Source organism: Hemiscyllium ocellatum, chromosome 12, assembly GCF_020745735.1.
Source record: "Hemiscyllium ocellatum isolate sHemOce1 chromosome 12, sHemOce1.pat.X.cur, whole genome shotgun sequence".
Lineage (NCBI taxonomy): Eukaryota > Metazoa > Chordata > Chondrichthyes > Orectolobiformes > Hemiscylliidae > Hemiscyllium > Hemiscyllium ocellatum.
In genome coordinates, this window is record NC_083412.1 from 94,185,098 (window position 1) to 94,441,960 (window position 256,863).

A 256,863-nucleotide genomic window follows, 5' to 3' on the forward strand; every position below is an offset into this window, starting at 1 on the left:
AGGTAGTATCAAGAAGGTTCAGTCGGCTGATACCCGATATAGAGGGACTGTCTTACGTGGAGAGATTGAGTAAGTTGGTTTTTGCTGGATTTGACAGGATAGCTGAGGGAAGACAGTTTCTCCTTGTGGGAGAGTATCGGACCAGAGAGTGTAATATCAGAATAAGGGGTCACACGTTTACGACAGGGATGAGCAGGAATTTCTTCTCTCGGGGGGTAGTGAATCTGTGGAACACTCTGTCGAGGCTGGGTCATTAAGTCTATTCAAGGCTGAAACAGACAGATTTTTAATAGATAAGGGAATCAAGGGAAAAGGCAGAAAAGTGGAGTTGACAATTACCAGGTCAACCGTGATCTTATTGAATGGCAGAGCAGACTTGTTGGGCTGAATGGCCTACTGCTATTCCCATATCTCCCCTTTATCTCCCGTTTACAGATAACTATCAAACTCCATCTTGAGAGGCTTGATTGAACCTGCCTCCACCACACTGTCAGTGTCAGTGCATCCCAGACCTTAACAACTCGATGAGTGAAGCCCTTTTATTCTCAGTTCACTGTTACTGCTTTTGCCAAACGTTTTAAGTCTGTGGCCTCTCGATCTTATCCCGAGTGGGAATAATGTGTCCTTATCTGCTGGGCGAGGAAGCCACAGCTTTCCACACCAATGCCACATTTTGGATTTGTGTATCTTCATTCTCGGGATGCAGTTGTTATTGGCGGGGTTAACACTTATCTCCTTTCAAAGGGTCATTAATGTTTACAATTCTCCTTCCAGGAGGCTGAGTCATTGAATACATTCAAGGCAGAGATTACATCCACAAAGGAGTCAACGATCACAAATAGCAGGCTGGAAAGGAATGGAAAGGAGACCAATCAGGTTAGCAATGATATAATTAAATAGTGCAGCATGCTTGAGAGGCTGAATGGTCCACCCCTGGTCCGATTTTGATGTTCCTATGCCCTTGAATGAGCTGAAAATGTGTTGCTGGTTAAAGCACAGCAGGTTAGGCAGCATCCAAGGAATAGGAAATTCGATGTTTCAGGCACAAGCCCTTCTTCAGGAATGAGGAGAGTTCGACGTTTCGGGCACAAGCCCTTCATCAGGAATTTTTTACCCTTGGTCTGAATGTCTTGCTCAGTCTGTGCCAAGGTCAGTTACAAGTCAACTACATTGCGGTGTTTCTGGAGACAATGTAGGCCAGACCAGGTAAGGATTCCCTCAAGGGCATGAGTGAACCAGATGGGCTGTTTTTTACAATAATCTGGCAGATTCATGATCATTCAGAATCATGTTAGAATTTTATTGATGATTAATTAATGAATTAAATTAAAATGTCTCCAGCTGCTACATGGCCTTTGAATGATTGTCTCCTGGTGATTAGTCGAAAGTGGGCACTGCAGACGCTGGAGGTCAGAGTCAAGATTAGAGTGGTGCTGGAAAAGCACAGCAGGTCAGGCAGCATCTGAGGAGCAGGAAAATCGACATTTCAGGCAAAAGCCCTTCATCAGGAATCATTCCTGTGTCAGGTGTCAAGTTAAGAGTGGTGCTGGATAAGCCCTTCATTCCTGATGAAGGGCTTTTGCCTGAAACATCGATTTTCTGCTCCTTGGATACTGCCTGACATGCTGTGTTTTTCCAGCACCACTCTAACCTTGACTCCTGGTGAGTAGTGCAGGTGCCTAGATTCTGATCTAGATACAGGTCTCCCAGTTCTGAAGAAGGGTTACTGGACCCAAAACGGTAATTCTGCTTTCTCTCCATAGACGCTGCCTGACTTGCTGAGTTTCTCCAGCAATTTCTGGCTTTGTTGCAGACTTCCACCGTTTGCAGTTCTTTGTTTTTCATTAAGTCTGGATTATTAGTAACGGCTAACACTGTCAGCAGCCAACCTCCCTTCCAAGTGCCTCATCCCACCTCCACCTTTGCTCAATGTTAACTGTGGTGTTTGATTGATGGAAAGTGTAATAGCAGCATCCGAGAGACAATGCGATATCTTTGGAGACAGTAAGGACTGCAGATGCTGGACGTCAGAGACAATGGATGTGAGACTGGAAAAGCACAACAGGTCAGACAGCATCCGAGGAGCAGGAAAGTCAAGGTTTCAGGCTGAAACCCTTCGTCAGGACTAGTTGTTTGCCCAAAATGTTGACCTTCCTGCTCCTCGGATGCTGTCTGACTTGCTGTGCTTTTCCAGCCTCATATCTATTGAATGGGATATTTTTGACTGGCACCTCATGTTGAAATGGTCGAAACGTGGTATGATTTTGCACAAACCACAAGGTGGGAGAGGCTGGATTATCTGTCTGGAATGATATGAGTTGAGGGGTAAATGCCAGGCCACCTTGAGGCCTCTCCTTTGATGTAGAGGCCTGTGGAAGCTTTATTATCCACCTGAGGAGCCAGTCAGGACTTCAGGACATGCTTACCTGTATGCTGGCATCCCCAACATTATAGCGCTCCCCTCAGACTGGAGCCCTTGTCCCTGGAGTGGGTCTCAAACCCGTAACCATCTAACTCAGAGGTGAGAGTGCCACACTGGGCCACTCGTGCAGACGTTAAATTAAATACAAAATCCTGTAGATGCTGGGGATTCTAACTATAAACCATTAAGTGTTGGTGAAACTCTGCAGGTCTGGCAACATCTGTGGAGAGAGAAACAAAGTTAACATTTTGGCTCTAGTATAACTTCTCCTGAGAAGAATGAAACATTAACTCTGTCTCTCTTATCACACATGCTACCAGCCCTCATGTAGGGGAGATAGTGGTCATGTCATTATTGTCAATTGTTAAAATAACTCTCCTGACTCCCAGCAAAAATCTCAGGAACTGCGAATGTGTGAAATCAGAAACAAAAACAGAAATTGCTGGAGAAACTCAGCAGGTCTGGCAGCATCTATGCAGAGAAAGCAGAGTTAACGTTTCAGGACCAGTGATAACTGAGATAAAACGTAATTTGCAAAGGTAAAAGCAGTTACACTACATAACTTTAACTCTGTGTTTCTCTCCACTGAGACCTGCTGAGTTTCTCCAGTAGTTGCTGTTTTCATTTCTGGTTTCCAGCAGCTGCGATATTTTGATTTTGGAACCTAGTGGAGTTTTGTCAATGCTGTTATGACTTGGCTAGTGACCCTAGCACTTTAATACTGGTTCAAATCCCAACATGGTAGGTAGTGACAATGGAATTTAGAGTTGAAAAATGTGGTGCTGGAAAAACACAGCAGGCCAGGCAGCATCCGATGAGCAGGAGAATCGATGTTTCGGGCATAAGCCCTTCTTCAGGAATGGAGAAGCAATGGAATTTAGTCAAGATCTGGCATTCAAATGCTTGAGACCAGGCAATTACTGTTGAACTGTTGAGTTAAAAAGAAACACATCTGATTCACTAATGTCCTTTTGGGGAAGGGCATTATGACTGTCATTCTAGTCTGGCCCGACCTACATGTGACTCCAGACCCACAGCAATGTGGTTGACTCTTAACTGCACTTTGACAGTAAATGCTGGCCTATCCAATGATTCCCATCAATGAATGAAAAATAAACTCCAAAAACAACACAGTTTATAAAACAGTCAGTTTCAGACAGTGTTCTCCAAGTCATAACAGCATAAACAAAGTTCTACTAATTTCTGAAATCAAAATACCGCAGCTGCTAAAAACCTAAAATGAAAACGGCAAGTACTGGAGAAACTCAGCAGGTCTGGTAGTGGAGAGAAACATAGAGTTAAAGTTTAGCGAGGTAACTGTTTTCATTTATAAATTGTTTTATCACAGTTATCACTGGTTCTGAAACATTAACTCTATTTTTCTCTCCATAGATGCTGCCAGACCTGCTGAGTTTCTCCATCAATTTGTTTTTGTTTCTGATTTCCTGCATTTGGAGTTCCTTAGATTTTTGGTGGGAGTGAGGGAAGTTACTTTCACAATTGGCAGTAGTTATATGGTCACTGTGAGACTCACTTTTAATTCCAGAACTGCTGTGCAGGGAAGGTGAATTGGCCATGTGAAATTGCCCTTAGTGTTCAGGGATGTGTAGGCTAGGTGCATTGCTTAGGGGAAATGTAGAGTAGTAGGGTAGGGGACTGGGTCTGAGTGGGATACTGTTCAGAGGGTCAGTGTGGACTTGTTGGGCCAAATGGCTTGTTTCCACACTGTAGGGATTCTATGATTTTTATGATGATTTCTATGATTATGAACTGGGATGTTGCCCTGGAGACATTGCCTGACCCATTGTGTATTTCCAGAAGGTTCTGTTTGTATTTCTCCTTATCCGTCCAAACGTTGTACTGCTTTGTGACTGTGACACTTGGACAGACCATGATCTTGTTGATGTCTGTGGGAGATGGTTGTGTACCTAAATACAAGCTGGATCTCACTGTGGTGCCTACGTGACAACGGTGTGACACAAAAACAAAATACCCACATCTGGCCATGAAGTGGCTGAGGTCATAGAATTGTACAGTGCAGAAGGAGGCCATTCAACCCATCGTGTGAGTACTGGCTTCCAAAAGACCTGACCAGCTAGTCCCATCCTCCAGCCCTATCTCTGTAGCCCTCGGAATTCATCACTTTCAAATATATCTCTAGCTCTGTTCTGAACCCTCCTCCGGAATCTGCCTCCACCACTCTCCCGGGCAGTGAATCTCACCTCACTCCCAGCTCTTTTGCTGACAGTCGTGAACTCGGCACCCCTGGTTATTGACATAACGACCAGTGGAAGCAGAACTTCCTTCTTTACCCGCTCAGAATTGTTCATAATTCTGAGCATCTGAATAAGGCTCTTCTCTGCTCTTGAGGGGAATAAGCCCAATTCCTCTAATCTTTTTGAAAACAATAAAAAAATGCTGGAGATGACAAGGCAACTTGCTCTCTCTCTCTGTCTCTCCATCATGCTGCCTGACCCCCAGCATTTTTTTCTTCGTTTTCAAAAAGACCCCAGCAATAATTTGCTCCTTCTCCAATCATTCTGTAAACCTCCAGTCCACTCCCTGCGGGTGTTTTTTTTAGACATCCTTCCTGAAGCAAGGTGCCCGGAATTGAACGCGAAACGCTCCAGCGTGTGGTCAGGCGCTCTGTAAACGCAAATTCTTCCCTGGAAACTGGAGACGGCGAAGGGAGAAACACAAAGGGTCGTAGGAAATACGAATAGTAAAATAGAAGTCAGAAAGGGGTGGGAACAGGGCGATAAAATGTTCGTCAGGAAATATTCTGGGAAGCGTTTCCAATGTCAGCTAGCTCTGAGTGGTCGTTGCCTCAAGAGGTTAAGTAAATACTGTAAGCTCCGGGCTGTGTGGAGCAATCTGAATCTCAGAGTTTGCTCGTGTTGAGTGGTTTAGCTTTTAGCCTGTACTGTGTCGTGTGTGTTTTTTCTAGATGTCTTGAATTGGGAGGTGCCTAGGCATTAAGTCGGCCTAGACCGCCTCATTCTCTCTATAGCTTGGCCGGAGAAGGGTTGTGTTTTGTGGGTGCGAGGCAGAACCCCTTCAGAGTCATTATTTCCCTGCATTATTAATTTCAGGCTTAATCACAATTGAGCCTTTGCTTTGACCTGTCTCCCTGCGATTTTTTTTTGGGGGAGGTGGGAAAAGAATTGAAGAGAAAATGTTGGATCGCTCCAGGAGATATATTTTGCAACAACCCAGTTACTTTGTATTCCTGATGCCGGCCTTTGAATCCAGTATCTGTCGGTGGTGAGGTTGGGGGAAGTGTGTGGGGGGTGGGGATGGGGGGGGGGGGGGGGGTGGGGGGGGGGGGGGGGGGGGTTTGGGAGGGGGTGAAGGGGAAGGATTGGTCACTAATCCTGAATTAAACCAGGCGACAGCAGCAGCAGCAGCAGTAACAACAGGCTGAGACATTTCCTTTGTAACCATTTACAAACAGAAACTGCAGCGTTTCCTGATTTCTGGCTGGGATTCCTGGAGCTGTTGTGTTTTTTTAAAAAAGGGGGAAGATCAGGTAAGGTATCGTCTATCATTTATTTAAAACGTATTCAGTATCTGTTTATGTATTTTTTTGAAATGCAGAGGATGGGCAGGATGGTGAGGCCCAGTGAATTTCCGTCTGGTGAAATTGACTTGAATGCTGTTCCCACTTTCCCCAGTCCCAGGGTATTTCTGTTTTGAGACCTCCAGTGCTGCCTCCTCCTTCACAAAACCCCCCTTCCGTAGAGAGGACGTCAATGATCAGCTACCTTCATCTCAATTAACCCACTGACACTTGGGGGGGGGGGGGGAATCAGGAAGCCTTTGTTGTTTTGGGATGACTTGTTATCGTACGCTTGTTTTTTTTTAAAAAAAACGTACATTGTGTTGTTAAAGAGTTAATATCGCCATTCGTTAGCTGATTTGCGTTGTGTGTATATTCATGTACCACATTTTGATATTTGGGCCTCACAGTATTGTTTTCCCAGCCTTACTGTACTGCCTGACTGGGAGTTGCTAGCGTTGAGGTAATATCCTCTTTCTTTTTAAACAATAAAGACCTTTTTATTAATGTCCATTTTAAAAGAGCTGTTGTCAGTAAACGGGACTGTTTTAAACCTACTGTTCTGAAGTTGTTTCAGTGTGGTCAGTGGTCAATGCACAGAAACTACAGGGCAAATCATTTGAATTATATTAGCCACAGGCTATTGATTCACCATGTGGTTAATTTAATGTTTTTAAATCTATATAAAACCAGGGTTTAATGGCTCGGGTTTGGTTTTCTGTTATCCTCCTCTGATCGCCCCCCTCAATTCGTACCCTGTTCTACTCCATCCCAGTAACGCTGAATCCCCCTCTCCTCCAGCTCCACATCCTTGAATGGTTTCCCTTCCACCCAAGTCTCAGAGTTCCCCATTGTGATTCCTGCTTGTCAGCAGCCTGTGGGCTAATGCACTGCGGATGGCACTGTTACCTCCCCATGTCCTCAACAGCAGAATCCCCACCTCCCCAGGGCACCTTGCCATTCAACTGCCTCCTCAAGTCAACAACCACCTGCATTTGTATGGTGCCTTCAGTGTGGTAGAATGCCGCAAGGCACTTTGAAGGAGCCTGTGCAGGCAGGCACGTGATTGGACACTTGAAGCGATGCCACATCGGAAGATGTCAGGAGTGAATACTGAAAGCTCAGTCCAGGATGTAGATTTTTGGACAAGAACAGAGGGAGAGGTGTTGCGGTTTAAGGAGTAAATTCGAGGACTCAAGTACCAGGCCACTGAAAGCGCAGTCACCAATGGTGGAGTGATGTGTGTGGGAGGTGCCCAAGAGCCCAGATTAGCAAGAAGGCAGATTTCCCAGAGGGTCACAGAGATAGGGGAGGAGCGAGGCCAGAGAGGATTGGAAGATGAGAACATTCACATTAAGGCGTTGATGAGAAATGATTTTTTTTCAACTTTGGATGTAACTGAGGCTTAACCTATTCTCATGTGCGTTAGCTCTGTGAAGTGTCTTAAGGTCCCCTTCCCGCTTCTATAGTCAGTTGGCTGGCTGTAATCTTGACCGTGCCCGAGTGTATGCAGTGACAGACAGACACAAATACACACAGAGACAGATGCGCACACACACAGACACACACACAAACAATCCGGATCAAGAACAGGAACTCCAGGTAATTTCTCTTTCCCTGCCAACTGACAGCAATTTCAGCAATCCCACTACAGTGCCAATTAGGATGAGCTAGTGTACCAAATACATGGAATCTGATCTTACATTATGCATCTCCCTGTTCGATGTGGATCCTTTAATCTATTGAAATATTGGATTAATATTTATTATCCCACACAGTATTAGCAGTGCTCAAAGTATTGTTATTATGAAACAGGAGGGATCTTTTTTATTTCTTCATGCTTGTTGCTGACAGGACAGGCATTTATAGCCATCCCGAGGTTCCTAGGGAATGCATTAGTAAACCGGCCTCACGGAGATTTAATAAAACCAAGCGTCTTGTCAGAAAACAAGAGAATGATCCGGTTTGGGTCTGGAGTCACGTATATGCCCAGCCCCAGTAAGGCCCGAGGAATAATGTGGTTTTAATACAAATCTGACAGCGTCATGTTTGTTTTTAACCAGTGCTTGTTTGCTATTTCCAGATTTCTTTTTTTAAAAAAAGTTAATTTAGTTGCAGTGGTGAGAGTTTGTTATCTCTGGGTGAGATTTAATTTGGTTCTGTCTGGATTATTAATCCAATAACAAAACCATTGTATACACACTGAGCTGTGTGCTGTGGTCAGTATCTTGGTGGTGAGCAAGTTGTTTATTTTCATCTTGCATAGTAACCTGTGCTTAATGTCGTTGTGCCAGCTTATTATATGGCTAAAAGTCACACAACACCAGGTTATAGTCCAACAGGTTTAATTGGAAGCACACTAGCTTTCGGAGCGACGCTCCTTCAACAGGTGATTGTCCTGAGAATCACCTGATGAAGGAGCGTTGCTCCGAAAGCTAGTGTGCTTCCAATTAAACCTGTTGGACTATAACCTGGTGTTGTGTGATTTTTAACTTTGTACACCCCAGTCCAACACCAGCATCTCCGAATCATTATTATATGGCTGTCTGTCTAGAATGTTCTGGAACTGGTCTCACTGCCCCTGGACTAGTAAAAGGGAAAAACTTCTTCAGGGTTCTTGTTACTTCTCACTGAGGGAAGTGTGTGTGTGTGGACATTGACTCGAGGTGGGAATTGGTTGCTGGAGTAGTGTTTCCCCAATCATTGCCTCCCTCTGCTCTGAGTCAACAGTGGAGTTCTGGAAAATCACAGCAGGTCAGGCAGCATCCGAGGAGCAGGAAAGTTGATGTTTCAGGCAAAAGGTCTTCATCAGGAAAGGGCTTTTGCCCAAAATGTTGATTTTTCCTGCTTCTCTGATACTGCCTGATCTGCTGTGCTTTTCCAGCACCACATTCTTGACTCTAATCTCCAGCATCTGCAGTACTCACTTTCCCTTTGGTCTGTGACCGCAGGGCACAAGGTATTTACAGGGCATCATTCCACCATGGGCGGTGTCCCCATCTCTGTGCTGTAGGCCCTGGATTTTCTCTCTTTGAGGGTCACGTGACCCAACGAGTTGAACATCTTCCTGCAATTCCTTCCTACACGCACTGTTGGCAGGTGGTCATCGAGTCACAGCACAGAAACAAACCTTCCATTCCAGCCAGTCCATGCTGACCATAATCCCAAACTAAATTAGTCCCACCTGACTGCCAATGCAGTCGGATTTACTCCCTGCTCTGGCTTTAGGAATTTTGGAACTGACTCTCTAAGATGGTGAAGGGAAGATTAAGAGAGGCACTTATTATCAGCATCTCAGGATATCCAGAAAGGTTAGGTAATGGCTTAGTGGTATTATTGTTAATCCTGAGACCCAGACAATGTGTAAAATCTGAAAGTATAAGTCTAATAATGACTGTGAACCCATGGTCAATGGTTGGAAAAACCCATCTGGTTCACTAATGCCCTTTAGGGAAGGAACTGCCATCCTTACCTGGTCTGGCCTACATGCGACTTCAGACCCACAGCAATGTGGTTGACTCTTAACTGCCCTCTGGGCAATTGGGAATGGGCAACAAAGTGCTGGTTTGGCCAACGATTCCCACATCCTGTAAATGAAAGACAAAAGCCTTCAGAGTTGGTGTTTGAATTGCAGGGACTGTGTTGCAAAGCAGGAAAAATGGTTGTGTGTGCACAGCAGATGTACAGCAAGAACAACAGGATTATCCTATTTCAGTGTACACTGAGGTATAAATGTTGACCCAGACACCAGGAGAACTCCCCCTGCTCCTCTTCAAATTGTTGCCACGGGAACCTGTACATCCTTCTCGAGGTCATCTCTGGCTGTACCAAACTCTGCCAGAGCCGCAAGGGGGAGTCAGCTCCAATTTACCGTTCAGGTCTCGCTGTGAGACTTCCAGCCACAACTGTGTCTGACTCCAAGGTGGAAAATGCCCTTTAAATAAACACAGAAAGATTTGCAGGTGCTGTTAAATCAGAAACTAAAATGGAAATCGCTGGAAAAGCTCGGACCACCCAAAATCTTAACTCTGCTTTCTCTCCACTTTCGGCACTTTCTACAACATAAAACAGAAAGTCCTGGAAAAGCTCAGCAGGTCTGGCAGCATCTGTGGAGAGAAAGCAGAGCTAACATTTTGGGTGGCCTGAGCTTTTCCAGCGATTTCTGTTTTATGTTGTAGAAAGTGGCCTTGCCCTTGAGCCATTGCTGAAATCACGAAGGATGGACTGGAGTCCACAGGATTGATCACTGATTGGGTGTTACAAGTGAAGTGAAAGGAATTACGACACTTGCAAAACAAAGTGTTTGGCTAGTGTATTTACTTTCTTTCCCTGTTTTATTGATATTAGCTTGGACTCTGCTCCTCTGCACTCTCATCTGCTCTCTGAGCTTTTATGTACAGCATCCCTCCTCACCCCTGCCTGGACCAACACTGGCCACACCATCAGCTCCTCTGTCGCCTTGCCCTTCTGATCTCTGGGACTCCTCATTTTCCCCTCCAACTTACAATCTAAGAAGGTGTCATGTCGATAGCTTACAGCCCAATGGTCTCGATACTGACTTCACCAGCTTCAAAATCCCTCCCCCAGCCTTATCACATATCCAACCCTCCCTCTCCTCCCTGACCTGACCCATCTTCCTCCACAGCTACCCACTCCACCCTTTCCACTGACCAATCACAACAACCCCTTACCTGCATCCACCAATGGCCATCTCACTAACCATTCCCCCCAGCCCCACCCCTGCATTTACTTCTGGGCTTCCCTCCCCCTCCTTAGTCCTGACAAAGGCTTTTGACTGGAAGCGTTGACTCTCCTGCCCCTCAGATGCTGTCTGACCTGCTGTGCTCTTCCAGCTTCACACCTCCTAACTCCAGTGCCATCGCGATGTCTGGAGCAAGTTGGGTCACCTTATGCGGATAAGTTGGACAGTTTGGGTTGGATACCATTGGAGTTTGGAAAAGTAAAGGGTGATTTGATTGCAATGTATAAGATTCTGAGTGGTCTTGACAAGGTAAACAGGGTGAAAAGCATGGTTTCTTTTGTGGGTCTGTCCAGAACTAAAGGGGACAGCCATTAGGACAGAGGTAAGAACTGTCTTCCTCTTCCGAGTATTGTGTGTTATGGACCAGGCCAGACCCCCTCAAAACACATCAAGAAAGTAGCCCAGATCCTAACTTTGCTAGTTGTTTTCAGCAGGTGTACAGTGGATATTTCAGGAGGGATACAGCTGGTCAAACTACTTTAGTTTTAAACAAAGCAGAATGTATTTGCAAGATAATCAAATGGAGCACAAACAGAGGAGGACAGAATATAGAATAACTTAAGCCTATCTGAAAAGCCTACAGATCATCCCAACTTAATAACATTGTTCCAAATTCCTGCAACAATCCCCATAAACACCCTTTAGCAAAAAAAGGGTAAAATCAAACACAGAGCCTTTCAGGAGAGGGAGAGATAGCAGAGAGATTCAGTATGGAACACCTTCTTCCACTTAGGACGTTGCCTCAAAACTGACTGACTGCTTTCAGTGAACAGCCAGACTGCTAAAACCCAAACCAAACGAATCCAGAGAAAAGCCGAGCTGGGAGAACTGGCCACTCCCCTTTCATCAGACAAGGGTTTATTTTTAAACTCGAAAGCCTCTTGCCTGAGACAGTATCTGTTAGCTATACTCAAACTGGCCCTAAAAACCAGACCTCTCGGAGTCTCTGCATTTCAAACCTCTCTGAAAAAGAACCAAGGACAACAGAACAAGCAGACTTCAGAACCCTTTGTCTCTGAAGACAGTGGAGGTGAGGCCAGTAAATATCTTTAAGGTGGATTTGGATAAATTCTTGTTCAGCAGGGGTTAGCGGGAGATAGGTCGGAATGCGGAATTTGAGACACTAACAGATCAGCTGTGCCTGATGTCTGGACGTGACCAAGGAGTCAAAGAGCCCATGTCCGACCCTATTTTTACGTTCGTATGTCACACAAATATTATGTTGCTTGATTTGGAGGCCGATCCTGATGGACAGATGAATTCCAAATCAGGTCGAGAAACAGGAGTTGGGGTGCAGCTTGGGGCCCATGGTCTCTCCGTCCCACTCTGCTGTCCATGGCTGTTCTTCGCTTGAATGCCCTTTCCCACCCAATCACCACACAGCCTGCTGCTCCAGAATCTAGCCCCCTCTTTGTTGAAGACACTTGCCAATAATAATTCACGCTCGCTCGAGGAGAGAATTCAAGAGTCCACAACCCTCCGAAGGAATGGAAGTTCTCTCTCACTGCAGTTCTCTTATGGGATCCTTGCCTGCCTTGCTCTGACTGGTGAGCTGGGCACAGCATCTCTGGTCATTTGGAGATATTGGCTGTACATGCTGAACCTGTTAGATGGAGAAGGGCCAGTTGTTGGAGCTGTTGTTCGCTCCATCACGCTTACTGCCGTCAATTGGATCATGTCCCCTCAATACCTCAAATGTGAAGCTTCTCATGCACATATTCTAATCCTTGTATGGCCTCTCCCTAGCTCTGTTTCTGTATTGATGAGGAGGAGCCCGGTGCTGGACTGGGGTGGACAAAGTTGAAAATCACACAACACCAGGTTATAGTCCAACAGGCTTATTTGGAAGTACTAGCTTTTGGAGCACTACCTGAGCAGCGCTCCGAAAGCTAGTACTTTCAAATAAAACTGTTAGACTATATAACCTGGTGTTGCATGGTTTTTAACTGTGTCTCTGTAGTCCTAAACCCTTCTCTTTCCTCCTCTCCCCTCACCACCAGCTTCTCCATTCTTCTGTGACTCACCGGGTAGCACTCGGAGTCAGAAGGTGTGGGTTTCAAGTACCCGAGCCCCCTGGTGCTGACTTTGTAGGATAATGCTGAGGGAACGTTGCATTGTTAGAGATCCTGCCTGAGATTCTGAACTAACTGGAGTTGGGTGGGTGTAAGCAACCCATGGTCATATTTTGAAGAACACCGGCAGGGGGGTGGGGATGGGGGTGGGGTTGATCTGTTGCTGGAAAGCTTGCTGTGTTCAAATTGGCTGCTATGTTTGGGTGGCTCAGTGGTGACCCAGGTTCAATTCCAGCCTCAGGTGATTGTGTGGAGCTTGCACATTCTCCCTCGTCTCTGCTTTTCCTCCATGTGCTCCGGTTTCCTCCCACAATCCAAAATTGTGCAGGTTAGGCGGAATGACCATGTGAAATTGCCCACAGTGACTAGGGATGTGTGGGTTCATCATGGGAATTGCTGGGTTACAGGGATACGATGGGATGGTGAATCTGGGTGAGATGCTGTTCGGAGGGTCGATGCAGACTTGATGAGTGAAGGGCCTATTTCCACATGTAGGGATTCTATGATTTCCTACATTACAACAATGACATTTAAAAATGCATCAGTGGCAGTAAAGTGCTTGAGGATTTCCACAGAATAATGTAAATGCAAAGTCTTTTTCCTTTGCTGTCTTTCATATTCCATTTCTGAATCGTTGTGTGTTGGAGTCCACTTGCCAACAAAGTAGCACCTCTTTTTCAAGCAGTTCTTCCATTCTAAGATTCTTGTTTCTGTTCTGATGATGACGACTGTCAGTAGCCTGTCTCCTTTCCTTTCAGCCTCACTCCGGATTGTGTATCTTCGAGTGATTTGGCTATCCCCCATCTCCTACATCCCACCATTGGCCACGTGGCTTCAGGTGTCTGAGGCCTAAGCTCTGTCGCTGTCTCTCACCACTCCTGTAGCTTTTGTCTTTGGAACTGTCTTCCTCAAAAGCAGGTTTTTCGATATTCCTTAAAGCAGAAACAGATTGTTGATTAGCAGAGGGGTGAGGGTTAGTGCAGATAAGTGGAAAGGTAGAGTGTTCAGATTAGCAACAATCTTATTGAATGATGGGGCATGCTTGGGGGACCAGGTAGCTTCCTCCTGGTCATAAGTCATTCATTTATGTGTATGGCCCTCTCCTGTGTATTAAGACTTTCCTTAAAAGCTGTTGGCTTCCCTATCTCCTCCTATTGGTTGGCCTCTGTTTTAACCTGCTTATGCTCCTCAGAAATGTCTTTGCTCGATTCAAATGTGGATCAACTATGTTTTAGCACAATACAAGATAGACACCAGGGGCATGGATAGTGTAAATAAACAAGGTCTTTTCCTAGGGGTGAGGGAGTCCAAAAACAGAGGGCATAGGTTTGGGGTGAGAGGGAAAAGATTTAACCGGGACCTGAGTGGCAACCTTTTCACGCAGAGGGTGATGTGTGTGGGGGGTGAGCTGCCAGAGGAAGCGGTGGAAGCTGGTACAATTATAACAGTTAAAAGACATCTGGATGGGTATATGAATAGGGAGGAATTCGAGGAATATGGGCCAAATGCTGGCAAATGGGACTAGATTAGGTTAGGATATCTGGTCGGCATGGATGAGTTGGACCAAAGGGTCAGTTCCTGTGCAGTTTAGCTCTATGACGTGTCTGGCATTTAGATTATTCCATTTCTTTGTGGAGTTGTTGTGCTGAATTCAGTTAGGGTTTAGTTTTGTAGAACTGTGGGGATTTTCCTGATTTATTCCTTTTTGTTCTGCATCTCAGTTTGAGGAAAATTTAGACACAGAATATTGGAAATACCATTTGTTTCCTGACATACTTCAACCCTTTGCAAGCATTGTTCTTTCTTTGTGGATCTCTGTGTGTTAAAATATCTTTTGGTGGAGTTTTAAAACAGACTTGAACTCCTGGAACCTCCTGTCAGATTTCAAATTTAAACAGTTATAATAAGAACTGCTTTGTAAACTTTGAGGGACACTGTTGTACCACTAACTCTTAATCTGAACAATTTGGTAGTTCATCTAATTTTCACAATTCATGCCTTTTTTGTCTGAGTGAGCAACATTTGAGTTCAGTAGGTTATGGGTCCAAGTTCACCCTCATAGATATTGAGCAGAGAATACAAGCTGAAGTTTCGGAACAGTGCTGAGGGAGTGCTGCATTGTCTGGTGTTCCACATTTTTCAAATGAGCTCCCATTTGTCCAAATGGACTTATGATAAAGATCCCATGCCACTGTATTGGAAGAATAGGGAAATTTATTCAGGTGTTCTCCCTCATTTACAAATCAACCCAGATCTTTGAAAGACATTACTTAGCTATTACCATATTGATGGTTGTGAGACCCAACTGGAAAATTTGTTGGAGGAGAAAGTGAGGACTGCAGATGCTGGAGATCAGAGCTGAAAATGTGTTGCTGGAAAAGCGCAGCAGGTCAGGCAGCATCCAAAGAGCAGGAGAATCGACATTTTGGGCATAAGCCCTTCTTCAGGAATCCTGAAGAAGGGCTTATGCCCGAAACATCGATTCCCCTGCTCTTTGGATGCTGCCTGACCTGCTGCGCTTTTCCAACAACACATTTTCAACATGGAAAATTTGTTGTCAAGATTCCTAATTCTGCAATCATGACAGTAGTTTATAAAAAGACATGAAATTTTCCTTGGGATGAGGGAGTACACTTTATGCTGTGAAGTGTTTTGGAAGGTTCGGAGATCGCAAAAGATGCTATAGATATGGAAAAATGTCTTTGTTTTTTGCCACGACACTTCCCTGGTTGTGCCATGTTATGTTCCGTGCAGGGCAGCACAATGGCCAGACTGTACCACACGGTGCAAGGGACCCGGGTTCGATTCCACCCTTGGGTGACTGTCTGTGTGGAGTTAGCATGTTCTCCCCTTGTCTGAGCCAGTTTCTGTTGGGTGCTTTGGTTCCCTCCCACAGTCCGAAGGTGTCCAGCTTAGGGTGGATTGGCTTTGCTAAATTGCCCAGTGGCACCCAGGGATGTGCAGGTTCAGTAGATTGGCCATGGGAAATGCAGGATTACAGAGATAGGGTGGGTCACGGTGGGATGCTCTGCAGAGGGTCCTTGTGGAATTGATGTGCTGAAAGGCTTTTTTCCACACTGTAGGGAATTCTATGATTCTACTTTAATCAACAATGCAAGAGTCCCATACTGTCCACCCAGCTCCCCAGTTTCTGCCCTGTGTAACACTAGTCTGCATGCTGTACTGCAGAATTTAGTGAAAGTGACAATGCTATACAAAATGAGCACTTTCACCACACAATTAGTAATGCTTAGCTTGGGAGAAAAAAAACAACTGACATAATTTTCACGCAGTCAAATGATGCAGCCTGCCGGGTAGTGCCAGACGAAATGTACTTTTGCATTTTTCCTGTAGTTTAGAGGCAGATTAACGAGCATATCAAAGAGGATGAAAAGGTGGGGTGGGGGAAAATGGAGTTCAGATTCAGCCATGATCTACTCAAATGGGAGAGCATGCTTGAAGGGACGAATCACTTACTCTTTAATCTGTTTAGTATTATCGTAGGTTGGAAGGATTAGATTCTCTCAGTATGGAAACAGGCCATTCGGCCCAAAAAGTCCATACCGACCTTCTGAAGAGTAACCCACCCAGACCTACTCCCCTACTCTATATTTACCCCTGACTAATGCACCTAGCACTATAGGCAATTTAACATGAGCAATGCACCTAACCTGCACATCTTTGGACTGTGGGAGGAAACTGGAGCACCCGGAGAAAAACGCAGACACGGGGAGAATGTGCAAACTCCACACAGACAGTCACCCGAGGCAGGGAGTGAACCTGGGTCCCTGGTGCTGTGAGGCAGCAGTGCTAACCACTGTGCCGCTGTTAATAAATAGATGAGATCCTCGATGTGAGGATTTTGATCAACTTGATTCATTTTTCAGTTAACAGTTTTTTCAATATTTTATCATCGCATACAAAGTCTTGCATCATGAACAGCATTTGTTAACAAAGTTATTTCATTTCTCTTCCTTGCAACTATTTGCCTGTTACGTAAATGATAGCAAAAGGCCACGAGGATCTGAGGGTGACATTCCTGATTTGTTGTTATCCAGTCATTTTTGTGAACGTCAAGGTGTAGGGATGTCACTCTTCAACTTTCTTTTATAGTCCGTTCAGCCATTTACACCAAGGTTAGAGAGAGTAACACTGGACCTTTAAATACACCCACGAAAGAGAATGCATACAGAGTAACCTTCCCTTGAGTCCAATTACAACATTTAAAAGGCATCTAGATGGGTGTATGAGTAGGAAGGGTTTGGAGGGATATGGGCCAAATGCTGGCAAGTGGGACTAGATTAATTTCGGATATCTGGTCGGCATGGCCGAGTTACACTGAAGGATTTGTTTCTGTGCTGTATGTCTGTATGACTCTCTAAAACTGAACATTACGTTTAATTTGATTGATTTATTTATGATCATGTGTATTTTGTTACAAAATACAGTAAAATGTATAGTGTCACCTCTCTTCGATGTCTTCTTAAAACGCAGAAAAATAAACCAAAACTTGGGAATATAAAGACAGAAAAGTAAAGCAATTTAAAAAAGTGTGTCCGGATTTACAGTTCTTCTTGTCAAGTGCGCCGCGCTGGGCCTGGTGGTCAGGTACAGGTCCTGAGCACCATGCTGCCAACGCTGGAATGAATATCACTACAAACTCCCTCGACACAGTTAGGTATGGAGTAAAGGTCCTTCTACACTGTCCCCACTCACAGGGCAAGGACAGGATGGGGTTAGGTACAGAGTAAGGTTCCTCCTACTCTTTTTAAATCAAAACTAAAGTTCCCTGTAGACTTCACCCAACAATTACTCCCAGGATAAATACAGTGTGGGAGTAGGTACAGAGTAAAGCTTTTTCTACATTGTTCCCCATCAAACACCCCCAGGACAGGTAGAGGATAAGGTCAGACACAGTGTAAAGCTCTGTAAGTAAAACTACGTTGACACTGTCCCCATGAAACACTCCAAGGACGTGTACAACGTGGGGTTATATACAGAGTGAAACACTGCCATCTCAATTGGAGAGTTATGAGTTAATGCTCTATTGGATAACTGAATCCTACAATCCAGGCAGTGTGATGTTGGAAGTGTGTTTCAAATGAGGTGTTAAACTGAGACCTCTCTGGTGGATGCAGTAGATGGCGTGGCATAATTTGAATAATCTGCTTTGCTTGGTGACCTGGCACTTACTTATCCCCCAGCCAGCGTTACTGGAACACATTCATATGAAACCGAGAACAGGAGGTGCTGGAAGTTGAAACAAAGCCAAAAATTGCTGGAGAAACTCAGCTGGTCAGGCAGCATCTGTGGAGGAAATCTGAGAAACGATGCTGAAGTCGGGGCAGTGGACCCAAAATGTTAACTCGTGCTCTCTCCACAGATGTTGCCGGATCTGCTGAGTTTTTCCAGCGATTTCTGTTTCTGTTGGAACCCACTGAGTGTTTTTTAATGCAATGCTATTTGTGCATGGAGCCCTGCTCTGCAGAGATTGAGTGCCTCCAGCTTTCTGGAAGGATTAGTCCAAATTGGAGTAAATGAGCTTCAGGTGGACTTTAAAACTTTCTGACGATCGGCATTCGACAAATCAAATTCAAAATTCAGAATAAAGTTTGCATTCATGTTCCACTATGACTAGAAACTGTGCACAGGGGCCTACCTTTGCTGTTCCCAATCCTTCCTTCTCATTGCTGTTGGTTCTTCATTGCTCTATTTTCTCCAAGCTCCCCATTGGAAGTTGTATTGTTGAGTTTGCTATGTCAACAGTCACAGGTTGGTTGCAGATTCTGGCCACTAGGGGCTCTGTAGCATGCGATCATGAAGCATCCCATTACCATTTTCCATTCAAATCCATTGTTCGTTAGACGTGGGTGTAAGGGAGGATACAGCAGAATAACTGGGGGAGAAAAACCTGATATTAAGCAGAGTAGCTAGCCTCCTTTGGAAACCAATATACAAACACTTGTTTTTTGGGACAAGGCCTGAGATTTTCCACAATTTAACAAAAAATTGCTGTCAGAATAGTCCAATTCATATCAGTGCACTGATCCTAATAAACAAAACAACAGGTGAAGAGTTGCAATCTGTTACAATCACAAATGGTTATCATACTGATATGTCCTTGGATTGCCTGCTCACAGCTCCCTCATGTAACAAGCAGCCTGGGTTATTCTCTTTATGAAGCTGGATTACAATAAGTAAGTGAGGCCAACGATGCTTGATGGACAAAGTTGTTTCTCTCTGACACTTGACCCCTATGTTACCAGTTCTGATTGCTCTCTGAGAATGATTACCAACTAGTCTTTGAATTTTCTCGAGATTCCATGTTGTGGCTTTACTGCTGTTGGAAGCTGTTAAGGTGTTCTTATTTCTGGAGTTTGGGCCTGTCTGGGTCCAGTCTGTAAATGAATCTCTTCTGGAGTGATTTTTCCTGATCAATGCAGATCCATGTGTTCGATGCATTTCTGGGAGCGAACCTGGCTTGTTCCTTCTGTAAAATCTCTTGAAGGAGGAAGCAAGGGCAGACTGCAGAAGGGAACTGGGGAGTGAGCAAGTCAGGAAGGCCTTGCATTTACATAGCACCTTTCACAACCTCAAAATGCTTCACCACCTCAAACTACTTTCTGAAGTGTGGCCACTCTTGTCATGAGGCGCGTGTGGCAGCCAGTTTTCACACAGCAAGCTTCCACAAACAGCAATGTGATGGTGAAGAGAGAATCTTATTATTGTGGTGAGGGTTGGTGGGTTAAAATTGTGTTTGGAACTCCCTACCTCCCTACCTCAAAACGCAGTGGACACAGAATCTTCAAGTATTTTAAAGACAGAGTTAGATAATCTTGACTGCCAAGGGGGTGAAAGATTATGGAGGGGAGTTGTAGAATTGATGTTAAAATCAACTCATCCATGATTTTATTGACTAGTGGACTACTCTTGTTCCTTGTCTGTACTGAGGAGAATTGCATTGGGGTTAACAAATGCCCCAGTGGAGGGCATATGCCTGGAGCATTGATTCTTAGATTAGATTACTTACAGTGTGGAAACAGGCCCTACGGCCCAACAAGTCCATACCGACCCGCCGAAGCATAACCCACCCATTCCCCTACATTTACCCCTTTACCTAACACTATGGGCATTTTAGCGTGGCCAATTCACCTGGCCTGCACATCTTTGGACTGTGGGAGGAAACCAGAGCACCCATGCAGACTCAGGGAGAATGTGCAAACTCCACACAGTCAGACGCCTGAGTCGGGAATTGAACCTGGGCCTCTGGCGCTGTGAGGCAGCCGTGCTAACCACTGTGCCACCCATTCTCCTGCTCCTCGGATGCTGCCTGACCTGCTGTGCTTTTCCAGCGCCACACTTTTTAACTCTGACTCTCCAGCATCTGCAGTCCTCACTTTCTCCTCATTAACATATGTGCACCATCTAAGGATCTGGTTTGGTGTCTCCTGTGAGAAAATGCTTCTCCAACAGGGCAGTGCTCCTTCTATACCGCCCTGAAATAAGATGTAAACCACAGCCTTTGGTCATCAAGGTGAGAGCCACTTATGAGGGAAAAGGCTGGGCGGTCTCCTTTCTCAATATCTCAACAGCCTTTTGTTTTGAAGTTGGCACCATTGTGCAGCTGTCCAAGAGGTGATGCCACGTCCATGAGATTTGCATGATGAGCTGAACTGTGCCTCTGGCGTTGATAACCTTTTTGAGGTCAGGGATCAAAAGGTGCGGGTCAGAGGACCAGTTACTCTCTGCTTTAGAAAGGTTCCTTTTCTTTTCTGCACTAGCAATTATTTGCTCAAATAATGGTATGTGACCCCTCGCTTCAAAAAAAAGGTGAGAGGTCATGGGGTCAAGGGTAGGATATTGTTCCTGCATCTCTGAAAGCTCTGATCTCTCCGAGCTGAGTTCTTAAGGAAGGATTACGAATGGAATTCCTGTCAAGAGAGAATGTTCCAACCACGTTGAAAAACTGGAACTCTCCCTTCCCTCCTCTTTGACTGTTTTCTGACTCTTCATTATCTCCTCTGAAAATAAATTGTCCAGCAGCCCTTCCTTATCGGATTAAATTCTCCTCCTGATCCCACTGGTTTGATTTTTTTTTACAGGTCAGTGTGAGATGAAGCCATGGACATCGGGGAGTGAGGGCCCTCGCAGGAGGGAAGGGGGAGACTGGTTGAGTCAGCACTTCTGCTTTGAGCTGTAGTTTTGCTGATCTCCTCCAGATTTTTTTCTTGGTGGGGGGGGGGGAGAAAGAAAAACCACTGTTACGTTTTGTCTGCATAATTTGGAGGAGTTGGTGTTGGACTGGGAAGGACAAAGTTAAAAAAAATCACATAACACCAGGTTATAGTCCAACAAGTTTATTTGGAAGCATTAGCTTTCAGAGTGCTGTTCCTTTATGCTTCTCATAATCACTGAATGTCCCAAAGTGTTTTCTAACCAATAAATTGCTTTTGAAGTATTGTTGCTACTGGAACTATAAAGGCATACAACACAGAGAAAGGCCCTTCTGCCCATTGAGCCCATGCTGGTCAAAACCAGCCACCTATCTATTTGAATCCTGTTTTCCAGCACTTGGCATAGCCTTGTGTGCATTGGCCTTGCAAGTGCCCATTTAAACACTACTTCACTGATGCTTGAGATGGTGGTGTGATAGCAATGTTATTTGACTAATAATCCAGAGGCCCAAGCAAATCCTTCAAGGGCATATGCTCAAATACTCAGTCAATAATTTGAATTCAATCAGTCATTCTGGAATTGAAGACTTGTCTTGGGAATGGTAACCACGAGAATTATCAATTGCTCAGAAGCTCATCTGGTTCACTAATGTCCTTTTAGGGAAAACAATCTGCCATCCTTACCCAGACTGGGCCTACATATCCACCAATGTTTTTGAGGTAGATTTATGGTAAGGGGAGGGTGATGATGACGGTGTACTTAGGATTGCTCCTACCTATTAGGTGTGATCATAGAATCAGACTGTGTGAAAACAGATTCTTAGGCCCAACAAATCCACACTGACTCTCCGAAGAGTATCCCAGTCAGACCCATTCCCCTACACCTATTACTCTACTTACCTCTGACTAATGCACCCAACCTACACATCCCTGAACACAATGAGCAATTTAGCATGGCTAATTCACCTAACCTGCACATCTTTGAATTGTGGGAGGAAACTGAAGCACTCGGAGGAAACTCACACAGGCATGGGGACAATGTGCAAACTCCACACAGACAGTCATCCGAGGTGGGAATCTAACCTAGGTCCCTGGCGCTGTGAGACGTGGGGGAGGGGATCAGACAGATCAGGATGGTGAATGAAAATGGCTGCTTCTGGGATCACTTAAACCATGTCCTTAAGGTCAATCACACACTAGCTGACATTTACTCCCAACCCAAAGCAGCTGGTCACATTGGCAGTGGAATTTTGAGTTACAAAGCACCTCCTTATTGGCCATTTGTGGCCCGTGCTACCGAAATGTAAAATTCTCACCATTGTGTTCCATATTTTGCCTCGTGTCTCCCCACCCCACCTCAACCATGTTGCTCACTCCCTCCTCACTGTCCCTCCATTCCACTGACTCCATCCTCTATACATTTCCCTCTTTGCTCTTGTATTGGCAGGGCAGGGGGCGGGTGGTTTTCGTGCTCTGCAATCCCCTCCCCTGAACCCACTCGCTGTGGCCCAGTGGGAATCTGACCCACCATGGATATTTCTGATTCCATCGGTGCGGAACAGAAGAACTCGGAGCAGGAGGAAGCCATTCAGCCCCTCGGGGCTGCTCCACCACTTCATGCAATCATGGACAATCTCGCCTGGGCCTCTCTTCCACCTTCCTGCCTGTCTAACACATGCAACATATTCCCTGTGGGAGGTGCTATCTCTCTGACCAGGTGGGAAAGATTTCCAAGCACTGTTTTGGCTAAAAGAAAAAGCCAGAGAGTTCATTTGGGGCAATATTTGTTGCTCGGGCAGCATGACTCAAAAACGTGGATTATTTAGATCCCCAGCACATCGATTTGGCAGAGCTTACTATGCATAAAATGGCAGCTGAATTTCCACTGGTTCGACTTAAGAAGAAGTGTTCATTTTCCAGGAAGGGCTTTGAACCTTGCTGAGAGTGTGTGTGCAAGTGCAAGTTCTGGCGTATTTCTCTTTTTGGGGAACCACTACCAAGAGCTTGTCGTTTGGCCCATATTTGGTGATTGGCGGAAAGTTTAGGGGAGATGTCAGAGGTAGGTTCTTTACTCAGAAGGTGGTGGGTGTATGGAATGCACTGTCAGTAGTGGTAGTAGAGTCAGATACATGAGGGATATTTAAGCAACTTTTGGATAGGCACATGGATGATACTGCAGTGAAGGGTATGTAGGTTAGACTGATCTTAGAGTAGGATAAAAGGCTGGCACAACATTGAGAGCCCTAAGGCCTGTACTGTGCTGTACTGTTCTATGTTCTATGTTTCTGTTTAAGCTCCTGTGAAGCGATGTGAGGAGTATTTTGCATCCACTTCTTTAAAGAATGTATAGGTTGTTGGTGTGATAGGCAGCTGGATTACCGTTGTTGGTGTGATGGGCAGCTGGATTACCGATGTTGGTGTGATGGGCAGCTGGATTACCGTTGTTGGTGTGATGGGCAGCTGGATTACCGATGTTGGTGTGATGGGCAGCTGGATTACCGATGTTGGTGTGATAGAACATAGAACATAGAACAATACAGCACAGAACAGGCCCTTCGGCCCACGATGTTGTGCCGAACATCTATCCTAGATTAAGCACCCATCCATGTACCTATCCAATTGCCGCTTAAAGATCGTCAATGATTCTGACTCTACCACTGCCACGGGCAGCGCATTCCATGCCCCCACCACTCTCTGGGTAAAGAACCCACCCCTGACATCTCCCCTATACCTTCCACCCTTCACCTTAAATTTATGTCCCCTTGTAACACTCTGTTGTACCCGGGGAAAAAGTTTCTGACTGTCTACTCTATCTATTCCTCTGATCATCTTATAAACCTCTATCAAGTCACCCCTCATCCTTCGCCGTTCCAACGAGAAAAGGCCGAGAACTCTCAACCTATCCTCGTACGACCTATTCTCCATTCCAGGCAACATCCTGGTAAATCTCCTCTGCACCCTCTCCAAAGCTTCCACATCTTTCCTAAAGTGAGGCGACCAGAACTGCACACAGTACTCCAAATGTGGCCTAACCAAAGTCCTGTACAGCTGCAACATCACTTCACGACTCTTGAATTCAATCCCTCTGCTAATGAACGCTAATACACCATAGGCCTTCTTACAAGCTCTATCCACCTGAGTGGCAACTTTCAAAGATCTATGTACATAGACCCAAGATCCCTCTGTTCCTCCTCCTGACTAAGAACCCTACCGTTAACCCTGTATTCCGCATTCTTATTTGTTCTTCCAAAATGGACAACCTCACACTTGGCAGGGGTGAACTCCATCTGCCACTCCTCAGCCCAGCTCTGCATCATATCTAAGTCCCTTTGCAGCCGACAACAGCCCTCCTCGCTGTCCACAACTCCACCAATCTTCGTATCATCTGCAAATTTACTGACCCACCCTTCGACTCCCTCATCCAAGTTATTAATAAAAATTACAAACAGCAGAGGACCCAAACTGATCCCTGCAGAACTCCACTTGTAACTGGGCTCCAGGCTGAATATTTACCATCTACCACCACTCTCTGACTTCGACCGGTTAGCCAGTTTTCTATCCAATTGGCCAAATTTCCCTCTATCCCATGCCTCCTGACTTTCCGCATAAGCCTACCATGGGGAACCTTATCAAATGCCTAACTAAAATCCATGTACACTACATCCACTGCTCTACCCTCATCCACATGCTTGGTCACCTCCTCAAAGAATTCAATAAGACTTGTAAGGCAAGACCTACCCTTCACAAATCCGTGCTGGCTGTCCCTAATCAAGCAGTGTCTTTCCAGATACTCATAAATCCTATCCCTCAGTACCCTTTCCATTACTTTGCCTACCACAGAAGTAAGACTAACTGGCCTGTAATTCCCGGGGTTATCCCTATTCCCTTTTTTGAACAGGGGCACAACATTCGCTACTCTCCAGTCCCCTGGTACCACCCCCGTTGACAGTGAAGACGAAAAGATCATTGCCAACGGTACTGCAATTTCCTCTCTTGCTTCCCACATAATCCTAGGATATATCCCGTCAGGCCCGGGGGACTTGTCTATCCTCAAGTTGTTCAAAATGTCCAACACATCTTCCTTCCTAACAAGTATCTCTTCTAGCTTACCAGTCCGTTTCACATTCTCCTTTTCAACAATACGGTCCCTCTCGTTCGTAAATACTGAAGAAAAGTACTCATTCAAGACCTCTCCTATCTCTTCCGACTCAATACACAATCTCCCACTACTGTCCTTGATCGGACCTACCCTCGTTCTCGTCATTCTCATGTTTCTCACATACGCATAAAATGCCTTGGGGTTATCCTTGATCCTATTCACCAAGGATTTTTCATGCCCTCTCTTAGCTCTCCTAATCCCTTTCTTCAGGTCCCTTCTGGCTATCCTGTATCCCTCCAACCCTCTGTCTGAACCCTGTTTCCTCAACCTTATGTAAGCCTCCTTCTTCCTCTTTACTAGACATTCAACCTACCTCGTCAACCAAGGCTCCCTCACACGACCATTTCTTTCCTGCCTGATAGGTATATACATATCAAGGACACGTCGTATCTGCTCCTTGAAAAAGTTCCACATTTCCACCACATCCTTCCCTGACAGCCTATGCTCCCAACTTATGCTCCTCAAATCCTGTCTTACAGCATCGTAATTTCCCTTCCCCCAATTGTAAAATCTACCCTGTTGTGCGCACCTATCTCTCTCCATAACCAAGGTGAAAGTCACAGAATTGTGGTCACCATCACCAAAATGTTCACCCACTAACAAGCCCATCACTTGTCCCGGTTCATTACCGAGTACCAAATCCAATATGGTCTCCCCTCTGGTTGGACAATCTACATACTGAGTTAGAAAAGCTCCCTGGACTCACTGCACAAACACCGCCCCATCCAATCTACTTGATCTAAAGAGCTTCCAATCAATATTTGGGAAGTTGAAGTCGTCCATGACTACGACCCTGTGGCTTCTGCACCTTTCCAAAATCTGTTTCCCAATCTGTTTCTCCACATCTCTGCTGCTATTGGGGGGCCTATAGTAAACACCTTTCCTATTTCTGACTTCAGCCCATACTACCTCCAAAGGCAGATCCCCCTCAAACTTCCTTTCTGCAGCCGTTATACCATTTCTAATTAGCAAGGCCACCCACCCCCCTCCTTTTTTACCACCCTCCCTAATCTTACTGAAACATCTGTAACCAGGAACCTCCAACAACCATTCCTGTCCCTCATCTATCCACATTTCTGTGATGGCCACAACATCGTAGTCCCAGGTACCGATCCATGCCTTAAGTTCACCCGCCTTATTTCTGATACTCCTTGCATTGAAGTATACACACTTGAGCCCATCTCTGTGTCCGCAAGTATTCCCTGTCAGTGCTACCTTCTCCACAGCCTCCCTACATTCTTGGACATCCTGATAAACAGCTAGCTTACTTGCTGGACTACAAGTGCAGATCCCATCCCCCTGCCAAATTAGTTTAAACCCCCCCGGAAGTGCTAGCAAATCTACCCCCCAGGATATTGGTGCCCTTCTGGTTCAGGTGCAACCCGTCCTGTTTGTACAGGTCCCACCTTCCCCAGAATGCAGTCCAATTGTCCAAATACCTGAAGCCCTCCCTCCTACACCATCCTTGCAGCCACGTGTTCAGCTGCACTCTCTCCCTATTCCTTGCCTCACTGTCACATGGCACCGGCAACAACCCAGAGATGACGACTCTGTCTGTCCTAGCTTTTAGCTTCCAGCCCAACTCCCAGAGCTCTTGAATGACCTCCCCTGATAGGTAGCTGGATAACCGATATTGGTATGATAGGCAGATAGATTACCGATGTTGGTGTGTTGGAGCAGCTGGATTACCGATGTTGGTGTGTTGGAGCAGCTGGATTACCGTTGTTGGTGTGACGGGCAGCTGGATTACCGTTGTTGGTGTGACGGGCAGCTGGATTACCAATGTTGGTGTGTTGGGTAACTGGATTACCGATGTTGGTGTAACAGGCAGCTGGATTACCGATGTTGGTGTGTTAGAGCAGCTGGATTACCAACGTTGGTGTGATAGGCAGCTGGATTACCGACGGTGGTGTGATAGGCAGCTGGATTACCGACGGTGGTGTGATAGGCAGCTGGATTACCGATTGTTAGTGTGTTGGAGCAGCTGGATTACCAATGTTGGTGTGACGCACAGCTGAATTACCAATGTTGGTGTGTTGGGTAGCTGGATTACCAATGTTGCCACAATGTTGCTGAGATGTGAAGAGGAAAGCTGATAATGATGCATACTTCGAAAACTCGATCATTTCCTAATTAACCCCATTTCTTAGACCGCATGCTGTCTGAGGCCGGGTGGGAAGGGAACTTTTCGGGGCATGGTGTGATGACGGGTTTTAAACTCCCTTTCTCACAACAGAATCCTCTGGAGTTAACATCACACTGACCCAGCCCTTCCCTCAGTCTGCAACTTCCCCAGGGATCTTCCCTGGGCCACAGCTGACCCTGTACTGAAAACCCAGTAGATTATCCCAATGTAATGGTGCAGTTCCAAATTCCTGCAACAATCCCCATGAACACCCCTTGGCAACAACAAGGTAAAATCAAACACTGGAGAGATGCCGGAGAGAGGAAGGATCAGCATGGACCTGTTTCTTTGACCAGCAGCCAGGCTGAACTGGGAGAACTGGCCAATCACCTTTCATTTTACAAGTGTCAAATAGGGCGGTGCTGGAAAAGCACAGCCGGTCAAGCAGCATCCGAGGAGCAGGAGGGTCAACGTTTCGAAGAAAGCTCTTCAGGAATGAAGGGGGCTGAGAGGTAAATGGGAGGGTCAGTGGGGCTGAGGAAAAGGTAGTTGGGAATACAATAGGTAGATGAAGGGTGGGGGTGATGGTGATAGGTTGGAGAGGAGGATGATCAAACCGTAACCACCCGACACATGGAGGAAGAACGCCTCGTCTTCTACCTTGGGACCCTCCAACCACACAGGATCAATGTGGATTTCGCCAGTTTCCTCATTTTCCCTCCCCCACCCCCCCACCTTTATCCCAGATCCAAACTTCCAACTCAGCATTGTCCTCTCTGTCCATCTTCCTTCCCACCTATCCACTCTATCGTCCTCTCTGACCTATCATCTTCACTCCCACCTTCATCTACCTATTGTATTCCCAGTTACCTTTCCCCCATCCCACCTCCCTCCCATTTATCTCTCAGCTCTCTTTGGGTCACCCCCTCATTCCTGATGAAGAGCTTTCTTCAAAACATCGATTCTCCTGCTCCTCAGATACTGCCTGACCTGCTGCACTTTTCCAGCACCACACTTTTTGTTTCTGGTCTCCAACATCTGCAGTCCACACTTTCTTCTTTCATTGTACAAATGTTTGTTTAAAAAACTTAAAAGCTTCTTCAAAATAGGAAGGGTTTGGAGGGTAAAAAATGAGGTCTGCAGATGCTGGAGATCACAGCTGCAAATGTGTTGCTGGTCAAAGCACAGCAGGTTAGGCAGCATCTCAGGAATAGAGATGAAGGGCTTATGCTCGAAACGTCGAATTCTCTATTCCTGAGATGCTGCCTAACCTGCTGTGCTTTGACCAGCAACACATTTGCAGGGTTTGGAGGGGTATGGGCCAGGTGCTGGCAGGTGGGACTAGATTGGGTTGGGATATCTGGTCAGCATGAATGAGTTGGACCGAAGGGTCTGTTTCTGTGCTGTACATCTCTATGACTCTAAGTAGATAAACCAGACACTTTGGAATCTGTGCATTTACAACACCTCTGAGAAAAAAACCCAAGAACAACCTAACCTTGTTAAAGGAGAAGAATCGTCAAAAAAGCTGCTCAAAAATTAGGAAGGGTTTTATTCTGAAACAGAGGGGAACTGAGGAGCTTTGCCCCAGGGGCTTATAGCACCTGACACAGTAATGCTAATGTTATGCCTCATTGCAAACTCAGTGAGGATGACATGGAACAGAAAGGCTGAATTGGCTTGTTTTATCATCTGGCTATCATACACAATTTTTACACTCACAGAAACACAACTGCCCAGGCTAAAGTTAAACCAATAAGTTCCAGCTGAGGAAACAACCTTCTTATAGCACATTGTGCTTATTGTGGTCCCAGCCAAGATGGAGACCGATGCAGTGATGATGTCATGAGCACATCTCTCAGTATACAGACATACTGACTGTGAGACATAGCACTACAGAAACCTTTGTCTCAGAGGGCAATTTAAAGTAATTCGCAAAAACAATCAAAAAGAAGATAGGAGAATTTGCTTTTAATTTAAAGTTGTGATTTGGAATGCACTTTCTGGAAAGATGAAGGGTAGCAAATTCCAGAGGAACTGTCAAGCAAGGATTAAATAAATGCTTGGAAGTCCAAAATGTACAGCAGTATGGGGAGCGAATGGAACTCATTGTATAGGGTTAAAAATCACACAACACCAGGTTATAGTCCAACAGGTTTAATTGGAAGCACTAGCTTTCGGAGCGCTGCTCCTTCATCGGGTGATTGTGGACTCCAACCACCTGATGAAGGAACGTAGCTCTGAAAGCTAGTGCTTCCAAATAAACCTGTTGGACTGTAACCTGGTGTTGTGTGATTTTTAGCTTTGTACACCCCAGTCCAACACTGGCATCTCAAAATCATCATTGCACAGGTCTTCGAAGAGCCAGCAGAGGCTTCCTGGGCTGAGTGGCCTCCTTCTGTTCTGCATCATTCAATGCTCCTTGGACCCGGATCTGTCATGCTTCAGGAACCCGACTTTCAATAAATGCTGGTAGGACAGAGGGCAGGGTCAGAGAGTTTAAATTATCTTCGCAGGATTCATTTCAATTGACTTTTCCCTCTGAGATTAGTGTGAGTTGATTTTTACCTTGGTTTTATAGTGTGCAATGAAAGCACCCTTCAGTCTCGTACCATTTCCCGGCTCTTAGCCCATAATCCTGTGTGGTTTGCTATCGCAAGTCCATATCTAAATCCTTATTTGGTGTTATGGGGGGTTTCTGCCTCTCCCAGCCTTACAGGTAGTGAATTCCAGATTTCCACCAGCCTCTGGATGACAAAGATTTTCCACACGTCCCCTAGAAGTCGATGTCCCCTGGTCATTGATCCTTCCATCGAGGGAAGAAGTTTCTTCCTGACTGTGCCCCTCACAATTTGATACGTCTTTATCATGCTCTCCCCTCAGTCTCCTCTGCTCTAATGAAAATAACCCCAGTCTATCCAAATCTCCAGCGCAGGCACCATCCTGGTAAATCTCCCTCGCACCAAGTCCAGGGCTATCCCATCCTTTCCATAATGTGGATTCCAGAGCCGCATACAGTACTCCAGCTGTGGCCTCGTGAACATTTTAAGTTGTCCTACTCTAACCCCCCTGCTTTTAAATGCTACACCTCAGTTAATAAATGCAGGTATACTGTATGCTTTCTTAACTGCTTTTTGAATTCAGAAAAGAATCTGGAATTAAGAGTCAAATGATGATCATGAATCCTTCAGGACATAAATGCCATTATTACCTTGTCTGACCTACATGTGACTCCATACCCAGAGCAATGTGACTCTTAACTGTCCTCTGGCAATTTGGGATGGGCAATAAATGCTTGCTTAGCCAGCGATGCATATATAATGTGAGTGCAAAAAACGAGGGGCTGTAAAGGAGAGAGAAAGGAGTACTCACAAACTGAAAGTTAAAACCACTGAAGTAATCAACCTTTTGACTTCCATGTGGAATCTCTAGTTCAACGTAGATTAAATTCAAATTAGTGGGTGGCACGGTGGCACAGTGGTTAGCACTGCTGCCTCACAGCGCCAGGGACCTGGGTTTGATTCCTGACTCAGGTAACTGACTGTGTGGAGTTTGCACGTTCTCCCCGTGTCTGCGTGGGTTTCCTCCCACAGTCACAAAGATGTGCAGGTCAGGTGAATTGGCCATGCTAAATTGCCCATAGTGTTAGGTAAGGGGTAAATGTAGGGGTATGGATGGGTTGCGCTTTGGCAGGTCGGTGTGGACTTGTTGGGCCGAAGGGCCTGTTTCCACACTGTAAGTAATCTAATACTATACTTTGAGGAGGAGGTGGCAAAATGTAGTGGAACCTACTATAAAGAACAGTATCAATTATTACATTTAATTCTGAGAATGAGATCTGGGATGCAAAAAATAGATTTATAGGAAGCCTGACTTACTGTTTTAGCTTTGTGCATGTATGATGGACATGTATCAGCTATGACCTTACCAGTTTGTGGAAGGTATTTTGAAGGTGTTTTTTTTCTCTTTTCTTTGTGGACATGTGTATTGTTTTTGGAGGGGAGACATTTGTGTTGCTAATTTCTGTCTGTTATCTTGTTGTAATTTAAATTGTTGTTGTAACAAGGAAATTAATACTCTCCTTGTGTGCCGTGGTATTCTGTTTGATGGTGAGTTGATAATTGATGAGGATGTTGATGAAATTTTCTCGTTCTGTCTCTATGTGAATCAGGTACTCGATACATCAGCACAAGTACAGTCTGGATACATCACCTCATACATAGGTTAGAATGAAAAAGAAGCCCCTGAAATTAGAAACAAAACCTCAAGAGTTACCCTCTTGGGAGGGAGGGGTGGGGAGAATATTTTGACCTGGTTCAAAACAAACATTACTGACTGTAGCTGTACAGAATCCCTGTTTATTCAGTGTAAAGGTCACTCACTGTGTAACTGTGCAGAGTCTATGTTTATCCAGTAACTGTTAAGTGTTAGGCCTGGTTTGGTACTTTTACACATAAAATAGATCACTCTAAGCTTTGCTTAAAGGTCTCAGCGTAGTTTTGCAAGGACAATATGGTGAGCCAAATGCTGGCAAACATTCTGATCTTAATGTCAGTCTTTGCATCTTCCCTTGACAAAGTCACAGTGTATATCATTAATCTCCAACCATAAAACCACGGGTATTGAGATTCGAACAATTGCAGCATCTTTTTAGATTAGATTACTTACAGTGTGGAAACAGGCCCTTCGGCCCAACAAGTCCACACCGACCCGCCGAAGCGCAACCCACCCATACCCCTAACCTAACACTACGGGCAATTTAGCATGGCCAATTCACCTGACCCGCACATCTTTGGACTGTGGGAGGAAACCGGAGCACCCGGAGGAAACCCACGCAGACACGGGGAGAACGTGCAAACTCCACACAGTCAGTCGCCTGAGGTGGGAATTGAACCCAGGTGCCTGGCGCTGTGAGGCAGCAGTGCTAACCACTGTGCCACCGTGCCGCCCACACTGTTATCAAAATTCACCCCACTGTCAGGATTCTATCTGAAATGCCTTCTGAAATGGCCCTAACAAGTCACTCAGATCAAGAGACATTTGCAATAAATGCTGGTGTCACAAACACCCTGTGAGCAAATAAGTTTTAAAAATATGTATTTCTCAAAATTTCTCCACCATGGAAGTTAAATTTATTGGCCCGTTGTTCTTGGGCTTGTCTTTACATTTTTTGTTATTGAACGAGGCATGACTTTGACAAGCCAAGGACCATTTTGCTGCCGCAATGACCTCGACACTTTGACCTCTCTGTCCCTCGGGCTTTCTCTCAGCAGTAGCGTGATTCCTGGCCTCGCACCCACTACACTTAAAGAAAAACTTCATTGTCCCCATATCTGCACATTACTGGATATTTAAAGTAGCCTTTGTACTTTCCAAGGAACAGATCAGTGTGTTATTGTAAGTAGATTTGATCTGAAGGTACAAGGACTTCCCAGATTTCTCAAGGGGACTGAGATTGAGCTAGAATGAGACAAAGTCCAGGGACTGTGCAAAAATAGGTTAACCTCAACACTGGACCTAGTTACTGTAGATTGTAGTTCATGGATTTTTGATAAGTGTGGTAACTACTTCATTTTTTTAGTTGTAACATAAATTCTTTTGGCTTTAATTAATAATTTCTTAACCATTGATCAGCTGTTTTGTCCCTCTCTCTGTCAATGTTTGAAAATTCTCTTTCTGATTTATCAAGTACACCCGGATTCTCGTCCATGTCACTGCCATCGAAGCCTGAATCCCCGTCTAACTTCTCCAGCTGTCCCGCCCTCCAGACTCTCCGCATTCCTCAGTTTGTGATCTCCGGCACACCGGCAGTCCAAACCTTGTGCATTGGCACAGGCACTGCCATACCAGCTCGGACTCACCCATGCTTTGCTGCGCCTTCTCCTATGCTTATGGTCTGCTTCTGCCTCTTGCCCGCTCTGTCTCAGCATGTATCAGTCATGTTCTCAATCTTCTTCAGTTGTACCTTCCATCAGGCCTCGAGTACACTGCGTTCCTCAGGATGGGCTGGTATAGATCGTAACAGGAGGAGGTGCTGCATTTATGTGCCGCCTGTTTGCCTCCTCAGGGTGCTCCCGAAGCACTTGTTAAAACAAAGAACTCCTGAAGCTGAAGACCTGAAACAACAACGAAGCTTGCTGGAGAAACTCAGCAGGTCTGATAGCATTTATGGGAAGAGAGCAGAGTTAGTGGCTCAAGTCCGTTGACTCCTCACCACCGTCCATGTCGTCATGAGGAGTCACTCGACTCAAAACGTTAACTCTGTTTCTCTCTCCACAGATGCTACCAGACCTGCTGAGTTTCTCCAGCAGTTTCTGTTTCTCTGATATTCTGAGGAGCTTGGTTCTCATGGCAGATGGTAAGATTTAAATTCAATTTTTTAAAAATTGAAAATGGGAATCTAGTGTCAATTATGAGAAAAATAAAATGTCCTTTAGGAAAGGAAAGTGTCTGAAGCACATGTGACTCCAAACCCCAGCAATGTGGTTGACTTTTAACTGCCCTCTGGGCAATTAGGGATGGGCAGTAAATACTGGCCTTTCCAGCGACACCCACATCCCATGAATGAATAAAACAAAATGGCCAGATGGCCTGGTTTTAATGGGGTTATGTAAGTGGGGAGTTCTGGGCCTGGACACCACGAGACCTTCCTCATTGTTCTTCGGATAACTCCATGGACATTACATCCAGCCGGACAGACAGCACCATTGCAGCAATTTACCCAAAGGATGGTGCCTCTGACAGTGTAGCACTTCTTCAGTGCTCCACTGAAGTGCCTGCTCAGATGCATCTGTTTGAGTTACTGTATTGAGGCTTGAAGCCTTCTGACTCAAGCTGCTGTGTATATATCATGGGGACTGCGTGTGAAGAGGTCACCAGGTTGTGAATAGTTGTCGGAGATCTGGCTGATCTCCTTCCTTCATTCCCAGCCCAGGGCCAATGACAGAGACCCGAAATCTGAGAAGACCCAGCTGTAATGAGCTGACCACCCAGAGATTTTGGACCTTTGCTGAAGGAGCAATGTCTCTCTTGTATATCGAAACATTCAGGATGAAGGCCATCACAGTCAGACTGTATGTGTCTCCTTTAATACATGATATCCTTTTTGTTTTGGTTAGTTTGTACCGTACAGTGTGTGGCAGGGCGTGAAGGCCAAGAGTTAAAACATCATGGCAAGGTCACAACCTTCAAAGCCTCTCCTGACTGGCCTCCCATCTTCCGTAAACTGGAACTAATTTCCATCTCCATTGTCTATAAGCCCTACTCCTGCCAATTCCCAACAACCAACACTCTTTTATAGTTACTGACCTGATCTTAGAATGACTGCACCTAATGACATCCAGGAGCATGTGCAGTATCATCTGAATCTTTCAAATATATATTCAAATAAGGAGTGATTTAAAAACCTAAAGCCTAAAAATAACAAGAAGTGAGAGGGTAAAGCTTAAGAAAATAGAATTTGTTTAATTTGGAAAAGTTGATTTTCGATTGGTTCGTAGAAAGCAGGAGGAGGCCATTCCGCCCTTCGAGCCTGCTCCACCATTCAACAAGATCATCCAACTCGGTCCCATGCTCCAGGTTTCTTCCCATGCCCTATGACCCTTTTACCTCAGAACTTCATCCCTTCTTCTTGCAAGTATTCAATGTTCCAGCCTCACGGACTGCTTTCTGTGGCCGAGAATTCTACGTGCTCACCATGCTCTGGGTGATGACATTTCTCTTCGTTTCAGTCCTTATTCGTCTACCCATCTCCTGCCACTGCAACCCCAGGTTCTGGATTCCCCTGTCATTGGGAACATCCTTCCTGTGTTTGCTTGGCTGCTGTCAAGTGAAACATGGTGGACCATGTCTCTGGGTGTAAAAAATGAGGTCTGCAGATGCTGGAGATCACAGCTGAAAATGTGTTGCTGGTCAAAGCACAGCAGGCCAGGCAGCATCTCAGGAATAGATGCTGCCTGGCCTGCTGTGCTTTGACCAGCAACACATGTCTCTGGGTGGGTTGGATCAATGTGGGATCGAACTGCGGTGAAAGCTGTACCAGGAACTTGAGGTATGCTGTGATTGTGTTCCCTGGAATCATCTGAGATCCTTTGTGTAGATTCACAGCTACCAATCCTCCTCATTAGTATTTATTCTGAGTCACTGATATAACGTTACCCACATTAAGGCTTGGACAGAATTGGCTCAATCTTATATATTTACTCCATAGTACTTAATAGCTAGTTTCTTTCCACATAAATTACCCAAGACTGTCTTGTTATACTTCAGTGTAGACCTGACAGTAGGTACACATCGTGGGTGGCACGGTGGCATAGTGGTTAGCACTGCTGCCTCACAGTGCCTGAGACCCGGTTCAATTCCCGACTCAGGCGACTGACTGTGTGGAGTTTGCACATTCTCCCCGTGTCTGCGTGGGTTTCCTCCGGGTGCTCCGGTTTCCTCCCACAGTCACAAAGATGTGCGAATCAGGTGAATTGGCCATGCTAAAATTGCCCGTAGTGTTAGGTATGGGGTAAATGTATGGGTGGGTTGCGCTTCGGCAGGTTGGTGTGGACTTGTTGGGCCGAAGGGCCTGTTTCCACACTGTAAGTAATCTAATCTAATCTAATTACTGTTTATCTACATACAATGATGAGGAGGTGCCAGTGTTCAACTGGGATGGCCAAAGTTTAAAAGTCTCACAACACCAGGTTATAGTCCACCAGGTTTATTTGGAAGCAGTAACTTTCTGAATGCTGCTCCTTCATCAGGTAGTTGTGGAGTAGGACCAAAAGACACAGAATTTATAGCAAATGACCACAGTGTCACACAACTGAAGTGATATGTTGAACAAACCTTGATTGCTGTCAAGTCTTTCATCTTTTGGAATGGGACCTGCATTGATCCCTGAGGGACAACACCAGACACAGGCCACCAGCCACACAAACAGCATGTGCTTTCACCTTCTTTAATCAGGCTTCCATGTGGGACCTTGTCAAAGGCTTTGCCAGGTTCAAGTCCCACGAGGTGTGTCGTCACATCCCTGAATAGGTAGATTTGGAAAAAAATAGGTTAACTATATAAAAAAAAATCAAGGGGACACACTTAATGTGGAAGGCAGGAGGTCCCGAAGGGATTTGAGGAAATGTTCCTCACCCAGACGATGGTTGGGGGCCTGGAATTGTCTGTGTATGGGGCTGTTTAAGGCAGGAAGCCTCCCAACCCTTGGATGAACATTTGAAATGTCATAACATTTGAGGTGAAGGGCCAAGTGCTGACAAGTGGGACTGGTGCAGGTTTAGCGCAATTTTGGCAGTACAGAATCGACAGACCTGTATGATTCTGCGACATCCATGTCTTAGACATTATTAATCAGCTTGCTCAGTGATATTATTGCACCTGGGGTAGGTGGGCTCAGTGGAAGGGATACTACCAGTGCAACACTTTGACCCTGGGATGCGGGAGTGCAATTTGAGGTGTTGCTTGTTGACTCAGGATCAGCTCAGCTGATGAAGCACATACTTGCATTTCTGTCACCATGCTCCTGAGATCCCTTGTCTTCCTTTCCATCAGTCAAGTGGTAGAGTGGGTGTAGAGTTCAGGGGAATAGTCCTGCTGTTAGTAAGCTATTGCTGCTGTAGGGGACTGCTTACTGCCAGAGAGGCGATAGCTGTTCTAATTGCCCTTGAACTGCATTATGTAAGATATTAGTCACCAGTTACTTCACAGAATAGCACAGTGAATCTATTGGAAGTATTCATCTCCGTATCTCCATCCACTTGCCATTCTTCTTTCAGCTGTATAAATACGTGAATATAATCTAACCACTTATTATCTGTTTTAGATCAAAGCATTTTTCTATCAAAGGAAAAAACAGGATATGTGTAGAAATTTCTTGTGTCACACTTAGAGTGAAATTTTGAACAGCTCAAAGCACCATTCTTCTGGCAGTTTTCTGCTCAGTTTTTAGATTAATTCCTTCCGTTGGAATATCCAAAGCCATCAAGTTTACCACGACGACATGCTTGTTAAATTAACGTTCAGGTTTCTGTGCAGGAAGAGCTGAAAGCAAATAACACTTGACTGCTCTTAGACTGAAAAAGTTAGTGATTTCTGTCACTGGTTTCAGGTGTGGAAAGCTGTCCCCTTGTGAGGCAATCTGGAACGAGAGGTCATAAAGTCGTAAAGATGTACAGCATGGAAACAGACCCTTCAGTCCAACCTGTCCATGCCGACCAGATATCCCAACCCAATCTAGTCCCACCTGCCAGCACCCAGTCCATATCCCTCCAAACCCTTCCTATTCATATACACATCCAAATGCCTCTTAAATGTTGCTGTTGTACCAGTCTCCGCCACTTCCTCTAGCAGCTCATTCCATATCCATACCACCCTCTGTGTGAAAGTGTCGCCCCTTAGGTCTCTTTTATATCTTACCCCTCTCACCCTAAACCTATGCCCTCTAGTTCTGGACTCCCCGACCCCAGGGAAAAGACTTTGCCTAGTTACCCTATGCATGCCTCTCATAATTTTATAAACCTCTATAAGGTCACCCCTTGGCCTCCGACGCTCCAGGGAAAACAGCCCCAGCCTGTTCAGCCTCTCCCTGTAGCTCAAACCCTCCAACCCTGGCAACATCCTTGTAAATCTTTTCTGAACCCTTTCAAATTTCACAACATCTTTCTGATAGGAAGGAGACCAGAATTGCATGCAATATTCCAACAGTGGCCTAACCAATGTCCCGTACAGCCACAACATGATCTCCCAACTCCTGTACTCAATATTCTGACCAATAATGGAAAGCATACCAAACGCCGCCTTCACTATCTTATCTACCTGCGACTCCACTTTCAAGAAGCTATGAACTTGCACTCCAAGGTCTCTTGTTTAGCAACACTCTCTAGGACCTTAACATTAAGTGTATAAGTCCTGCTAAGACTTGCTTGCACAAAATGCAGCATTTACATGGGCAGCACCGTGGCTCAGTGGTTAGCACTGCTGCCTCATAATACCAGGGTCCCAGGTTTGCATCCAGCCTTGGACAACTGTCTGTGTGGAGTTTGCATATTCTCCCCATGTCTGTGGGAGTTTCCTCTGAGTGAGACTCACTCTGAGTGCTCTGGTTTCCTCCCACAGTCCAAAGGTGTGCAGGCCAGGTGAATTGGCCATGCTAAATTGTCCATAGTGTTAGGTGTGCATCAGTCAGAGGGAAATGGGTCTGGATGGATTACTCTTCGGAGGGTCAGTGTGGACTGGTTGGGCTGAAGGGCCTGTTTCCACACTGTAGGGAATCTAATCTGGCAGGGGAGGAATTACTTCTCTCAAAGGGTCATGAATCTGTGGAATACACCCCTCCAGTGTATGGTGGCTGGTGAGACACTGAGTTCATTTAAGGAGGAGATAGATTTTTAATTAGTAATAGGCTGAAGAGTAATGGAGAGCAGGCAGGAAAGTGGAGTTGAGCTGAAATGAGATCAGCCATGATCGTATTAAATAACAGAACAGACACAAGGGGCTGAATTGTCTACTCTTGTTCCTAGTTCTTACATTCTCTGTCCTTACTCTGTCGCTTTCTCTCTGTTCTGTGCCCCTCCTTAAATATTATACTTTTTAATGGTCAACTGTCTCCTCGCACCTTTTTTTTGTCTAGGTGGGTGTCTAATTCTGTGCCTCGGTATACCTTGCTGTATTAAAGCTGCTACATAAATGCAATTTATTGTTGATGGTCATGCAAGCATGGAGTGCTTCACTGAAATTCTGGTGACGGGATTGTACATTGCAATACCCATCCCGTCTCTGCTCCTAGTCAGCCAACAATCTCTCTGCCCAGCCGATGTAGCCTAATCCCCCTCCCTGTCTAATCCAATTCCTCAGTCATCTAATCTCTTTGTTGATCAGACGCTGTTTGTCTGCTCAGTCGAGTCGGGAATCCTGTCAGACTCTGGGCCGGCGTGTAATTTAAGAGCTACCTGTAGTTAGTGCGGGAAAGTTTACCGTCAGGTCAAGCGTGTTTACTTATTAATGAAGGTCAGGGCAGATTGCTCAGGAGGTAATGCTGCAGAAGGTATTCTGCTTCCTCCTCCTACCATGACGCCCACTCTCGGGGAAATTAATCTCTGCCTTTAATTCCAAACTGGCTCAGTATCTTGTTTGTACTTTGGGTGCCACAGCTGGGCACTGCCAGTCACTTGTACAGTGACACCGTCAAATGTCTCAACGACAACTGAAGCTCCACAGGAACCACCCTCCCAAAGGCTGGGGGTGATATGTGTCTTACTATTGACAATGGTCTAATAATCAATCGCTCATGTAGAATTGATAAACTCCATGGGACAGTCTACCGAAAAACACATTTATACGTGATTGTACAATAAATCAAATGATTGCGCGTGCAATTCACGGATACACAGAGGATCAACTGTCAGGCAGAGTCATAATATTACGAACGGTTAAAGGTGAACGCTGTTAGAATAACACTGATTCCAAGGGAGACTGGATCAATTAGGACTGAATTCAATCGCATTAGTAGATATGGTGGGGGAGACCTCATTGCAACCTATAAAATTCTAACAGGACTAGACAGGGTAAATGCAGGAAGGATATTCCCAATGACTCGGGGTCACAGTTTAAAGATATGGGATAGGACACATAGGACTAAGATGAGGAGATATTTCTTGGCGCAAGCAGTGGGCGAATTCTCTGCCACAGAAAGCCACTGAGGTCAAAGCATTGAATGTTTTCAAAAAGGACTTAGACATTGTTCTTCGGGCTAAAGGGATCATCAGATTGCTTGCTGCAACCTTCCTACAGGAAATGAGGTCTGACATTGGAAGTGATATGAAAATGAATTGATGAATCTGAGTTGGGTGTGTACCTGAACTAGATGGAGAGGCTGTTGTGTGACAGTCACCAGAATGGAACAAGGAGGTTTCTCCTGGCCCCAGTGAGGGGTTACATCTCCCTGATGTAGGCTTCAGGACCCACTGTGCAAGGTCTTGTCCAACAAGGGCAGAATATTACCAAGGTTGAATAGCTCAGAGTGAGGGGGAATGAAGGACATAGTAAAATCAATTGCTGATACCAAGTTTTGATTGTAGGGGACTCACTAGGTGTTGAGGAGCAGCAGTCACCTGAGAATTCAAATTTGAATTCATTAAAAATCTGGAATAACAGTCTATTAGGAACAGAAGAAGGCCATTTAGCCCCATGACATTCATTGCGATCGTGGCTGATTTGTGACCTAACTCCTAACTCCCTTTGGCCCATTTCCCCATAATAACTTTAGTTTTAGAAAGTAAAGGTCACAACTCATCTAGTGTCCACTGCTGTTAGTGGAAAAGGGTTCCAAATATCTTGTGTGTAATGATGACCATGAAAACATTGCTGATTGAAAGGAGAAGAGGAATGAAAATAGATGGGCATTGACTAAGGCACCCCAAATGAAAACTGCAAACACAGCCCTCCCTAAGGGCATTGTGTGTCCACCCACAGCACACAAACTGCAGCGGTTCAAGAAGGCAGCTCACCTCACATTCTCCAGGGCAACTAGGGACAGGCAATAAGTGCTGGGCCACCCAGTGACATCCACAATGGATTTTTGTTAAGAAGAAAGGAAAACTGAATTAGTGTTGACTTCGCAATGTCCTAACCTGTGAGAAAGCAGAACAAGAGAAGACAGCACAGGAACATCGTTCTGGAACATTTGTGCACAAATTGGCTGCTGTCTTCTGTATGTGATAAGAAAAATACTTCTTTGGCTGTCAGCTGATTGAGAACATCTGAGATCACAAAGAGGTGCCACTGAAGTGCAAGTCTGTTCTTCTGTGCATGTGTTGGGGTTTGGGTATTGGTGCATGCATTTCTTTTTATTCACCCATGGCTGTGGCTTTCATTGGCTAGGCCAACATTTATTGCTCATCCCTCATTGACGTCTAGTCAACCTTCATAGAAGAATCATCGAATCCCCGTTGGTGTGCATCTGGAATCACCATGTAGACTAGACCAAGTAGGGATGGCAGGTTCCTCCCATAAAGGGCATTGATGAACCAGATGGGTTTTTCCAACAATCAACAACAGTTTCATGCTCATCTTTAGACTCTTCATTTCAGATTTTTATTGAATTCAAATTCCACCATCTGCCAAGGCAGGATTCGTAATTGGGTCCTCAGAACATTACTTAGGTCTCATACTGTCCTCTCCTCTGTCTATGTGTGGGATTGCGATTCTGAAAAGCATAACATTTTTAAACAAATTTTATTACCCCAATACAAGAATTGTGGCTCTGATGATCTAGACACGAAACATTAGCTTGCTGTCTCTCCATGGATTCTGTCTGACCCGCTGTGATCTGCAGTATTGGTTATTTTCAGTATAGATTCCAGATTTGCAACTCCTACGAATTGTGGTTAGGTCTTGTACAATCTTTGTCATTAGGGAACAAAACTTAAAACAAGATACACTGCATGTTTAAAGTACAATTTATCGATAAATTTCTATATTCATAAGTGACAAAAACTTGTCATCACATTCCTGATGAAGGGCTTCTGCCCAAAACATCGAGTCTCCTGCTCCTCGGATGCTGCCTGACCGGCTGTGCTTTTCCAGCACCGCACACTTCCAGTGGTAGGTCACAAGCCAGAGGGTTAGGTGGATAATGGGTCAGTGACGGTGAAGAGTCAGGGCCAGATTCTGTCAGACACTGACCTGTGAGAGGAGTTCCAGAGGAAATTTCAAAATGAACCCCATGAATACCGTGAAATGGTTTGTTTTGTACTTGTTTGTGTGTTCCTGCCTATTTTTCTCTGCATGTAAGTACCCATGTCTATGTGTGGGGTATGTTTAAATATTCCTCAATGCATGTGAATTTATCCATTTGTCTGTGTGTCGGGATCAGCCGTGATCCTATTGAGCAGACTCGAAGGACTGAGTGGCCTCCCTCTCTTCCCATTTTTTATGGTCTTACAGCAAAAAGACTTAGAATATGGTGACTCCAAGGGAGGCCTTCCCATGGATTGGTGAGAGCTGGTTAGTTTGTTCAGTGAATATGTGTTTGTGTGTGTCTAGTATGTTTCTAAGAGGTAAAAATAATGACTGCAGATACTGGAAACCAGATTCTGGATCAGTGGTGCTGGAAGAGCACAGCAGTTCAGGCAGCATCCAATGAGCAGTGAAATCCCTAAAAGCCCTAAGTCAGTCATGACAGTTTGGGTCTATTTGTTTTCATTTGTGTACGAAATGTGGGTGTTGCTTGAAGCCTGGCATTTGTTACTCATCCCTAATTGCCCTTGAATCGAGTGGCTCTTGAGACCATTTCAGAAAGGTAATTAAAGAATCAACCACATCGGTCAGTCTGTGTTAGTTTGTGAGTGTTTGTACGTGCGTATCTGTGTGAGCAAGCTAATGTGCTAGCATTTGTTTCTGTTTATTAGGCTGTGCAAGTCCATGTTTATCTCTGTGCCTCCCAATGCATTTGTGAGTTTGCAGTTAAATTTGTGTGTCTGCGAAGGAGATTTGAATGAATGCCTTTAGAAAGGAAAGGAGGGAATTCAAAACCGAGGGGTGAAATTGAGGAGATCAGATCCTGATTAAACCGTCCATCGCTGCCCTGAGTCCGTTCATCCTCAGCAGTGAACTGGTTAAGCGAGACAAAGAATTAATTTTGAAACATGAAGGAAGGGGCTGTGGAGGAGGGGAGCAGAAACACATAACCTCTGAAGAAATTCCAAATGTCCTTCACTTTCCTCTCAAGGTTTGTGTCTGGTAAATGCACGCAGAGTGTGTCTGTCTGCAGGCTGCTCAGCACTTGCTGTGTTCCTGTTAGTGGCACAAGGTCAGAGTAACCCACCTTCAAAGTTTCGGCAAAGAACTCCGACTCATACACAGGGGGCGAGAGAGAGGAAAGAGGCAGCTGGGCTTGGGAGAGGGAGAGTAAAGCAGGGGCAATAGAGAAGGTGGGGGGGGGAAGAGAGGGAGGGAGGGAAAGAACAGGGAAGCGGGTTTGGGAGGAAAAGACTGATGGAAGAGAGCCCAAAGGAGGTATGGAGGAGAGGAAGAGGAGAGAGGATAAGAGAGACTGGGAGAGGGGCAAGAAAGGAATCAATAAATCAGGGAAGTAACTAGGCAATACTGATGTTTCTGTGTGTGCAGGAGGTAGTGAGAAATCACTCACACCATTTCCTGGAAGAATTAGTCACAGAACATCTGCAAGGACATTTATTATTTAATTAATAAAATATGCAAATAATGCCGCTCAAACACTTCAAAGAGGCCTCGTATCCTATGGAGAGGATTTCAGATCTTTTTGTTTCGAAGGGAACCTCATCATTTTCTTTCCAATCCCCATGCAGGCACACACACAGGCCAACACAGAGGTATGGAGAAATACAGATACATGGAACAGAGGTATTTACACTCAATCGTACACACGCAGGCACACACACACACACACACGCACACGCACACACCGGCATACATACACACGCACACGTCACACAATTCCATCGCACAATCTCTCAAGCACAATCACACATGCACACAACACATATGTACAGTGGTCAGACATGGATACATACAGAGAAAAATAGTCATGAAAACAAAGAAAGGGAAAAGCAGATACATGTGTGCCAACATTCAGCTATGAACAAAAATCCAACCATTTGAATTGTAGATTAGTGCTTGTATCCTTTCTCTCTGTCTACCTGTCTGTGTGTGTGTGTGTGTCTCTCTCTCTTTCTCTGTTCTCATAGTTTCATTAACCCACCCCAGAGCAGTGAGTTTTGTGGTTTCCCACTGACGAGGTCACTTTTTGTGAAATGAAACTCGGGTGACCTTTCCACAGCACCTTCACATCCTGGCGAATCCTTCCTAGTAAGGAATCCTGACCATAATTTGTCATTGATGAAGTTGTTGTGTGTGTATGTGTGTGTCAGAGAGAGTGTGTGTGTGTGCACACTAGTCAGAGAGTGTGTGTGTGTGTGTGTGTGTGTGCGCGCGTATCTGTGTGAGCAAGCTAATATGCTAGCATTTGTTTCTGTTTATTAGGCTGTACCAGTCCATTTTTATCTCTGTGCCGCCCAGTGCATTTGTGAGTTTGCAGTTAAGTTTGTGTCTGTGAAGGAGATTTGAGTGAACGTCTTTAGAAAGGAAAGGAAGGAATTAGATCCCCTTTTCCCACATTCCCCTGTCATTGTTTTGACCATTGAGAGAGGTAGGGTTCTGGCCATCTAAGCCTGAGAGTGGTTCACATGCCAAGTCGGATCAGCCCTGATCTTTATTGAATGCTGGAGCAGGCTCCAGTGGCTCATGGCCTACTCATGTTCCCATTGTTTTTAGGGCCATATGTTAGGCCTGGGCCTCATGGTGGTCAGCACAGCAAGGGTTAAGCAGGTGGCTATGTATGTTTTATAATTCATGCTGCGTCAGCTTCAGCCTGTGGACTGCACATTACACCCAACAAGAAAACTGACTCGCTGATTTTAAAAAAACTTGGCGTAATTGCTGTCCGCAGCTGGTCTCCCTTTTAACAAGTGAAAGCTTTTCTTTGCAGCTTTTTGTGCTTTGTGTGCCAGCTGTCTGGCAATTTCTTCATTGCTCTGTCTGTGTCTGTATGTGTCCTTGTTATGTGTTTGTGTGTGTGTGTATGTCTACCAGTGTGTATGTTTGTGTGTGCCAGTTTTTTTGTGGATAGGTATGTTTGTGTGTGTTTGTGTCTGTGTGTCTGTAGTGTCTGCCAGTGTGTAATTTTCGTGTATAGGTATGTTTGTGTGTCCGCCTGAGTGTGCATTTGTGTCTGTCTCTGACTCTGTGTGTGTGTGTGTGTGTGTGTGTGTGTGTGTGTGTCCTTCCTCTCTCTATCATGCATGCAGTCTGATGAATCATTGCTGGATGACAAGGCAAGAACAGCCTGACCCTTGTGACCTTGGTGAGGGAGTAGGAGGTGTTTTGTGTAGAAACTAAATGAGTGAAGGTCAGCAGAGGATATGGAGGTCGTGAGAAGGTGGACATTCCACCAGATGCTGGATGACATGAGTCACATGGCTCAGAGAGCCTGTTGACATGGTCAATATTTCAAGGACAATATTTTCAGCGATGAATATACTGGTTAGGAGAGAGAGAGATTTTTAACACTCCTCCATCTCTCCTCTCTCCCACTGACTCTGCCATCTCTATGGCATCCTGCACCAAGGAGAATCAAGAAAAGGGTCATATAATCTCTTTCTAAACTTAATTTCTTCCTCTTTTAACCCACTCATGCAAGTGAATGCTTATGCAGTCTCTCTCTCTCACAGAAACACAGATTCTCACACACATACACTCTCCCTTTCTCACACATGCACACTCCCTCTCTCTCTCTCTCTCACACACACACACACACACACACACACACACACACACACACACACACACACACACACACACACACACACACTCTCACACCCAAACATGCACACACACTCTCTCAGACATGTGTGCACACACACTCTCTCTGACTCACACACACACAGGTACACACACGCATGCACATATATGTAGACACACACACATGAATTCAAAGGGCCTTCATTCAGTTGCAGACATGGCCTTGTACTATCTGTTCCTTTGTAAGCCTTTGTCATGTTATCTTGTTCCCAGTCTCGCAGGATGTCATCTTATTCCCCAGGCAGACAGGAAAAAAGAGATGTCAATGGCAGAACGATGATGAATGAGCCCAGCAAAGTAGACGAGCTCGTTAATTATTTGTGTTGGAAAGATGAAAGAGAAGGTGGTATCCGATAGTGCAGGGAGATAGATAGAAGAAGGTATCAGTGGTGGTGAGAGAGAGATGATAGGAGATAGAGAGATCTGAGAGGACTGCTAAAGAGAGAGAGAGAGAGAGAGTTAGTAATTGGGAAAGTTGACCTTGATTTGTATTTATTAGCAGCTCATTCTCTCTCTCTCTCTCTCTCTTTCTCTTTCTCTCGCTTTCTCTGTCTCTCTCTCTCTCTCTCTCTGTCTCACACACACACACACCCCCTCCCTCCTTCCTGGTGAGATTTAATCCCACATCCTTGCACGTGGACAGTAAGAGGGTCTGTGAGAGGGAGTTATCCTAGATTTGGCGACTGTGTCTTCTACAGGTAATTTTGGCTCTGCCCATCGTCAAGTTGGAAGGAGAAGTATGCTTCACCTCCCTCGTCACTGCATCCTCCCCTGTGCCTCGTGAGATGCAACTAACCCACCAATCAACAATCCCTTTCTCCCACCCCGAGTTCAGTGAGGAAGGTTCAATACTCTTTTGTGCCAGGAGGAACTAATCATAAGATTGTAAGAACATGAAAATAGACCGAGTGGACTGTTCCTGCTCTTACTAAGCCTGCTTTGTCATTCAGTAAGATCATGCTGACCTCAGTATGGCCTCACTTTGTTGCCTGCCTTTAATTCCCCTGTCAATCAGATATTCACGTCCTGACTGTGACCACTTTGCAACCACGGCTCAGAAATGGCTATTGTATAATTCTCATTTTCTTCTGTTTACACTGTCAATTCATCCATCTTATGAGTGTTGCATCCCTATTATGATAAAAAGCCTTCAGTTCAGTCTTCCTGTCACACTCTGATTATCATTCCTCATGCCATCACATTGCATACTGCCTGTTCTGCCACACTAACTTTCCAGATCTCCCCTCCTATGAATCCTGTCCTACTATTTAATTTAAAGCCCACTGTTATATGATTCATTGTGTCACTGTAGTTCAGGTAAAGATCATCCCAAAAATATAGCTCCCGTTCTGCCCAGTGCTAGTGTCAGCGCCCTATGAATCAAAACCCATTTCTCCCACACTAGTCTCTGAGTCATTAATTCAGCTCTCGAAGCTTATTTATTCCATGCTAATTTGGTCATGGTTCAGGTAATAATGCAGGCATTATTACCTTTTGTCGTTCATTTTAATTTAGCCCCAGGTCCCTCATACTGGCTCATCTTGTTCAGTTCTACATTGGTTCCCTGTATTGACACAACAGGCGGCACGGTGGCTCAGTGGTTAGCACTGCTGCCTCACAGCACCTGAGACCCGGGTTCAATTCCCGCCTCAGGTGACAGACTGTGTGGCGTTTGCACGTTCTCCCTGTGTCTGTGTGGGTTTCCTCCGGGTGCTCCGGTTTCCTCCCACAGTCCAAAGATGTGCGGGTCAGGTGAATTGGCCATGCTAAATTGCCCGTAGTGTTAGGTAAGGGGTAAATGTAGGGGTATGGGTGGGTTGAGCTTCGGTGGGTCGGTGTGGACTTGTTGGGCCGAAGGGCCTGTTTCCACGCTTTAAGTAATCTAATCTCCCTGCCATTCCACGATCTCCTTGAGGAGATAGGGTTTAACCCTGACACAGCCCTGCATTTTCCCTTTCTTGTCTTGGACTGTTGCCGGGGAGTATTGGGCTTGTTTGCTGTTGGAAGAGCCGTGGAGTTTTATATCATACAGAAAGGCACTCAGTGTGTCGTGTCCATGATGGTCATCACATTTCCCATCACCTGGCCTGTGGCCTTGTGTCCTATGTTGTACTACTTAAATGTTCTGATAGTCCCTGCCTCTATCACTCATCCAGGCAGTGAATTCCAAATACCCTACCACCCTCTGGCTGAAAGAAGTTTTCTAAAATCCCCTCCAAACCGCTCCCTTCTTGCATTAAAATGTTCACTCCTCTATCAGGGGAAACATGTTTCCCTATCTACCAGAGAATAGAACAGAGTCCCTACAGTGTGGAAACAGGCCCTTCGACCTGGCAAGTTCACACTGACCCTCCGAAGAGTAACCCACCCAGACCTATTCCCCTATCCTATAATTACCCCTGACTAATGCATGTAACCTATAGGACCCTATATACCTATATACCTAACTGGTATATTTTTGAACTGTGGCAGGAGACCAGAGAACCCAGAGGAAACCCACGCAGGCAGGGAGACAATGTGCAAACTCCACAGAGGCAGTTGCCCGAGGCTGGAATCGAACCCAGGTCCCTGGTGCTGTGAGGCAGCAGTGCTAACCACTTGAGGTACCATGCCGTCCCAAAGTTTGCACTCCTCAGTCAGATATTCCTTCAGCATTCTCTGCTCTAAGAGCAGCCTCTCTGGTCTCTCTTCATAGCTGAATCTCTCCAGCCCAGGCAACATCCTGGTGAATCTCTGTCTAGTGCAATCACACCTCGCCCATAGTGTGCTGACCAGGTCTACGCGCAGTACTCCAGCAGAGGCCTAGCTAATGCTACGTACAGCTCCAGCATAATGTCCTTACTCTCGTATTCAGTGTCTGACTAATAAAGGTACAGATAGGTGGCATGGTGGCTCAATGGTTAGCACTGCTGTCTCGCAGCGCCAGGGACCCAGGTTCAATTCCAGCCTCTGGTGACTTATCTGTGGAGTTCACACATTCTCCCTGTGTCTTCATGGGTTTCCTCCCACACTTCAGTGATATACACGTTAGATGGATTGACCATGGGAAGTTGCTCATAGGGATGTGCAGGCTAGGTTGGATTAGCCATGGAAAATGTGGAGCTAGGAGATGGGGCAGGTCTGGCTGGAATGCTCTTCAGAGGGTTGGTGTGGACGTGATGGGCCAAATGGCCTGCTGTAGGGATTCAGTACTAAATATCCTGTATGCTTTCTAAGTTAACTTTTTCTACTTGTCCTGTTGCCATTAAGGATATATGGGCATGCACATTGAGATCTGTCTGATTATAGGATCCTACCCTTCATAGTGTACTCCCTTGCATTGTTAGACTTCTCAAAATACATTGCCAGTCATTTTTCAGGGTTAGGTTTCACTTCCCAGTGAGGCCATGCTATAGTTCTGATGTCTTCCTTTACCACACCATCAACTTTCATGCAACCTATGAGTTCAATGCTATAACCTCCTCCAGTTATGTCTGGATTGCTGATGTACACAACAAATGGTATGAAACTCAGCATTGAACCCAGTGGTATCCCACTGGGCACAGGCTTAGCAGTTATAAAACACCCTTTGACCATCATCCTTTCCTTCCTAAGGCAATTTTGGATCCAAATAACCACAGACTGTTAGCTTCTTAACCATGCCTTGTCAAAAGCCTTATTGAAGTCTATATAGTCCACACTCACTGAGTTACCTTCATCTGTACAACTAGTTACCTACTCAAAAATTCAATCACATTTGTTTGATATGATCTCCAGCTGACATAGCCATGTTGAAAAACCTTGATAAATCCATGCGTCTGTAAGTGGAGATTAATTCTGTCCTTCAGAATTTTGCTCAGTAGTTTCTCTATCAGTGATGTTAGACTTATTGGCGTGTGGTTTCCTGGTTTATCCCTATCAACTTTCTTAAACAATCCTCTGGCCCCCTTCTTACTGTCAGAGAGGATTTGAAAGTTAATATCAGAGCCCCTGCAATCTCTTGCCTTGTCTCCCACAGCCGTCTGGGATATACCTCACCCAAGGCCTGAGGGTTTATCCAACTTTAATCTTGCTAAAAACACTTGTAACATCTCCTTTAACGCTGATTTATTCGAGTATCCCTCCCTGATTTCTGTCCATATATTGTCCTTCTCTAGAGTGAATACTGATGCAATTTAAAACCTCACCTTTATCTTTCAGCTTCACAAGCAGTTTACTACGTTAATTCTAATCACACCCGTCTCTTTCATTTTTACCTTAATATATCTATAAAACGGTCTACTAATTTATTGTTTTGAAATAACGCCCTGCACTTTCTGTACTCTTTGATTTGATTTATTAAAGCCACGTGTACCTAAGTGCAGTGAAAAGCTTTGTTTTGTGAGCAGTACTGGCAGATCACAGCAAACATGGACTTTCTGATCATAGGGTGTTAGACAGAATGAGGCATACAGGGTTACAGCTGCACAGGAGGGGCACAAAACGAGATTAACGCTATTTGAAGTTACAGCGCTCCATTCAGCAGGCTAATAACGGCTGGGAGGAAGCTGTTCTTGAATCTGATGGTGTGTGTGTGTGTGTGTGTTCAAGCTTCTGTATCTTCTGCCTGACGAAGGAGGTTGTAAGAGAGCATTACTGGGGTGGGAGGGGTCTTTGATGATGTTGGCAGCCTTTCCACGGCAATGAGAGGTGTAAATGGAGTCCATGGATGGGAGGTTGGCATCTGTGATGGTCTGGGCTGTGCACACCACCTTCTGTATATCTTAAGTCCTGGGCAGAGCAGTTACCGTACCAAGCTGTTACACAACTGGCTTCTAGGGTTTCTACTGTTTGGAGCACTTGGTAACTTCCAGAAGCCTCCCCTTTATTTTTCCCAGATTCAATCCTGTGCATCCTTTGATATCCAGAGTTTGCTGAACTTGTTGGCTTCACTTTTCATCTTTTGTTTCACTGGTCCTACTCTGTAACCATGTTTCCTTTTTGAATGACTATCACTACTCTGATTAACATTTTCCTACAAGTAATTGCTAAGGTCAGAGGTTGTCCTGTCTCTCTAAAAACAAGAAGCTAGTTGTATGGAAATCTCAGTGGAAAAGGTTAGTGTTGGACGGAGTTTGCAGGAATTGGATTTGTTTTCCTTGAAGCAAAAGTCTCTCCCTGTCGTTTCATGGTAACTGTTATCTTCTGAAAGGATTCACTTATACTCTCAACAGTGAGAAACAAATCTAATTTCAGCTCAGCCCTATGAGGATAGAGTTATGTGTCAATTTGACCTTTAACTCCCATCTCCTCATCAGCAGCAAGGGGTCAGTTGATAAAGGGGATGTACAGGTAAATGGGCCAAACTATCAGAGAAGGGAGGTCAGTTTTGGGGCATTCAGTTCCTGTTATTCACACATTCACTCTTTCTGCTGGGTCTCTGTCTGTCTGTCTGTCTCTGTCTCTCTGTCTCTCTGTCTCTGTCTCTCTCTCTGTCTCTCTCTCTGTCTCTCTCTCTCTCTCTCACACACTCACTCACACAGTTAGTGCTGGGACACTTGGTTATGTAATTATGTCAATATCAGCCAAGGAGGGTTCTCTCCCATTATACCTAGTTGAGCAACATTTGTCTTTCTGTCCATTTTAACTCCACCCTGTGGCTGATCAAACCGATTCCCTCCCACTTTTTCCTGATGCTATGTTCCTAGCATGATTCCCATATATAAAAAAATGTAAGATTCCCAGCAATTTTGACAGGGTGGGTGCTGAGAGAGTAGTGCCCCTTGGAGGGGAATGTAAATTCTGTTCTCAAGGTCAATAGAAAGGGCTCATCCCCACCCACCCCTCCAACTAATCTGAAGGTGGCGATATGGAGATCATTCCCTCAGCTGTTAGTCTGAGGGGGATCTCTTCCCCAGAGCTATGCAGACTTGATCGTGTGTGACCAAGCTGTTCCTTTGCCTTTTTTCAGAGAGGTCGTAAAAAACATAGACTCCGAAAAGTCTGGGGTTGAAGGGCTTTAAGGGCCTGTTTGATTACAGTTCACAGATATTGCCTCAGGCTTTCTAGTGTTTGAAAAAAACACTTGCACAATGAAAGGGGAGTGGGCAGTTCTCCCAGCTCAGCTTTTCTCTGGTTTGGCTGTTCACTGAAAGCTGTCATGCAGTTGTAAAATCTGCTAGACCCAAAGAAGCAGGTCCATGCTGATCCTCCTCGCTCTGATTTCTCTCCCGTAAGACCCTGGGTTTGATTTTTTACCTTTTGCGCCAAGGGACTTTTATGGGGATCATTGTGAGTATTGGGAACTGCATCATTAAATGGAGTTGATCTGTTGGGTTTTCGGATAGGTTAAGTTATTCTGTAATCCATTCTCTTTTGTTTGTGTTCCATTTGGTAATCTTGTAAATAAATTCCGTCTTGTTTAAAACTAAGTGGTTTGACCAGCTGCATCCCTCCTGGAATATCCAGCTTACACCTGCTTAAAACAACTAACAAAGTTAGGGTCTGGGCTACTTTGTTGAAATGTTTTGAGGGGGGTCTGGCCTTGTTCATAATACATAGGCAACTCTCTGGCTGATCCCTGATTGAGAAGTTGTAGAGGGTGGCACAGGGAAGTACAGTGGACGCCACCATCTGATCAAATATGAGTTTACTGAATGATAGAGCAGGCTTCAGGGATCAAATGGCCTCTGTTTTGTCATGTATATGTTAATACGAGGGCAGTGTTGATTGCAAGCCACATGTCACCCAGTTTGGCTGGGTTTTCGGCAATTGATAGGGGCAGAGGGTAATGTGAATGGGTATAGTAGTTGGTGATGCCACCCCTGGAATCTCTGAACAGGTCATTCTGACATAACAACGTTTCATCAACGCAAATTTGTTTTAACGTGTTTGACAAATTGGGGATGCTGTTTCTAAAGCACAAACCTTTAAAACATGTGTTGGCTGTAACGCGATTGCATCACCAACACTTTAAGCGCTGTTTTGAAAGCGGGATTTTTCTAGAATGCGGGATTGCACAAGAATGCAACCATCATGATATCGGAAGATCTGCCTCTACTCCACTTTCCTACCCTGAACCCAAATCACTTCATTCTCTTAGAATCCACCAACCTATTGTCCGCAGCCCTGATTGCATTCCGTGACTCAGCAACAATCTCTCTCTCTCGGGTACAGAATTCCAAAGATTCACACTCCTCCGAGTGAAGAAAAGTTTGGGAGGATATTGAAAGCTTCAAGCAATCTTTTTTATTTTTGCTTTTGGGGTTTCAGTCTTCATTCCTGTGAGACTGCCAGCAATTTGAATGGAGCAAATGGACATTGCTTTGGGAATTCCTTTTGTATTTGTCACTTCCCAGGTGTTGATTTGGAAGATGAGGAGATCAGATCGACTTGGCTCCTCGGTTACCTCTGCCTGCTCATTGTTCACCTCCTTCGGATTCCATTATGCTTTTCTCTTTCCTGGACTCACCAAGATGGACGTCTCTTGGATTGACACTTCCAAGAAAGGTGCATTCACTGAGCTTTGGCTCAATTTCCTGTGGTCTCTCCTGTTGCCCACTCCATGGTCCTTTCCCCATACACCTCTGCACTGAACCAGTCTGAATGCACCTGACTTATCCTTATTGGTCCCACCTCTACTGGTCTGCCTTTGCTCTGGCGTAGGGCTTGGCAGTCGGTTAGCTTGGATGGCTGGTTTGTGACAGAGTAATGCAAAAGTGTGGGTTCAAATCCCATACCGGCTGAGGTTACCATGAAAGAATCTCCTTCTCAATCTCTTTCCCCCACCCCACTACTCATCGGAGGCATAGAGATCCTAAGTTAAAACACCACCAGTCACCTGTCTCTCATAGAGAGCAGCCCTATGGTCTGATAAGACTCTGGGAGGTAGTACATTTATGGAGTTTATCTAACTCCCTCTGCATGTCCAGTCTTGTGGCTCTTCCAGTTGAATTGTTTTTGAGCAGCAATCGCATTTATCCTGACATTCGTGTAGTCAAGGCTCTGAAAAGAACAATCTGGACCATTTTGTTCTTCCTTACTTTGTACACTTTCCCCCTTGGCACATAGTGTGAAGGCATTGGCAGTTTGGTATCCTTCAAACTGTAATGCTAGCATCAATGTTTGTTTATAATGAGGTTTTGGTACTGAAGAAAGAATGGCCATTTGAGGATACAAATTGAAGGTAATTGGCAAGAAAACTGCAGTGAGAGGAGTAGAACTTTCTTGGTGCACTCTAGAATACGTTGCCTGAATAATTGGTTGACACAGATTCAATTGTAACTCTCAGTCTTGAAAAGAAAAATATTACTAGAGGGTTTTGGGGATATAACTGGGTGGGATCCTAATTGTGGAGCTCTACTGAAGAACTGGCGTGGGTAAGAGGATCAGATGGATCCTTCACCCATTCATTTATGGGATGTGGGCATTGATATCTGGGCCAACATTTATTGTCTATCCCTGCTTGCCCTTGAAGAGGTGGTGGTGAGCTGCTCTCTTGAACCATTGCATTCCATGTGCTGTAGGTAGACCCACAGTGCTTTGGGGAGGAAATTCCAGGATTTTGACCTAGTATCAGTGAAGGAACGATGATAAATTTCCAAGTCAGGATGGTGAATGGCTTGGAGATGAATTTTGCAGGAGGGGTGTTCCCATGTATCTGCTGCACCTGATGGAAGTGGTCATGGGTTTGGAAGATGTTATCTGAGGAGCCTTGGTGAATTTCTTTATAATTAGTTTGCTAATTGCAATGGTTCCTTTAAAAAAAAATCTTGTGTTGAAAATTGGTCAAGTATTGATGCCCAAGTGGGTCTGACCTGATCTGATTATCCCACAGGAATTTCCTACATTTGGGTGGCACGGTGGCTCAGTGGTTAGCACTGCTGCCTCACAACACCAGGGTCCCAGGTTCAATTCTAGCCTTGGGCAACTGTCTGTGTGGAGTTTGCATGCTTTCCCTGTGCCTGCATGGGTTTCCTCTGGTTTCCTCCCACAGTCCAAAGATGTGCAGGTTCGGTGCATTGGCCATGCTAAATTGCCTATAGTGTTACCTGCATTAATCAGAGGGAAGTGGGACTGGGTGGGTTATGCGTCGGTATGGACTTGTTGGGCCGAAGGGCCGGTTTCCACAGTGTAGAGAATCTAATCTTAAAAGAAATATGCTGAGCATGTATGGCTTCAACAGGAACTTGCAATTCTCCAGCATCTTTTTAATGTGAGGATAAGCCAAAGTGATTTACAGCCAATTGTGTGTGTGCTCACTTGCTGAAGCATGGGTGTTGTTGGCATGTTCAGCATTTGTCTCCCATCCTCAGTTACTCTTGAGATCAGTCAAAAGTCAACCACTTTGCTGTCTGTGGGAATATAACCAGGGAAGGTCAGCAGATGGCCTCCCCTCCCCAGAGGGCGCTAGTGTGCCAGAAGGGGTTTCTGTGACTTCTCAATGATCACCTTCATGGTTGAAATTATTGACAGTAATTTTCATTTCTGGCATTTTTAAAAATCATTGGATTTTAATTTGGCCAGCTGTGACAGTGTAACTGCTGAGATGTGGAATGAGCCAATTTGCTCACAGTGAGCTCTTCAAAACAGGAATTTAATAATGACTAAAAAATCTCTTTTAATAATGTTGATTAAAAGATGTGAATTGGTTGGGAGATGTGCAGAGTGCCCTCTCAGTGGACTTGGAACTCGTGCGGCATCTTTTCCACCTCGGAAGGGAAAATAGAGCCTCAGCTTAATGTCTCAAATGAGAAATGTTCCCTCGACTGTGTAGCACTCTGTCAGTATTGAGGTGGGAGTACAAATGAACCTTCAAAACAGAAGAAAAAGGCTGTTCGGCCTCTTGAACCAGGCTCTACCATTCCACAAGATCGTGGCTTGTACTTTTGAATTATTCTCTTCATGAGGAGGAGCCAGTATTGGACTGGGGTTGGCAAAGTTAAAAATCTCACAACATCAGGTTATAGTCCAACATGTTAATTTGGAATTACAAGTTTTCAGAGCGCTCCTCCTTCGTTAAGTAGCTACCTGATGCTCTGAAAGCTAGTGCTTCCAAATAAACCTGTTGGACTATAACCTGATGTGTGATTTTTAACTCTATCCCCTGAATAAGAATGAAGTCGGATGAGTTCTTCAACATCAAAGAAACTTTCAAAAGGCTAGATGTAGAGGTGTTTCCCAATGGAGACCAAACCTAGGAAGTATAATACAAATCCAATCAGGTATTTGGGAGAAACCTTTTTCCTGGGGAATGTGGAAGTCACTCCCGTGTGGAATAATTTCGAGGAGAAAGTGAGGACTGAAGATGCTGGAGATCAGAGCTGAAAATGTGTTGCTGGAAAAGCGCAGCAGGTCAGGCAGCATCCAAGGAACAGGAAATTCGACGTTTCGGGCATAAGCCCTTCATCCTGATGAAGGGCTTATGCCTGAAATGTCGAATTTCCTGTTCCTTGGATGCTGCCTAACCTGCTGCGCTTTTCCAGCAACACATTTTCAACATTTATTTTGAGAGGACTAGAATATAAAAGCAGGGATGTGCTTCTGAGACTCTGTAAGGTTTAGAGGATTGTGAACAATTGTAGACTCTGGACGAATGTTGTGGCCCTGGAGCGAGTCCAGAGAAGGTTCACAAGAATGTTCCCAGGAATGAAAGGCTTAACATACGAGGAATGTTTGAGGACTCGGAGTATACTCGATGGCATTTAGGAGGATTGGGGGGGATCTAATTGAAACATACAGAATATTGAATGGCCTGAATAGAGTGGATGTTAGGAAGATGTTTCCCTTGGCAGGAGAGATTTGGACCCAAGGGCACAGCCTTCGAGTCAAGGCAATGCCTTTTAGAGCAGAATTAAGGAAAAACGTCTTCAGTCAGAGTGTATAGAATCCATGGAATTCATTGCCACAGAGGGCTGTGGAGGCCAGGTCATTGAGTACATTTAAAACCGAGATGGATAGCTTTCTGATTGACAAGGGGATCAAAGGTTACAAGGAGAAAGCTGGAGAATAGGGTTGAGAAACTTATCAGCCATGATTGAATGGTGGAACAGACTCGATGGGCCGAATGACCTGATTTCTGTTCCTCTGACTTCTGGTCTTATATAGGGACATGAGAGAAGTAAAGAATAGAAGGACATGTTGATGGATTAGAGAGGAAATGGCTCATATGTAGCATAAGCACCGGCATGGATTAATCAGGCTGAATGGCTTGTTTTTTGTGCCCTGCCCTCTCCATAATTTTAAATTTATTCGTGGGATGTAGGTGTTGGTGGCCAGGCCAGCACTTATTACCAGGGGGCAGTTAACAATCAACCACATTGCTGTGGGTCTAGAGTCACGTGTAGGCCAGGCCAGACCAGGTCAGGTTGGCAGATTCCATCCATATTGTTCAAAACTCGACAGTTATGCTCATGGCTATTATTGGATTTTTAATTCTGGAGTTTTTATTGAATTAAAACTCCACCACCTGTCACCGCAGGATTTGAACTCGGGTCTTCAGAACATGACCTGATCCCTGCGTTAACGGACCAGTGGTAATACCACCAGGCCATCACATCTCTTTATAAAGTGATCTTTCTCTGTTGCATCTTCCAATGGCTGCACAACACCTTCCGGAGAATTCTGGGCCATTGCTACACAATCTCATTATGCCAACAGCTCGGTGGAACGATAGCCTCCGGCTCACACTCGCTGACTTTCCAAAGAGATCAACTCCCCACCCACCACCCCCACCCCCACCACCTTCCAAGGCGAATGGTGCCAGCTCATTGAAAGAGTCTGCTCCCAGGTCACACTTTTTCAATGGGGTCATTCCAGGTTGCGACCTCAAATTCCCTCCAAGAGGTCGCCTACAGGTTGTGACCCCGACATCCCATTACGGCCAACTCCCGGTGAGGCCAGTGGGATTTGTTTGATTTATTGAAAGCACTGAGTGGGATCAAAGCTGATTGCTGAGGATCAGAACTGTTCAAAGCCGTTAAGGAGCTTTAGTAAATGTTCGTCATCTCCAGGAATGAGGGACTCCAGTTAGCGGTGAGAGGACAGAGGCTGGAATTGTTCTCCTTGGAGCAGAGAAGGTTAACGGTTTAACTTTAGTTGAGATTTTCACCGTTGTGAAGAGCTTTAATGAAGTAAGCAGGAGAATCTGTGTTCCTAAGGGGATGTGGGTCTGTTTCCGGGAGCCCCCGATTGAAGATAATTGGCAAAAAAAGTGAAGGAAAACATTTGAGTTCAGCAAGAAGTTGCTGTAATCTGGAAGGTGCTGGCTGAATGGATGGTGCTAAAGGTAACATTTGCAGGGGCGTAAGATGTCAAAGCAGAAGTAGGCCATTGGGCCCATCGAATCTGCTCTGCCATTCAGTGAGATCATAGCTGATCTGATAATCCTCAGCTCCACTTTCCTGCCTTTCCCTGGATCCCCTTGCTGATTTAAAAAAAATGTCTATCTCAACCCTGAATATATTTGACGGCCCAGCGTCGACTGCCCCCTGCGGCAGAATTCCACAGATTCACTCCCCTCGGAGAAAAGACATTCCTCCTGTGTGTTAAATACAGCCTGAGATGATGCCCTCTAGATCCCGCTGGGGATCCAACCTTTCTGTATCTACCCTGAGGAATCCTGTAAGTTTCAATACGGGAGAAACGAGAGGGAGTAGAGTTAATTTAATAGCTTTTTGATTGAAAATATCCAGTGCGGGCAGGATGGTCTGGATGGTTTCCGCTGGCATCATCTATCTGCTCTTGGTGTTTTTTTTTAAACGGAGGTGACCCTAAAGCTGATGTTAATGGTCTGAAATCTGGTCCCATCTTGAGTGTCGTCCCGTTATGTCTGATCAGTTCTGAGTTTCAAGTTTTCGTCATCCTTCCCTCTGGAGGCTAATTGGATTCTAACCGAAGGATGTTCGATGTTCTTTGTGTGTAACATTGCAGCACGGAAATGCATCATGTTTGTTTCACAATCAGGGTCACTGTAGAATCAGTGGAAAGCTGATCACCGAATAGTCACAGTGCAAAAGGAGGCCACTCAGCCTGTCGTGTCTCTGCCAGCTCTCCAATCGAGCATCCCCCCCCTCCGCCCCCTCATGTTATTCCTGTAACCCTGCGTGACCATCTCATTCCTTCCATTTCCAATCCCTTAGCTGGACCTGCCTCCCTCATACTCTCGGGCAGATCCTAACCACTCATTGCATGTAAATGTGTTTCCACATCGGAATAATTCCACAAACGCCAGTATCCTGTCACCAAGTTCCTCTTTATGTACATGACACTGACCTAACTAGCACAGAGCCGGCCCTCAGAATGAACAGAACTCCTGACGCTCCTGTTTTTTTTTGTCTTTTTTATCCCCGGTTATATATTTTACTAACCAGTACAAATTACAAACAAACAAATAGTTAATATTAACAGCTGTTTACAAGAAACAGTGACTTACAGGGGAAAGGAGCAGCAAAGCCAGACCCCAAATCCCACTGTACAGACATGAACTTTATAACAGTTCACAGGGAAAACAAGGGTGCACCTCGAATCCCACTTTACATCATTAAGGAGGAAACAGTCAACACAATCACACACAGACAGTCTGATAAACCCAACAATAAAATAGTGCATATATCATAGACAGGCGAAAGTGAGGACTGCAGATGCTGGAGATTAGAGTCGAGAGAGTGGTGCTGGAAAAGCACAGCAAGTCAGGCAGCATCCGAGGAGCAGGAAAATCGACTTTTCGTGCAAACGCCCTTCATCAGGAAACCGATGAAGGGGTTTTCCCCAAAACGTTGATTTTCCTGCTCCTTGGATGCTGCCTGACCTGCTGTGCTTTTCCAGCGCCACTCTCTCGACATATATCATAGACACCCCTGGCAACCCGGCAAACCACCCGTCCCTCACAACTTCCGTCCACTTGAAGGCAGCCCATCCCTACGAAACTTCTATTTATACCTCTCAGCCAGGGCTCCCTGATTGGGGCTGTTAATCTGGTCCAATCAGGGAACTCATATTCTATGATGTCCAGCTGGCTGACCTCGTTACAATCGTTGTAATCACCTTTTTGCTTCTTTGGATAAGTACTTTAAATCTGCACCCTGTTATTTTTGAACGTTTTATGAGTGGGAACCAATTTCTCCCTATTCACTCTTTGACCTCCAATGGCTGTAATACTTCAATCACATTGGTACTGGGATGGCGGACTGATCCCTAGGATGACAGACTTGACACAGGAAGAGATCAGGTAGGACTACTTTCATAGAATCATATGGAACTGAAGATACCAAGTGCGCCTACACTGACAATAAAAACTACTCTCAATCTGCAGGAGTCCCACTTTTCAGAGCTTGGCCCATAGTCTTGAATGTTAAGACATTTCAAGTAGACTTTATAAGAATGAGGGGAGTGGGGGCTTTTGTGGAAACCTATAAAATTCTAACAGGACTAGACAGGATAAATGTGGGAAGGATGTTCCTAACGACCAGGATATCAAAAATCAGAAGGGTCACAGTCTAAGAATTTTGGGTCGGCCATTTAGGATGAGATGAGGAGAAATTTCTTCACCCAGAGAGTGGTGAATCCTGGAAATTCTTTGCCACAGAAAGCTACTGAGGCCAAAATATTTCAAGATACAGTTCTCAGGACTAAATGGATCAAAGGGTCTGTGGAGAAAGCAGGAACAGGGCACTGAATTAGATGTTTCAGGACCAGTGACCTTCCTCAGAGCATTCCAAGGAAGAGTCACTCGACCTGAAATGTTAACTCTGACTTCTCTTCACAGATGCTGCCAGGCCTGCTGAGCTTTTCCAGCAATTTTTGTTTCTGTTTCTGATTTACAGCATTCACAGTTCTTTTGGTTTTATTTTAATTGAATGGAGCGATCAGGCATGATCCTAATGAATGGCTGAGCAGGGCCGAATGGCCTATTCCTGCTCCTGTTTTCCATGTTTCTAAGTTTTCTATCTCCTCTTGGCCTTCTCTCCAGTGAGGGAGTGCAGTCTCCTCCTCCATGGAACCATTCTGCCAAAGTTCTCCTCCACACTCTCCGATGCCTTCCCATCCTTTCTTCCTAACTGATGCATACACGCTGCTCTTGCAGCTAACCCTGAGACATGGTGGTTGACGGTCTCCACAGGCAATCACATTTTAACATTCTGTGAATTGGTCATCTCGGCAATCAGTTGCTTATGTACATGAAACAGCATTAGACTTGGTCATGCTGAAGGCATCGTGAAGGTCTACTGTTTTAGACATTTGGTGATGAGTGTGATCAGAAATGAGGAGTAGATGGTTTTAGGCCATTTGGCCCCTCAAACCTGTGTTGCCGTTCACTTAAATCACGGCTGATCCAGTTCTCAACTTTGATCTTGTAACCAGTTGATCCCTTTACCAAGTGGACATCCATCCATGATGTAGAGGAGCTGGTGTTGGACTGGGATGGACAAAATTAGAAGGCTCATGTCATCAGGTTTATTTAAAATCGCAAGCTTTCAGAGCGCTGTCCCTTTAGTCAGGTGGTGTCAGACTCCACCTGTCGAAGGAGCAGTGCTCTGAATACATCGATCTAAAGTATCTTTTTTGAAAAAAAGTGGGCACAGATTTAAATTGGGGTATGAAAGAAGTTACATGAAGTGAGAAGAAAACTGTTTCACTCAACAAGTAGTTAGGATCTGGAATGCACTGCTTGGAAATATGATTTTTGATTTAATTTATTATTGTTACTTACCTAAGTACAGTGGAAATGTATTGTTTTGTGTGTAATACACGTAGATCATACTGTACAAAGTTCATTAGGGGAGCAGGGCAGAGGTTTACAGTGTTGCAGCTGCAGAGAAGGTGCACAGAGAGTGAGATCGACATTAAATTTAATATTTAAGAAGTCCATTCAGAACAGCGGGGAAGAAGCTGTTCTTGAGTCTGTTAGTATGTGTTTAAGCTCTTGCATCTTCTGTCTGTGTTGGAGGCAGGTTCAACTGAAACGTTGAAGTGGGGCATTGGGTGGTTATTTAGATTGAAATAGTGTGCATGGACATGGGGAAAAGGCAGGAGATTGGCACTAGGGAACAGAAGCAATATAGATATGATGGGACAAATGGCCTCTTGTACAGAGCCTCACTATTTTATTTTGATTTTTCTGTTTTGTTTTGGTGGAACTGTGAATTGAGGTGAACTTTGAAAAGTTGCATGTTTTAAAAGAGAAGAGAAAAACAAACACCGATGTTTGCTTTTGAGAACTGGCCTGGAAGATAATGCAACTTGGCTACTGATGTGAGCAATACTATGAGCAGTTCAACACCAAGTGTTGCTCTGCCCAGACCTGGCAGTTGATTGGATGTTGAGATGGTCAATCAAGGGTGGACTGATGCTAACCAATCAAACTACAGAGAATATTGATTACAAATGAAAAGGAGGGAGAAAAACAGTTAGAGCTATATTTGGCAGATACAGAGTAATTTTGGAAGCATCTGCGAGTTTTTACTCTCTCTAGTTTTATATGCAGTTAAGGAATTGTTGAATGTTCTGAGAAAAGAAGCACAGTCAGTTTTTTTTAAAAAAAACGTATTGCTTCTAGAAGTTTATTGATCTGTTTGTTTTCACTGGTGACTTCAAAATTAAATACATAGTTACTCGTCTGTGAACAACTCATTTTCCAGGTATTGCATGAAGGCTTTGCATCCATCGTTTGAAACTGCTTATTTAAACTGACAAAAAAGACTCATTTTATTTTCATTTTATTACTTAACTGTCTCTCTGGAATACTGAGGGAGTATGTTTGAACAAGATTTGATTTAAATCAAAGTTATTAATTAGATTACCTTATTGTTTAGCTTTGTCCTGCTAAACTTACAGTCTTAGTAATAAATTTAATTTAAGTTAATTTAAGTTATAAACTTCGTGACCAGATCTGTTATTTGTCAAAAGTCTGGTGAGGAAAAGCTGGATAATTTTGAGGATTATTGAAAATTTTAATTTCACTGTTGTGATTCCTGTGATAGTAAGGGTTTTTTTTAGCTCTTTGTTCCTGGTCTTAACACTCATTCTGTGTCATAACAGTTCAGTGAATCTGAGACCTTCTGACTCCCCACATCGTGTCACCCACCTACAAGCACAAGTCAGGAGTGTGATGGAATACTCCTCGCTTGCCTGATTGAGTGCTGCTCCAGCAACACTCAAGAAATCTGACACTGTCCAAGACAAAACAGTCCTCTTGATGACTGATATAAGGAAACAATTCTTCACTCAGAGAGTGGTGAGTCTGCATCCACTCCCCCTCCACCGTTGTTCAGTAGTAGCAGTGTATACCATGTACAAGATGCTCTGCAGCAGTTCAGCAAACCTCCTTAGACAGCATCTTGCAATCTCTTGACCACTTCCATCTGCAATGACAAATGTAGCAGATACATGGGAACACCACAAGTTCCTCTCAAAGCCACTCACCATCCTGGCTATGAAATATATTGCCATTGCTTCACAGGAATTCCCTTTCTAAGGGCATTGTAGGTCAACCCAAAGCACACGGGCAGTAGCTGTTCAAGAAGGCAGCTCATCACTATCACCTTCTCAAAGGCAATTAGGGATGGACAATAAATGCTGGCCCAGCCATACCCAGATCCCACAAGTGAATAACAAAAAACAACTATTGTATAAAGTTGAGTAATAATGGAATTGTTTGGTGACTTTTTATAGTGGGATTTATGGGGTTGACTATTACATGGATATTACTTTTGAGGGGCTGAAACTCATGCCTCTCAAAGTTCATACCATATCATTAGCAGAATCCCAACTGATCTCCAAATGAATAAAGGGGAAAAGAAAGGATTATGGTCATTCTGAAAATCTAAAGCGGAACACAACAGCAACCGAACTGGAAGACCAGGAGTGGAGCGGAAAAACTGGCAGGCTGGGAATGCTGGAGCAGGATGTGATGGCCGGCACACTGACTCATAAACATTGAGCTGTTATCTCTGAAGACCTAGAGTTGACTTTTATATGAGATATATGGAAGATCCCAGGTTATTTGGCCAAAGATAGGGGTCATCCTTTCCATGAGATCGACTATTGCTCGAATATATACGGTTTTTCTGTTCTAAGTTTCTGATAGGCCCAGCTTCCAAGGGAAGGGTGAGAGTATTCCACTCCCATCTGGGCAGATTCTCTACAATTGAGGTTGAGGAGCATTCTCTTACTCTGTGACACTGTGGTATGTGACAGTAGTGACTATGTTTCTTTATCTTCCGAGCTGTGTGGGTTGTAGGTCTGTACAAATTGAGTCCTTGGATGTGTTCTATAACACAACACGTTTCACAGTCTCTCACGGTCCCACACAGCCTCTATCTTTCTCTGACTACTGTTTCTCTCAAATAGAGACTACCAGTCTCAGCTCAGAACGGGAAGAGCTTGCAGGAGAGAAACTAGGGAGGAATCAAGAACTGTTACTGAGTTTAACCCTTTCCTTGACACGCTGTGATGGTGCAATCAGATGCTGAGCCAAAGGCAGACACATTGGGATTGGAGTTCCTCAAGTGTCTCCTTCTTGCCTTGGAGTCTCCTACTACAACAGCTACTGTGAAGGACAGTTGTGAGAAGTTGTGTGTGGAGTCAGAGGAGATAGGGGAAGCACTAAATGAATGTTTTTTTTGTCAGTATTCACACTAGAAAAAAAATGTTGCTGAGGAGAATACTGAGATACAGCTACCAGACTAGATGGGATTAAGGTTCACAAGAAGGAGGTGTTAAAAATTCTGGAAAGTGTGAAAATAGATAAATCCCTTGGGCCTTTATGTTGTCATTGTCTACAGGAGTAGTGCCAGAAGAATGGAGGATAGCAAATGTTGTTCCTTTGTTCAAGAAGGGGAGTAGAACCAACCCTGGTAATTATAGACCAATGAGCCTTACTTTGGTTGTGGGTAAAATGCTGGAACAGGTGACAAGATATAGGATTTATATTCATCTAAAGATGACTAAGTTAATTAAGGATAATCAACATGGTTTTGTGAAAGGTGGGTCATGCCTCACAAACCTTACTGAGTTGTTTGATAAGGTTGCCCATGGTAGGCTACTGCATAAAATATGGAGGCATGAGATTGAGGGTGATTTAATGGTTTGGATCAGAAATTGGCTAGCTGAAAGAAGACAGAGGGTGGTGGTTGATGGGAAATGTTCATCCTGGAGTTCAGTCACTAGTGGTGTACTGCAAGGATCTGTTTTGGGGCCAGTGTTGATTGTCATTTTTATAAACGACCTGGATGAGGGTGTAGAAGGATGGGTTAGTAAATGTGCAGAGGACACTACGGTCAGTAGAGTTGTGGATAGTGCCGAAGGATATTGTAGGTTACAGAGGGACATAAGTAAGCTGCAGAGCTGGGCTGGGAGGTGAAAATGAAGTTTAATGCAGAAAAGTATGAGGTGATTCACTTTGGTTGGAGTAACAGGAATACAGAGTACTGGGGGAATGATAAGATTCTTGGGAGTGCAGATGAGCAGAGAGATCTTGGTGTCCATGTACACAGTTCCCTCAAAGTTGCCATCCAGGTTGATAGGACTGTTAAGATGGCATATGGTGTGTTAGCTTTTATTAGTAGTGGAATCGAGTTTCGGAACCATGAGGTCATGTTACAGCTGTACAAAACTCTGGTGCAGCCACACTTGGAGTATTGCATACAGTTCTGATGACTGCATTATAGGAAGGGTGTGGAAGCTTTGGAAAGGGTTCAGAGGAGATTTATTAGGATGTTGCCTGTTATGGAGGGAAAGTCTTACAAGGAAAGTTTGAGAGAGTTGAAGCTTTCTTCGTTAGAGTGAAGAAGGTTGAGAGATGGCTAAATTGAAACATGAAAGATAATCTGAGGGCAAGATAGGGTGGACAAGCCTTTTCCCTCAGGTGGTGATGGCTAGCACGAGGGGTCATAGCTTCAAATTGAGGGTGATAGATATAGGACAGGTGTCAGAGGTAGTTTCTTCACTCAGAGAGTAGTAGTGGCTTCAAACACACTGCCTGCAACAGTTGTAACCTCACCAACTTTAAGGGCATTTAAATGGTCATTGGATAGGCATATGGATGAGAATGGAATAGTGTTGGATAGATAGGCTTCATTGTTGTGGTTCTGTTCGCCGAGCTGGAAGTTTTTGTTGCAAACGTTTCGTCCCCTGGCTAGGCGACATCATCAGTGCTCTGGAGCCTCCTGCAAAGCGCTTCTTTGATGTTTCTTCCGGTATTTATAGTGATCTGTCCTTGCTGCTTCCAGGTGTCAGTTTCAGCTGTCCGCTGTAGTGGTTGGTATTTCTGCTTGGCTGTTTCCCTGGCTTGTGGATTATTGACTGGTGGTCTGTACCTGACCTATACCAACCACTACAGCGGACAGCTGAAACTGACACCCGGAAGCGGCAAGGACAGACCACTATAAATACCGGAGGAAACATCAAAGAAGCGCTTCGCAGGAGGCTCCAGAGCACTGATGATGTCGCCTAGCCAGGGGACGAAACGTTTGCAACAAAAACTTCCAGCTCGGCGAACAGAACCACAACAACGAGCACCCGAGCTACAAATCTTCGCACAAACCTTGAAGATAGGCTTCAGATTGGTTCCACAGGTCGGTGCAACATTGAGGGCATAGGGCCTGTACTGCGCTGTAATGTTCTGTGTAACGAGACATACACTTTGCAATTGCACAGCAGTAAAACATCCAGAGGTGCCTCCTTGGAGCAGAATCTTGACAGCCAACTCACCTAACAGATCCGAGTCACCGAAAGCTTCAGTGAATGAGGTGAGGTTTTAAGGAACATCTTATTTAAAGGAAGAAATGTGAGGAGATGGAAAGGTCAGGGAGAGATTTCCAGGGGTGAGGTCATGGAGGATTTGGGGGCAAAGAGTTTTCAAATGTTTTTCTTGGTTCTGCAAATGCAGTTGAATATTGGCGGGTTTGTCATTTCAGCAGCTGTGCTTGAGTACTTACCAGTGACTGTGTTTTAATAAAGGACATCTTTACAAGGCCTGAGGCCCTGTTGTTTGACAGTTCCTTTCATGTGAAGGTTCCTATCGTGAGAGAATTTGCAAATTATTGCTCAGGCCATTATGGACAGATTATGAAGACCTCCTACTGAATCAAGGAGATCAATGAGCATGCTCCTGGTGTAGCCAAAATTTGCATCACTGACAGGTTACATCTTGCCTTCGAGAGGCAGTTTCCCGCTGAACAGGCGCGAGCCTCCTCTCAAGAGAAAAGGGATGACTCTCCTTGAGGTCAGTCCACTCTGCAACATTAGTCATTCATGGAGCTCTCTCAGCTTGGGCTGCTGAGACGTGCTATGGAAGGGTCTGGAAACCAAATGGAGGAATCGATTGCGAGACCACTACAATCCTACTGGATGGCAGGCAGGTAAAACTGGAATTCTGGGACACTACAAATCAGGGGAGATTCTGCTTCGATCCTGCTCCAGGGATGTCTCAGTTTATCACATCACTAATGGATGGTCCTTTGGGATTGGTCTTCCCTGCTGAAACATCTTGGAGTCTTTTATAGTCACCTGAGAAGGAAAATGGGAAGTTGAGGCACTTCTGGGGGTGCTGTATTCCCTCAGCATTTAACAGTAGGAAAAGTTAAGAGGTACATGTGCCAAATGCTGGCAAATGTGGCTGGATTAATACAGGATATCTGGTCGGCATGGATGAGTTGGACAGAAGGGTCTGTTTTCTTTTCAGCTCTATGACTCTAACTGGGAAGCCAGGGAGACATTGTGCTCCTCTCTCTCAACTTGGACATGAAGCCAGAAAGTTGTAACTTGAGAGAGGGGAGTGTTAGTCACTGATTTCCCAGTTGAATTGAGTGATTACATAACAGCCAAAATGACTGTCTCTCTCTGAGCTAACAAACCAGACCTGATGACACACAGGCCCTCACAAACTAACAAACACTTGGAAAAAATGAATTTGTCATTTAAAAAAACATTTTTGATATTTAGCAGTTCGATTTCTTTCTGAAAGAAACCCTTTCTCCCCTGGTTTGATCACATATTTGTTTATAGTATTTCACTGTTTTTGTAGCGTTAACAGGCAAATCCCGAAACAAAAGTGCCGGCAATCTGGAATGTTCAGTATCAAATCCACAGGAAACTCTGGAGGAAAGACTTAATCCAGGGAACGGCTAGAACCTGGAGGTCGTTTGTGTGGTGAGTAGCGAGGTTGGAGGCAGGAAGGATTTTTCTGCACCTGTTTTCCAGCTGAGTGCACGAAGGCTACAACTTCTTTTGCTTTTTAGGGCTGTGCACTTGGGGCAGCTTGTGGGTTCAAGACCACCCCTCGGGAGACTTCACAGAAGATTCACGTAAGTCCTCCGCTGCAGAAGGAGGACTGAGGTCTTGGAGAGGGGTCTGTAGCTCAGGTTGTGGATCAGGTTGTAAGTTTGTTCGCTGAGCTGGTGGGTTTTGTTCTCCAATGTTTTGCCACCATGCTAGGTAACAGGGCTTATGCCCGAAACGTCAAATTTCCTGTTCCTTGGATGCTGCCTGACCTGCTGCGCTTTAACCAGCAACACATTTTCAACAAACATCATCAGTGATCCTCAGGTGAAGTGTTGGTGTTCTGTCCTGCTTGCTATCGATGGATGTTGGTTTGTCGTGGTGGGTGATATCATTTCCGGTTCTGTTTCTGAGAGGTTGGTAGATGGGATCCAAATTGATGTGTTTGTTAATGGAGTTCTGGTTGGAATGCCAGGCCTCTAGGAATTCCTGTGCGTGTCTTTGTTTAAGTAAAAAATGAGGTCTGCAGATGCTGGAGATCACAGCTGCAAATGTGTTGCTGGTCAAAGCACAGCAGGTCAGGCAGCGTCTCAGGAATAGAGAATTCGACGTTTCGAGCATAAGCCCTTCATCAGGAATAAGAGAGAGAGCCAAGCAGGCTAAGATAAAAGGTAGGGAGGAGGGACTAGGGGGAGGGGCGATGGAGGTGGGATAGGTGAAAGGAGGTCAAGGTGAGGGTGATAGGCCGGAGTGGGGTGGGGGCGGAGAGGTCAGGAAGAGGATTGCAGGTTAGGAGGGCGGTGCTGAGCCTCGTGTCTTTGTTTAGCCTGTCCCAGGATGGATGTACTGACCCAGTCAAACTGGAGTCCCTCTTCATCTGTGTGTACTGATACCAGTGGTAGCTGGACCTGTCTTTTGGTAACTAATTGGTGCTCATGTATTCTGCTAACTAGTTTCCTGCTGGTTGATCCAGCAGGTGGCCATTGAGCCTGTCTTGCCAACAGCCTGCTGTATGATCATCATCATGTGCAGGTCTCTTGCCTTTCAGCCTGGGCTTCAGCATGTCATAGCTGTGCTGAGGGAGTGCCACCCTGTTGTGGATAGTGTCTGTCCCAATGACCCTTCCTGTTTAGTTCAGGTAGAAACCCATATGATGGGTGGGGAGGGTGACTACTGTATACACGAGGCAGCGTTTCTGATGCTGTGACCACCGTCAGCAGCTCGTCAACAAGCCATTTGTTTGAAATGCTGTTTGTGGGATCTTGCTGTGCTCAGCCCTGACATTGCAGTCCAAGGTCAGAATGTCACACTCATTGGTCTGCAGGAAATTGAGGGACAGCCAAATTGCGCACAGCCAGATACAATCGGCAATGTTCAACAAAACGGACAATTCATTGGGTTGAAGTCAATCAGTGATGGTGGGGGGGGGGGGGCGGGGAGTGAGGAAAAACTCTTCCTGGCTCCTCTTCAGAGCACTCACTGCAGGACCAATTCTGACTGATCTGTGCCAGGCCACAACATCATGCCTGATCCAAATGAGGGTGCTGGGCACTGATCGTCAGCACGTGTGATTGTGAATGCGGAGCGGTCTTTACCGAAAGGTGTGGAGCTCATTGGCAGGTTCCTGTTTGAGGGCTCGAGCTGTGAATTACTACCAGCTGTTGTGTTTGTCTGTTCCCTAATCGTGTGGCTCATCTGTGACCCTGACCTCGATCAGTGAAATCTCAGTGAATCAAACCTCCTACCTCCCGTTTTTCAATTCGGGTCGTTGGCAGCGCCTGTGTGAGCTGAACAAGCCTGTGATTTATCGCACAATAATTCACTGCAGCATTCAATTTTAGTTTAATAGCTCTGTTTGTTGGTGCCAATCTTCCCTCCCTCTCTCTCTCTTTTTGCTGTCGCTCTCACTCTCTCTTTTATCTTTTACACTCTCTCTCGATTTTTCTCTCTCTCGTTTTCTCTCTCTCTCCTTCTCTTCCCTTCTCTCTCGTTTTCTCTCTCTCTCTCTCTCTCTCTCTCTCTCTCTCTCTCTCTCTCTCTCTCTCTTATCCCCACCCCCCACTTCTCTCTCCCTCCCTCCCTTGCCTCACTGTGACTCACTGGAACTTTCCATTCTCTGGGAGAGAAGAATTCCCTGAGTGTGGACGTGCAGGGGGAGGTTGGTGAGGGATTGGGGAAGGAAGAGGTTGGAGTGAGCAAGGCACAATGAAGAAAATGATGAACTGGGTGAGGAGCTGGGAGGGTACGTGGGAATTATGTTTGTCCTGCTATTCCTGCACAGATATACAGGACTGAATCTTTCCAGTTGTGTACCTCCACTCCCCAGTTCCCTCACCCTCCACCTTCTCTACCTTCCATTCCTTCTCCCTCCTTCTCACCCATTTGACCCCTCCCCACTCCAGCCCCTTGCACCATCCTCTCTGACTCTAAACACATCTCCCCCCCCCCCCCCCCCCCCCCCAATCTCCCTTGGTTCTTACTCCCATCCTCTGTCTCTGCCTTCTTTCCTCTTTCCAGTCTCCAGCTTCTTTCACTCCTCCCATTCTCTCCCCGTTCGTTCTCCCCTCTGCTCCTGCTCCTTCCTCATGTGCGGGTAGTGATGCCATTGGAGTTGCCATTGACGTTCTGCCCATGTTGCCTTGTCAGTTTGGCCCCATCGAGCCTGGTACCTTCCACTGAGCTCTGTTGCCAATTTGGTCGATAACTCCTTTAGTTGTTGACTGTTGTACTCTTTGAGCTGTGGACTATTCCTACTGGTTGGGTCAGTGATGTTGCTAGATTAATCACGTGGTGGAGCTGGGTTCAGACCCCGCCCCTTCCAAATGGTACAACTCCCAACATCACATGGTTAGCCCTCTCTGTAACATGGGCCGTCAGTGGCTTTGCATCTCATGGTCACTTCCCTGAGTAACTGTGTCATGTAGAAATGTTTCCCTGCCCTTTCGGTCAAGCTCCCTCTATGTTCCATTGCCAACCAGTGACCAGCCCATGCACCCCACCCTCTATCATTTCCTCATTGATCCTGGTGATTGGGCTGTCTGGATTAACCACTGCAGCCACAGTGCTGATACTGGGACTGTGAGGGGAGGCAATGTCCTAGTGGTATTGTCACTAGGCTGTTAATCCAGAGAAGCAGCTGAAAATGTGTTGCTGGTCAAAGCACAGCAGGTTAGGCAGCATCTCAGGAATAGAGAATTCGACGTTTCGAGCATAAGCCCTTCATCAGGAATGAGAGAGAGTAGCCAAGCAGGCTAAGATAAAAGGTAAGGAGGAGGGACTTGGGGGAGGGGCGATGGAGGTGGGATAGGTGGAAGGAGGTCAAGGTGAGGGTGATAGGCCGGAGTGGGGTGGGGGCGGAGAGGTCAGGAAGAAGATTGCAGGTTAGGAGGGCGGTGCTGAGTTGAGGGAACCGACTGAGACAAGGTGGGGGGAGGGGAAATGAGGAAACTGGAGAAATCTGAATTCATACCTTGTGGTTGGAGGGTCCAGGTTCAAATCCTGCCATGGCAGATGGTGAAATTTGAATTCCATAAAAATCCGGGATTAAGAGTCTAATGCTGACCATAAATTCAGTGCTGACTGTCTGAAAAACCCATCTGGTTCACAAGAGTCTTTGAACAAAGAAAATCTGCTATCCTTAACCTGGTCAGGATAGCATGTGACTCCAGACCCAAGGCTCTTACCTGCCCTACTGGTCTAAACAGAGATGGTCACATCCTATGAATGAATGAATAAAAAACTGTCAACCTCTGATACAAGACCTGAAGCTGATGGACAAGATGTCCTTGCAATAGACTGAATGTAACAAAGGTTTCCCAGACTGATGGCAGGACCAACGCATGAAGAGAGACTGGATTGGTTAAGACTAAGCTCACCGGAGTTGAGAGGAATAAGGAGTGATCCCATAGATTTCCAGCAACATTGTACAGGAGGGATGTTACCAACGACCAGAGAATGCAGAACAAGAGGTCACAATGCAAGGGTACAGGGAGCAGCATGGTGGCTCAGTGGTTAGCACTGCTGCCTCACAGTGCCTAGGACCCAGGCTCGAATCCACCCTCGGGCGACTGTCTGTGTGGAGCTTGCTCATTCTCCCAGTGACTGCATGGGTTTCCTCCCACAATCCAAAGATGTGCAGGTTAGGACGGATTGGCCATGCTAAATTATCCCATAGTGTCTAGGGATGTGCAGGCTAGATGGATTAGACATGGGAAATGCAGGGTTACAGGGATAGAGTAGTGAGGCGGATCTGGGTGGGATGCTCTTTGGAGGATCGGTGCACACTCAATGGGCTGAATGGCCTGCCTCCACACTGTAGACACTCTATGCGTTTACCATGTAGGCGTCATGGTCTTCCAATTCTCCCAGGCCCATGTCACCAACATTTGCTCATTGAGTCCATTCAGCCCACTGTGCCTGGGATAGGACAGAGCATTTTCAGCTGTTCCATTTCTCTGCTGCTCTTTCTCCATCACTTTTCTGTCTATCTGTCTCTCTTTGACAGCCCTTTCAAAAAGTGCTGTTAAATTGTCTTCCCCTGCATTTGTTAGCTGTAAAAAAAAAATACTGCTCCTTTTTGCTTTATTGCTCATTATCTTTTCAATCTGCATCGCCCGGTTCTCAGCTTTCCAAAGAGTGGGGAAAAAAAGAAGAAATCCCTTTTATTTTCCAAGGGTGTCCCTCCCTGTGAATGTCCTTTTAACCTTTCCTGCTCCCAGCAGACAGAAAACCCTCAACCCTGGGAACATTTGGAAGCTCTCCCTCCAATAATTGAGCATCATTCTTGAGTATGGTGCCCAGATTCGATGCTAATCCAGCGTTGTGATGGTGCTGATTCTTTCACAAGATTATGTGGTCCTTGGTTTCATTTTTCAGGAAGTCTAAAGACTCGGGTTCTGAAACGTCTGGGACTGAAGAGTTTTAGGGCCAGTTTGATTATAGCTAACAGATACTGCCTCAGGCAAAAGGCTTGCAAGTTTAAAAAAAAACTCGTACAATGAAAGGGAGTGGCTAGTTCTCCCAGCGCAGCCTTTCTCTAGTTTGATTTGGGTTTTGACAGTCTGGCTATTAGGTTAATAATAATTCACTGAAGAATAACACTGATATATATTTCAGTTATACCTGAAACATTGACTTCCCTACCTCCTGATGCTGCCTGGCTTGCTGTGTTCTTCCTGCCTCCTGCTTACCTACTTTGGCTATGCACTGAAAGCAGTCAGGTAGTTTGGAGGCTGCTGGTCCAAGAGGCAACTCCATGGAAGAGGGTGTCCCACGCTGCCACCTCCCTCTCTCCTGTAAGACTCTGGGTTTGATTTTTACCTTTTGTGCCAAGGGGTGTTTATGGGGATTGTTGCAAGAATGCGGAACAGCGTCATTAAGTTGGGATGATCTGTTGGTTTTTGGATGGGTTAAGTTATTCAGTTCTCTTTTATTTGTGTTTCATTTGGCAATCTTGTAAATCAATCCTGATTTGTTTGAAACTAAATGGTTTGACCAGCTGCATCCCTCCTGGAATATCCGCTCCGCAACTGCTTAAAACAATGAGCAAAGTTAGGGTCTGGGCTACTTTGTTGAAATGTTTTGAGGGGGTCTGGCCTGGTCGATTGCAGTGTACATCAATCTCGTCTTGTTTTAAAAGAAGTCACCACACGATATAAAAACACAGACAACGGAGTGGTTCCATTCTAATTCTGAGCAGTTGCTGGGTTTCTGAATTCTACTCAACTGGGAGACATGAAACTCAGGTAACTGGGTTCACATCCTCAGCAGCCAGGCCTCCTTTGTATGCAAGGGGTCAGGGTCGGAAGTGAAAGCAGATTAACATTCACGATCTAGTCTTCAGCTGGCCTCGATAATTAGTTGGTAGTTCACACCGTGACAGTCTGATGTAATTAGTCTGTCGATTGTGAAAATATAAATGGAAATCTGTTCTAACCCCATGCTGTCCCTGTCCTGGAAGTGTTTGATGGGGACGGTGCAGAGGGAGCTTTACTCTGTATTTAACCCTGTGCTGTCCCTGTCCTGGGAGTGTTTGATGGGGACAGTGTAGAGGAAGCTTTACTCTGTATCTAACCCTGTCCTGGGAGTGTTTCTAGGGGACAGTGTGGAGGGAGCTTTAAAGAACAAAGAAAATTTACAGCCCAGGAACAGGCCCTTCAGCCCTCTAAGCCTGAGCCGATCCAAATGTACTGTCTAAATCAGTCGGTCAATTCCTAAGCATCTGTATCCCTCTGCTCCCCACCTACTCATGCATCTGTCCAGACGCATCTTAAATGAATCTACTGTGCCTGCCTCTACCACCTCTGCTGGCAACACGTTCCAAATGCCCACCGCCCTGTATCTAACCCTGTGCTGTCCCTGTCCCGGGAATGTTTGATGGGGTCAGTGTCACAGGAACCTTACTCTTGTATAACTTTCAGTTTAATATAGTGGATGGAGATTTACTTTGTATGTAATCCTGTATTGTAACTGTCATGGCAGGTTTTGATGTTCCACATAGAGAATGCTTTACTTTCAGTTTAAAGGAATAGTGGGAAGCTTTATTCTGTATCTAGCCCCCTGCTGTACCTACTCAGCAAGGGTTTGGCAGTGTCAATAGAATTTTATTTTCAGTTTAAAAGTGTAGGAAGAGTCTTACGTCAGTTTAAAAGAGCAAATTGAGCTTTATTCTGCTTGTAGCCCCGTCCTGTGCCTGTCCTGGTGTTCGGGGACAGTATCGTGCGCCTTTTACTTTGCTTAAATGGGTAAAGATAGCTTTCCTCTGTATCTAACCCTGCGCTGTCCCTGTCCTGGGAGTGTTTGATGGGGACACTGTAGAGAGAGCATCACTCTGTATCTAACCCCTGTGCTGTCCCTGTCCCTGGGAGTGTTTGATGGGGACACTGTAGAGAGAGCATCACTCTGTATCTAACCCCTGTGCTGTCCCTGTCCTGGAAGTGTTTGATGGGGACAGTGAAGAGGGAGCTTTCCTCTGGATCTAACCCTGTGCTGTCCCTGTCCCTTGGAGTGTGTGATGGGGACGGTGTAGGAGGGAGCTTTGTTTTCAGTTTTAAAGAGTAGATAGAGCTATGCTTTCATTTAAAAGAGCTGACAAAACTTTACTCTGTATGTAACCCCGTGTTGTTGTTACGCCAGTAGTGTTTGCTGGGAACTCTGTGGAGGGAGCTTTACTTTTGATTAAAAAGAATAGAGAGAGCTTTACTTTCAGTTTAAAGAATAGGGTAAGCTTTCTGTCCATTTTAAAAGATTAGAGGGAACTCTAGTCTGTATGTAACCCTGTGCTATCCCTGCCCTGGAATGTTTGATGGGGACAGTAGAGTGAGCTTTACTTTCAGTTTAAAAGAATAGAGAGCAGCGTTACTCTGCATTCAACCTTGCATTACAGCTGACCTGAGAAGGTTAATTACAGCCCCCTACACTTTCAGGGTTATTTTTAATGACAATTTTCTTCTAAAAAGGGGGTTACTTCTGCATGTTTGGTTACGTATCAGCCCCATGCTGCTGGTCTGTGTGGTGATCTCGTAATCTAAAGACCCAAATGAGTGTCTGCAATTTGCATTCAGATTCCATTGTGACGAATCTGAAATCAATAAAATCTAGCATAAAAAAAACATCTTTATGGCGACAATGTAACCATCGTCAATTGTCATTTCCTAAAACATTCCCATCTGCGTCACTAATGTCCTTTTGGGGAAGGAAATCTGCCATCCTTACCTGGTCTGACCTACATGTGACTCTAGGCCAACAATAAAGTTGATTCCTGAAGAAGGGCTTATGCCCGAAACGTCGATTTTCCTGTTCCTTTGATGCTGCCTGACCTGCTGCGCTTTTCCAGCAACACATTTTTAAGTAACAATAAAGTGCCTGACTCGACTGCCCCCTGAAATAGGCCCTCAAGGCACCCTGTTGTATTAAACCACTAATAAGTCTCAAAGGAATGAAAGCAGGTGCAGTACCTGGCATCAAACAAGGCACTGGAAATGTCAGCAGGAAACACCGTCCTGTTGAACCTGCAAAGGTCTCCCTACTAACCTCCTGGGGGCTGGTGTCAGAGCTGTCTCTATAAGACTGTTCGAGTAACAATCAGTCTCATGGGGTCATACCTTTATAGATAATGTGCCTGGCACCACCATTACCATCCCAGGGTGTGCCCTGTCCTCAGGTAGGCTAACCTATCAGATACGAAGCTGAAAATGTGTTGCTGGTTAAAGCACAGCAGGTTAGGCAGCATCCAAGGAACAGGAAATTCAACGTTTTGGGCCAGAGCCCTTCATCAGGAACCTATCAGATATGCGTTACAGTCGTGGGGAGCAATCGAATCATCCAGCACGGAAACACTCCATGCCGACCGGAATCCCAAACTAAACTAAGCTCACCTGCTTGCACTTGGCTCTCATACCCTTCTGAACATTTCTTATTCACGTACTTATTTAAATGTCTTTTAGATGTAACTGTACTCGCATCCACCAGTTCCTCTGGATGTTCATTACTATCAGCTTTCTGTGTAAAAGGAAAGTCACTCCTCGTGTCTCTTTTCAGTCTTTCTCCTCTCACCTTAACAATATGCCCTCTAGTCTTGAAATCCCTCACCCTAGTGAAAAGGCACTGCCGTTCACCCTACACACCCTCATGATTTTATAAAGCTCTATAAGATCACCCCTCAACCTCTGACACCTAACATTAATTCCGGACATGGTGATATTTAATGGAATCAGGTCCTAAGTGGATAAGGAGAGCTACTGATTACCAACCACAGCACTAGCCCCACTACTGACTGATCTATCAATACTCCTCCACATTGGGCAGCACTAGGAGAGACCACCGTCGGGTGGCAAGGGCACGCAATCTCAAAATCCATCAGCCTGTGTGGCTCGGCAGCAGCACAATTGAGTGAATTGATCTCGTCTTAAAGGACATAGTGGCTGTGTTGGCTCTGCGGTGGGGGAGAGAACTCCCTTTGTTAGAAATGTTTGTTGGGATGCCGGGTTCTGATAACAGAAATGTTTTATGACCCTCTCTGATATCCCCCAGCACGGTCACTAAAATCCAACACAAGATAAGTAAACTATGGTAACCTTTCACTGTTAAAGTGAAGTGAGTTATGGAAGGGTTTCGGAAAGGAAGTTTTCCTTCACTTTCTCGACTACCACAGTTCAGCCGGAGGTCAGAAGGACATGCTGATAAGAGGAAGGAAATTTTGCAATGCTCACTGCTCTCCTAGAACTGGCAAACCTGTCGCCTTTCATCAGACGGATTATCACTGCTGTATGAGAAGGTTGAGGTAACCTTGCCCTTCAGCATGACGTATGGATTCCAACTGTGTCTCTCATTCTGTGAAAGAATTGACAAACCACAGGCTCTCTTCTTATTCACACATTTTCTTGCCATCATTTCATACACATGTGGTCAGTACTCTGAGGATATCAGTGCTGTCAGTCTCTCATTGACTTACACATGGTCAGTGTCTCTCTCTCTCTCTCTCTCTCTCTCTCTCACCACCTCCCCCACCCTCTCTCTCACACACGCATGCACACACACTTAGATACACATACCCACATACATGCACACATACACAAACACACCTTCAGATACACACACAAACACATATATAAACACACACTCAGATACACACGCATACATACACGTTCAGATACACAAACACGTGTATTCACAAACACATACACACAGTGCTGGTGCACAGCTGAATACTTCTTTGATATTATGAGGGTTTTGTCTCTCCAACGCTTACATGGGTGAGTTTCAGATTCTCACTACCCTTTGGGTGAAAAAGATTTATCTTTGCATCACCTCAAAAGTTCCCGCTTCTCACTGTGAATGACTACCCTCTCCATTGCATTTGCATCTTCGTGGCCTGATAGTCTCACCCCGTTGTCTCCCTGCCCCCAGTCACACTCTCTCCAATGCTACCTGGCTATTGACAACATCCCTCCTAGCCCCTGTTTCCACTCCCCCACCCAACCTCCACTCCTCCCACAGGCGCTCACTGCCTCATCTGCTTTCAGAGAGTAGGTTACCCCTTCTGGGAGTCATAGCCTGGGCCTGAGGAGTGGTTGGGTGGGGGGAGGGCTATTCAACTGGCCACGGGAAACTTAGGTCCTTGATTCACCTACCCTTGGCTGGAGATGATTGCCACCCACTTGTGGCTCTCTTAATGACAAAAACACCCAGCTCGACGTCTCACTGACCCCCATGCCCCCCATCAAATCCAAAAAACTGAAACGGTCTCCCAGGTTTTGAGAAGAATCAGAGATATTTAAGACATAGAGGAAGAGAGGTCTCAAGTGAATAGCATCTTGGGGTCACGGGTCAGTCACTCGGGGTCGCGGCCCACCGCTTTGGGTCACAGGCCTGTAACTAGGGGTCACGGACTGGCCTCTCAGGGTCACGACCCACTGCTCAGGGTCACCAGCCAGTGAGTTAGGCTGCCAGGCCGATCTCTCAGGGTCAAGAGCTTCCTCTCAGGGTCAGGAGCCAGTCACTCCGAAGCACGCAAGGCTGATTCCTTTTGCTGAGGGGTTTGTTTTATGATGCAAGGTGGGGCAGGTCAAAGCTGTGTCCACTGGAGTTGAAAAGAATGGGAGGTGATCATAAGGAAAGATACAGGAATCCTGAGGGTGATCCTCTGGGGGTGGGCATCTCATAATAGAGGCAGATTCCAGTGTGAAAGGCCTCCCATTTAAAACAGTGATGAGGAGGAAGTCGTTCTGAAGGGCTGTCATAGAGTCATAGAGATGTACAGCATGGAAACAGACCCTTCAGTCCAACTCATCCATTCCAACTAGATCTCCTAGCTTAATCTTGACCCATTTGCCAGCACCCAGTCCATATCCCACTAAACCCTTCCTATTCATTTACCCATCCAGATACCTTTTGAATGGTGTAATTGTACCAGCCTCCACCACTTCCTCTGGCAGCTCATTCCATACACTCACCACCCTCTGAGTGAAAAAGTTGCTCCTTCAGTCTCTTTTAAATCTTTCCCCTCTCACCCTAAACCTATGTCCTCCAGTTCTGGACTGTTTACCCCAGGGAAAAGACCTCGTCTATTTACCCTATCCATGCCCCTCATGATTTTATATGCCTCTGTAAGTTCACCCCTCAGCCTCCGACGCTCCAGGGAAAACAGCCTATTCAGCCTCTCCCTATAGCTCAAACCCACCAACCTTGGCAACATCCTTGTAAATCTTTTCTGAACCATTTCATGTTGGGAAAACTTTCCTGCAGTGAGCAGTGGGACCTGGGTATTCAAGGCTACTGGAACCAGATTATTGAAGCAATTGAGTCCAGGATTACGGCCTTCCAATGGACAAATGGAGTTGAAGCCACATCAGATCGGCTGCAAACTCATGGAGTTGCGGGGTAGGTGTGATGGGCTGAACGGTCTGTTCCTGCACTTGTTCTCTCTGACCTGATGATCTCGTGGCTTGGTGCTTTGTGATGTTAACTTGTCACTGAGCTGCCTCCTGCTGTCAGACTGTTCGCTGTCAGGACAATCCCCAGGCCACTGGGCTCCCAGGGATGGAGAGTGGGTGATGCCCACTCGCTGGATTTCAGGCAGAGTGAAGGATCATGGAGGAAAGAGAGAAATATTGAGATCAGTCCCAATCTTGTGCTGACCACCCAGACACCAACCCCCCCACAAGGACCGATGAGGGATCACTTTTACTTGTTCTGCTATTGAACTAGATCTCCATTAATTTAACCCCATCTACCCTCTGTGGTTATGTTTTTAATTTGGACATGAGATTGCTGGCTGGGCCCAGCATTTATTGTCCATTCCTGTTTGCCCTTGAGAAGGTGGTGGTGAGCTGCAATCTTGAACTGCATGTAGGTAGATCCTTATTGCCGTTAGAGAGGGAATTTGAGGAGTTTGACCCAGTGAAAGTGAATTGACAGTGATATATTTCCAAGTCAGGATGGTGAGGGGCTTGGAGGGGAACTTGCTGGGGGGTGGTGTCCCTCTGTACCTACTGCCCTTCTAGCTGGGTTGGTTCAGCTCTTTTGTCCCATGTTTGAACCAAGGCTGAAATGGAGTTAGGAGCTGTGTGGTCCTGATGAAACCTCAACTAGGTGTTGAGTAAATAATCGAGAGTAGACTGATGGAGAAGTAATCTGGCCATGTTGGATGTGTCCTGTTTTTTGTGTGTGTATGGGTAATTTTCCACATTGTCAGGTAGGTGCCAGTGTTGGAACTGCGCTGGAACAGCTTGGCTAGGGGAGCGGCAAGTTCTGGAGCACAAGTCTTCAGTACTATTGCCGGGATATTGCCAGGGCCCAGAGCCTTTGCAGTGTCCAGTGTCTCTGACAACTTCTTCATGTCACATGGAGTGAATCAAATTGCCTGAAGACTTGCATCTGTGCTGCTGGGGGTCACTGGAGGAGGCTGAGATGGGTCATCCACGTAGCACTCCCATCTGCTTCCTGACTTCACTCTGAATGGCCTAACTCTCATTTTAAGTTGTGTCTCTACAAGCAGAAATATGGTAGGACAGACAGAGGAGAAACTGTCACCTTCACTAATTTTAAACATCTTAATTGGAGCACCTGATAATCTGCAGTGAGTGTACGCAACCTGTTCCTAACAATTAACCTTTTATTCCTTTATAAGTTGCGGGTATCTCTGGCAAATAGCCCGTTGTGAATTGAATTGAGTGTCTTGCTTGGCTATTTTGGAGAACAGGTAAGAATCAACCATGTTACTGTAGGCCTGGAGTACAAATGTATATGTAAATGTGATTTTATAAAAAAACATGTAGGCCTGACCAAGAAAGGAAGGCAGATTTCCTTCCTTGAAGGACATTGGTGAGCTAGGTTGGGGTATGTCTGAACAATCAGTGATGGTTGTCATGTCACCATTATCAAGAGAAGCTTTGCAAATGGAGTTTAAATTCCAACAACAGTAATGGTGCAATTCGAAACCTGTTCCCTGAGTGTGTGACTGTGGATTACTCGCCTACTAATCTTACCACTATGCCACTGTCTCCTTCCAGTAAGCTGGAAATGAAACTTTGCTATTTACCTGCTCCTGTAGCCCATTCTCTATCACCCCCTGCACACGTCCAGCCGTACTTGTTAGGGAGTCATTGTGTTGTTGTTGCTGTTGAAACTCATGAACAGTCCAGAGCAGGGCGTTAAATGGTATTAACTGTGTTTCGTACGTTCCCGGGAGCAGGGACTGAAGGCACGAGGCCAGTTGTGGCCTGACAGACTCTGTCAGTCTCCCTCCTGCTCTGATCCACTGTCGGGAGGATTAACCGAGTCCATTCGAAATTCCCACTGGCACATGGGAGGTTAAACACCGAGGTCGCTATTGTAATGTAACACATTATGGGATCATTGATTTGGAGCTGAATGACTGGCTTATAGACAACACTATTGATCGTCACAGTACAAATATTAAAATAAAGTGATAAAGAGGTGTCGTCTGTGATCTTCTGATTGTCTGGAGTTTAACACTTGCACCCAGACACTGTAATATCGGCATTAGAGCTTCTGTAAAGCAAGTAGACACCCAAGCAAAACTCTCCCAAAATCATTAGACATTTCCTAACAACTCTGCTGAACATCTGTACAGTCGGTTTCTTCCAGGACAGGACAGCTTTGGAGAGCTGTAACTCTAGGGTCAAGTACTGATGGAGACTGCTCTGTCATTACAACACGAGGGATCCAATATCCCTGAGTACAAATCTGTCACTTTATATCAATGGGGTGCAGTGTTGGTCGAAATAGGTCTCTCACTATAAAAAGCTGCTTACTTTCTTATGGATATAGATTTCTTGCTGTAACATTGGGATAGGATTCTTGTGGATATAGCTCTCAATGTATAACATAGATCGAGTTTTTGTGGTATAGATCTCTCACTATCTAACAGTAGGATGCAGTACTGGTAAGGAGACATCAGTCACTATAACAGGGACCATGTGGAGTGGGGAGAAGTCTGGCACTATGTAACAGTGGGGTACAGTTCCAGTGGGATGTGTCTGAGGTTTGTTATTGTATCTGACATATGTATGGAACTGGGGTACTGTAAGTGTTTAAGTGGGTAGTGTAATATGAGTTTTACTTTGTATTTAACCCTGTGGTTGCTACTGTTCTGGGAGTGTTTGATAAGGACAGTGTGGAGGACACTTTACTCTGTATTTAAATCTGTGCTGTCTCTATCCTGGGAGCGTTTGATGAGGGCAGTGTTGTACCTATCCCCATGCTGTCCTTGCCCTGGCAGTGTTTAGTGGAGACAATGTCAAGGAGCTTTACTGTCAGTTTAAATAGAGTAGGGGAAGTTTCACAAGAGTGGAAGGGCTTCACTTCCGTTTAAAAGAGGAGAAGGAGCTTTCCTTTGTAATTAACACAATGCTGTACCTGTCCTGGGAGTGTTTGATAAGGACAGCGTAGAGGGAGCCTTCCTCTGTATCTAACCTCGTGCTGTCCCTGTGCTGGGAGTGTTTGATGGGGACGGTGTAGAGGGAGCTTTCCTTTGTAATTAATCCAGCGCTGTCCCTGTCCTGGGAGTGTGTGATGGGGGAAGTGTAGAGGGAGCTTTACTCTGTATCTAACCCCGTGCTGTCCCTGTCCTGGGAGCGCTTGATGGGGACAGTGTCGAGGAGGCTTTACCCTGTAGCTAACCCCGTGCTGTCCCTGTCCTGGGAGTGTTTGATGGGGGACAGTGTAGAGGGAGCTTTACCCTGTGGCTAACCCCGTGCTGTCCCTGTCCTGGGAGTGTTTGATGGGGGACAGTGTAGAGGGAGCTTTCCTTTGTAATTAATCCAGCGCTGCACCTGTCCTGGGAGTGTTTGATGGGGGACAGCGTAGAGGAAGCATCACTCTGTATCTAACCCTGCGCTGTCCCTGTCCTAGGAGTGTTTGATGGGGACAGTGTAGAGGGACGTTTACTTTAGGGTGAAGAGTGTAGAGCGAGCTTTACTCCATAGCTAACCCAATGGTGTGCCTTTCCTGTGAAGTGTTTGTTTCCTGACAGTAACTCACCTCGATTCAAAATGCTGGGCAGTGTGGACATGGTTTGCTGCTTGACTTTAATTCTCACAGCAGTGTGTCTGTGAGGCACTGAGTGGCATTAAGGCCAATTCCTGTTCGCCAGCTCAGGCAGCCCCAGCTGGGCGTTGGATACCCACCCTGGGGAGAACATTCACGCAGTGAACTAGCAGGGGGGAGCCACACACAGCAATCTAACCTTGCATTGCTCTCTCTCTCTCTCTCTCTCGCAGGCTGACACTAATGCTGCAAACTTTAATTAGTAGCCTTCGGGAGAAAGCTTTCTCTTTGTAGTGCTATCGTTTAACTTCACAAAGGGATATCATCAGCAAAATATCACGCTCGTGGGCGATGCAGGCAGATTGCGTTCTTTTCTGTTAACCTCCAGTTTCCCTCCCTTTCGCTTGTATTTTGTTCAAGGTCCTAGTTATTGATTGACTTTAAGGAGCTCTAAGCAAGGTCACGGCAGATCAGAGCTGTGAAGGTCAGCTGCCTGTGGCTCATGTCGAAGTCAATGTGGAGCAAAAGGACAGAATTTTTTAAAAAAGGATGTTTATTGTTGGAAACAAGGTGATGTTCCTCGAACTGATAGCGATTTGGGTGTGTTTTACAGTTGTCTAATGAAGAAGTGAAACCCATTGCCCTTTAATCACCGCCGCAGCATGATGTGGAGGCCAGTGCCTGAACTTAAAGCATGAGCAGGAAGCATTTGCATTTATATAGCACCTAGAAGAGGGCTTAGACAGTTAATGATAGGGCCGGGGATTGTCGTCAAACAAAGAGACCGAAGGGTGCAGATGCAGAGTTCCTTAAAAGTGGCATCACAGGATGGTTAAGAAGGTATGCTTGCCTTCATTGGTCAGAGCGTTGAGTACAATTGTTAGGATGTCATTGTTACAGCTGTACAAGACACTGCTAAGTCGAGAGTGTGGTGCTGGAAAAGCACAGCAGGTCAGCAGCATTTGAGGCGCAGGCGAATGACGTTTTGGGCATAAGCCCTTCATTAGGATAAAGGGCTTATGCCCGAAACGTCGACTCTCCTGCTCCTCGAATGCTGCCTGACCTGCTGTGCTTTTCCAGCACCACACTCTCGACTCTGACTCTCCAGCACCAGCCGTCCTCACTTTCTCCTAAGACTCTGCTAAAGCCACAATTGGAGTGCTGCATAAAATTCTGGCTGCCCTGCTGTAGAAAGGATGTTATTAAACTGGAAAGGGTGCAAACAAGGTTTAAATGATGTTACCAAGACTGGAGGGTTTGACTTATAAGGAGAGGCTGGATGGACTGGGACTTTTTTCACTGGAGCATGGGAGGATGAGGGATGATCTTATAGAGGTCGATAAAATCATGACCAGCATAGATAAGGTGAATAGCCAAGGTCTTTTCCCTAGGGTAGGGGGGGGCCAAAACTAGAGGGCATAGGTTTAAAGCGAGAGAGGAGAGATTTAAAAGGGACCTGAGGGGCAACGTTTTCACACACAGGACGTTGCATGTATGAAATGAGCTGCCAGAGGATGTGGTGGAGGCTGGTACAATTACAACATTTAAAAGGCATCTGGCTGGGTACATGAATAGGAAGGGTTGGAGGAACATGGACCAAATCCTGGCAAATAGGTCTCGTTCAGTTTTAAAAACGTGATCAGTATGGGAGAGTTGGGCTGAAGGGGTTAGTTTCTGTGCTGTATTACTTTCTGACTCTATAACTGAGCTTTCCAAAGTATTTTGCAAGCAGTGTAGAAATGTACGTGTGTTATCATTGTTATCAATTGGGAAGTGTTGTGTTTACAGGGCAAGGCTTGACAGCGAGACACTTATACTAAAGTCTTGTACAACTTGATCTTTATTCTGAGGAAGGGTCACTGGATCCAAGACATTAACTCTAATTTCTCTTCAGCAATGCTGCCCGACCTGCTGAGCTTTTCCAGCAACTTCTGTTTTTGTTCATCTTTGAGTACTGAAATCATTTCAAATATACAGGTGTTCAATTAATTGTTGATCACTTTGCATCTAACTCACTATTGTAGCTTGTCACCCATTGTACTAAATCTCAGCTCAGACTGCGATGTTATCCATGTGAGTCAAATTGATCAGGTTCACTCCAACGGAACATAGTCCTCTCTGATTTCTGAGCTCTGGGCCTTCCTTTTGCATTGGATGTTCCCAAATCGTCACCACCGATGTTCTGTCTTTTATATATTTCTTTGCATCTTCCTGTCTTTCTGAATATTTGATAACCTTCCCTTGCCCGTGACCCTTACGGCCCTGAGATCGTCCATCCAAGGGTTGGGTAAACAGGACACATCTGTTCTATTGTTGCCTTATCTGTCCTTGACACAGTCACCACAAAGTCCGAGTGTCCTTTAGCCTCAATCATTCGCTCAGTCAGCAGTCTGGTTGTATTTCCGTCTTTTCCCACAATCAACTGCTGTGTATGCAAGATTGGCTTCTCTTTGCTTCTGCCTCATAGGGGTTTAGCTGTTCGCCACGGGGTTACAGAAGGTTAGGGATCATAAATATGATTAGCAATAACTTGAAGTCGGAATTCAGGAAACAGAATTTCTCTCCCCAGCGAGACGTGAGAATGTGTGGAATGCATGTGAATAAAGGGTGGGAGAAATGAATGGGAGATTACACTGATAACATCGGATGATGTTCTGCAGGAGCATATTCATTCAGAATCTGGTTGGTGGCTCAGTGGTTAACGTTGCTATCTCACAGCGCCAGGGTTCGATTCCAGCCTGAGGTAGCTGTCTGTGTGGGGTTCATATTCTCCCTGTGTCTGTGTGGGTTTCCACTGAGCACTCCGGTTTCCTCCCACAAAGTTGCTATGTGCAGGCTGGGGTGGATTGACCATACTAAATTGCCCATCGTGTTCAGGGATGTGCAGGCTAGGTGGGTTATGCAAGGATACAGAGGTGGGATGCGGGATGAGTCTGGGGGGGATGCTCTTCAGAGAGTCGGTGTGGACTTGATGGGACAAATGGCCTGCTTCCACACTGTAGGGACTCTAATATATATCAGCACAGACCCAGATGGGTGAATGGCCAGTTTCTGTTATTGTATATTTTTGTGAAGTAGCAGCCAATTTGCACACAAAACAGCAATGAAAAAAATAGGCATGTAATCTGTGTTGCTGGTTAATGGAGAAGCATTGACCACGATACTGGATGGAGCTTCCCTTATAATGCTGTGGGAATCTGCTGGAGCAGACAGGCCCTTTAGCCTGGCATCTTGTCTCAGCACTGATACCCTCTGCAGCACTGAGCCTGGGCTGGGAGGTATGTCAGGCTGGGAAGCTGTCCCACGCAGGGGAAAGACTCTATTGGACCTTTTTGAAAAAAATCTTTCTTTATTCATTTGTGGTATGTGTGTTGCTGCCAAGGTCATCATTTACAGCCTCTCCCAAGAGAGGCCTGGTGAAGCAACCATGGCAGTGTAGTGTTGGTACTATTGCCATGACAGTGTTAGGGAGGGAGTGCCAGGGTTTTGACCCAGCGACACTGAAAGAACATCCAGTTCACTAATGTCCTCGAGGGAGAGAAGCTGCCATCCTTAGCTGGTCTGGCCTATATGTGACTCCAGACCCACAGCAAAGGGGTTGATTCTTAAGTGCTCTCTGAGCAATCGGAGATGAGCAATAAATGCTGGACCAGCCAGCCACACCCTCATCCTGTGAATGAATAAAAACAAACTCCAAGTGAGGACAGTGAGTGTTTTGGAGGGGAACTTGCAGGGGGTGGTGTTCCCATGCATCTTCTACCCTTGTCCTTCTGGATGGAAATGGTCCAAGGTTCAGAAGATATTGTCTAAGGATCTTTGTTGAATTTCTGCATATATTTTGTAGATAATGCACACTGCTATTAGAAAGCGTCGGTGGTGGAAGGAGTGGACGCTTGCGAATGTGGTGCCCGTCATGTGTGTAGCTTTGTCCTGGATGGTGTCAAGATTCTTGAGTGTTGTTGGGAGCTGCACGTGGAGAGTATTCCATCACATTCCTGATTTCTAGCTGGACAGGCTTTGGAGACAGTGGCAGCCACAACATTAACCTAACTTGTCCTCAGTTAAGTTTCTCTCATGGCAAATTGAAAAGGACCCGCATTTTGGAAAGGTGAATCAGGGCAGGACTTATACAGTTAATGGTAAAGTCCTGGGAAGTGTTGCTGAACAATGAGACCTTGGAGTGCAGGTTCTTAGCTCCTTTAAAATGGAGTCGGAGGGAGATAGGATAGTGAAGAAGGCATTTGGTACGCTTTCCTTTATTGGTCAGAGCATCGCATATGGGAGTTAGGAGGACATGTTGCAGCATAGGCCACTGAAGTCATCTGGATAGATATATGAATAGGAAGGGTTTAAAGGGATATGAGGCAAATGCTGGCAATTGAGTTCAGATTAGGTTAAGATATTAGATTAGTCGTTATGGACAAGTTGGATGGAAGGGTCTATTTCCATGCTGTACATTTCTATAATTCAAAATGACTTTTCTATTGCCTCTTAGTGATCCAGAAATCATTCTCTGTTGAGATTCCTGGCTACAGTTGGAGGTCATGTGCACCATGAAGCCTGAGACTTAGAGAGTGGGATTTAACTGAGTATCAGTATGGGGTGAGAAATCCTTTCTTCATCTTCTAGTTCCTACGAGGAGGGACAATGCGGAGGATGCAGAGGAGATGAACTAGATAGTTCGAAGCACTGTGGAACTTCCATTGTGTAAAGATTGCTGTCCTGACAGCAGGATGAATGAAAGACATAAGAGTCATAGATTTATAGAGATGTACAGCATGGAAACAGATCCTTTAGTCCAACCGTCCATGCTGACCAGACTTCCCAACCCAATCTAGTTCCACCTGCCAGCACCTGGTCCATATCCCTCCAAACTCTTCCTATTCATATACCCATCCTATTGCCTCTTAAATGTTGCAATTGTACCAGCCTCCACCAGCTTCCTCTGGCAGCTCGTTCCATCCACGCACCACCCTTTGTGTGAAAATATTGCCCCTTAGCGGAAAGATAAAAAAGGGAGCTCTCACTCTAAACCTATGCCCTCTAGTTCTGGACTCCCCCACACCACGGAAGAGACCTTCTCTATTTATCCAATCCATACCTCTCATGATTTTATAAACATCTACAAGGTTACCCCTCAGCCACCGATGCTCCAAGGAAAGCAGTCCCAGCCTATTCAACCTCTCCCTCTCACTCTCACTCAAATCCTCCAATCCCTGGCAACATCCTTGCAAATCTTTTCTGAACCCTTTCAAGTATCGCAACATCTTTCCAGTAGGAAGGAGACCAGAATTGCACGCAATATTCCAACAATTGGCCTAACCAATTGAAACAGTCCTGTACAGCCGCAGCATGACCTCCCAACTCCTGTACTCAATACTCTGACCAATAAAGGAAAGCATACCAAACACCGCCTTCACTATCCTATCTACGTGTGACTCTACTTTCAAGGAGCTATGAACCTGTTTTCCAAGGTCTCTTTGTTCAGCAGCACTCCCCAGGACCTTAACCATTAAGTGTATAAGTCCTGCTAAGATTTGCTTTCCCAAAATGCGGGACCTTGCATTTATCTGAATTAAACTCCATCTGCCACTCCTCAGCCCATTGGCCTATCTGGTCCAGATCCTGTTGTAATCTGAGGTAAACCTCTTCGCTGTCCACTACACCTCCAATTTTGGTGTCATCTGCAAACTTACTTACTATACCTGTTATGCTCACATCCAAATCATTTATATAAATAATGAAAAGTATTTGACTCATCAAGGATCCTTGTGGCACTCCACTGGTCACAGGCCTCCAGTATGGAAAAACTACGCTCCACTACCAGCCTCTGTCTTCTACCTTTGAGCCAGTTCTGTATCCAAATGGCTAGTTCTCCCAGTAATCCATGAAATCTAACCTTGCTAACCAGTCTCCGATGGGGAGTCTTGTCAAACGCCATATTGAAGTCCACATAGATCATGTCTACTGCTCTGACCTCGTCAATCCTCTTTGTTACTTCTTCAAAAAATTCAATCAAGTTTGTGAGACATGATTTCCCACGCACAAAGCCATGTTGATTATCCCTAATCAGTCCTTGCTTTTCCAAATACATGTACATCCTGTCCCTCAGGATTCCCTCCAACAACTTGCCCACCACCGACGTTAGGCTCACCGGTCTATAGTTCCCTGGCTTGTCTTTACTGCCCTTCTTAAACAGTGGCACCATGTTTGCCAACCCCCAGTCTTCTGGCACCTCACCTGTGACTATCGATGATACAAATATCTCAGTAAGAGGCCCAGCAATCACTTCCTTATCTTCCCACAGAGTTCTCGGGTATACCTGATCAGGTCTTGGGATTTATCCCCCTTTAACTGTTTCAACACATCCAGCACTTCCTCCTCTGTAATATGGACATTTTTCAAGTTATCACCAACTATTTCCCTACATTCTATATCTTCCATGTCCTTTTCCACAGTAAACACTGGTGCAAATCACTCATTTAGTATCTCCCCCATATCCTGTGGCTCCACACAAAGGCCACCTTGCTGATCTTTGAGGGGCCCTATCCTCCTCCTAGTTACCCTTTTGTCCTTAATGTATTTGTAAAATCCCTTTGGATTCTCCTAAACTCTATTTGCCGAAGTTATCTCATGTCCCCTTTTTGCCCTCCTGATTTCCCTCCTAAGAATATTCCATCTGCCTTTATGTTCCCATAAGGATTCATTCAGTCTATCCTCTCTATACCTGACATATGCTTCCTTCTTTTTCTTAACCAAACCCTCAATTTCTTTAGTAATTGTAAAGAAAAACCCTGTATTTGCATAGCATCTCAGATCACAAAATGCCAATGAAATTGTTTTAAAGTTCAGAAGATGTCAAGAACCTGGCAATTGATTTGTGAAGTCCTACAAGCGGTGATGTCATAGTGACCAAATCATCTATTTTAAGTGGTTTTGGTTGAGGTCTCTAAATCTTGGTGGTTTTGATAGAGAATGGATAGTGAGAGACTGTTTCCCCTGACTGGAGGGTTAGTAACCAAAGGGCATTGATATACTATCATTGGCAAAAGAACCACATTGGAGATGAGAGGTCTTTTATTTTAACTCGGTGAGTTCTTACTTTGAAAGCTTATTTAATACTAACTTTCAAAAGGAAATTGGATCAAAACTCGGGGAGGGTAGGCAATGAAATCTAACTCTAAATTGTACTATTGTGGCAGAAGAGCACTGTTGTGCAACAAATGAATCAAATGATCTCCACCGACCACTGCAGAATCCCAGAGGGAGTCCATTCAGCTTATTGTATCTCTGCTGTCTCTTCAGTTCATCTGTGGCCTTCTCCTTGTAACAGTGCATATTCTTCCTTTGGAGATAATAATGCAATCCCCTTTTAAATATCTCATGCCTCCACCACACTCTCAGTCAGTGCGTTCCACATCCTCTCTGCTCACTGTTTCCCCTCCTCTCTCTATTGCTCGTGCTATTGATTATGTTAAATCTGTACATTGTTTCCCAACGTGCCAATCAATGGGCACAGTTTCTCCTTATCTATCTGACTAGACCCCTCACAGTTTGGTACCTCGCACACAAATCTCATCCTAACCATTGCTTGAAGTAAAGCAGTTCCCAGTTTTTCCCAATTTCACTGCCACTTCTCTTCTGGGCATCATGAAGAAGTTCTGTTCTTCCCTCAGACAGAATTTCCATTTCATCAAACGTAAACAAGAGCCATATTGGACTCAGAACGTTACCTCTGCATCTCTCTCACCAGATGCTGAGTCTCTCCATCGTTTTTCCATTTTTATTCTAATGTCACCAATCGATTTGTGCACCTCAACAGAAATGCTTCTCCTTGGATTATTCCTGTGAAACTTTTCTGTCCTCTCTAATGCCTCATATCCTCCCCAAAGAGCGATGTCCAGAACTGAGTGCAATATTCTACCTGAATCCGAACCGATGTTTCTGACCGGTTTAACACAGCCTCCTCGTTCTCGGACTATTTGCTGCTGTTATAAAGCCTACAATACCACATCTGTTATTAACTACCTTTGAAAACTGTCTTGTCACGCGCATATATGTCAAGATCCCTCTATTCCTGCACCCCGTATACATTTGTATGCTTTATGCCATCTCTCCACATCCTTTCTCTAAAGTGCATCACCCTTCATTTTTCTGCATTGAACATCACTTGTCACTTATCTCCACATACTGTCCATGTCCATTTGATGTCCCCCACTGGCCATTTCAGTTCGCAATTCTTTCAAGCTGTATATCATCCACCACTTCTGCCCTGTGCGTTAGGTCATTTAATGTGTGTCAGGAATGGTAAGGATCCGAAAACTGAACCTTGCAGGATTCCTTGGCAAACTTTCTCCATACCAAGGAGAGATCCATGATCTATGTTTCCTATCACTTAGCCAATGTTGTGTCCATTTGCTCCTGTCCCTTCTATTTCCAGGAATTATAATTTTGCTCACAAGATTTTGTATGGCACTGCATTAAATATCTTTTTGAAGTCCATATAAATCTCATCAGTCCTCACTGCAGCCCCATCAAACACTTGAGCAAGTGAGTTAAATGTGATTTGCACTTGAAAAACCCATATTGGCTTTCTTTAATTAATCCAAACATTTGCACATGACTTCTAATTTTGTTATCGAAGAGCATTTCAAGAAGATTTTCCGCCATTGAGGTCATACTGACTGGTCTATACTTGCTAGGTGTGACTGACATCCCCTCTTTTCATCAAGGGTGTAATGTTTATAATTCACCACTCCTTTGACACTTGCCCTACATCTAACAAAGACTAAAACATTATGGCAATGCCTCTGCAAATTCCACTGGGCTTCCTCCAATGCTAAATCCTGGCCCTCCACCAAGGACATGCAAGTCCTGGGCTGCCTCCAACACCTAATCCTTGCTCCCGTATGCCTGGAAGAAGAATGCCTTATCTCCTACCTCGGGACCCTCCAACCACACAGCATCAATGTCAATTTTACCAGTTTCCTCATCTGCCCTCCTCCCACCTTGTTGCAGATCCAACCCACCAAATCGGCACTGCCCTCTTGACCTGTCCTAACTGTCCATTTTCCTTCCCACCTATCTGCTCCACCCTCCGCTCCAACCTATCACCATCAATTCTCTCATCCGCATCTACCTATCATCTTCCCAGCTACCTTCTCCCTGCCCAGCCCCAACCACCTCGGTTTTATCTCTCAGCTCCCTTTCCCCTCATTCCTGATGAAGGGTTTATGCCCGAAACGTTGACTCTCCTGCTCCTCGGATGCTGCCTGACCACCTGTGCTTTTCCAGCACCACACTTTTCGACTCACTTCCTCAGTACCCTTGCGCGAATCTCATCCCATCCTGGTTTCTTGAAGTGAATCTATTCTTAGGAGGAATATTATTAAGAGAGGGATCAGAAAAGATTTACCAGGATTTTGCTGGGATTGAATTGAATTGAATTGAATTGAATTTATTGTCACATGTACTTAGGCACAGTGAAAAGTTTTGTTTTGCGAGCAATTCAGGCAGATCCCAGAGTTAAGTAGCAGAGATAAGTAAATAATAGGTAAACAGCGGCAAAAGCCAAAACGCAGGTACAGGCGAATGTTAAGAGTTTGAGAGTCCATTCAGTATTCTAACAACAGTAGGATAGAAACTGTTTTGAAACTGGCTGGTGCATGTGTTCAGGTTTCTGCACCTTCTCCCCGATGGTAGAGGTTGTAGAAAAACATTGCCAGGGTGGGATGGATCTTTGAGAATGCTGGCGGCCTTTCCTTGACAGCGAACCTGGTAGATGGATTCTATAGATGGGAGGTTGACCTTTGAGATTATCCAGGCTGAGTTCACCACTCTCTGTAACTGTCTCCGATCTTGAATGGTACAGTTGCCATACCAGGTAGTGATACATCCAGACAGAATGCTCTCGATGGTACACCTATAAAAGTTGGCAAGGGTATTCACCATCATGCCAAATTTCCTCAGCTGCCTGAGGAAGAAGAGACATTGTTGGGCCTTTGTAACCAGTGCATCCACATGAGGTATCCAAGAAAGTTTGTTGTTGATGACCACTCCCAGGAGCTTGACACTCTCCACTCGTTCCACCTCTGTGCTGTTAATGTGTAGGGGGGCATGAGTAACATCCCGCCAAAAGTCAGTAATGAGTTCCTTGGTTTTGCCGGCATTGAGAGCTAGGTTGTTCTCAGTGCACTATTTTTCCAGGTGTCCAACTCCCGTCTGTAGTCTGTTTCATTGCCATCTGAGATTCGACCGACTATGGTGGTGTCATCAGTGACCTTGTAAATGGCATTAGTCTGGTATTTGGTCACGCAAACATGGCTATACAGTGAGTACAGTAGGGGGCTGAGTACGCACACCTGGGGGGGGCTCCAGTTTTGAGTGTTAGTGAGGATGAAATATTGTCCCCAATCTTCACTGATTATGGCCTGTGGGTCAGGAAACTGAGGATCCAGTTGCAGAGAGTGGGGTCTAGTCCGAGATTACTACGTTTAGTCATCCGTCTCGAGAGGATAATAGTGTTGACTGCAGTTCAGCTTTCAATGAGTAAAATTCTTACGTAGTTATTCTAAAGTGTCAAGCTATTCCAAGGAGGAGTGAAGAGCAAGTGATGTGACATCTGATGTGGATCTGTTGGTCCGATAGGCAAATTGGAGTGGGTCAAGAGTAGTGGGGAGCTTGGAGTTTATTAATTCCATGACCAACCTTTCAACGCACTTCATGACCACCGAAGTTAGGGCTACTGGGCAGTCGTCATTGAGACATGCTGTAAGAGCCATCTTGTGCACAAGGATGATGTTGGCCCTCCTGAAACAGGCAGGGACAGTGGTCTGCTGCAGGGAGAGGTTGAAGATGTCTGAGAAGGCCTCTGCCAGTTGATTTGTGCATGCGCTGAGTGCACGGCCTGGTACTCCGTCTGGTCCCATCGCTTTCCTTGGATTCACACGAAGGCAAAGTGATCTCACCTCTGCTGCAGTGACTGTTGGGGAGGTTCGTCAGGACTTATTGGAATAGGTGTTACCTCTCCGCCGAAATTCTGCTCAAGCAAGCGTAGAAGGCGTTGAGACGATCAGGAAGGGATCGTGTGCTATCTTGCAGTGTCTCGTTTTAGAACCTGTGATGTCGTTCTGACCTTTTCATAGTCGCCGGGTGTCTGTCTGGGTCTCTAGTTTGGATCGATATGGGTCCTTGGCTGTCTTAATGGGTCTGAGAATGTCATACTTGAATTCCTTATATTTGAGTGGGTCTCCTGATCTGAAGGCCTCACGCCTGGTTTTTAGCAGGTTCTGTATGTCCTGACTCATCCAGGGTTTCCTTTTGGGGAACACTCGGGTTGACTGCCTCGGTTTGCAGTCCTCCAAACACTTGATGATGAAGTCTGTGACGGTGGTGGCGTAGTCGTCCAAGGCACCTGCAGCCTATTGGAACGTGGCCCAATCAGCCAATTCCAGACAGCACCGGAGTTGATCCTCTGCCTCCTCTGACCAGCACTGCACCTGGATCAGTGAGGGGGGTGGGGGGGGGTCTCCTGCTTGAGTTTTTCCCTGTAGGCCGGGAGAAGAAGCACGGCATTGTGGTCAGAGGGCGGGGAGGGAGCGGTAGGCATCTTTCACAGTGGTGTAGCAGTGGCCTAACATGTTCTGGCCCCTGGTGGAGCAGGTAATGTTCTGGTGGTACTTGAGCAACACCTTCCTTAGATTGGCTTGATTGAAGTCACCAGTTACAATAAACAGGGCCTCGGGATGTTCCGTCTTTAGGGTGTAAGAGGTGAAGTTTAGCACATCCAGAGCTTCCTCAACCTTTGCTTGTGGTGGTGTGTACACAGCGGTTAGTATAGCAGTAGTAAATTCCTGTGGTAGATAGAAGGGGCAACATTTGATGGTGAAGAATACAAGGTTTGGGGAGCAGTGATTAGATTAGATTACTTACAGTGTGGAAACAGGCCCTTCGGCCCAACAAGTCCACACCGACCCGCCGAAGCGCAACCCACCCATACCCCTATGTTTACCCCTTACCTAACACTACGGACAATTTAGCATGGCCAATTCACCTGACCCGCACATCTTTGGACTGAGGGAGGAAACCGGAGCACCCAGAGGAAACCCACACAGACACGGGGAGAACGTGCAAACTCACACAGTCAGTTGCCTGAGGCGGGAATTGAAGCCGGGTCTCTGGCGCTGTGAGGTAGCAGTGCTAACCACTGTGCCACCGTGCCGTCCACAGTGGTTGTCCAGAGTTGCAATGTCCGTACACCACAAGTTGTTGATTAAAAACCAAACCTCTCCACCCTTTGTCCTACCTCTGCAGTCCATACAATGAATAGAAAAACCGTCAGCCTGAAGTGCTCAGTCAGGAATGGATGGGTCATAAGGAGAAGCTGGAGAGGCTGGGACTTTTGTCACTGGAGTGTAGGAGGCTGAGGGGTGACCTTGTAGAGGTTTATAAAATCATGAGTTGTATAGATCAGGTGAATGGCAGGTATTTTTTCCCTAAGTAATGGGAGTTCAAATCTAGGGGGAATATTTTTAAGGTGAGAGGAGAAAGATTTAAAAAGGAGACAGGAGGCACCTTTCCTACACAGAGAGTGATTGGTGTGTGGAATGAACTGTCAGAGGAAGAGGTCGATGCAGGTACAGTTGCAACATTGAAAAGATATTTGGACAGGTACATGAGTGGAAGGATCTGGACCAAAAGCAGGCAGGTGGGCCTCGTTTGGTTTGGGAACATGATCGGCACAGACTAGTTGGACTGAAGAGTCTGTTTCCGTGCTGTATGACTCTGACTCTATCAATTTTAAAGCTTTTCGAGTGTCTGAAGTCTTATCCTTTTTTTTAACCATGACCTGGTGTTAGTAAAGGCAATGACCCCTGCCTCCCTGTGTAAATCACCCATCCTGTCCTTCCTTTTACAAAACTTTTATATGCCTGTCGAAACTATTGGGATTCCTTTCTACTTTAGCTGCCAGTCTCTTCTCATTCTTGATCTTTGCTTCTCTTATTTGCTTTTTCACCTGAAAGTTTCTACTTTGTTTCAAAGTTCTTGATTATATTGTCCACCTGACATAAGCACACCTTTTGTGTTTGATGTTACTCTCTATCTCTTTTTCAATCCTGGAAGCTTTAAATTTGTTCCTCTACCCATTCCTCTCATGGCAATGTACCTGCACTAGGTTTGAAGCATCTCTGCTTTAAAGGGAGCTCTATGTTCAGTTACCATTTTGCTGCCATACTTTGGTTTTACGTCGTTCAGCCCAAGTCTATTCTATTCCACAGAGTCAGTGTTTATTCAGGTTGAGGGTCACTCATTGTCTAACTGTACAGAGCCAGTGTTTGTTCAGAAGGGTAAGGGTCACTCACTGTGTAACTGTACAGAGTCAGTGTTTATCCAGCAGGGTAAGGGTCACTCACTGTGTAACTGTAGTTTATTCAGCAGGGTAAGGGTCACTCTGTGTAACTACAGAGTCAATGTTTATTCAGCAGGGTAAGGGTCACTCACTGTAACTGTACAGAGTCCGCGTTTATTCAGAAGGGTAAGGGTCACTCACTGTGTAACTGTACAGAGTCCGCGTTTATTCAGCAGGGTAAGGGTCACTCACTGTGTAACTGTACTTTATTCAGCAGGGTAAGGGTCACTCTGTGTAACTACAGAGTCAATGTTTATTCAGCAGAGTAAGGGTCACTCACTGTGTAACTGTAGTTTATTCAGCAGGACAAGGGTCACTCATTAACTCTGTACAGTTACACAATGTTTATTCAGCAGCTCAAGGGTCACTCATTGTGTAACTGTACAGAGTCAATGTTTATTCAGCAGGACAAGGGTCACTCAATGTGTAGGTAAGAACAATGACTGCAGATGCTGGAAACCAGATTCTGGATGAGTGGTGCTGGAAGAGCACAGCAGTTCAGGCAGCATCCGAGGAGCAGTGAAATCGACGTTTCGGGCTAAAGCCCTTCATCACTGTGTAACTGTACAGAGTCAATGTTTATTCAGCAGGTTAAAGGTCATGCATTGTGTAATTGTACAGTCGGGTTTTATTCAGGGTGAGAGTCACAGCGTAACTGTACATAGCAGCCCTCCGAAATATTCTACTCTCAAATAAACCTGTTGGACTGTAACTTGGTGTTGTGTGATTTTTAACTTTTTCTGTCCCAGTCCAACACCAGCTCCTCCACATCTTGTGCAGAGCAGTGTCTCACCAGCAATAGTTTGATAACTGTGCCGATAATTTTTTTTTGCAATGTTTGAGGGGTAACTATGGCCTGGAGTGTAATCTCCTTTTCTTTGAAATGAATATTTTTGCATCCACCCTGTGTGGGAAGGCAGGTTGACATTGTCACTGTCACGTGGGGTGTCTGACAGTGCAGCACGTCTTCCACAGTGCACTGTAGCCCTGGGGCAGTGCGGAATCACTGTGCTCAGTCACTGGAGCGGGGATTGACCCTATGACCTTAGGCACAAAAATAACGTCTTTCTGAACGTCTTTCCATTTGATATTTTCACAGTCCCTGTGGGGCTGAGGTGTGTATGATTTGTGAGTTTGGGTGATGTATGGCGATGGAGTTGTGATGGGTGAATAGCCACTGAGGATCTAACAGAGTGACAGGCTGCAAGAGTGTTCCCTTTCCCTTGCCACATGGACTCTTGCTGTGAAAGGCCATTTACGCTGCCGACTCCCATGGGACTGACCTCTGGAAGTTTCACTGTATACTTCCTAAAACAGTGCTGTTTGGTCAAATGGTAGCACAGTGGCTCGTTGGTTAGCGCTGCTGCCTCCCAGCGCCAGGGACCCGGGTTCGATTCCACGCTGGGGTGACTGTCTATCTGCGTGGTGTTTGCATGTCCTCCCCTTGTCTGCGTGGGCTTCCTCTGGATTTCGTCCCACAGTAGAATGATATGCAGGTGAGGTAGATTGGCCATGGGAAATGCAGGGGTTCGGGGATACGGTAATGGGGTGGGTCTAGGTAGAGTGCTGGTTGGAGGATCAGTGTGCACATGATGGGCTGAATGGCCTGCTTCCATACTGCCTTTCCTTCCCCACCTCCTTTGAAGAAGTTTGAATTGGGATAGACAGCAGAGAGCCACCTGGACATATTTAATGCCACACGATATATTTTACTGGAATCCTACCCTCTGGAATTTTTAATCTGGAAGTTCAGGGGCAGCAGTACCTGATCGCAATGTGTGGACCCTGCCATTTCTTGGTGATCCCTGGCAACTTCCTTCTGTTTGGATGTGGGTGACACTGGCTGAGTCCTATTGATTGCCCATCCCTAATTGTCCTGCACAAGGGCCTTGCTTGTTGTCTCGCTCAATCAGCGGTAAACAAGGATGTCAGAGGTAATTTCTTTACTCAGAGAATAGTGTTTATTCAGGGCGAGGGTCACTCACTGTGTAACTGTACAGAGTCAATAGTAAATAGTGGAACGCACTGCCAACAGCAGTCATAGACTTGCCACCTTTAAGGACATTTAAATGGTCATTGGATAAACATATGGATGAAAATGGAATGGTGTAGGATAGATGGGCTTCAGATTGGTTCCGCAGGTCAGCACAACATTAAGAGCTGAAGGGACTGTACTGCGCTGTAATGTTCGATGTTATAAACCATGACTTTGAGGGCACGGGGAGAGGGTAGTGGCGTGGGTTTCACTGAACGGTGGTAGAGCAAGAAACAGTAAATTAAAGCTAAGAACTGAAGATCTGAAACAAAACCCAGTAAGTGCTGGTGAGACTCAGCAGGTCTGGCTGTACCCGTGGAGAGAGAAACAGTCAACGTTCCAGTGACTCTTCATTAGCACTCAGAGTTAACTCTGCTCTCTCTCCACAGTTTCAGCCAGACCTGTTGAGTTTCTGTGTTTGTTTGTGACAGCAGGAGACCGTGCTGCTCACTGTACCTCTCTTCCTCTTCTCTGACCGGTTCTCATCGAATCCCTACAGTGTGGAAGCAGGCCATTCGGCCTATCGAGTCCACAGTGACCCTCCAGAGAGCGAACGACCCCCTTCCTGTAATGCTGCATTTCCTGTGGCTAACCCACCTGAACTGCACGTTTTTGGACTGTGGGAAGAAACCGGAGCACCCGGAGGAAACCCACACAGGCACTGGGAGAATGTGCAAACTCCACACAGTCGATCGCGTGAGGGTGGAGTCAAACCTGGGCCCTTGTGCTGTGAGGCAGCAGTGCTAACAACTGAGTTGGCTTAATGTGCCTGATGTATTTTAATATGCCTGTGTTTTTGTTCAGCTCTTGGCTGCCCACTGCTAGCTCTGTGGTGTTCCTGGAATAAATAACGAGAAACTGTACCCAGTGGCAGGAGCGTTCATAACTGGAAGGTACAAATTTTAAATAAATGCAAAAAAAACTAGACAGAAGAATTTCTTTGCAGACAGTGAGCTGTTGTGAGCTGGTTGGCATGTGTTGCTTGATGGGACAGTGGAAAAAGATTTGGATAAATGTGAGAGAGAGGATATTTGTGGAGCTCTGGCATTGAGCAGAGGGAGATGGGAATGAAAGATTCACTCTTACGAAAGGGCCAGGAGAGGCATGATGGAATGAATGGCCTCTTTCTGTACAATAACATTCTCTACTTGTTGCCAACCCTTTTGTATCAAGGTCACTCGCCCCCAGTAAAGCGCCCTCATTTCTTAGCTTCTTAAACCGCAGTGTTTTTGAGGTCGATACAGTGTGGGCGTCAGACTGTCTGCAAGGCTCTTTTTTTCTGCTCTTTTGGCTGAAGTTGGCATCATTTCACAGCACCTTTCGCCCAATTCGTCCGTTTTTTAACATTCTGCCCCATCATGCAGTTTGCATTCCTGCCCAGAATCATGTCTCCCACCCTTCCCCACGTCCGTGGGAGGCTCAGTGGTTAGCACTGCTGCCTCACAGCGCCAGGGACCTGGGTTCATGTCTAGCCTCGGGTGACTGTCTGTGTGGAGTTTGCACATTCTCACTGTATCTGTGTGGGTTTCCTCCAGGTGCTCTGGATCCCTTCCACAGTCCAAAGATGTGCAGGTAAGGATGGATCGGCCGTGGGAAATTGCTGATAGTGTAGGTTGGGTAGCCATGATGCTGGTGTTGGACTGGATTGAAAAAAATTAAAAATCACAAAATTCCGGGTTATAGTCCAACAGGTTTATTTGGAGATACAAGCTACTTGACGAAGGAGCTGTGCTCCAAAAGCTTGTACTTCCAAATACACCTGTTGGATTATAACCTGGTGTTGAAGAATGGGATGCTGGAAAAGCACAGCAGGTCAGGCAGCATCCGAGGAGCAGGAGAATCGATGCTTCGAGCATGAACTCTTCATCAGGAACCTGGTGCTGTGCGATTTTCAACTTAAGCTTGGTGGATTAGCCATGGCAAATGTGGGCTTACAGGGATAGGGTGAGGTGGTCTTCAGAGGGTTGATGCAGGCTTGATGGGCCAAGTGGCCTCTTTCTGCTCTGTCAGGATTCTATGAACCCCCATCGTCTTGCATTTCATGGGCATCGCGCTTGCCTGTTGGACGCACGTTCACAGGTTTGAGCCTCACTTTCAAGCGCAAATCAACTCCGAGGCAAATGGAATATAGGCCTTTATTTCTAAGGGGAGAAAGTGAGGTCTGCAGATGCTGGAGATCAGAGCTGAAAATGTGTTGCTGGTAAAGCGCAGCAGATCAGGCAGCATCCAAGGAGCAGGAGATTCGACGTTTCGGGCATAAGCCCGATGTTTTGGGATTCCTGAAGAAGGGCTTATGCCCGAAACGTCGAATCTCCTGTTCCTTGGATGCTGCCTGACCTGCTGCACTTTTCCAGCAACACATTTTCAGCTTTATTTCTAAGGGAATGGAATATAAAATTAGAGAGCCAATGCTAAAACTATACACTGTAGGACTGAGGCTGGAATACTGTGAATGGTGTTGGGCTCCTTACTCTAAAGGAAGGTACACTGGCATTGGATATAATCCAGAGGAAGTTCACAGGAAGATCCTAAGTGTGGAGGAACTGCCTTATGAGGGGAGGCTGAGTAGGTTGAGCCTGTCCACATTGGAATATAGTGAATGAGAGGTGACCATACGGCCATTGTTGGAATATTGCGTGAATTCCGGTCTCCTTCCTATCAAAAAGATGTTGTGAAACCTGAAAGGGTTCAGAGAAGATTTACAGGGATGTTGCCAAGGTTGGAGGATTTGAGCGAGAGGGAGAGGCTGAACAGGCTGGGGCTATTTTCCCTGGAGTGTCGGAGACTGAGGGTGACCTTATAGAGGTTTATAAAATCATGAGGGCCGTGGATAAGGTAAATAGACAAAGTCTCTTCCCTGGGGTGGGGGAGTCCAGAACTAGAGGGCATAGGTTTAGGGTGAGAGGCGAAAGATATGAAAGAGACCTAAGGGACAATGTTTTCACACAGAGGGTGGTACGTGTATGGAATGAGCTGCCAGAGGAAGTAGTGGAGGCCGGTACAATTGCAACATTCAAGAGGCATTTGGATGGGTATATGGATAGGAAGGGTTTGGAGGGACATGGGCCAGGTGGGACTAGATTGGGTTGGCATATCTGGTCGGCATGGAGGGGTTGGGCCAAAGGATCTGTTTCCATGCTGTACATCTCTATGACTCTATCAATGTAGAAGATTCTTAGGGGACCTGACAAGACAGATATGGAGAGGTTGTTTCCCCTTGTGGGAGAGTCTAGGATCAAAGGGCATCATCTCAGAGTAAGGTGGCTCACATTTAAGACAGAGATAAAAGGAAATTTCTTTGTAAACCTGTGAGGTTCTTGACCAAAGAAGGCTGGGTCAGTAAATTTGTCTAAGGCTGTATAGACTGCATATTTTATTGACTGAAACCACATCCACAAACATCCAATCCCTCCCTCACCTGGGCTCAGTAGCAGCAGTGTGTACCATCTATAAGATGCACTGCAGCAATTCACCAAAAATCCTCAGACAGCATCTTCCAAGCCCATGACCACTTCCATCTAGAAGTATAAGGGCAATGTATAGGAATTGCAAGTTCCCCTTTAAGCCATTCACTATAGTGTCGCTGAGTCAAAACTTCTGGAATTCCCTTCCTCAGGGCATTGTGGGTCTACCTAGAACTACAGTGGGTCAAGAAGGCAGCTCACCCCCACCCTCTCAAGGGCAATTAGAGCCGGCCAATTGACGCTGTCCAGCCAGCAAAGCCCACATCCCATGGGAAAATAAATAAGAATTAAATCAGTACAAGCATCAAGGATATTGGGCAGGAAAGTGGAGTTGAGGATGATCAGGTCAGCCATGATCACCTTGAATGGCAGAGCAGACTCGATGGGCTGAATGGCCTACTCCTCTGCCTGATGACCTTAGTGTAGCCTGGAGAAACATTGCCCAGCCAGCTGGCAATGTGAACCTGACGCATGTCCAGCTGGTTACAAAAAAGACCCGATAATTCAGAGGTAAGGCAGGGAAGGATCCCCCGCCCTCCCCTTCCCCTCAGCCCCCGCAATGTACTCGAGCAACATTTATCTCTCAACCATAACATTGCTTAAAAATCCCAGCTGCTGTTAGTATCACCACCCTCTTGGGTGGGTGCTGACTGCAAGCAAATTGGGTTGCTGACTCTTCCTGTATTACAACAGTGACTGCACTTCATAGAGCGAGGGTCAAGTGCACTGTGACCTCTCGGGCTTTTAGTAGGGCGACACAGTGGCTCAGTGGTTAGCACTGCTGCCTCACAGGGGACTCTGGTTTAATGCCCACCTTGGGCAACTGTCTGTGTGGAGTCTGTACATTCTTCCCGTGTCTGCGTGGGTTTCCTCCGGGCACTCCGGTTTCGTCCCACAGTCCAGAGATGTGCAGGTTAGGTGGATTGGCAGTGTTAAATTGCCCGTAGTGTTCAGGGATGCGTAGGTTAGCTGTATTAGTCAGGGATAAATGTAGAGCAATGGGGTAGGGAAATGGGTTTGGGTGGGATACTCTTCGGAGGATTGGTATGGACTTGTTGGGCCGAATGGCCTGTTTCCACACTTTAGGGATTCTATGGATTCCAAATAACATAAATGCCAGTTAGGTCCTCCTGCCCTCAGCACTCCTGCAGGCAAACAAATGATATATAAAATAAAAAATAAAATAAAAATGAAATGACCTCCCAGTGCCAGGGACTCGGGTTCAATTCCAGCTTTGGGCGACCCTTTGTGTAGAGTTTGCACATTCTCCCTGTGTCTGTGTGGTTTTCCTCCCATAGTCCAAAGATGTGCAGGTTAGGGTGGATCGTCCAGGGGAAATATCCCAGAGTGACCAGGGTTGTGTAGGCTAGGTGAATTAGCCGTGGAGAATGCAGGGTTACAGGGGGAAGTCGGTCTAGATGGCATGCTGTCCAGAGGGCTGGTGCAGACACGATGGGCTGAATAGGCTTCTTTCTGCACCGTAGGGATTTTAAGCTTCTGGACTTGTAAAAGAAAATCCTTTTACTAGCAGTTCACTTAAAAAAGTTGGAGGTTACTGGAAAAATTTGCTGCTGATTTATTGCTTGACTTTGGTCTGGGGAAGATAATTGGACAAATCAAAGAGAGATGTGGCGATTGCAGATTAACGAGTCTCCTTCATCACTCTGGGAGTTGCTGCCTGGTTTCAGTCCTATATATATCTCCAGAAGGCAGCCCCTTCCTTCTGCATTGAAGCAGCTCCGAAACCGCGAGCTGGCTTCAATTCACAAATTGTTTGTGTGTGCCGTTGTACATTTGGGTGTCACGAGGGTGAGAATTGAGGGCACTTTTGTGACTTCTCTTCACTGTGAGTCACAGTTCCCAGACCTACCCGGGTTCACCGCCGCACTGTCAGCCAGTTGATAACATTCTGCCAGCACTGTAAGTAAAAGCACAATTTTCTCCGACTTAAACCTCTGTACCTTTGGCTCAAAAAAAAAGGCTTTAACAATTTCTATCCTGTTTTAATATGTATGTTAGTTTCCCCGGCAGTTTCTGCCTCTCTTCGACGAGTTTTATGAGTGAGTTTCCTGATGTTTTCTTTAAAATCTTCACGGACACTTCCAGCACAGAAAGAGGCCATTCAGCCTACTGTGGCTGATAGTCTGCTGACAGTGTCATCCCAATCAGTCCAATAACCCTCGCTCTTATGCCTCCCTCTCTCCCCCCCCCAAGTGCTCTGCAGTTCGTTCCTGTCCAGGTACTTTAGTCCAACTCCCCTTTGCATGTTGCAACTGGATGTGCTTTTAAGCTGCTTATCCCAGATTGTAACTTGTGGATTCACAAATATTTACCTCCACTCTGCATATTGCCAGTCTGTAGTCCCTCTCAGGGCCTCAGCACTTTCAGAAGAATTTCCCAGCCAATTAATTATTGTTCATATGGGAGGCAATGGCGTGGTCATATTGTCACAAGATTATTAATGAAGAGACCCCACTAATGTTCTGCTGGTCCGGTTCGAATCCTGGGTGGACTTTGAATTCAGTAAGAGAATCTGGAATTCAGAGTTTAATAACAGCTGTTGTCAATTGCCATGAAACCCATCTGGGTCATTAATGTCTTTTTGGGGAAGGAAGCTGCCATCCTTACCTGGTCTGGTCTATATGTAACTCCAGACCCACTGCAATGTGGTTGACTCTTAACTGCCCTCTGGGCAATTAGGAATGGGAGATACATGCTGACTTAGCTGGAGATGCCTACATCCCATGAAGAAAAGAGTGTGTGTGTGTGTGTGTGGGGTGGGGGGGGGGGCGGGGGGGGGGGGGGAAAGCGCGTTGGAGGTGGTGGAACAAACATTAATGACTGGGGGTTTTTTCGATGTAGTTGGTTGAGGTGTAAACAGTGGCTGAGGATATTTCCTGGATGATTTCTTCAAATGTGACAGGGCGAATTGACAGCTCACACGAGAGGCAGCTCCCCCCCGACCATGTCACACTCCCGCAGCGCTCCATTGGCTGCGTTAGCCTAGCATTTTATAATCGGTTCTGTGGAGTGGAACCTAACCCCCCATGACCTTCTCTGACTTAGAAACGAGATATCCACCCAGAATGAGTCATGTCTCAAATCCTGTGAGGCATAGTGAGACGAGAGCCAGCAATGGGAGCTGGCTGCCCAGGATGGGGACACTTGGATTTAAAAAGGACAATTAATGTGTTCCCTTTCAAGTGCTGAACATTGATTGGTTCGTTGCCAGAGAAGTGACCTGTGTCAGGGAGCAGAAGTTGGGGCTGAGGAGATGTCACTGAAGCCCCTGGCTTGAATAAGGTGATGTTTCACAAATGCAGCAGCTCCTTTTGACCTGGCAATACCAAGGACCGTAAGCAAGCTGTGAGTCACTGTCTTCAGGATGAATGTGTTTATGTTTAAACTCGAACTTCCTTCCTGTGCTTGCCAGCTGGGTTAGGCAGGCAGGATTGAAGCGAGACTTGGAAGGTGAATTAGGAGTCTTCAGGATGATCTCAGTTTTCAAAGCTCAGTGCACTGGGTTGTTGGGAATCTCAAACCCTCCGCAGGTTGGCAATAGGACGAGGCAAAACCCGGAGCTGTTCCTCCGTGTTGAGTCTCGGAGTCTCAGGGCAGGCTTAATGGGAGTTAAGTGCTGTGTTCTGGCCTTTCAGCTAGACGATGATGAGGAATCGCAACACAGCCTCCTGTCTCATGGCCCTCTTTGGGAATGCTAACGAATTGCTGCTCTGTTGATTTATGACCCTGTGCTCTTGTTGTAATATGTTGCAAATTATTCTTTGCGGTGAACAGGCACAGTTCCCTCTACTTTAACATTCAGGACCACAAGGGCTCTTGGTTCAGTCCTTCTTTTGGGGACTGACCTGTCCAGCTTGGGATTGCTGGTCACATCTTTCTCTGTCTTTGACGGTCCCCAAGTCCGGTTTCAGTTGAGAATGAGTGAGTGAAGCCAGTTGGAGAGTCTGTCAACGAGAGATCCTCAGAAATGTGTTCGGAAGAATCTGGGTCACTTGTGGGTCCCTGAGGCAGTGTTAGAGGAAATATAATGTGCCAACCAGAAATCCATGGATAATTGGAGCTCATTCTGGGGAAGGTGGGACCTCTGCAAAAGGGATGATCTTCACCTGAACCAGCGGGTTGCCAATGTCCTCGGTGGGAATTTGCTAATGCTCTTTGGAGTGGGGAGGGGGGAACGGTTTAAACTAATGCAGCGGGGGGGATGGGAACCTGAATTGTAGTTCCACTGTGGAGGAGGTTGAGGGTAGTGAGGTCAGGGATAGGTCTTCAAGGTCACGAGAGGGCACCGGCAATCAGGATGTTGGGTTTTGAAATGTGTCTACTTCAATGCCAGGAACATCCATAATAAGGTGGGTGAACTTGTAGCATGGGTTAGTACCTGGGATTTCGATTATTGTGGCCATTTCAGAGAAGGGAGGGACAGGAATGGTTGTTGAATGATTTAGATGTTTCAGCAAGAACAGAGAGGATGGTAAAAGAGGAAGGATGTGGCATTGTTAATCAAAGGTAGTGTCACAGCAGCTGAGATAATGTTTGAGGAGTGATCCACTGAGGTAGTTTGGGCTGAGATTAAAAACAGAATGGGAGAGGTCACCCTGTTGAGAGTTTTCTATAGGCCTCCGATTGGTTCCAGGGATATAGAGAAAAGGATAGCAAAGATGATTCTCGATAGGAGCAAGAATAACAGGGAGGTTGTTATAGGGGACTTTAACTTCCTCAGTATTGACTGGGAATACTATAGTTCAAATAGTTTAGATGGGTCAGTTTTTGTTCAACGTGTGTGGGAGGGTTTTCTGACACAGTACATAGACAGGCCAACAAGGGGCAAGGCCATACTGGATTTGGTACTGGAGAATGAACCCGGCTCGGTGTTAGATTTAGAGGTAGGTGAGCACTTTGGCGACAGTGACCACAATTCAATTATGTTTACAATGGCAATTGGCAGAGATAGGTATGTAGCGCAGGGGAAGAGATATAACTGGGGGAAAGGCAATTATGATGCGATTCGGCAAGATTTAGAATGCATAGGATGGGGAAGGAAACTGCAGGGGATGGACACACTTGAAATGTGGAGCTTATTTAAGGAACTGCTACTGCGGGTCCGTTATAAATATATACCAATCAGGCAGGGAGGTAGTTGTTGAGAGAGGGAGTCATAGTTTACTAAAGAAGGTGAAGCTCTTGTCAAGAGGAAGAAGAAGACTAATGTGAGGATGAGGCGTGAAAGCTCAGTTAGGGGGCTTGAGAGTTAGAAGTTAAAAGATCTAAAGGGAGGGCTAAGAAGAGCCAGGAGGGGACAAGAGAAGTTATTGGCAGATAGGATCAAGGAGAACTCTAAGGCCTTCTATAGGTACATCATGAATAGGAGAATGACTAGAATAAGATTAGGCCCAATCAAAGACAGTAATGGAAAATTGTGTGTAAAATCTGAGGACACGGGGAAGCACTTAGTGAATACTTTTCATCAGTATTCACTTTGGAAAAGGGCAATGTTACTGAGAATACAGAGATAAGGCTACTAGATTAGATGGGATTGCGGCTGAAAATGTGTTGCTGGAAAAGCGCAGCAGGTCAGGCAGCATCCAAGGAACAGGAAATTCGATGTTTTGGGTATAAGCCCTTCATCAGGAATGACTTGTGCCCGAAACGTCGAATTTCCTGTTCCTTGGATGCTGCCTGACCTGCTGCGCTTTTCCAGCAACACATTTTCAGCTCTGATACTCCAGCATCTGCAGACCTTACTTTCTCCTCCTAGATGGGATTGCGGTTGACAAAGAGGAGGTTTTAGCAATTTTGCAAGATCTGAAAATAGATAAGACCCCTGGGCCAGATGGGATGGGAAGCCAGCGAGTAGATTGCAGAGCCTTTGGCTTCGATCTTGATATCATTATTGTCGACAGGCGTAGTGCCAGAAGACTGGAGGATAGCAAATGTTGTTCCCTTGTTTAAGAAGGGGAGTCAGGACAATTCTGGTAATTATAGGCCAGTAAGCCTTACTTCGGTTGTGGGTAAGGTGTTGGAAAAGGTTATAAGAGATAGGATTTATAATCATTTGGAAATGAATAATTTGATTAGGGATAGTCAACACAGTTTTGTGAAGGGTAGGTTGTGTCTCACTAACCTTTTATTGAGTTCTTCAAGAAAGTGACAAAACAAGTGGATGAGGGTAAAGTGGTTGATGTGGTGTATATGGACTTCTGGAAGGCATTTGATAAGGTTCCACATAGTAGGCTATTGCACAAAATATAGAGTTTCAGGATCGAAGGTGTTTTAGCGGTTTTTGATCAGAAATTGGCGAGCTGAAAGAAGACAGAGGGTGGTGGTTGATGGCAAATTTTCATCCTGGAGCTCAGTTACCAATGGTGTGCCACAAGGATCTGTTTTGGGGCCGCTGCTGTCATTTTTATAAATGATCTGGATGTGGGCATAGAAGGATGGGTTAATAAATTTGCGGATGACACTAAGGTAGGCAGAGTTGTGGATAGTGCCGAAGGATATTGTGGGTTACAGAGGGACAGAGATAAGATGCAGAGCTGGGCTGAGAGCTGGAAAATGGAGTTTAATGCAGAAAAGTGTGAGGTAGTTCACTTTGGAAGAAGCAACAGGAATGCAGAGTACTGGGCTAATGATAAAATTCTTGGCAGTGCAGATGAATAGGGAGATCTCTGTGTCCAGGTTCATAAATCCCTGAAAGTTGCCACCCAAGTTAATAGGGTTGTTAAGAAGGCATGTGGTGTGTTGGCGTTTAATGGTGGGGGGATTGAGATTCAGAGCCATGAGGTCATGCTTCAGCTGTACAAGACACTGGTAAGGCCACACCTGGAGTATTGTGTACAGTTCTGGTCACCGCATTATAGAAAGGATGTGGAAACGTTGGAAAAGGTTCAGAGGAGATTTACTAGGATGTTGCCTGGTATGGAAGGGTGGTCTCATGAAGAAAGACTGAGGGAACTGAGGCTGTTTTGGTTGGAGAGAAGAAGGTTGAGAAGTGACTGAATTGAGACGTATAAGGTAGTCAGAGAGTTAGGAGAAAGTGAGGACTGCAGATGCTAGAGATCAGAGCTGAAAAATTTGTTGCTGGAAAAGTGCAGCAGGTCAGGCAGCATCCAAGGATCAGGAGAATCGACATTTCAGGCATAAGCCCTTCTTCAGTCAGAGAGTTACATAGGATGGGCAGTGAGAGTCTTTTTTCTCAGATGGTGAAGGCTAATGCGAGGGGACATAGCTTTGAATTGAGTGGTGATAGATTTAGGACAGATATCAGGGTAGTTCTTTACTCAGAGTAGTAGGGGCATGGAACGGCCTACCTGCAACAGGAGTAGACTCGCCGATGTAAAGGGCATTTAAATGGGGATTGGACATACATGTGGATAGTAATAGAAAAGTGTAATTTAGATGAGTATCAGATTATTTTCACAGGTCGACATAACATTGAGGGCCAAAGGGCCTGTATTGCGCTGTAGTGTTCTATGTTCCTTAGGAGCTGTCACTGGTGGTGTATTCAAACTGTGGATGGATAATAGAAAGGGTGCTGGGTATTTCTCTGTAATTCATTTGAGGGCATTTCTGGCTGGACTAGCTGGGCCACTGTTCCTAATTGCCCCTTGAGAAGGTGGTGGTGAACTTCAGTCTCGAACCGCTGCAGTCTTTGGATGCATGTTGACCCCCATGGTCATTAGGGAGGGGGTTCCTGGCTTTTGACCCAGTGACAGTGAAGGAGCGGTGATACATTTCCAGTTCAGGATGGTGAGTGGATTTTCCAGGCGGTGATACCCGCAAGTATCTGCTGCCCCGTCCTTCTAGATGATAGAGATAATGGGTTTGCCAAGTGTCTAAGCCTGGAGGTGCATGTTTGAGGTGAGGAGGAAGTGGTTTCAGGGGGATCTGAGGAAAAGTCCTTTCAGCCAGAGGGTGGTAGAATTCTGGACCGTGCTGCCTGAGAGGGTGGTGGGGACGGATACACTCACAGTACTTAAGCATCATCTTCTTGAGCAATTGAAATGTCAGGATGTAGTAGGCTATGGGCCAAGTGTATGTAAATGGTATTATTGCAGTTTGGTGTTTGTAGTCGGCATAGACATGTTGGACCGAAGGGCCTGTTGCAATGCAGCATGACTGTTTGTTTCTGTATTGTTGTCACGTGCAGCAGTGCTTCCTGTAGGTGGTAGATGCTGCTGTCACTGTGTGTCAGTGAGGAAGGAAGTGAATGTTGAATGTGGTTGATCAGGGGGCCGTAAACATGGTTCCGCCCTCGATTGAGATTCTCGAGTGTTGTTGGTGCTGCGCTCATCCAGGCAAGTAGGGAGCATTCTCTCACACTCCTGACCTGGGGGAAATAGGAGGTGAGTTACTCCCCACAGATATCTCTGTCTCTGACCTACCCTTGTAGTCTTTGTATTGGTGTACCTGATACAGTTTAGTTTCTAGTTGGGATGTGTGGTGCTGGAAAAGCACAGCAGGTCAGGCAGCATCCGAGGGGCAGGACGGTCAACATTTCTGATGAAGGGCTTATGCCGCAAACATTGACTCTGTTGCTCCTCGGATGCTGCCTGACCTGCTGTGCTTTTCCAGCGCCACACTTTTGGACCCTCTCCAGCACCTGCAGTCCTCACTTTCTCACAGTTCAGTTTCAGGTCGGTGATAATGCCTAGGGCATTGGCAGTGTCGGTTGGGTGAGAATACCAGTCATTGTTCGTTTGCTAAGAATTTGCCACAAAAAAAATAGATTTGACACACCAAGTTGTGAGGCTTTATATGATCTGTGATTTTAAAACATCTGAAAATCTTTGCTTGGTAGCTCACTTGATTGGTCACCATAATGTAATAATTATAAACCGAATCACCGCCCTTGCTGTTTCTGTGAGGTAATGGTTAGCACTCTGAACTTTAAAGCCAACGATCTGAGTTCGAATCTCGATAGAACCTCAACTTGCCCTGTCCCCACACCTGTTTAAGTGGGTGGCACGATGGCACAGTGGTTAACACTGCTGCCTCACAGCATCAGGGTCTCAGGTTCAATTACAGCCTCGGGCAACTGTCTGTGTGGAGTTTGCTCATTCTCCCCATGTCTGCGTGGGTTTGCTCTGGTTTCTCCCACAGTCCACAGATGTGCAGGTCAAGTGGATTGGCCATGTTAAATTACCCATAGTGTTAGGCGCGTTAATCAGGGGTAAATATAGAATAAGAGAATAGGTCTGGGTAGATTATTCTTCAGAGGGTCGGTACGGACTTGTTGGGCCAAATGGCCTGTTTCCATACAGAAGGGAATCTAATCTAATCAGTGGCCTAACAATAAAGTTACCAGAATTTCCCTTATCAGGCTGTGTTTCATCTTATACTGATGTGCACAATGAAATATAGGGTCATACAGCACAGAAACAGGCCACCATCTCTCTGCTGACTAATAAACAGCAATTCCCATTTATCTGCATGATGTACAGAGGCTCCTGTGATCATGGTGATGCTCCTTTAACAAGGCTATGTTGTCCTTGGTTTGTTTTCAGAGAGCTCATAAAAGCAGTGATTCAGAAAAATATGGCTTGGGTGGGTTTTAGGATCAAATTGATTGTAGCTAACAGATACTGCCTCAGGCTCAAGGCTCTCAAGATTTAAAAAAAAAACTCTTGTACAATGAAATGGAAGTGGCCAGTTCTCCCAGCTCAGCTTTTTTTCTGGTTTGGTTTGGCTATTCACTGAAAGCAGAAGGCTGGAAGATCACAGCAAGCCAGGCAGCATCAGGAGGTGGAGAAGTTAATATTTTGGGTACAACCCTTCTTCAGGACTGGGGCTGGGTGTACGGGAAGTTGCAGATAAAGGGGGTGGAGGTGTGGGGGGGCGGGGGTTGGGTAGCAGGGTGGTGAGATGGGGATGGGTGAAGACAGGCAGAGATTGCGACCTGGTTGGTAAATGGGAGGAATTGATCCGGTTGGTGGCAAGGAGGAGTGGAAAGGAGGGGGAGAGGTTGGGAAGGGTGTGGGGGAATGGGAGTGGAGGTTATTTGGCATTGGAGAGCTCAAATGTTGAGTTCTGCAGGCTGTAGGCTGCCCAGGTGGGAGGTCAGGTGTTGTTCCTCCATGCTGCCTGGCTTGCTGTGTTCTTCCGGCCTCCTGCTTGCCTACCTTGGCCATGTACTGAAAGCAGTCAGGCAGTTTGGAAGCTGCTGGACCAAGAAACACATCCATACTGCCATCTCCCTTTCTCCTGTAAGACTGTGTTTGATTATATCTTTTGTGCCAAGGGGTGTTTATGGGGATTGTTGCAAGTATTGGGAGCAGCATCATTAAATTGGAATAATCTGTTGGATTTTCAGATGGGTTAAGTAATTCAGTATTCTGTTCTCTCTTAATTTGTGTTTCATTTGGTAATACTGTAAATAAATTCTATTTTGTTTAAAACTAAGTGGTTTGACTGGCTGCATCCCTCCTGGAATATCCACCTTACACCTGGTTAAAACAGCAAGCAAAGTTAGGATCGAGGCTACCTTTGTTGAAATATTTTGAGGGCGTCTGGCCTAGTCCATAATACGGCTGTGCCCTGGCATTTTCAGTGTTCGTCATGCTGTTTCCTAAATGTTGTGAGAGTACCTGTCTCTGCCACTTTCCATTTTTCGGACATTCTCTGAGTGAAAAGATGTTCCCTCAGATCTCCTTCAAACTACTTACTGCTCATCTTAAACTTACACTGTCTGGTCTTAGACACATGAACATCTTTTAACTGGCACATCCGGAGCATGGATTATAGTCATCAGTCTAATGGCAGAAGTCCTCTTCCTGTGTAGACTATACACAGGTACTGAAGAAAGCTCTACACAAGTCTGCCATCCATCTGCATTGGCACTGAGGGAGGGCACAGTAATGTAAGCGTGGCGAATGGGTAAAATATTGCAGTTGTGGCTTAACATGTTGGCCTCAGAGCTTGAAGCTTAAACCTAATGTTTGGAGCAGGCAAAAGCAAGAATGACTCTTTTGTACGTCCTTGGAGTATTTGAGCGGTAAAGTGTAGGGACGTTTTACTCTGTATCTAACACCATGCCGTCCCTGTCCCGGGAGTGTTTCATGAGGACAGTGTCGAGGGAAATTAACTCTGTACCTAACCTTGTGCGGTCCCTACCCTGGGAGTGTTTGATGGGGACAGTGTTGAGGGAAGCTTTAAAAGAGTTGAGGGAGCTTTACTCTGTATCTAGCCCTGTGCTGACCCTGTCCTTGAAAGTGAGGGACAGTCTAGAGAAAGTTTTACTCGTGTATGTGCTATTCTAATGCACTTTATACGGTATGATCTGCCTGTGTGACACTCAAAGCAACATTTTTCATTGATTGTTGTCACATGTACCAAGATACAATCAGCCACCTCAGATAACTTCAATTGAGGAAGTTTCTGTTCAGTGTCTAAGCTTCTATTCAACTGCTAATTTGTATATGGTTTCAACACAGAGCCCCAGCAAGGGCTTCTTCATTACTTTTGACTTCCGGTTTTAGAAGGAATTGAGAGAGCTTTATCTGTATCTAACCCCATGCTGTCCCTGTCCTGGGAGTGTTTGATGGAGGCAGTAAGAGGAAGCTTTACATGGTGTACCTGTCCTGGGGTTGTTTGATGTCATCAGTGGAATTAAAAAAGCATTTTGTCCTTCATTCACTGTCCCTCTCAACAAAATTCTGAAGCTGATAGAAAGACTGTAACTTCACTTCCTTAATCGGCAGTTCCTGATTTTTGTTTCCTGTTCAGTTTGCAGGTGCTGGTTTTCCATTCCAAGGAGTTATCGAAGAAAATGTCGGAGGCTTGATCCGCTGGGGAATTCCACATGTTCCAGGAAGGGCTACAAATGGGAATTCTGTTCCTATCCTTGTGTTGGCGATTGGCTTGGATATATTCAGGACATCCGGGGCATTGAGAAATGGGATCTACAACGAACTCCAACTAATTTCTTGTGGAACTAAAGGAACGCGTTCTTCCCTGAGCCTTATGCTGGACCTTCCCCAACCATCAATCTTAGGAATGGCCTTCCCAATTCCAAACTCCCCCACACATTCACACTGCAAAATGGATACCCAATCTAATCCAGCTCGTGGATAAATGGACTCATAACCTGGGAGCAAGATTCTTTTTTTGTTTCGCATCTTCCATTGTTTTTTTTTCGTGTTGTTTTGGTTTTGTTTGAACATGACCCATGGAGAGGAGCTTTGCTCTGAGATGCACCAGGATTCAGTCGTGTTAACGTACCTCGAGAGTGTCTTAATGCATCAAGCCTCCGGGGGCAGTATGGGCACCCCATCCACCAAGGGCACCTCCGAGGGGGAAGGTGCTGCTTGCAAAAGCTCCGATGGGCACGGCAGCGGAGGAGGAGGGGGAGGTGGTGGTGGTGGTGGTGGTGGTGGTGGTGAAGACTTTGCTGCCTCTCCCTCCCAGCAGAGGGCATCGAAAGCTGCTTCTGCTCTCAACGTGAAGAAGGCCAGGCTAATGCAAGCTGAAGCCTGTGACAGTGCCAAGCGGAGAAGAGTAGGTGGGCACGGGCTCCAGTCCAATGACCAAGATGGCACTGCCGGGCAGGGCGAACTGGGCAAGACGCAGCAGCAGCAGCAGCAACAACAGCACAGCACCCTGCTGGCCTCCCTACTGCAGTCGTTCAGCTCCCGGCTGCAGAACGTGGCACTATCCCAGCACGGGGCTGCCCCCAGGCTGGGCCAGGCACAGACCCCGCCCCCGGGCACCCCGCCTGAGGACGACCTGAGGGGCTACGGCCTGGTGTCCAGCCACCTGCGGGCGCTGCTGAAGAGCCGGGATCCGAGCCGGAGCGAAGAGGCGGATGGAGTGTACCAGAGCCCCCCCGAGCGCACCAGATTTCCCAGCTCCCCCGCGGCGGATGGGCGAAGGGCCCCCGGCGAGCCCATCTCCTGCTCAGCCCGGCTCAGGGCGGTGGCCAGCATGGTGGAGAATGGTGCCCGCTCTGATGGTTCGCCCAAGCCCAGCGTGGCGTGCAGCCAACTGGCCTTGCTTCTGTCCAGCGACACCCAGCTGCAGCAATACACCCGGGAGCACTCGCTGGGCGCCCGCGCCCCTCCCCCCTCCGCCAGCCAGAGGCTAGCGGCCATTGCCAGCCAGAAGGGGGCCGAGCCCTCACCCTCGCCCCACGACCAGGCCCGGGACCCACCCTCGAAGGACGGGCGCTGCCGTGGTGCGTCCCGGAGCCACCCACGAGTCTCCGAGCGATCGCTGAGGATGGCGGGTCACACCAGGAGCCCGTCCGGTGCCAGGGAGAAGAGCAATGCGGGGAGCGAGCGGGACAGGTCACCCCTGTCACCCAACAACAGCGGCGGCAGCAGCCTCCTCATGCACCTCCTCAACACCAACACCGTCCCCAAACCTTCGGCTGACGGTGGGACCGAGAGCACCAATGGTCACCGGTGGCCGGGGGCTGAGAGGAGGGGCGGCCCCTCCTTTGACTACCATCTGCCGGCCTGGGAGAAGGTGATAAAGCAGGAGGCTGGTTCCCTGGAGGAGATGTACAGCAGCGACGAGAGCTCCCGCTCCAGTTGCACGCCCATGGACCTATCGACCAAGCCCCGGATATGCGAGCCCATCTCCCTGCACTCCCGCAGCCTGGAGCAGATGACCGAGTCCCTTCTCTTCAGCTGGAACCCCAAAGGCCCGAGGGTCTGCAGCCCCGAAGCCAAGGAGGAGCGCAACCGGCCTGAGTCCAGGAGCCATCAGAAGGTCACTCTCCTCCAACTGCTGCTGGGTCACCAGAACGGAGCGAGAGGGAACCGCACACCCGAACCCCAAGCCCCGGAACGTCCCGGCAGCGCGGTGACAGCGTCGGAGGCTTTGTCCACTGGCTTGGCTCTTGGCCAGCGGCCACCGGAACTCTTCCCTGCTCCTCCTCCTCCTCCTGCTCCCTCCTCCGTCTCCTCCTCCTCGTCCTCCTCTTCGTCTTCCTCGTCCTCCGCGTTGTCTTCGTCCTTCCCGGGGGCAGAGCGAAGTGCCGTGGTGAAGCTGACCCATAGCCCGCCGGCCGCTCGCCAGCTCCCGGCACTGTGCCACGCCAGCGATGGCACCCACCCCCTCCTGGCCCGTCAGGGGAAGGTGGTGGGCGACAGCGAGCCCTCAAGGAACCTTCAACGCTTCCCGCAGCCATTGGAAGCTGCCAAGGGTCACCGGTCCCTGGAACCGCTGCTCCCCTCTGAGTCCACCAAAGCTCAGCAGTTCCCCAAACGGTTCGTCCCCGGGGAGTTGGCGGCAAATACTCAGTACGTCCCGCGGCAGTCGTTGGCTGGTGAGAGCCCCCTTTCCAATTTCTCCTTCAGCGCTAGCAAGCTCCTGCAAGACCTGGCTCACACCGGCTTCCACAAGTCACCAGAGACCTCCCAAGCGGACGGGGAGGACAGGAACGCCGGCCTGTCCTCGGTGGAGAGTAGGATGGGCGAGAGCACCGAAAGCCTCCCATTCGGTCGGTCCGTCAAGCCCCTCTGCTTCCAGCAGTCGGTGCTGCTGGAGCCCAATGCCAGGAGAGAGCGGCCACCACTCCAGCCCCGCCCAGCGCCCAGCTCTAACCTTGAGAACCTGCTCGAGAGACGCAGCGTCCTTCAACTCCTGCTGAGGAATCCCGAGAGGGAAAGGGTCCCAGTTGGCTGCCTGCAGGGGAGGCGAGGGGACCACCAGGTATCAGTGGGCCCGCAGCCCCCAGACACCCAGTGCAACGGGCAAGCGGCTGGCACCAAGCCAATATCCATGGTCAAGATCAAGACTGAACCCGTTGAAGAGGATGGGTGCTTCTCCTCCGGTGCTGAACCGACGGAACAAAGTGCCAATGGCCAGCCTCTGATACAATGCAAGGCAGAGCAGAAAAACCCACCCTTCACATTGGGCAGTGTGAAGCAAGAGGTGGTGAGCCCAGCTGCACCCTCGGCACGAGCTCAGTGCCACCCCTGTCAGAAAGGGGGCGTCCTGAGCCAACTTCTGCAGCGGGACAACACCTCGACCCCCCTGGGCGGTTACGCCTTCGGCCAGCACCCGCCCGCCAGCGGTCTCTCTGAGGCCTGGGCCCCCACCTCTGGCTCCAGCAGCCCGTGCAGCGTTCCCAAGAAGAGGAAGCCCCCGCCCAGCCCCCCCAGCCAACCGGATGACCTGCACAAGACTCTAGACCGGAGGGAGGGGCTGAACAGTCACAGTGCCCCACTCCGAGAGGATGCCAATGGCCTGGATGGCTTTCCGGCCTGCAGAGCTAGGCTGCTGGATTTCCAACCGGGCAGTGGCTTGGAGCTGGAGTCCCGAAGTAGCGTGAAGGATCCCCAAGGCTTCAACGTCCTGAAACAGCTCCTCCTGTCCGAGAATGGCATCAAAGTGCTGCCCGGGCACAGGACTGTTCACAATGGTGGCTCTGCCAGCGACCGAGGCTCCCGACCTGAACGAAGGCTGGGAGGAGACCGCCCCGCTCACTTCTATAGCCAGCCCGAACAGCTCAACGGTCACCAGAAGGAGGCAGCACTGGCCTTCGAGCCTGCCAGGTACCTCGGGGTTTTGCCCGCTGCCAGCTCGTCTGCACACTACCAGCTGGAAAACTCCACCTCCGTCACCGCCCAGGCACAATCCCAGCCGGAGCACCGCGCCCCATCCCTCGGAACGCCAACCGAGCCACCCTGGCTGACCAAGACTAACCCCATCCTCTATTACATGCTGCAGAGGGGCGGCCTGGGCCTGGTGCCCTCCCGGTCCAGAGCAGGGGAAGGGGGCACTGCCGAGGCTGACAGGAGGCGGAGGCCGCTGCCGGCGGCTCAGAGGGTGGAGCGGCCCAGTGGCGGTGGCGGGGCGCTGCCTGGTCGCCGGACGGTCAAAGCAGAGCCCCCTGAGGACTCTATGGGTAACCACCAGGGCTCGGTCCCTGGTATGCCACGGGATCAGAATGAAATCGCCGGCGGCATTCTGGAGAAAGTAGCGGCCATAAAGCGGGAGCCTGATTGAGTGGGACATTTGGATGGAGGGAAAATCGAGGGGAACTAAAGCAAGAAGACAATCTTGTCCATTAGACCAAGTCTTGTGCAATACAATCTGGGTCAGCTAGATAGAAGGACAAATGCTGCATATATAATATATATGTATAAGTGTATAAGTGTATATAATATAGATATATATGTATATCAGCGCTAACAGGCAGCTTGTTGGCTGGCATGATTGGAACTTGTATCTATTGCCAGGAATGCCAAGGTATTGGGATCCACCAGTTTTTATATGGTAATTTTATATATACACACATATGTATATGCACACACATATATATGTACATATATATAAAATGAATATAAGGAGGATGTTGCCATTTGTTTTTGGTTTTGCCCTGTTGTGACCCGTACTGAAAGGCATGATAAGGTTCAAGGTGCCATAGGCGTTAAGTTCCATGTGCCCCATTCAGAGCCTGCCACCACTCTTTGGGGTACTGGCACCAGTTGGTGGCCTCTTAAACAGCCCTTGTTCACCCACAGCTCGCCAACCCCAATCCCAAGCCCATCCCTTGTCTTTTTTTTCTCTTTGCACCTGGTCTTCCCGGCAATGATGCCGCCCGGTCACCGCTTGCCCCTTGTGGGTTAGCCTCTTGCCCTCCACATAGTGCCAACCCTGTACCAGGAAGTGAGAAAGAAACTGGATGCCACTTTGTGACAGGCGTTTGAATATTCTGATTCCTTTTTTTTGTTGCTTGGTTCCCCTTTGCTTCGCCCCTTCTCTCTGCACGTAATGCCTTCACAAACTTTTGCCCCTGTTGTATTTTTATTCTGAGGTGACATTGTCAGTCAGAGGCACAAGATGTTTGTTTTGGTTTTGGTTGTGTGGGGTGGCACAGTGGAACGACATGCCGTGATCTCTCGATGGCAGTAGCCGTCGGAGGGAATCTTTACTTTTTTGTGAGTTGATGTAACGTAAACACATTGAGACAAAAGGTGCCAAGCAGACAATCAGTCAATTCAAATGAGCTGTTTTTGTTTTGTTCACACTGCAACACCGGGTTAATGTCTGTTCTGAGCAAGGTCATACTTCTCACTAGTAATTTCCTCCACTGGAAATTTTAACTTGCCCTCTGTAGCCAGGGGCTGTTCTTCTCCCCTTACTGTAGTGAAAATTGTATGTAAAAAGTGTGTGTATATGTGTGTGTACACACACAGACACAGTGCGTGTCCGTATGTTGGATGGGGGAAGATGCCTATTTTGTGTTGCATGTATCTGCATTTGCAAGTGTTTAAAATATTGTATAGTTATATATGCATATTTTGTCCAAATCTATTGTTAAAAGAAATAGAAGACTAATCCCTCTAACTCTACGAACCGCATGGAATGAAAAGCATGTGGAATCCCTATGCACAAAAAAAAGATGTGATGTGTTTATTAAAAAAAAATGAAGAGATAGAAAGAGAATTTAATGTCTTAATAATCGAACTTTAACTTACTTGATCAGTCTGTGTACATTGTGTGTACATTGTCTGTACCTGTGTGGCCTGTCACTGAAGAAGTGGATAGCAGGGTATATTCCGAAAGTTAATCGTCCTTTTTCCTTAAGTGTTTCGAGCAACATTCACTCCTGGAATCCGATGACTTTGTCCCGTCCTATTTCTCCGCCACCAGCTCTCTCAAGTGGGTGGGCCTATTTATTTATGTTTGTTTTTTTTTCTTTTCATTTAAAAGTGAAGATCTTGGCGATCCAAGCTCCCTTTGCTATCCACCACACGATTCTTCAGTTCAACTGAACACTTGGTTTTCGTGGGAGTCCGTGTTTGACGTTTTTTTTGTCTTTTGCATAAAACCGCGGTTGGAATTCTGGCTGAGTATTTAGAGTCGGTATTCCACAGCCTGCAGCTTCCTAGGACAGCTCAGATAAAAGACTAAGTGGCTTGCTACGAAGTATGATACTCTGGATGTCGTTTTGACACCGCTTTTGATGTGGCGGATTTGATTTCACCAAACCAGCAGGAATCAGGCGACGGAGGAGGCAGAGGAATAGGCATTGGGGACCAGCTGGTTAGACTGGCATGAGTCAGGATTCTGGCTCAGGAAGGCAAACGAGGAGTCGGGGCACAGGAAAATCAGGGCAGTGCATCTCAGAGACCAGGCGCAGTGGGGCTTCATGGCTTGGGGGAGCTGCTGGAAATCACGACTTTGGGAGAGGGGGCCAGCAGACGTCAGGGGAAGTGAGAACAGCAAAGAGTCATTTCCAAGTCTGGGAGTTGGGGCTATGAGGGCTTCACGCAAAGATTTCTCCTCTGGGCAAGTTTAACGGAACCGCAATATCACGGACTGTCAAAACTCCCATTGTCTTCCTGCTCCAACTAAGATTTTGTGTAGGTACGAGACTTCCTTAGCTGATTAATTATTTGTTTCCAATCCCAGCTTTCGCGGGATGTTGCAATGTAACCCCCCCCCCGCTCTTTTTTTAAAGATGAGTACTTTCCGACAATAAATGGCAACGCTCCAATTATTTACCCAAGGGTAACAATTCTTCCACATGACCGTTACCCTTGAGCCTCTGAGAAAATATTCCAGTTGCCAATCCAGGTGAAAGTTGAGAGACGAGTGCCATTTCTCAGTTTTTTTTTGACAAAAATGAATTCAGTTTTGTGTAAATATGAAGAATTCGGTTTCTTTTTGTTGAAAAAGAATGCACTGTAAACGATGGGAAATATTAGATTTTTTAAAAATAATATTTCAGTACAAATAGTATTTTGGGTTTATTTGGTCTTTTAGAAGATGTTATGCCTGATCTAATGCAAACTGTGAGAACTGTACCAGTTTCTTTTGTACTCTGCAAAAAAATGAATAAACTTTGGAATGAGAGGTGTGCATCCCTAATTTTGGTGCCTTTACATAGTCTTGTCTTTTCTCATGTTTATGGGTGTTCACCTTGACATCCATGGGAGAGGGGTGACTGGATAGTGATGGGCGCCAGGCTGACTCCCAGGTGCCAATGGGTAATGCTCCAGCTATGGGAGGTCAGGAAAACGAGGAATTGTGCCCCACTCCTGAGGGAATGCAACATTGTCAGAGGAGCTATCTTTTTCGGTGAGTTGTAACGGTGAGGCTTTTACTGCCCCGAATGTCTTTTTTTTACTCACTCATAGGATGAGGGCATCACTGGCTAGGCCAGCATTTAGTACTCATCCCTAATTACCCAGAGGTCAGGTAACAGGGGATCTGGAGTTTCAGGTAGGTCTGACCAGGTAAGGATGATATTCAAGGTTTGTGAGAAGATTTGTAGCTCGGGTGCTCGTTGTTGTGGTTCTGTTTGCCGAGCTGGGAGTTTTTGTCGCAAACGTTTCGTCCCCTTTCTATCAACAGACACATCGACCTAGACCCTATATAACGGCCGCTGCAGCGGACAGCAACTGACAACCGGAAGCGGCAGATTCAAACCAGTATAAATGCCGGAGGAATCAGCACAGAAGCGCTTCATAGGAGGCTCCCAAGCACCAAAGATGTCACCTAGAAAGGGGACGAAACGTTTGCAACAAAAACTCCCAGCTCGGCAAACAGAACCACAACAATAAGGATGATATTTTCATTCCTTAAAGGAACCAATGGGTTTTTCCAACAGTTGACAATGGATTTATGGTTACCATTAGATTCTTAATTCCACCATCTGCTTTGGCTGGATTTGAAACCAGGTCTGCTGCTCTCTGGATTATAGTCTAGTGAAAATACCACTAGGCCATCCCCTCCCCTTAAAAGAACCTAGGGCATTATTCTGAAGGAGAGGAAGGAAGCTGACAGGATATCTCTCTCTCTCTCTCTCTCTATCTCTCTCTCTCTATCTCTCTCTCTCTATCTCTCTCTCTATCTCACTCATTCTCACTCACTTTCTCTCCACCCTAGGTTCATGGCCAATACGAACTCCATGGCCAACACAAATCCATTAAGCAGCCAATAGCAATTGCTCCTTGTGTCAGCTTGCTGTGCACCTATGTTTCAGACATTATACAGAGCCGATATTTCAACAAAGTATACGTTGGCTATAAGGTGCTTTGAGGTTATGAAAGCTGCAAATAATTTATTTCCCCGGGATTATTTTAGGTTGTTTATCTCTAATCTTTCAGTCCCTTCTCGGTGCACCTCTCTGGACTTTTCCAATCTTTCCTTATGGTTCATCCCTGCCATCCTCTGGGATCTATGTTCTGATTTGCTGCCTCCTCTCCAAATACTGCTGAATTTTCTAGAATACTGATCGGAAATGGGCAGAGTAGACCCTGAAGGGTGAGTTCTTTTTGCACCTTAAGCAATCTCTGAAGGACTAAAATATCTTGCAGCCATACTCTGATGTCTGTGGGTATGTCGTTTCTGTATATCCAAGGTCAATTCATAACTGTGTCTGTTTATGTCTATCGGATCAGCAGTCCCTTTTAATTTTCCAATTGCTTCATCATTTCTCCTTATCTCCCCATTAACGATGACGTACAGCTCTCTCCCACCTTCTCACCAAAAGACCGAAAATTAGGAAATAGCAGTTGAAAGAGGCCATTCAGCTCATAAAGTTCCCTCTGCTGTTCCATATCGTCATGGCTGATCTATCTTGATGTCATTTTCCTGCACTGCCCCCTATCCCTTGATGTGGAGGTGCGGGTGTTGGACTGGGGTGGGCAAAGTTAAAAATCACACAACACCAGGTTATTGTCCAACAGGTTTATTTGGAAGTACAAGCTTTCAAAGCTCGGCTCCTTCATAAGGTTGCTAGCTACCTGACGAAGGGGCAGCGCCCCAAAAGCTAGTGCTTCCAAATAAACCTGTTGGATTATAGCCTGGTGTTGTGTGATTTTTTTTTAACCCATACCCATATTCTGAATATTGCCCCATTTTAATAAACATGGATAATAGAGTCAGAGAGATGTACAGCAGAGAAACAGACTCTTTGGTCCAACTCGTCCATGCTGACAAGATGCCCTAAATTAATCTCAACCCATTTGCCAAAACTTGGCCCATATCCCTCTAAACCTTTTCTGTTCATGTACCATCCAGATGCCTTTTTAAATGTTGTAATTGTACCAGCCTCGACCACTTCCTCAGGCAGCTCATTCCATACTCACACCAACCAAATCATACAATATTTTTGCCAAACCACCTTCTCATCAACAGCACTTAGGACTGCCACCAATATTGGCCAGAAACTGAACTGGACCAACTCTATAAATACTGGAGTTAACATTAATGCAAATGTGATTGGCATCCCTGCAACATCCACTCCGTTCCCCCACCCGACGCTCAATAGCAGCAGTGTGTACCATCTACACGATGCACTGCAACAACTCACCAACATTGATCCTCCAATGATACCTTCCAAACCCACAACCAAATCTGCATAAAAATGTTTTTCTTTTCTTATGTTCATTGCATCTCTCATCAATCTGCTTTAAACCTCTGGCCTCCAGTTCTCAACTTTTTCACAAATGTGGGCATTTTCTCCCTATCTTACCCAGGCAGACTTCTCATGATTTTGAAACTTTTGTAAAATCTCTTCAATTTTCTCCATGAGCAAACCCAGCTTCTCCAATAACGCCTCCCTCGAACACATTGTCATAAATGTTCACTGACTCTAAACCATTCAAATTCTTTCCAAGATGGATAGAATTAGACTTTACACTCCAGTTGTGGTCAAAACAGTGTTTTATGAATGTTCCGTTGTACGTTTTTCAGTTTTGTGCTCTGTTCTTCCAATTACATAGCTGCGGATCCAGTACAAGTGTATGTATGTATGTGTGTATATATATATATATATATATATATATATACACACATATATATATAGTGTTCTGCTCTAGCACACGTTTCATTAATGCAACTTCACTGTTACACAATTGGGGACACTGTTTCTAAAGTGCAAATGTTTAAAATTTGTGTTGGTTATAAGGTAATTCCAGTTCTATTAATTTAATGGAGCTGCTATTCAGGATTTTCTTATAACATGGAATTACATGAGGACAGAACTTCTGCGTTATAGCAGAACCAATTTGTCTGTGCTAGGAACAGAGTAGGCTATTTGGCTCTGGAGATTGCTGCCCCTTTCAATAACATCACGGCTTATGTGGTACTACTCCACCTTGCCCCCTACACCCTGATATTTTTTCACCATCTTTTGCTTCTATCACATTTTGAAGGAAAGAGTTCCAAACCCTCATGACCCTCCATGAGAGACCCAACCAATCTTTACAAATCTCTTTCCCGAGGTTCTCTGTTCTCTGCACTAACCAGTGCAATATACTGGCAGCTGTCCCTGCTGCTTCACCACCCGACCATCTCACTGTGCTGTGACTGTATCACAGTTCCTTGGGATTGCTCTCAAATTGCCTCAATTTATGTCCATTTTTAATTTCCTCTCTGATTTATTTGACCACGCGAACCTTTTTCCACGTCAGATATTATGAGGGGGCATAGCTTTAAATTAAGGGGTGGTAGGTATAGGACTGATGTTAGGGGTAGATTCTTTACTCAGCGAGTTGAGAGTTCATGGAATGCCCTGCCAGTAACAGTGGTGGACTCTCCCTCTTTATGGGCATTTAAACAGGCATTGGATTGGCATATGGAGGAAAGTGGGCTAGTGTAGGTTAGGTGGGTTTGGATTGGCGCAATATCGAGGGCCGAAGGGCCTGTACTGCGCTGTATTTTTCTATGTTCTATGTTCTATTTACCTTGAGTTTGCAGTGATTCAGGTCAACCAGTTTTTCTGTGTGCTTGTATTTTATGCGAGACTTATCTCACCTCTCTTTTTATTTAACTCTTGTAGCATAACTGTGATGCAAAACATCACAAACTTTAAAAAGTACTTGGATGAGCACTTAAAGTATCATAACAGGCTCATAGCCTGGAATGTTATGGGAAAGTGGGACTTGCATAGCTAGCAGTATAATACGAAGTGGTACAGACTTGTTGAGCTGAATGGCATCTTTACTGTATGATTTTATGATTGTGCCCTTCTATCTCATTTTCCTTGTGCATCGCTGTTATCACACCAGTGTCACAGTGGGAGGCCATTCAGCCCATTGTGCTAGCAACAGCTCATTAAATGAGCATTGTTAACCCAGCGCCAATCCCCTGCTTTCTCCCCATACCCTTGTGTGTTATTTATAAGCATACAACCATCTACTGCCCTCATAAAAAGTTTTAGAACATAGAGCAATACAGCACAGAACAGGCCCTTCAGCCCTCGATGCTGCGCCGACCTGTGAACTATTCTCAGCTAATCCCCCTACACTATCCCAGAATCATCCATGTGCTTATCTAAGGACTGTTTAAATCTCCCTAATGTGGCTGAGTTGACTACATCAGCAGGTAGGGCATTCCACGCCCTTACCATTCTCTGTGTAAAGAACCTGCCTCTGACATCTGTCTCAAATCTATCACCCCTCAATTTGTAGTTAAGTCCCCTCGCACACGCTGACGTCATCATGCTAGGAAAAAGATTTTCACTGTCTGCCCTATCTAATCCTCTGATCATCCTGTGTGTGTTTGTATTTTGTGCAAAACTCCTCTCGCCTCTCTTTATTTAACTCTTGTAGCATAACCTCTGATGCAAAACATCACTAGGATATTGCCAGGGTTGGAGGGTTTAAGCTATTTGGAGAGGCTGAATAGGCTGGGGCTGTTTTCCTGCAGCATCGGAAGCTGAGGGGCAACCTTGTAGAGATTTGTAAAATCATGAAGGGGCATGGATAGGGTAAATAGACAAGGTCTTTTCCCTGGGGTGGTGGAGTCCAGAACTAGAGGGCATAGGTTTAGGGTGAGAGGGAAAAGATATAAAAAGGACCTAAGGGGCAACGTTTTCCATACGTGTATGGAACGAGCTGCCAGAGGAAGTGGTGGAGGCTGGTACAATTACAGCACAATTAATGACACAAAAGTCGGTGGAGTTGTGGATAGTGAGGAAGGAAGTGGTAGGTTACAGCGGGATATAGATAAGTTGCAGAGCTGGGCGGAAATGTGGCAAATGGAATTCAATGTAGCTAAGTGCGAAGTCGTTCACTTTGGTAGGAATAACAAGATATGGATTACTGGGCTAATGGTAGGCTACTTGGTAGTGTGGATGAGCAGAGGGATCTTGGTGTCCATGTACACAGATCTCTGAAAGTTGCCACCCAGGTAAATACTGCTGTGAGGAAGGCATATGGAGTACTGGGCTTTATTGGCAGAGGAATTGAGTTCCGGAGTCCTGAGGTCATGTTGCAGTTGTATAAGACTCTGGTGCGGCCTCATCTGGAGTATTGTGTGCAGTTTTGGTCGCCATACTATAGGAAGGATGTGGAAGCTTTAGAACGAGTGCAGAGGAGGTTTACCAGGATGTTGCCTGGAATGGTAGGAAAATCTTATGAGGAAAGGCTGAGGCACTTGGGGCTGTTCTCATTGGAGAAGAGAAGGTTTAGGGGAGATCTGATAGAAGTGTATAAGATGATTAGGGGTTTAGATAGGGTAGATACTAAGAACCTTTTACAGCTAATGGAGTCAGGTGTTACTAGGGGACATAGCTTTAAATTAAGGGGTGGTAGGTATAGGACAGATGTTAGGGGTAGATTCTTCACACAGCGGGTTGTGAGTTCATGGAATGCCCTGCCCGTATCAGTGGTGAACTCTCCTTCTTTATGGTCATTTAAGCGGGCATTGGATAGGCATTTGGAAGTTATTGGGCTAGTATAGGTTAGGTAGGATTCGGTCGGCGCAACATCGAGGGCCGAAGGGCCTGTACTGCGCTGTATCCTTCTATGTTCTATGTTCTATTTAAAAAGGCATCTGGATGGATATTTAAATAGGAAGGGTTTGGAGGAATATGGATCCAAATGCTGGCAGGTGGGACTAGATTGGGCTGGACAGGTTGGATCAAAGGATCTGTTTCCATGCTGTACATCTCTATGACTCTATGAATGCCTCTATTAAACCTGTCTCCACCACGTTTCCAGGCAATGCATTCCAGACTTTAACTACTCACAGTATAAAAAATAAATTCTCACATTACCCTTACTGTTTTTTCAAATCATTTTAAATCTATGCCCTCTTGCTCTTTTACATGCAGGAGCAGTTTCTCCCTATCTACTCTATTCTCGTTTTGTGACTCCTGACTTCTGTCTCTCCTCCAGTTCTCCCTTTCTCTGTCGCCTTCTTTTCCTCCCGCCTTGTGTGTGTTTGTCTCTCGGTTATCTGCTGAGCTGGACAGATTTCAGTGCAAATGGGTAACAAATGTTTGGCTCAGCAGGTCCTGCACTCTGAGATGTTTCATAAACACGAACCAGTTTGGTTTGGCTTGGTGTATTTTTGACAGTAGCACGCGGCAGTTATTCAGCGGAATGAAATCAAAATGCTGCAGATATCAGAAAGCTGGAGAACATGCAACAGGACAAGCAGCATCTGAAGGAATGGAGATTTGTGGTTTTTGTTATTAGACATAAAACATTGCTTTGGTTTTTTTTTGCAGTTTAGATTAGACTTACAGTGTGGAAACAGGCCCTTCGGCCCAACAAGTCCACACCAACCCGCCACCCACCCATACCCCTACCTAACACTACATGCAATTTAGCATGGCCAATTCACCTGACCCGCACATCTTTGTGACTGTGGGAGTAAACTGGAGCACCCGGAGGAAACCCACGCAGACACGGGGAGAACATGCAAACTCCACACAGTCAGTCGCCTGAGTCAGGAATTGAACCCAGGTCTCAGGTGCTGTGAGGCAGCAGTGCTAACCACTGTGCCACCGTTCTGGAGCTTATTGGCTTTTGAGCTAGAAAACCAATGAGATTAGAAAAGCAAGCGACAGGCAGGGGAGGGGTCGTCCTAGTGGTATTCCTGATGAAGGGCTTTTTGCCCGAAATGTCGATTTTACTGCTCCTCGGATGCTGCCTGAACTGCTGTGCTTTTCCAGCACCACTAATCCAGAACCTAGTGGTGTTGTCACCAGCTATTAATCCAGTGACCTAGGTAACATCCTGAAGGCTTGCGTTCAAATCCCATTGTGGCAGATGGTGGAATTTGAATTTAGTAAAATCTGAAAGTCTAGAGTTAGAGATTGAATGATGTCCATGGACCTTGTTAATCTTAGGGCAGCTCAGTGGTTAGCACTGCTGCCTCACAGCGCTAGGAACACGTGTTCAATTCCACCCACGGGTGACTGTCTGTGTGGAGTTTGCGCATTTTCCCCATGTCTGCGTGGGTTTCCTCCCACAGTCCAATGATGTGCAGGTTAAGTGGATTGGCCGTGTTAAATTGTCCCATAATGTCCCAGGTTGTGTAGGCTGGGTGGGTTAGCCATGGGAAATGTGAGATTATGGGGATGAGGTTGGGAGTGTGTGGTGGTTCTGGGTGGGATAGTCTTTGGAGGGGCAGTGTGGAGAGGATGGCTGGATGGCCTCCATTCACATTGTAGGGATTCTATGAAAGATTAAGACATCGGCAGTGACAATATTGTAAATAAACAGCAGCTATATCAGAATTTATTCAAAATAAAAACGTGTGGGGATGTGGGTGGAGGCTTTACTTTGGATACAAATCCTTACACAAGCTTCACATTTCCAGTATCTTTGGGTTTTCTTCTGTTTTATATATTCACAGGGTGTGGGCACTGCTGGCTAGGGCAGCATTTATTACCCAGTAATAGATGAGAAACAGCCCCATTACAGTGAGTCTGGAGTCACGTGTAGGCTAGACCAGGTAAGGATGGCAGGTTTTTTCCCTAAAGGACATCAGTGAACCAGATCGGTTCTTACCTCTGAAAAATATCAGTCATGGATTTGTGATCATTACTGCACTCTAGACATTTATTGAATTCAAACTGCACCTTCTGCCATGGCAGGATTATGAACCCACGTCAGGGGACGTCAGCAGGGTTTGACAGTTCAGTAATAATACCATTAGGCCATCACTGCCCCTTATTTCTTATCATTACAAATGGACTTGATCATAGTAACTTTTGTTGAAGAATTCAGGTCTGCCATCAACCAAGAATTTCCAAATGTGATTATTATTAGGCTTTTGGGGGCCACTGGACACCCCAAAGCTTTTCACAGCCAATGAGGTATTTATGTTGGGGTGATGGAGTAATACAGCATGGAAACAGGCCCTTCAACCCAAACTGGTCCATGCTAACCATGATGCCCACTTAGCTAGTTCCAATTGCCTGCATTTGGTCTATATCCCTCCAAACCCTTCCCGTCCACGTACCTATCCAAATGTTTTTTAAATGTTGCTATTGTACCTGCCTCAACCACTTTCTCTGGCAGCCCATTCCACTCTCTCCATGAAGAAGCTCCCCCTCAGGTCCTTAAATCTTTGCCCTGTCACCTTAAACCTATGCCCTTCTGGATTTCAATTCCCCATCTCTGGGAGAAAGAGGATATGCATTAATCCAATCTGTGTCCATCATGAATTTATATGCCTCAATACTTTCATCCCTCATTATCCCACGTTCCAAGGAATAAAGTCCTACCCTGGCCAACCTCTCCCTATAACTCAGGCCTACTGGTCCTGGTGACATCCTCATAAATCATCTTTGCACTTTTTCTAGTTTAGCTATGCCTTTCCTATAATAGACTGACTAAAACTGGACACAATACTCCAAGGGCAGCCTCAGCAACAACTGTAACACAGTGCCCCAACTCCAATACTCAATGCCTCAACTGATGAAGGCTAGCAGACTAAATGCTGCCTTCACTAACCCTGTCTACATGTGATGCTGCTTTCGACGAACTATATACTTGTTATTCTAGGTCCGGTTACTCCTAGATTCAGATATTGGTAATGTGCTCACTGTTATTTTAAGAATGGAAAGATCCCAGAAACAACAGTGGAGTAAATAAAATCAAGAGACTGCATATGCTAGAAATCTGAAATAAAACACCAGAAGCTGGAGAGACTCAGCAGGTCTGGCAGCATCTGTGGAGTGAAAGCAGAATTTAAATTACATTCATTATCTTCACATACCTAGATACAGTGAGAAGTTTTGTTTTGTGTGCAGTATAGGATGATCATGCCATAGATTAAATTAGATTACTTACAGTGTGGAAACAGGCCCTTCAACCCAACAAGTCCACACCGACCCTCCAAAGATCAACCCACCCAGACCCATTCCCCTACATTTACCCCTTCACCTAACATTACAGGCAATTTAACATAGCCAACTCATCTAATCTGCACATCTTTGGATTGTGGGAGGAAACCCACGCAGGCACAGGGAGAATGTGCAAACTCCACACAGACGATTACCTGAGGCAGGAATTGAACCCAGGTCTCTGGCGCTGTGAGGTAGCAGTGCTAAGCACTGTGCCGCCAAACCATGCCCTATAAAGTGTATTAGGCTAATAGAACAGAGCGAGGAATACAATGTTATGCCGGCAGAGAAGGTGCATAAAGAGTGAGATCAACATTAAATTTAAAATTTGAGAGGTCCATTCAGAAGTCTAATAACAAGCGGGGAAGAAGCTGTTCTGAATCTGTTGGACATATGTTTTAGTGTCTTCTTCCTTACGCAAGATGATGGAAGGGAGTATAACGGGTTGGGAGAGGTCTTTGAATATGTTGGCTGCTTTCCTGAGGCAGTGGGAAGTATAGATGGATGGAAGGCTGGTGTGTGATGGGCTGGGCTGGGTTCGCAACTCTCTGTAGTTTCTTATAGTCCTGGGCAGAGCAGCTGCCATACCAAGGCATGATGGATTCAGATTGAATGCTTTATACTGTGCGTCTATAAAAATTGGTAAGACTCTTTCCGGACATGCCAAACTTCCTTATCCTCCAGAGGAAGTAAAGGGGTTGCTGTGCTTTCTTGACCATCACTTCAATATGGGTGGACCAGGACAGATTGTTGGTGAGTGTCACTCCTAGGAACCTCTCAACCCTCCCCACTTCCGCTCCATTGACGTAGAATTCCTTCCACTCTGCCTCCTGAAGTCAATGTCAGCTCTTTAGTTTTTGCTAACATTGAGAGAGAGATCGTTACCTTTACACCATGTGTTGAATCTGATATCATTCTTCTGAAGGGTTGGAAAATTATAATGAATAAAACCAACGACTGCAGTGGTGAGGATCTGACACAAAAATGCAAAGTTCTGGAGTAACTCAGCAGGTTGGCAACATCCATGGAGAGAAAGCAGAGTTAATGTTTTGGGTGCAATGACACTCCTTCAGAAATGCGGCAAGTTTAGAGGGACTCAGGCTCGAATGTGTGGGGAGAACAGAGAAGTGAAGGTGTTCAATGTTACATCAGCAATCCTTAAGAGCTTGGAAAAGGCCACGAGGGAGAGCTCTGGGTGTAGGGGAGTGTTGCAGATGGATGAAAGGATCTGTAGAGTGAAGAGAAGACTCCTGTCCAGCTGAAGGTAGAGTATTGGAGTCAGGTGAGAGGGTCTGTGTGACAGCGACAGAGCTCCTGAATACATGGCAAGATATGGAATTAGTGGGATGAGCTAAGGTAAGAAGGATCCAGAGGGAATTTGGTTCTCTTGAATTTGTGGAGCTTGGCTTCCTTAACCAAAAGGCAGGGAAAAAGTTTCTTGTTAAAGTGCTATATAAGACAAAGAATAGAATTGGGGATGGGGATGGCGAGGGCATGAGGCAGTGCTGATGGAAAGAGAGTTTTTGTAAATGTGGTATGGGGCATGCCAAAAGGGCACTGGAAAGTTGCCAGTCCAATCTCTGGCTAGAATGTTCCTGGTGGTTTCATCTCCAGTTTCTAACCAGTGAAAGACACAGACCCTCCCCTCTCCAATTTGCCTCAAAAAAAATTAAGAATTTATTCAAGAGACTACGGTGATGCATACCTTTCAAATAAAATACTTGAGTTTTTTTTTCTCACAAATGTTCAGGTTATATTTTATGGGAATCAAGTTAAGTACATGATAAGGAAAGGAGTGGAAGGATGGGTGGGATTGGATGATTTTTGGAGGGGAAGCTCTTTGTGTGTAGCATACACACCTGCACAGATGAGTCCTGCCTACTGGTCTGTACCTATACTGTAATGCTGAAGCAACCCAGGTAAAAGGTGGAAGGCTATTCAGCCCCTCGAGGTCCACCATTCAGTTATAGAATCATAGAGTCACACAGCACGGAAACCGAGCCTTCAGTCCAACTTATTTGTATCGAGTAGACATCCTAATCTGACCTGGTCCCATTTATCGGCATTTGGCCCATATTCCTCTGAACCCTTCCTATCCATATACCCATCCAGATGCCTTTTAAATGCTGTAATTGTACCATCCTCCACCACTTCCTCTGGTAGCTCATTCCATACACGTACCACCCTCTGCATGAAAGAATTACTCTCAGGTCTTTTTCAAATCTTTTCCCTCTCACCCTAAACCTATGCCCTTTAATTGGGAACTCCCTCACCCTAGAAAAAAGACCTTGTCTATTCACCCTATCCATGCCCCTCATGATTTTATTAACCTCTATATGATCACCCTCAGCCTCCAACCCTCCAGAGAAAACAGCCTCAGCCTGTTCAGCCTCTCCCTCTAGCTCAAATCTTCCAACCCTGGCAACATCCTTCTATATGGTTTCTGAACCCTTTCAAGTTTAACACCACCCTTCCTGCAGAAGGGCGACCAGAATTGCACACGGTATTCTAAAAGTGGCCTCATTAATGTCCTGGACAGTCGCAACATAACCCTTCAAGATTTGAAGAACACAGTGATAATGGTGCTTTTGGTGATGAAAATCGAAATCTCTGACCCAGAGTATAGTCTGTGCCCCTTGCCACCCTCATTGTGTTGACCTGATGTCCTAAGGCTTCGTGGGGTACCCTGATGATGAGGAGGAGTCCAGCACAAATCCGTTTGACTGCATACCATTGGGTCACTGCCACTTCTGGTGTGCCTGACCTGTTGGTGGGACTGAACATACCCAGCAATGGTTGTGCAAGTACCTGCAAAATTGCCTCAATCATGAATAAAAACAATGGCTACAGGGGTAGGTCAGAGCCTAGGGATACTGCAGCAAGTAGCTCTGTTCCTGACTCCCCAGACCCTGTCCACCAACTTCAAGAAACAAGTCAGGAGTGTGATGGAATTCTCCCCACTTGGTTTGCCAGCATCTGCAGACCTCACTTTCTCCTTGTGATTCATTTAGCTTCATTAGTGTGCCAAGAGAGGTCATTGGATGATTATTTGGATAGAAATGGTGTGCAGGTACATGGGGAAAGGTTAGGAGGTAATGATGCTCAATTGGGGATTCTGTTAGGCACAATGGGCCAAATGGACTCCTTCTATGTCTTAACACTCCTGTGATTTGCTCAATACTGTGCTACAGTGTAATCTTTTGCTTAAGCATTAGAGTACCAGTCACAGAGATTAATTACTAAAAAGTGAGGACTGCAGATGCTGGAGATCAGAGCTGAAAATGTGTTGCTGGTTAAAGCACAGCAGATCAGGCAGCATCCTAGGAACAGGAAATTCGACATTTCGGGCCAGAGCCCTTCATCAGGAACACTCTCCTCATTCCTGATAAAGGGCTCTGGCCCGAAACGTCGAATTTCCTGTTCCTAGGATGCTGCCTGACCTGCTGTGCTTTAACCAGCAACACATTTTCAACAGAGATTAATTAGTCCATTAGAGAATTCAAGAAGCATACCTTTGGCTGGAGAGTTGTAAGAATATGGGACTCACTTGGCTAAGGGAGTAGTTGGAGAGGACAGTGAGTGCCTTTAGTTATTAGATATCCACATGAAGGAGAATGAAATGGATAGGGTGAGCCGAAGCGGGCTGGGAGAAGTTTTGTGTGAAAGATAAATGGCGGAATGGTCTCATTCTGTGCCAAAGGGTTTTGGATGTTTTTTGGCAAATTTCAAAACCATTCATTCATCTTGCTAGTCTCATTGCTGGCTGGTCCACTATGATAGATCCAATGGATATCTAATACTCTACAATAGGGAGTATGTCCCTTTGCAACAGGCCCCTCCCCATCCCTCTAGTTAACAGTGAGGCCCAGCCAGGTCTGTCACACAGTGACACAGGGAGCTGCGCTCAGCCAGCCCACCTCCGTGCGTTTTGGAAGCACTTCCACTTTTAAAGCTCTCATCAAGGGAGCATAACATCCGGTCACTGTCTCTCTGAAGCTTTCTTTGACATCCTGCCATCCTGAAAGGCCCCCTATAAGTACAAGCCTTTTCTGTCCCTGAAACCCCAGCTTCCAGCGGCAATTGTAAACAAAAGAAAACAACAGGGGCCTAGATTTGCCAATGAAACATGGGTGATGTGCGTATGGTCTGGAATACACTGCCTGGGAATGTAGTGGAGACAGGTTCAAATGAGGCATTCAAGAGGGGTATTGGATAGAAGTGATGTGCAGAGACATGGGGACAAAGCAGGAAATTATCATAGAATCCCAACAGTGTGAAAATAGGCCATTTGGCCCAACAAGTCCACACTGGCCATACAAACAGCAACCCACCCAGACCCATTCCCCTATTATTCTACATTTACCTCTAACTAATGCACCTTACCCACACATTCCTATCATCTCCAATTCATGTAAACTGCATATCTTTGGAGTGTGGGAGGAAACCAAAGCAAACCCACACAGACATGGGGAGAATGCGCAAACTCCACACAGAGAGTCGCTTGAGGCTGGAATCGAACCTGGGTCCCTGGCATGGTGAGGCAGCAGTGCTAACCACTGTGCTGCCTAAGGTAATAAATTGATGCAGGAGTGATGGGCTAAATGGTCTTCTGCACCATAATAATTCTCTGAATCTGTGAACTGAGAATGTAATTCACCTCCATGAGTTAAGAAATAGAAAGAAAAGAAGTGAAGTTAAAAACAGTACAACCAGCAAATGATGCATAGTGGTCTGGCTGTTTCTCAATGGTTAGCACTGCTGTCTCACAGTGCCAGGGACCTGTGTTTGATGCCAATCTTGGGTGACTGGCTGTCTGGAGTTTGCACATTCTCCCCGTGTCTGTGTGGGTTTTTTCCAGGTGCTCTGGTTTCCTCCCACAGCCCAAAGATGTGCAGCTTAGGTTGATTGGCCAAGGGAAACTGCCTGTAGTGTTCAGGCGAGGTGGGTTAGCCATAGGAAATGCAGGGCTTCAGGGATTAGGTGGAATGCTCTTCGGAGGGTCAGTGTGGATGCGATGGGCCGAATGGCCTGCTTTCACACTGTAGGGATTCTGTGATTCCCTCTTGCACACCTCAAATTAGAGCTCCTGTGCAATAGAATTTTTAGTTATGATTATTTTTCAATTGCTTTTTCCTGCATCGTTGGACTATACCTTTGGTATGACTTTCTTTGTGTATCTCTCTGTGGATCACAGCATGTCTCTCTTGTCTGGGTTTTGTAATCCTCACTGGCAGATTTTGGGGGTACCCATGCTCCAATGGGGCACTTACTGACTACCCCTCCTCCCCCTCCCCCCGTGAAATTCCCTTGGAGATGGAGCTGGGATGGGAGGTCAGGGTGCACCCTTGGGCCAATCGACATTCACTTCAGCGTAGGGCTGTTCCTATTTAGTACCTTCACAGTCAGCGCCTTCTCCCACCCAGTGGTGGAGATAGCTAGGCAGCTTCCCCTGTGTAGGCTGGTGTCGGCCAAAGCGTGCTGTGGCCCGAAGAGCCGCAACCATCCCCCCATCCAAGGGCAGCCACTCGCTTAAAATTCAACCCCAGCCTCTTGAACCCAAACCTCAACCTCCTTCCCCTCGGACCCCAGCAGTGTCTTCAACATGGCAGCACTGTCAGTAACCATAGCGATAGTCATCACTGCTGGTGCCACAGAGATTCCTCACATTTAATTGGTCAGCAGGCCTTTAACTAGTGCGTGTCTGTGTGTGTGTAATTATATGTATCTGTGTGTGTGCATTTGAGTGTGTATGCATATCTGTTTGAATGGTGAAAATCACACAACACCAGGTTATAGTCCAACTGGTTTATTTGGAAGCGCTAGCTTTCAGAGCACTGCTCCTTCATCAGGTGGTTGTGTGTGTGTGTGTGTGTGTGTTCCTGTTTGTGAGTGAATGTTTATCTGTGTGTTTGTGAATCTGTGGGGAATTATTAACTGCAATGAAAGTTGGACTGTTGAGGAGTTAAAATACGAGGAGAGTTTTGTAATTTGAAAAAAAAAATTGATAGGTGCACATCTTTAGCAATGCAAGTGTTATGGTCCCAGAATGAAATCTGGTGCAATTCTTTTTAACTTCCTCATGGAGCGTGGGTGTTGCTCGCTGAGTCAGCAGTTGCTGCCCATCTTGAGAGGAAGTTTAAGAGTCTAACAGGTTGTAGTGTATCTGCAGTCACGTTTAGATTTAAATTTTTGATTTTATTGCCATGTGTACTCAAGTACAGGAGTACAGTGAAAAGTGTACAATATTGCCACATACCTAAGTACAAGAAACTTAGATGCATCGTATCTAAGAGAAAAACAGAGTTAAAACTTTAACATTACAGATCATCAGAGTATAAAAAAAAGGAATAAAGTTAAAAGTACAACAATCTTTATTGAGTGCCTGCTCAGAATGGGGCCCCAATCTGCTCTCGCTTATCTCGCTCTCTGGGAGATCTCAGCAGCCTGTTCTCGCTGCTGCAGATACTGGGGGAGCTCCCTCACTGCTCGCTCTTCCCACAATGGGCCGCGTTGTCATCACTGCCACCACAGACGCTACCATCTCTGATCTCCTCCTGCTGCCTCAGGACCCGCTCGCAGCCTCCAGCCGCCGAACATGCGCCAGGCTGGGTAAGGACAGCAGATTGCCTTCCTAGTTGGTCACGTGGTTGGCTTTGGGCTATATTTTTAAAAATTTATTTCAGATTTTAAACATTGCCTCTGGTGAAGTTGATGGATAAAATGCTGGGACTTGAACCCATGCCTTCGTATTCGAACATAAAACATTACAGCACAGTAGCTCTTGATATTGCACTGTCCTGTGAAACCAATCTGAAGCCCATCTAACCTACACTATTCCATTCTCATCCGTATGCCTATCCAATGACCACTTAAATGCCCGTAAAGTTAGTGAGTGTACAACTGTTGCAGGCAGTGCATCCCACACTGCTACTACTCTCTGCTTCTGGACTACCCTCTGCTCCCACCTCCTCTTTAGCTTACCTTGATCTTTGTTTGCTTTAATATGACATTCCAGGAGTGAATTTTTTTTTAAAAAAGTGAAGGAATGTGGGCATTGCTGGCTGGGCCCAGCATTTATTGCCCATCCCTAGTTGCCCCTCGAGAAGGTGGGGGGTGAGCTGTCTTCTTGAACCGCTGCAGTCCTTGTGCTATAGGGTGACCCACGATGTCCTTAGAGAGGGAATTCCAGGAGTTTGACCCAGCAACAGCAAAGGAACGGTAATTGATATATTCCTGAGTCAGGATGGTGAGTGGCTTGGAGGTGAACAAGCAGGGGTTGGCGTTCCCATGTACCTGCTGCCCTTGTCCTTCTAGATACAAGTGGTCACGGGTTGGAAAGTAAACACAATGTAAGCACACAAGGCTGCAGAGTAGGTTTTGACAATGAAATAGAAGTTTATTGTCCAAAATAAATAAAAATAAATTAAACCAAACCAAGCAAGCTCCGTAGAGAAATTTCTGTTGCCTATCAAATCCATAGGTTGACTTAACTGTTTTTTCATAGTTCTGCTCCTGTAAGATGAACTCCTTTTGTGTTTGACTCTCCAGGACTTGATTTGCTCAGTTTAAAACAGAATCACCACTTACTGGGACCAACCAAAGGAGGTGCGTGTTACCTTGAAATGATGGACATTGTTACCAGAACTTTGAGGATGACCAGACATTAGGTCTCATTCCTTTGGAATCTTAAACTGTTCATGTCATGAGTCCACATGATATCATTCTAGTCTGGACTTCAGAATAGTAGAAAGTGAGGACTGCAGATGCTGGAAATCAGAGCCGAGAGTGTGGCGTTGGAATGGCACAGCAGGTCAGGCAGCATCCAAGGAGCAGGAGAGCCGACGTTTCAAGCATAAGCCCTTCAACAGGAATGTGACTTAACCCCTTCATCAGGAATCTGCAGCCCTTACTTTGTGCACATAGACAGACAGTTACCCCGAGGGTGGAATCAAAGCTGGGTCCCTTGCGCTTTGAGGCAGCAGTACTGACCACTGATACACCGTGCAAATTCGAAGGGAATGGAGTTTAAAATTGGGCTGGTTTTGTTAAACCGAGGTACAAGTCAGATTGCAGCTGGAACGCTGAACTGTTTTGGGAGTTCCTTATCTAAGGAAGACATACTGGCATTGAAGGCTGTCTAGAGCAGGTGCACTCGGTTGATACCCGGGTATGGAGGGACTGCTTGAAGAGGAGAGATTCAGTAGGTTGGGTCTGTACTCAGTGGAGTTTAGAAGAATGAGAGATGACCTTATTGAAACACACAAGATTCCTTGTGGATTTGCCTGCGTAGATTCGGAAAAGTTGTTCCACCTTGTGGGAGAGTCTCGGAGCTAAGTGCATAACCTCAGAGTAAGGGATTGCACATTCAAGGTAGAAAAGAGGAGCACTGTCTCCTCTCAGAGAATTGTGAATCTGCAGAATTCTTTACCAGGAAGGCTGAATCCTCAAGTATATTCATGGCTGAGATAAGAAGAGACTTTAAATCAGTAACGGAATCAAGGACGAGAAGGAAAAGGCAGAAAAGTGGATTTGAGGATTATCAGATCAGCCATGATCTCATTGAATGGCAGTGTAGACTTGATGGGCTGAATGGTCTCCAGCTGATACCTTTTAGGTCTTATGCTGGGTGTTATTTAAGGCACTGCTCAGTATTAACCATTTCTCACTCTTACACCCCAATACAGCATGCACGTGGCTTTGTGAGTCAGTCTGTCTCTGTTGGAGACTCGTGTGTCATCTCTTCGCTAGATGGCTGTTAACGTGCTTGCTCGTGGGATCAGTCTGTGGGTGTGGTTTCTTTGTGGGTGAGGGGGACGGAAAAAGCTCCTCTGTGGGTATGGCTATGTGCGTCATCTTGCTTGATTGAGAGTATGCTTTTTGTGTTCCTGTGTGAATATATGTGTCTGTGTGTCTATCTGCTTTTGTGTCTGTTATTTGCATATGTGTGTGTCTCTTTGCATTAATGTAGATTTGTCTCTGTGCGTTGGTCTCTTATGCCTTTATCTATTGTGAATATATCTGTACACCTGCATTTGTGTGTGGCTTTTTGTGTGTATGTGTGTATCCATATATCTGTGGGTCTGTGTACCTACATGATTGTGTGTGTGTGGGTGTGCATGTGTGTGTACACGTGTGCACGTGTGCTTGCACGTGTGAGCGTGTCTCCAGGTGTGAGTATGTATGTGTGTGTGTCTGAGTGTGAGTGTGTATATGTGTGTGTTCATGTGTCTGGGTGTATACGTTCTCACTCCTTCCCTGTCAGAAACCCTGGGAAAGATTGTGTTGGATAACCGATGTTTGAGTGAGGAGTTTTGATTACAGTATGGTGAGGTCACAGCCTCAGACACAATAACTGGTTTAAATAAGTCACAATCTGTTTCTTTTGTCACTCAGTTGCCCTGGGGGTTTGGACTTTTTGTTCCCTGAGTAGAACTGGGTCTTGGTTCATGTAGCAGGAATCCTGCTGTAATTAGAGAATAAACGCTGTTGTACATTATAACCAGAATCAGCCACTACCCAGTAGGTCAGGCTATTGATTAAAACTAGGTTAAAGCTCTGTTCAACCATGTCAGCTCTTTATTCCTAGACCCAGAAGCAGTCAGGAGGTCAGGCTATTGATGAAAACTAGGCCGTACCAGGCACACTGCTACAGTAACTTGAGTCAAGCATAAATAACACGAGAGCTCAAACACTCTGTGGCTTTGTAATAACAATATAATATACTCATGGCATTCCAGTATATAATCTTGGGATTATATTTCTCTTTAATTCTCTTCCCTGAGGCTCATTGCAATCCAAGCCAAAAAGCAAAACAAAGAAAGAGCTCACATTTTTGCAACACCTTTTTGTGATTTCAAGAGTCCAAAAAGACTCTTTAAAACCATGAGCTATCTTTATTTAGAGATGTTGTAATTTAGGAAAAATGATAGCCGTTGTGAACACAGTGATGAATCACAAAAATGGGATAATGATCAGGTAATTTGTGTTTTTATCAAAGTTGGTTGGAAGATCAATATTGATTGTGAAGGGAGAACTTTCTTTGAAATTCTATCGTGAAATGAGATGCTCATCTGTCTCCTTTGAAATGAGTGACTTACGCGCAGCCGTCCAAACCCTCTGCTCCAATCCCAACCACACCATCAAGCCAGCAGATAAAGGGGGCGCAGTGGTAGTCTGGCGCACTGACCTCTACACCGCTGAAGCCAAACTCCAACTCGAGGACACCTCTTCCTACTGCCCCCTCGACCATGACCCCACCCTCCATCACCAAACCATCATCTCCACACAGAACCTCATCACCTCAGGAGATCTCCCACCCACAGCTTCCAACCTCATAGTCCGGGAACCCGGCACTGCCCGGTTCTGCCTCCTTCCCAAGATCTACAAGCCTGACCACCCTGGCCGACCCATTGTCTCAGCATGCTCCTGCCCCACTGAACTCACCTCTACATACCTCGACACTGTCCTATCCCCCCTAGTCCAGGAACTCCCCTCATACGTTCAAGACACCACCCATGCCCTACCTGCCTATTTTCTTTTCCACCTATCCACTCCACCCTCCTCCCTGACCTATCACCTTCATCTAATAAAAAATGAGGTCTGCAGATGCTGGAGATCACAGCTGAAAATGTGTTGCTGGTCAAAGCACAGCAGGCCAGGCAGCATCTCAGGAATAGAGAATTCGACGTTTCGAGCATAAGCCCTTCATGAAGGGCTTATGCTCGAAACGTCGAATTCTCTATTCCTGAGATGCTGCCTGGCCTGCTGTGCTTTGACCAGCAACACATTTTCAGCTATCACCTTCATCCCCTCCCCCACTCACCTATTGTACTCTATGCTACTCTCTCCCCACCCCCGCCCTCCTCTAGCTTATCTCTCCACGCTTCAGGCTCTCTGCCTTTATTCCTGATGAAGGGATTTTGCTGCTCCTCGGATGCTGCCTGAACTGCTGTGCTCTTCCAGCACCACTGATCCAAAAAAAGACTAACTCAACCAGTTCAAAAGGATATTTAAGAGTAACCACGTCGCTGTGGGTCTGAAGTCACATTTAGATGAGACAAGGTAAGTGCGGGGGATTTCTTTGCTGAATAAGTGAACCACATTTTTTTTTAAAAAATCAACTGAAAATGGTTGCATGGTCACTGAAACTAGCCTTTTTTCAATTCTAGATTGATTACTTGTAAGTAAAGCTCCAACCATGAGTTTGGAACCCACAAGCCTGATCTTCCAAATTAAAGTGTCCGCACCAATACACTACTATCTCCCCAACTCTGCTTTCATGCTTTGAGCCTGGGATCTTTACACTGATGCAAAAGGGCAGGTTGGACTTTGTTTTAACATGTTATCTGAAAATCAGCATCTCTGCCAATGCAGCACTGCAGCACATGGGCAGCATGTGCGTGGATTTTGTGTTCAGCTACGTGATTGGGCACTTGAACCCAACTTTTTGTCGGAAGAGGGAATGTTACCCATCAAATCCAGATTTGGATCACTTGGTTTTCACATGCCAGATTCTGGAGGAGAGCAGGGGAATTGGAGCAGAGGTATTCCGTCCTATTGACTTGGTCCCATTACGAGGCAGACAGCGGGATGAGAAATAGGAAAATCTTCTGTCATTCGGCAGCATTCCTCGGAATCTCCCAGACCTCCCTGGGGATTATGCTCGCTGTTCACTGCTTCTACAGGCGGCAGCTGTTTTCCCAGCTGGAAGTACAAACATACGAAATAACAACAGAACTAGGCTGAAACCAAAAGAGAAAATGCTGGAAAATCTCAGTAGGTCTGGCAGCATCTGTAAGGAGAGAAAAGAGCTGACGTTTCGAGTCTAACTGACCCTTTGTCAAAGCTAAAAAAAAGGAGAGAAATAGGGAGGTATTTGTACTAGGCTGAGAGAAGGTGAGTCATGGCTCCAGAAGCAAAGGTAGCAATAAAGAGGTGATAATGTCAGTGCATAGAGAGATTATAGGGAGATTAGGAGCTGTGAATGACCACCTCAAGGCTACCACCTCAGACCACATCCCTCCAACCGTAACAAGGACAGAACGCCCCTGGTGCCCATCTTCCACCCTACCAACCTTCGCATAAACCAAATCATCCGCCGACATTTCAGGTAAATAGTGCTGTGAGGAAGGCATATGGTGTACTGGGCTTTATTGGCAGAGGAATTGAGTTCCGGAGTCCTGAGGTCATGTTGCAGTTGTATAAGACTCTGGTGAGGCCTCATCTGGAGTATTGTGTGCAGTTTTGGTCGCCATACTATAGGAAGGATGTGGAAGCTTTAGAACGAGTGCAGAGGAGGTTTACCAGGATGTTGCCTGGAATGGTAGGAAAATCTTATGAGGAAAGGCTGAGGCACTTGGGGCTGTTCTCATTGGAGAAGAGAAGGTTTAGGGGAGATCTGATAGAAGTGTATAAGATGATTAGGGGTTTAGATAGGGTAGATACTAAGAACCTTTTACAGCTAATGGAGTCAGGTGTTACTAGGGGACATAGCTTTAAATTAAGGGGTGGTAGGTATAGGACAGATGTTAGGGGTAGATTCTTCACACAGCGGGTTGTGAGTTCATGGAATGCCCTGCCCGTATCAGTGGTGAACTCTCCTTCTTTATGGTCATTTAAGCGGGCATTGGATAGGCATTTGGAAGTTATTGGGCTAGTATAGGTTAGGTAGGATTCGGTCGGCGCAACATCGAGGGCCGAAGGGCCTGTACTGCGCTGTATCCTTCTATGTTCTATGTTCTATTTCCGCCACCTCCAAAAAGACCCCACCATCAGGGATATATTTCCCTCCCCACCCCTTTCCGCCTTCCGCAAAGACTGTTCCCTCCATGACTACCTGGTCAGGCCCACGCCCCCCTACGACCCACCCTCCCATCCTGGCACTTTCCCCTGCCACCGCAGGAACTGTAAAACCTGTGCCCGCACCTCCTCCCTCACCTCTATCCAAGGCCCTAAAGGAGCCTTCCACATCCATCAAAGTTTTACCTGCACATCCACTAATATCATTTATTGTATCCGTTGCTTCCGATGCAGTCTCCTCTACATTGGGGAGACTGGACGCCTCCTAGCAGAGCACTTTAGGGAACATCTCCGGGACACCTGCACCAATCAACCACACCGCCCCATGGCCCAAAATTTCAACTCCCCCTCCCACTCTGCCGAGGACATGGAGGTCCTGGGCCTCCTTCACTGCCGCTCCCTCACCACCAGACGCCTGGAGGAAGAACGCCTCATCTTCCGCCTCGAAACACTTCAACTCCAGGGCATCAATGTGGACTTCAACAGTTTCCTGCCTGTCTTCTTTTCCACCTGTCCACTCCACCCTCCTCCCTGACCTATCACCTTCATCCCCTCCCCCACTCACCCATTGTACTCTATGCTACTTTCTCCCCACCCCCACCCTCCTCTAGCTTATCTCTCCACACTTCAAGCTCTCTGCCTTTATTCCTGATGAAGGGCTTTTGCCTGAAACGTCGATTTTGCTGCTCCTCGGATGCTGCCTGACCTGCTGTGCTCTTCCAGCACCACTAATCCAAAGGCTGAAGCCAGTGCTATGTGACAAAATATGTGGGGGACGAGGGTAAGGGGTGAAGCAGGGGCAAAATGGAAGGGTAGCACAGGGGGAAGAGGAGAGAAAACGATGATGAGAGAGTGGGGAGCGAGAGAAAGAGAGACAATGAAGAAATAAGAGGTACAGAACAGTGAAAAAAATATTTAAAAAATAAATAAAATAAAATAAATTAAATTAAATCATCTGAAGTTGTTGAATTGAATGCAAGCTGTAACGTGCCTCATCGGAAGATGAGAAGCTGTTCCTCCAGTTTGCGTTGAGCTTCACTGGAACATTGCAGCAGGGCCACGGACAGACATGTGGGGCATGGGAGCAGGATTGGGTGTTGAAGTGGCAAGCCACAGGAAGGTCCGGGACCTGATTGTGTACAGGCCGAAGGTGCTCAGCAAAGCGATCTCCCAGTCGGCATTTTGTCTCTCTGATATAGAGGAGACCACATTGGGAGCAACAAATGCAATAGACCAAATTGAAAGAGGTAGAGGTGAAACGCTGCTTAATCTAAAATGAGTGTTTGGGGCCTTGGATGGTGAGCATGGAAAAGGTAAAGGGGCAGGTGATGCACCTTCTGCGATTGCATGGGAAGGTGCCGTGTATGATGGGAGAGGTGTTAGGTGTGATGGGAAGGTGCCGTGTGTGATGGGAGGGGTGTTAGGTGTGATGGGAAGGTGCCGGGTGTGATGAGAAGGTGCCGTGTGTGATGGGAAGGTGCCGTGTGTGATGGGAGAAGTGTTAGGTGTGATGAGAAGGTGCCGTGTGTGATGGGAAGGTGCCATGTGTGATGGGAGGGGTGTTAGGTGTGATGGGATGGTACCGTGTGTGATGGGAGAGGTGTTAGGTGTGATGGGAAGGTGCCGTGTGTGATGGGAGAGGTGTTAGGTGTGATGGGAAGGTGCCGTGTGTGATGGGAAGGTGCCGTGTGTGATGGGAGAGGTGTTAGGTGTGATGGGAAGGTGCCGTGTGTGATGGCAGAGGTGTTAGGTGTGATGGGATGGTACCGTGTGTGATGGGAGAGGTGTTAGGTGTGATGGGAAGGTGCCGCGTGTGATGGAAAAGGTGTTAGGTGTGATGGGAAGGTGCCGTGTGTGATGGGAGAGGTGTTAGGTGTGATGGGAAGGTGCCATGTGTGATGGGAGAGGTGTTAGGTGTGATGGGAAGGTGCTGTGTGTGATGGGAAGGTGCCGTGTGTGATGGGAGAGGTGTTAGGTGTGATGGGATGGTACCATGTGTGATGGGAGAGGTGTTAGGTGTGATGGGAAGGTGCTGTGTGTGATGGGAGAAGTGTTAGGTGTGATGGGAAGGTGCCGTGTGTGATGGGAGAGGTGTTAGGTGTGATGGGAAGGTGCCGTGTGTGATGGGAGAGGTGTTAGGTGTGATGGGAGAAGTGTTAGGTGTGATGGGAGAGGTGTTAGGTGTGATGGGATGGTACCGTGTGTGTTGGGAGAGGTGTTAGGTGTGATGGGAAGGTGCCGTGTGTGATGGGAGAGGTGTTAGGTGTGATGGGAAGGTGCCGTGTGTGATGGGAAGGTGCCGTGTGTGATGGGAGAGGTGTTAGGTGTGATGGGAAGGTGCCGTGTGTGATGGGAAGGTGCCGTGTGTGATGGGAGAGGTGTTAGGTGAGATGGAGGAGTGGGCTAGGTTGTCACAGAGGGAACGATCTCTGCGGAATTAGGCTATTCTACCCCTTTGGAATGCTGCACCATTCAATAAGGTCTGTTTGTGCTTCAAATACCACATTCCCATCTACTCCACTTCCACATTAATAAAGAACAGTATAGCACAAGAATAGGCCCTTCAGCCCATGATGCTGGGCCGAACATGATGCCAAATTAAAATAACTCCTTCTGCCTGCCCTTGGTCCTTATCCCCTTGCATATACATGTACTTATTTAAACGCCCCCTAAACACCCCAATTGTATCTCCCTCCACCACCACCCCTGGCAGCATGTTCCAGACTCCTACCATGCTCTATTTAAAAAATTGCCCTTCATATCTCCTTTGAACTTTCCCCCTCACCTTAAATGCATGCTCCCTAGTGTTAGACATTTCAACTTTAGGAAAAGAGATCCTGAACATTAACTCGATCTATGCTTCTCAATTTTATAGACTTCTATCACATATCCCCTCAGCTTCTGCTGCTCCAGCGAAAAGAACTCAAGTTTTTCCAGCCTCTCCTTATAGCTCAAACCCTCTAATCCAGGAGCATCCTGGTCAACTGCTTCTGCACTCTTTCCAAAACCTCCACATCCTTCCTGGTAAATTTGCGACCAGATTTAAATGCAATACTCTAAGTGTGGCCTAGCCAAAGTCTTATAACGCTGCAACATGACATCCTGACTCTTCAATTCCCCGACCAATTAAGACAAGCATGCCATACACCTTCTTTACTGCCCTATCTTGTGGCCACATTCGGGGAGCTATGGACTTTAACCCCAAGGTCGCTCTGTACATCAGGGACATGCCATTAACTGTATACTTCTCCTTAACATTTGACCTCCTAATGTGCAGATATTCACACTTACATGGATTAACCTCCATCTGCCATTTCTCCACCCATATCTGCAACTGATCTATATCCTGCTGTATCCTTTGACAACCTCCTAACCATTTACATTATCCACAACTCCACCAATCTTTGTATCGTCTGCAAACTTCCGAACTCACCCATCCTGGTTTCCATCCATCCAGCAGGTGTCCCAGTATAGATCCCTGCAGAATACCATTAGTCACGGACCTCCAGCCAGAGAAACGCCCTTACAGCATTACCCTCTGCCTGCTATGGGCAAGCCCCTCCCCCCCCTGCACCCCCATTTATCTCTCCACTCCAGAGGCTCCCTGCCTCATTCCTGTTGAAGGGCTCCTGCCCGAAACGTCGATTTTGCTGCTCCTCGGATGCTGCCTGCCCTGCAGTGCTTTTCCAGCACCACTCTAATCTTGACTCTGATCTCCAGCATCTGCAGTCCTCCCTTTCACCAAGCCAATTCTGAATCCAAATGACCAAGTCACCGTGGACCACATGCATTTTAATCTTCTGGACGTCAAAAGCCTTACGAAAATCCATGTAGACAACATCGACTGCTCTAGCCTCATTGATCACCTTTGTCAGCTCCTTGAAAAATTCAGTCAAGTTGGTAAGACTTGACCAACCCTGCACAAAGCCATGCTGACTGTATCAAATTAGGCCATGCTTATCCAAATACGGTCAATCCTATCCCTAACAATTCTTTCCAATAGCTTGCCAACCATGATGTGAGACTCACCGGTCTATAATTTCCTGGCTTATCCCTATTTCCCTTCTCGAACAGAGGAACAACATTAGCTCCACACCAGTCCTCTGACACCTCTCCAGTGGCTAGTGAAGATACAAAGATCTTGGTCAAGGCCCCAGCAATCTCCTCCCTTACATCTCTCAATAACCTGGGGTAGATACCATCTGGCCCTGGAGACTTATCCACCTTAATGTTCTTCAAGAGACCCAACAATATTTCTTTTTTGATCTCAAAATGCTCTGCATATTAGCTTGGTCCACACAAATCTCACTATCATCTGTATCCTTCTCCTGTGTGAATACTGTCACAAAATACTCATTGAGGATCTCACCCACATCCTCTACCTCCAAGCACAAGTTCCCTCCTTTATCCTTGAGTGGTCCTACCCTCTCCCTAGTTATCCTCTTGTTTTTAATGTATCTATAGAATGCCTGGAGATTCTTTTTAATCCTACTTGCCAAGGTCATTTCATGACCCTCTTCTTGCTCTCCTAAGTCTTCGGTTGAGTTCTTTCCTACTTTTAGGAGAAAGTGAGGACTGCAGATGCTGGAGATCAGAGCTGAAAATGTGTTGCTGGAAAAGCGTAGCAGGTCAGAATTCCTGAAGAAGGGCTCATGCCAGAAACGTCAATTCTCCTGCTCCTTGGATGCTGCCTGACCTGCTGCGCTTTTCCAGCAACACATTTTCAGCTTCTTTCCGACTTTCTTTCTATTCCTCACGGGCCCTGTCCAATCTTAGCTTCCTAAACCTTACATATGCGTATTAAATTTTTTTTCCTCTTAGAAAACCTTCTTCACGGTGCACTACACCATTAATTTTCATATCATTTGCAAACCTACTAGCCAGGGCTCGTATATTCTTATCCAAACTGTTTGTATGAATGATGCAAAACAGTGGACCCAGTGATCCTTATGGCACATCACTGTCCACAAATCTGTGCAGCAAACCTCTATCACCACCCTCTGTCTCTTACTATCAAGCCAACTTTAGAACGTAGAACATCTTAGAACACAGATTCTCTTTTTCTCATGAATAGGTTCTGTTTATGTCCATCTTAAAAATACTCACCAACCCCACCTCCAATGCCTTCTGAGAGAGGAACTTTCAAAGTCACACCACCGTCCGAGAGGGAAATAAACATTCTCATCATCCAGGTGTTTGGACAATTCTTAATTTTATAACAGTGCCCCCTAGTCCTGGGCTGACCTACAAAATTCAGCTTGTCAACACCATTCAGAATGCTATTAGTTCAATCAGTAACTCTTAAGGAGGTATTCTGTTCTGTTTAGTCATTCAGAAACCCAAGTTCAAATCCTGCCATAGTAGATGGTGGAATTTTTATTCATCTGGAATTAAGAGTTTAATGATAGTCAAGAAACCTTTGTTGATTGTTGGAAAGTCCTGTTTGGTTCACCAATGTCCTTTAGGGAAGGAAACTGCCATCTTTACTTGGTCTGGTTGGAATCAGACTCCAGATCAAAGCAATTTGCTAGTCTCTTAACTGCCCTTTGGGCAAAGGATAAGGGCATTAAATATTGGCCCAGCCAGCCCACACCCCACGAGTGAATTCGAAAAGAAGTTAAGTCACCTTTCACTTTTGAACCTCCAAGAGAAAAAAAGGACCAGCCTCATATCCTCATAAGACAGCCCATACAGTCCAGGAATTAACATCCTCTGTATTGAGTCCAATACTTTTAGATTACTTACAGTGTGGAAACAGACCCTTCGGCCCAACAAGTCCACACCAACCCGCCGAAGTGAAACCCACCCATACCCCTACATTTGCCCCTTACCGAACACTACGGGCAATTTAGCATGGCCAATTCACCTGACCCGCACATCTTTGGACTGTGGGAGGAAACCGGAGCACCCGGAGGAAACCCACGCAGACACGGGGAGAACGTGCAAACTCCACACAGTCAGTCGCCTCAGTCGGGAATTGAACCTGGGTCTCAGGCGCTGTGAGGCAGCAGTGCTAACCACTGTGCCACCTTGCTGCCAATAACATCCTCTGTATTGAATCCAATACTTTTATATCCTTTCTCATACAAAGATAACAAAACCATGCACGGTTTAAAGAGATGGTCTCACCAATGCCCTGTGTAACTGAAGCGTAACATACTTTTATGGTCAATTCCTCTCATAATAAAAAGTCATAGAGATGTACAGCACAGAAACAGATCCTTCAGTCCAACTCATCCATGCTAACCAGATATCCCGCCCCAATCCAGTTCCACCTGCTAGCACTTGGCCCATATCCCTCCAAACCCTTCCTATTCATGTACCCATCGAAATGCCTTTTAAATGTGAATTTAATCATTTTTTCACTTCTCTAATATAATTCATTGATATAAATTGTAAAAAGTTGAGGTCAAAGCAGAGCTCCCTGTTGCGCTCCATTGGGCACATCCCTACAATCAAAGGCTCACTTACATACATTGTTATGAATATGTGGGTATACTATACCTTTAAGAAAGTTAAAAGCTAGCAGCACTACCTCACAGCACCAAGTGTTCTGAACAAGATAGAATGTAACCTTGTGGTCCAGCAGCTAGAGTAGCTGGTTGCCTGGAGACAAAAACAAATTAGAATTTGGCCAATCAGTTTAAATTATACTCCAAAACAAAACCAAACTCCAGTCAAATTTGAATTGAGTATATTGACAATATTAAAAACCAATGACACAAACCAATTCTTTGGGTTACAAGACTGGGGACAATTGAACAGTTAGGGGAGAACTGCCAAAAATCTGACAGATGTAGACTGATAGTCAGAACTCTCTGAGAGGTACCTGTGTAGAGAAGGAGTTTGCATAGAGAAAACCCTTAACACTGACCTGGGGAGAAAATCTGCAAAGAGAAGGTTTGACAGCTGGCTGGCTTTGAAATTTGAATTTTTCAATCAATCTTAATCGGGGGTTTTATCGGACTAGTATTATAAAAGGGAAAGTAAAAGATAGGTTAGAGGAAGGAGTTGTAAATAGTTGTTAGTTAATTATTCTCTGTTATACTTTAAGAAATAAAGTTGTTAATTTGTACTGTAAATAGTTCCTGGCCTCTCAAATTTTCACATTTTACAGCATGGGATAAATCTTTTCTGGTGTTGCTGGTTTAAATTAAGTGGGGGGGTGGGGGGTGGGGGGGTTTACCTCATGTGGTGACAATATGTTATGGTCCCAGCTGATATTTTTAAGTGTCAAGTCAGATCCTAGACTGAAACCTGACTTGATAGATTACAATTTGTTTTGTTTTGAATTTAATGAGGTCGTCTCGCAGAAACATCAGCACGCAATGTGTGCAATTTTATTTTAACAATAAAACAGATGATTATTAAGCAAAACAAAAATCAAAACAATCTTTTAAGACCCTAGGTGGATCTCTAACCAGACTTGTCAAACCACAGTTCCATCAGTTTGATTAGTATCACTTCCGGGGTCATTGTAATGTTGCTAAGTTTCTTTCTCTCTTCCAATAATATTTATTGCTATTATTAGAATGGTTGTGTATTCATTGAAGTGAAAACAGAAGAAAAATATATGTTCATTTCATCCACCGTTTCCTTGCAATGTCCTATTAAATCTCCATTCTTAGCCTGTAAACAACCAACATAAACGTTATTTACTCTTTTCAGTTTTAAAATACCTCTTGCTAACTATCATTACATTCCTAGCTAGTTTCTAATCATACTCTAATTTCTTCCTCCTGATTATCTTTTGAGACATTCTCTATAATCTACATACCTATCCAGAGTATTCTTGAATAGCTCTTAAGTGCCTGGTTAGCACAATGGACCTACTGATCTATTCCCTACCTTCGTATGTCAGTTCACGTCAGCTCCTCAGCTTTCATGCCAACATTGTTGCCCTTCTTTGGATTAAAAAATACTAGTCTTAAGACACAATCTTCGCCCTATCAAACTGAATGTGAAATTTCTTTATTTTATGGTTGCCACTCCCGAAGGTTGCCTTAAATCGGAGGTCATTAATTAACACATTTGACAATTCCAAGTCTAAAAGCTCCCTGGTTAGTCCCAAAGCGTGCTGCTCTAAGAAACTATTTCTAACACATTGTAAGAACCCGCAACACTCTATATCATGTTCTGCTGAATCAAGATAATTGTTGATTATTTTGTAGATGCCAGCCTTGATTAACAGCACCATTCATAGAACGTGGATCATGACAGCACAGGAGAGGCCCTTCGGCCCTTGATGGTTCCACAGGTTGGTGTAACAATCTGAAGCCTATCGAACCTACTCCTCCACCTTTACCTAACATCCTTCTTTTGAAGAGTCATATACCCATCAATATTCAGGACCCAATGTTTGTCATGGAGGCATGTTCTTAGTTATGGCTGCAACCAGACCTTTGATAAGACCATTCAAATGGTAATTCTGATCTCTCCCCCAGTCTCTCCCTCTCTGCGCTTTCTCTGTGGCTGTAACACTGTATTTTGCACCCTGTTCATCCATTTTGTATGGCACAACCTGCCAGTACAGCATGCAAAACAACACTTTTTACTGTATATCGACAACAATAAAAGAAAGGTACTTAATGCGTTCAAGGTTTGTGTGAAGATTTGTAGCTCGGGCGGTGGTTGCCGTGGTTATGGATATATTCGCTGAGCTGGGATGATGATTTGCAGATGTCCAGCCCCTTGTCCAGCTGATATCCTTTGGAGCCTCATGTGACGAGCTGCTGTACTGTGTTTTCTGGAAGTTGTTTGGTTCTGGTTCCTGCTGCTTCCAGTTGCTGGTTCCAGTTGTTTGTAGTAGCTGCCGGTGTATTGGGTCTAGGTCAATGTGTTTGTCGATGGAGTGTATTGCTGAGTGCCACGCTTCTAGAAATTCTCTGGTTGTCCTCTATTGCAAAAACATCTGCAAGTCAACTTCTTAGCTTGGCGAACGTACCCACAACCACGAGGACTGGCACCCGAGCTACCAATCTTTACGCAAGTCTTGGACCCCTGTGGGCAAGAGATGCTAAGACAAGCAAAGAAATGGGAATCCCATGCCAACTGTCTAAACGCTATTTACAAACAACTCAGATTTCCACATGGATCATAAAAGAATCAAATACGACCACCCTGTGTCCCAGACACTGACCACCAATCTAGGAGAAAGTGAGGAGTGCATTTACTGGAGATCAGAACCTAATATGTGTTGCTGGAAAAGCACAGCAGGTCAGGCAGCATCCAAGGAGCAGGAGAATCGACGTTTCGGGCATGAGCCCTTCTTCAGGATTCCTGAAATGTCGATTCTCCTGCTCCTTGGATGCTGCCTGACCTGCTGCACTGACCACCAATCAACAACCCACAAGCCAGGGAAACCGTCAGACAAAACAGTCTCAGGATGATCCAGGTTATGATTACAGACGCACACAACAGACTACACAGATACAGACAAGAAATTGCATGCCAAAAATTGTTAATTTCAAAAACAACCAATCAGGAAAGGACCATCGTACAGGTCATCACCACAAGACAGAACAGAACCACCTACAGAAAGGGAACGGCACTGTAAGACACAATGACTAAGCTAAACAACAGCAGAGAAAACAACGACAGACATCTGAGTAAGAAGCCACTCCATCAGACAGCTTGCAGACACAGAGAAAGCCGTACTAACCAAGGGCCTCAACTACAACCACAGGGACGCAAAAACAACAGACTTCTTAGCTGCTCTAGAATGTAGGCTCAGAACTAACAGACTAACCGAGGAGAGGCAACAACTAGTCAAACAAACCTTTGTACGCTTACTCAAAGATAAGGCAAATGAACAACCTCAACACCGAAGAGAGAGAAGTCCTAAAATCACTCAAAAATGACAAGAACATAATCATAGTACCAGTGGGCCAGAGCAGAATGGTGGTTATTATGGTCGTATTCAGAAAGTAGCGAAACTATTTGCAGATACCAATACTTTCTTACAGACAGAGTGTGACCCCGCGTCGCAGCTCACCAATAGAATACAGAGGAACCTTGACTGTCCAAAAGGACGCAGGCGGGGAGTATTTAGATCAGTTAATCAAATTCCGGATAATCGAACGCCAGATAACATGTTGTGGTTCTGTTCGCCGAGCTGGGAATTTGTGTTGCAGACATTTCGTCCCCTGTCTAGGTGACATCCTCAGTGCTTGGGAGCCTCCTGTGAAGCGCTTCTGTGATGTTTCCTCCGGCATTTATAGTGTTTTGTATCTGCTGCTTCTGGTTGTCAGTTCCAGCTGTCCGCTGCAGTGGCCGGTATATTGGGTCCAGGTCGATGTGCTTATTGATTGAATCTGTGATGAGTGCCATGCCTCTAGGAATTCTCTGGCTGTTTTCTATTTGGCTTGTTCTATACAGCCAAACGATCCGCATCCATGAACACCAACTAGCCATGAAACGACACGACCAGCTATCCCTAGTAGCTACACACGGAGATGACAAACAACATGAGTTTGACTGGGACAACACTATTATTATAAGACAAGCCAAACAGAGAACAGCCAGGGAATTCCTAGAGGCATGGCACTATTCCACAGATTCAATCAATAAGCACATCGACCTGGACCCAATTTACCGACCGCTGCAGCGGACAGCTGGAACTGACAACCGGAAATGGCAGAGACAAACCACTACAAATGCTGGAGGAGACAACACAGAAGCGCTTCACAGGAGGCTCCCAAGCACTGAGGATGTCACCTAGACAGGGGACGAAACGTCTGCAACACAAATTCCCAGCTCGGCGAACAGAACCACAACAACGAGCACCCGAGCTACAAATCTTCTCCCAAACTTTGAACGCTGGATAACATGTTTTAGCCAAGCTTTGGGACTTTGCGATCTTGCCAAATAATCCGAGATTCAGATAATTGGATGTCAGACAATTGGGGTTCCTCTGTAAACAACACACCTTAGAACCTTCAAAAATGGACTAATAATCAGGATTGACCAACAATGGTTGAAACCAGAAAGCAACAACACCTCAAGATTTTATGGATTACCCGAAGCAGACATACCACTTAGATTCATTGTGGTGCTCCTGGGAACGCCATCGCACAAACTGGCAAAAGATCTGCAACAAAAACTATAACATCTTACTAGCAGATTCAAACACTGCATACAATCATCACAAGAATTGCTCAACAACATCAAGAACATAAACGTAGACAAGGGCAAAACAATGGTCTCATTTGATGTAAAGGCACTGTTCACTTCAGTTGACAAAACTCTAGGCAGAGAGACAATAGCCAACCTCCTGGACAAACAGAACAGACAGGGGCTTATGCCCGAAATGTTGATTCTCCTGCTCCTTGGATGCTGCCTGACCTGCTGCGCTTTTCCAGCAATACATTTTTCAGCTCTGATCTCCAGCATCTGAAGTCCTCACTTTCTCCTAGAACAGACAACACAATGGGGAACCTCTCAACAAGGACTGCATACTCAAACTACTTGACCTTTGCTTGACGACACACCACACTCAACAACTAAATATACGAACAGATCAATGGGACAGTTATGGGCTCACCCATCTCTGGGCTGATAGCAGAAGCTGTAATGCAAAGTTTAGAACAAACAGCCCTCCCACAAATCCAACCCAAACTCTGGATCAGATATGTGGATGACACTTTTGTTATCATTAAGAGAACAGAAATCGAAAGACTTCCCATGTTCCAACACACTAGCCATGCTGCCTTATATAAAGTATGTCTCAGAACTGATGGCCTGACTTCTCTGAGCACTGGGATTCATGACAGCCCATAAACCGATAGCTATGCTCGGACAACAACTCACCAGGACTATACTCCTTATACCCATCATGTGCAAGACTCACATAGTTTACAGGAGTCCTTGCAAAGACCGCACAAGACACTATATAGAGCAACAGGCAGACAACAAGCAATCCGCATCCACAAACACAAACTAGCCGCTAAACACCATGAGCAGTTGTCCCCAGTAGCCACACACACAGATGACAAGGACCACAAATTCGACTGGGACAACACAACGATCATAGGACAAGCCAAACAGGACAGCCAGAGAATTTCTAGAAGCATGGCACTCATCCACGGACTCCATCAACATTGACCGCGACCCAATATACCAGTCATTACAATTTTCAATTTAGTGCCTAGCTCCTCATACTCTGTATGCAGAACCTCTTTCCTGACCATAGTGTTGGCACTTACATGGCCCACTATCATTGGATCCTATCCCTCTTACTGCAAACTCCTTTCTAGCCCTGAGTAAAACTATGGCATGGAGCAGCTAATATGGCCATCTGAAATCTTGCTTTTTGCTGCAGAGAATGATACCAATTCTCCTTCCCACCATCAACCAATACTCCAATCCGTGTTACTCCTTGATACTTGAATGACTCCTGTACCACAGTGCCATGGTCAGTTTGAACATCCACTCCCAGGGCAGGGCCACATCAGTTTGAACAGCCAACATCTCTTATCCAAACAGGCTGAGAAAACCTCAAAGCTAATGAGCAATTGTAGATGCCAGCATGCTACATGCCAGCTCCAGGGGTCCCTGTAATGGCTGCATTCGCATATACACCCTCCCGTCCCTGACAATTAAACTAGTTGGAAGATGCTGTTCTAACTGGTGTAAGAGCCTCCTGGTACAAAGAATTTTTAGATTAGACTTACAGTGTGGAAACAGGCCCTTCGGCCCAACAAGTCCACACTGACCCGCCGAAGCGCAACCCACCCATACCCCTACACTTACCCCTTACCTAACACTACGGGCAATTTAGCATGGCCAATTCACCTGACCCGCACATCTTTGGACAGTGGGAGGAAACCGGAGCACCCGGAGGAAACCCACGCAGACACGGGGAGAACGTGCAAACTCCACACAGTCAGTCGCCTGAGTCGGGAATTGAACCCGGGTCTCAGGCGCTGTGAGGCACCAGTGCTAACCACTGTGCCACCGTGCCGCCCACTAATGTGTCAAAGAAATTGTAGTTCAGCATCCAGCTTGCAAATGCTGAGCCAAAGCTGCTCAACTGTCAAAAACTGATTACCAACGTGCTTACTTTGGGTCACCATGGCATCCAGGAGCTCCTACAAGCTGCAGCCTTGACACATCATCTCAAATGAGTTTTAATTCTTTAATTACGTTATTTGCATACTGATATTTTAATAATTTTGCCACCAATTTGTGTTCTATTGAAACTTGAGAAAAGTCAAGATCGTTGACCAGAGACTCATCATACAGTTAGGAAAGTATCAGAGAGCCCTTCAATCTCAACTCTGACACCATCTGAAACTTTCTTTCATCCTGTCGGAGCAAATGTGTGATCAGTGACAAGACAAATCATCTCACTTTCTCAATTTCAACTAAATGCCCTGCAGGGATCAGGGTAACCACGAGATGTATTCAGATCCACCCACTGCTGTCACACACTGAACTGGCGACAGTGTAGAGGGAGCTTTATTCTCTATCTAACCCTGTGCTGTCCCTGCCCTGGGAGTGTTTGATGGGGATAGTGGAGAGGGAGCTTTACTCTCTATCTAACCCCATGCTGTCCCTCTCTCTGGGAAGTGAGAAGTGGCACAGTGAGATCAGATTGATGATGATAACGCGATAACAATTTGATAATCTGGTTTTAGCATTGTCTGTTGAGAGATACCTATTGACTGGGTGTCTGTGGAGTATCCCGTCCTCTTTTTTGAGCTATACAAATACTACAGGAAGGATAGAAAGGGAGGCAAGAGAGGAGGGGGAGTGGCATTTTTGATAAGGGATAGCATTACAGCTGTGCTGAGGGAAGATATTCCTGGAAATACATCCAGGGAAGTTATTTGGGTGGAACTGAGAAATAAGAAAGGGATGATCACCTTATTGGGATTGTATTATTGACCCCCTAATAGTCAGAGGGAAATTGAGAAACAAACTTGTAAGGAGATCTCAGCTATCTGTAAGAATAATGGGGTAGCTATGGTCGGGGATTTTAACTTTCCAAACATCGACTGGGACTGCCATAGTGTTAAAGGTTTAGATGGAGAGGAATTTTTTAAAGTGTGTACAAGATAATTTTCTGATTCAGTATGTGGATGTACCTACTAGAGAAGGTGCAAGACTTGACCTACTCTTGGGAAATAAGACAGGGCAGGTGACTGAGCTGTCAGTGGGGGAGCACTTTGGGGCCAGCGACCATAATTCTATTAGATTTAAAATAATGATGGAAAAGGATAGACCAGATCTAAAAGTTGAAGTTCTAAGTTGGAGAAAGGCCAATTTTGACAGCATTAGGTTTCGAAAGCTGATTGGAGGCAGATGTTCGCAGGTAAAGGGACGGCTGGAAAATAGGAAGCCTTCAGGAAGGAGATATCATGAATCCAGAGAAAGTATATTCCTGTCAGTTTGAAAGGGAAGGTATAGGGAATGCTGGATGACTAAAGAAATTGAGGGTTTGGTTAAGAAAAAGAAGGAAGCATATGTCAGGTATAGACAGGATAGATCGAGTGAATCCTTAGAAGGGTATAAACGAAGTAGGAGTATACTTAAGAGGGAAATCAGGAGGGCAAAAGGGGGACATGAGATAGCTTTGGAAAACAGAATTAAGGAGAATCCAAAGGGTTTTTACAAATATATTAAGGACAAAAGGGTAACTAGGGACAGAATAGGGCCCCTCAAAGATCAGCAAGGTGGCCTTTGTGTGGAGCCACAGAAAATGGGGGAGATACTAATGAATATTTTGCATCAGTATTTACTGTGGAAAAGGATATGGAAGATCTAGACTGTCGGGAAATAAATGGTGACATCTTGCAAAATGTCCAGATTACAGAGGAGGAAGTGCTGGATGTCTTGAAATGGGTAAAGGTGGATAAATCCCCAGGACCTGATCAGGTGTACCCTAGAACTCTATGGGAAGCTAGAGAAGTGATTGCTGGGCCTCTGAGATATTGGTATCATCGATAGTCACAGGTGAGATGCCGGAAGACGGGAGGTTGGCAAACGTGGTGCCACTGTTTAAGAAGGGTGATAAAAACAAGCCAGGGAACTATAGACTGGTAAGCCTGACCTCAATGGTGGGCAAATTGTTGAAGGGAATCCTGAGGGACAGAATGTACATGTATTTGGAAAAGCAAGGACTGATTAGGGATAAAGCTGAAAAATGTGTTGCTGGAAAAGCGCAGCAGGTCAGGCAGCATCAAAGGAGCAGGGGATAAGCCCTTCGTCAACATGGCTTTGTGCATGGGAAATCATGTCTCAAAAACTTGATTGAGTTTTTTGAAGAAGTAACAAAGAAGATTGATGAGGGCAGAGCAGTAGATGTGATCTATATGGACTTCAGTAAGGCATTCGACAAGGTTCTCCATGGGAGACTGATGAGCAAGGTTAGATCTCATGGAATACAGGGAGAACTAGCCATTTGGATACAGAACTGGCTCAAAGTAGAAGACAGAGGCTGGTGGTGGAGGGTTGTTTTTCAGACTGGAGGCCTTGACCAGTGGAATGTCACAAGGATCGGTGCTGGGTCCTCTACTTTTTGTCATTTACATAAATGATTTGGATACGAGCAAAAGAGGTACAGTTAGTAAGTTTGCAAATGACACCAAAATTGGAGGTGTAGTGGACAGCGAAGAGGGTTACCTCAGATTATAACAGGATCTGGACCAGATGGGCCAATGGGCTGAGAAATGGCAGATGGAGTTTAATTCAGATAAATGCGAGATGCTGCATTTTGGGAAAGCAAATCTTAGCAGGACTTATACACTTAATGGTAAGGTCCTAGGGAACAAAGAGACCTTGGAGTGCAGGTTCATAGCTCCTTGAAAGTGGAGTCGCAGATAGATAGGATAGAGTATTGAGTACAGGAGTTGGGAGATCATGTTGCAGCTGTACAGGACATTGGTTAGGCCATTGATGGAATATTGCGTGCAATTCTGGCCTCCTGCCTATTGGAAAGATGTTGTGAAACTTGAAAGGGTTCAAAAAAAATTTACAAGGATGTTGCCAGGGTTGGAGGATTTGAGCTATAGGGAGAGACTGAACAGGCTGGGGCTGTTTTCCCTGGAGCGTCGGAGGCTGAGGGGTGACATTATAGAGGTTTATAAAATTATGAGGAGTATGGATAGGATAAATAGACAAAGTCTTTTCCCTGAGGTCAGGGAGTCTAGAACTAGAGGGCATAGGTTTAGGGTGAGAGGGGAAAGATATAAAAGAGACCTAAGGGGCAACTTTTTCATGCAGAGGGTGGTACATGTATGGAATGAGCTGCCAGAGGATGTGATGGAGGCTGGTACAATTGCAACATTTAAGAGCCATTTGGATGGGTATATGAATAGGAAGGGTTTGGAGGGATATGGGCCGAGTGCTGGGAGGTGTGACTGGATTGGGTTGGAATATCTGGTCGGTGTAGACAGGTTGGACCGAAGGGTCTGTTTCCATGCTGTCCATCTCTATGACTCTATGAATCTATTAGCTGCCCCTATCACAGCAAGGTCTGGCTCCAGTTTATTGTTTAATTTGGTAGCCAGATCTGACGGAGCAGAACTCCCCTGGGCCTGGCACTGGGAGTGACCGTCAGCCTCAATGATGGTCTCGGGTCAGGGGAGTGACTCTAACCAATGTGTCAGGAGTTACCCATGAGGCCCAGGTAGCAAGTTCCAAAGGTCTTGTGTGTCGGAAAACTTGATAGGACAAATCAATCGGAAACACTGGGGCTGTTTGGAAAGTGAATTAGACAAACATCCCTTTGCTCCTTTTCTGCAAGTTCTAGAAAGGAGGGAAGGAGGAAGGGAGAAGATGATGTCAAAGAAAAACCACAGTCAGGAACTAACCGTCACTTGACCTTCCTGTCCCGCTGGCGTGTTGGAGATGGGGTGTCTGGGGTGAGGGAGTAGGAACACTTAGGTGCTGGGGTGTTGTTTCCGTGGCGATGGTTATATTCTGTGAGTGAACCCGCTCACAGTTCACAATGTGACAGTGTACTGTGCACTCAAAGGAGAGATGGGGAAACCTCCAGTGCCACCTGCTGGAATAAATAAAGAACAGCGAAACAGGCCTTCAGTGTCATAACTGTTGGAGGCCATTCAGCCCTCTCACATTGATCAAAGTTGAGTTGCATCTCACTCCTGTTTAGCCATATCAGCTCTAAGTCCCTTAGTATCCGTATCTCACAATACCTATCTTTCCACCTGTACCTCCTCCAATCTTGTGTATTTGTGTTCATTGCACTGTATGTACAATGGAGAAACCAAATGCAGACTGGATCACCGCTCTACAGAACACCTCAATTCTGTGTGAAAGCAGGACCCTGACCCTCCCATAGCCTGTCATTTTAACACAGTGTCCTGCTCGCATGCCCACATCTCAGTCCCTCAGCATGCTTCAGTGTTTCGGTCAATCCCAGCGCAAACTGGTGGAACAACATCTCATGCTCACACTCGGCAATTTACAGCCTCTGGACTGAATATTGAGTATAATGCCTTCAGATTGTGAACCATTTCTTCCCTTTGTTTTAGCTGGTTATCACATACCCCCAGTCCCCCATCGCACTTATTGTCCTTTCAAGTCTGGAAGGAGTCTCACCATTGTTCTGCCATTCTCACATTCCGATCTCTTAATGTAAACCACTCACATATTTTCTCCCTCAGCACCTATGCCCACCACCCCCACCATTAACCATCCAGACTATACAATAAATGCTGTCCCACCACACTTCACTAACCTCGAAACGTTCGCTTGGCCCGCTGGGATCTCCAGTGTTTGTTGTTCTCAGTACAGGTTCTGGGATCTGCAACAATTTGTACCTCCAACCTATTAGTCTTGTCCTTGAATCTGCCAGCGAAACCTTCAGCTTACTCATTCCTGATGAAGGGCTCTGGCCCAAAACGTCGACTCTCCTGCTCCTCGAATGCTGCCTGACCGGCTGTGCTTTTCCAGCACCACACTCTCGACTCTGATTTCCAGAATTTGCATTCCTCACTTTCTCCTAGTAAACCCTGAGTGTCCAGAACCATTGGGAAGGAGAAAGACCATAAGATACCACAAGAATGCAGAACAGGAGTAGGCCATTCTGCCCCTCAAGTCTGCTCCACTAGTCAGTAGGAGCATGGAAGATCCCACACTCTTCACGTCCACTTTTCAGCCCTTTCCCTGTGACTGATTCCCTGACTGATTAAGAATCTATCTCAGCCTTAAAATGTACACAAGATCTCTGCCTCAATAGCTCTCTATGGCAAGGAGTTCCAAACATCCACAACCCTCAGAGAAGAAAGTCCTCCCATCTCAGTTTGCTGATGACACCACCATAGTCAGTCGAATCTCAGATGGTGATGAAACAGACTACAGACGGGAGGTGGAAGACCTGGAAACATGGTGCACTGAGAACAACCTAGCTCTCAATGCCGTCAAAACCAAGGAATTCATTGACTTTTTTTGGGGGGGGTGGATGTTACTCATGCCCCCCTACACACTAACAGCGCTGAGGTGGAACGAGTGGAGAGTGTCAAGCTCCTGGGAGTGGTCATCAACAACAAGCTTTCTTGGATACTTCATGTGGATGCACTGGTTACAAAGGCCCAACAATGTCTCTTCTTCCTCAGACAGCTGAGGACATTCGGCATGACGGCGAATACCCTTGCCAACTTTTATAGGTGCACCATCGAGAGCATTCTGTCTGGATGTATCACTACCTGGTATGGCAACTGTACCATTCAAGATCGGAGACAGTTACAGAGAGTGGTGAACTCGGCCCGGACAATGACAAAGGCCAACCTCCCATCTATAGAATCCATCTACCAGGCCCGCTGTCAAGGAAAGGCCGCCAGCATTCTCAAAGATCCATCCCACCCTGGCAATGTTTTTCTACAACCTCTACCATCGGGGAGAAGGTGCAGAAACCTGAACACATGCACCAACCAGTTTCAAAACAGTTTCTATCCTACTGTTGTTAGAATACTGAATGGCCTCACAAACTCTTAACATTCCCCTCTACCTGTGTTTTTGTTTTTGCTCTTGTTTACCTATTATTTACTTATCTATGTTATTTAACTCTGTGATCTGCCTGTATTGCTTGCAAGACAAAACTTTTCACTCTGCCTGGGTACACATGACAATAAATTCAATTCAATTGGTGCCCCTTTATTCTGAGACTGTGCCCTCTGCTCCTAAAGGGAAAACACCCTCTCAGCATTGACCCAGTCAAACCCCATCAAGAAAGTTGCAGATTCTCATCAGCTTTTAGTGTGAAAAAGATGTTTCCCATCTGAACAACCTAGTTTGAGTTTTAGATTTACCCCCTCATGCTAAACCCTCTCCCACCAGAGGCAATACAAATGATATCAAAAATCACCCAGCTGTCTTACAGCACAGATATAGACCATTTGGCCCATTGTGACTGTATCTGCTTTTCAAGGGAGTGTCATTACTGGGTGCCAAACTCCTGACCTTTCTCCGCAGCCTGAACATTATTTTTAATTGTGTCTGTTGTCGCAAGTCGTAGAGTCATACAGCATGGAAACAGACTCTGCGCCCCAATGCGCACATGCCAACCATGTTTTGACAGATATAGGGAATCATTTTGCTTTACTCTTTTATGGGACATGGACATCCCTAGCAAGGCCTGCATTTATTGTTCGTCCCTAATTATCCTTGAATTGATTGGTGCTCTTGGCTACTTCAGAGGACAATTCAGAATCAGACACAATGCTGAGGGGCTGGAGTCATATATAGGCCAGACCAGGTCATAACAGCTGATTTCTTTCTCTAAGGACATTAGTGAACCAGTTGGGTTTTCACAACACTTGGCAGTGGTCACATGGTCACAATTAAGCTCATTGTTTTTTTAATTCCAGGGTTTTTTAAAAATTGAATACAAATTTCACCACCTCCCATTGTGGGATTTGAACATATCCCCACACCATTAGCCTGGTGCCACTCTCTCATTATAGGAAGCTGGTGAGGAGAGGGATAGGAGGAGGGATTGAAGGAGAAAGTAAAAAGGTGGGATTGGGAATTAAAGATAGGATTGAAGTAATACAGGGAGAGAGATCAGGTCAGTGTGATTAGACGGAGAAGGTGAGATTGGTTAAGAATATGGTCTTGGCTCCTTCATTGAAGAGGCATTCGGAAAAGCAATAATGTTATGGCAGAAGAAAAAGGAAGGAATGCCTAATTTGGCATTGCTCTGTATTCTGTCTGCATTATGTCAAAGCTTCAGTCAGATAGTTGCAAATGGACGGAGAGGAAATGAACAACTGATCCATCAAATGTATCCAACACTCATCACAACTTGTGACTAACTCTTTCCCTTACCGCCCACAGCCCACTCATCATAAGCCACTGGGAAAGGCAATAAATAACAGAGGATTAAAAAACACACTTGGAAGAATTCAGAAAACCCTGGAAAACTCCTCTCCAGTCACCTCTGACAATCAAAGCCACACCAGGAGACTGCATTGACTGTGTGCACGATAACTGTTAGACTGTTTAGTCTTTCTGTGACGTAATATTTATCCCAGACGAGTTTAATCGCCATTAGTAGTCAAGCAGAGAGTCAGCACCCAATGCCTCAGCCAGCAATCCAATCCCAGAATAGTGCAGGAGACCATTTCGCCCATCAATTCAATCCTGGCTCGTTCAAACAATAATCCTGTTAGTCCCACTTCCCTGCTTCCTTTCCCATTCCCTGGAAATCCTCTGCTCTCTGGGAATGAAAACCACCTAACATCTTGTCTATCCCTCCTCTGGGGTAGTTTCTAAGTTTGTCTCCTTGTGCCAGACTATCAAACTGGATGTTTCTACCATGAGACTCATTGTTATCCCTCTGGGATTTTACAGACCTACATCAGATAACCTCCAGGTCTACCCTGAAGGAAATATGGAAATCACTAATGTAGGGAGTGGTTGCAGAGAATGGTACTGAAGATTTTAAGCAAAGTCTTGATAAGCACGTAAGGGAGAAGGGAGTAGTCTGTGTGGGTAATCTCTGGGTGCTCCAATTTCCACCCACTGTCCAAAAATGTGCAGGATAGATGGATTGGCCATGCTAAATTATCCATCATGTGCAGGGATGTGCAGGTGAGATGGGTTTGCCAGGGTAAAATGTGGAATTATACGGGCAGGGTGGGGCAGGTTATGGTGGGATGCTCTTTGGACCATTGACTGGACTTGATGGACTGAATGGCCTCTTTCCACACATTCTATGATTCTATTACTGAGGGTCATTTCAGGAAAGTTGGGACAAGGCCAAAATAAACTAAGATGTAAATGGTAATATGGGCTGGTCAGATCAAAGATCACAGTATGTCACATCGAAAACATCAGCAGGAGTAGGCCATTCAACCCTTTGAATCTGCTCCAGCATTTCATATGATCATGGCTGATCATCCAACTCAGTCCCCAGTTCCTGCTTTCTCCCCATACCCTTTGATCCCTTTCACCCTAACAACTAGATCTAACTCCATCTTGAAAACATTTAATGTTTAGGCCTCAACCCTTTTCTGTGGTAGAGAATTCCACAGGCTCCCCACTCTCTGGATGAAGAAATTTCTCCTCATCTTGGTCCTAGATGGCCTACCCTGTACCGTTAAATTGTGACCCCTGGTCCTATCCTTCGCCTGGATCATCAGGAACCATCCTTCCTGCTGACTAGTCCTGCTAGAATTTTGTAGGTTTCTATGAGAGTCCCTCACTTTTGAAACTCCAGTGAAGAAGGTCTTAACCAATCACTGTAAAATCTGAGGAACTATGGTATTTTAAACCTGCAATCCACCCTGTAAAGTGACACTAACATTTTCTCAAAGGTCAACACATCATCCACAGAACATAAAAGCAACAGAATTAGGCCATTCAGCCCATTGAGTCTGCTCCAACATTCGATCACAGATGATAAGTTGCTCAATACCACTCTCCTGCCTTCTCCCTGTAACCCTTGATCGCTTTACTAATCAAGAACCTGTCTTGAATATTCAGTGGCCTCCAGGGCTCACTGCAACAATGAGCTCTACAGATTCACCAACCCCTGGCTGAAGACATCCGCTATGGCAGAGAACCATCCATTGCGGACTAATGAGTGCAGTGACAGCTGCAGTAACTGATCCAGAGTCAACCGTGAGGCTGTGATGGTGCATTCACCCTGAGAGCCTCAACGGTCTTCGTGGTGATGTAACTCTTGCAGGGAGAGCTGGCAGGGAGATCCAGGACAGTGTCCCGGGAATGGCCGATAAGTGTCCGCGTTGGGATGGAGTTCTATGTTTCGGAAGTCAGTTTGGAGTTAATAATGTTTGTCTTGCCAGTTCTCCAGGGGATGGGAAAGCCATGGGGTCAAGAGCAGTAGGAATCGTGTAAATAACATTCTGCCCTGAGATTGGGCCCATTTCAGATAGAAGGTCAGGATAACTTTTTTCAGTCGGTCAGTTTGGTCTCTTTGAGCGGATTACATTGAGCTCCCAATAAAACAAAGCTGTTTGATGAAAGTGGAACAGTGCAGGCTTATCTTTTTATAACAACCAGAACAGAAACACTGATCCAAGAAGCCAAGTGAATTATTTGTTAATTTAGTCTCTTCTCATGCTGGAAGAGGTTGACTGAAAACAGACATATGGCTTTATTAGCATAAGCAATGGGGCAGATAATTTCAATGGACACTCTCCAGACATATTCCAACCCACTTCCAGAACAGGCAGGATTTGAACCCCAGCCACCTAGGCCAGAGGGAGAAATACTACCACTGCACCACAAGTACTTGCTGGTTCGTGCTATGATTTGTAATCCAGAAGCCATATGACTGTAAATTCATAAGATGTTGGAGCAGGTGTTGGCTGTTCAGCCCATCTATCCCACTCCGCCATTGAAAAGAGATTTTGGCTGATCAGATCATCCTGCCTTTTCCCCACAACCGTCCATTCCCTTTCTATTTAAAAATCTGTCTATCTCAGCTTTGAGTGTACTGCATGGGGCAGCGCTGGCCCAGTGGTATCATTGCTGGGCTGTTAATCTTGTGACCTAGGCTGTGTTCTTGGGGTCCTGGGTTCAAATCCTACCATTGACAGATGGTGGAGTTTGAATTCTGCAATAAAGAGTCTAAACTCACCTGACTCATAATGCCCTTTAGGTAAGGAAACTACCATGCTTACCTGATCTAGCCTCCATGTAACCACAGCAATGTGGTCGACTCTTAATTGCCCTCTGGGTAATAGATGCCAGCCTCGCCAGCAATACCCTTGTCCCATGAATGATTTAAAAAAAGCTTCATGATTCAACCTTGACATCCCTGTGTGGTAAGTTATTATGCAGATTTGTTATCCTCAGAAAGAAGGCACTCCTCCTTATCTCTGTCTTAAATGTGTGACTTAATATTCAAATTATTCCCTCTGATTCTAGACTTTCACATAAGGCGAAACAACCTTTCCCACATCTACCTTGTCGAGTCCCCCAAGTTCTGTAAGGTTGCCTCTCATTCCTCTAAATTCCAACAATTTAGGCCCAGTCTACTCGACCTCTCCTCATAACCTCTCCCACATCAGCCTAGTCATCCTTCCTCTGGACTGCCCCAATCCCAGCACATCATCCCTCACCTAGACTAGTGGGTTCAAATCCTGTCCCATCAGCTGGGAAATTTAAATCTGATCAATTAAGTAAACGAGGAACAAAAAGTTGATATCTTAAAACTTACTAGATTGTTATATTAAAAAGCACAGTCTTTCAGGAAGGAAACTGACTGCCCTTTTCACACTGGGACAAAGTGAGGATGCTGGAGATCAGAGTCGCGAGAAAAGCATGACAGGTCAGGCAGCAACACACTCTAGACCAGATGTCACACTGCAGTGTTGTGAGTCTCACATCAGCGTGCTTGGTCTTTAACCCAGCTTTCAGAGAACATCTCTGGGACACACACACCAATCAACCCCACTGCTCTGTGGTTGATCACTACAACTCCCCCTTCCACTCTGCCAAGGACATGCAAGTTCTGGCAAATGCTAGCCACCCAATACTTGAAGGAAGAACACCTCACCTTCTGCCTTGGGACCCTCCGACCACACGGGATCAACATCAATTTCACCAATTTCCTCATCTCTCCTCCACCCCCCCCCACCTTACCCCAGATCCAACCTTCCAACTCAGCACTGCCCTCTTGAACTGTCCTACCTGTCCATCTTCCTTCCCACCTAATTGGTTCCACCCTCCTCTCCGACATATCACCAATACCACCCCCCACCTCCATCTACCTACTGCATTCCTGGCTACCTTTCCCACAAGCCTTACCCAAGGTCCATTTGTCTCTCAGCCCCCTTGGTGGTCCCCCTCAGTGCCACACTTGGATTCTGCAATGGCCGAGCAAGCCACACAGCTGTAAACAAAAAGGTGACTCACTGACACTTTTTCAATGGGCTACCAGGGATGGACAACTAATGTTAGGATTTCCAATGATACCCACATCCTGTGAGTTAAAAAGGAATGCCTTATAAGGAGGAAACTATCTGGTGCAGATGTCGCTGTGATCCACATCCTGAGGTCAACGGTCGAGGAATGTGCATTTGAATCCCAACATGGCAGTCAGTGAAATTGGAATTCAGTTTCTCGATAAAATTGGATTAAAAAGCTAACCTAATGGAAACTATTAGTGATCATTTCTGCCAATTGTCATAAACAGCCAGCTGGTTCATGAATGTCCTCCAGAGAAGTGAAGTAACACCACAGAGGCTATATCACGTCACCAAGTCAGCCCTCAGTTACATGTGCACCAGCCAACTCAGAGCCAGTCCAGAGAGTGAGGAGACGGAGACTCCAGTTTATTTTTTTTTAAATCTTATTAAACACTACAGTTTACAAATAATTAACATTAACAGCTGTATACAGAGAAACAGTAATTTACAAGGGAGAGGAGCAGCAAAGCCAGGCCCCAAACCCCACGGTTCAACCAGGGGAGTGAGGACAAACCTCAAATCCCACTTGCAGTCATCACAAAACAGGAACAGTAGCACACACATACAAGGCAGCTCAATTAGATAGGAAACTATGCAGAGAATACACCCCAACAATTCACCCATCCCTCCCACCTACTGACCACTCGAAGGCAGCCCGCCCAGCTCTCGGTCCACCATGACACACCGTCCAGCCACCCCGTCCTGATTCCCAACACCCCCAGGACAACACTGGTCAGGATGTCCTACCCACCTTCCAGCTTCCCTAACCGCCCTTCGCACCTTCCAGCCACCTCTAGAACAGCCCGCCCTGGTGCCTGCCTGGGGTGACAGCGCTGAGGATGGCCTACCCGCCTTCCAGTTCTCAGTCTGCCCCTTATGTACCAACTAGCTCTCGCCCACCCCAATGCACCGTCTGGCCCATGGACTGCTCTGACACACCTTCCAGCCACTTCTAGGACAGCCCATCTCGATTACCCCTTCTCAGGACAATAACGCTCAGAATGGCCTACCCACCTCTGGCTCTCTGGGTAACTGGCATCAGGGTGGCCTACCCACCCTCCAGTTTTTGGGGCAACTGACCCACCTTTGAGTTCATAGGACGGTCTACCCACCCATCGGCTCTCAGGGTTACAGCTTTCAGGATGCCCTCCCAGCTCACAGTAACGGCTGCCAGATCCAGGGACACACAAGACAGTGCAGATGATAAACCCAACAAGACAGAGTCAATCATCAATAAGCAGACTCCCTTATGGTTCATAGTCCATTACCATAAACAGTTCTCTTCAAAATGTAGAGTCCATTCCCAGGAACAGAGCCCATTCCAAGGCACAAAGTGCATTGACAAAAATAGAGTCCACTCTAAACTGCAGAGTCCATTGCCAAAAACAGAGTCCACAACCGAGGGCAGAGTCCACTCCCGAAGGCAGCAAATGCACATCCCACAGCACACACACAGGTGTTCAGTCTCCATGGAGGCCTAGTTTACCAACAGAGAACCGGGCCCACTCACAGGAACACAGTACATTGTAAAAGGTTCAGCTAACTCACAGGGCGTTTGGTCCATTCCTGAAAGCAGAGTCCATGCCTGCACTCCAGGACACAGCAAATGCTCACCTCCCTGCACACATCCAGGTGTTCAGTCTTTACAGAGGCCTAAAGGGTCAGGCCTACCCACAGGAACAGCTCATCTGGTAAGATGTATTTTCTCACAAGGGCTCAGTCCAAACACCAAAAAAGTGAAAACCTATACAAAAAAAAACAATGAAAACCAGAGTGCAAGGGCTAAGCCCTGCCACCAAATCAGCATAGTCCTTTTCTCAAAGTAAAAGAGAAAAGAGTAACAGACAGGCTGTACCCAGCCAGTGAAACAACAGTTCCCCAATGAGGGCTGTAATATACCTGTGGCACATTGACTGTGATGTCAGCCAGTTTGGAAATCAGTCCTCAATAAAAATGGATATCAGTTAACAAACTGGGTGTTTAGATCAGCCAGTTCAGGAATCATATTCCCCCAAAACGCAGGAGTCAACAGAATGAGTAAAAACTGAGGAGATTCTAAAACTCCTTGTTGTATATTTTTTATTTTATTAAACAGTACTGAATACAGTTAACAATAAACAGAAAGTAGCAGTTCACAAAAACCACACTATATACACGGGAAAGGGCAGCAAAGCCAAATCCCAAACCCCACCATTCAACCAATTTTCAGGAAGATGAGGACAAGCCTTAAATCCCATTTCTATTCATCACAAAGATAACAGTAACAAACACAGTGCAATCAAATCAGAAACAGTGCATGGAGCACAGACCCAATATAGCTGTAAATAAAGACAGCTGACATCCATCTGCACCTTGCCTAGCCTTCCTGCAGGATAGTCGTCGGCTTTTCGGTCTCTGCTCACCCTGCATACTGACCGACCCTCCCAAGCCCGCTTTCCTCCGGGACGGACATTAGCCACCAGTTCCCGGTTACCCCGAGTATTAACCAAACCACCCCCGACCTGCTTGACCTCCATCCCCACCCCCATTCACCTATTGTACTGTTTGCTGTCTTCCCCCCACCCTCCTCTCTGACCTATCACCTCCACCACCACCCCATTCACCTATTGAACTATATGCTACCTTCCCCCACCCTCCTCTCTGACCTATCACCTCCATCCCCACCCCATCCACCTATTGTACTATATGCTACCTTCCCCCACCCTCCTCTCTGACCTATCACCTCCACCCCCACCCCATTCACCTATTGTACTATATGCTACCTTCCCCCACCCTCCTCTCTGACCTGTCACCTCCATCCCCACCCCCATTCATCTATTGTACTATTTGCTGTCTTCCCCCACCCTCCTCTCTGACCTATCACCTCCATCCCCACCCCCATTCACCGATTGTACTATTTGCTGTCTTCCCCCACCCTCCTCTCTGACCTATCACCTCCATCCCCACCCCATTCACCTATTGTACTCTTTGCTACCTTCCCCCCAGCCCCTCTCCACCCTGGAAGCTTCCTGCCTCTATTTGTGATGAAGGGCTTTTGCCCGAAACGTCGATTTTCCTGTTCCTCGGATGCTGCCTGACCTGCTGCGCTTTTCCAGCACCACTCTAATCTAAACTCAGGTTTCCAGCATCTGTAGTCCTCACTGTTGCCCGCCCACAGAGAACCAGGCCCACTCTCAGGAGCACAGTACGTTGGAAAGGTGCAGTTAACTCATAGGGGTTTGGTCCCCTCCTGAAGGCAGAGTCCATTAAAGGATGCAGCAAATGCTCACCTCCCAGCACACACACAGGTGGTCAGTCTTTACAGAGGCCTAGTCACCCACAAAGGGCCAGGCCTACCCACAGGAACAGCTCATCTGGAAATGCATTTTCTCACAGGTGGTTCAGTCCAAACACTAAAAACAATGAAAACACATGCAAAAGAAGCCAAAGAAAACCACAGTGCAGGGGTTAAGTCCTACCACAAAATCAACATTGTCCTCTTCTCAAAGTAAAAGAGAAATGAGCAACTGTACCCAGCCAGTGAAACAACAGTTTCCTCATGAAAACTAAAGTACACCTGTGGCACATTGACTGTGATGATCAGCCAGTTTGTAAATCAGTCCTCAATAAAAAAGAATACCAGTTAATAAACTTGCTGTGTGGATCTGCCTGTTCAGGAATCAGATTCGCCCCAAAAGCAGAAACCAACAGAATCTGTGAACACTAGCTGTAGCCAGCCAGCACGGAGTCAGTGCCCTAAACTGAGGAGATTAAAAATCTCCTGTTTATTTTAAATTTTCCCTGACACTATCCCACACAAACAGCGGGAGTGTTTATATTTCCCCCAGCACCCATGTTGTGTGTGCGCAGGTGTGAGACACAGTGAAAGACACTAGGTGCACGAATCTTTATTCAGTTTCCACCACCAGGAAGAAAGGAAACACCCGTGTGGCCTGTGACAGACAGTGCCCTTCACATCAAAGGGCAATGCTATGTGATCAAAACAGTGAAGGGGAGGGCAGGGATTAAATCAAAATCAATGTTGGAGGGTGAAATGAGACACTCCAATCCCTGTGGTACCCATCTCTCCCTGAACAGCTCGAGGGAATTGGTAGACACTGCGTGCTCTCCTGGTTATATTGGTCTGCCAGAGCTCCCTGATGGTCCCAAGTTAACAGGCCCAATCAGGAAAGTCATACTCACCTGGTCAACCTCATTCCAATCACTACAGAAAGGAAATCTGCCATCCTTACCTGGTCTGACCTACACATGACTCAAACCCACAGCAATGTGGTTAACTGTTCACAGCCCTCTGGGTAGTTAGGGATGGGCAATAAATGCTGGCCCAGGCAGCAAAACCCTTATCCTGTGAATGAATGAAACAAAGAACTGGCCACTTAGCAGTGACTATTACTCAGCCATTCAGCTGAGCTGCCTCCCTGAAGAATTGACGAAGATCTGCTCTCCACTGCAGGTCACTGGGTAACCATTTGAAGTCAGAGCTCTCTGTCTGAACTGAAGGTGGCATTACATTCCAGGAAATACGAAAGGCCAATGCTCAAACGTTGACTTATCCTTTTCCTATCACATGGAGAACTCTTGCATGGTTGCAATTTGATCTCAAGTCTGTGTAGACAGGACAGCTTTGTCAAATGTTTCCACGATACTTGCCAAAGTTGCAAGAGAGGCAGCAGGCTGTAATTTTGGAGTCACAAGCTCAGACGCAGTAGTGGTTGTCATTTTCTTTGCAACCCCTCGCGCTCTCATGTCTTCTCTTTCCCTGCCCCCTGTTTTCATAAGTGTACCCACACACACTACACTCATAGACATATCACAGGATTTTCGAAATGGGGCACGGTGTGAAATGTTTGGGAAGCACAGCGTCATAATTCTTTCAGAATGGCCGTCAAGGCAAGGGAGTACACAGTGAATGATAGGCTCCCAGGAAGGAAGGAGTCACAGGTAGATAGGATAGTGAAGAAGGTGTTTGGTGTGCTTTCCTTTATTGGGCAGAGCATTGAGTGGAGGAGTTGGGAGTTCATGTTGTGGCTGTACAGGACATTGGTTAGGCTACTTTTGGAACATTGTGCGCAATTCTGGTCTCTCTCATAGGAAGGATGTTGTGAAACTTGAAAGGGTTTGTGGGTGGCAAGGTGGCACAGTGGTTAGCACTGCTGCCTCACAGCACCAGAGACTTGGGTTCAATTCCTGACTCAGGCAACTGTCTGTGTTTGTGCATATTCCCCCTGTCTGTGTGGGTTTCCTCCCACAGTCCAAAAATGTGCAGGTTAGGTGAATTGGCCATGCTAAATTGCTCATAGTCTTAGGTGAAGGGGTAAAGGTAGGGGAGTGGGTCTGGGTGGGTTGCTCTTTGAAGGGTCGTTGTGGACTTGAGCCTAAGGACCTGTTTTCACACTGTAAGTAATATAATTAAATCTAATTGAATGATTTACAAGGACGTTGCCAGGGTTGGAGAGTTTGAGCTATTAAGGAGAGTCTGAATAGGTTGGCGCTGTTTTCACTGGAGTGTTAGAGACTGAGTGATAACCTTAAAGAGGTTTATAAAAACATGAGGGTCGCGGAGAGGGTGAATTGACTAGGTCTTTTCCCTGTGGTGGGGGAATCCAGAACTGGAGGGCATAGGTTTAGAGTGGGAGGGGAAAGATTTAAAAGGGACCTCAGGAGTACTTTTTTTGGTGCTTGTATGGAATGAGCTGCCAGAGGAAGTGGTGGAGGCTGAGACAATTATAGCATTTAAAAGGTATCTGGATGGGTATATGAATGGGAAGGGTTTAGAGGGATGTGAGCCAAGTGCTGGCAAATGGGACTAGATTGGGTTGGAATATCTGGTTGGTATGGACAAATTGGACCAAGAAGTCTGTTTCCGTTCTGTACATCTCTATGACTGTGACTGTAAGCAGAGAGGTTGAGAGGGAGCTCAGTGTACATGTCCATAGATTCTTGAAGATGGCAAGACAAGTGGACAAGGTGGTGAAGACGGCGTGACGATACTAAGGCTTAATGAGGTTATTTTGTCCTGTTTTGTTTTAAAGTGAGGTTTTAAGGCAGGTGCTGAGCTGTCCATTTGGAAAACCAATAAAGTAAATAGTTCATGAGGCCTTGGGATTTTTTTTAAGTTGGAACAGTAGAAGCAACCTAAACAGGTGTGGTCAGGCTCTCACAGAGTCAGGATTTTTAGTTTCTTTGTTCTTCAGTCGCTGTTACTGTTGAGGTCTTGAAGAAGTTAAAGCTATTTCTCTGCCCTCTCTCAGTTATATCTAAAAGCTGGGGGTTCTCTTCCTGCTCCTGGAGTTGAACGTGAGGCAATCAGCTTTCTAACTGCCTTTTGACAAGGGTGTGTTTATGGGATCTTACTGCTCTGGAACAGTTAATTTGTAATAGTTACTGTATCTATTGTTTTGTTAAACATTTTGATAGAGTTACAGCTGAACCAATTCTTTTATATTTTTCGCTTGCTGAATCTTAATTGCCTTCTATGAATAAATTGGGTTTTGCTTAATGTCGAGCAGTTTGATCAATCTAGTTGCATCTGAAACACAACGCCTTTAAAATAAGAAAAGGTTAGGGTCTCAACTACCTTCTTAATATATTTTGAGGGGGTTTGATCTGATCCATAACAAAGGTATGTGGGATACTCCCTTTTATTAGTCAAGCCATTGATTACTAGTGTACAGAGTTTATAATAGAGTTGAATCATTGGGAACAATTTTGACAGCCACACTGTAGGAAGGATGCGATTGTACTAGAGAGGGTCCAGAGGAGATTCACCAGTAATGGCCTGAGCTGGTGTGATTCAGTCATGAAGAGAGACTAGGTAGGCTGGAATTGTTTTACTGACAACAGAGAAGGCTGAGGGAGAGATCTGATTGAGGTGTATAAAATTATGAGGACATAGATAAGGTATCTAAGAAGAAACATTTCCTCACAGCAGTGGACAGAATAACCAGGAGGCGTAGAAATAAGGACTTTTAAAGAGAAAATAAGGAAATATGTTTTCACCCAGAGAGTGGTGAGGTAATCTGGAACTCACTGCCTGAAATGGTGGTAGAGGCAAGAACCACCAGAACACTTAAGTATTTGGGTGAACACTTGAGATTTCATAGATAAAGGCCAAAGTCCAAGGGGTGGAAAATGGGATTAGAGTAACGAGGTGCTTGATGACCAGTATGGACACAATGGACCAAGGGCTGTAAAACTTCTAGTGACTGACTTGGGTTGCGTGCTAGAAATCAAGTCCTGTTATTTCTAGAGTCTTCCCAAAAAGTAATATTTTATAGAACTGCACAAAATTTCCTAATTTCCCTGTCTTTTAAATCCAGGTTGACAGAGCACAGACCAGATTTGTGTACACTACAAGTATAACTATTGATTACAAATAAGTAGGTTCTAGTCACAGATAAGCAACTCCAAACTGTTTACATGTAGCACAATTAGTTAAAACTCTCACCCCCTTATATGACTGTTCCCGACACACACAAATAGGGACGGACACAGATAGATGTAAAAATAAACGTTGGGGTTATGGATGGAGGGAAAGATCATTGGTTCCTGTCCACTGAGGATCAATGAAATTATCCTTTTGGCTTATCAGGACTTACTATTCAACAATTCCTTTGTTCTCTTGATGCTCACACTTGTTTGTAGGAGGCACAGAGTGACTGATTCACAATTTATGAAGTCTCTGACTCATTGGTTAAAGTGACAGTTTACAACAACTAGACGAGGGTGAATGAACTACCTTCCTTCAGGCTTGAGACGTTTTTTACTACATAGTAACGGGGGGCTCCTTCTGTTTTGGAGGCACAATTGCTACTGTCTATTTATTCCCCCTACCTTTGAGGTATTAAAAATCAGTAGGGGTTGTGTGATTAAAAAAATGGATTTGAATTAAATGATCGGCCATGTATCATATTGAACAGCAGAACAACCTGAATGGGCGGAATGGCCTAATCCTGCTCCTATCTTCTCTGCTCCTGAGAACTCACTGACCTGTCATTACAACAACTCTAACTTGGGAACAGTAGCTGCCATTTCCTGTTTTACCACTATATTTCCCTCTATCATTTAAGTCTTATCCCAGAGATTTCTCCTGGGGTCCTGTGGTCAATGCTCATTACCTCGTCCAAATCTCACTGATAAAATAGAAAGAAGATCTGCCCATGACTACCTACTGTTTGTGAGACCCTGCTGTGTATAAAAATGGCTGCCCGCATCACAGCAGTGACTACCCCTCAAAGAAAGGCATCAGTGACTCGCAAACATTTTGGGACAACCTGGGGTCATTGGAGGTCACCACAGAAATGTAAATCTTCTTTAATTGTACGGCTATAGACCAAGGCGTTAAGCTCCACTAACATTGAATTTGATGGAAATAATCAAGTTGTCTTCTGAGAGATTACAGCATGACCTCAGTTTCTGCTCAGGCCAAATGATGCTGTTGTTATTGAACAGTTTAATCCTCACAGATGACTAAGAGGTTAGTGGATTGGAATGTATTTGTTTGAATGACAGCACTGACTCACAATGACAAAGTAGCACAATTGAACAGATTAAATCTAGAGAACATAACCTGTGAATACATCAATTTTAATCTGTTTTCCATTGAAGCAAATGGAGGTGCCTCTTCAATAGAGGTTAGGTTACTAATTTACGAAACATTTCTAAGGTGGCTAAAATAAAAATACAATTAGCTGTGGTACAATTATTAAATTGATATCTTTGGTTACCAACTCGAGTTTGACAGGTTCCTGGAGGTTTCATCATGTAACCTCTGACCTATGTCATCCCACACCCTACGTTGACATCATCACTGAAGTCCACCTCCCAACAGCCAATAGGAAAGCAAACAGGATCATTGTTACTGGATTTGTTGATTCTTGGTTGTCAGGCAAACACCCTCCACTTGCCTGGTGTCCAAGTCTGATAGAAATAGTAAACAGAGGTGAAGAAGTCATTTGTTTTTGATGTTCTCCAAGATTCTTTTCTCCCTGGGTTTACTTGCAGCAAGAAGCTAGAGTCCTGATCAACACTGGAGGCTGTCAAGCTTAGTTAGACATATTGTGCACAGATATGGATGTGTGATAACTCCTGTGTGCTAACATCCAAGTGACATTTAGCTGGATTGCTCATACGAAGTAGGAGAAAATAAGGAGGAGAAAGTGAGGTCTGCAGATGCTGGAGGTCAGAGCTGAAAATGTGTTGCTGGAAAAGCGCAGCAGGTCAGGCAGCATCCAAGGAACAGGAGATTCGACGTTTTGGGCATAAGCCCTTCTTCAGGAGAAAATAAGAACTAGGAGCAGGAGTAGGCCAGCTGGCCCTTCGAGCCTGCCCAGCACAATGTGATGCAAAATGACTCGACAGAATGGGTTCAGTTCCTGCACAATCTGCGGTCACTGGGGAAGTGTGGTAGCCCTCAGATTAAACTTGCTACTTTTTAGATTACTTACAGTGTGGAAACAGGCCCTTCGGCCCAACAAGTCCACACCGACCCGCCGAAGCGACAACCCACCCATACCCCTACATATACCCCTTACCTAACACTACGGGCAATTTAGCATGGCCAATTCACCTGACCCGCACATCTTTGGACTGTGGGAGGAAACCGGAGCACCCGGAGGAAACCCACGCAGACACGGGGAGAACGTGCAAACTCCACACAGTCAGTCGCCTGAGGCGGGAATTGAACCCAGGTCCCTGGCGCTGTGAGGCAGCAGTGCTAACCACTGTGCCACCGTGCCGCCCCAAACTAGTTACCTCTCTCTCATAAGACAGCAGCTCTCTGCTCCTGTGGTGATCCTGTGACTTTAGTCTCCATCCCACTGAGTATTAAGATCATCTGTGTCAAAAAGGTGTTGGTTTTGAAGAAAAGTAAGCTGCTTGCAGTTTTCTTTAAATTCTTGGATATAATAGCTGACAAACAGAACATTCAGACACGAGTAAAGGATCCTGTAAAAAAGACCAATGAACTCCCCCACCCTGGTCTTTTTCCCATGGACCCGTATCTTTCTTCCCTTCCAGTGGAGACAGTATCACTGGCTGAGGAATCCAGAGTCCGAGACTAATATTCTGGGGACTAGGGTTTGTATTCAATGAAAGCAGATATTTTTATTCTCTCATCCGACGTGGGCGTTGCTGGCTGGTCCAGCAATTCATGCCTGTCCCTGATTGTCCCTTGAGATGGTAGGGGTGAGCTGCCTTCTTGAAACGTTGCAGTCCATGTGCTGATGTATGACTCACAGTGCCTTAGGGGATATTCCAGGATATTGACCCAGTGACAGTGCAGGAACGGTGAGATATTTCCAATTCAGGATAGTGATTGGCTTGGAGGGGAACTTGCAGGGGGTGGTGTTCCCATGCATCAGCTGCCCTTGTCCTTCAAGATGGAAGTGGTTGTGAGTTTTGAAGGCGTTGTCTGAGGATCTTTGGTGTATTCTGCAGCGCATCTTGTAGATAGTACATACTGCTAATACTGAGCATTGGTGCTGGAGAGAGTGGATGCTTGTGGATGTTATGTCAATCAAGTGGGCTGCTTTGCAGATTCCTAATGAAGGGCTTATGCCTAAACCTTCAATTCTCCTGCTATTTGGGTGCTCCCTGGCCTGCTGTGCTTTTCCAACACCACACGCCCGACTCTGATCTCCAGCATCTGCAGTCCCCACTTTCTCGTGGGCTGTTTTGTCCTGGATGGTGTCAAGCTTCTTGAGTATTGTTGGAGCGGGACTCATCCAGGCAAGTGAGGAGCATTCCATCACACTCCTGACTTGTGCCATGTAGATGGTGGACAGGCTCTGGGGAGTCAGGAAGTTACTAGCTGCAGTATTCGTGGCCTCTGACCTGCTCTTGTAGCCTTTGTGTTTGAGACGAGTCCAGCGATCAGTGGTAGCCCCCAGGATATTGCTAGTGGGGGATTCAGTGATGGCAACACCATTGAATGTCAAGGATTAGATTGTCTCTTATTGGAGATGGCCAATGCCTGGCATTTGTTAGGTGGGAATATTACAATTTAATTAAATAAGTGCTGAAATTAGTAAACGGTGAAATTTAAATTAAATTTTTTAAAAAGTAGAGTTAAAAGTGAACCTAATGGCCACCATGTAATCATTGTTGATTTTGATAAAGCCCATTTGTTTCACAATGCCCTTTGTGGAAGGTAATCTGCTGTCTTTACCTGGTCTGGCCTACGTGTGACTCCAGACCCACAGCAATGTGGTTGACTCTCAAATGCCCTCTGAAAAAGCCTAACAAGTCACTCAGATCCAGGGCAATTAGGGATGGGCATCAACTGGTGTTCTTGCCAATGAGGGAAAGGATAGAGAAAATAGAAAGTTCTACTCAATTCGCTTTTGAAAGTTACCATTGAATTTGTTTCCTAATATCTTCCATTACATTAAAGTCATTCCAAGATTTTGAACAGCGTCTAACAAATTTCCTCTTAACCTGTTCTATTTCAAGGAGAAAGGTTTCGCATAACTGGGTAATGAAAGCAAAATGTTGCTGGTGCTGGAAATTGGAAACAAGCACGAGTCTTGGAGGAACCTTGCTGTTCAGGCAGCTTCTGTGGAGAGAGAAAGAAGGATAATGTTTCTCGCCTGGTGGGACTATTCATCAGAACCAGTGTTCCAAATCCCAGGCACCAGTTAATCACTCTGCAGTCCCATTAACAGTTTCAGGTCTAGAATATATCAGTTAATGTTGGTTGGATCCAAGGGTTTGAATGCAGTGTTTTGCAATTGAGGAAAGGAAACAGATTGCAACGTGATTCAGTTGAGCTTTTAATGGCCTTGAATCCAGATTAGTGCAATGCTTCATCCAGTGCTAATCTCTGCACTGACAGTTGAGTCTCTCGCTGGTTTTCGCCTGTCTGCAATAGGATAGAGATAGTCAGTCTCTCGAAAGGATACTCTTTCACTTATCCTTCCCCACCCTACCCCGTCGAACAGCCCATACCTTGCCCTCTCTTCACTACGAAGATGAACCTCTTCTGTTTCTCCCTGGTAAGTTCACTCTCTGCTAAGTTCCTTGTGTGAAGGTTGTAGACAGATTGCTGCTGGGTTATATTTGTATAACGTGTGGCTGCCTATTTGATTGTAAACTGTGCTCTCGCCTGCTTGGGTGTATGTATCCCGAGACTTAATTCCCCCGCAGGGACACGGCCAACAATCTGAATTTATATAGCACCTCTAATATTATAAAACAATTCAAGGTGTTTAATGCTCAACTTGACATTGAACTGCAGACAGAAATATTAGGAGAGGAGGACAAATAAAGTTAGGTTTTATTGTGTATTTTAAAATGAGAAGGAGGAAAGTACAAAGTCCAAGAGACTTGGGACCATGGACTATTATGTGTTCTGTTGCTCCTTTCATCACACCAGCATCGAGAATGATGTATAGACAATAAGGAATAAGCACATGAGTAGGCCATTGAGTAGGATCATGGCTGATCCCTGGCATTCCTCACTTCCCTGCCCTCTCTCTGTAACCCTTCATTCTCGACTGATCACAAATCTATCTCACCCTTAAATATAAAACAGGTTCTCTGACACCACAACATCAACATAATTCCCGATCTCCAGAATTCCCTCACTAACCCTCCCCCCAAACCCTCTCTGCCAATCTTTTCCTCCCTAAGACCCAGTGCTTTGATCAACATTTGACCCAAACATATGCCCCAACTCAGTGAGACCCAGACTCTGGGGTGGGCTGAAGGTTGATCTTGCCCTGATTACTGTCCCCTTACTGCGCCCCACCCCATAGGTGAACAGCGTGCTGACGTTCACTGGTAGGGCTGGCATGAGTAGAAGAACCATAAGAACCTGGCGCAGGAGTAGGCCGTCTGGTCCTTCGAGCCTGTCCCGGCATTCAATAAGTTCATGGCTGATCTTTTCATGGACTCATCTCCAATAGATTAAGGAATGGAATCTGCAATCCTGACTTGGCTTGTTTTACCCGTGACTCCTGACCCATGACAATCAACGTGGTTGCCCCATGGCTGCCCAGAGAGCCACATAGTTCAAGGATGTGTGGGAATCAACAACAATTGACACTCTCATGACATGAGAGTACTTTTTTAGCTTTTAAGTCACAATTCGTTTACTTCCTCTTCATTGGTAATGTGTATCTTTCTGCTGAAGCCTTTCCCTTCCATTCTAACCATCCTAACATTGGGAATGTGCTGACTCTTTTTGAGTCTCTGTTATGAAGATGTGGGTGCACTTTAAGAGAGTTAAAAGCAGCAGAAATACCGGACACAGCACCAAGTGCTCTTGAGAAGGTAACAATGTAACACTTGGTCGAAAAACTCGATTAGCATATTGGCTGGAGACAAAAACAAATTCAAATATTAGGCCAATCAGTTTAAATTATATGCTGAAAAGTACCAATCTCCAATCCAGTTTGAATTGAGTATATTGACAATCTTAAAAAACAATGATACAATCCCATGCTTTGGGGGTATAAGATCAGGGAAAATTGAACAGTTGAGAGGAGAACTGCCAAGCCCAGCATGTAAACAGGCTGTTTCAAAAAATAGCTCTCTTGAAAGTAACTTTTCGATTAGTGATCTATGATGCAGAAATTCCTAAGAAGAAGAAGAAGACACCGGAAGATCCAAATAGAAGAACCGAAAGCTGCCTGGTTTTGAGATAACAAATGTTGTTTTGTAAATCTTAATTGGGAGGTTTATCTGACTAGTATTAGAGAAAGGAGATAAAACATAGGTTAGAGTAAGGGCTTGTACGTGGGTGGCATGGTGGCTCAGTGGTTAGCACTGTTACCTCGCAGTGCCAGGGACCTGGGTTCGATTCCAGCCTTGGGAATTGTGATTGTCTGTGTAGGGTTTGCACATTCTTCCCCGTGTCTGTGTAGGCTTTCTCTAGGTGCTCTGGTTTCCTCCCACAATCCAAAGATGTGTGGGTTTGATGACTTGGCTGGGGTGTGAAGGTTAGGTACATTAAGGGGTGTGAAGGTTAGGTACATTAATCATGGGTAAATGTGGTGGTCTGGGTGGGTTACTCTTTGGAGGGTCAGTGTGAGCCAAAGGGCCTTTTTCCACACTGTAGGGATTCTATATCTGTGTAGTTGTTAGTTAATTATTCTCTGTTAAACTTTAAGAAATAAAGTTGTTACTTTTTACTTTAAATAGCTCTTGGCTACTCAACGTTTTACAGATTACTGTGTGGGATAAATCTTTTCAGTGTTGCTTTATTTAAATTAAGCTGGAAAGTTCACCCTGTGTTGTAACAGTTTGGGGGCTCGGATCCATGATTTGGATAGATTTGGGGATATGAAAAATTCCAGCAGATTTAAACGCCTGCAGGTTAGTGTCCTAGATCTTTAAATAAAACATAGGTGAGATCATTTCTTTAATTTCAGTGACGTGTAGTTGATTAACAGTGAGAGAAGGGGCTCTTAAAATTGCTAAAGAGGTTCTGGGATTTGAAGATGATTCTCAAATTTGCCAAAAAAGTTTAGAAGGAAAGGAAAAGGCCATGTTTTTAGGATTAGCAAAGAAGCCAGATTTTGGTTTAACCAAGGACAAAACTAAAACTGAAATTGTAAGGGAATTACTCAAATGCTTAGGTGTGTCAGAGAAACAGACAAGTGCAGTAGAGGTAGAAAAACTTAAATTATTCAAGGTTTGTGCGAAGATTTGTAGCTCAGGTGCTCGTTGTTGTGGTTCTGTTCGCCGAGCTGGAAGTTTTTGTTGCAAACGTTTCGTCCCCTGGCTAGGAGACATCATCAGTGCTCTGGAGCCTCCTTCGAAGCGCTTCTTTGATGTTTCTTCCGGTATTTATAGTGGTCTGTCCTTGCCGCTTCCGGGCGTCAGTTTCAGCTGTCCGCTGTAGTGGTTGGTATATTGGGTCCAGGTCGATGTGTTTGTTGATGGAGTTTGTGGATGAATGCCATGCCTCTAGGAATTCCCTGGCTGTTCTCTGTCTGGCTTGCCCTATGGTAGTAGTGTTTTCCCACGCAACTTTATCAACTGATGCTTAAGAGATAGACCACGGAACGAGGACATGCCACAACCAAAAGGACTAGCCACACTACCATACATCAGGAGCGTCTCAGAACTGACAGCCAGACTACTGCGACCCTTAGGACTCATAACGGCACACAAACCAACAGCCACGCTCAGACAACAACTTACTAGAACAAAGGAGCCAATACCCAACATGAGCAAAACTAATGTAGTTTACAAAATACCATGCAAGGACTGCACAAAACACTATATAGGACAAACAGGAAGACAGCTAACAATCTGCATACATGAACATCAACTAGCCACAAAACGACACGACCAGCTATTCCTAGTAGCCACACACTCAGACAACAAGCAACATGAATTCGACTGGGAAAACACTACTATCATAGGGCAAGCCAGACAGAGAACAGCCAGGGAATTCCTAGAGGCATGGCATTCATCCACAAACTCCATCAACAAACACATCGACCTGGACCCAATATACCAACCACTACAGCGGACAGCTGAAACTGACACCCGGAAGTGGCAAGGACAGACCACTATAAATACCGGAAGAAACATCAAAGAAGCGCTTCGAAGGAGGCTCCAGAGCACTGATGATGTCTCCTAGCCAGGGGACGAAACGTTTGCAACAAAAACTTCCAGCTCGGCGAACAGAACTTAAATTAATTGAGGAAAATGGAATTAGAAGATAAACAAAGAGAGGGAGGGAGAAAGAGAAAGAGAGACAGAAGGTTCTTGGCTGAGCAAAGAGAAAGAGGGAGAGAAGAGAAGCATAGGATGGGGAAGGAAACTGCAGGGGATGGGCACATTAGAAATGTGCAGCTTATTCAAGGAAAAGCTCCTGAGTGTCCTAGATAAGTATGTCCCTATCAGGCAGGGAGGTAGCTGTAGAGTGTGGGAGCCATGGTTTACAAAGGAAGTGGAATCTCTGGTCATGAGGAAGAAGGAGGTGTATGTTAAGATGAGATGTGAAGGCTCAGTTAGGGCGCTTGAGGGTTACAAGGTAGCCAGGAAAGACCTAAAGAGAGAGCTCAGAATAGCCAGGAGGAGACATGGGAAGTTGTTGGTGGATAGGATCAGGGTTAACCCTCGGTCTTTCTATAGGTATGTCAGGAATAAAAGAATTGCCAGAGTAAGGTTAGGGTCAATCAAGGATAGTAGTGGGAAGTTGTATGTGGAGTCAGGGGAGATAGGGGAAGCAATTAATGAATATTTTTTGACAGTATTCACTTTATAAAATGATAATGTTGTTGAGGACAATACTGAGATACAGGCTACTGTGATTGCGGTTCACAAGGAGTAGGTATTAGAAATCCTGCAGAGTGTGAAAATAGATAAGTCTCCTGGGCTGGATGGGATTTATCCCAGGATCCTCTGGGAAGCCAGGGAGGAGATTGCTGAGCCTTTGGCATTGATCTTTAAATCGTCATTGTCTACAGGAATAGTGCCAGAGGACTGGAGGATAGCAAATGTGGTTCCCTTGTTCAAAAAGGATAGTAGAGACAACCCTGGTAATTACAGACCAGTGAGTCTCACTTCAGTTGTTGGTAAAGTGTTGGAAAAGGATATAAGAGATAGGATTTATAATCATCTTGAAAAGAATAATTTGATTAGGGATAGTCAGCATGGTTTTGTGAAGGGTAGGTCGTGCCTCAAAAACCTTATTGAGTTCTTTGAGAAGGTAACCAAACAGGTAGATGAGAGTAAACAGGTTGATGTGATGTATGTGGATTTCAGCAAGGCGTTTGATAAGGTTCCCCACAGTAGGCTATTGTACAAAATGCAGAAGAATGGGATTGTGGGAGATAATGAGACATAATGTCGGTCTTGGAAGGTTGACCCCATGGAATGCAAGTATGAAGACCGAGGAATTTCCATGACCAACCTCGAAGAAAGAGGTGCTTCGATTCTTAGAACTCAGCGGATTCTATCGGAACTTTGTTCCAAACGCCAGCAGTGTAGTGGCACTGTTAACCGATTTACTGAAGAAGAACACAAAGTTTCCGTGGACAGAACCATGCCAGGAGACTTTCAACCATTTGAAATCGATGTTCACCACCAAACCAGCTTTAGCTGCACCCATTAGATTAACTAGCTCGAATTCAGCCAATGGTCAGGGTTGGGAAGTTGTGACTATGAATGAAGCAGGTAGAGGGACCCAGGAGATAGTATTGAAGGAGCCTCAGCTCTTGAGCTTGTTGAACAGGTTTGAGATGCTTGCTCCCTGTGTGGGTGAGAGTGGGGGCTATGGAGGAGAAGCAAACTGATCATAGCATCTTGATACACGGGAGCCATTCAGGAAGGGGGAGAAAAGAAAAATGTAGTTGTAATCAGGGATAGCATAGTCAGGGAATAGACTCTATTCTGTAGCCAGGGTCAAGATTCCCAAAGGCTATGCTCCCTACCTGGTGCCCAGGTACAGGATATCTCATTAGGGCTGAAGAGGAACTGGAGTGGGAAGGGAAAGGTGGATGCTAATGCTGTTGGTAGAAAGAGGTTCTGATGAGGGAATATGAGCAAGCAGGATTACTAATGACAAAGCAGAACCAAGAAGGTAATAATGTCTCGATTTTTACCTGAGCCATGAATGAAAGACACAGGGTCAACAAGATTACATATGTAAATACCTGGTTCAAACATTGGTGTGGGAGAAATGGGTTTGAATTCATAAGACATTGGCACCGGTACTGGGGAAGGAGGGAGCTGTTCCAATGGGATAGGCTTCAACTGAATCATGCTGGGACCGAGAGCATTACTAGGGCTGTGGAATGGGCTTTAAACTAAATAAGTTGTGGGGGTGGGGGGAGATGGTGGATGAGTTCAGTTGCATGGAAATGTATGAGAAACAGAATGGGCATGTGGGGTGGTGGGGGAGGTCAGTAGAGGTGATTAAAGTTTCCAGAATAAGCAAAAGGGTCAGGAATCTAACTTCAGGCACAGCAGATAAAGGGACAATTATGAGAAAGGAGCAGTCAACATCAGACTGAGGATATTACACTTATCGCATACAGTGCGCAAAACAGGGTAAATGCATTTATACCACAGACTGAACTTAGTGAGTATAATGTTGTGGGTATCACAGATACATGGCTGCAAGGGGATCAGGTCTGGGAACTAAATATCCCAAGATATATGTCCTATTGAAAGGACAGACAAAGGGGGCAGAGAGGGTGGGTTTGCCCTGTTAGTAAGTAATGAAATTAATTCAATGGCAAGAAGTGATATGGAGTCAGAAGGTGTGGAATCTGGGTGAGTTCAGGAACCACAAAGGCAAAAAGCCCTAATGGGAATTATGTACACACCTCCCAGCAGGAATAGGAATGTGGGAAAGAAAATAAATCAGGAGGTAGAAAAGACATGTAAGCAAATCACTATTACAATAATCACGGAGGATTCCAATATGCAGGTGGTCTGGGAAAATCAAGTTAGTAGCGGATCTCAAGAAAAAGAATTCATGGAATGTCTAGCAGAACTCTTTTGGCACAGCATGTAGGGAACAGGCAACTCTGGATTTGGTGATGTGTAATAAGGCAGAGTTGAATGGGGAGCTGAAGGTAAAGGAACCTCTCGGATCAGTGACCATAATATGAAAGAACGCGGTCTACAGTTTGAGAGGGAGAAGCTGGAATTGTTATTACAATTGAGTAAAAGTAACTGTAAAGACATGAGGGAGTAGCTGGCCAGAGTTGATTGGAAGGGAAACCTAGCAGGGAACATGGTGGAGCAGCTATAGCAGGAATATCTGGGGGTAATTCAGGAGGCCATCAGAAATTCACCCCATGGAAGAAGAAACATACTGAGAGGAGGATGAGGCAACCAACCGCTAACAAGGGAAGTCAGGGACAGAATGAAAGCCAAAGAAAAAACACATAGTGTAAAGAAGATTAATGGGAAGCCAGAAGTTTGGGAATCCTTTAAACACCAGCAGAAGGATAAGTTAAAAATAAAAAGGAGGATAAAATGAAATATGAGGGTAAGCTGCTGGTAATATAAAAGAAAATTGCAAGAGATTTTTTAGGTATATAGTATGATAGAAGCCAACCTCCTCCATGGACACCTTGTTGCTGTGGGAAGGCTGCCAACATCATCAAAGACCCCTCCCACCTGGTAGTGCTCTCCTACAACCTCCACTATTGGGCAGCAGATACAGAAGCTTGAACACATGCACCAGCAGGTTGAGGTACAGCTTCTTCCTGGCCATTATTAGGCTGCTGAATGGACTCTCTCGCTTCAAATCATGTTGATCTTGTTAATGTTGATCCTGCTCCGTGCACCTCCTGTACAGAGTAACCTGTATGCCTCACTCTATCAAAGCACCCTATGCTCTGTACATCCTTGTTTACCTGTACCGCACGTAAAAAAAAGTTTTTTTAGTAAACTTAGGTACATGTGACAATAACTTAAATCAATCAATCAAACAAAAGGTAAGAGAGAGGCATGAGTGGATATTGGGCTGCTGGGCAATGAGGCTTGAGAAATAGTCATGGGGAATAAAAACATGATGGAGGAACTGAATAGGTACTTTGCATCAGTTCACACCATTAGCAGACTAGACAGAGTCAGGAGGTGAGTGTAGTAGCCATCACTAAGGAGAAGGTGCTAGTGAAGCTAAAAGGTTTGACAGTGGATAAATCATCTGCACTGATGGACTGCTGGACAGAGTTCTGAAAATGATAGCTGGGGAGATTGTCAAGGCATTGGTAGTGATCGTTCAGGAATCAGTGGAGTCAGGGATGGTCCCAGAGGATTGGAAAATGGCCATTGAAACACCCCTGTTTAAGAAGGGAGGGAGGCAGAAGACAAGAAATTGTAGGCTATTATCCTGACCTTAGTTGTTGGTAAGATTTTAGAGTCCATTACTAAGGATGAGATCAGGGTGTATTTGAAAGTTCATGGTAAAATAGGACTGAGTCTGTACAGCTTCATCAAGGGAAAGTCATGCCTGACAAATCTGTTAGACTTCTTTGAGGAGGTAATGAACAAGTTAGACAAAGGAAAGCCAGTGGACGTGATGTATTTGTATTTTGAGAAGGCTTTTAACAAGGTGCTGCACAGGGGGCTGCAAAATAAGATAAGAGCCCATGGTGTTAGGGGCAAGGTACTGGCATGGATAGAGGGTTGAGTAAAAAATGAGGTCTGCAGATGCTGGAGATCACAGCTGAAAATGTGTTGCTGGTTAAAGCACAGCAGGTTAGGCAGCATCTCAGGAATAGGGAATTCGACGTTTCGAGCATAAGCCCTTCATCAGGGTTGGCTGACTGGCAGAAAGCAGAGAGTGGGGATAAAGGAGTCTTTTTCAGGATCATTGTTGGTGACTAGAGGAGTTGCACAGGGGTCAGTGTTGAGGCCACAACTATTCATGTTATACATTAATGATTTGGGCAAAAGAACTGAAGGCATTGCTATTAAGTTTGCAGATGACACAAATATAGATTGAGTGACAGGTGGTGTTGAGGAGGTGGGGAGGCTGCAGAAGAGCTTGGACTGGCCAAGAGAGTGGGCAAAGATGTGGAGGATGGAATTAAATGTGAGAAAGTGTGAGGTTACGCACTTTAGTCAGAAGAATAGAAGTGTTGACTATTTTCTAAATGGCAAATGGCTTCAGAAAGCTGAAGAACATGTAATTTGGGAATCCTAGTTCAGAATTGCCTTGAGGTTAACATGCAAATTCAGTTAGGCAGTTAGGAAGGCAAATGCAATGTTAGCATTCATTTCAAGATAGAATGCAAGAGCAGGGATGTACTGCTGAGGCTGTACAAGGCTCCAGTCAGACTGCATTTGGAATATTGTGAGCAGTTTTGGGCCTTGTATCTAAGGAAGAATGTACTGTCATTAGAGGGAGTCCAGAGGAGATTTACGGGAATGGTTGCCGGGAATGAAGGGCTTGTCATAGCAGAGCGGTTGATGAGTCTGGGTGTGTACTTGATGGAGTTTAAAGGATCTCACTAAAACTTACAGAATACTGAGAGGCCTGGATAGAGTGAACATGGAGGAGAAGTTTCCACGAGCAGGAGAGACAAGAATGAGAGGCACAGCCTCAAAATAAAGAGACAACCCTTTAAAACCAAGATGAGGAGAAATTTCTTGAGCCAGAGGGTGGTTAATCTGTGGAACTCATTGATGCAGAAGGCTGCAGAGACTAAGTCATTAAATTTAAGCAAGGTGGATGTCATATAATATGAGTTTCCTGATTGGGGGTAGTTAACCTGGTCCAATCAGGGTTCCCTGGCTGACAGACATAAAAGCATCAGAGGTTCTGTTCACTCTGAGAGCTGGCTCTGAACTAGCCAGGTTAATGTCAAGGACTATGCATGTGTAAATAAAGGGTGACCGGGTAACAGGATATCAGCCTTCATGGAGTTATTTCAGATGGATTCTTGATTAGTAAGGGGGATTAAGAGTTATGTGGTAAAGGCAGAAGAATAGGGTTGAGAGGCATTTCAACCATAATCGCATGATGGAATAGACTTGATGGGCCAACTGGCCTAAATCTGCTCCTATGTCTTATGTGTCACATGTAGACCACACTAGGTAAGGATGACAGATTTCCTTCCCTACAGGAATTATTGAATCAGATTTGCTTTAATGATAACGATTACAGGGAAAGCTCAATTTATTAATACGCTACTGTGAGATTTGAACACGTCCCTAGCATATTATTTTGGGATTTTAGAGTCTCTGCCCCATGATATAGCTGCTGCACCACTACCTCACTCTCCACTCTTAAAATGTCTGTTGTCAGTACATCCACTGTGTTGTTAGGAATTAAGTTCCAGGATTCTGATTTAGTGACAATTGCCAATATAATTCTGAGTGAAGAAAGTGTGTGTTTTGGAGGGAGCTCACATATGGGGGTGTTCCCATGTGTCTTGCTGTGCTTGATGCTCTCGCTGGGAGATGTTCCAAGTTGGGAAGGTGCTCTGGTAAGTTGTCTCTTGTAGATGGTACACACAATGGCCATCATGTGTTGGTAATGGATGGAGTGAATGTTTAAGCTGTGGGATGGGTTGACAATTAAGTGGGCTGCTGAGTCCTGGATGGTTGAACTTCTTAAGTGTTGGGAGTTGCACCCATCCAGGCAACTGGGGAATATAATGTCACATTATGACCAGCCATGGCCACAATGAATGGCCAAGTGGTCTAAACCTGTTCCTATTTTCTACATTTCTATGTTTAATCCTTGCAAATGGAAGTCAGGCTTTGGGGTTGTTGGAAATTATTCACTGCAGGATCCCAATGCCTATCTGCTCTTCTCGCTACAGTATTTACGTGACTGGTCCATTTCAGATCTGGTCAATAATAATCACTAAGATGTGTAATTCTGACAATGATAATGCTATTCCACATCAACAGGATGTGGCTAATTTCCCATTGGTTGAAAATGGTAATTTGCCCTGTCTGAGACTTGACACCAACCCCATCATGTCTTTGTTTTAACAACTTGGTTTGATCTCATTGTACTCAGGAGGGTTCCATGGATAGTCTCTATGAACCTGTTAAAACTCATTCGAATAACCAAGCCTTGGCAAGTGGAGCTAATGTCGCTGATCCAAGTCTCCTGGACCCTACTCCAACACGGAAACTGACCCGAAAATCAAGATCCTGGGTAAGTGAACAAGTTGCAATGTGCAATCCTGACACCTCTTGAATGATGTGGCGATCATATTTGATGTTGCGGAAAACTCTGAACTTTGCACAGGGCAAACTCCACTTAAATTGAACTGCTGAGCTTTTCCAGCATTCTCTTTGTTTCGGATTTCCTGCATCCACTGTATTTCCCTTTTATCCGCCTGGATCTAAGCCCAGTCCTCCAGTCTGTATAACACTTCTGACTGATAGGAGCAGTGAGCAGGTAATTACCCTGGTCTCAGGAGCTCAGTAGCTCCCCGGGTGGCATAACTGGAAACTGCAGTGTTAGACGAACCACTTCTTTCTTATTTTAAACTTCTTCAGTCTTCTTCTCCTCCCCCCACTTTCTCACAAAACAGCCTAAAATTAGATCTCTCAAAAAAGCTGCAGAAGAAAACAAAAAAGGACTGAGCTGCAAAAAGAGACTGAGTGCTGTCAGCTATCTTTGGCTAGAAATTCTGAAGTTTGCCTTGAATATTGACACATTAGGAACTAGAGAATAACAGAATTACAAAATTGTTACAGTGCAGGACTAAGCAAATCAGGCCATCGGGCCTGCACTGGTTCTATCCCTTCGTGCTAATCTCTGCCTTTTCCTCATCTCCCCACACACCATTTCTATCCAATTGACCATCCAATCCCCACTTGAATGTCTTAACTGAACCACTTCCACCACATTTCCAGGCAGTGTGTTTCACATCCTAACTACTCGCTTTGTAACAAATGTTTTATTTTCCCTCACACCATCCTTGCTTCATTTGCAAATCATTTTGCATCCATTCCCTCACGCTCTTTTCTCTTTTACAAGCGGGGACAACTTTTCTCGAGCCACTCTGACCAGCCCGCTCATGATTTTGAAAACCTCCATCTGATCTCCTCTTTGCCTTCTCCTCTCCAAGAAGAAGAACATCTCAACAATCCTGACTTCTTCAATTCGTCATCACAGAACTTTCTCTCCTGGAACCATTCTTGTAAATCTCTTCTGCCCTCTCTCTCCAATGCAATTGCATCTTTGCTATGATGTGGCACCTAGACATGTGCACAATGCTACAGCTGAGGTCTAACAAGTGTCTTGTTTGTGTCAATATTGTTAACCACCCATAATGTCCTTTGATCTTAGCTGTTAAAGCTCCAGTTATCCTTTTTGTAAGGGCCTGCAGAGCAACTACTTCAATGAATGGGGTGGAGTACTATGCTGTCACCAGTCCTCCTTTCTACACTGAGTCTAAGGGTATGTTTGGTTAACAGTGTCAGAGGATAAACCACTGGCCAGGCTTAACAGAAAGAAGTGCCAAAATATAATTTATTGCACATTTGCACAGGGTACTTCATTGGATCAGAGATGATTATTAAGTCTATTGTTGTACCTCACTTGGGTCTCCTTGAAATCAAGCTCCACTATTCCCAGAGTCATCACAACATTCCATAACTTTCCTGATTATAAGGCCACAAGACATAGGATAAAAAATGAGGTCTGCAGATGCTGGAGATCACAGCTGAAAATGTGTTGCTGGTTAAAGCACAGCAGGTTAGGCAGCATCCAAGGAATAGGAAATTCGACGTTTCGGGCATAAGCCCTTCACCAAGAATGAGGAGAGTGTGCCAAGCAGGCTAAGATAAAAGGTAGGGAGGAGGGACTTGGGGGAGGGGCGATAGAGATGTGATAGGTGGAAGGAGGTCAAGGTGAGGGTGATAGGCCGGAGAGGGGTGGGGGCGGAGAGGTCAGGAAGAAGATTGCAGGTTAGGAGGGCGATGCTGAGTTGAGGGAACCGACTGAGACAAGGTGGGGGGGAGGGGAAATGAGGAAACTGGAGAAATCTGAATTCATTCCTTGTGGTTGGAGGGTTCCCAGGCGGAAGATGAGGCGCTCATAGGAGCAGAAATTAGGTCATTCTGCTCTGCCATTCAATCATGGGTGATGACCCAGATCAGACCCAAGTTGATAGAAAGCACAGATCTGGTTTCTATACTTAACAAGAATGACTATTTATCACAAGTAAACAGACTCGGGTTACAGGTAAACAGATATTACTGTTGGCACCTAACACAACAAATTAAAACTCTGATCCCCTTATGGACTCCCCTTACGCACACACAGGGAATTATATGCTATGAGAGAAGGAAAGATGAATGACAGTCCAGTCATTCTCACACTCCAGTTACAAAGATGATCTGCATGATTCTTATGCTGGTCAGAATGCTGCTTTTCAATAACCTTTCTCTGGATGTTTTCATTGATTCACAAGAGACACACAGGTGGTTGTTTCTTTTATAAAAAGTCTCGAACTTGTCAGTTAAACGTTTCAGCTTACAACAATTGCTGAAGGAAGGATGAGATGAGATCAAATTGACGTATTCAAGATGATAAAAGGTGTGGATAAAATAGACATGGAGTGGATATTTGCTCTTGTAGGGCTTCGAGGGCAAGAGGGTCATGGTCCGCGGATAAAGGGTAACAAATTTAAAATGGAGTTAGGGAGAAGTAACTTCTCCCAAAGGGATGTGAATCTGTGGAATTCACTATCCCAAAGAGTGGTAGATGCTGGGACAGTGAATGAATTTGAGGAGGAGTTAGATAGATTTTTAATTGGTAATGGGTTGAAGGGATGTGGACAGAAAGCAGGAAAATGGGGGTGAGGAACATACCAGCCATGATTGAATGGTGGAACAGACTCAATGGGCTAATTCTGCTCCTATATCGTATGAACTTATGAAAGATGAGTTAGGCTTTTTCAGGATTAAAATTGGGTTTGACTGCAGAAAACAGGGAGACTGATCCTGAGCAGATGGAGGTCAAAACACTGCTCTGTACTTTGTTACTAGCTTGAAGCTGCTCAGTTATTGAAGAGCCAATTGCATAGTTGTTGGCAGCCAAAAAAGCTTTCATCATTGATAATTGGTCAGTAGTCCATAGACCAGTCAATATCATATTGTCACCCAGCTTCATTGGTACATAGAACTCCTTGACTCCATTCACGAACAACTTAATCTTCAAATGCTGCTTATTAAAATGCTGTTTACATGATGCTTGCTGTGAGTGTCAGGTTATTTGCTTTATAAAACATGAGCTATCCTTTAAAACACTAGTTCTTTTTTCTTTCAGTCCACAAGATCATCATTAAACAGATAGATTGGATCCCATTCAATCCTCTGGTTAGGTAGGCAAAGTAGTAGGGTTCTCTCTGCTCAGGCTTGTGAATAGCACAGTCACCACTGAGGTCCTTAATCTCATTTGAGATCCCTGGTCTCCACACCCTGGCCACAGGCCTAGCTCTGCACTTGGTAATACTTAAATGTTCCTGCTGTATCATGTTTTGGATTTTTGTTCCTTAGTGAAGCTGGAATGACCAGCTTTTCATCAACCACTAGCAGATTGTCTATAAGGGTGATATACTGTTGATACTCAAAATGGGTCTTTTTGTCTATAGTCTGTAACTTTCTGTTTCTGATGTTATGGTAGTTGATCTGATCAGACAGCGATACTCATTCCTGTATCAAGCTTAAAATGAATAGATGCCCATTAATGGTAAATCACTAAATTTGCCAAAGAAGGTCTCTGGTATCCTTTCCAGTAATGGTGGTTCAATCACATTAATATCTTTATATGAAGTTTGACTGACTGCTGCTCAGAAACTGCTACTTACTCTATACAACTTCTCGAAGCAACCTACAGTTTTCCAGATGTATTGTTCTTTGGTTGCAGCTGGTCACGGCTTGCACCTTAGAGGCATTTCTTTTACTGCACAGGATTGACACTGTCTGTTATTATCTGCTGTTTGCTAACTCTTTGTTGTAGGCTTGTCAATCGTATCTTTTGTTAGCTTCTGCTGCTCGTAGACTGTAAGAAATTGAAACAGGAGGAGGCTATTCAGCCCCTCGAGCCTGCTCCACCATTCAATAGGATCATGGCTGATCCAACATTCCTCATGTACACTTTCCTGCATTTCTCTGTAAACGCTTGATTGCCCTACTGATAGAGAATCTAACTATCTCTGCCTTAAATGCACACAAGGCTAAGGTGGTTCATTTTATCTCAGGATCTCTCTGTAAGGCTCCCTGCTTCATGCTTCTCATATAATTTGAAAATCTTTTCCAGAGACAAATCTTCTTTGACTGCATCAATTATTCCTGAAAATGTGTTGCTGGAAAAGCGCAGCAGGTCAGGCAGCATCCAAGGAACAGGAGATTCGATGTTTCGCGCCAGAAACATTGAATCTCCTGTTCCTTGGATGCTGCCTGACCTGCTGCGCTTTTCCAGCAACACCTTTTCAGCTCTGACCTCCAGCATCTGCAGACCTCACTTTCTCCTGCATCAATTATTCCCACCACAATTCTGTCACTTCTGATTTTTGATTTTAAAACTCTATAGTGACAGTCTTCTAAACTGCAGAATCCATTGATGGAATTATCTATGGATTGTTCTGGATGCTGAACTCTTCTGTTAAATCTTGGCCTTTTGAAGATTTTGGTTGTTCTCACCTCAACGTTTGAAGAACTTCTATGAGAGCATCTCTGCTACCTTTTGTATTTTAGCAGTAGGTCTTTAGAATATGATCAGAAGTCAGATGACACCAGGTTATAATTCAACAGATTTATTTGAAATCTCAAGCTTTCGGAGTGCTGCTCCGTTGTCAGCTTGTGATTTGAAATAAACCTGTTGGACCATAACCTGGTGTCGTCTGATATTTGACCTTGTCCACCCGAGTCCAGCACCAACACCTCTACATCTTTAGAATACAATAGTGTGCAAACTTGTTCAGCTTGAAATTCAGTGTTTACTTTTTTAAAAATTCTGTACATTAAGACTTATTTTCTCTGAATGTCCAATCCTGTGTTTAGTTGGGCCCATCTGTTACATTAAACGTGACATTTGAGTCAGTATATTTGCTCTTGCCATTTCCTTCTTAATATGATAAAGGTAATTATGAGGCCATGAGAGAGGAACTGACAAAAATAGACAGGAAGCAGAGCCTAGCGTGGAAGGCAATAGAGCAAAAATGGCAGGAGTTTGTGGGTATAATTGAGGACACTGTACAGAGGTTCATCCCCAAGAAAAGAAAGATTATCCGGGAAGGGATTTGACAGCCAGGCTGACAAAGGAAGTCAGGAAATGTATTAAAGAAAAAGAGAGATCCTATAAAGTGGCCAAGAGCAGTGGGAAATCAGAAGATTGGGAAGGCTACAAAAACAAACAAAGGATAACAAAGAGAGTAATAAGAAAGGAGAGGATCAAATATGAAGGTAGGCTAGCCAGTAATATTAGAAATGATAGTAAAAGTTTCTTTCAATACCTAAGAAACAAACGACAGGCAAAAGTAGACATCGGGCCACTTCAAACTGATGCTGGAAGCCTAGTGATGGGAGATAAGGAAATAGCAGGAGAACTTAACAAGTACTTTGCATCAGTTTTCACATTGGAAGACATGAGTAATATCCCAACAATTAAAGGGAGTCAGGGGGCTGAGGTGAGTAGGGTTGCCGTTACAAAAGAGATAGTGCTAGAAAAGTTAAAAGGTCTTAAAATTGATAAATCTCCTGGCCTCGATGGGATACATCTTAGAGTTCTGAGAGTGGTGGCTGAGGAAATAGCAGAGGCATTGGTTAAGATATTTCAAGAGTCACTGGAGTCAGGGAAAGTCCCGGATGATTGGAAGATGGCTGTTGTAACCCCCTTGTTCAAGAAAGGATCAAGACAAAAGATGGAAAATTATAGACCAATTAGCCTAACCTCGGTTATTGATAAAATTCTAGAATCCATCATTAAGGATGAGGTTTCTAAATTCTTGGAAGAGCAGAGTCTGATTAGAACAAGTCAACGTGGATTTAGTAAGGGAGGTCATGTCTGACAAACCTGTTGGAATTCTTTGAAGAGGTGACAAGTAGGTTAGACCAGGGAAACCCAGTGGATGTGGTCTATCTAGATTTCCAAAAGGCCTTTGATAAGGTACCACACGGGAGGCTGCAGAGCAAGGTGAGGGCCCATGGTGTTCGAGGTGAGCTACTGGGATGGATTGAGGATTGGCTGTCTGACAGAAGGCAGAGAGTTGGGATAAAGGGTTCTTTTTCGGAATGGCAGCCAGTGACAAGCGGTGTCCCGCAGGGTTCAGTGTTGGGGCCTCAGCTATTCGCATTATATATTAATGATCTGGATGAAGGGACTGGGGGCATTCTAGCGAAGTTTGCCGATGATACGAAGTTAGGTGGACAGGCAGGTAGTAACTGAGGAAGTGGGGAGGCTACAGAAGGATCTAGACAGTTTGGGAGAATGGTCCAGAAAATGGCTGATGGAATTCAACATGAGCAAATGCGAGGTCTTGCACTTTGGCAAAAAGAATAAAAGCATGGACTACTTTCTAAATGGTGAGAAAATTCGTAAAGCCAAAGTACAAAGGGATCTGGGAGTGCTAGTCGAGGATTCTCTAAAGGTAAACATGCAGGTTGAATCCGTGATTAAGAAAGCAAATGCAATGTTGTCACTTATCTCAAGAGGGTTGGAATATAAAAGCACCGTTGTACTACTGAGACTTTATAAAGCTCTGGTTAGGCCCCATTTGGAGTACTGTGTCCAGTTTTGGTCCCCACACCTCAGGAAGGATATACTGGCACTGGAGTGTGTCCAGCGGAGATTCACACGGATGATCCCTGGAATGGTTGGTCTAACATATGAGGAACGGCTGAGGATCCTGGGATTGTATTCATTGGAGTTTAGAAGATTAAGGGGAGACTTAATAGAAACTTACAAGATAATACATGGCTTGGAAAGGCTGGCCGCTAGGAAATTGTTTCCGTTAGGCGAGGAGACTAGGACCCGTGGACACAGCCTTAAAATTAGAGAGGGTCAATTCAGAACAGAAATGCAGAGACATTTCTTCAGCCAGAGAGTGGTGGGCCTGTGGAATTCATTGCTGCAGAGTGCAGTGGAGGCCGGGACGCTAAATGTCTTCAAGGCAGCGATTGATAGATTCTTGATGTCACAAGGAATTAAGGGCTACGGGGAGAATGCGGGTAAGTGAAGTTGAAATGCCCATCAGCCATGATTGAATGGTGGAGTGGACTCGATGGGCCGAATGGCCTTACTTCCACTCCTATGTCTGATGGTCTTATGGTCTTATGATTACTTATTTTTTAAAGTTGCTTTAAATCTGCAACATTTCAATGGTGTTGTAATTTCAGGCTTTTCATCTTGAATCTTGCATTAAATCAAGGTTTAATATATCTGCGTGATAGCAATGCTGTCATCTTGTGACTGCAATCGTTTAAACTCTGTATTACAGCGATGTCATATTCTTTATTCTCAATAAAGCTTTTAATCCTGCATTATGGCAAAGTTGTTATGTTTTCCTCCTTTACACTCTGTGAAGTAACAACCTGTATCTCGGAGTTGTTCTGTGAGCTTTCTGTATCTATTTTAATCACAATGGATGTTTCCTACCTCTGGAGGGTAAATGGGGGAAGTCTGTCATTCTGCACCCAAGGTATAGGTTGCCTTGTTTTTGTGGGCAAAAGGGACACTCCCCCTCATTTCACAGCCTAATACATGTTACGCATACCTTTCCCTAACGTTTAAATAAATCTCTGTGGTTGCTGGCGTAATAAAACTTGCTACCAAATTTGTGATTTAAATTATATGTTTCCTGACTTTATATCCGTGTTAAAACTCTTCTCAGTATTGACTTCTGTCAGACTCTATCTTCTAAACCTTTATAAATTGTCCTTTTGTCACCTTAAATCTGCTCCATGACATTCCCAAAGCTCTGCCCTTGGTATTAATTAATTTAATATCCCTTGACTTTACTTGCTTTGCTTTCTGATACACATCACAATGGCAGCAATGCTGATTGGTAAGTGTTCCTTAAGACCAGCCTGACCCAAAACACCATCCCTTGTCCACAGGAATTTTTAACTTAAGTTTTGGAGCTTCAAAATGGTTTTTATCCAAACCACCCACAAATCAGGACGTACCTTACTAGTCCTTCAACTTAAAGAGCGTTGTAATTGCCAATTGTGAATTGAGTTTGTTTTCTCTCTCTAACCCTAACTCCCACATCATATTTTTGTGACATCGATTTCCTGCTCTAGACTCTACTCTTTCCAGCATCTGCACTCCTTACTCTTGCCGTTATATTTTTGTGCCTCTTGCCAGCTGTCGGGTGGAGGTTTTAACCGGGAGTGTATTCCCATATGTTCTGATGACTGCGTCTGTTGTTGCTGCTAACTGTCAGTAATAATGTTATTAAAGTGATAAACACACTTGTTTTCTGAAAACATTTTCCCATTGATTTTGCTTTTCAGCGTTGGTTCCTTGAAATATTTAAGGAACAATCCCACACTTGATCACCATATTTTTCATTTTGCAGAACCAAGTACTGCCAGCTATTGGTCGGATTATAGTACAGCCATTAATACTCCTTCCTAGACTGGGTCCAAGTGATTGATCTGTTGACAGTGGTAGGGAACATCTTGAGGAAGATGCACTTATCTTAGAAACGAGAAGTATTTTATTGCATGACAGCAATAAATAGATATATAGAACGCCTGCAGTACGTAAAGAGACCATTCAGCCCATTGGATCTGCACTGACCCTCAGAGTGTGATGATGCTGCTTCTTTAACACATTTATGTTGTCCTTGGTTTTTTCTCAAAAGTTTTGTATGAGGCAGAGCTGCCGAGAAGTCTGGCTTGGATGGGTTTTAGGGCCAATTTGATCATAGCTAACAGACCCTGCCTCAGGCAAGAGGCTTTCAACTTAAAAAACAATTTGTAGAATGAAAGGGGAGGGGCCAGTTCCCCCGGCTCAGCCTTTCTCTGGTTTGGTTTTAGCAGTCTGGCAGTTCAGTTTAAACTAGTCAAAGAAATAGCTACATGGAAGAGGCAGTCCATGCTGAATCTCTTTGCATCTCCTTCTCCCTTCTTGTTTTGATTTTATTTTTTTTTGCCAAGGTGGTGTTTATGGGGATTGTTGCAGGAAAAGCATAACTAAGTTGGGATAATCTGTTTGAGTTTTTGGATAGGTTAAATTATTCTGTGGTGTTGCGTTTTTGTGTTTCATTCAGTAATCTCACAAATAAATTCTGTTTTGTCTAAAACTAAGTGGTTGGGCCAGCTGCATCCCTCCTGGAATATCCACCTAAACCTGCTTAGAACAATGAGCAAAGTTAGGGTCTAGGCTACCTTCGTTAAATGCTTTGAGGAGGTCTGGCCTAGTCCATAACAAGAGCACCCACAGACCCAGGCCACTACTCCATCCTTGTAACCCCACATGAGTAACACACCTAGCCTGTACACTACGGGGCAATTTAGCATGACCAACTCACCTAACCTGCACAGCTTTGGACTGTTGGAGGAAACCGGAGCACCGAAAGGAAACCCACGGGGAGAATATGCAATCTTCACACAGACAGTCACCCATGGATGGAAGCCAAACCCAGATCTCTGGCGCTGTTAGCAGTGATAACCACTGAGCCAAAACAGTGCCCTGTAATAGATGCCATAGATATAATTTTGAGTGAGATATAATGATGAAGACTACCAGGAGCAAAAATGACACGTCAGACCTCATCAGATTTTCAAGTTGGACTCCTCTCCCATTCTTCACTAAATGTATCTGACGTGCTCAGATTGGGTGGAGCCTCATGCAGAGTCCAACATTAACAGTCTCAGAACCATTTCCTTATATGGCAATCTCCTGCACCCTTTTTTATGGGGGGAGGGACAGAGAGAAAGTTTGAGGTTTTCAAACCATTTTGGTCAAGATGTCATTTGTGATTTTGACGGTGAATGGCCTAACTCTAAAAACTTGCATTAAAATAGCAGCCTTGCTTCAAAAATTGCTTCATTGGAAGCAAAGCACACAGACATCAAGTGGCTGTGATAACTGCCAGATAAATACAAACATTTCTTCCTTTTTATTTAATTTTAAAGTTATGTCATTCTTGAGCATCTCACCAGAGGAAATGATGTCTCAAAAATAGCTCAGTACTTGAAGTAGATTTGATATTTACCCGATAAAATCCTTTCGTGTTTTTAGTCACCTTGATCAGATAACCTCCTAATCCCCTATAGTGAAGAGAATATTGAGTTTATGTAACCTGGCCTCATATTTAACCTTGGGAGTACTTCCAGCTCTGACCAATGTTTCTATTATATGATGTTGTGCTTTATCTGTCCCTTTTCATAATGAAATTTAAACAGGATGGACCTTTACTCATTGGAGTTTTGAGAAGTACGAGGTGATCTTATTAAAATATGTCAGATTCGAAGGGGACTTAACGGGGTGGATGCTGAACTGATGGTTTAGCTCATTTAAAAAAAATACTAAAAACACTGCAGGTGCTGGAGATCAGAAACAACAACAGAAATTGCTGGAATATCTCAGTAGGTTTGGCAGCATTTGTGGAGAGAAATCAGAATGAACGTTTTGGGTCCAGTGAGCCTTCATAAGAACTGCAGTTCAGCGATTCCTGTGAAGGTTCAACTCAGAAAGCATGTTGAAACATTCTAGGGGGTCTCCCATTTAAGATGGAAATGACAAAGATTTATTTTCTAAGGTCATTAGACTTCCCTCCTGCAGTGAGCAGTGGAAGCTGACTCTTATGGGTTTCAAGGCTGAGTTAGACAGATTGTTGATTGATAAGGGAGTCAAGCATCCAGCAGACAGACAGGAGGTGGAATTAAGGCCATGTTAAATCAATCATGATCTTTTAAAATGGTGGAACAGCACAAAGGTCTGAATGGCAAACCAGTGCTCCTCTTGCATTCACAGTCCAAATGATTCTCGGATTTTCCCTGGAATTGTGGAATCTTTTGTGGTGAACAAAACCTCATTAGTTTTGTAAGCTGTAGCTTATTGGCGAGACAGGAATTTCTGAGTTGCAATAATCTGGATGAGATGTTAATCCAAGGTCATGGCTGCTTTCTCAAGTGGATTTAAAAGATTCTTTGAAGCAGAATTGATCCTGTTGCCCTGATCAACACTTATCCCTCCATTCATATGATGAGAAAATAATGGATTTACTGGGTTATTTTCACAAGGCTGTTTGTAGACACTTGCTATGCGTAAATGCCCATTGCATTTCTGAGATTATAATAGTGGCTGCATTTCAGAGGTTTATTGGCTGTGAGACACCTTGAGACTTCATGATGTTATAAAACTTGCTATAAAAATCAGACCTTTTTTTCTGATAGACATCACGGAGAATCTCCTGGGGAGTGTTGCTGAACAAAGAGACCTTGGAGTGCAGGTTCATAGCTCCTTGATAGGATAGTGAAGAAGGCATTTGACATGTTTGCCTTTATTGGTCGGTGCATTGTGTTTAAGAGTCAGGATTTCATATTGCAGATGAATAGGATATTGGTTAGGCCACTTTTGGCATACTGTATTCAATTCTGGTCCCCCTCCTTTAGAAAAGTATTGTGAAACTTGAAAGGGTTCAGAAAGGATTTAAAAGGATGCCGCCAGGGTTGGAGGTAGGGAGAGGTTGAATAGGCTGGGGCTGTTTTCCCTGGGGTGTTGGAGGATGAGGGGTGGTCTTATAGAGGTTTATAAAATCATGAGGGGCATGGATAGGGTAAATAGACAAGGTCTTTTCCCTGAGGTGGAGGAGTCCTTAACTAGAGGGCATAAGTTTAGGATGAGATGGGAAAGATTTAAAAGGGACTTAATGGGCAACTTTTTCATGCAAAGGGTGGTGTGCATATAGAATGAGCTGCCAGAGGAAGTGGTGTAGGCTGATACGATTACAACATTTAAAAGGCATCTAAATGTATATATAAATAGAAAAGCTTTAGAGGGATATGGGCTAAATCCTGGAAAATAGCACTCTAATTTAGGATAGCTGGTTAACATGGATGAGTTGAACCGAAAGGTCTGTTTTCATGCTGTGCAGCTCTATGACTCTATGATCCCGTAGATCTACTGAGATTCCAGGAGGACAGGACATTTTTGTAATCTGAGCTGGATGCTATGTGCCAAAGGCAGGTACAGTATGTGAATTAAACCCCAGATTAGCCATAATCCCATTGAATGGTGGAACAGGCTCAAGGGGCTGAATGGCCTACCACTGTTTCTAAATTCATATAACGAATGTCACATCTGATAAATGGTCTGTAAATAAGCTAAACGTGAATGAGGATAATTCCTAATGTTGAAGAGCTATTGGAGCAGGGGGAGAAGTAGATTAGGGTTGGGTTTCGGGCTGATGTAGTCGGGGGTGTTCTTTGTTTAAATAAAAGTCACATCTTCCTTCCACTTCTTGGAATTGATTGACCAAGACGAAGGCTGTCTAACTGTTTCTGTGTCAGAAAGTTGTGCAATAAAGTTATACAAAGGTACCAGAGATGAGATGAGGAGAACTGCTTTATTTGCAGTGAATGGTTTGATGGCGTAAGCATTGGCTAAAAGCAGACTCACTGGTTGTCTTCAAGTCTACAAGAAAGGAAGACAATTACAGGTCCTCAGCAAGAGAACAGGAGAGTGGGAGTAATTGAATAATCCTTCAGAAAAGCCAGCACAGGCACAATGGTCTGAATATTGTCCTTCATTCCTAAACGCGTCTCGTGGTTTGTATCCCAGCTCGAGATTATGTATTGAGGACGTTGCAAAGGAAAGTAATAAAGTGTTCAAATTAAGTGAGATCAGATTACTTCAGCAACTGTACGACTTATTGATTTACTCATATTCAGCCCCTTCACAGGCTTTCAACAGTTACTCCCTGTTACATACTTATTGTTCCCTGAAGTCCGAAGTAATCACGCTATTTTGCAGAAATACAGCAGCTGTTATTGGATATATTACTCAGAGCTCAACTTCATGCTGCAGAATGATACGTTTTTTTTTACACAGGCTGCAGCAGAAACAGGGCATAAGATTTAGAAGTAGGCCATTCAGCCCATTGAGTCTAGTCCACCATTCAATGAAATCAAGGTTGAGCTGGTCATCCTCAAGGAGAAAGTGAGGACTCCTGGGATGCTGCCTGACCTGCTGTGCTTTTTTAGCATCACCCTTTTCGACTCTGATCATCCTCAACTTCACATATTGCCTTTTCCCTGTAACCCTTGATTCTGTTACTAATTTAAAATCTGTCTCTCTCAGCCTTGAATATACTTAATGATCCAACCTCAATACCCCGCTGTGATAAAGAATTCGGTTAGAGACAAAAAAACTACAGATGCTGGATTCCAAAATAGACCAGCAGGAGGCTGGAAGAATACAGCAAGGCAGGCAGCATCAGGAGGTGGGGAAGTTGACATTTTAGGTGTAACCTTTCTTCAGGACTGGGGGTTGGTGTGGGGGTGCTGCAGATAAAGAGCAAGGCAGGGGCAGAGTGGTGAAGGGGGGATAGTTGAAGGCAGGTAGAGCGTATGAGAAGTGGAGCGGGGAATGGAAGAGGTGTGGCAGAGGGCTGTCTGGATGATAGAGGGAGGAAAAACGAATTGTTCAAAATAGGTGGACAGCTGGAATGCTGTTGAGTGGAATGTCTCCTCATCTGAGCAGATATGGCAGAGGCGGAGGAATTGGAAGACTGGGATGGAGTTCTTGCAGGATGGGATGAGGTGTAATCCAGGTATTTATGGGAGTCTGTGGGTTTGTAATGAACGTTCGTCAGGATATTGTCACTGGAGATGGAAATGATGAGGTTGAGAAATGGATGGGAGGTGTCCGAAATGGACCAAGTGAATTTGAAAGTGGGTTGGAAGTTGTGGGCGAAGTCGACGAACTGTTCCAGTTCAGCCTGGGTGTAGGACACTGCAGCAATGCAGTCATCAATGTAATGGCAAAAGAGTTGGGGCACAGTGCCTCTGTCGGTACTGAAGATGGACTGTTCAACGTGGCCAACAAAGAGGCAGGAGTAGCTGGGGCCAATCCGAGAACACATGGCCACTCCTTTCACTTGGAGGAAAGTCTCTCCAACTGACCCCACCCCAGTCCCCCTCCACTAATACCCTCCTCTGCCTCACTGAACTGGTCCTCACCCTCAATAACTTTTCTTTTAACTCCTCCCATTTTCTCCAAATCCTACCACCCCACCAATCTCCCCATCTAAAGCATCATCCTTAAACATTTTTGTCAACTCCAACTAGACCCACCACCAAAAATATCTTTCCCTCCCCACCATCTCTGCCTTCCTCAAGGACTGTTCCCTCCCACAGTCCTAGGTTTATGCCACTCTCCCCACCGACACCCCTCCACCTGCATCCCCGCCACCACCTCCCCCGCGCCCTCAAACTCCCAGGTTTCTTTCCCTGCAACTGGAAAAGATGCAAAACCTGTCAGCACACCACTCCCCTCACCTCCATCCAGGGCCCCAAACAGTTCCTCCAGGTGAGACATAGCTTCACCTGCCTCTCCTCCAACCTAGTTTACTGCATCAAGTGCTCCCAATGTGATCTTCTCTACATTGGGGAGACTGAACATAAATTTAGGGAGTGCCTTAGCGAGCATCTCAGCTGAGCCCACAGGGGCCGACCGGACCTCCCAGTCTCCACCCATTTCAATTCCCCTTCCCACTCCCTTTCCAACATGACCATCCTTGGCCTTCTCCATTGTCAAAATTGGAAGAACAACACCTCATCTTCCACCTGGGCAGCCTGCAGCCCAAAGGACTCAACACTGAGTTCTTCAATTTCAAATAACCTCCCCCATCCAGCTCCCTTCAAAGCTCCTCCCCCTCCCTTCCACTCCTCCCTGCCAATGACCAAATTCACTCCTCCCATTGACCAACCAGATCATACTCTCTACCTGTCTTCACCTATCCCCACTTCACCACCCTGTATCTGCCACCCCCTTTATCTGCAGCTCGCCCCACACCCACCCGAGTCCTGAAGAAAAGTTACACCCTAAACGTCGACTTCTCCACCTCCTAATGCTGCCTGGCTTGCTGTGTTCATCCAGCCTCCTGTCTGTCTACTATGAAGTTGAAGGCATGTTCTGTGCCTTTAAGAGAGACTGATTGCTGTTTTGCACTGAGCACCTGTCATATGACTAGCCAGCAGTCCTAGAGTGTATTGAAAATGGCTGCAAAACTGATACTTGAGTTGGTTGCTGTTTGACAACAATTCAAAATTAACTAATTAATTTAAATTATGCCCCGGGATACTAAAACCCAGTTGAGTTTGAAGTTATTGTTTTGCCAACATCGAACCAATGGGACGATCTAATGTCCTCTAAAAAGGGAGGATAATTGTTGATTCCTGATGAAGGGCTTATGCCCAAAACATTGATTCTCCTGCTACTCGGATGCTCTAGCACCAGACTCTCGACCCCGGTATTAAAAGGAAGGCAGGCATTTTGAAAGTCAGATAGAGCAACTGCCATTGAAACAATCTCTATCAAAGTGCTTTATTGGAACAGTATATTGTTATAGAGTTGGAGGCATGTAATGAGCAGTTAAGAGAAAGGGGAGCTTAGAGTTGTGAATAGTTATTGTTTAATGTTCACTTTTTGAGTTAAAGAATAAATTGATATTATTTTCTTTAAGCAGTGAAATTTGGGAGTTCTCTGTCACTCATACTTTAACAGGTTATGAGGCAAGCTGAGTTTTTCTGGGTGTTTGGCTTAATTAACGGAGGGGTTCACCTCCATGTCATAACACTACCCTCTTGGAGAATAAATTCCTCCTTATCGCTGTCTTAACTGCATGATCCCTTATTCAGAGATTAAGCACCCAGGTCTTCAGCCCTCCCACAAGGGAAAATAACCCTTTCTCATCTACTCTGTCAAATCTCTTAAGAATTTTGTATATTTCGATCAGGTCACCTCTTATTGTTCTTTATTCCAATGAGTGCAGTCCCAATTTACTCAATCTCTCCTCATAAGATAATTGAATGAATTTTCTGTTGTCTGCCTCCATTGTTAGAATATCTTTCCTAACATAAATGGCCTTAAACTGCTTACAGTATTCCAGCTGTGGTCTTTCTAGTGCCTAGTGTAGTATTAGCAAAAAAACCTTCCTACGCTTATATTCCATTCAATAAAGTGATGTGACATCCCCGTTGGTTACATCTACTTGTGTGTAACAAGAAAAGTTGCTCATTCTTTTAAAAAAAAAACATTTTATTTTCTATCTGTTTCTAGGAGTTCTCTGAAGCAAGCAAGCTAGAGAAAAAGCGACTGAAAAAGACAAAGTAAGTTGAATTTATTGTTTTTGATATGAAATTGTTTTTGAATGAAAGTTTTCCTATTCTCCTACTAATTTTCTGGCTGAAGCTCTCCTGCTCCTCAGATGCTGCCTGACCTGCCGTGCTTTTCTAGCAACACATGTTTTGACTCTGATCTCCAGCATCTGCAGTCCTCACTTTCTCTGGAACTCTCTCATTGCTAGGCCTGTGGCGAGCTGGGAGCTCCAAGTGTCAACAGACCAATGAATAAAGACAATTGGGGAATCCAGGATTTGACTAACTTAAGGGATGTTAGATTTATGATTATGTCTCTGCAGAAGCTGAAATTGTTCTCTGTAGACTATTTGCCCTGGAGGTGGAAGTGGGTACTGCAGATACTGGAGATTAGAGTCAACATGAGAGTGGTGGTGGAAAAGCACAGTAGGTCAGGCAACTGCTAAATTGCCTGTAGTGTTAGGGGCAGGGGTAAGTATAAGGGAATGGGTCTGGGTGGGTTGCGCTTCGGCAGGTCAGTGTGGACTTGTTGGGCTGAAGGGCCTGTTTCCACACTGTAAGTAATCTAAATAAAAATCTGAGGAGCAGGAAAATCGGCGTTTCAGGCAAAAGCCCTTCGTCAGGGCTCTGTTTGCTTTGGAGTACTGTTCAAATCGAGTTGTAGGCTGCTTGTTATAGTGTGCTCGTCCAATACACTCTATTTCTGAGAAGATCAAATTTGTTTGTTGTAAGATAGACTACATTTCCTGTGAGTTCTGTCATAAAACACATCTCTGCTTTGACTCATTGACTCACATATTGTTGTCAATAGAAGCATTTAGAAAAGTACAAGTAGAGAGGCATGTACATTCATCTTATATTGACATTATTCTTTACAACAAATGGGTGGCACGGTGGCTCAGTGGCTAGCACTGCTGCCTCACAGCATCACAGACCCAGGTTTGGTTCCTGTCTTGGGTGACAGGAATGTGGAGTTTGCACATTTTCCCTGTGTCTGCATGGGTTTCCTCCCACAGTCCAAAGGTGTGCAAGTTAGGGTGGATTAGCCATGGGAAATTACCCATTGTGTTAGGCGCATTAGTAAAGGGTAAATGTTGGGAAATGGGCCTGAGTGGTTACTCTTTAGAGGGTCAGTGTGGACTTGTTAGGCCAAATGGCCTGTTTCCACACTATAGAGAATCTAAAAATGTTTGTCCACCTTTTTATGTTCTTGCATATTAATTATCTGTCTTAATTCTCTTTTTTTTTGTTAAGACACTTCACTCAGAGACCGGTATCCGATGGCTCGTCCTTTGGTTTGTAGCTATTCCTTTGCTGAACATATACTTGTGTCTGTCTATGTGATAATCTGATTGTTGTGGAAATGAAGAACCCTTTGCCAATCCCAGCTGAACCTAGGGAGTGGCAAGAATGAGGTAATTGTTTACCATGTGAAGTGGTTGAGGAACATGGCATTGATACATTCAAAGTGATGACAAATAAGTATGCAAGGGAGGATGGAATAGAAGGAGGAGCTGATAGGATTGGAATAGGAGCAAATTATTACAGATGCTGGACTCTGTACTGAATACAACAAATGCTGGCGATCGCAGTGGGTCAGACAGCATCTATGGAGAGAGAGCAAGCTAACATTTCATGTCTAGATGACTCTTCATCAGACCTCCAATGAAGAAGTTATTTAAACTCAAAACATTAGCTTGCTCTCTCTCCATGGATGCTGTCTGACCGGCTGTGTTCTCCAGGATTGGAGTGATATCGAATACAAACAACTGGTTCAGGGTAGATGTGCCACATGCTGTTTCTGTGCTGTACATTTCTATGTAATTTCTGATGAGCATCTTTATGTTGCATCAGCCCCTAAACAGCAGGAGATGGCCATTACAGTGTACTATGCCAATACTTTAGTGTCCTGGTACACCACCTCTCCATGTATCCTGCGCCCACCGAGCTCAGTGATCCCACAACCAACGGATCAGGTCTAAACTCTGCAGTCCTGCCACATCCAGTCGTGAACGGTGGTGGGTAATTAAGCAACCCACTGGAGGAGGAGACCCCACAAATATCCCCAGCCTCAATGATGGAAGAACCCAGCACATCAGTGCAAAAGCTAAGGCTGATGCATTCAAAGCACTGAGTGGATGATCCATCTCGGCCTCCTCCAGTGGTCCCGAGCATCACAGACACTAGTCTTCAGCCAATTTGATTCACTCCATGTGATATCAAGAAACAGCTGGAGGCACTGGATGCTGCAAAGGCTGCTGGTCCTGACAAAATTCTGGCAACACTTTTGAAAACTTATCCTCTGTTTCCCTAGCCAAGCTGTTCCAGGACAGTTACAACACTAGCATCCATTTGACAATGTGGAAAATTGCCCAGGTATGTCCTGAACACAAAAAGAAGGACAAGTTGAATTCAGCCAGTTCCCGCCCCATCAGTCTACTCTTGATCATCAGTAACGTGATAGAAGGTGTCATCAACAGCGCTATCAAGCAGCACCTGCTCAGCAAATAACCTGCTCAGTGATGCCCAGTTTGGGTTCCGCCAGGGGCACTCAGCTCCTGATCTCATTACAGCCTTGGTTCAAACATGGACAAAAGAGCTGAATTCCAGAGGGGAGGTGAGCATGACAGCCCTTGGCATCAAGGCTGCATTTGAGTGAGTGTGACATCATGTGGCTCTGGCAAAACTGGAATCAATGGATATCGGGGGCAAACGCTCCCATGGTTGGAGTTATACCTAACACATAGGAAGATGGTCATAGTTGTTGGAGGTCATCTCAGCTCCAGGACATCTCTACAAGAGTCCCTTAGGGTAGTGTCCTTGGCCCAGCCATCTTCACCTGCTTCATTAATGACCTTCCCTCCATCGTAAAATCAAAAGTGGGGATGCTCGTTGACGGTTGCACGATGTTCAGCACCATTCATGTCTCCTCATAACATCGAACACTTCTTCCACTGCCTCCACCTCTGAGCTTACATTTTCAATGAAGGCTCCCATCACCTTTCCAGTGCCCCTTCGCCCACCTCCAACACACCCCATTCACCAGGACACAAGATGCAACAAGATCTGGATAATATCCTGGTTTGGACTGACAAGTGGCATATGACATTCACACCACACAAATGTCAAAGTATGACAATCACCAATAAGAGACAATCTAACCACCGTCCCTTGACATTCAACAGTGTTACCATCACTGAATCCCCCATTCTCAACTTACCATTGTCCAGAAACTCAACTGGACTTGCCACATAAATATAGTGACTAATAGAGCAGGTCAAAGGTTAGGAATACTGTGGCAAGTAACTCATGTTTTGATTCCCCAAAACCTGTCCACCATCTCCAAGGTGTAAACCAGGAGTCATAAAGTCACAGATGTACAGCACAGAAAGAGACCCTCTGGTTCAACCTGTCCATGCTGAGCAGAGATCCCAATCCAATCTAGTCTCACCTGCCAATACCCGGCCCATATCCTTCTAAACCCTTCCTCTTCCTTTACACCCAGGTGCCTTTTAAATGTTGTCATTGTACCAGCCTCCACCACTTCCTCTGGCAGCTCATTCCATACATATACTACCCTCTGTGTGAAAAGGTTGCCCCTTAGCTCTCTTTTATATCTTTTCCCCTCTCACCCTAAACCTATGCCCTCTAGTTCTGGACTCCCCCGCCCCAGGGAAAATACTTTGTCGATTTATCCTATCCATGCCCCTCATGATTTTATAAACCTCTATAAAGTCACCCCTCAGCCTCCAATGCTCCAGGGAAAACAGCCCCAGCCTAATCAGCCTCTCCCTATAGCTCAAATCCTCCAACCCTGGCAACTTCCCTGTAAGTCTTTTCTGAATCCTTTCAAGTTTCACAACGTCTTTCCAATAGGAAGGAGACCAGAATTGCACGCAATATTCCAACAGTGGCCTAACCAATGTCCAGTACAACTGCAACATGACCTCCCAACTCCTGTATTCAATAGTTTGACCAGTGTGATGGAATACTCCCCACTTGCTTGGATAGGGGCAGCTCCACCAACACTCAAGAAGCTTGACACCATCCAGGCCAAAGCAACCCACTTGATTGGCACCACATCCACAAGCATCCACTCCCTCCACCACTGACACTCAGTTGTAGCAGCATGTACTATTTTTAAGATGCATGGCAGAAATTCACCAACGATACTCAGACTGCACCTTCCAAATCTATGACCATTTCCATCTAAAAGGACGAGGGCTGTAGACACATGGGAACACCGCCCCCTTCAAATTTCCTTCCAAGCCACTCACCATCTTGATTTGGAAATGTATCACTGTTCCTTCACTGTCACTGGGTCAAAATCTTGAAATTCCCTCCTTAATGGCATTGTGAGTGAACCCACAGCAGGTGGACTGCAGTGGGTCAAGAAGGCAGCTCACCCCCCACCTTCTGAATGGGCAACTAGGGACAGAAAATAAATGCTGGCCCAGACAGTGGCACCCACATCGCACAAATGAATACATTTGTATAAAATCTCAGGTGATGTGTTCACCAACATAAATGAGTTAGTCCTGATGGGGTTCTACTACAAAAATTCCTGCTGAGGTCATCATAGAATGCTTCTTTGACCTCCTCTGTATGTTGTTTCTAAAATATAAACATGAATGAGTATTCCATGCTGGTTACTAGTGAGACTGAATTTAAGACACATGAGTTGATCACCGATCTCTGGAGGTGATCAGTTCTGCTTGCATGTCAGTTCAGAATGAATTACAAAGACCGTGCTGAATGGTTGTAGCTGGCCTCAAGGAATCCAATGGAATATGATGCTTACACTAATCTCTTCAGGATGAGACTCCCCAACGAGCCTTGTATTATGACCAAACTAGGGGAGGGCGATGCCTCTGATTCGACCAGTCCTTAGGTTGCACATAAATGCAACTGCTTTACCAATCCCTGACATCTGTGTTAGATCACTCACTCATTAGGTTTCCAGAAACTGAGATTAGATGGAGTAGATTTTCTTCAACCAGCATGAAAACAAGGAAGTGGCTGGCCTCCTTGCTTCTGTAAAATTTCTTTATAAATATCGCGTTGTTATTTACAGGATGCCTTGCTCCACAGTTTATCCAGTGCCACCTCAAATGTGTTAAATATTGAAATAATCGAAACTGAAAATTTGTACTCCCCTCCCCCTTTGGAAATCATTTGATAGCATGGTAATGACTATATTTTGATCGAGGCTGCTTAAGAAATGCCAGGTGGCTATCTCTTCCACAAATGCAATGGACGCTGGATCAATTGTTAATTTTAAATATTGAGTTAGTTTTTTTTATATAGCATGACGGGATATGGGCCAAAGACAGGTATATGGAGTTAGGCCACAGATCAGCCATGATCTCATTGAATGGTGGCACAGATTTGAAGGGCTGAATGGCCTATTCCTGTTCCAATGTTTCTAGATGAGACTGGAACAGAAAAGAAGGCTGGTCTGAAATCTGTAACGAACACAATGGGTTCTAGAAGAGTCTGTGGAGGGGAGGATTGAGGAGTATCAGTGTGTTGAGATGATGTAAATAGGGAGATTATTGGGAGTACTTAAAGCCTATACCTGTTCTGATGTGCACCTGTATATGCCCAAACTATCAAAGGCTCCTTCTGTGCTGTAGGTACCCTGATCTTTCTCATAACCCTTTGTGTCCTTTATGATATAAATTGAGTTAGAGTTGCAATATAAGAAGTTTAGAAATGTAGAATTCAAAGTGGGATTCATCACTCCAGGCGAGACTTTCCAGGTGTGTTGTTGAATGGTGGCATTCCTCCCTGAGTTTATGGGTTCTTATCTTTACCCACCCATCCATTCCCATCGAGTTCCTTACTGAGGTGGCTGGTGTAACACATGCACACCGGAATCACACGCGTGCAAATGTTCACGTGCACATAGGAGACAGTACACAAACAGGGACAGGGTGAGCAGGCGTTCTCAATTTTACTGGGAGCAGTCCCAATTTGGCCAGGCCGTTCCTGCTTTCTCATTAACTATCTCTGAATCCTGATGAATCTCTAAAAATATTTCAATTGACCTGGCTATCCCCTTTCCTTATTTTTCGTCAACTATAAACTGTGTCGGGAGAAAACGTATGCAGTTCCCTTTCTGTTTCAAAGCAATCAGTACATCACGTTGGATTGTGTATACCTTCCTTCCAGTGCTCTTTTGGCATCTCTAAGGAAGTTGCTACTACCTCAATGGCACCAACAGTTCGATTACTGATGATGCCTTTTAAACACTTGACAGAGAGTTGCCACCTGAATCTGGACATTATCTGGGAGATGCCATCATATTGTCCTTTCATCTTCAACTGCCCCTCCCCTGGATTCCTGTTATCGCTTGCTTCAATGTGTCACACACTGTAGGCCACCACCTTCTCATAGCTATTCAATCCGTGCCAGTTTGGATTTTCAAAACACCACACAGTCACCTATACCAACTATCAAATACAAACTGCACCTGTATAAAAGCAGATGCCCATATACGTGATCCAGCACATCATGTACAGATGACACACGTACACAGACACTCGTACAAATGTTTACAAACTCCTACATACACACAGCCACAAAATATATGCATACAGACACACACAAATAGAAACACACACACACACATACACACAGAGCAACACAAACACACACATACACACACAACAACACAAACACACAGAAAAAGACACACATGCACACACAAACTCAGAAACAGACACACATAGAAACAGACGCACATGTACACACAAACTCACAGAAACAGACACACACAGAGAAACAGACACACATGCACACTCAAACTCACAGAAACAGACACAGATGCACACACAAACTCACAGAAACAGACACACATGCACATGCAAACTCAGAAGCAGAGACACATGCACGCACAAACTCACAGAAACAGAGACACAAATACATACAAAAACAAACACAAGCAGACACACAGACATATTGACATAATCACGCATACAGACAAACACCTATTGCACCAGTTCCTGTTCAGTTCTGACTCTGCTTTTCCTGTTATCTGTTCCAGAGAATGATGATTCCCTCTTCAAGGAACCTGCCAAGAATAATGAAGGCAATCACCTGGTGAAGGTAAGGGATAAGGAAGCCAGACTTTCTCAAGATTGCTCTGGCTAATCAGTGCACCTTGATTTTAACATTGGGCAGATTCCAGGGGCGAATGGTTTGTTGCAGTCTGTAGGAATGACCTTCATTTGTAGCTAAACATGACCCCACCAAAAGCATGGAGTATTGAAATCACCATGTGTCAATCAGGTATTCCATCTAATACCATCTTTTGCAAACACAGAAAGGTTATGGAACAGAAAGAGGCCATTCTGACTGACATGTCTGAGCTGACTGAATAAACGGTCCATTCTAATCCCACTTACTAGCATCCAGCCTGCAGCCTTGTGGACATAGGGGCAGACCAAGGTGCCTACTGGCCTGAAATACCATTACACATTGCCCCACATCACCCCTCCCTCCACATATCCCCTGTAATCCTTCTACCAATTGCCTTAAAGCTGTGCCCCCACCATCGGTAATTAACCTCTCCAGTAGGTGGGAGGGTAACAGATCTTCCCTGTCCACCCCATCCAGGCCCCTCAGTGATCGGGTAACCAATCAATTCATCACTCTTCATCCTCCTCCCTTCTAAGGCAAAAAGCCCTCACTGACCCAATCTCTCCTCATAGGTGGTAAACAAGTCCTGGCACATTCACATAAATCTCTTCTGCATTCTCTCTCTCTCTCTCTCTCTCTCTCTCTCCCTCTCTCTCTATGGAACAAATATGTCTTCATGTAAACACTGACCAGAACTGCTCAAATATCCTTATTCTGTTTTGCTCAATTTCTGTTTCTGCTTTGGTTCCGCTCTCTTTCTTTCTCTATTACGGCAATTAACAGAGACATCATGTGCCAGAAATAAGGAGTCAGACATTTGCAAGTTCATTAAGAGCCGCATAACGTATTTATTGATAACTTGTCTCTGAGATGGCAGTGTTCACACATCAGTCATTCCATTCAAATTCCAACTGTTTTTCCTTCTTAAACTGCCCATCCTGTGTTTAACTGTCAATCAGAATTTTCAGTTGAAAATTACCTGGGCTCACTGAAGGAGTCACTACCATCAGCTTTGATTCAGTGGGTAGAAAATGGGTCAACTCTTGAATCTATGAGTTACGCATTCAAGTCCCATTCCAGAGGTTTAATCATATTCTCCAAGTTGTCCCCAAACAAGCAAGCTATTACAGGGATGGTGTTTCTTGAATATTAAACTGAGGAATGCCCTATTTTCTCAGGTGGGTGTTAAAGATTGCAATACTTTGATTTTAGATTTAAAAAGATTCCCTGCTCTACACCTCAAAAGATAGAACTGAAGTCACTCTGCAAATGCTGCTTTTTTTCTAGACATACATTCCTTCACCTATCAACTACAAATTGAGTCAGTTCCCATTTTTAGGAATGGAAGTGAATCCCTGGTTCAGGTCTACTGTAGATATTGAGTTACATGCAACTGGTGTACAATAATATTACAATTAAAATTCTCCACAAATCCTGGCCAGTGATTATCCCTCAAACCAATATCACTAATCAGGTGATCAAATGACCAATTTTACAACTGTTTATATGACCTGATTGTATGACAATCAACTGCCACATTCCCAACATAGAGCAGTAACTGTACTTTTAGAAGTATTTAGAGCTTAAATATTGCTGAGAAGGGGGAACATGTTACCAAAGCTTTTCATCAGGACAAATACCAAATTTTCAATGATTGCAACAATTTATACAATGAGGAAAAATGCTGCTGATTGCCTGACTACCTGTTTGGTGTTACCATAGAGAAGACAAAGGGGAAATAGTCTCCTGGGTTATTTGGGACAGGTGTAAGGCTTGAACATATTGCAGTTAACTCTGCTTTCTCGTCACAGATTCTGCCTGTTCTTTTGAATTTCTCCAGCAATTTTTTTTTTCTCGAACATATTCCTTTTGATTTCAGAGAATGTGGCTCTCCACAGAAATTTATTCTGCTCCCGTGAAACATAGAAGAGCCATATGTAACGAAGCAGCTCCTTTAACAAGGTTATGGTGTCCTTGGTATATTCTCAAGAGCTCGTGAAAGACACAGACTCCAAAAAGTCTGGAGTTCAAGGGTTTTAGGGCCAGTTTGATTATAGCTAACAGATACTGCCTCAGGCAACAGGCGCTCAGGTTTTTGAAAAAAAAACACTTGTGCAATGAAAGGGAGTGGCCAGTTCTCCCAGCTCAGTTTTTCTCTGGTTTGGTTTGGGTTTGAGCAGTGGTGTTGAAAAAGCAGGTCCAAGCTGATACTCTCTCACTGACTTCTCTCCTGTAAGACTCTGGGTTTGTTTTTTTTTTCTTTTGTGTCAAGGGGTATTTATGGGGATTGTTGCAAGTATTGGGAACAGCATCATTAAGTTGGGATGATCAGTTGAGTTTTTGGATAGGTTACGTTATTTGGTATTCTATTTTCTTTAGTTTGTATTTCATTTGGTAATCTTGTAAATAAATTGTGTTTTGTTTAAGACTAAGTGGTTTGACCAGCTGCATCCCTCCTGGAATATCCGCTGTACACCTGCTTTAAACAACTAACAAAGTTAGGGTCTGGGCTACTTTCTTGAACTATTTTGAAAGGTTCTGGCCTAGTCCATGTTATGAGCTTAACTGATTGATTTCAATTTATTTCTAACAGACACAGGACTGTTCGGCAAGTGCTGTCCAATTGTGGAATTGTATCTAAAAGTGGACATTTTGTTTTGTTTCTCATTCAAAAGCTTCAACAACGTGTTTCTCTTTGTGGTAATAAACTGTATTTGGTTAAATGGGAAGCACTTTGAGATTTTCTGAGTGTGGGAGAGACATTGTATAAAATTTAATTCTTCTTCTAACTCTCCCTTCTCCTCAAGCTAACCTTTCTCTATTAACTTTCCTACCTTCTGTCTTTTCCAAAGTCCCCAAAGGGAATGCTAACTATTTCTTAATGCTCACTTTCCTCCATTCCTTCTCCATCCACACCTCTCTGCTTTCACTGTACCAAAACAATCTGAGCAGAAGGAAACACTACCACCCCCACCTTCCCTCCGCACACCTCCCCTCTGCCCCTCCTCCCCTCTGCCCCTCCTCCCCTCCGCCCCTCCTCCCCTCCGCCCCGTAGCTTGATAAAGAAGTATTTCCATCACCATCAAGGTTTTCATGAACTCTAAAATGAAACTGAGAACTACAGAACTTGGATTTGAGGGTAAAAGTGCATTCCCATGGACCCACACCTAATCCACAAGTAGAGTTGTAAACATGGTCTTAGTGAAGAAACCTTTTAGGCTTTCGTTGAATAATTGAATCCCTACAATGCAGAACAAGGTCATTTGGCCCATTGAGACTGAACTAATCCTCTAAAGAGCAGGCCACCCAGACATTCCTATAACCTCGCAAGGGGATTTTATCATGGTTTATCCACCCAATCTGCATATCGCTGTACACTATGGAGCAATTCAGCATTGTCCATCCACCCAACCTGCACATCCCTGTACACTATGGGCAACTCAGCATGGTCCATCCACCTAACCTGCACATCCCTGTACTCTATGGGCAACTCAGCACGGTCCATCCACCCAACCTGCACATCCCTGTACACTATGGGCAACTCAGCATGGTCCATCCACCTAACCTGTACATTCCTGTACACTATGGGCAACTCAGCATGGTCCATCCACCCAACCTGTACATTCCTGTACACTATGGGCAATTCAGCACGGTCCATCCATCCAACCTGCACATCCCTGTACACTATGGGCAACTTAGCACAGTCCATCCACCCAACCTGCACATCCCTGTACTGCGGGAGGAAACCAAAACACCTGAAAGGACCCCAAACAGACACAGGGAGAACATGCAAACTGTACACAGATAGCTGACCGAAGCTGGAATCGAACCCAGAAACCTGACATTGTGAGGAAACACTGCTAACCAAAGCAGTGCCTTAACCATCTTTGCAGCACGTAAGGGTATCTAGAATTTCAACTGTCTTTTCTCTTTAATAGTTCTAGATTTAAAATTTCAAGAGTACACAAGTATAGCCTGTGACATTTGAACGTAGGAAACATAAGCAGGCTACTTGGTCTAAAACCACATAAATCCATTTCCAGCTGACTGTGTTGTAATCTATTGACGTATCCATCCATTCCTTTATCTTGCATACACTCCACTTGATTCTTCCTGTTTTATTTATTCAGAGTATAGACCCGGGCAGCGAAGAGACAGAAGGGATTGGGACTTTAAAGAGACTTCAGAAGCTGGTTTGGAATAGGAGGAATCACGGCTCTGATGATGGGAAGCAAGCACCACTTCATGGTAAGTGCTACAGTCCTCATTCTTTTCAGTTTTTCCCAGTTTTATGACTCAAGAACACTCAATCTTTATGCTGTTGGCAGTTGCCAGTGTTCAGACAGGTGGCCATTGTTCCAGTGGGGTGTATACCCTGGAAGTGGACTTTACAGCAGAATCTGAAACAAATGACCACCAATAGGTATCTATGCTATTTAGATTAGATTAGACTTACAGTGTGGAAACAGGCCCTTCAGCCCAACAAGTCCACACCGACCCGCCGAAGCGCAACCCACCCATACCCCTACATTTTACCCCTACCTAACACTACGGGCAATTTAGTTTGGCCAATTCACCTGACCCGCACATCTTTGTGACTGTGGGAGGAAACCGGAGCACCCGGAGGAAACCCACGCAGACACGGGGAGAACGTGCAAACTCCACACAGTCAGTCGCCTGAGTCGGGAATTGAACCCGGGTCTACAGGCGCTGTGAGGCAGCAGTGCTAACCACTGTGCCACCGAGCCGCCCAATATTAATCCAACCTTAAACCAACCAGCAAACTATTAAACTACATGCAAAAATTTCACTCACCCCCGTTATCTCCCTGGTATTGAGCGCATACAGAGAGGGGTCAGTTATGTGAATCTGTGGGAAATACTACAGCTCACAGCGCAATGTCTCAGACTCTCTGGACTTAAATTCTGGGAACTGTTCAGAGAAGCACAGCCTCCAGGTTGAATATGAAGTGCAGACTCATCAATGCCCTGTACAGTTGGATCAAGACATCCCGATTTTTACCCTGCACCAGCATTAACAGACCTTCCATTTATAAACATGCCATTTGTTCTTGCAGTTTAGCACTTTGTGATTTGGGTATGAGAACAGCCAGACACATTCTACAGATCTCTTTCTATTTAAATTATATTTCACATTTCTATTCTTTGTGCCAGAGTGGACAACCTCACCTTTCCTTACATTATGCACCACTTGCCAAATAACATATTTATATCCCTTTGCAGTTTCTTTGTAATCTCTTCACAACTCTAACCTTACAATATAGTTAATCCCCTCATCTAAGTCATTAATATAGGTTATAGTTATAGTCATCGAGATGTACAGCATGGAAACAGACCCTTCAGTCCAACACTTCCATGCCGACCAGATATCCCAACCCAATCTAGTCCCACCTGCCAGCACCCGGCCCATATCCCTCCAAACCCTTCCTATTCATATACCCATCCAAATGCCTTTCAAATGTTGCAATTGTACCTTACTCCACCACTTCCTCTGGCAGCTCATTCCATGCATGTACAACCCTCTGTGTGAAAAGGTTGCCCTGTAGGTCCCTTTTATATCTTTCCCCTCTCACCCTAAACCTATGCCCTCTAGTTCTGGACTCCCCGACCCCAGGGAAAAGACTTTGTCTATTTACCCTATCCATGCCCCTCATTATTTTGTAAACCTCTATAAGGTCACCTCTCAGTCTCCGGCGCTCCAGGGAAAACAGCCCCAACCTGTTCAGCCTCTCCTTATAGCTCAAATCCTCCAACACTGGTTTTCTGAACCCTTTCAATTTTCGCAATATGGTTCTGATAGGAAGGAGACCAGAATTGCACGCAATATTCCAACAGTGGCCTAACCAATATCCTGTATAGCCACAACATGACCTCCCAACTCTTGTATTCAATACTCTGACCAATAAAAGAAAGCATACCAAATGCCCTCTTCACTATCCTATCTAAGGTTGTGAAGAGTTGAGGCCCCTGACCCTCATCCTACCTCTGTGGCTTCACTCGAGTTTGCAAACTTGAAAATGATCCATCTATCCTGACTCTTCCATTGGTTAGACAGTTTTCTATCCAGGCTAACATAACATCTCCAATATCTTGTGCAATAACCCTTTTGGTTGCACTATAGCAAATGTCTTTTGCAAATTTAAATATGCCACATCTATAGACTCCCTTTTACCTACCCTGCTTGTTACATCTTCAAAGATTTGTTATGTTATCAAAGAAATTGAGTACATTTATCAAACATGATTTCCATTTCACAAAGCCATGTCAACGTTGCCTGGTGCATTAGGATTTACAAAGTGTTCAGCTACCACCTCTTTGATTGTTGTGACATGGTGGTGAACCACTCTGTTAATTAAACTAAACTCCCAGAAAAGCTTCCTGATGAAGGTTCAATGTTGACAAAATAATAAGCCCTTCCTCATGAAAGACCTGTGCTCAAAATATCAATTCTCCTGCTCCTCGGATGCTGCCTGACCAACTGAGTTTTTCCAGCACCACACTCTTTGACTCTGATCTCCAGCATCTGCAGTCCTCACTTTCATGCAGAAAAACCCAGCTCGCCTCGTAATCTGTTAAAATGAGTGACAGAGAAACTCCCAAATTCTACTATTTAAAGAAAATGACATCATTTTTTTTAACTGTAAAAGTGAACATTAAACAACAACTATTCACAACTCTAAGTCATTTTTTGCTTAACTGCTTATTACCTTTTCTCCAAGTTTATAACAATATGCTGTTTCAATAAAACACTTGTTTAAATTACTTCAACATAATTTCAAAACCTCAGCTTCAATGCCTGTCTTCTTCTGGCTGAAGATCTCTTTGGGTTGTCTTCTTTCTTTTTACTGTGAGTAAATTTCATCTGAAAAGGTGCCTTTGATAGAGAGAGTTTCCTAATTTCTTGGTTCTCTCTCGATGGCAGTTGCTCTGTTTCCAGTTTTCAAAATGTCTGCATTTTTATATCTCCAACATTGGGTTGTCTCATTGGTTCGATGTTGGCAAAGTATTAAATTCAAACTTGATTGGGTTTTAGTATAATTTAAACTGATTAGTTAAATTCAAATTGTTGTCAAAACAGCAACCATCTCAGGTATCCATTTCACAGCCAAAATGTTACATAATTTCAATTTTCCAGTACACTGGAGATTGGCATCTAGGAGCTTGTAAGCTCTCAGTTCCAAACAGCATTCACTTACTCTTAAAGGTAATCTTAAGTCCACGCTTTCAAATTCATAATATTGATAATGTATTTCAGCATTTTTTCAATGACAGATGTTAGACTAACTACACTATAATTTTTTGTCAAAGAATCTATACAGTGTGGAAACAGACCCTTCAGCCCAATAAGTCTACACCGACCCTTTGAAGAGTAATCACCCAGACCTATTCCCCTACATTATTATCCTTTATTTACCCCTGATAATGCACCTAACCTCCATATCCCTGAACAATACGAGCAACTTAGCATGGCCAATTCACCTAACCTGTACATTTCTGGATCATGGGAAGAAACTGGAGCACCCAGAGGAAAGCCAAACAGACACGGGGAGAATGTGCAAACTTCACACAGACAGTTATCCGAGGCTGGAATCGAACCTTGCGCTGTGAGGCAGCAGTGCTAGCTGCTGAGCCACCGTGCCACCCTATTTCAATTTTCCTCCTTCCCTTTTACTTTTACATGCTGCCTGTGTTTGTCTCTGCATCATATGCAAGAGACACGCAGTGCACCTTTAGGCTCTAACCAAGTGAGAAAAATTCAAAAAGGCATGGCAGAGATGTTAAGAACATCCATGAGGTAAGGTGTCAGTGAGTACTGAGATTGCACATGCGGACACTGTAACAGTACGCTCACTGATCGAACCCACGAGTTGGGAGCCTCTCGTTGGGTGCAAAGCATTCCAATGAAAGGTGACAGTGCGCACCAAAGTGTAGCATGGAAGTGTCAGACTGTTTTTAGTGTGTTGAAGATGTGACACGAGGGTGCAGTGAGGATGGTACGTGTTGGATGCCAAAGCCCGGGCTTCATGTTTTAATGCAAATATATTTCTTGCTGCCTTCTGGTGAGAATCTCACTTCATTGTTCAACATTCGGTTGGAAAATGGGACATGTTGCTTTCACATTGAAAAGCTCCTCCTGTGATTTTTTTGGTTTTCTCATGAACACCCACATTGTTCCAGGTCTGGGAAGATTCTACTCAATATCTCAATGTTGGCAATCATATCAAACTCATTTATTCCTGTCCATGCTGCCAAGTTAACCACCTCATTATGAACACTGTGTCCTGTGTGTATTCAGGTAACAAGCCTTTCCATTTGTCTTTTCACTGTTTGGCCTTCCTCTATCCCTAGTTGATGAGGCTCAATAGATTCCTGCTTTGATATGGCAGCTTGATAATGTAGGACGTCTCAAGTCACAGGAACACAACCAAACTGAATTTGAGCACAAACTGTGTTTTCTAAGGTAATAGATAGGAAAGGGTTTAGCTAAGCTGAAGCTCCACCCACTCTGAGATATAACACAGCCAGGGCGTGAAACATCGAGGGAATTTGGAATGTCCTTTTGAGGCACAAATATCTTGCCTATTTAGTTATGGTGTTAATGTCTTTGAGTTAACCTGCATGAAGTTACTCAGATGTAATAAACCTTGGACCTTATTATCGTGGGAGTTATTATTTATAATATTATGGAGAGGGTTCAGAAAAGATTTACCAGGATGTTGCTGGGAATGAAAGGTTTGAGAAAAGCTAGGACCTTTTTTCACTGGAGTGTTGGAAGTTGAGAGGCGGTCTTATGAAAGTTCATAAAATAATGAAGGGCACAGATAGAGTGAAGGGCGGTTGTCTTTTCCCTGGGATGGGGGATTTCAAGATTCGGGGGCACATTTTAGGGTGAAAGGAGAGACATTGATAAAAGACATAAGATGCAATTTGTTTTACACAGAGGGTTGTTCGCAAGTTGAATGAAATTCCTGAGAAAGTGGTGGATGCCGGTACAATTACAACATTTTAAAGGCATTTGAATAAGTACAGGAGTAGAAAAGGTTTGGAGGGATAAGGGCCAGGGGCAGGCAGATGGTAGTAGTTTAGTTTGGGATTATGTTGGGGATGGACTGGTTGGACTGAAGAGTCTGTTTCCGTGCTGCATGACTCTATAACTTGATATCTCTTCTTCTAAGATCTATTCACAGTCCATCATCCACCAAAAAATAATGACCCCTTAGAGTCGCTGAGGAGGGAGAATTGTTGGCAGCCTGCTCCATCACCAACAAACGTCCAGAGGTTGATACCTAGGTATCACACTGCAATATAACACAAACCAAATGATAATATCAGGGCAGGTCATCAACATAATGGCTCGGTGAAGGAGGTAGGCTTTCATGAATTATTTAACAAGGATGGACAGATGGGGAGAGAGAGAAAGACAGAGAGTTAGTGAGTTCAGCAAGGCAGCATTGTAAACAGTGCAGATGACAGCATAAAATTACAAAGGGATATTGATAGACTAGATGAAAGGACATCACCGTGGGAGATGGAGCTCAATGTAAGAAAGTGTGAACGTATCCATTTTAGACTGAAAAATGATAAATCAGGGTCCTTTCTAAATGGTATAAAGTCAAATACAGCGCTGTCCAAATAGATTTAGGGGTTCAGGTGCATAGATCTTTACAATTACACAAACGGTTGCAGAAAATAATCTAGAAAGTTAATGGAGTGCTGGCCTTTATATCTGGAGAATGGGAGTACAGATCGTTCTGCTATAATTCTGCACAAATTCACGATAACACGATTGATGAATTGGAGCCACCGTTTCCTAAGCGTGAAATTTTAACATGTGTATTATTTATAACACAATTCTGGCCCCATTAGTTTAAATGATGCTGCTATTACATGATTTTCGTATAACACAGGGTTGCATGAGAAGAGAACTATCACGTTATAGCAGAACGGACTGTACAATGATGCAGAAGTTATACTGTAATTATACAATGTCCTAGCTAGTCCCCACCTGGAGTAATGTGAACAGATCTAGGTACCACACATGGAGTACTGTGAGCAGATTAGATTAGATGAGATTACTTAGTGTGGAAACAGGCCCTTTGGCCCAACAAGTCCACACTGACCCGCCGAAGTGCAACCCACCCATTCCCCTACATTTACCCCTGCACCTAACACTACGGGCAATTTAGCATGGCCAATTCACCTAACCTGCACATCTTTGGACTGTGGGAGGAAACTGGAGCACCCGGGGGAAACCCACGCAGACACGGGGAGAATGTGCAAACTCCGCACAGTCACTCGCCTGAGGGGGGAAATGAACCCGGGTCTCTGGCATTGTGAGGCAGCAGTGCTAACCACTGTGCCACCTTAGGATATAATGGGCTTGGGGGATGTACAAAGTTGGTTTACAAGAATGATTCCTGGACTTCAGGAGCTATGTTATGAGGAGAAATTTATACAAATTGCAAATGTTTTCTGGAGTATTTAAGAGGTTAAGGGTGATTTGATCAAAGTCTTTAAGATATTAAGAGGAAAAGACAAGGTCAATTGTGGAAACTATTAGCACTGTTTGGTGAACTAGGGGACATAGTGTGAGAATTAGGGTCTACCCATTCAGGAGAGATGTTAGGAAGCAGTTGTGCATGATTAGGTATGTATAGACATAAGTGCAGTTAGGGATGAAGGGAGGAATGTCAAGGTTTGGAAGATGGCTAGAGGATTTGATAGGGTAGTTAGAGAGAAATTCATACATTTTTTGACAGAGTTGGGAGTACTCCAAAGCAGGGGAGTAGGATATGAAGGCGTTCAAGACATTGGGTTTTGGAACCACAAGATATTGTAACACTGATTGCTTAGAATTTTGTATTGATGTTGTCACATGTGGCACATTGCTCACGTGAGAGGTTTTTTCCATCTGGTCAGATGGTTTACTATGTTTTAAGAAGTCTTCACTCTCTGTAGAGAATTCTGCATTAAATAAAACTTCTGCTGATATAATACTACTTGAACAATGTTTGAGACACTATTTGGACTGCTTATTCTAAAGTTACATTCTCTTTTCTCTGAAGTTCAGTAACTGGTTTCTCTAAGAAGCCAATTCTGACACAAATGAGGTTCTATTACAGCGTTCCAAAGATGCATGGCTCGTGTAATACTTATCGGTCTTTAATGAAATGATCTACAGACACCCCTAAGAGTTGATAACTGTTACTGAAACACAATCTCACCAGTATCCTATTTGTCCTGCAAATGAAATATTGAACAAGAGCTGTCAGGTAAAATGTAATTTGCTCCTCGTTAATCTGGTGTTTGTGTGACACGTGATCTGATGGTCTGCCAAATGTGGTAGAGAGGTGTGTGAATTGTTCTTGATTTGATTTGGTATCCAAAGCTGTTCAGAATCTCTGAAACTATGCCCTCCACATATGTCAATTACAAATAGATTTTTTTTTCTGGTGGAAGGATTAAAGCCAGTGAATTTTGTTGCATAGTTTGGTTAAAGTTGTTGATTATTTTCTTGGCTTGGAAGAATATTATTAATATTTAATATTTCTCCTTGCAGTGTACTCATTATCATGTCTTCTTGCAGTTTTAGTTGATGAGAGTTCATGGTGAATTTTCGAAGATTGAAGCAGTAAAACTAAAAGCTGGTGTACATTTCTGCCATTTAGAATGCTGGGAAGATTGGTTTTCCTTTATCAATATGGAGCCTTCGTTAAGGTGAACAACAATATCTCTTTCCCAAGATGGCTGAAGGATTTCCAAAGGATCTGTAGGTGGAAAATCAAATATCAAAGATGGCAGCCCATTGCATAGATAGTTACAATGATATCATTTCTAGGTGGCGTAGCATTTTATGGTGGGGTTAATGCTGTCCAAAACTTTGGGTTTGATGCAGCCTGCTTTGGGAGAAACCAAAGAAATGGGTTGTCTTCAGGATTAGATTTTGAAGTAACACTATTTATATATTTTCACATCAAGTAGAGCTATAAATGATAATCATCAATTCTGGTTACATTAGGAAAGGACTATTCTATCATAGTTTGTGAGAAGATTTGTAGCTCGGGTGCTCATTGTGGTTCTGTTCGCCGAGCTGGAAGTTTTTGTTGCAAACGTTTCGTCCCCTTTCTAGGTGACATCCTCAGTGCTTGGGAGCCTCCTGTGAAGCGCTTCTATGCTGTTTCCTCCGGCATTTATAGTGGTTTGTCTCTGCCGCTTCCGGTTGTCAGTTGCTGTCCGCTGCAGTGGCCGGTATATAGGGTCTAGGTCAATGTGTTGTTGATAGAATCTGTGGATGAGTGCCATGCCTCTAAGAATTCCCTGGCTGTTCTCTGTTTGGCCTGCCCTATAATAGTGGTGTTGTCCCAGCCGAATTCATGTTGATTGTCATCTGAGTGTGTGGCTACTAAGGATAGCTGGTCGTGTTGTTTCGTGGCTAGTTGGTGTTCATGGATACGGGTTGTTAGCTGTCTTCCTGTTTGTCGCAGTAGTCTGCCATACATCAGGAGCATTTCTGAACTGACAGCCAGACTACTGCGAAAACTAGGACTCATAACAGCACACAAACCAACAGCCACGCTCAGACAACAACTCACCAGGACAAAGGACCTGACACCCAACATGAGCAAAATCAACGTAGTGTACAAAATCCCATGCAAGGACTGCACAAAACACTACATTGGACAAATAGGAAGACAGCTAACAACCCGCATCCATGAACACCAACTAGCCACGAAACGACACGACCAGCTATCCTTAGTAGCCACACACTCAGATGACAAACAACATGAATTCGACTGGGACAACACCACTATTATAGGGCAAGCTAAACAGAGAACAGCCAGGGAATTCTTAGAGGCATGGCACTCATCAACAGATTCTATCAACAACACATCAACCTAGACCCAATATACCGGCCACTGCAGCGGACAGCAACTGACAACCGGAAGCGGCAGATTCAAACCACTATAAATGCCGGAGGAAACAGCACAGAAGCGCTTCACAGGAGGTTCCCAAGCACTGAGGATGTCACCTAGAAAGGGGACAAAACGTTTGCAACAAAAACTCCCAACTTGGCGAACAAAACCACAACAACTATTCTATCATTTTCAGGTGTTCATGTCCATGTGCTCTTTGTGCTTCTTGCAGAGAGTGTCACTCTAGTGTGTCTTCAAAAGTGTCCTTTCTAGTGTGTGTTTGCTCCACTCACACTATACTATTTATGCTCAGTAATGTACAGATCTGTGACATCACAGGGCTACTTCAGGGTACCAGAGATCTAACACAGCCATAGGCTCTTAAGTGGGCTGAGTGACCTAGCATCAGCAAATGTGGAGAAATTAGCCTGTGATTGGACAATCCGCTGTTGGCAGAAACATCTACTTCCCTGTATGTAATTACTGGCTTCAAGTGTCAGGTAGGGATCCATGAGGGGCCAGATTGGTCCATCAGGGAGTGGATAGTTTAGATCTAACAGAATGGTGGAATGGATACAAGAGTATGAACGGACTCCTCTCATTCCAATGTTCCTGTCTGAAATGTATTGATCTGTCAAATCCACGGGCAGTCCAACACTTCATTGTCCCAAAGAGCACCATCAGGAGAAGAGGGAAGTGCTGAGCAGTAATAAAACTACCAGAGTTGATATACATTTTCTTGCACTTGCAGCTTAAATCATACGAAAGCTTATTACTTGCTCATGATATTACTATGGCAACAGTGTTAAGTTTTTCCGAACTCTCTCCTCCCACATGAATTGATAGGGTTATTTGAGGATATTGGCTCTTTGAATCATTCCTTGCCCTCCACATGACTCATTCATCCTTTTCTGATGACATGATGCCACAGGACAATTATTTCTGTATGAGTATTCATTAGGAGGAAACTTGTAAAGCAGAAAACAGATTTGAAAGTGGTAAGCTGGGGAAGTTGTGATCATTCTCTTGAGCGTGGGCAAGCTGAAGTGACATTATAAAGAAAGCACCTGAAATTTTAAGGGGATTTGATAGAGGAATATCGGAGAAAACATGTTTACTGGCAGAGGGGTTGATATCCTGGAAGTGGAAGTTATCAGATAATTAGGAGAAAGTGAGGACTGCAGGTGCTGGAGATCAGAGCTGAAAAATGTGTTGCTGGAAAAGCGCAGCAGGTCAGGCAACCTCCAAGGAGCAGGAGAATCGACGTTTTGGGCATAAGCCCTTTTTCAGGAATGTTCGTTATCAGGAAGACTCGTTATCAGATAATTGGTAAGTGGGAGCAAAGGGATGATGAGAATGTTGTTATCCACACAGTGAGTTGTTGTGAGCTTTGCCAGAAAGAGCAGGTTCAATAACAGCCTTCAACAGGGGAACTGGATAAAGATTTCGATGAAAAGATAGCAGGGATGTGGGGAAAGATCAGAGGAGTGGGTCTAATTGGATCATTCTACCATAGAGTCAGCACAGGTATGATGGGTCAAGTGGCCTTTATTGGTGGTATGTGGCTTTATGATTATACAAATGCTTCACTGGTGAAGAACCAGCACTCAACCTCCCCTTGCTCAAAGTTTTGTGATTTCCTTAGCTTTAGTGGTCTCTTCCTCACATGGTTTTATTTGTTAATGGTCTGTGTGGTTTGAAGGTTCTCTCAGCTGTTCCTCCAAGAACATCATCTGACACTTCCTTCCTCCTCCATACATCATCAGATGTAAATTCCTGCTCTCTGCATCATGAGCGACCATCTTTGTCCTTCTTTCACGTTAATGGTTTGGAGTTTCAAAGCAGCGAGGAGAATACATTGTGACAAAGTGGCACCAGAGTTAGGAAATTCTGCCTAGTGATAGCCTTCTGATTGTTTAACCTACAGTTTGTTACAAAGCTGTTAGTGCAAGGGCCCAATGATACTGCCACTATACAACTACATCTCTGTAATGTGTGTCAGTTTAAAGGGGTATAGTTTAAATGGCACAGGAGTAGATTAGTCACACTTCCATTTCTGTGATTTGTTGAAGTTAAGTGTGTTTCAATAGATAGAATTATTTTCTGATAATGAAAAAAACGTGGTGTGAATTGCTTTTATCCTGACTTGAAGCCAGTTGGGAAATTGATCACATCGGTGGTTAATTTGGAATGTTATACATTTTGTGAAGACCTGAGGGAAAGTGGGGCATGATTTTCAGCACAATCTTTACAGTTAACCTGTGACAGAGAATCCACATATTGTTACCCACTGCGACTCCTCAATTGTCCAAGATAAACCAGGCACAATTGGCCTAATTGCTGTCCATAAAAATCATCAGTGGAGCACATTTCTCATGAACGGCTGGATTTGGGCAGCACCATCACAACAAGGGCACATACGATAAACTGGGAGAATCCAGGGAACACCAAGGATCAGAGAGATCTTGCCACTGGTCCCTCCGTGTAGCAGAACAGGGAGATAAAGTGATTCAGAAGCCATATGGGATACTTGTCTTTATGAACCTCTGCACAGAGTTTTAAGAACAGGGATTTTATGCTGGAATTGTATCAAACTTTGGTTAGGATGCTGCTAGAGTATCGTGTGCAGTTCAGGGATCCACATTATAGAAGAGATGTGATTGCATTGGAGAAGACATTTCCCAGGATGTTGACTGGGTTGCAGTGTTGCAGTGATGAAGAGGGATTGGATAGGCTGGGGTTCTTTGCCTTGGAATAGAGGTGATTCAGAGGTGAGAGGATTGAGATGGATAAAATTATAAAGGGTATGGATGGGCTAGACAAAAGAAAGAGTGTGGTGCTGGAAAAGCACAGCAGGTTGGACAGCATCCGAGAAGCAGAAGCATCGATGTTTCAGGCATAAGTCCTTCATCAGGAATGAGTGACAAAGGGCTCATGCCCAAAATGTCAATTCTCCTGCTCCTCGGATGCTGCCTGACCTACTGTGCTTTTCCAGCACCACACTCTCAACTCTGATCTCCAGCCTCTCAGTCCTCACTTTCTCCTAGACAGGAAGAAACCTTTCCCCTTCATAGAGAGATTAATGGCCAGAAGCAGAGATTTAAAGTAAGGGGCAGAAGGTTAAGAGAGAATGTGAGGGAAACCGTTTTCATCCAGAGGGTGGTGGGAAGCTGGAACTCAGTGCCGGTAAGGGTAATAGCGGCCGAAACCCTCATAATACTTGGGACGTATTTGGATGTGCACCTGTCATGCCAAGATATACAAGGATATGGGCCAAGTGCTGGACTATGGGATTAGAATAGTGAGGTGGTTGTCTTTGACGAGCACAGACTTGATGAGCCAAAGGATCTTTTTTTTGTTTTGTAAACCTCTATGACTCTCTGACTTTACTGCATATTAAAATAAAGACTTACACACCATCACTTGCTCTAACATGTACTCTCTCAAAAGCTGAACTTAGTAAAGTTCTCTCCCTTAATCTCTTGTTCTTCTTCTTTACATCTGGGATATGCAAGCTTGGTGCCAAGCCTTATCTTTTCCTTTTCCTTTTCACCTCTGAATGATTGTCCCATTGCTGTGACCTATAAGCCTGTGTCCTTCAGCCAAGTCTCTCAGTTAATACCAAAAGGTAAATATGCAGCTGGGACACAAGGTGAAAATCATTACCAGCTCAAAATGCTCCCGTGCACCACGCTGACCAAAGTCTGTTTGTGACTTTGATATTTGTGAAACATCCGCAACTGACTCTTTGCTTAATTTGTTCCCTTTGTTGCTCGTAGATGTTTTTCCTTACCAACCTGGTCAGCAATGTCATTATCTACCTCTGGAGTAGGTGGAATTTGAACTGAGGTCTCATAGCCCAGGGGGACAGACAGTACCACTGTACACAAGAACCCTCTACCCTATGTTACCCTTTTTGATTACTTAACAAATCCCATTCACCTGTGATCACCCACCTATGTTGACTCTTAGTCCCCTAACAGATTGATTTTAAAATGCTCATCCTTTCTTCCAGATGTAAAATTCACACTCCGATCTGGGAGATTTACTCCAGCATTAAAGGAGCTGCGTGAATTCACGCTGTTGTTGTGCTCTCAGTATCACACCAGGCCACTGCATGATCAAACAATTTTACATGAGGAGCATGTCCCTTTAAGAATCCAGAACTCTTTCTTTCTATGGATTTGCAATTGATGGAGCTTTCCTTCAATGTGAGATTTTCAATTACAGCATTTCTATTTGATTTAGTGCTCAAGTGCTTTGTTCTAGTTGACCTCAAAGCTGTTCATGCAGAAACAATATCCCGCAGTCATTGTTCAGCAGGGTCAATGTGATCTTGAGAGAAGGTCACATACTTTTCGGTGATCAATATAATATAGTCTAGGCATGCCATCTTCACTCTCACTTCTTCCATTTTGTATGCCCTTATTCATGCCATATTACTCCCATTTCTCCCTTTTCAATTTCAGACAAGGGATAGCCTTGTAGAGAAGTCTTGCTCCAGATAGGAAGTGTGGGTGGTGACACTTACATCTGTTTTGTGTTGAAGCTCTGTTGGAGAAGGTATTGAGTCTTACAAAGCTAAAAGCATCTTTCTCGCTCAGTGGGTATACCTCCTGTCTAGCTCAGAAGCTATTAGTTCACAGGCAGCTCTGGGAACTCAAGTCCCATTACTCAGACTGACACACCCAGTCAATCTACTGAGGCAGTACTGTACCTTAAGATGTCTGATCTTCAGAAAGGGTATCATGGAATGTGTAAGTCAGGGACATGCATTTGAAATGCAGGTCAGCCCTGATTGATGTGGACAAGAGATCACGCTTAAGGTATTGAGTAAACACCTCTGGTTTAGTATAATTCTGAATACCTTCACAGGAGTGACATTGCTGTTAAAACTGGCATTTATTGCTTAATTTACTTGGAAAAGGCTGCTTCAACTTGCGATTTAACTTTATACCTATGCATGAAGTTAAAAGTCACGCAACACCAGGTTTTTGTCCAACAGGTTTTAAAGGCCGTTGATATCAGCTGTTAGACCTGATGAAGGGGAAGTACAAAGCTTGTACTTCCAAATAAACTTGTTGGACTATAACCTGGTGTTTGTGATTTTTAACTTTGTCCACCCCAGCAGCAGCACCTCCACATCATACCTACGCATGTAGACATTGCTAGAGTCTCTGGGTTCCTGCACACACACTGTCTTTGAGGCTCCTTCTCCTGAAACAAGACTCTCCCAGTCCTGACCTACTGAAACACTCTTCTTTTGATATCTTTAACAAGAAAGGCTCACCCATTTTAAAACAGTGGGTTGAGGCATTTTTTTGTTTTTCTTTCAGGGGGTTGTGAATCTTTGGGACACTCTTCCTGAAAAGGTGCGGGCAGGAGAATCATCGAAGATTGTTTTCAGGCCGAGACTCTTGTTAACAAAGGAGTTGGAAGGTTATCAGAGATGAGGGAGGGGAGAATGAAGCATATTTAAGACTACAACTCAGATCAGTCCCAGTTTTATTTGCCAATGGAGCAGGCTCAAGGGTTGAAAATGCCTCTTGTTCATATGTCTCCATCTGCCCAATACAGCCTCCTTCATATAGCTGTCCAGTGTTGTGTCTCAGACCTCTGCTGTTACATTTCTGTTCTCATCTAATAACTTCTGTTTTACGGATGTCATTCGCATCATCGGTAACATCAGTTATGGTGGTGATGGTGTACTATAACCTTCACTGCAACTGACCACCTTAACTGGCTACTTCAGAGTGCAGTCATGGGTCAACCATGTTACTACGGGTCTGGAGTCACATATAGACCAGATCAGGTGAGATTTCCCTCACTATTCCAGATGACTTTTTATGACAGTGCAATTGTTCAGTTCCAGGTTTCAGTTCATGAATGGAATTGAATTTAAATGCACAGTTCTAATGGTGGCAATGTACCTCATTCTCCATGTCTCTGACTCAGAGCCATGCATTGTTAGCCGAGCAACATAACCACAACATAGAACATAGGACATAGAACAATACAGCACAGAACAGGCCCTTCGGCCCACGATGTTATGGTGAACATTTGTCTGAGCTTAAGCACCTATCCATGTATGTATCCAATTGCTGCTTAAAGGTCGTCAATGATTTTGACTCTGCCACTCCCGCAGGCAGCGCATTCCATGCCCCCACCACTCTCTGGGTAAAGAACCCACCCCGGACATCCCCCCTATACCTTCCACCTTTCACCTTAAATTTATGTCCCCTTGTAACACTCTGTTGTACCCGGGGAAAAAAGTCTCTGACGGTCTACTCTATCCATTCCCCTGATCATCTTATAAACCTCTATCAAGTCACCCCTCATCCTTCGTCGTTCAACGAGAAAAGACCTAGCACTCTCAACCTATCCTCGTACGACCTATTCTCCATTCCAGGCAACATCCTGGTAAATCTCCTCTGCACCCTCTCCAAAGCTTCCACATCTTTCTTAAAGTGAGGTGACCAGAACTGCACACAGTACTCCAAATGTGGCCTTACCAAGGTCCTGTACAGCTGCAACATCACCTCACGACTCTTGAATTCAATCCCTCTGCTAATGAACGCTAATACACCATAGGCTTTCTTACAAGCTCTATCCACCTGAGTGGCAACTTTCAAAGAGCTATGTACATAGACCCCCAAGATCCCTCTGCTCCTCCACCTTACTAAGAACCCTACCGTTAACCCTGTATTCCGCATTCTTATATTTCCTTCCAAAATGTACAACCTCACACTTGACAGGGTTGAATTCCATCTGCTACTCCTCAGCCCAGCTCTGCATCATATCTAAGTCCCTTTGCACCTGACAACAGCCCTCCTCTCTATCCACAACTCCACCTATCTTCGTATCGTCTGCAAATTTACTGACCCACCCTTTTACTCCCTCTTCCAAGTCATTAATAAAAATTACAAACAACAGAGGCCCCAGAACTGATCCCTGTGGAACTCCACTTGTAACTGGGCTCCAGGCTGAATATTTACCATCTACCACCACTCTCTGACTTCAACCGGTTAACCAGTTCTCTATCCAACTGGCCAAATTTCCCACTATCCCATGCCTCCTGACTTTCCGCATAAGCCTACCATGGTGAACCTTATCAAATGCCTTACTAAAATCCATGTGCACTACATCCACTGCTCTGCCCTCATCCACATGCTTGGTCACCTCCTCAAAGAATTCAATAAGACTTGTAAGGCAAGACCTACCCTTCACAAATCCGTGCTGGCTGTCCCTAATCAAGCAGTGTCTTTCCAGATACTCATAAATCCTATCCCTCAGTACCCTTTCCATTACTTTGCCTACCACTGAAGTAAGACTAACTGGCCTGTAATTCCTGGGGTTATCCCTATTCCCTTTTTTGAACAGGGGCACAACATTCGCTACTCTCCAGTCCCCGGTACCACCCCCGTTGACAGTGAAGACGAAAAGATCATTGCCAACAGTTCTGCAATTTCCTCTCTTGCTTCCCTCATAATCCTAGGATATATCCCGTCAGGCCCGGGGGACTTGTCTATCCTCAAGTCTTTCAAAATGCCCAAACATCTTCCTTCCTAACAAGTATCTCCTCTAGCTTACCAGTCCATTTCATACTCTCCTCTTCAACAATACCGTCCCTCTCATTTGTAAATACTGAAGAAAAGTACTCATTCAAGACCTTTCCTATCTCTTCCGACCTAATACACAGTCTCCCACTACTGTCCTTGATCGGACCTACCCTCGTTCTCGTCATTCTCATGTTTCTCACATACGCATAAAAAGCCTTGGGGTTATCCTTGATCCTACCCGCCAAAGATTTTTCATGCCCTCTCTTAGCTCTCCTAATCCCTTTCTTCAGCTCCCTCCTGTATCCCTCCACCACTCTTTCTGAAGCTTGTTTCCTCAACCTTATGTAAGGCTCCTTCTTCCTCTTTACTAGACATTCAACCTCCCTTGTCACCTAAGGTTCCCTTACACAACCATCTCTTTCCTGCCTGACAGGTACATACATATCAAGGACACATTGTATCTGTTCCTTGAAAAAGTTCCATATTTCCACCACATCCTTCCCTGACAGCCTATGTTCCCAATTTATGCTCCTCAGATCCTGTCTTGCAGCATCGTATTTACCCTTCCCCCAATTGTAAAGCCTACCCTGTTGCATGCACCTATCTCTCCATAACCAAGGTGAAAGTCACAGAATTGTAGTCACCATCACCAAAATGCTCACCCACTAACAAGCCCATCACTTGGCCTGGTTCGTTACCGAGTACCAAATCCAATATGGCCTCCCCTCTGGTTGGACAACCTACATACTGAGTTAGAAAATCTTCCTGGACACACTGCACAAACACCGCCCGTCCAATCTACTTGATCTAAAGAGCTTCCAATCAACATTTGAGTAGTTGAAATCGCCCATGACTACTACCCTGTGGCTTCTGCACCTTTCCAAAATCTGTTTCCCAATCTGTTCCTCCACATCTCTGCTGCTATTGGGGGGCCTATAGTAAACACCCAACAAGGTGACTGCTCCTTTCCTATTTCTGACTTCAGCCCACACTACCTCCAAAGGCAGATCCCTCTCGAACTGCCTTTCTGTAGCCATTATACCATTTCTAATTAGCAACGTCACACCGTCTCATTTTTTACCACCCTCCCTAATCTTACTGAAACATCTGTAACCAGGAACCTCCAACAACCATTCCTATCCCTCTTCTATCCATGTTTCCATGATGGCCACAACATCGTAGTCCCAAGTACCAATCCATGCCTTAAGTTCACCCACCTTATTTCTGATACTCCTTGCATTGAAGTATACACACTTGAGCCCATCTCTGTGTCCGCAAGTATTCCCTGTCAGTGCTACCTTCTCCACAGCCTCCCTACATTCTTGGACATCCTGAAAAACATCTAACCTACTTGCTGGACTACAAGTCTGGATCCCATCCCCCTGCCAAATTTGTTTAACCCCCCCCAAAGAGTGCTAGCAAACCTACCTCCCAGGATATTGGTGCCCTTCTGGTTCAGGTGCAACCTGTCCTGCTTGTACAGGTCCCACCTTCCCCAGAATGCAGTCCAATTGTCCAAATACCTGAAGCCCTCCCTCCTACACCATCCTTGCAGCCACGTGTTCAACTGCACTCTCTCCTTATTCCTTGCTCACTGTCACGTGGCACCGGCAACAACCCAGAGGTGACGACTCTGTCCGTCCTAGCTTTTAGCTTCCAGCCTAACTCCCTGAGCTCCTGAATGATCTCCCCACCCCTCTTCCCACCTATGTTGTTGGTGCCAATGTGCACCACGACTTCTGGCTGCACACCCTCCCCCTTAAGGATTCTGACGACACGGTCCGAGACGTCTCGGACCTTGGCACCCGGGAGGCAACAAACCATCTGAGAGTCTCGCCCATGTCCATAGAACTACCTGTCTGTCCCTCTAACTATAGAGTCTCCTATAACTAGCGTTCTCCTTTCCCCCTTTCCCTTCTTAGCCTCAGAGCCGGACCTCGTGCCAGAGACCCGGTCACTGCAGCTTACCCCTGCTAGGCCGTCCCCCCCACCAGTATCCAAAGCGGTATACTTATTGTTGAGGGGAACGACCACAGGGGATCCCTGCACTGCCTGCTTCCTCCCCTTCCCACCTCTAACTGTTACCCAGCTACCTCTGTTCTCTGGTGTAACTATGTCCCTGTAGCTTCTATCTATCACCCTCTCAGCCTCTCGAATAATCCTCAGTTCATCCAACTCCAGCTCCAGTTCCCTAACACGGTCTGTGAGGAGCTGGAGCTGGCTGCACTTCCTGCACAAAGCTGCAATTGCCTTGGTCCCCAAGCTATTCAATGTAAAACTACTTTCAAACCCTTCTGGTAGGAAAATGCCAACTCCGAATTACCATGGGCAATAATGAGCTGACACATACACCAAACTTTTTCTGTCCTAGCTGAGAGGGGAATACTGGTAGAGTCGTAGAGATGTACAGCACGGAAACATACCCTTTGGTCCAACTTGTCCATGCCGACCAGATATCCTAGGTTAATCTAGTTCTCTTTGCCAGCATTTGGCCCATATCCCTCTAAACCCTTACTGTTCATTCACCCATCTAGATGCCTTTTAAATGTTGTAATTGTACCAACCTCCCCCACTTCCTCTGGCAGCTCATTCCATACACGTACCACCCTCTGCATGAAAAAGTTGTCCCTTGGGTCCCTTTTATTTCTTTCCCCTCTCACCCGAAACCTATGCCCTCTAGTTTTGGATCCTGGGATAAAAGACCTTGCTAATTTTATAACAGATTTTACAAACTCATGATTTTATAAACTTCTATGAGGTCACCCCTCGGCCTCCGACACTCCAGCGAAATCACCCCCAGCCTAATCAGTCTCTCCCTATAGCTCAAAGCCTCCAACCCTGGCAACATCCTTGTAACTCTTTTCTGAACCGTTTCAAGTTTCACATCATCTTTCTGATAGCAAGAAGAGCCGACTTGAAAGCAATACCGTCAGTTCTTCTATAACGTGATGGTTGCATTCTTGTACAACCCCGTCCGAGAGAAAATCGCACGGTGGCACAGTTTGGGTGGCATGGTGGCACAGTGGTTAGCACTGCTGCCTCACTGCGCCAGAGACCCAGGTTCAATTCCCACCTCAGGCGACTGTCTGTATGGAGTTTGCACATTCTCCCCGTGTCTGCGTGGGCTTCCTCCGGGTGCTCCAGTTTCCTCTCACAGTCCAAAAATGTGCAGGTTAGGTGAATTGGCCATGCTAAATTGCCCGTAGTGTTAGGTCAAGGGGTAAATGTAGGGGAATGGGTCTGGGTGGGTTGCACTTCGGTGGGTTGGTGTGGACTTGTTGGGCCGAAGGGCCTGTTTCCACACTGTAAGTAATCTAAACTAATCTAATCTAATCTAAACAGCGCTTGAAGTGCAATCGATGTAATCGCATTACAATCAACACATTTTAAACGTTAATGCTGTATAAACAATGTCCCCAATCTATCAATTGCGTTACAGTGAATTTGCATTGATGAAACATGTGTCATAGTAGAACAACCCGTATTCCAAAAGTGGCCTAACCAATATCCTGTACAGCTGCAACATGACCTCCCAACCCCTATACTCAATGCCGTGACCAGCAAAGGAAAGTGTTGCAAATGCTTTCTTCGCTATCCTGCCTCCCTGTGACTCCATGTTGCCCATGAGACAGATACTGGGCATTTAATTCCCGGCCCTTAAGCACAGAAATCATGATGTGGAGGTGCCAGTGTTGGACTGGTGTGGACAAAGTCAGAAGTTTACTTACATTTGTAAGCTTTCGGAGCAGCGCTTGTGATTTTAATTAAACCTGTTGGACTATAACCAGGTGTCACATGACTTTGCAAAAAAAATTACGGCTGGCACTTCTGGAGCCAAACCCAAGGAAAGCTGCACGGCCAGAGGTGCCACTTCTCAGATGAGACATGACATCGAAGGTCTTCTCTCTTGACGAATGTAAAAGGTCCTGTTTTGAAGGAGAGTTGGGGATTTCTCTCTCGTGAGCTGGCTAATATTTATCCCTCAAACAACATCATTAAAAACAATTTATCTGGTTATGAGCTAAGTGTTTTTTGATATAAGTGTGTGCAAATTGGCTGCTTTGTTCCCAACAATACAACTGGAGTTTTGAACGTTATTAACTATTTGTAGAACAGTTTTTGAGGTCACGGAACGTGATGTTAGGGAACACAGGAATTCAGCTGTTCAAACGTGTTCCATCAAAGAATTAACCTCTGGGTAATATGTTTCTCAACTCCATCTACCCATCTTGATTTCATATCCCTCGATACCCTCAGCCTGACAATAAAAACTACCAATGTAATAAAAATTCTCAGTTGATCCCAAATCACAGCAGGTTTTTGTGGGAGGAGAGTCCCAGATTTCCACCATTCACAATGTGAGGAAGTGCTCCCTGGGTCAAAATCAAGTGGCCTGAATGTAAAAGCGCTCTTTCACCAGGGGATGTAGTTTCTGCAGGGAAGAGAGTACCATTTAAATCCTGTTTTGTCTTTACATGGTTGTGGTGGTAGTGGGCATGAGGCGACATGAAGTTGGGGTGGAGGGCAAGAGAAGACTATTGTAGGGTGTCAGAGCATGGAGGCAGGCGGGATTAGTTTAGTTTGGGAACATGGTCAGTGTTGACTCGTTGGACTAAAGGGTCTGTTTCTGTGCTGTATGACTCGATCATTTAACAATATGCTTGGCAGTCAGCTGTATGGAATCATAAGACAACACAAATCACATCACAGGCCAATTAGCTAATGCTGCCTCGGTCAATGTTAACCCATTGATTGGAGCTATTCATTCCAATTTTATGAGTCTTCTCTTTTCTCCAATAGTTTTCATATATCTAAGTCGCTTCTGACAAACGTGACAATTAGAACATAGAACAATACAGCACAGAACAGGCCCTTCGGCCCTCGATGTTGCGCCAACCTGTGAACTATTCTCAGCTCGTCCCCCTACACATTCCCATCACCATCCATGTACTTATCGAAGGATTGTTGATATTTAGGAGTCATCCTGATGCAGGGCTACTTTCCCCCAACCCCACCTCTACTCTCCCATTTATTTCTCCACCCCCTCGGTTCACAGCCCCATCCCTGATGCCTTTTGCCTGAAATGTTGATTCTCCTGCTCCTCGGATGCTGCCTGACCTGCTGTGTTTTTCCAGCACCACATTTCCAACTCCGATTTCCAGCATCTGCAGTCCCTACTTTCGCCTTCCTATTCATGGACCCATCCAAACGCCTTTTAAATGTTGTAATTGCACCAACCTCCACCGCTTCCTCTGGCAGCTCATTCCATGCATGTACCACCCTCTACAGACTTTTTCCGTCGTGTGTGAATCTCTGATTCTGTGAAGCTTTCTATCCTCATCGGGATTCTATCCCAAACTTTGTTTTCCCTCTAATTTGATCTCACTTGCAAACTTTGGTATTATTCCTCAATAAGAGAACAGGGAAAAAAAAGGGATCTTGCCACAGATTTTTAGTTCCAACCAGACTTGGGTCTTATTGCTCTAAATGCAGACCATTTTCCAAACCCAACATGGGCTCAGTTGGATATTCTATGCCTTTGAGAGAGAGAGAGAAGGCCTTGGAAATTTCAGTAGGCCTTGGAAATTGGATGCTGCCTGAACTGCTGTGCTCTTCCAGCACCACTGATCCAGAATCTGGTTTCCAGCATCTGCAGTCATTGTCTTTACCTCATTGTTTTTACCCCTTGGAAATTTCAGTGCTGAGACTAACCTGTCACTACAGGAGCTGAGGTGAAGTTAGGATTTAAAATCCCAAGGTTTTGTTGGAAGAAGTAAATCCATTTTGGTGCTTCGCCAACAACAACTGTCAGCTTAGGCCACTGAAATGCAATTTGTTATTGGGAGGTGGGGTGGGGTGGGGGAGGATCAAAAACTATCAAGATTCTTAATAGTTTAAGAATTGAGAAGTGTTTCCGTTACCAGGAAGGTCAATAATGAAAGCAATTGTTGCCAAGAAACAAGGGGAGCTTTGGACTGATGGATATGTAGAAGGTGGATGGATTGGATTGAGAGAGAACTGCAGATTCTAGAGAGTCGGAGTCCAAAAGGGTGGGGATGAGAAAAGCACAATTTCGGGTATAAGCTCTTCATCCTGATCTGTTGACTCTCCTGCTCCTCGGATGCAGCAAGACCGATTTGGATTGTGGGCATCAGGGAACGTTGAAGCAGGAGTAGGCCATTCAGCCTCCTGAGCCTGGCCCTGCATTCAGTGAGATCACGGCTGATCTGTGACCTAACTCCATGTCCCTGCCTTTGGACCATATTCCTTAATATCCTTGCTTCACAAAAAATGCATCATTCTCAGATTTGTTATTGAAGCAGTCTTCTTTTTGGGAAAAAAAACACATTTTTTTAAACGAAGGGCTAAAAATGGACATAACATTTTGAGTTGTCATTGTAACAAGGAACCTGTGGAGAAGGTGAGTAGATGGAACTGAGGGATATGGGGAGAACCTACCTGGATAGAATTGAGGGATACTGGGAGGAGATGTGTCTGTGGGTTGGGGGATATTGGGAGGAGGTGAGATTGAGTGAGGAGGAGTGTTCCAATTTATAAACATTGGATGTGATTTATTGCTTTTATCCTTAGCTCACTTTCTTGTGTTCAAAATATTTACAGCATGGAACTGGCCATTCAGCCCCACTGGTTTCTTTAGGTTTATTCTGCACATGAAGCAATGTGGAGCTCTCTTCATCTCCTGACCTGGTTTTCCCTCCCGTTCTTTCTCCCTCATGTGTTTATTCCTCTTCCCTTCAGTACATTTATACCATTCATCTCAATTACACCACATGTTCAGAAGGTCATTTCTCCTGAATTCCCAGTTGGATTTATTATTGCCTTTCCTATTGCCCTAGTTCCACTCTCCATAACAAATGGGGACACATTCTCCATGTCGGCCATATTGAATCCTTAATCTTGGGTTGCCCCTTAGGTAAGGTATAACCTGGTGACAGTTTCCTCATAGCTAGAGCTGATGGAACCTTCCAGAAGCCTCAGTGACATGGGCTATGGGGAGATTTGTGGCAGAATCACATGTTTGGTGAGGACTATTTTAACGCTGATAGCAAGTGGCTTGCTGTTTCTTTTCTACATTTGCTGAGTGCCAAGTTTCTCACCAGGCAGCTTTCAGTCGCTAGTTAAGGAAGGTGATGGTTTTTGTTAAGGGCGTTCTTAATGGCACAAGCCATCTCATTTACTTTCAGCATCTTGTTTTAGCAAATATACCAATCAAATCGGAAGTCCAAGTGGGTACCTGGTGACTTCAACGTGCCAATGGCTGTGAGGAGTCTCCATATTGCTCAGCACCAAACAGCATCTCAGGGCAAGATGCATGCCAGGCTGTTCCCCCCCACCCCCTTACCCACTGACACTGATACTTGACACTGCACTTGTCCCTCACAGCCCCTCTCCGTTATCCTGGGGAGTCTCTCGGGGCTGGGTTCCATTGCGCAGAGGCTGTTATCAATGGCAGGGTGCAGCAAGAAGACACACTGTGGGTTCGACAGGCACCCAGCTCACAGGTGAGACCAGGCTACATCCCGGGGCTGCCTGCTGCCTCAGCACTCACCTGTATCCACTGAGTATCCCTGCCTATATTTACAGTGCCATGCTGTTCCAGACAGTGCCATTCCTGTTGGCATGATGGCCCTGTATAGCTCTCGGTACTGCTATACCGATATGCTGTTTTGCAGAGGCACACAGACAAGCTGCTGTTAGTCCAGAGGGTGAGGAGTGAGGCGGGGGAAGGAGACTGTCTTACTGTACAGCACACTAAGATGTTAATCCAACAACTACAGTATGTGCCAGATGCCAGCGTGGCAAACGCACTTAGCATTGAACCGCATGAGCCCGTCAGAAGGGTGAAGGTCAGTTCTCAGTCCTGTTGAGATGTGTCAGTCAGACTCTGTTGGACTCATAGTGCCTGATGCAACCTAGCTCATGATCGCCCATGCTGCCCTCTTCCCCAATCTCGCCGTCCCCCGGTAGATCAGCAACAAGTATATCACCTTGTGGTCTGCTCTAACAGTGCGGAGGGACCCACATCAAGGTAATGCAACACACTCTGTCCGGGCTATACAGGGTGTACCCTGTGTTGACTGCAGTGGGTTGACATAGAACCATAACGTGCCTACAGTGTGGAAACAGGCCCTTCAGTCCAGCAAGCGTACTCCGATCCTCCAATCCATTCCCCTATTACTCTACATTTACCCCTGACGAATGCACCTAACTAGGGCAACTTAGCTTAGCCAGTTCACCTAATGTGCACATCTTTGGACTCTGTGTTTGTGTGTATGTCTGTGTGTTTGAATAAGTGTGTGTGTGTGTGTGTGTGTGTGTGTGTGTGTGTGTGTGTGTGTGTGTGTGTGTGTGTGTGTGTGTGTGTCTGTGTGTGTGTCTGTGTGTGTGTATGTGTGTGTGTGTGTGTAAGTGTATGTGTGTGTGTAAGTGTATGTGTGTGTGTGTGTGTGCGCGTGCATGTGTCTGTGTGTGTGTAAGTGTCTGTGTGTGTGTGCATGTGTCTGTGTGTGTGTGCATGTGTCTGTGTGTGTATGTGTGTGCATGTGTCTGTGTGTGTGTGTGTGTGTGTGTGTGTGTCTGTGCATATGTCTGTGTATGTGTATGTGTGTGTGTGTATGTCTGTGTGTGTTTGAGTAAGTATATGTGTATGTAAGTGTGTGTATATTGATGTTGGTTTTCGTTGTCCAGCTCCTTGTCAGGAATCTGAAGATCCCACATCTCCGGAGAAAACCCTGCACCCACAGTCAAACCATCCAGAGAAATGTAGAACTGAATCAGCAAAGGAAGAATACGAGGTGGACCCTGATTGGGAGCTGTCCTCCCAGTCACTGGTGAGGATCCACAGCCCTGACTGGTACAGCATGCCAGATTTCATCTCCCCATGGGATCAGGCACACCATTCCTGTGGTAGGAAGTTGCAGGATGCTGAAGACATGCCATTCGACGTTACCCTGACAATGGATCGCTCTTGGTCTCCCTTCTCCTGTCCACAGACCTTTCACTGCCAAATGTTTCCAAGCCCTGTCAGAGGGATGGATCTGTCGGATGGACTGGTAGGTCAAAGTTTCAATATTGGTTATGCATTTTCACACTGAGCATATAGCTGTTGTTGGGCTGCATACAGGATATACACCATGAGACAGAGAGAAGATTTTAAGTAAACTGATGGGCTTAAAGACAGATAACTAATCTGATGGCCTGGAAGTGGCAGCAGAGAAATTGGATGCATTGGTTGTGATTTTCCGAAATTTCCTGGATTCTGGAAAGGTACCAGTGGTTTGGAATTATGTTAATATGAAACCCTTATTCAAAAAAGGTGATAGGTAAAAAGTGGGTAAATTCCAGATCAGTTAGTTTGACCTCTACAGTGGGGAAGTTGCTGGAGAAGAATCTTAAAGAAGGAGGTAACTGAACACTGGAAAAATAAAGCTGAATTCACCAGTTTTGTGAAGGACATGTTTGACAAACCTGTTGGAGATCTTTGCGGTGTTAACCAGCAATGTGGATACCAAGGATCTGGTGGATGTGGTATATCTAGATGTCCAGAAGGCATTGGATAAGATGCTTCATAAAAGACTGCTCCAGAAGGTTAGATCCCAGGGGGTTAAGGGCAGAGCATGGGCTTGGATAGAGGATCAGCCGACTGACAGAAAGCAGAGGCCTGGGATAAATGGGTCCTTCTCTGGATGGCGATCTGTAACTATAATTGTGGTCTGGCACAGAATTCGGTTCTCAGTCCTCAACTACTTACAGCTGAAAATGTGTTGCTGGTTAAAGCGCAGCAGGTCAGGCAGCATCCAAGGAACAGGAAATTCGACGTTTCGGGCATAAGCCCTTCATCAGGAATCCTGATGAAGGGCTTATGCCCGAAACGTCGAATTTCCTGTTCCTTGGATGCTGCCTGACCTGCTGCACTTTAACCAGCAACACATTTTCAGCTCTGATCTCCAGCATCTGCAGACCTCACTTTTTCCTCAACTACTTACAATCTGTATAAGTGATCTGCAAGCAGGAGCAGCGTGTACCATAGCCAAATTCATAGGTGATACTAAAATAGGAGGGGAAGTAGGCTGTGATGAGGAAACAAAGAGTTTACAGATGGATGCTGATAGGCTTGAGAATTGGCCAGAATCTGGCAGATGGCATTTAATGTGGAGAGGTGCAAGTTTGTCCATTTTGGCTGGAAAAGTAAAAGGGCAAATTATTATTTAAATAGGAAACAGATTCAAAATGCATCAGTACAGAGGGATCTGAGCATCCTTGTGCATGAATGGCAGAAAGTATGTACGCAGATGCAGCATATAATAGGAAAGGCTAGTGGAATTCTGGCATTTATTGCAAAAGGACTGGATTATAAAAGTAATGAAGTGCTGTTACAATTATTAAGGCATTGGTTAGACCACACCTAGAGTATTGTGTCCAGTTCTGGTCTCCTTACCTGAGGAAGGATATGGTGGCATAGGAGGCACTTCAGACGAGGTTCAGCAGATCGATTCCAGGGATGAAATGGTTCTCGTACGTGGAGTGGAGGAATAGCTTGTGCCTGTATTCACTGAAGTTCAGAAGAATGAGGAGGGCAACCTGATGGAGGTATATAAAATGCTGAAGGGGATTGATAAGGTGGACGTGGAATAGATGTTCCACCTTGTGGGACAGTCTCGAACAAGAGGGCATAGAGATAAAGAGGTGGTAGGTTCAAAATAGAGATAAGGGCCAACTACTTCTCTCAGAGAGTCATGAATCTGTAGAACTCACTATCCCAGAGTGCAGTGGGAGGCAGAATCAATCCACAGAATCAAAAAAGAAATCGACTTTTTTCTGTTGAAAAGTGGGATAAAGAGCTACAGGAAGCAGGCAGGAAAACAGAGTGGAGACCAGGTTGATCATGTTAAATAGCAGAGTGGGCTTAAAGAGCTGAATTACCTATTCCCATTCCTTGGTCTTAATTCCTATGCAACGTTACCACTCATTAATAAAACTGCATGTTAATTCTAGTCAGTTCCACTTTCATCAGTTTCTGCACATGCCATTTTACTTATTATCTTTTTAATTATGCCTGTGTTTTAAGGGTATGTATTCATGTTCTCAAGGCTGGCATTCCTTCTCCAGAGAGTGTGGTTCCCATGGGGATTACTACTATTTCTGATCCATTGCTGTTGTATCTCTGCAAGGAACAACTTCTCCAGTTGTATATCCATGTCTGTTATCACAATGATATATATAATCTTTCATATACATTGCATATGATTGAGATGACAACTGCACTAAACAGGTCCAAAAATGTCTTGTGGGCTGACTCTGGTCAAGAGTGTTTATGATTTGCTTTTTGACTCTCAATGCTTGGCTCTAGCAATAGGGTTTGGCACTTTGATCAAACTGAAATGTGGTTTTCTGCATATCACCTAGACTTTGTTGTTCCTGATTTTTAGCAATTCTAGCTTCAGTACTTTCTCTTTTGTGAATGGGAGAACAGTTTGACTGAAATGTGACTTTGGCCTGTGTGCTAGACCCATTTCCATGAATTCAATGAGTGTTTCCCCACTGACGGATTACCTTGTACAAGCCTGTGCTGAAATTGTTCCATTTCTTTATAATCTCTTTGACAATCTCTGTGTCTGTCTCAGCCTTTCCATTTGACCTGGGGACAGTGTGGAGATATGTATGGACCAGAATTTCTCAATCACTTATGAAGCACCTAACATCTTTGCTTGTAAATTGAAAATCATTATCACTTGTCATAATGCCTGAATGATTTGGTTCTATGGGATGTGGGTTTTGCTGTTTTTACCTCATCCCTAGTTGTCCCTTGAGAAGGTGGGGATGAGCAACCTTCTTGAACTGCTGCAGTCCATGTGCTATGTGTTGACTCACAACAGGAACTCCAGGAATTTCAGCCAGTGACAGGGAAGGAATGGTGAAATATTTCCAAGTCAGGATGGTGAGTGGCTTGGAGGGGAACTTGCAGATGGTGGTGTTCCCATGTGGTTGCTGCCCTTGTCCTTCTAGGTGGAAGTGGCTGTGGGTTTGAAAAGTGCTGACTAAGAAGCCTTGGTAAGTTGTTGAAGTGTATCTCAGGTATACACTGCTGCAGAATGCGAGAACAACCAAAGGATTATTTCAGGCACTGTACAACCTTATTGGCAGTTATGAACATCTAACTCTTAGTAGTCAGAAATACAGTTGCTTGCAACAAAGCAATAGGTTCCTATGAGAGTGAAGAAGTCCATTCTCAGCTTCGCCTGTGGTCTCTCTGGGACATCATGCATCACGAGCAAATCTTACATTTTCTCAGCTTGGCATTTATTATAAGCACTGGACTGGCTGATAAGGTCCTTAATTTCACTGCCCATGTTTCACTACCACAACACTTCTATTGCCCTCCTCAGACTGGACACAATTCCTTGATGGCTGACATGGATCGTCTCTTTTCTCACCTGCTTTGATGTATTGACACAATTTCTTTGTACAAGATGCCATCTTAGGGTATCGCTGTCTGTGTGTTCCTGTGTGACCAGGCAGCTCCTTTAACAAGGTTATGTGGTCCTTGGATTTTTTTCAGAGAGATTGTAACCAACAGAGGTTCCGAAAAGTCTGAGTTTAGATGGATTTTAGGACCAGCTAACAGATACTGCCTCAGACAAAAGGCTTTCAAGTGTTATAAAAAACTTGTGTAGTGAAGGGGGAGTGGCCAGTTCTCCCAGCTCAGCTCCACTCTGGTTTGGTTTTAATGCAGCTGTGTGTGTGTGTGTGTGTGTGTGTGTGTGTGTGAAGGAAGTCTCCTGGACCCTCTCTCTCTCTCTTTGACGGCTCTCCTGTAAGAACTTGTGTTTGACTTTACCTTTCATGCCAAGGGATGTTTTTGGGGCTTGTTGCAAGTATCTTTAGTACAGCGTCATTACGTTGGGATAGTCTGATGGGTTTTCTGATAGGGTAAGTTATTTGGTATTCCTTTTTCTGTTCTTTCAGTAACCTTGTAAATAAATTATGTTTGACCAACTGATTCTCTCCTGAAATATCCACTTACACCAGCTCAAAACTAAATTGTTAGGGCATACACTCTTGAAATGTTTTGAGCGGGGGTGGGGGGGGGGGGGGGGGGTGGGGGGAGAGGGGGGAGTGGGTGTGTCTGGCTTTGTCCATAACATCCTGATATGCTCTGATCAGGCTATCATTGCATCCCTGCTACCCGCAGTTGTGTTTATATATAGTTGATTTGAACAAGATACACGTCCTTCAGTTCCAATGTCTCTGCTGAGTTCATGACTTCCAGATTTTACAGTCTGCCTCAGTATTCTCAATATAATTCATAGGGAGTGCTGCTCTTGACAGCACACCTGCAATGTACATCTATTTCCCTTGTTTGCATTCCACCTCCACATGACATTTATGCAAAGTAATGTTATTTACAGACACTTTGGATCAGTTGGAAGCAGTTGAGGAAGATGCCTTGAAATGGCTATGGAAGGCTGTGGGAGGATGACACAATGAATTGAGAGGGATAAAGACAGGTTAAGGACTTGGGCAAAAACCTGGCCAATAGAACGTTATATGGGAAACTATGAGGTGATACCCTTTGACAGGAAGGATAGATGAGTTGGATATTGTTTATGTGGGGAAAGAGTATAGCCAACTGCAACATAAAGATATTTGGAAATCCTTGTGCGTTAATTGGAAAAGGTTAGCATTCAAGTTAGATTAGTTATCATACAAGGTAGACCAGCCTGCAAAATATCTCCTGTCTGCATTTTTCAGGCTTAGACATCAATGTAGCTTACATTTCTCTTATCCCATCAGTGACAGCAACATAGCCACTCTCATTTGTTCAGGTGTATTCGTTTATTCCACAGTAATTTAATAGTGTTATCACTGAGAGCGGACAAACGTTCAAAATCTATCCGCAGTCTCCTTTCATTTTCATGGGAAAATTCACATCCACTCTGACCCACCTAACCACACATCAAAATTGGTTTCCTTGATCCCTTGGTGTTTTTTTTTCAATGGGAGCTTGCTCTGTGACAGTTCTGAAAATATACCCAATCTGAGCGCAGCATCTCTCACTTCATGGTTCAAGTCATGTGTTTAATGGTTATCACAAACTAAAGTTAAATTAAGTGACAGCAAGTGATGAGGTCAAATGACAACAGAAATACATTTTGTCCAAATGCATTCCTCCCAATGCACTCCCCCACCCCTAAGTCCTTTATTTGCTTAATGTGCAGCTCAGTCCACTTTACTGGGGGAAAAAAATAACAAACCTAGCCATGTGTATGCAGCTGACAAACCGTGTGGCACTGGGAAAGCACAGCAGGTCAGGCAGAATCCAAGGAGCAGGAGAGTCAGCGTTTCGAGCATAAACCCTTCGTCATTCCTGATGAAGGACGTATGCCCTAAACATCAATTTTCCTGCTCCTCGGATGCTACCTGACCTGCTGTGCTTTTCCAGTCCCACATGATCTTCAGCATATGCAGTCCTCACTTTCTCTGTGTCTATGAAGCTGATAGCCTAGCATTAAAATTCATCTCTTTGTGTTTGCTCCCTCCATGACCTCAGCCTCCCTGTCACTGTAACCCCCTCCAGCTGGAATGCACGACACAGGCCTGGACTTGTTAAATTCTTGTCTTTTATTTGTCCCTGACATGACTTCCTCCATCATGCACAGTGATGTTTTCAGATTGTACAAGACATTGGTGAGTATTGTGTTCAATTGTGGGCACCTAGCTATAGGAAGGATGTTATTAAACTGGAAAGAGTGCAGAAGAAATTTACAAGGATCACCATCCAGGAGTAAACAGTCTGAGCTATAGGGAGAGGTTGAACAAGCTAGGACTTTTTTTCTTAAGAGCATAAGAGAGTGAGGGGGCATCATATAGAGGCGTATAAGATCATGAGGGGCATAGATAGGTTGAATGCACTCAGTCTTTTTCCCAGGGTTGGGGAATTGAAGACTGGAGGACATCAGTTTAAGGTTAGAGGGGAAAGAATAAAAGGCAACCTAAGGGGCAACTGTTTTACCCAGAGGGTGGTACACATATGGAATGAGCTGCCAGTGGAAGTGGCTGAGGCAGGTACATGAACAATGTTTCAAAGGCATTTGGACAAATACATGGATAGGAAAGGTTTGGAAAGGTATGGGCCAAGTGCAGGGAAATGGGGTTAGCGTGTATGGGCCTGTCTCCATGCTGTAGGACTCTATGGCCCTATTTCTGGACTCGGGGTTTCAGAGTCTGAAGACGATGTCATATCAGCAATGTCGCTGGATACAAATCTAGAAGCCAATGTTAATATTCTCAGGGTGTAGGTTCAAATCCTATTAAAGCAGGTCTTAGAATTTAAATTCAGTTCACATATCTGGAATATAAAACTAGTCTCAATGATGGTGACCGTGAAACTACCATCAACTGATATAAAACCTATCTGGTTCACTCATGTCCTTTAGAGAAGGGTAATGCCGTCTTTACCTGGTCCGGCCTACATGTGACTCCAGACCCACAGCAATGTGGTTGACTCTAAAGTGGCCTGGATATTGACTCAAGGGCAATTAAGGGCCCTTTAGACTCATTGACTCAAGGACAAATAAGTAGATTGGTCTTGTCAGTGCCACGTGAAAGAATTATGCAAGTCAACTTCTCCCCAGGATGTGGAGGTGCCGGTGTTGGACTGGGGCATACAAAGCTAAAAATCATATGACACCAGGTTATAGTCCAACAAGTTTATTTGGAAGCACTAGCTTTCGGAGCGACACTCCTTCATCAATGGTTGTGAAAGCTAGTGCTTCCAAATAAACCTGTTGGACTATAACCTGATGTGGTGAGATTTTTAACTTTGTATTTCTCCCTAAACCTCAATGTGGCTTGTTAAAAAAAATGTTCTTCTAATTCTACCTATCTTTTTGTAATATTCCCTTATGTGACTCAGCATCAAATCTTACTTGACAAACTGCTTCTACGCAGCATCTTGGGGTGTGTCATCACATTTGTAAATTGCACACTGTAATTTCGGAAACTGAAAATAAATTGACACTGAGGACTGCTTGGAATGGTATCAACGCAACAGATCAGAGCGTTTTCTGAAGAAACATTTGATAATAGAAACATGCAGAACCTCCTGTAAGCCATGGTGACACTGTGTCTGTACAGGCGGGGACATGCTTCACTAGTGCTCCCCTTGCTGTAACTTTGTGCAATCTCTCTCACTATTGACGTGGCCATGATTAGCCAACTGAAGGAGAGAAGGAAATGGTGAAAGAGTTAGCATGGCGGTGACTGGATCTTATCATGATTGTTTCTTGGCTTGCCCCAGACTGAATCCGTTCCTGCCTCCTCTCAGTGGGCAGCAGACTGACGTCAAGTGAGATTAATTTACAGGAGATAAATCACAGGATGTGTGACAAAGTCCTATCTTCGCATTGATAACATCTTACATCATGGTGCGTGGCACTATTGCCATGCTAACTTGGACAGATTGAGAAACTCAAGTCTGGGCATCGAAGTGGGGCTGCAATAACCACAGAGCGGTAGTCCAGTATAATATGTAACCTCATGGCACGGCATATCCCCGACTCAAACATTACCATCTGATATAGCTCCACAGAGGCCAGGATCCCATCACCGTGTCACACATTATTTACATGTGGAGATTGTAAAGTGAGCAGAACCTCTGTCACCCCTGTTTATACCTGTCAGCCAGGGCTCCCTGATTGCACCAGATTAACGACCTCAAGCGAGGAACTCATATTCTATGAAGTCCACCTGACTAACCTCATTACAATCATTATATCCCTCCCCGTGGGTAGCATGGTGGCACAGTGGTTAGCACTGCTACCTCACAGCGCCAGAGACCCGGTTCAATTCCCGCCTCAGGCAACTGTCTGTGTGGAATTTGCACATTCTCCCCGTGTCTGCGTGGGTTTCCTCCGGGTGCTCTGGTTTCCTCCCACGGTCCAAAAATGTGCAGGTTAGGTGAATTGGCCATGCTAAATTGCCCGTAGTGTTGGGATAAATGTAGGGGAATGGGTCTGGGTGGGTTGTTCTTCGAAGGTTTGGTGTGGACTTGTTCGGTTTCCATACTGTAAGTAATCTAATCTAATCCCCCACTGACTCTGAGGCCAATTCTTTTTTTTCATGGCTCCTTCTGGGGTGTTTTAGCACCAGCTCAGGGTCCTCCAACTTTTCCTCGGATATGGGCGGTGTGTAGGACACAGTAGCTCACCTCTTGTACCTGGAGCATCTCAAAGAAATTCATTCTCTTCTTCAGGCGTCAAAGGCATCGAGGTGGTGACATCTGCAGTGTCCATCTCAGATTCTGAGGTATCTTCAATGCTTGATGGAGAGGGAGAGCCCATAGGGTCCCAGAACAGTTGGAAAGGCTGTCGAGGAGCCGGGAGCATTTAGCTCCTGCACCGTTCCTGAGTTTGTGTGGTCCATGTGCTTCTTCAGGCCTGTTGCACCGACCCGAACTTTATACGTCACTGAAGCTGACCTCATCTCGACAATACCCCTGACCCAGGCAGGGCCATTCCTGTAGTTCCTCTACCAGATGTCCTGAAGTAACTGACTGTCTAACTTGGCTGAGCCTTGTGTCTGGCATTGGCGTTCTTGATGGCGTTACTCCTTTCCCTCAGGTCTGGGAAGATCAGATTTAACCTGGTGCAGAGTCTTCTCCCCATTAGTGACTCTGCTGGAACTGTCCCTGTAGTTACATGAGGAGTGGTCCTATAATCAAACAGGTACCCAGTGAAGCTGTAGGCTGTGCATTTGAGCCTGCCTTCAAAGTTTGGTCTACTCTTTCTACCAGACCATTGGATGATGGATGGTATGGAGCTGTCCTTACATGTCACATACCATTTGTCTTTAGGAAATACTCAAATTCCCTGTTGGTAAATGATGGCCCATTATCTGTGACCAACACTTCTGGGATTCCGTGCATTGTAAAAGATATTCTACGTTTTTCTATCGTTGTCCCCGTGTTTGTCTGATGAACTCTGTGGACTCCCAGCCATTTTGAATGGGCATCCCCAATGACTAAGAACATTAAGCCAATGATAGGACCTGCATAGTTGATGTGTCTCTGAGTCCAAGTTTTACCCAACCATTCCCACGAATGTGGAGGAGCTGCTGGTGCTAATTTTTATCCTTGTTGGTATTCTGGGCAGTGCCTCACCAACGCTGCTATGTCTGCATCCAATCCGAGCCATCAGACATAATCTCTTGCCAACATCTAAGAATCACAGAATCCCTACAGTGTGGAAACAGGCCCTTCAGCCCAACAAGTCCACACCAACCCTCCGAAGAGCAACAAATCCAGACCCGTTCCCCTATTATCTGATATTTAACTCTGCTGAGAGCACCTAACCTACACATCCCTGAACACAGTGGGCAATTTTTCATGGCCAGTTCACCTAACCTATACATCTTTGGACTGTGGGAGGAAACTGGAGCACCTAGAGGAAACCCACACAGACACGGGGATATTGTGCAAACTCCACGCAGACAGTTGCCCGAGACTGGAATTGAACCGGGGTCCCTGGTGCTGTGAGGCAGCAGTGCTAACCACTGAGCCCTCGGGCTGCCTAATCTTCATTTTGGAAACCCCTAGATGACCCTGGTGGAGTTCAACCAGTATCAGGACAATCACTCTTGTTCCCCACAACCAAAATGCCATCTTCTATTGTGATCTGGTCTCTCTGGCTCCAAAAATGTTTCAGTTCTGGTTGTGACGGCACTTTGGCTGCCCCCATCACCACCAACTGTTTTGGTTTTGCCAGGGCTGGGTCTTTCCACATCCAAAGTCTGACGTTGTCAGCTGTGACTGGAAGTATCTCCAGAAATTTGAAAACCGTTACGAATTATTCCAGCGTTGGTATTGGGTGGGATTCTCTTCAGATGGTTGGTGTGGACATGATGAGGTAAATGGCCTGCTTCCACACCATAGGGATTCTGTGATTCTATAATCTTAGGATTCTCCCCAATTCTGTTTGCCGGTCCTTTTCATGTCTGTTTTTGCTCTTCTAATTGCTTTCTTAAGTTCTCTCTTGCATTTCCTATATTCCTTTTGGTCAATGTCGAATTGCTCCCTTTGCAATTGTTAATAGCCTTTCTCATCTTCCGCATCCAGTCCTGAATTGTCCTGGCCATCCAGGGTTCCCTGAATTTACTGCTCCTATGTTTTCCCAAGGGGTCATGTTTTAAAGTGGCAGACAACTGGAAACTTAAGGTCATCTTTTGCGGGCAGGACACTGTGTTCCCTGACGTGGTCACCCAGTGTATGCTTCATTTCCCCGATGTAGAGGAGGCCACATTGTGAGCAGTGAATGCAGGAGACTAGATTGAGTGAAATGCAGATAAATCACTGCTTCACCTGGAAGGTGTGTCCAGGGCCCTGGATAGTGAGGAGGGAGGAAGTAAATGATCAGGTTTTACACCTTCTGCTACTGCATAGGAGGATGTCATGGGGCTGTGGGGGAGGAGTTGGGAATGGAGGAGGAGAGGACCAAGGTGTCTAGTGGCATATCACCATCAGGCACATATTCTCCTCCCCTCCTGTGTCAGCATCCTGCAGGCACAGTTCCTTCCATGCAACTTTAGTCTATTCCTCCTCCATTTACCACATACCCTTCCAAACCCTATCTTCAGCATATATACCACCCTTTTCTAATTGTTAAAGTACTGAAGAAGAGTCACTGGACCTGGAATATTAATTCTGCGTTCTCTCTCCAAATACTGCCAGACCTGCTGAGTTTTGCTGGCAGTCTCTGTTTTCTTTACATGCGAATACCAGCAAGTTTCCCCTCCGAGCCACTCACCATCCTGACTTGGAAATATATCACCGTTCCTTCACTGTCGCTGGATAAAAATCCAAGTATTCCCTCCCTAAGGGCATTGTGGGTCAACCCACACCGCATGAACTGCAGCGTTTCAAGAAGGCAGCTCACCCCCACCTTCTCACGGGCAGTAGATTCTGACCCAGCAAGTGATGCCCATGTCCAGCGAATGTATTTTTAAAAAAAATCTTATTTATCTAGGCATAAGAATTATTAAGAAAAGTAAAAATCGATCAACAGAAACATTGGGTGGCGTGGTGGCTCAGTGGTTGGCACTGCTGCCTCCCAGCGCCAGAGACCCGGGTTGAATTCCAGCCTCGGGCGACTGCCTGTGTAGTGTTTGCACATTCTCCCCGTGTCTGCGTGGGTTTCCTCCTGGTGCTGTGGTTCCCTCCCAAAGTCCAAAGATGTGCAGGTCAGGTAAATTGGCCATGTTAAATTGCCCATGGTGTTGGGTGCATTAGTCAGGGGTAAGCGTAGGGTAGGGGAATGGGTCTGGGTGGGCTACTCTGCGGAGGGTCAGTGTGGACTTGTTGGGCTGAAGGACCTGTTTCCACACTGTAGGGAATCTAATCATGAAAGAAAAAAAACAAAAGATGGTTGAATCGATGGGCACAGCCCTTGTGATTGTCCAACCTATCTGAAGATCCTGCATCTTATTTGGATGGAGATGAGAGCTGCAATTTGATTTTGTGAACAGAACATGGCAGAGCGACACAGGTAGCTTTTAAAAAAAACGGTTAGATAGAAATGTAACAGGGGACAATGCATTCAGGGGGATTCGTGTATTACTGTCCCCATGACTTGTCCGGACTTGTCCGACCTGCCTATCTCCTTTTCCACCTATCCACTCCACCCTCTCCTCCCTGACCTATCACCTTCATCTCCTCCCCCACTCACCCATTGTACTCCATGCTACTTTCTCCCCACCCCCACCCTCCTCTAGCTTATCTCTCCACGCTTCAGGCTCACTGCCTTTATTCCTGATGAAGGGCTATTGCCCGAAACGTCGATTTCGCTGCTCGTTGGATGCTGCCTGAACTGCTGTGCTCTTCCAGCACCACTGATCCAGAATCTGGTCTCCAGCATCTGCAGTCATTGTTTTTACCTCATTGTTTTTATCTCATTGTTTTTACCTCATTGTTTTTACCTCATTGTTTTTAGCTAGCAGGAATGTAAGTCGAGAAAGTTACTTGCTTGCTCAGTGCCAGGGTTTGGCATGTTTGATCGGAAGGGAGTTTCTGATGGAAGGGGGTGGATTGAGTTGTTGTGATCTAAACAGGCACCACCGGCATACACAATACAGGGAAAGATGTCCTGCTTCAGGATTTGAGTTGCTAGCTGTTAAATTAAAAAGTAGAACCGCGGAGATAATCATCTCTTTGGCCACGAGTGAATTGGTACAGGCCAAGTAAGCTTAGAGATTTGGTTGTGTTGGTCAAAGGTTGACGTGGGAGAAAATGTGCTCAGCTTTCATTACAAAACTGATGAGATGATAACACAAATGGAAATAGTCATTGCAGGAGTGCGGTTACAAGATGACTAAAGCCAGACCTAAATGTCCAAGGATATTATAATGATTGTAAGAAAAATGCTGCAATAATCAGCATGATTCTGGTATTCATGTGGATTTAATTAAACAGATTGGTAAAGATATCCTTAAAATTATGGTCATAGTGTTAATTCAGGACTTTTTATTTGAGTGGCATATTTTAGACCAAATAAGAAAACTGGCTCAGTTAGACCTTACAAAATTCATAGTCAAATGATGATATGCAATGGTGATCATAACATGATAAAATGTCACATTCAGTTTCAGGGTGAAAAGTGCAGAATAAAGGTAAGTATTAAATAAAGGCAATTACCAGGATATAAAGATGGTGTTTGCTCATGTGAAGTGGGAAAATAGGTTAGAAGGCAGGACTGATCGATTGATTGATTGATTGATTGATTGTCACATGACATCTGACTTTGTTCACCCCAGTCCAACCCCAGCATCTCCACATTGTGGTGATAATGGATTATGGAAAGCCGTTTTTACTGTTGAAGGTCGATTATTGTAAGAAATAATCTCAGGAGACTCAATTAACAATAGTTCATTTCACCAATGTGTTCAGAATGCTGCACCCCAAGTGAAGACTCCAAAGTAGAGTTTTGATCACAACAAAATATCTCAGAAGTTTATTTATTGCAAGTCACATGGACAGTATACTACTTGAAATTCTAAGCTATCCATTTTAGGCACACTCCGTGTTTTTCACACATCCCAAACAGACAGCGGTGCCCACCTTCCTTCTTATCTATCTTCCCAGGTCTCAAATTATCTCCTTCCCAGAACTTGTGCTTTTTCACATAGTATTCAGATCTCCATTGTTTCGTCTCGTGGTTTTCCGTTGATATGGTACGGGGTCATCAACATTCCAGCTTCCAAAAACCCTGAAGCTCGTTGCTAGTTCAGCTACATTGCACTTTTACAGGATTTAGTGTAGCTGCCACATCAACACACTTTCATGAATATGAATGTATGAACTACATACATCAGGATTACTTATTAAGCAACCTAGATTCTTTTCTTTGTTGTTATGAATTTGCCTAGCCCAGATTAAAATGTTATTAATCTTCCACAATTAAATTGATATGGGGGTTAACCCACATTGATTCATGCCAGACACAATGTCTTCCCCTTACGATATTTTTAAGGTTTGTAAACATACAGGTAACAAATAGGGTTAACCATGGGTAAGGCAGCATGGTGGCTCAGTGGTTAGCACTGTTGCCTCACAGCACCAGAGAATTCTACCCTCAGGTGAGTGTCTGTGCGGAATTTGCATGTTCTTGCCATTTCTACTAGTGCTTTGATTTCCTCCTGAAGTCCAATGGTGTGCAGGTTAGGCGGATAGGCTGTGCTAAATTGCCCTGTAGTGTCTAGGCTGCAAATGTGTTGCTGGTCAAAGCACAGCAGGTTAGGCAGCATCTCAGGAATAGAGATGCTGCCTAACCTGCTGTGCTTTGACCAGCAACACATTTGCAGCTGTGATCTCCAGCATCTGCAGACCTCATTTTTTACTCTGTAGTGTCTAGGGTTGTGTAGGTTAGGTGGATTAGCCATGGGAAAGGGTGGGATGCTCTTTGGAGGGTCATGTAGACTCAATGGGCCAAATGGCCTGTTTCCATGCTGTAAGGATTCTATGTTATAAGATCATTAGCTTTGTTTTCAGTTCAGAACAATCTGGGATGAGCAAGTTTTTATATACATTTGGGAAGACATGAGAAATAGTTTAGTTGCAAGTTTATTTTAATATCCTAAAAGGACAGTCACCTCAATAAGAGGATTTGGTTGGAGAAAATTCCAGACTATGGAAGTTTGGATCAAAGTGTGTACATTATTAGAAACAAAAATGTTTCACCTCTTGGATTTGTGAGAAGGTTTATTTCAGCAGAGTTGGACAGGAGACATGGACACAGCAAGGAAGTTATCAAGAGCTGGTTAGGTAGAAATCTAACTTCTCTGGCCTTGAGTCTCTGTCACAGAGAGAGTTGGGAAATGAGGTGGGGGTTTGCTCTGTGTTTTACATCTTGCTAGCTGCTTTCTATGTTCATTAGCTCAGTTGGCTGGACAGCTGGTTTGCAATG

General features: G+C 45.2%; 1 protein-coding gene across 9 annotated transcripts; it reads left to right on the forward strand.

Moving 5' to 3' along the window:
* Positions 1–5,041: 5,041 nt before the first annotated feature.
* nrip1a (nuclear receptor interacting protein 1a) lies at positions 5,042–189,527 on the forward strand. Of its 9 annotated transcripts, XM_060833850.1 has the most exons (3): positions 5,042–5,256; positions 5,877–5,951; positions 113,504–120,604. In XM_060833850.1, the coding sequence occupies exon 3, from the start codon at positions 113,939–113,941 to the stop codon at positions 117,731–117,733; it is 3,795 nt and encodes a 1,264-aa protein (XP_060689833.1). In that variant the 5' UTR covers positions 5,042–5,256; positions 5,877–5,951; positions 113,504–113,938; the 3' UTR covers positions 117,734–120,604. The 9 variants fall into 9 exon arrangements, 8 of the variants coding, with proteins under 8 accessions (XP_060689833.1, XP_060689838.1, XP_060689835.1 ...); XR_009645300.1 differs by lacking the exons at positions 5,042–5,256; positions 113,504–120,604 and adding an exon at positions 189,480–189,527 and having other exon boundaries at positions 5,787–5,951; XM_060833855.1 differs by lacking the exons at positions 5,042–5,256; positions 5,877–5,951 and adding an exon at positions 33,576–33,631.
* Positions 189,528–256,863: the final 67,336 nt, after the last annotated feature.

Excerpts from the sequence above, each read along its gene's own strand:
- nrip1a (XM_060833850.1), top strand. The coding sequence starts at position 113,939 with ATGACCCATGGAGAGGAGCTTTGCTCTGAGATGCACCAGGATTCAGTC.